Below are 288,358 nucleotides of genomic sequence, written 5' to 3' on the forward strand. Positions count from 1 at the left end.
TTTTAACACCTTCCTTGCGTGATGTGGGTTTGCAGATGGCTAACTCAGAGAGCGCATGGATTCATTTTTGCAGCAGAGCCCCGCTCACGGTTGGGGGTTTGCAAGTCCCTTCCCCCCTCCTCCCCATTCCACACACAGTGAGCCCCCATTCCTCCACATGCATATATTTTAACATTTCTTTGTTCGGTGGAGAAGCAGATGATTTTGTCGTTCTATGCTTGTCACTGGTCAGAGGTTTTGTGCAAAATAGATCTGAGCAGAGCTAGAGGGTTGCTCTTCCATGAGGTCACAAAGCTCAGAAATCACACAAGGTCTTCCCTTTTCTTCTTAACGCGATCCTGTCTTTTTGGGGGGGGGTGGGGGGGGGAGGGAAAGAGCCAGATTATGAAAGTTTAAAAAATGCAGTGCTTTCCATATTGTCGCAATCGACAGTGCACATTTCAAGCGCTGGGGCTGTAATCCGAAGCCCTTGGCGAGTGGCGTGCTGGCAATGGCTGAAATAAATAAACAAATAAATGTACAGGGACCATCTAATTGAGCTTAGTGGGCTCCCTTCTGAACAGACCTGTAGGAGATTGTGCTGCAAGGATCTCAGAGTGGTTTGGATTTTGGCATACCCATTTAATAGCATTGCTAAACAACAGCAGTGCCCTTTCATATACAATGACTGGATGTATTTATTTTATTTTATTTTTTTGCATTTTTAAAAGTCTCACATTGCGTATCAGATTAAGCAATTCCCTCATCACACACACACACACACACACACACACACACACGGTTCTTTTTGGTAGCCCGGCCTTTTCCCTCTGTTTCTCAGGATTCCCAGCCCCTCTGAGGATGAGCGAATCTAAGGGGTATCAGGGTTGCTGAGGGTGAGAGTGAAAAAAGCTCCCTTTGGTATCGTTGCTCAGGCTTCCAGCCACTGAGCTGGCCGGCTGCCAGCATGCAACCTTATGCCACCGCAAGGAGCTCTGTCTGCACATTAAATACCTACACAAATGTTGCTGTTTAGCAGAAATGAAATTATTTGCATCCAAGGACCACAAAGCGCATTGAATGCAGCCAAAATGCTTCGAAGGGTGGGCAAGGATTAGGTGCAAGACAGAAAAGTAACACTCTGTCCTTTTCCGACATTGTTTTCAGTATCTAGATTATGATCTACCCCTCCCCCTGCCTTTAGTTCTTGTTATGGGGTTTTACTGAGCTTAATAATTTGGGAAGGTTGGCTTCCAGCTTGCTTGCACCCTCTGGGAGCTAAATTTACAAGCACATTGCAAAGGAGAGATTTGTATGTGTATGTATATATGTATATATGTGTGTATGTGTATAAATATATTCCTTGTGGTTAAAGCTGATAAGAACATAACAAGCGAAACATAAAACTGACGGTGGTCAGGTTCTTAAAAAAAGAAAAACCTATTTAAAATGTTCTTAATGTGAACAATGCCTTTAAAAGAAAAGCAAACATGCTCTACATTTTTAAGATTCCCCCGAAAAAGAGAGGTCTGTTGAATAATCCCCACACACTACACCTTCCCATTTTCTTTGTTTTGGATTTTTAAAAAATATTAAATCTCTTCCCACTGCCACTTTTCCCAACTTCAAACTAGATCTGTGTTGGAAATAGTAAGAAAGTCATATGCATTTCATATCTGTCTTCCACTCTCTGGAAACTGACTGCTCTCAGAAACAGCCATGGATTACCCCTAGAACCTTTGAAAAACAATATTTTAATTTTCTCCTAGTTTTAACTGCTAAAAAAATAAAGCAAAACATCTGGGGGGGGATTTCAAAATCGAATACTAATATTATTGTGAATAACCTTATAGTACTGAAAACAGAAAGGGATGATCTTTTGTTTTTGTTTTTAAAAAAGGCAGAAAATGAGAAGCATTTATGTTGCAAGCAAAGTTACTGTACGTGACCCAGGTGTTAGAGCTTATTTGCATATTTCCCACCTTTTGTACACCCCGACGCATGGGGATCTCATGCTATTGCTGACTAATTGATAGTTGTAGTAACTGCTATAGGCTATCCTTCACTTAACAAATGCATGCAGATGTGTTATCTCGATTCAAACATTTAAGGAACACACACCCTCACTTACTTACATGGACAGAAAGTCTTCATACTAATAGAGGTGTGTGATGCAGATAGCAGGACATAAAACAGGAGACACACACACACACACACACACACACACACACTCATGCACACACACACACACACACACACGGCATCCAGTGAATATGCCCCTACAAACAGTTCTAAAATTGCATTTGCAAATGCTGAAGTCTTCAGAACTGCCCAAAGGTTCCGAACATCCTCTTAGGCTCCTCTTGGTGGGACGTCTCCATCCAGAATGTCCGAAAAAAAGTGGAGAAGGTGAGAACTCTGCCATCTTAGTGCTGTATTCATCTGATTTTTCTCTCCCTCTCTCCCTCTCTCCCTCTCTCTCTTTCCTCCACCCCCACTCCCCCCATATTCCTCATGCCATTGTCCATTCTTATGATGGCAGCCTCTCTTGCTCTTGAATGGAAGTGTCACAGCAGGAGCCCAAAAAGGGGTCCAGGCAGCATTGTCAATGCCACGGTTGCCTATTGTTTCTTCGTCTTTCACTTTGCTGCTTTTCTGAACCTCTTTCTCTATCAGTGGCCCCTGTCAAGGGGAGGTGGTAGCGAAGGAAGGAGAAGATATCTACCAGAGAGTTATTCATCACATAGCTATCTATCTATAGTGCACCGGGTGTCTGATAAACAGCTCCGCAATGCATCCTGCAAAATTAGGAATTATAACGCCGGTGCGGCATTCTTTTGCCTTTCTCATTTTTGTCGCTCGCTGCCCGTATGTCAAATGCTGTGGTATCTTGAGAGACTTTTTTGTGTTGGCGATTTGGGAGGGGAGGGTATATATGCATATATGACTTGCTTTTTTATTTTCCGACCAGCGGTAAGAAATCAGACGCAGCTGCAAAGTGAAAACAGTGATCTGTTCTATAGCAGGCTTAAGAAAACTCTACTGTTGCTCTCTGGTCTCAAAGTCTTGGGAAAGGCAAAACGGAAGGCATTTTCTGCCCGTCCTTCTGCTTATCTCTTTTTCAGCAGTGATTTCTGAAAGAGGCCAAAGATAGTTTTTCAACTTACGCTTTGCTCGAACGGGAGCTGCGTGTAAAGATGGGCTTTTGTGTCTCAGAGCGTTAGGTTTTGCACCGGCAAGTTCAGGGGAGAAGTCTTTCTTTCTTTCCTCTCACAAGAATCCTGGATGGTTGGGGTCATCTGCAAGTAAAATCCGTCTCATTACGCTTGTTTCTGTTTGCAAAGAATAATGTTAGATCTTCAGTTGTCTTCTTATGCATGAGTCTCGGGCATCTACGTCTCATTTAGAAACAGGCCGATATCCAGAACTTTGCAGGGCTTAAATTCCTAGCCTTAGAACTTTTGTTTTAACAGCACTTGGATATTCTTAATACTGTCTCTAAAATGCAGCTTTCTTAAATGCTTTGAAAATTCCAGAACGTTCTACATCCAGTGCTTCCGATTCTGTTTATTTAAATACAACAACCAGTAAATCTGAAGAATGAAAGCTTGGAGGAATCATCTCTGCACTGCTTTAAATTGGATTGTTAAAAAAAAATCAGCATTGTTCCAGCCTCCTCTCACTTAAAAGCATGCGCTTTGGATTAAAAACACACCCTTTGTGGGGTCCTGTTTTTAGAAGGATCCCTTCTTACGTTACCATTGACAAAAGTATTTTGAGCTCTGTAATTATCTAGAGAAACATTTAAAACCCGTCGAGTGTTTACGCCTTAAATCTTAAGGGTCTTAGTTGCTCTGAGTGCTTAGCATCGTTTTAAAACATGCCTAATTTTAGTGGCCTAATGCTTTCATTTTAATAAATGTCATTTAATTCTTAGAGGGTTGGCAGGGGGATCTGCCCACCTCAAGAAAAACCTTCATTCCGGAAATGAATAATTATATACGATGTAATTGATGCCCTCCATTTGATTGTCCAAGAAAGGGAGGGGGGGGAAAGATTTTTCAAATAAATGTTTGGGAATTTATGGAGGAAACCTGGTTTGTTCCCATTGCCTTTTTATCACCATCAGTCTGAAAATTGCAAATTTGTCCTTTTGTGCACCGAACAGATTACTTTAAATAATCTGGTAGTTAAATACCTTGTCTTGGTTGCTGTTTGCATATTAAGTCTTTTTAAAAAGTATGCACTGTTTTTCTCCCCTTGCGAATTGTTGGGTGGTTGTTGGATTGTGCTTTAAATGAAATTTTATGAAGCAACCATGAAAGATTCTGGCCTTCTCTCAAAACAAACTGGCTGCAGTCAAAGTCAGTCTGGGATTACAGTGAGCCATTCCTGTTTCACAGCTGCTTTATCAATAGAAGTTGAAATAAGTAAAAGGCAGATATGGACTAGAAAGTGCTAAAGTTTGCTGCTTCTTTGGGGGGAAGGGGGGGAAGGGGAGACACCCCCCCCCAAAAAAAAATAATTCTAAAGAAATACTTCTGCAGTTGGAATTGGTGAGACAACTCTTGATTCGTGCATCAATCTGGAGATTATATTGCAATGCAGGATTTTCATGTCTGAAAATTTGGCTTTCTCATAGGGACTGGTGATGGTGGAATTCGGTCACTCAGTTTCACACTTCTCAAATTGTTATATGAACCAAAGTACAGCTATACTTCAAATTTCAATGATCTCCAAATTTCTCTATGCATTCCTCTCAGGCATAAAATGTGAACAGCATTACATATGCATGGCTGGGGGTGTGGGGAGAGAATGTAAGGGAAAATACATTTATTTCAAAGAGAAATTTGCACAAAAATGTTACGAATTTTCATGAAGTCATAAAATTATCAAACTGATGTGGAATGGAGGCAAACTGAACTTAAGACTGGAGCAATTGGAAATGGTGAGAAACTGAAAATGGACAGATTTGTCCATTCCCCCCGCCCGCTTCCTGGAATTTGGGGGTAAAGTCAGATACCTATGTAAACATTGAGTCATCCCATTTATGACCGTGATGTTTTGCAGAGGTGAAACAAGAAAGAAATGATGCATCTGAATAAAGTTATTTTTTTATTTTTGTTGCTGTTCTTGCCATGAAAGCTATTATGCCACACATTGCTCTTATTTGTCAAATTTCAGTTTTACATTCATAAAAAGTGATAGTGTGGGGGCTGGTTCAGGCACTCTTATTGACAAGACTGCAAGGCCACAGTTTTTGTAGAGTTGTTCCACTTGCATAGCTGTTAAAACAGGAAGAGAAAGTCTCCAGCTTCCTGTTTCCATGGATAAGCATTTGAAAGTCTGGGCATGTTTTGTTGAGTCAATTATAGCTAGGGGAAAATATATATATCTTTTTAGACTTGGAAAACAAGGGTGAGGTTTTTACGAGTTCTCACCCCTGGCCTGACTTTGCTGTTACTAAGCCCCTTTGGGAATTCTCCCATTGACTTGAAACTTGGCCAATATCAAGCCATGTTTGATTTTTGCTCTAGGAGTGTATATACAGGAACGTTGCCAGAATGTTGTCTATGTACTTGGATCCAATGTCTGGAGTGTTCTTTGGTAAAGAAAAGTGTATGGGGACCTGATCCAAAGCCAGAGGCGTACTGGCACTGCAGATGGGGCTACTGGCTTAGGTAAAGAGATTTTCCTTATTCAAGTAACTTAAGATTCATTAAAAGCCAGAGCTGGCTCTACCATTAGGCTGGCTGAGACTGTCTACTTTCAGCAGCAAATATTTGTGTAACATTGAAGCAGGGCTGGGAAACCTCAGACCCAGGGGCCACATGCCTTCCTATCTGGCCCTAAGGTCACACCCTCATTGGCCCTGCATCATACTGTGCTTTTTTGCCTAACGTGAATTAACAACAACAACAACAATAAACAAAATGTATATGCTGCCCTTCCTTCCAAAGGAGCCCAGGGCAGCAAACAACAAGGGATTAAACAATAAAAACCATCTTAAAAATGATCCAATAAAGATGAAGACTCAGAAAGATCTCAGCTTAAAAGCCTTGCCAAATGTAACCTTCAACTCTGATAATGTCTTGCTTGTCTGGATAAAGGATGGAGAAGGATGTGTCCAAGTGGGTGTAGAAACTACCCTAATGTACAGAGGTAAAATTTGCATTCTTTGCTCCACCTGCTTTTACCTCTAGCCCAAATAGGGTTGCCGCCTTGGGTCGGAAAAAGTGATGGACAGGTCGGGCAAAATACAGGTCAGGTGGGGTATGGGCAGGGGGGCTAAAATTACTTTATCTGGTGCAGTAATGACTTCAAAGCAATCCACTGGATGAACAGACTAGGCCTGTGCAACACCACCCCTTGCTCTCTTACTCCGAAGTCTCCATCTCTGTCTCCAAACCACCAACTTCTGCTTGTCCAAAAAACTCTCCCTGCTCTCCACCAGGGCTGTGCAAACCTCCTCTCTCGTTTTCCGAGTCTGACCCACCTCACTCCCTCTGCCCACACAAAAACTCTCTTTTCCGCACTGAACCAGCCCCCTGCAAAACCCCTCTCTCGCTCTCTGACTCCCCACCTTGCCACTGTAGCAGGCCTGTGTACTGCAACCCCCCTCTTTTGCTCTCTGTGACCCTCTCCCTATGCAAAACTCTCTCTCAAACTCCTCCTCCCGGCCCACTCCACTCTCTGCCTGCTTCCCATAGGAGCCAGCATGGTGGAGTGGTTAAGAGCAGTAGACTTATAATCTGGTGAACCGGGTTCGCTTCCCCGCTCCTCCACATGCAGCTACTGGGTGACCTTGGGCTAGTCACATTTCTCTGAAGTCTCTCAGCCTCACTCACCTCACAGAGTGTTTGTTGTGGGGGAGGAAGGGAAAGGAGATTGTTAGCTACTTCGAAACTCCTTAAGGGAAGTGAAAGGCGGGATATCAAGTCCAAACCCTTCTTCTTCTTGCTCTCTAAAACTCCTGCACATGAACCCACCCTCTTATCCTCATGAACCCACCCTCTGCTCTCAAAAACCCCTGCTCTGGCTCTCATTATCCTACTCCAATAGTTCCAATACCAATGGTTCTGTGGTATTGCTGTCAATCAAGAAAGAGGCCTTTCTCTCCAGTAGCTGTTTGCCCGGCTTCAGAAAGTGGAGGTGCCTGGAGGTGAACATCTGAAGAACATTGTAACTGGTGGGCAGGTTTATAGAGAGACCATGGCCCTTCTCTTTAGGTGGTCTCTCTTTAAAAACACACACATTTGGATAAAGGTTTGGGGGAAATGAGGTAGCTCTTTTCAAGAGATTCCAATAACTCAAAGAAACATAGGCAATTCAGCTAAAAGAACTGCATAATCACCACCATCATCAATAACTGTATTATCATTAGTAGTAGTATGGAGCCAAAGGCAAGATCTTAAGATTGTAAGAATCTTAAGAAGAACCCTGCTGGATGAGGCTGAAGGCACATCTACTTCAGCATCTTATTATTACAGTAGCTTTCCAGATGCCTGTGGGAATCCTGCAAGCAAGGCCCAAGCACAAGAGCCCTCTCCCCTCTTGCGATTTCTGACAACTGGTGTTCAGAGGCATACAGCCTTTGAGAGTGAAAAACACACACACACACACATCCACCATCTATGGAGGCAAGTGGCATTATCAGAGTTCAAAAGCTTCTGGGTTTGTAAGTGCCACTGTTATTAATGCATTTACTTGTTTAGAAAATTCTCTTCATCGTTCTGCGTTGAAAAGTATCCCAAAGCCATGTATGAAACGGAAATCACTACAATGTATTGTCAGATTAAAATCTACTAAAATACACAGTTCCAAGATCAACAGTGGCACAGCCAGGATTACCTTCTAAAAAATGCCATCAACAGATGGCCAAAAAAAGTTCTCAATAGACTCCAAGCATTTTAAGCTAGGTCTTTCCCAATCTGCATTTGTATTAGAATTGTTTTTAACAGTGCTGTTATTGTTTCATCCTTTGTTGTTGGCCAACCTGGGCTCCTTCAGAGGGTGGAATATAAATTTAATAAATATGTAAAATTTAAATAAATTCCCTGAGGGGTTGACACCTGACTGATGTCTACTGTAAGGGAGTTTTATAACACTGGGGCAACTGTACTAAGAGCCCTACTCTGTGTCACCTCAGAGCAGACTACAGGGGCCTCCCTGCATAGGTATATTAAGGGGGGAAACAATGTCTCAGATACCCTGGTCCCAATTTGTTAAGGGGTTTGTAGACCAGTACTAAAACCTGGCCTGGTGTTGTATTGGCAGTCAGTGCAAATCCCTCAGCACTAATGTGATAAGCTGGTGTGAGGTTATTCCAGTTTGCAGTCTAGCTGCTGTGTTCTACAGCAGCAGCAGTTTGTGGACCAAATCTAAGAGTAGCCCCATGCAGAGCGTGTTGCAGCAGTTGAGCCTTGAAGAAACATTCCTGCCAGGCATAGGCACACAAGAAAGATGTCCAACAAGGTCAGTGAGGGATGTTTCCCAGAGAAAGAGAATGGGGCTGGGAAGAGTGTGCAGCCTAGGAAGTGTCCCAAGAGCCAGATGGAGAGGTCTAGAGGGCATTCATGTGAATGACTTTGGACCATGTTTCTAGCCCAAGGCTGGAGGTGTGAGCCCCATCAGTCTAACCTTAGATGGATGCTAATCTTTGAATGCTGCAGGACTTTTCATTCTCTTGGATGGATGAATCCTGGATGGAAAAGATAGAGGCTATAAAGGAAGTATTCTAGCACTCTCCAAGTTACAATTCTATAGGATGACAGCCCAAAAAAACACCATTGCAGGTAAAGATACCTGTGCAAAAAATTTGGAGTAGATTCTGATGAAGCTTATTTTGTCCTTTCTCCCCAAGAGAACGAAAAGTCCTGAAGCATTCAGAGATTAGCAACTTGATTGTAGCCAGTGTGGTGTTGTGGTTAGAATGTAAGACTAAGACCTGTGAGACATGGGTTTGAATCCTCACTGAAGCTCACTGAGTGTGACCTTGGGCCATCATCACCCTTTGTGGCAGCACATCATATATGGATGATACGTTGTGTGAAGAAGTTCTTCCTAATATCTGGCCCAGGTCTTCTGCTGCTTAGTTTCATTGGATGATCCAGAATTCTGCAGCTCCATATATCTAAAGGCAGCATTTGTTGAATAAAACTAGGTTCTTTATCCCATTCCCAATGTACTCTGCAGCTCATACTTTGGGGGCAGCTTTCCCAAGTATTGCTATTTGTGGGACGCTCTGGACAAATTGATTCCATTTTATTCCCAATGTATGACAAGCTGCAAAGGTCGGTACACCTTGCTGGTAGTGGGGAAGACCCCTATCTGTCTGAGTTTGCCCATTGTAACTTGGAAAATGTGATGGGTACTCAACTAGAATTATCTTCTGTAGGTCAGGAGTTGACTGCCTTCAGTCCTGCAGATCTCTCTGCCCCCTCCAGATCTTGTGGTCAGCATGAACACATAGGAGATCTGTCTTAAATTCTTCTTCTTTGTGCTTGTGATTTAAGAACCTTAAAACTACCTTTCTGGATAAAGCCAAGGTCTAGCAGTGTTTGCAAAAAATGCCACCTGCCACAGATGCTTTGGTGGTCTACCAGAAACTGACCCAGGTACACCGATGGACTGCAATCTACTTTCTAGCTGCTCTAGATTAATAGCCTAGAGGAACCGTACTGAACTCTCAGGGTTATAGACAAGACAAGACTTTGAGAATATGAGGTTTTTTTGTGTGTGTTTTTTAAGAAAACTGCTCTGAGTTCTTCAGATGAATTCCAATTTGTCCTAATGAGGAAAGGATAAATTATTCCTATGCAGTTCCTTGTAGTGTACCCTCAGTCAATGTGACATTCAGACAGGTAATGGAGGTGGAATGATAGAGCTTTGAACACTAGTTGGCTTGTATTCCCATTTTTCGCCAAAGCGTGCCTCCGCTTCCAAGGCTAGGCGGGTTGTCAATTGCTCCTCTGGTTGCCTTCCTTTCATAAGAGCCAATTTGAAAACCAAACATTTGCAAAATGGGCCATCTGGTTCTTGCTTGTCTGAAAAACGTCATTGAGCTGAGTGGATCTGCTGAGCCTGTCTGCCACAGGCCCTCCTTGTGCCAATGTTTAGAATAAACTGGTATGGCTGAACACCCCCAGCCCCCAGCAGTGTTGGTTTTCCATAATGTTGTTGTCAGCTGAGTGCACTGTACTCCTACAGGCTATGATTAGCTGTGGCAGCAACAGGGCAGTGGTGAGTTTGGATGAAATGAACTGGTAAGGCTTCTCTTACAGAGCCGCTCCTGGGCATGAAATCCATAGATGAAATAAATCTCTACCAGTCTCTTTCTATATTTCCTATCGACCACAGATCTAGCAAAATACATTAACCATGAGAAGTCAAACGAAGTCTCCATAGTTAGTGGCAGCCTCCTGTTGTGGTGTAGAGGGAGGTTCAAATGGCAAGACAAAGTTATTACAACATGCCATGCATGTGAGCTTCTCATGCTGCCTGGCTGGTTATTTTTTAAGAGCAGAGAAATGGACTAGAATCAATAGCTATGTTCTGCCACCGCTGCCAGAGGCAGAAATGTTTCTGAATACCTGGAAACCTCAGGAGAGGAGAGTGCCTGTGGATTTCCTAGAGGTACCAAGTTAGCCATTATGAGAACAGGATGTTGCATCCATAGATTACATAATGACTTCCTGAATTTACAGTTTGGGTAACAACTGTCTGAAGCATGAATTCTTACAATGAAACCTATTTTTGCCCAGAATGCAGGAGTCTGGCTGGCAACAGGTATTTTACCTGTGCAGAACCCATAATGCCAGTTTTACACAAGTGCCGCCAGCTTCCAGTTTGCTTCTAGGAGAAATTCAAGAGAATTGTTTTTATCTTGCAAGTCCCTATGCAGAAAGGGAAATTCCATTGAAGGAGCCTTTTTTAAAAAAGGAAGTGAAAATAGCACTGCCAATATCATAGAGTTGTTATACAAATTAATGTTGCACGTTTGGAATACTGTGTACAGTTTGGGTCACCTCATCTCCAAAAGGATATTGCAGGGTTGGAAAAGTTTCAGAAAAGGGCCACCAAGATGATCAAGGGGATGAGGTGACTCCCTTAAAAAAGGAAGGTTGCAGCATTTGGGACATTTTAGTTCAGGGGAGTCCCATGGACTGCAAGAAGATCAAACCTATCCATTCTGAAGGAAATCAGCCCTGAGTGCTCACTGGAAGGACAGATCCTGAAGCTGAGGCTCCAATACTTTGGCCACCTCATGAGAAGAGAAGACTCCCTGGAAAAGACCCTGATGCTGGGAAAGATTGAGGACACAAGGAGAAGGGAATGACAAAAGGCAAGATGGCTGGACAGTGTTCTCGAAGCTACCAGCATGAGTTTGACCAAACTGCGGGAGGCAGTGGAAGACAGGAGTGCCTGGTGTGCTCTGGTCCATGGGGTCACGAAGAGTCGGACACGACTAAACAACTAAACAACAACAAGTTCAGGGGAAATGTGAGTAAGAGGTGACATGATAGAGGTGTAACCAATTATGAGTGGCATGGAAAAAGTGGGTAGAGAAAGTTTATTCTTGTTCTCTCATAACAGTAGAACTCATGGACATCCAATTAAGCTGATTAAATTCCAGGCGCAATTCGAAGTGTTGGTTTTGACCTATAAAGCCTTACACGGCACAGGACTGCAACACCTCAAGGACCGCCTCTTTCCATATGCACCTACTTGGACCCTGAGATCATCTTCTGAGGCCCTCCTTCGTGTGCCCCCTCCTCGAGAGGTCCGGAGGGTGGCAACACGAGAACAGGCCTTCTCTGCAGTGGATCCCCGTCTGTGGAATGCTCTCCCCAGGGAAGTTCGCTTGATGCCTTCATTATATACCTTTAGGCACCAGGCAAAAACGTTCCTTTTTAATCAGGCCTTTCGTTGACCTTATCAACATCCAATACCCTTTTAAAATGTGGCTCTTTTGGGGGGGGGGGCTGTTACTGGGTTTTTATTTTCATTTTATATATTGTGATCTTTTCTGTGAGACCTCCGGGTATAGGGCAGAATATAAATTCAATAAGTAATAAAATAATAAATAATATTGGACAAATCAGGACCGATGAAAGAAAGCGCTTCATCGTGCATCACATAGTTAAACTACAGAACTCAGTGCCACAGGAAACAGTGATAGCCACCAACCTGGATGACTTTAAAAGAGGAGTGGACACGTTCATGGAAATAAAAGACTATCAATGGCTACTAGCCTTGATGGCTTTGTTTGGCCTCCACAGTCAGAGGCCATAATGCTTCTGAATACCAGTAGCTGGAAATCACAGCAGGGAGGGAGTGGGCTCTTGTGCTCGAATCCTGCATACAGATTTCCCACAGGCATCTGGGTGGCTACCCTGAAAGCACAATGCCAGACCACTGGCCTGATCTAGCAGGCTTTCCCTGTGTTCTTATGTTCCTAACTGCTGCAGCTGGTGCCAGCTGGTGCTGTGACTGTGGTATATCCCCTATCAGAAAGCCTGACCCTCGTTGGGGGATTGGACCAAGGCAGATGAAAGGGAAAGAGCCATCAATCCATCCATTTTGGTGTCTCTCTTGTATGAGATTATGGTGCATTACGCTGTGTTGGCGAAATGGGACTTCAATATTATGGAATGAAAGTGGGGATGAGGAGGCGCACCTTACAACAAGTATTATAGCATAATGGGATAAGTGCGTAGGAGCGAGAAAAACAGCTGACTGTAATAGATACTTAGTCTCTCCTCCGCCAATAAATATATAGATGCACACACATAAACCACTATAGCAGGTGGAGGGAGCTGGAGAACAAGAGCAAAGCAGAGATAATCATAATTTGAGAGCTTGTGAACAAAGATTCAGTTACAGAGGATTTCTCTATAGGGTGATAGACGGTAATGGACCTTGGATGTTTGGTGGACTTCAAAGAAGATCTGTGTGCTCCTCGTCCCTTTTTTACTTCCAATCCAACTACAGTAGACATTCCAGTCCTATTCTTATATCGGGGTTAAGGAACCTGCGGCCCAGCAGATGTTTTTGGAATCTGACTTTCATGAGCCTCAGGGTGCATGGGCAATGCTTAGGGATGATGAGATATGTTGGCCCATCAGCATCTGGTGGCTGGTCCACATCATCCTCAGTCCTGGCCTTACGTTCTTCTGTTGGTGTTGTTTTTAGCCATTTATTACATTTATACCCCACTCCTCCTCCCAAAAAAGCCCAGGGTAGCAAACGCCCACATGTTAAAAGAATACAATAAAAAATGAAATAAAAACTTATTTAAGGCATAAGAAAAAATATACAGCTTCACAGCCAATAGTTTCATGCTTGCCAGGAGCAGTATATTTCAGCCATCAAATATGTACACAGAGTACACAGGAAAATTGAAAGTTCCTTCTGAATGCTAGAGAGATACATGGACCTCATGAATGAAGCTGGTCCAGAAACAGGAACCATCATCGAAAACTTGCTGACACTGGTTAATGCCAACTAGGCAGGGGCCAATGATGACACCACCAGCATGGTCTCCCCCTGACAATTGTAGGAGCTTGAACCATGCGCTTTTTAAGCTCTTGCATGTGCTACATCTGGTCAGGATGTAAAGGTAAAGGGACCCCGACCATTTGGTCCAGTCGCGGATGACTCTGGGGTTGTGGCGCTCATCTCACTTTACTGGCCGAGGGAGCAGGCGTAGAGCTTCCGGGTCATGTGGCCAGCATGACTAAGCTACTTCTGGTGAACCAGAGCAGCGCACGGAAACGCCATTTACCTTCCCGCCGGAGTGGTACCTATTTATCTACTTGCATTTTTATGTGCTTTCGATCTGCTAGGTTGGCAGGAGCAGGGACTGAGCAACGGGAGCTCACCCCTTTGCGGGGATTTGAACCTTCTGATTGGCAAGCCCTAGGCTCTGTGGTTCAACCCACAGCACCACCCGCATCCTGGTCAGGATGTAGGGGCAGGCAAATTAGACAACTTCCTGGGATGCTGAACTTTAGGGACCACTGTCTACAGGGGGTACCTGTAACAGAATCTCTATCAAAGGCCAAAGTACATATGATGTTAATCATGTCTTTTGGCCTGGTGTGTATGGTTTTTCTTGCAAAAACGACCAGTGAAAGGACTGGATTGGGATCCTTGTAGTGGAGGGAAGACTTCTTCACCCTCTGCTGCATCCCAGACCAGAATGGGCCTCCCACAAGTGCAATTTGGATGAGGAAAGAAGACCCCATTCTTTCTATTTATCTTTCCTATGGTGACCTATCCAAACTAGAAATGGAATTGAGTTTGTCGCTACTCACAACTCCATTGATTTCACTGGGTCTACTCTGGCTGTGACTCTGTACATTTAAAGCAGTATTATGCCACTTACAATTGTCCAATTGAAAGCCTTTGGCTAACAAATAAAGACTTCCCCGACAGAATCCTGGGAACTATAATTTGCCAAGGGTGCTCAGAGTTGTTAGGAGACCCCTACTCCCTTCAGAGAGCTACAGTTCCCAGAGTGGTGTAGCAATCATTCCATCTTCCCAGGGAACTCTGGGAATTGTAGCTCTGTGCACCAAGAAAGGACTGCACCCAAGCTGGGGAGGGGGTTGTTTCCAGGCATATTAAGCACTACAATTTCTGCCTCTTGGTTGCTATTCATGCAAATAGGTTTGAGGTGAGAGTAAGGACTGGTGAAATGGTTGCTGATGATCTATAAATCCCCAATAGAAAGAACTCAGTTGGGGAATTTTCTCTTTCAAGGACTGAAGTTCCACAAACATAATTTCAGTGTCCCCTTCCTCTGAGCTTTCCAAAAGTCCCTTCCTTACTGCCCACACTAAGAAACTGGGAAAGGAGGTGAAGGCAGATGGACAGAGAAACTTGCAGACATGATGGAGAATATTGCAAAATATCACTGTGTTGGCGTGGGGAATTGATCACTAGTTCCTTGTTGGAAATGCTCTGACCATCATGCCTGGCAGAGAAAATGTAGTTCTCTTTTTACTGGTCAACCTATGTTTTTAAAGGGGATTGTGTTTTGTCCCCTGTGCTGACTTTGATCAAGAAAGTAACGGTTCATCCCATTTCCCTGAAGTTGATGAGTCATGCATTCCTCTGTCCCCATACAATGACTCACTTATCCTTCTCTTCAGGGGTACTTTGGGAAAAAGACTGCGTGAAACAACTCAAGTGAGTCAGCTGGGCAGGGCAGGCAGTTTCAATGGCAATATCTAATAAGCTGCTTCCTCATTTTTCAAAGCGGCGACAGGATGCTTATCTATGTCCAGCCCGTAGATGTTTCGCCTGCCTGGTTGGCAACTAGCGGCAGGCAGATTGGTCCATTTGGGTTTTGCTCAGTTTCTCATTTTCCAATCTTCAGTTCAGTTCTCCACATCAGTTTGTGTGTGTGTGTGTGTGTGTGTGTGTGTGTGAGAGAGAGAGAGAGAGAGAGAGAGAGAGAGAGAGAGAGAGAGAGAGAGAGATAGTCCCCATGAAAATGTATCAGGACTTTAGTGTGAATTTCTTCAAACATAGACATTTTTGTATGCAATTTCCCTAACTATATTCATTTTTGTATGTTATTTTTCACTAATAAATAAAGTTTTGCACACACTTCATCACATTATACAACTTGGCTGAAGAACTGCATTGCAAATTTCAGAGCGGGGAGAGAGTCCGAGAAGGGTGAATTTTTCAGAACTATTGTGTTTTGGTTCGCATCTTGTTCCAGAAAGTGCAGATTAGGTAGGTTTGCCTTTAAATGCAAACTGAATTGAATTGCTCCCCCATTCCTAGGACTGAGAAAGACCCTCTGTATGAAACCCCAGAGAACCACTGCTGGTCATTCTTGACAATACTGTGCTATATAGACAAATAATCTGATGATATAAGGTCTTAGATTCAGCCAGCAGTGAAGTCTTACGTATGCTTACTAAGAAGTCCCATGGTGTTCAGTGGGGCTTACTCACCAGAAAGTGACCTTAGGCTTACAGCCTGAAAGGTTTTTGTTGGGTTGGAGAGTTCTACTGAAGAACCCCTCCATGTCAAAATGTGGGGAAGCAGGTTCTTCTCACCCACCCACCTTAAAAAATGAGTGACTGTCTTTTTTCATTTTGAAGCCTGCTATGCTGACTCATAGCAAAGATAAAGAAAAAGCCCTCCAGCAGCCTGTTGGAAGTAGAAGAGAAATTTTAGGCAGGCAGACTGTAATTCTATTCAGCCAGGAAATCTGGCTTATGATAAACCTCAATTTGCATGGGGGAAGGAAAAATGGAGCATACTCTTTATAACCATTGTTGGTCCAGATTTTACACCTGCATGTGTGGTGCGCATGAACATACAAGCAGAGTGAAAAAAACACAGAGCCTGGGGAAATATACAGGGGGACCTGCATTTGTCAAAGTCAGTGCATCACCTGCCAGACTTCAATAAGGATTTATAGCCGCAGAGCACCCAGAAGGTTTTTAACTGCATTTGAACTGATTTGCTTCCCAGAGACGTGGGCTGTTTTGCATTATCGATTCCTCTTGACTTATCCGCTCCAGTCGGTGCTGTTGACCCTGGGCGTGCTGTTGGAGCAGCCGGGTTCTCCCCCAATGTCCTTGTGTTCGGTCGATTCTCATTTGTTTCCCCCCTTCCTCCATAGACGCCTTTTGTTCTGCCTGGCAATTGCTCTTCCAGGGCCTGGGAGAATTGACCGGGTGTGTCCCAGTCTGGCTTGTCTTCCAGGGTCCTATGGTCTTCATTAAGGGCAGATGATTTCCTGCTCCCCACCCAAGCCTAAAACCAGACAGATGCAGACCTTTGCCCCCTCTTCCTCATTTTTTTTGACAACCCCCCCCCCCGCCCAGGGTTTGCCCTAAGTGTTTCTGTAACAGACATAGCACTGGTCAGAAACTGAAGCTGGAAAATAGCAGGATTGTGTGTGGGGTGGGGTTCCCTTATGTGGAGTAGAAAGAGGCATTTTTCTAATGGTGCAAGAGATTGGGGGCTGTTTGGTAGACCCCAGTGCACTACTGTAAATGGTTGTGGCTAAAATGGTCAGGTAGGCAGTAGTCAGTCTTTTGGGATTGTTTTTCCTTTGCAGAAAATATGGAAAATTGTGTGCCCTTCACATGGAGGTTTACAAGAAAAGCCCATTTGCCACCTAACTCTGAACAGGAAGATATGCCTCGTGGCTTGTGTAGCTTTGAATTTAGCACATAGGAGGTGTCCTGCTAGATGAGGGTGGTGGCTCATTCAGTCCAGCAGTCTGTCCTCACAGAGACCAACTTGATGCCTGTGAGGAGCCTGCAAGTAGCACCTGGGTGCAAGAGCACTGTGCCCACTTGCAATTCCCACTAACTGGTACTCTCAGGGAGTAGGACAGTTTCCCACTTTCTGCAGTTTTGGCAAGGGGAAAGGACACTTGTAAATGGTCCAAAGTGTGACAACAATCAACTTGCCATGCCCTGGGTGAAAACAGCTGAAAGTTCGCAGAACTCTTCTTTCTGAGTGAATCAAGCAATTGCAAGAACTGTGCAAGCGAGAGTTGGAAGGGAGCAGAGATGATGCTTCTCTAGCAGCCAGCCTGTTAGGGTTTCCAGGTCTCAGACTTTGTCCTTGAGAATCAGGTTTTCATTTCCCATTATTATTTTTCTTCCGGTGGCTCCCTGTGTCCACTTCCCTACAAGTATGCATGGGCGAATCCACCATCTATTTATTTTTGCATTAACAGTTTCTCATTTTTATAATTTAAGTTAAATTCTCCATATTTCCACATTAGTTTGCATTTTATCTTGTATTTTTTAAAAAGCCGTCATGGAAATTCAACAGCATTTTAGTGATAATTTCTCCTAATGGACACATGTTTGTATGCAGTTGTGCATAGTTTTGCAGAGCAATTCCCCCAAATATAATGCATTTCTGTTTGTTAGTGTCATGCATGTGCACATTTTTATGCACACTTTAACCTTGTACGTGCTTTTTGGTGCGCATTATTCACCTAAAGTACTGCTTTGCAAAATTCAGAGAAGTGTGAATTTTGAGGGCTGGCCACTGCACTTCCACCACTTGAAATTTCCAGCAATGGCAAATGTCCCATTGATTTATTTTCTGCTATCCCCTATGGGTTAAAGACTTAATGATAATTTAAATGGATTAGGGTCCCAACCAAAGTTTATGGAGTTTTTGAAACTCATAGTCACAAGAATCCATGAAACCTACACTGGGGAAAATGCCTTTAACCCACCTTGAACTGTGCATTGCAAAATTCAGAGAAGCATGAATTTTGGAGGGTAGCTGTGTTCCAGGTCACATATTGGTTAAAAAGTTTGAATTAGTTTGATCCCCCTACTTGGAAATAAACCCTACTGAATTAAGTGGAACTTCCTTCTGGGAGTTGGGAGTGAAGGGGGAGTGGTGAGCTTGGCACAGGCACAGCAATAGGACTGTTGAATTGGTTCTGCTGCTGAGGTTGCACCGCACTGGGCTTCTCCCTCTTCTTGGTAACTGGCAGTGATGTGCAGAATTGGGAGTCCATATCAGCACCGCAGCAGCGCACTGCCAACTGCTGCCGTTCATGTACCAAGAGTCAAGGTTCTTCTTCCGCTAAAGGAGTTGAGAAATCCAAAATAAGAGATTGAAGCCCACCCAGGGCATGCTCCAGCAGCCTTGCTCCCCAATACACCTTGGGGAAGGGGGCAGTGTCTATCTGGCCAGAGGAGGTGGCACTGATGTCCTCAGCCCCAACAGAAACAATGCTTATGCATACAGAACAAAGGAAATTGCCTGACCTTGATCTCCATCAGAAGTTACCAACAGGGAGCCCAAGGGCACACATAAATCCACAGGACTGTCCCTGTTCCCCCCTGAAATTTGGCTTGAAAGAAGCATTCTCTTGTAGCCAATAGGATAGATTATGGTGTGTTCTTGGCTGCCGGTGTGTGTGTGTTGATGGTGGTGATTTTCCTCAGTTTGCATTTTAACATGAAACCACCCATTTTGGTCCAACCCTGATCATAGCACAAAATCCTTCACTGCACCTATTGATGGCTAGCTTGCTTAACAGGTTCAGCACAGGCCCTATGATTTGTACACGCATCCAGCTCCATCCTCTGATGACTCACCATCACTCCTGCCCTACCGCATCTGCTGCCTGAGGCATCCATCTCATTTTCCCTAACGGTAGGGCCGGCTCCGATTAATTGTGTGTGTGTGTATGCCGCTTAATTGTAATAAAACTACAAAGCGGTTTGTAGAAAGAAGAAAATAATAACATTACCAAGTATTTAATAAAGTCACAAATAATTCAATCCAACCACAAGCTAAAACCATATCAATGCACATGTCAACATTCTACATACCAGGATAGGCTTGCCTCAGCCAAAAATGTTTTAAGCAGGTGCCAACAAGAGTATAGCAAAGGCACCTGCACAATGTCAATAGGCAGGGAGTTCCAAAGTGCAGGTGCTTCTGCATGAATAGATTGATTTCTTGGAAATGCATAACATGCATTAAAAGCTCAAGAGGCCCTCTATTCCTGTTCCATTGCTTTTAATCTCTCATTTCACATTGTCTGCATTTTTAAATAATTAGGAGGGAAAGCAGGGAGTAGGAGGCAATAGTCTAGCACCAAAAACACCAGGGTCATTTTCAGCTTCCCTCTTTTTCCTGCCCTGTCATTGCTTTTATCCAGTAACATAGTTTCCTTTAATCTCATTTAAGCCAATAATGATGAATCTATCCTATGAAATGGGAAATGCTGGCAAGAGTTTGTTATTTCAAGTGGGGGGTTAGCGGGAGATAAAATTTATGGGAGAGAGAGAGAGAGAGAGATATGTTTAGAGGGGACATACTTGTCACAAATATATGCCTGCTCCCCCTGCTGGTGTCATATGGAAACAATTGCAATTATAAATCTTTTATTTTGGTGCTGCTATGAGCTGAGCGATGCAGCCGGAACACCTGCCCCGTTTGTAAGTATACTGCAATGATTACAATTGGAATATCTTCATTGGTACTCCTATGAGACAACAATGGCTTGTCAGGTGCAGCATTAGGTGAACTCTGCCTCTCTGGACTGTAGGGTGGTAACAGCAAGTGATGAAAGGCACACCACCCCATAAGGAAAAAAGCTAATGAAATCAGGAATGGGGAGCCTGTGCACACCCAGATGTTGCTGAACTACAACTCCCAGCATCCCCAGCTATCCGTCATGCTGGCTGACTGGGGCTGATGGGAGTTGGAGTCCTGCAACATCTGGAGGGCCAGAGGTTACACATTCCTACCTTCGATGAAAAGAGGAGGGGAGGGGACTCAAAAGTGACATGAGAAGGGTTTACAGAATTATTCATGGTCTACAAAAAAGTGGATAAAGAGAGCTTCTCTCTTCTTCTCTCTCCCTCTTCATCGTTCATAACCCAAGAACTTGGAGTCATTCAAGTTTCCTTCACTTGAGGAAAGTGGAGAGGGAATACCTCCGCACAAGCTTTGCAACGGATCTGTGGAACTCAGGGCCACAAGATGCGAGCTCAAGTGGCCTTGAAAGGGGATTAAGCAAATGAACGGAGGGTCCATTTGTACATTCTGACTTCTCTCAAGCACCTACTCCTGGCTTTTCTTTTAATAAGAAAGAAATGCAAAAGGTAGGTCGCTCAGACTGCTTCCTAAATTTGTAAATTGTGCGGGGGTGGGGTGGTGGAATTGGGAGGTATTCACTGGATTTTTAAAAATCCTGACAGCTGAGAAGCTGCTGCTTGCTGAGAGGAGGAGGAGGAGAAGCAAGGGGGCAGGGCAGTCGGTGTGGTTCAAATGCCCTGGTTGAGCCAATGTGGTACTGCAGTGAGTGTGTTCACACTGTGCAGGCCTCTTTGCCACCTCCCCTTCCTGGAAGGGAGCAGTGAGTCAACTGTCTGGAGGTCAGGTGAGCCCCAGCCTGCTGTGTGCAACTCATAATAATATTATTGTTGTTGTTTTGCTGTTGTTGTTTTAAAAAAACTCCACCAAACATCTAATTCATTGCATTCCCTCTCCCCTCATGGCTATGAGTGCCAAGCATCAGTATGCAGAAGTTTTGTTTTCTGTAAAAAACAGGGTGCTTTTCCACTGCATTTAGTGACTGTTTTATCTAAGGTGAGGATCAGAAAAGCTGCAGGGTTCTTGGGTGGGCAGGATTCCTTGAAAGGCAGAGGAGTGGCGGAGCAGCATCTCTCCCTATTGTTATGTCCCATCGAAAGGATTCTGTCTGAGCTCCTAGTCAAGGATTTCAAAGGCCTGGAACCGGCTCGGGTCCCTGAAGGATCAATCGACCTAAACACATCCTTTTTAATGCCCGCCTCTCCTCCCAAGGAGAGACAATCCTGGCCTCTTGCGTAATGCAAGGGAGAATAAAGCCTTCCGTCAGGAGAAATCGAGGAGGACCATGCCTGGTCACTGAAAGGAAAAGACCACCGTCTGGTACCATGGCAATGGAGCAGGGATTACATTGCGGCAGAAAATAGGTTCCTTTTGATTATTATTCCAGTGCGTCCTTCTCAAGCAGCAGCTAAGCGATGTTGTCACTGAGCCTGATGAGAGGCCCGTTGTAAGGGGGGAAAGGAGGCTCTGAGAGGAGCAGACTGTGTTGCGGTGGAAAAAGAAAATGTTTGGGAGGAGGAGGAGGAGGAGGAGGAGGAGGAGGAGGCTGTTCTGTTTCTAATAGATACTGATGTGCTAGGGTAGCAGCAGATGACTTTGGGGAAATTGGGAGCAGGGGTTTATCCTGTAGGGAGCTCAGATTCCACAATGAAAGGCGCAAATGAGTTTGTCTGCAGGAGAAAGCCTTGCAGTTGCTGGGTGGTGTTGGAAAGGTTCTCTGTGCATGCTCGGATGAACTCTTTATTTTAACAGTGCAATAGTAAGTCACTTTTGATGGGCTGCGTAGATTTAACTGTCGAAGGTAGGCACTCTTCCATCCTGCCCTTGTCCGCTTCCAGCCCTTTCCTTCTGCCTCGCTCATCTTCACACTGATGCCCCTCATCCTACCCCATTTTCAACCCCGATCAGAAGCCCTTAGGGTGCCTGAGGAATCATCCGTTGTCTTACAAATGGGCAGGATTGAATGGACGTTAAGGAGAAAGACTGCAGTGTTTGGAACATTTTTGTTCAGTGAAAAGACGACTCAGAGGTGGCACGATGGAGGCTTATAAAAATTATGCATGGCATGGAGAAAGTGGATGGAGGAAAGTTTCTCTCCCACTCTCGTGACACAAGAACTCTCGTGGACATCCAATTAAGATGAATGTTGGAACACATTCAGGGCAGATAAAAGGAACTATTTCTTCACACAATGCATAGTTAAACTGTGAAGCTCACTCCCACAGGAGGCAGCGATGGCCAATGACATGGGTGGCTTTAACAGAGGATTGGACAAATTCATGAAAGGGAGGGCAATTAATGGCTACAAGGCATTGTGGCTTCTGAAGACCAGTTGTTGGAAACCACAGAAGGGGGAAGTGCTCCCGTGCTCATGTCCTGCTTACTGGTTTCCCACAAGGCATCTGGTTGGTGATTGTGTGGGCAGGATGCTATCCTCATGCATGCCCCATAGATTCAGACAAAGCTCATTTTAGACTCTTGGAACAGCCCAAATTTCCCTTTGTTGACCCACTGTTGAACCAGCGGGCCACAGCAACAGCTATGAGGATTTAAACTTTGCACAGCATTCCTGCATACCTCGAGACAAATTCTGTATGCATGCAAAACTATCAACATTTTCAATGAAGTTATTGAGAACTAGGCCAGGCAGGCAATTGATCTTGTCACTGAAGAATTCTTCCTGTTTTCATAGGAATGGTGACAGCATTGTTTCAGGTCAAGGACGCACAACTTTGTGTTAGCAAGCAGTCTAGATTCTTGAATTTTGACTGCTCTGTCAGCTTCTGATGAGTGATGTCGGTGAACTGGTTTAATCTTCTTAACCCCTGTCTTTGAGGCAGGGGAAACTGTTCCGCATAATCTGTCATACTTTTGGAGTGCTGTTGGCTGATCCTGGCAAGATCTAAGTAACCCTATGATGGGTCACAAAGCAATGAAGACAACCAGGGTTTTAGAGGATGAAGCAGCTGCACAGGCTACTGGTGTCCCATCCCCATCCCCCATCCCCCATCCCCCAATTTTTGGGATATGACATGGGTTCCAGCAATTTGGAATTAGAATGCTGGATTAAATGGCGGGTCTGGATTAATGATGCAGTTCTCCAGAGGACTCCCATCCTCCCTGACCATTCAAAGTTGAAGTCCAACTCTGAGGGGTCACAACTTGCTAGATGGGCCTTTTGCTCTGCTCTAGTAAGACAATCCATACATTCTCATGGGTTGTGCCTTTGCCTTTCTCTATAGCAGGGGTGCAGAAACTCAGACTCAACCCACACCCCTCAATGGGTTGTGTTTCACACCCAAGTGTTTTTGCCTGACTGAAATGCATCCTTCAGCTTTGATCATGCCTCTTCCTTGTCTGGCTAGAGCAGGGCTTTCTAAATTTGGGTCTCCAGCTGTTTTGGGACTACAACTCCCATCATCCCTAGCTAGGAGGACCAGTGGTCAGGGATGGTGGGAACTGTAGTCTGAGAACAGCTGGAGGCCCAAGTTTAGGAAACACTGGGCTAGAGGATAGAGAGGGATGAGTGAGTGTGTACAGAAACTAGCCTCTGGTACCAAGGTCAAATATAATGGGCTTTTGTTTGTTGTTTTGACCAATATATACATTTTATGTACACTTTTTCTTAGTAAACACTGCATTTCATTAGAAAAGTGCATAGAAAAAAGTTCAGAGAAGTGTGAAGTTTGAAGAATGGGTTTTCTTTGTGGGTTTCCCACAGGCATCTGGATGCTGTCATTGGTCTGATCCAGCAAGCTCTTCTTAAGTTATTATGTTCATTTGGGCTTATGTCTTGTTTCCGGAAGTGCAGATGTTGTTTGTTTGTGCTGAAGTGTGAACTGTGTCAAATTTCTCCTTCATCCCTACCTGCTAATGGGCTTCTCACAGGTATTCATTTGGCCACAACAGGACACAGATGCTGCCATAGATAGCTTGTCTAATCCAACAGAGTTCCTCTTATGTTCTTAACAAATCCATCCCTAAAAGAGAGGGACTAGATTTTCAGGGGATTTGTGTTGCTTGTTTTATAACCCAAAAGGTGCTGCTACAGGAGTGGTGATGGTTGAAAGTTCCACCCCCCTTCTCCAGAAGCCACACCCTTTTAAGGGATAGGATATATTTCACTTCCTATTCACAATCCAACCCTCCCCATGGCAGAACATGTGCCGGGGGGGGGATGGTGCATGCTGGACATTGCCTTATGGATGGCCTGCTTAAAAGTTGACACATTGCAGCTGTGAGTTCCATAGATTAATTGCACAATGCGCAAAGAAGTATTCCAGTGTGGTGTAGTGGTTAAGAGCGGTGGACTCGTAATCTAGGGAACTGGGTTCGCTTCTCCGCTCCTCCACATGCAGCTGCTGGGTGACCTTGGGCTAGTCACACTTCTCTGAAGTCTCTCAGCCCCACTCACCTCACAGAGTGTTTGTTGTGGGAGAGGAAGGGAAAGGAGATTGTTAGCCACTTTGAGACCCCTTCAGGTAGTGATAAAGTGGGATATCAAATTGAAACTCCTCCTCCTCCTCCTCCTCCTCCTCCTCCTCCTCTCCTTCTTCTACTACTACTTCTTCCGTTTTGCACTCCGCAAAATCTGTAGGCATGTCAGAGAATTCCAACAGAAATGGGAACAGGAGCAGAAATCACCAGTCTTCGTTCAAATGAATCCTAGCAAAATAATATGTAATTGACTACATTCCCCACCCGCATTCGCACAGTGTTTCCTTTGCATTGAAATCAATGGGGTGGGATGATGTAACGACAATTTATGTAATTTACTTAATTAATTACGTACGTTCTGTATGGTATGTAGTTTTGCCAGAGCAGGTGGTGAGATGAGCAACATAGTTTTGGGTGCAAGATGAGGTGCAGTGGAACGGAAGCGGTGCTGCTTGTGATGAATACGGGGCTGAATGGAACAAAGATCCCAACAAATTGTGACTGGCCTTTCCATTAGGCCAAATGTGGCAGTCGCCCAAGATGGCAGATGCTGAGGGGCAGGGAATGGTGGTGAGATGTTGGGAGGGCAGAGCTGTGTGGTGGAGAGTTCTGAAACATTGAAGATCTTCAAGTAACCTTTGGCTGCCATTTCAGTATGCTTCTGTGTGGGGTATTAAGGAAGGCAGGAGCTTGTTCTTCACCTCCGGCAGCAACATGCCTTAGGTTTGACCTGCCGTGATCTATCGCCATGGGAGGTATGGGCATCCCCAGCAATTTGTACGTTTGATGCAAATGCCCCAAATAAATAAATACAGGCTTTTTTGTTTTTTGTTTTTTTTAAAGGAAATGAGAATTGTGGTTGCGCATATTGTCTCATATTTCATGTTCTCCAAATGGTACAAACACACTCCTTTTTTTTAAAAAAAAAAATGAAAGCTGAGAATCAGGCTATCTTGGCTTATCTGGGGAAGGGACCCCTTTACACACACACACACACACACACACACACACACACACACCATCTAGAGGAACATCCTTTGTTGCCATAGCAACCGTAAGGAGGCCACGTAATTTTGGATTTCCATTTTGACTGACTTTTAACACGTTTTTATGATCAATTTGCAAAAGGCAGGAAGTCAATGAATTCCGATTAGGGCAACAAATCAGTGCTGAATTCATTTGAAGTCACAGGCGAAAAAGAAGAGCAGTATGGCAGCTTTGCCACCCAACACCGTCCTGCAAATACAGAACTTGACAGGAAAGGAGCTGGGTTTAAGCCCAGGGCATAGAACCCATCTTCCAGCACAGAGGTGAAGATTAACTGGCAGAGGTTTTGATGAGGAGAAGCTTGGAGGAGTTTTTTGGGGGGAGGCATGTGTTCTGTTGTTGGATCCCCCCCATTGTGATTGACTCAATAGACTTTTTTTTTTAAGCTGCACAATATTATTATTTTTAAAAAAGAAACTCACAGTGAAGCATGTTCCACAATGACATCCATAAATGAGATAATGTGTTGCACACATACCTTATGCGTGGCATATGATGGGGGTTGTATGTGGAATTGCTCTGTGCATCTCTGTGCTTGAGATTTAATACCTGCATATTTCGATTTACTGATAAATAGTTTGCATTTTTAAAAATCCTGCTGTTCCTTCAAGGAGCTCAGGATGGTGTACTGTACACCAAGGATAGCCAGCATGGTCCACTCCAGATATTGTCAGACAACAGCTCCCATAGGACCCAGAATGGTTGGGGTGGTGATGGGAGTGGTGGCCCAGAAAATCTGGCCGTCTCCCCACCTGCTGCAGTAAAATAGCTTTCAGGCAAGTGCTATTGGAACTGCTGCCTCTCAGCCTAACCTGCCTCACAGGATTGTGGTGGTGTTGGGGAAAATACCTGATGGTTCTTGAAGAAAAAGGTGTGCTACAAATGCATCCAACCAACCAACCAACCAACCCTTCAGTCATAGAATCAGAGTTGGAAAGGAACACAAGGATCATCTAGTCCCAACCCCTTGCAATGCAGGAACTTTTAGCCCGACGTGAGGCTCAAACCCACAACCCTGAGATTAAGAGTCTCATGCTCTACCAACTGTGCTATCCCTCAGGGCAAGAAAACTATATAGCTTCAGCATGCTTCAGAGGCCATCTCAAGGCCAACCAGGCCAGTCTTGCTTTTGGAGGAGCTGCTCTGTGCCCTTGAAGGGCTGCTGCCTTGTTCTGCAGTCATTGGCTCCTAGCATGGTGGCAATTGGGTCTTCTGAATCCAGATAGTCTTCTGAGATAGTAAGGGGGAAATGGAGATTCCTCGTCGAGTTCATCACCTGAGCTTGAGGGAAGGCCAGACATATAACAGGGTGTCCCAAAGCTGTCTTGGTTTGTGCTTGTTTATTTGTTGTTAAGCCACACACTTTTCTGTCACATGCAACGCGGTGGCGCTGTGGTCTAAACCACTGAGCCTCTTGGGCTTGCCAGTCAGAAGGTCGGCGGTTTGAATCCCCGCGACGGGGTGAGCTCCCGTTGCTCGGTCCCAGCTCCTGCCAACCTAACAGTTTGAAAGCACGTCAAAAGTGCAAGTAGATAAATAGGTACCACTCCGGCGGGATGGTAAACGGCGTTTCCATGCGCTGCTCTGGTTTCAGTGTTCCGTTGCACCAGAAGTGGCTTAGTCATGCTGGCCACATGACCCAGAAAAACTCTGCGGACAAACGCCGGTTTCCTCGGCCTGTAAAGCGAGATGAGCTCCGCCACCCCAGAGTCGCCTGCGACTGGACTTAACTGTCAGGGGTCCTTTACCTTTTTTTTTTTTTTTTTAACCACACACCTTTCCATCACTGGGAAGAAGGGATTGTATCTTTAAGGCCAACCACTAAGGAAGAAGAAATTTGGACACACAACCAGTTCTGGCTGAATTTTACTCCTAATCACCATCATCCAAAGGAGAAGACAAAAAGGGAGAACCAGCCTCAAGATGCAAACATGGGGACCCTCTGGCTGACCCCTCCATTTCTCACCAAACAAACCCACCTGCCCACACACCTGTTGTCATATGTGACATCGGGTGCTGGGCAGATAAGGACACGACTGCAAAGGAACAACTAGGAACTTAAAGGGAGCTCCCAAATGCTCCTTTGAGAGCAGGGCGTGCTGCCAGTGCTGATCAACTCATTGGCACCGACAGAGAGCCTGTTGCGATCAGCTGTACTCAGGAGTTCCCTGTTGAGAACTCCCTTGTGCAGCCCTGGGAGTTTGTTATCAGTATCACCTGATTGGCGCTGAATGTGAGCCCTCTGAAGGCACACTTTCAATGCCAATCAGCCATGAGCCCCGCTTTCTCCATTTGCAGACACAGTTTGTATCCAAACTGCCCATGCAAATAGCCATTCCCCCCAACCCTGAAATAGGCTAGTCTGTATAGGACCAGAATAAAAATGTCCATTTGCAAGCACAGTTTGAATTCAAACCACATCTGCAAACAGACAAATTGGGGCACGCGGTCAGTGACAATCAGCTGACAAAGTACTAGCAGCAACACTCCTTGTAGCTGCTGCTGGACAGCATGATGGCAATAGATGATTGGCCCTCCCAACTTTCACAACGGCCTGCAGGGAGGGGGAAAGGCCAGGTCTGGCCCACAGGCCAGCAAAGCCCCTGGAAATGCCACTCCTTCTCTTGGTTATCATCATTGTTGGCATAATGGCAGGCAACCAAGTGGTGGTGAGAAAGAGAAGGAGGAACAGAAAGATCAAGAGAGTCGTAATGTTAAAGAGAGTTAAAGACTGCTTGGAAACTTCAAGCAATTGTGGCCATGCAGCTCCTGACTGAAATCGGGTGAGTGGAGCATATTGTACCCATTGCCCTGATTGCCGGTGTTTCCAGCCCAGTTTAAAGTGCTGGTGACACAGCCATGTCCGGGCTGGTTATGTATGTCATCATGTGAGATTGTTCTGCAGCTATTTCCCTTTGGGGGGCCCCTGCCTTACTAGAAGTCAGCCTACTGGGCTAAGCAACATTTGGATTTACTTCTAGGTTGTACTGTTGGAAATATCGTCTTAAAATCAATCAAGGGGCTTTTTAATGACGGATACCACAACTCTTCTAATCTTCAGAAGCTGTAGAATTCCAGCTTTAATTGTGGAAAAGAAAGCTCTTTTAGCCCAGAAAGAGGTCCTTACTTATTGACATTTTGTAGTCATGTCACTTAAGCCACTGTTTGCATTCGAAAGGGTGAACAGAAGGAACAAAGCCACCTCATCTAATACAGTGGTACCTCGGGTTACAGACGCTTCAGGTTACAGACTCCGCTAACCCAGAAATAGTACCTCGGGTTAAGAACTTTGCTTCAGGATGAGAACAGAAATCGTGCTCCGGCGGCACGGCAGCAGCAGGAGGCCCCATTAGCTAAAGTGGTGCTTCAGGTTAAGAACAGTTTCAGGTTAAGAACGGACCTCCAGAACGAATTAAGTTCTTAACCCGAGGTACCACTGTACTGACATTTGCCTTATAGCCGAAGAAGAACCCTGTCAGTGGTGCTCTCCAGCTGAAAAAAAGCCCTGCTGGCTGGGATCGGTCCTTGAACTCTGAACATGCCTCTTGCTTGCCTGGATGGAGAATAGATAGGGGTGCGGGAGAGTGTGTCTGGGAACAGGCCTACTGTACAAAGGTAAAATTGACATCCATTGCTCCTCCCACTTTTGCCTCTGGCCCCGCCCACCACATGCATGAGGACGTCAGAAGGTTGCTCAGAAGGGAATGTGGTCCTCGGGCTGAAGAAGGCCTCCCCCCTCTATATTTCTTCTGGTGCCTGATAGCTGCCTGAGAAATCCTCAGCTCCTCAGTCTGTTACAGTGATGGGAACACCCCACCAGCCTGCAATGAAGTTTTAGGTGCTTGCTCTGCATCTAGAGCCATAGCCACAACCTGGTTGTGGTTGTGTGAACAAGTCACACCTAGTTGGTGGAAGTACAGGATTAGACTGCCAGTGTGTATCCATCGCAAACGTGCACTAACAAAATGAAAGGATTCCGACACGCGTCAGCAGAGAGTGTCATGGAGGAGCAGGTGACAAATTAGTGGCAGGTGTGGTACTGCCCTCTGCTGGACACAAGTGATGTTGGCTGTGAAATTAAATGCAAAGCTCGCTTTTTCATTGATGAATGAGCAGTTGCTGTTAGACCACGATAGCTCACTCGGTAGAGCATGAGACTCTTAATCTCAGGGACGTGGGTTTGAGCCCCACATTGGGCAAAGCATAAATGGACTAGATGACTCTCGTGGTGCTGTCCAACTTTCAAGTTATAAGAAAGGAGATTCCGACTAAAAATTAGGAAGAAGTTTCTGACAGTTAAAGCTGTCCAACAGTAGAACTGTCTCAGGAAGTTGTGGGCTCTCCTTCTTTGGAGGTTCCTAATCGGAGGTGGCATGCCCACCTGTCATGGTTGTTTTAGCTGAGATTCCTGCACTGCAGGAGGTTGAATTAGATGAACCTTGGGGTTCTTTCCATCTCTACGATTCTACAATTCTATGATTCTAAGTTGCTCCTGGGACCAAAACTGACGAGATGATTCAATTTCAATTGCATATACAGTGGACGCTCAGGTTGCAAACGTGATCCGTGCAGGATGCACGTTCACAACCCGCAGCGACGCGTCTGCGCATGCACGGATTGTGATTCGGCAAGTCTGCGCATGCACAAAGCATGATTTAGCACTTCTGCGCATGCGCGACCACCGAAACCCAGAAGTAACCCATTCCAGTACTTCCAGGTTTTTGAGGTCCACAACCCGAAAAAATGCAACCTGGAGCATACCGAGGTATGACTCTGTGTGTGTGTGTGTGTGTGTGTGTGTGTGTTGGAAATGTAACTCACCTTTTTATTTCAATGCAGAGGTTAAAAACAATGCCAAAGGAATGTGTCCCTCATGGGGAACCAGGGCTCACCAGTTCTTTTGCCAGCGACCTTGCCCTTTAAGTAAGGAAGCTTTGAAGCAACAGACCTGAAACAAACTGATCCTTGCCGCAGAGCAAGCAGGACTCAGTGCTTCCTTTGACCCCTTAGTCTGGCAGGCGACTATGGAAGATACACAACACCCTTCTTTTGATGTGCCCCTTCCCTCAGGGTACAACACAGCATCATGCAAAAATAACTTCGCTGCAATCCAAACTCACAGACTGGGAGCTTAGTTCAGCAACATCTGGAGGGCCACAGATTCCCCATCCCTGCTCCTGAGAATCATAGTTTGGTGAAGTGTACAATCTAACTTGATGCCCTCTGGAAGTTGCGTGGCTGCAGGTCCTATGAGCTCTAGCCAGCATGTCCAATACTATGGGAAATGGGAAGTGTAGTCCAGCAGCTAATTGATCTGCCAAGTTGGCTGCCCCAGTCTAGAGCCTTTCTTTCCAAGGGGAGGGGAATTTTCCTAGAGGAGTCATACAGTGGTGCATTCTGTAGTTCATTGGGAACTGGGTCTGAGTTGTGAGCCTTTCTCCAAACAATTCTGGCCAGATTCCAAGCTCTTCCCACCGCGAGCGCCTGGGCCCTACAAGCTTGCCCCAAAGGGAAGCCAGCCCTTACACTGAAAAATGGTCTGGCATGCTGGAAAGGGCTTTAAAACACATGCACATGCAAAAGAAGAAAAACTGCAGGAGCCACACACTCTAATAGAAATTTACACTTTGTAGTTGTGATGTTGCCTCAACAGCTTGCACTGTAGTGATGGGGGGGGGGGAGAAGGATGGAATCAATTGGCTTAATTTTAAGACTGCACTCCTTAATCTTTTAATTGTATAATCTTTATCCTGCAGTCTGTAATATGCACAGTGTACACCCCAAGACTGAAAGCCTGATCTTAGAAACCTAGGTCCTGGTGCACACCAGTGACATCACTACTGTGCGCCAGGGAGTGTTTGCAGCAATGCTGAACATTAAAGTGGCGCCTGATTTAAATGGAATCTGGAACAAATTAAAGGCAAACTAAATATAGTTTTCTTCAAGGAGACTTTTTTTGTCACTTGTAGCTCACTGGGTTTTGCATTATCAACAGGATTGCCAACCAATTCTGTTAATCGCAGAATTTGGCTCAAAATGTATAGTTCAATTAAAACTGAATAGTGTTTCAGAACAAGGGCAACCTTATCCAAATCCACTTTTCCATAAAGCAGTGAGCATTGCACTATTGTCCTGATACTTTGAACCTTTTTGCCCAAGTCCTAATACTAGGCAGCTTGCAGCATGCCCTTAAGCCTACAAAAACTCACAATGCAGTGCAACTGTTATGAAACATACATATTGGAGGACGACAATTTGAAGAGAGATTATATACTTTGCAAATGGAACCACACAGAATGTGGCTGTGCAGACATATTTTTTTCATAGATCTTTACAGCCCAGGGGCAGACAACCAGAAAATAATAGCATATACATTGTCTACATTGTCTCCTTGGCTTCTACCTCTGTGGGGGTTTTTTTAGTCAAACAGCACTTGACCACCTAGGGTTACTGTCTTTTGGATGTCCGCCATCTTTCTTTCTGAGCGAGTGAGCAACCAATGTCATCCTTTACAGTTCATTAAATTCCATGAGGCTGGCCAGATGAGAAGCCTACATATTTGCAAGTAATATCCATATTTCCTATCATTAATGCTCTTTGGGGATTGACAAGAGGCCCACTGCCATACTATAACATTTTGGCAGCCTCGAGGACTGGCAAGTCCCAATCACACACCCTTTGATTTGGAGAGTTTCCTCTTCCCCTTTTGGCACACTCGCCGGTGTCACCAAGAGCAGAAGCAAGAGGCTGTGCCAAGGTTTTGTGCAGAGCAGTGGATAACATTACTGTTCGTTACCCACTTTATCCTGACATGGCATTAGCATGCCCCTGGGCGAGCCGGTTCAGGCATGGTGCCATCTGAAGGGCTGAGCATATTCAAGGCACAGTATGTGTGTTGGGAACATGAGTGTTGAAGTAGCAAGGCCTCTTAGCGAAGCAGATCCAGATAGAATTGTTTCCAGCATTTAAGTGCCGACACTATACAGCAGGGTTGCGTTTCGACTTGGACTAGTGTTTCAGGCCCTACATGAGAGTAATCGGGAACAAATGTCATCATACGTGCTAAATCAGCCATTGTAGTGGGCAACAGTGGTCTCTGCATGCAGGCACACAGACATTTAATGTATCCTGCTGCATAGGATGAAAAACGAGCCATTTTAGATGTTTGTTTGTTTGTTATTTGTTTATTAAATTTGTATACCGCCCAATACCCACAGGTCTCAGGGCGGTTACGACATAAAAATCGCAATATAAAAACACAAAATGCATAATAAAAACAACAACCCAATAACCCTAACACATTTTAAAAGGTTCAGGTAGGTAGCCGTGCTGGTCTGACGGAGTTGAAATATATAAAATATATTTAAAAAAATTAAAAAGTAGCACCTTAGAGACACACTTCTTCAGATATGCTGAAACAGAAGTCACTAGACCCTTATATATAGTGGGAGGGTGGGGTGGGGTTCCATATGGATGTTGGCCTTCCATATGCAGAGACTGGCCGAGCATGTTGCATGTCAGAAATGAGTCAGGAGATCCACCGTGCCCATGCACACATAAGATAAGATAAAACTTTATTCGCATTAGCCAGTGGCCATAGCAACAATAAAACATTACAGTATACACAGAAAAGGAAATTTGATATAAGAGCACAGTTTAAAGTCCTGAATCAGCAGTCAGTTACTGGCCCTTATTCTGATTGCCCTGCTATGAACCTAGCAACCTTTGCTGTTATCTGCTCATTTTGATCTGATAGAAGAAAGGACATTGTGGCAGTGGTTGAGCACCCTGGGATGGTTAGTACGAGAGGGGTGATGATCTCGTTCCTCAGGTCTTTGTAGAGAGTACAGGACAGGAGGACGTGTGCTGCTGTTTTGATGCTACCATGCCCACAGGGGCAAAGACGTTTCTCAGGCGGGATATTTTGGAATCGACCCTCAAGTACCCTCAGATGGCAAGACATCCAGTCTTGCAAGTGTAAAAGCACATCTGTATTTTGGGATAATAAGTTTGTGCAGATATGGGGCTAGAGAATCAAAATGGAGAGGTGGAAAATGAACATACCAAGGGCAGAATTTTCTTATAGTGGCCAGGTTGTTCTGATGCTCGATATCTTTTAGACATTGACCAATTAGACTGTTTGCTTTAGTAGGGCCCATAGTGAGTAGGTGTTGTGGGGAAAGGCCACAAGAGTGAAATTTTTGATAGACGGTTTTAAGTCAGGCACTTTTAACCCATGCACACAGAGTCATCCTGATCAGGGTGTGCATTTGTTTCTGAAGCAAATGAACAGCTGAGCCCAGATTAGGGATGCTGCAAGAAATTAGGCAAAGGAGTGTACAAATGAGAACCTCCACCCTTGACTGGTTATTCATGAGGAGGAATGGGCTGAACACAGTCCAAGTCATTCAGCAAGCAGCTGAATCAGGGCTGGATTCAGCTTGATCCTCCAGCCAACCTCTGCTGCCTCCTCTGTCCTAGATGTCCCACTAGAAGTTGGAGTCCCACAACAACTGGAGTGACAGTGCCCCCCAGTGCACTAAGATGAGACAGATTCACAGAGAAAAGGCTATAAAGGTCCAGTAGCCACAATGGCAATGTCCAACCTTCTCTGCCAGAGGCAATAATGCTTCTGAATTCCAGTTGCTGAGTGGGAACTTGAACCTTGGCCTCCCAGATCTTGGTCCAACACTCTTAACCATTACACAACACTGCCCTCTTAAAGGTGCCTCATGTACCTTTGTGGGGAGGGAATTCCACATCTTAGGGGTTGTCGCAATAATGTCGTCCCTCGGGCCATCACTTATCCTGAACTTCTGTGGGTGACATAACTACCAAGAGGACTTCCTTTGCAGAGCTTAACATCCAAGAAGGTCTGTGAGGAGATGGGAGGCCTTTCAGGCTGTTGCTGATGATGATTAATGCTTTTTTCTCTCTATATATAAAAGTGCCAGTACTCACATAATCCTTTTCTTTTTTTAAATGTATTTTTATTAAAGATTTTCTTAGTTTACAAAAGTATGTGCGCTCTCTCTCTCTCTCTCTCTCTCTCTCTCTCTCTCTCTCTTCTCCAGGTAATATTTTTTACAGATCAGTTTCATTTGTTGAGACATTAGGAAGAAGAAGGGGAAAGGGGGGGATGGGGGGTCGGGTGGCAGTGTTTCTATTAAACTTAGTATATGTGGGGTTTTGTGTCAGCGTCGCTTGTGCAGGTTCACCACAGCCAATCACAAACAAACAACCACACCCTAGGCGAACCCCAACCCTCACATAATCCTTTTCCTCCTTCTCTCTCTCTCTCTCTCTCTCTCTCTCTCTCTCTCTCAGCATCCTGCCCTCCCCTTTCTCCTTCTTCTCCTTCTCCTTCTCCCTCTAGAGAGCCAGTGTGGTGTAGTGGTTAAGAGCAATAGACTCGTAATCTGGTGAACTGGGTTCACTTCCCCGCTCCTCCACATGCAGCTGCTGAGTGACCTTGGGCTAGTCACACTTCTCTGAAGTCTCTCAGCCTCACTCACCTCACAGAGTGTTTGTTGTGGGGGAGGAAGGGAAAGGAGAATGTTAGCTGCTTTGAGACTCCTTCGGGTGGTGATAAAGCAGGATATCAAATCCAAATTCTTCTTCTTCTTCTTCTTCTTCTTCTTCTTCTTCTTCTTCTTCTTCTTCTTCTTCTTCCCTTCCTCTCCTCCTATTAACCAGCCGGACCATCTCTGCTCGCCTCTATGGCTTGCCCCAGCCCCAGAATGGAAGACAGTGGTCCAAGCAGCAGAGGTTGCTTCCTCCTCCCATTTCTCTCTCTCTCTCCCCCTCCTCCCCTCATCTTCCCCCTTCCCCTCCCCGCAGGCATGGAAAGAGCAAGCAGAGGTGAAGGAGAAGCAGTACTCAGTCACACCTGGCCACTCATGGCATAGTGAGGCTGTGGCACGGCAGCGTACCCAAGGGGGAAGAGCGCACATTGTGGGGCAGCTGAGGGGGAACAGTGCAACCTGTGGACTGAGAGCAGCAACTACAGCCTGGAACAAGCCTCCTTTCCCTCGCTGCCACCACCTTAGCTCTTCGCAACCCCCCTTTTTGCCACAGTTGCTTTCTTGCACTGTCCGCTCTCTACTGTATTTCCCTTACTGCAAGATTGGAAGAGGAATAAAGTGCTGGTACGGTGTACTGTTGAATACCACCAGAAAAAAGCACCATTGAATTAATTTCCTTTTTTTAAAAAAGTCAACCCAAATAATGACTGCTTCAGGGATGTGGGTGGCACTGTGAGTTAAACCACAGAGCCTAGGACTTGCCAATCAGAAGGCTGGCGGTTCGAATCCCCGTGACGGGGTGAGCTCCTGTTGCTCGGTCCCTGCTCCTGCCAACCTAGCAGTTTGAAAGCACGTCAAAGTGCAAGTAGATAAATAGGTACCACTCCAGCGTGAAGGTAAACGGTGTTTCCGTGCACTGCTCTGGTTCGCCAGAAACGGCTCAGTCATGCTGGTCACACGACCCGGAAGCTGTACACCAGCTCCCTCGGCCAATAAAGCGAGATGAGCACCGCAACCCCAGAGTCGGCCACGACTGGACCTAATGGTCAGGGGTCCCTTTACCCTTTACCTTTACCTTTAATGACTGCTTCTTGTTTTCTAAGTGCACTGTGGGCCCTATAGCCAGTGCGTAGTTAAACTATGGAACTCACCGCCACAGTAGGCAGTGAGGGCCACTAACTTGAGTGGCTTTAAAAGAGGATTAGACAAATTCATGGAGGAAGAGAGGGCTTTTGGTGGCTAATAGCCACAGTGGCTATGCTCTGCATCTAGAGTTGATGGAAACAATGCTCCTGGAAACCATGGAAGGGAAGAGAGCTCTGGTGCTCTAATCCTGCTTCCTGGCTTCCCACAGGCAACTGTCTGGCTACTGTGAGAACAGGATGCTGGACTAGTTGGGCCATTGGCCTAATCCAGCAGGCTCTTCTTATGTTTTTATGTCCAGTTTCTCCCCACCCAGAGAACGTCTGTGGAAAGGCCTGAAACGATCCCATCCAGCGCTCCCACAAAACGCCTTGGTGAGGCCTATATAGAGCCGCAATTGTTTAGCATGGCACTGCAGCTGGGTCAATGGCTTATTTTGGTTTGAGAGTTATAAAAAGCCTATGTTTTGTCAATCTGTCATCCCGAAGGAACAAGCCTAGAGACTTGTTAGCCAGGCTTATTTTTGTTTGGTTTCATTTAAGAGCCCACATTCATCAGGGGGCCTGGCATCGCTGCCTTAGTCATAAAGTCATTGTGCCCCAGTTTATTTAGACATGTCTGGCCTGTTAATTGCAAAAGGGAAGGGGGGGGGAGCCTTCAGGATTGTGGAAGAGACATCAATCAGTGTCTATGAGAGATTCTCTTTTTTTAAAAAAAAAAAGTAAGGCTAAACTTCAGGGAAAGAAACAGGCTGCAGGAGGAAAACATGTAGCGTTATGAGCAGGTACATGGCCTGCTATGGCATGGGGCTGTTTGGATGAAGGATGTGAGGAAAAGGTGGACATTTGTAGCCTAATAGTCCTTAACACCTTTATTTTTTTTAAGAAACAAAAGTGCCTGTACTCACCATGAAGTTGTTATAGTAAGTGCCACCCTTTTAACATTTGGGGGTAAAAAGTGTCATTACTACATACCTTTGAGTACCCCATAAAAAAAGAACTGGGTGTACTATCAGTTGACTAATCTGATCCTTCTTCACTTCAAAAGTAGCACATTCCATGCACCTGCAAAGTTGACAAAATATATTGTGGCTTGCACCACAATATCTGAGGGGTGAGAGACTCCAGGTGTCCCTGGGCTTATTCAGGGTTCCGTTTTCTTTCTTTCTTTTTTTAAAAAAATATTTATTAAGTTTTCCATTTTAACAATCCAATAAAAACAACATTAAAACATTCCAAATTATAATACAATCAAAAAAGCCAAATAATCACACCAAATTATATATCTTTGGGTGACTTCCCATGCTCTGAAGTTCAGGGAGTAATGATCTAATATTGTACTGCATTCTTTAATTAGTCCAAATAGTCCCGATAAAACATTTCCAGTGTTGTTCCTTCCTTTATTTCTAACAGCCTCTGAGTTCGTTTAGCAAGCTGGCTAGTCCTTTGCAGTTCTGTGCGAAATATTTTAATTTTCGTTTTCTTTATTTTCCTGTTGTAATCCAAAGTTCTCATCAATGTCACTTTCACTTTCTGTGAAAGTGTTCCGTTTTCTTGGAATGACAGTGAATGGAGATTGCAGTGTGTTTAGGATGTTTGGTGTTATTGACTCAAATATCCAACCTGAGCACAGGATGGAGGGGCTCACAGCATCAACACTCCAACAGAACTTGCTTCCCCATGGACTCCTACTGAGATCCCCAAACCATAGCTCTTGGCTCCAGCACAGAGTAAGACAGGCCTCTGTGTCTCCTGCATCCAGCATCAGCCCCAAACTCACCCACAGACAAAAAGTCCTTGGCCTGTTGTTCCCCATCTTCAAATCATGTGGCATCCAGCTAATTGAAGGGGGCAGAAAAAGCCCGCCCATTTTTCTTTATAGCAATCTGTTAGGACATGTAAAGGACGGCCAAGCCCATTACCTTAGCAAAGGAACTGGCTTGACTGGTTTCCTCTTACATCAGAGATACAGGATTGCAGGTTCAAAAGGAGCCACAGGCACCATTTAGACCGACCCTTCCAACCTATAACAATATATACTCTGATCACACCAAATGTTTGCATTGCTTCAATACTGTTCAGTGCCTGTTTTTATTTTATTAGATCCTTCCCTGCTTCCCCCTTCCTTACGAAGCTGCCTTATCCCAAGCCAGAGCATTGCTCCATGCAGCTCAGTATTGTTTGCACTGATTGGCAGCAGCTCTATGGGATTTCACAATGGGAGCTGGAGTTGCCGAAGGTTGAACCTGGTACTTACTGTGTGTAAAGCATTTATTCAGGAACTGCTCAAGGTATCTGATAAGATCCAACATACTTTAATCCCACTTTCCCCCTCTATTTGGAGTGATCAAAATGACTGGCTGTCTCACCACTAACATGATTCTGCAGGTACAGAATGAAAAAAATCTACCTTATTAAAATAAAATAAAAAACGCAACATATCATATACCTACAAACAACTTGTGGATTTCTTCCAGGCATCTGGCTGGTCACTGTGAGAAGCAGATACAAGCATTAGATGACCCAACAATCTATTTTTATTTTGGAGTATTTTGGAGTATTATAGCTTTACTTAGTGCTGCTGTGAAAAATCCCTTTTAGTACTTTGTTAGAAGGGACCCCGGTTCTCTCTCCTAGTGTCATGCAATGTACGCTGACATCTACTGGCTGAATAAATATACTGCATGGAGCCTGTAGCACTGCAGGTACCAGGCTAGTAGGAACCGGAGGAAGTAACCTGTGACTCTCGTTTCCTCTTAACATTTCCTTGGATGGGGCGGGGGGAGAGAAAATGTGCTCAGTCTTCTTTGCTTTGTCTGCTGAAACCCACGTTTTTGGAGTAAGTGATTCAAGCGTTGTTTCCTTTTGGGAAGTGGTGCAGTCCTCTGCTGCATGTCCAAAGGTGGGGTCAAAATGCTGATATTTGATTCTGTTCTTATCCACACAGGAAGAAGTGTGTTCACACAACCAGGAGGAAGCATGAACTGTTGAATGCATCTGGAGCATGGCTGCCGTGTGTTTCTCTTGGACGCCAGCGGCTACAGGTATGAAATACCCCCCCACACACACACTCTCTGCAGTTTCAGCAGTAACAGTGCTTGAATGATGCATGGCATGAAGAAAGTGGAGACAAGAAGCGTTCCTCCCTCTTTTTAGGACACCAGAACTCATGGACATTCAATGAAAATCAAGATTAAGGGCTGGCAAAAGGAAAGTACAGTGGTACCTCGGGTTACAGACGCTTCAGGTTACAGACTCTGCTAACCCAGAAATAGTACCTCGGGTTAAGAACTTTGCTTCAGGATGAGAACAGAAATCGAGCAGCAGTGGCAGCAGCGGGAGGCCCCATTAAGCTAAAGTGGTGCTTCAGGTTAAGAACAGTTTCAGGTTAAGAACGGACCTCCAGAACGAATTAAGTTCTTAACCCGAGGTACCACTGTACTTTATGCAGCGCACAGTTATAATAATAATAATAATAATAATAATAATAATAATAATAATAATAATTTATTATTTATACCCCGCCCATCTGGCTGGGCCTCCCCAGCCACTCTGGGCGGCTTCCATAGAAACCAAAAATACAGTAAAATATCACACGTTAAAAACTTCCCTGAACAGGGCTGCCTTAAGATGTCTTCTGAATGTCAGGTAGTTGTTTATCGCTTTGACATCTGCTGGAAGGGCGTTCCACAGGGCGGGCGCCACTACCGAGAAGTTAAAAGTGTGGAGTTCCCTCCCTGAAGATGCAGTGTGAACCACCAACTTGAGTGGCTTCTAAAAGGGTTAGACAACATCATGGAGGATAAGGCTATAAATGACTACCAACTCTGATGGCTATACTGTGCCTTTGCAGTTGGAGGCAGTGATGGTTCTGAATACCGGTTGCTGGAAAGAGGGGAGAGGGCTCTTGTCTTTAAATCCTGCTTCCAGGTTTCTCACAGTCATCCAGTTGGCCACTGTGAGAACAGGATGCTGGACTAGATGGGCCCCTGGCCTGATTCAGCTTCTTACGTTCTTATAAGGGAAATCTGCAAGCGCTCTAGTTGCAGCCAAATCACGCCCTGTGTCCCCTCCTGAAACAGTAGCTGTTCCCTCTTTAATCTAAGCACCAGGCAGTAGGAAAACATTCCTCATAAGATTGCAGATTTTAAAAGTCTGAGACCAGGACCTCTATATAATAACAACAAAAATAATTTATTATTTATACCCTGCCCATCTGGCTGGGTTTCCCCAGCTACTCAGGGCGGCTCCCAACAGAATGTTAAAAACACAGTAAAACATCAAACAGTAAAAACTTCCCTAAACAGGGCTGCCTTCAGATGTCTTCTAAAAGTCAGATTGTTATTTGTTTCCTTGACATCTGATGGGAGGGGTTCCACAGGGCGGGTGCCACTACCAAGAAGGCCCTGTGCCTGGTTTCCTGTAACCTCATTTCTAGCAGTGAGGGAACCGCCAGAAGGTCCTCAGTGCTGGACCTCAGTGTCTGGGCTGAATGATGGGAGTGGAGAAGCTCCTTCAGGAATACTGGGCCGAGGCTGTTTAGTGCTTTAAAGGTCAGCACCAACACTTTTAATTGTGAATTCCTCTAAAGGACCCTCTTTCCCCACATTGATTTTTCAGCCTGTTCATTTAAAATTGTTTAGATCCTGCCTGGCCAATCGCTTAAAGCTGTTAACCTCAAGTAGGGATGGGGGAGAAATTCATGTCAGTTCACACTTAAAGGGGAAGTTACCTAGTCTGTTCTTTCTGAAACAAAATGGGAACCAAAACAGAGCCATCCTTTAAAAGTTGTCCTTTTCTGAATTTTGCAACGTAGTCATGCAATCAAGCAGTGTGTGCAAAATGCATGTACTTGGCAAAGTGTGCATGAGAAAAATGCACATAGTAGTGAAAATAACATACAAAATACATTATAGGATGGGGAAATGCTTTGCAAGAATGTGCATTGTGGGCAAAATTTAATGCAAGCATGAAAGTTGGGAGAAAGTCGCGTTCAATGACATTTTATATTTTTTTAAAATGAAAACTGATGTGGAAATATGGAGAACTGAACTTCAGATCAGAAAAATGTGGAACCGAGAAACCAAAATTGACACCCATCCACGCCTAACTTCAAATAAAGTATTAAAAGATGATGATGTTGTTGATGATGATGATGAAAGATTGTGTTTGATGGTGGCTTTTTGCTAGCAGAAACAACCTATTCTCACATGAGTTAAGACATCCAGCTTTTACCAATCTCTCCTGCTTATTGCAGCCCCCTGGAAGCTTCAATGGGTGGTGATGGAGACTGCTGAAGACTGAATGCTTTGCCTTGCACCAGTGTATCACCCAATAGTGCAAAGCCCCCAATGGATGCAGCAGATTGGAGAGCCTGCGGCCCTCCATGTTTCATTGGACTTCAGCTCTCCATCTGTCATGGCTGCTTTTGTTGAGATCCCTGCATTGCAGGGGGTTGGGATAGTGGAAAGCAGTGTTAGCACGAGGTTTTTGAAGGCCCTTGAGCAAGTCACCCTCTAGAGTAGTGTTTCTGAAACTTGGGTCTCCAGCTGTTTTTGGACTACAACTCCCATCATCCCAAGGTAGCAAGACCAGTGGTCAGGGATGATGGGAGTTGTAGTCCAAAAACAATTAGATACCCAAGTTTGGGAAACACTGCTCTCCAAAAAACCATTGTCATCAGCTCCTCCTCTATGTGAGAGGATTCAGTGTGGCCCTTTTGAATGCTCCTTTGTTCCCCATTGGATGGCCCTGCCATTAGGCAGAGTGAGGTGGCTGCTTCTGACAGCAAATTGTGCATCGTTAAATATAGTGTTGATATATTTCAATTACAGGCAGGAGGGGACGAAGTGCTTCTGATGCCAAAATATTGGCCTTGGGTATTTATGCACCTCAACTTAAGGGAGGGGGTGTCGTTTGCTGCTCTGCCCCAGAAATCAAAATGTATTGGGCCTGAAATGGCATCACCAGAGTTTGCAATTGCTTCTTTCCCTCTGCGACCGAACAGCGTTATAGGATGGTGGCGCTTCATCTTGTCGTAGGCTAAGGTGATGCTTATCTTGAGTGCAGAAGCCCAGACAGCGAGAGTGTTGATGCAAATGGCTAGCCTCTCGCAGCCTTTGCCAACTATTGATTAGGTATCTGATTTGCTTCCCCTTGACAATAGGCCACAAGACTAAGCCAATAAAGCGAGGGGAATGAAAACCTGTCACGATCATTCGATGCAACCGGGAGGCCAATGGGAAGGAGGAACTGACGGTTGGATGAGGGGAAGGTGGGAGGGAGGCAGAAATCTGTCTTAGCAACAGAAGAAAACAACCTTCTCTCCTCCCTGCCCTCGTCACCTCCCAGTGTCCCAGCTCTGTACATGGGGAAGATTCCTGCTTATGTTTCTTAATAATATTTTGAACTGGCCTGCTTCTCAGATGGAATGTGGCTTAAAATAAATGAGGACTAGCTTACCTGGGCAACTCCCCATTAGCTTTATAAAGGTTATGTGTGTGAGAGATAATTTCCCCTCCTTCTCCAGTCATCTGATCTTCGGGCAGAAATAGATGGCTATTGTCTCGTTTGGTTCTTAATCTCTCCCTGTAGGTAACCCTGACTGCAAATTAAGATCAGCTTCATTTATTTCTGCCTTTAATAAGTTCCCAGTACAGATGAAAGCATCATTTGAAACCCACTCTAGTTTTATCGGACAGGATGGTATTTATTTACCACTAGGACGATGTTCATGAAAGGGTAGGAATGTGTATGGCAATGTGGTCCCTGCCAGACACATTCTTTCCCAGAAGGCCTTGGGCACATGCCTCTCTGTCTTCTGACTTATTGCAGAAACTGGGGGCCTTTGGCCTTCCAGGTGTTGCTGAACAATGACTCCCATCTGCTTACTGACAACCTTGCCAAACCAACTTCAATGGCTACTAGCCATGATAGCTGTATTCTACCTCCACCATCAGAGTCAATAGTCCTCTGAGTATACTAGGTACTCAGGGAATTATAAGTGGTTTAACAGTCAATCCCTCCCTGCAGCGAACTCTGGGAATTGTAGCTCTTGGAGTGGAATAAGGATCTCCTCAGCACCCTTAAACTACAGTTACCAGGATTCTTGGGGGGGGGGGGGGAGCCATGGCTGTTTAAAGTGGTATGATGGTACTTTGAATGTATGGTGCAGATGGAGCCCTAATGTGATATTTCCCTCCTCTGAAAGAAAGACGTGGAACTGAACATAAGCCAGTTGCTTTCAGTATGTTTTAACACATGGCAGTGGTTAGACACATGCTGCAAGAGACTGAAATACGCTACTTCTTGGTTCAGTCCAGCTTTCAAAGCCCAAGCTAGAGCCTTTGTAAGATCAATTAACAGTGCTGAGATCTACTGGATATAGCCAATCTGTGTCCAACTTTAGCCCATAAAAATGATTTGGGAATTTGGTGCTAAGGGAATTGATGATGGAGTGTGTGTGTGTGTAAAAGCTATATTGTATCATTTTTTCTGGGAAAGACCTTGGGTCTGGTCTTTGATCATAATAAATTATCTATCTATCTAAGACCTTGGGCCCCCATCAAAGTTCAAGTCACTCTCAGCTAGCCATGGGCCAGAAATAGGTGCCTTGAAGGGACTGCCCTTCTCCACCTTCACCTAAAGACTCATCCAGCAAACTCAGCAGAGCCTGTGCTCTGAGCTCTGCAATCTGGATGAGTTTTCAACCTTCTTACCACAACACTACACCCAGGGGAGCCAGCATGGCATTCTCCAAGCAATGTTGTGCTGCAGCACTCACCATTCTTGACATTTGTGCATGCTGGTTGGAGATACACTTTTGTATCCCACTTTTCCTCCAAAGGAGCTTAGGGTGACAGGCAACAAAACAGCCAAAGAGTACATTAAAACAGTTCAAAACATCTGAAAACATTCAAGTCCTTGCTTTTTCCCTTTCAATGGAGATTTGTTCTGCCTGTGCTCCAAGACAGTGAAGTTTGTGTCTACGGGAAGCAAAAGACTCATGTTGAAATCCACTCTCGGAAGCTATTAGCATGCTGTCAAGGGCCATAGACAGCTCTGAGAGGTTGACTCTCTCCTCCTTGTTGACATCCACACTCTTAAGGAATCTCCATGCAATTTTCAATCCTTTCCTGGGCTGAGCGGGAGACAACTTGCTCAGGACTTGCAAAGACCAACAACGTTGAGAGGGGCACCACATTAGCTAGAGCTTTTGTGCTGGCAGCTGGTGACATAGTGGGCTGTGTTGCTCACCTGACTTCCATCCAGCTGAGCCACAGATGCAAAGCAGGATGGAGAGGGAAAAGGGGGTGTGGACAGGGTGGGGTGGGGAATGCGTTTTAAATATCTGGTGTGTACACAACCCCAGTGTGTATCAAATCACAGCTTTCTGTGTGATGCAGACACACCTTTTAGGATTTTCTTTGCTTACTGTTCCAAGGGAAAGATGTTTTCTAGTTTGCATTTTCAGGGGTTTCTAGTAAACAAGGGAGCCTTGGGATATGTAAAGGCTCAGTTTTTTAGTTAGTGTGGGTGTACATGTTGCTAACCCTGTGTGTCAATCAGTTAGCGACTCCCAAGCGTTCTTATGTATACCTGCTTTCCTTTACCACCCCCACCCCACCTCCACTTTCTTCCTTCCTCCCCAGGGGTGATTGGGGTTGTTTATTGGTGAAGAGAGGACAGATGACAAATAGGCTTAGCCACAGCAATGGAATGCAAGTGAGTCCCCGCTATTTTTAATTAAGAAGTGATGACAGCTGACTTAATTCCCTGAGTCTGCAGTTAAGAGTTTCCTGACCTAGACGTTATTGGACATGGTCCTCAGACTGATATATATTGTTCCCAGTGGTCCTGCTGTTGTGCCCTTTGTCTAGACGTATGCAGGGTGGACAAAATCTATGCTTCTTATCAGCATACACATAATGAGGCAGTGAAATGAGAATGCTTATGAGTTTGGGACAAAGCAGCAGGTGAGATGGAATTTCCAGGGGGAAACCATAATGCCAACATTTTCTACCCTTTCGCAGTATTGATCTGGCTTTTATAGTCACTTGGATTTATTGCCTACATATTTTTAAATGTATAGTATATCCTGCCTTAGTATCTCAGATCAGGGAAGATTAGACTTCCAAATAATAACCATCAATGTCAGTGAAAAATCACATGACTATTTTTCATCCTGGTAGGATTTTGATCAAGGTCCAAATATAAGAACGCTGCATGACTATCCTCAAAAGGGGTGTGGTTGTCTGGAACACTGAACAGAAACAATTCACACTGCAAAATTTTATTGCAGGTCTCACTTGTACATAGCACTCACCTAAGAAAGGATCATTATTCTTGGTATAGGACCCAACTCCTAGGAGCCAGGGTCTCTACAGCCCCCCATAAAATATTCAAGGGGCCCAGGTACCCACCCGCCCCCATTAATGGGTGTTGCCATTCAAATGGTGTCTGTGTGCCGTGTCATGTAATCAATTATGTGGGGCAGGCCTTACCTGCCCTCCAATATTTTTTTCAAGTTGGCACCCCTGATTCTTGGTAGTGACCTAGCAGCTCCCAATCTCAATTGAGTCCAAGTCTGGATTTGCAGGTAGTGCTACTTTCATAAACTATATACTTTTTTGTGCATGCTTCACAATTGAGAAAACTGTACCGCAACATCCAGAGAAGTGCCAGTTTCGAAGGATAGCTCTGCTTCATTTCACTTGAGAACTATGAATCAGGTAAAGGTAAAGGGACCCCTGACCATTAGGTCCAGTTGTGACCGACTCTGGGGTTGCGGCGCTCATCTCGCTTTATTAGCCGAGGGAGCCAGCGTACAGCTTCCGGGTCATGTGGCCAGCATGACTAAGCCGCTTCTGGTGAACCAGAACAGTGCACGGAAACGCCATTTACCTTCCCTCCGGAGCGGTACCTATTTATCTACTTGCACTTTGACGTGCTTTCAAACTGCTAGGTTGGCAGGAGCAGGGACCGAGCAACAGGAGCTCACCTCATCGCGGGTATTCGAACTGTTGACCTTCTGATCAACAAGTCCTAGGCTCTGTGGTTTCACCCACAGCGCCACCTGCGTCCCTGCTTACGAATCAGGTAGCCCTACATTAAAATGAAAACTGAACAGGTTTCTCTCCCCTGTCCTTGCTTGTGTCCCCTGTGAGGTTGGCCACATGGTAAGGAGTAATGGCTGTATCCAACATTCTCCTTTTGCTAGTGCCATGGCTCTTGAGCTGCCAGATAGGCCAGTTTTAATGTTGTGCAGCTGGGGAATCAAGTGCAACTGTTGTTTTTGACCAAAGAATTTTCCAAGTTTTGGAATTTAGAGGAAAAGGACTTTAAAATTGTATCAGCTTTCAGGCTTGGAAGACTGGCAAAGAAAGAGAAGCCCAGAGATTGTTTGATAACATTGAGATCAAAGGAGGAAAGGGATAAGATTTTGGGCCTACACTACGAAAAGTCACTGAACATTTTGGACAAAAGAATTGAAATTTATAAAGACATTCCTAAACAACTGTTGGATCTTAGATCTGCCTACTTGGAATTGGTCAGACTGTTGAGGAGCAACTCAATTATCTTCAGGTGGCAATTTCCTCAAGGATTATCCTTTACCTTCAGAGGGAAGAAGGTCAAAATCAGAACATTGGAAGATAGAGACAAATTTCTGATTGCACACGGAGAGGACCTTCAAAAAGGAATTGAATTACCTCCTGGGCCTGGAGCACCGGCGGTACCTGCACCTTCGGAACCGGAAGATCCAGTTAATAAGATACCACCCCCAGGAAATTAACCAGATTTATTCAGGATGTCTCTGCAACTTTTGAGTTGGAATATAAATGGCTGTAACATCCCGGAAAAAAGGAGGAAAATATTTCATATATTAAAAAAAGAACAATTGGACATTATTTGTTTACAAGAAACACACGTGACTAGGCTCCATAGAAAAGTGTTAATAAATAAAAGACTTGGCCAGGAATTTATATCTTCAGACAGAGTAAAGAAGAGAGGTGTGGTGATATATGCAAAAGAGAGCCTGTCACCTAATTTTTTATTTAAAGATGAACATGGAAGAATTTTGGCAATTGAGATACGGCATCAAGGAGAGAAGCTTTTGATATTAGGAATTTATGCACCCAATGAGGGGAAATCGGAATTTTATAAGAAGTTGCATGAGACTATGTTGGATTATCTGGACTACAACAACATCATTATGATGGGAGATATGAATGGGGTCGTATCAACTAATATGGAGAAGTCACAAAGCCAAAACATCACAAAAGACGGCAGACTACCAAAGACTTTTTTTGAAATGACAGACAATATGGATCTGATTGACATCTGGAGAACAAAGAACCCCTTGGGAAGAGAGGGAACATTTTTCTCTGAAGCCCAGCTGACCTGGACAAGAATCAACCAAATATGGATATCTAGAGGTCTGGCACCCAAGGCCAGAAAGGTGGAAATCTGCCCAAAGACCTGCTCCGACCATAACGCAGTAAAGATGGATATGACACTATTACCAACCGGTTCCTTTAGATGGAAGATGAATGACAACTTGTTTAGAGATCAGGAGATTATTAAGAAGGCCCAAAAAGCCTTGAAGGATTACTTTGAGATAAACATGAACACTACGGTGGAAAAAAGAATTATCTGGGATGCAAGTAAGGCTGTGATGAGGGGGTTCTTGATACAACAGAATGCTGTAAAGAAAAAGATACAAAATGAGAGAAAAGATAAGATCTTGGAGAAAATCAAAGAATTAGAGAAGAAGTTAAGATCAAACCCGAAGTCACAGCCGATTCTGAGAGAAATTAAACTTTATCAAGCTCAATATTCTAAATTGATAAATCAGGAAATAGAGTGGAAGGTTAAACTAATGAAACAAAAAACTTTTGAATCGGCGAATAAATGTGGAAAACTGCTAGCTTGGCAGTTGAAGAGGAGACAAAAACTAAATACAGTTACAAATCTAGAGCTTGAAGGAAGAAACATTCAGAACCCGGCAGACATTAGAAAGTGCTTCCAGAGATACTTCAAAAAATTATACACTCAAGGGCCGCAAGATGAGGTTGAGATTAAACAATTTTTGGAAAAAAATGGACTACCAAAATTGTCACAAGAAAATAGATTAATCCTGAACTGTAAAATAACACGACAAGAGATTGAACAAGCCATTCAGAACATGCAACTGGGCAAATCTCCAGGGCCAGATGGGTTGACCTCCAAGTATTATAAGACATTAAAAGACTACTTGATACAACCATTGATGGAGGTTAGCAATGAAATTATGGAGGGGAAGAGGGCGCCGGAATCGTGGAAGGAAGCCTTTATCACATTGATACCAAAATCGGAAGCTGAAAAGACACAACTTAAGAACTATCGTCCCATCTCTCTTTTAAATGTGGATTACAAAATATTTGCAGACATTTTGGCAAGTAGACTCAAAAAAGTTCTAAATGAAGCAATCCACAAGGACCAGGCAGGCTTTCTCCCAGGTAGACATTTGTTCGCCAATACAAGGAACATTATTGACATGTTGGAACTTCTGCAAACAGATATAAATACAAAAGCAGTATTAATTTTTATAGATGCGGAGAAGGCCTTTGATAATATTTCCTGGAAATTTATGAAGCGAAATTTAAAAGAAATGGGAGTGGGACGGGGTTTTGAGAATGGGATTGATGCAATATATTCAGAACAAAAGGCCAAACTGATAGTTAACAATGTGGTTACAGAAGAGTTTAAAATTGAAAAAGGAACACGACAAGGCTGCCCCATTTCCCCTTTGCTTTTTATTCGGTCCTAGAGGTGCTCTTGAACATGATTAGAGAGGACCGGTTGGTGGAAGGAATTCAGGTCGGAGCGAAACAATATAAACTTAAAGCTTTTGCAGATGACCTAGTTTTGACCCTGCAGGAGCCAGAATCTAGTACGAAAAGAGTATTACAATTGATTCAAGACTTTGGTCGGGTGGCGGGTTTTAAATTAAACAAACAGAAAACTAAGGTGTTGGAAAAAAATTTGACAGATACAGAGTCAGAACGGTTTCAGAGAGAGACAGAATTAAAAGTGGTTAGAAAAGTAAAGTACCTAGGGTTAAACATAACAGCAAAAAATCTGAGTCTATTTAAGGATAACTATGAAAAATGTTGGTCAGAAATTAAGAGAGACTTAGATAGTTGGACAAAATTGAAACTTTCCTTGTTAGGCCGAATTGCTGCTATCAAGATGAATGTATTGCCAAAAATGTTGTTTTTGTTCCAAACACTGCAGATTGTGGACAAGACGGAGTGCTTCCGGAAGTGGCAGAGAGACATCTCTAAGTTTGTCTGGCAGGGCAAAAAGCCCAGAATTAAGTTTAAGATATTAACGGATGTGAAAGAAAGAGGGGGCTTTGCCCTGCCAGACCTAAAGTTGTATTATGAAGCCGCAGCTTTCTGCTGGCTAAAAGATTGGCTACTTCTCGAAGACACTGACGTATTGGACTTGGAAGGTTTCAATAATGCTTTTGCTTGGCATGCATACTTATGGTATGACAAGGTTAAGATCAATAAGGCCTTTAAGAACCATATTGTCAGAAAAGCAGTGTTTAATGTCTGGACAAAATATAAAGACTTATTGGAAAACAAAACTCCAAGGTGGCTTTCACCTCTGGAAGCTAAGGCCCGAAAAAGACCCAATATGGAGGCCAAATGGCCAAAATATTGGGAAATACTAGAAAAAGATGGAGACAATTGGAAATTGCAGAGTTTGGAGAAATTAAAGGATAAAGTGCGAGACTGGTTACACTACGCTCAGATTAAAGAAGTTTTTAAAAATGACAAAAAGTTAGGGTTCCAGGTGGAGAAATCGAAATTGGAAACAGAACTGTTAGAACCTAAGACTGAGGTACTTTCAAGAATGTATAACTTGCTGTTAAAATGGAACACACAAGACGAAACGGTTAAATCGGCTATGATAAAGTGGGCACAGGATATTGGGTATAATATCATGTCTGATGACTGGGAAAGGTTGTGGACCACTGGGTTGAACTTCACTGCTTGTAACGCTTTGAAGGAAAATGTAATGAAAATGATATATAGATGGTACATGACCCCAGTTAAACTTGCCAAAATATACCACCTGTCTGATAATAAATGTTGGAAATGTAAAGAAAATGAAGGAACATTCTTTCACCTCTGGTGGACGTGCCCTAAAGTGAAGGCTTTCTGGGAAATGATATATAATGAGTTGAAAAAGGTATTTAAGTATACCTTCCTTAAGAAACCAGAGGCCTTTCTTCTGGGTATTATCGGCCAGAGGGTGATAAAGAAGGACAGAACTTTTTTCTTGTATGCAACAACGGCAGCAAGGATACTCATCGCTAAATATTGGAAAACCCAAGATCTACCCACACTGAAAGAATGGCAGATGCAACTGATAGACTATATGGAACTGGCTGAGATGACCGGCAGAATCCGAGACCTGGGAGAGGAGAGGGTTGAAGAAGATTGGAAGAAATTCAAGATTTACCTACAAAAATATTGTAATTTGGTTGAATGTTAATAAGGATGCTAGATCGCAAACAATTGAGCACCACTAAAATAGTTGGAATTAGGATGATAAGTGAGATTGAGGAAAATATAAATTTTTTTGGAGAATTATTAATTATATTTAAACGAACGGGGCATAAGAACGCAAACAAGTTGATAAATTGCTGGCAAAAATTTATAATGATGTAAGTGGGAGTGGGAGACGTGAGGGAGTCCAAAGAAGTTATGAAACTATGTTATGAAATATGTTACATTGTTTACTAATTTTGCATTGGTATTTAAAAATCTCAATAAAATATTATTAAAAAATAATAATCAAGTGCAACTGTTGCAGTGGGGGAGACTTGCAGCACAACAAATTGCACCCTCCGTTGTGCAAGAAAGTTACTAACAACCCGCTTGTGCATTCTCTTGTGCAACAATGTTCCACTGCAGCAAAACATTTCTCCAGCGAAGCAACGGTATTGCTACATGGTTTTAACTTGGTGGCACATTGGATACAACCCTAGGAACAAAAGAAAAGCCTGCTGGATCAGGCCAATGGCCCATCTAGTCCAGCATCCTGTTCTCACAGTGGCCACCCAGATGCCTCTTCTGGAAGCCCTTAAAAGGACCCAAGCACTAAAGCCCTCTTCCCCCCCCCCACGGTTTTGAGCAACTGGTATTCAGAGGCACTACAGTGGTACCTTGGGTTAAGAACTTAATTCATTCCGGAGATCTGTTCTTAACCTGAAACTGTTCTTAACCTGAGGTACCACTTTAGCTTATGGGGCCTCCCGCTACCTCTGTGCTGCCACCACGCGATTTCTGTTCTCATCCTGAAGCAAAGTTCTTAACCCGAGGTACTATTTCTGGGTTAGTGGAGTCTGTAACCTGAAGCATCTGTAACCTGAAGCATCTGTAACCTGAAGCGTCTGTAACCCAAGGTACCACTGTACTGCTTTTCACCATGGAGGCATAGCCACCACGCCTAGTATCCACTGATGGGCTTCTCCTCCATGAATTTGTCTAACCCTCTTTCAAACTCATCCAAGCTGGCGACCATCACTGGCTCCTGTGGGAGTGAGTTCCATAGTTTAACTATTCACTGCATGAAGAACCACTTTCTTTTATCTGACATGAGTCTTCTTCCATTGTTCAGCTTTGTCGCATGTCCACGAGTTTTCGTATACGCTGGTTTCTCCTGGCATTAAATGCTTCCGCATGAGACTAGGTTTCTGGTTGGGCAGTGCTGAATCCCTCCTTGTACTGTGTTCCATAGCTTAGTGATGCGCTGTGGGAAGAGTAGATGCACAGGAACAAAGAAAGAGACTCCGCAAGGCGCTTCATATGCAAAGTGAGCCGTCATGCACTCTGCTTGGAGCAGGGAGGGGGCTTCTAAACCGACTGCAGCTGCTCTCCCATCCCAAAGTGGCATTAAAACCCACCTTTGAAATGAAAGGAAGCAGGAGAGAGGAGGGAGGTGACGGGTTCTTTCCCCCTTCAGCCATGCACAACCAGTTATTTTTATTATTTTTAAAAAGCATCTCCTCTTTCCCCTGCTTTGAACATTTTGCCACCACTCCAGAGTCAAAACAGGCTGCAGGCTCCTCACCTCACTGTCATTGGAGAGCCTTCCAGATTGGAGGAAACTTTGTTTTCCAGCCTAATTAAGCTCTGATGACTTCAGCTATCTTTCCCACCCCTGATTAAGGCCACAATACTAATTAAACTCTTGGATAATTAAAAATGCAAATTGTCAGGATCCACAGCAAGCCTCTGTTTTCATGCTTCAGGACAAGAGAGAGAAGAGTTGGTAGACCCACAAGTGGGGCGTAGCAGTAAATTGGGCTCAGTCCCTCTCTGATGTGTATCAAGGACACTGGCTGCTGGGAGTAGGTTTTTTTCTCATACCCTGCAGTGAGAACATTACATTTGATTAAACCAAGTATGTGCGTAGGTATGTTCAGTTGGGTGTGAGCTGCATTGCTTCAGGAATCAACATGAACATCCGTCTAGACAGGACTACAAATCACATATGTTGCATAAGTGGGGGGAGTTTTAAAGATAAATATGTAGAGTGCAGCTGAGAGGTAGAACGCATGCTTTGCATGAAGAATCTCCCAAGTTCAGTCTCTGGCATCTCCCCAAGCAATGGGAAAGACTCTGGTCCCAAAGCCTTGGAGGGTTTACTAAATCTGCTCTGTCCCATTAAAAATTCTTAGGCTCCACCAGAGAAAGGGGACAATGGCTTCTGGCCATTCTGCACAAACACACAGGGGGCGGGAGTGGGAGTGGGGAGAGAGATTTGGTTCAGATGTTAATGTGGTGCTGCCTAATTCACACTTTCTGTAGCACTCTGTGAGCTGACACATAGCCATCTTTCGAAACTGGCACTTCTCTGAATTTTGTAACGCAATTCTTCAACCCTATTCTCAGACTCCGTTCCCCACCTGCTCTGCTACACACCTGCAGCCCTGCTCATTATGATATCTGGAGGGATGTGTGGATGGCAGGACCAGGGGAGGGTCCAGTACATTGGAAGAGTGTGTGTTTTGTAAGCAGAAAGCTGCAGGTTTGTTCCCTGGTGTCTCCTGGTAGGAAGATGAGGTACAAGGCTTGCCAGGTGGGACAGAGTGGCTCTACTAGCTCCCCAGAAGCTGGGTTACCAGGAGGGTGAGACAATGGGGAGGTCAGCATGGTACAAACGCAGCAGCAGGCTCGTCAGATGGTCTCTACTGGTGCTGGCCTCCCCACTGCCTCTTCCCTCTCCCTCCTGGTAAGCAACAGTGACCCACCTTCCAGAAAGTTGGGTAGGAGCTTCACCCCAACTGGTCAACCACTCCTGAGTGAATCCCCCCACCATTGTTGATCGTTCCTCTTCCTCCCCTCTACCACCACTGTTAGAGAACTGCCATCAGTTCAGGAGGGAGAGAGGAAAAGCCGGATGGATTACAGAAAGCCTCCAAAGATCCTTGGCGGGGGAGAGTAACCACACCTCCAGTGGAGAGGAGCTGCAGGGTTCGGAGGAGGTGAGGCATTGCCAGGACACCTTGCCTGGGCATAGCAGGGAGGGGAGAGGTCCACCGTTACCCATGCCCTCCTTGCGCAGTAAGGTGTCACGCAGAGAGGGGAGGTGCAGACTGGGCATCAAGAAATTACTTTGCTGGGGAAAGTTTAAGCCCCGCCCACTCACGGATTCTGCCAGTGAATGAGTCAGCCACGGGAGAGTGGTGCTCCAGACAGATAAAGTTTATTTTGCACCCAAAAGCAAGGCTTCACAGCCGAGCAGGGAGGTATTTGCCTGCTTGTTCTTGAGCAAGCCCTTGGAAACCTAACAACCACCAAGAACCAATGAGGAAGCAGGCAGTGGTCCCTGCTGCTCCGCCTTCTCGCACCATTGGCTGGGCCAAATCAAGAGGCAAATGTACAAGTAGGTTACTGTAATGAAGAGCAGGAGCAGGTCCACAGAGAGAGGTGTTCGCAACCCACAGTGCCACGTCTGTGCATGCGCGGGTCGCGATTCGGTGCTTCTGCACATGCACAAAGCACAATTTAGCTAAATTAGACCTCTAGTCCAGGATTGCCCACTCTGACTGGTAGCAGCTCTGCAGGACCACAGGCAGAGGGTCGTACCCATTACCTGCTACCTGATGGTTTTAACTGAAGATCCCATGGATTTAACCTGGAACCTTTTGCATAAAATGCATACACACTGACACTGATCTTTTACTAAAGCTTGCTTCAATTCCATGCCATAAGGTTCCACAGAAATTCACTACAATTAACTTAAGGTAAAGGTAAAGGGACCCCTAACCGTTAGGTCCAGTCATGACCGACTCTGGGGTTGCGGCGCTCATCTCACTTTATTGGCCGAAGGAGCCGGCGTACAGCTTCCGGGTCATGTGGCCAGCATGACTAAGCCGCTTCTGGTGAACCAGAGCAGCGCACGGAAACGCCGTTTACCTTCCCGCCAGAGCGGTACCTATTTATCTACTTGCACTTTGACGTGCTTTCAAACTGCTAGGTTGGCAGGAGCAGGGACCGAGGAACGGGAGCTCACCCCGTCGCGGGGATTCAAACCGCCGACCTTCTGATCAGCAAGTCCTAGGCTCTGTGGTTTAACCCACAGCGCCACCCGCTTCCCTGGGCCACAATTAACTTACATAGCCCTAACTCCTGACTTTCACTTGGGTCTCCACTCTCAATCATCTCCCCATCAGTCACCTGGGGGAGTAAAGATTGCCAGTCCTTCTTCAAGCTCCATGTACCCTCACAGTTCAGCAACCACAGGTGATTTGTGTAGATTGGAGTCAGTCTCTTTCTTATACAGTGGGTGCTCGGGTGTGGGCCCTTGGCAAATGCCCAGCCTTACCAATCCTTGGTGCCACCCCTCTTTCTGGTAGGCTATCCAGTAACTCCATTGGGTGAAAAGGCTGTAAAAATTAAAAGGATTTAAAAGAAACCACACAAAGTATAGGGTTGTTTTAGCACTTTCCCAGTTGGAACCAGCTACTTGGAAACAGCCATATAATCATGGCAGCTCATCGTGGAGTTTTGCCAGATTTGACTCACTGTGTGTCTCTTGTCTGATAGCCCTGATTGGCCGACAGTTATGGCAAACTGTGCTCCATTGTCCTGTCTATGTGTTTAAAATGTAACAAAAGAATAAACAGGGAGTCATTGTCTCAACCCGTGGTGGATTTCCCCTCCCCTCCTCTCTCTTTCTCCTTCTCGCACACAAAGAGCTGCAGGTGTTTTCCTGGAGACACAAAAGTTAACAAGGATAGAGGTGTTGGCCAACAGCCAGAAGGATAAAATTGCCCAGAAGAGAAAGATGAGGAACTACAAGAGTCATCCCATGCTGAGTTTTTGTACCTTTGTGGCTCTCGAAGCAAACACATAGGTCAGTAATCAAAGGTTTAGAAAGTCATTTGGCTCCTGTGGCTTGGCCTCCGAATCAGAATGCAGAGACCATCTGCTGGGCTGAAGTTTGTCTTTTGAGGGCTATCCACCATGTCCCAATCTCAGTTACGCCACTGTAAGCCCAAAACTCTGCCCTGGAGAAAGTCAAAACGAGTCACTTTTGGCGATACATCAATGCAATTGACGATAATCTGATTCCCCTCCCAACCCCCACCCACCCTTAGTAATTCTCTCTCTCTTTTCTCTCCCCCCCCCCTCTCTCTCTCTCTCTGCCAGGGTAATATTTGTGCCCTGGCCCCCTTTTTAACTGTGTTGTCATGGCGATGGGCTTCTCTTCTCTGGAAAGGGTGAGGAATCTCTGAATTATTGTCCCCAAACGTTTATCTACCCACCTCAATCAAAGTATGAGTTCAATGAAAGTACAAAACACAAAGAAATAGCAGCCTTGGCTGTTGTTCCAACGTCTCCTGGTCTCCCCTCTTTCGGAGGCCAAAGGCTTCACTGCCAAGCTCATCCCCAGATGCCCCAATAAAGCCCATGCTTTGTCTAATGGTGGCAATGTTGATGGTAATCGGTGGGAAGAAGGGATTGCCAAGTGGGCACTGGAATGGTGTGCCTATCTTTTAGTGCTTTGCAAATGGGGCCTTTTGTGGGGGGCAGTCTGTGTCGTTGAACAATAAATGGAGTGTATGCACATAAGGGAAGTCTGGGGTTTTTTTTGATGGGGAGAGGGAGGAATTCTGGCTACAGAAACATCAGTAGTGCAGCAGCAAAGTCAGAAGTTCAGGCTGTCTTCATGCTCACAGACCTGGCACCTCACAGTCATGCTCCCTCTCGGATTATGCAGCCTTCTAAAATTATACAACTAATAATTCAATTTCTGAATGATATCCTACTCTGCGCAATACCCTTTTTGAGATGCGGCTACAACGCTGGTTGGAAATGAATCAGAGTAGGCAAAATATTCAGGACTGGGAATGCCTTGGAGTTAGAAATAGCTTGTTCCAGTGCTGCTTAAGGGATTCCATCTTTGCAAATGCCTCTATGACAGAGCATGAATCAGGTCTTTTAGACCAGGGATGGGAAACTAGTGTCCTGGAAGCCAGATGTGGCCCCCCAGACCTCTCTATCTGGCCATCATGGCTCTTCCCAGGCCACACCCCTGGTCACACCCCCCAGGTGCAATTGCCTGGCAGGGGTGAGTTCTGGAACCAAGATGATGTTCTCAATTGTGGATGTCTGCAAAACCTTTGGCATTTTGGTGACTGTAGAAAAGAATCACTTCCATGGCTCCAGCCACTTTTTGCCTCTGGTACTTTCTGTTCCTTGCCTCTCACCAAACCCAGTTTCTCATGTGGCCCCTACTGCCACTCTCATGTGCCCCCAGAAGTGACAGAAAGCAAAGCCTTGATAGGAAAAGAAGCTTCCCCTGTCTTAGTGCCAAAAGTGTCCATTGGATTTTTCACTCCTCTGAACATTGCAAGACAGCAGTTTAAATGTATCAAACTGCACATTTAAATGAGTATTTTGAAGAAGAAAAAATATACACATATATTTTAAGAGAGAGAAAGCATATATTTAAATACTTATTTGGGGATGATTGTTTTAAAAAAATAAAAAATAAACAAATCATAGAATAATGTGGGCAGAATTATGGGTAAAAACATGAGGAAGTGACACAGTCTCTCAAGAGTCAGATCCGCTACTTACTAGCTTGTATTCTTATTGAGGTGCTGCTATTGTCAAAGTCCTCCTGTAGATGCAAAGAGGAGAGAACCTATCAATAATGACTGATGATTTCTGATTACATTTCTTTACCGCAGATCTCCCCTTTTCCACCCTTTCACATCAAGGTACTGGGTTTGGGGTGGGGTAGTTTGAAGCATTTATAACACTAGTACTTTGACATTGGATTTGTAGAGTAGCTTAACATTCCATTTCCCTTCACAAGGAATTCTGTGGATTGCAGTTCTGGGAATATGTGCTCATAACAACTCTCAGAACCCTTAACAAACTCCAGCTCCCATAATTCTTTGGGAAAATCCATGACTGTTGAAAGTGGTGTCATAGTGTGGCCTTAGTATAAGGAACATGTAAGACCGCATATGAAAATGCACATAGATTTCTCAAAGAAATAATGCACCATGGCGGCATAAACAACCAAAGTTACATATAATTTCTTATGTTAACAATACTCCAGTGTTCATTTTTATAAGCTGCTGGATATTGGCATTGCTTGTATCACTTTTCAAGAACCCTCACCATGTTCTGCATTGTATCAGTATGAGAAAGCCAAAATAAATAAAGAATGTGGCACTGAGAAACACATGTATAACTTTAACGAAATGGCAAAATGCTTGGTGTGTTTTAATGGAAGCCTTCCTCAGGAGCACATTAATTTAGTTTACTGATATTTCCAGTAAGGCTACACCACCAGGAGTGGTGAAGGCTGCAGTTCATCACAGGCCACTCCATGGCTGAAATGGGATTTGAACTCAGGTCTGTCAGGACTGTCTGAAACACCTCCTCTCACCCCCAGTGTCCCAGCCCCATAGAGGGTGTACATGGATTTTCAAGTGCTCCTCCTGGTGAAAACCATCATTTCCTCAACACTGACACCACATGATGAAATATAAGCATCGTTTGAAACTTGAGTATCTGGTCATTTTATCATGCAATTTGTCAGCTCAGCTTTTGGAGGAAGGGCTCTTGGGACGGATAAATCTGCCAATTTCAGTTCCTTTCATTGTCTCATTTTCCCAGCCTTAGATTCAGTTTTCCACATTTCCACATGTGAGTTTTTCCTTTTTAAGTCCTCATAAAAATTCACCAGCTTTTGTAGTGTGAATTTATCCCAATATACACATTTTGGCAAAGCTATTACGAAATTTTGGCATGCTTCATTCAATAATATATGCATTTCTATGCACACTTTACCCTAGTATATGCCTTTTTCATGTCACACTGGGCTTAGAGAACAGCATTGCAAAATCCGTAGAAAGGTGAATGTCAAAAGATGGTCATGTTTCGGTTCACATATGGTTCTGGAAAATACAGATTCTTTGAGTTCACCTTTGAATGTGAACTGAATTGAGTTTCTTCTACAACTGTAGGAGGGGCGTTGGCCAATCCGCAAGATGTATTCCTCCTTAAAAACAAGAAAAGTCCTCTCTCTGTTCTATGTCTGTATGTGTGTGAGAGAGGCCTCCCACTTCTTTCCAGCAAGAGAATGCAAGCAAATCTTGGCCCAAAAGCACTTTGCTCAGCAGCTTTTGGCTTGTTTTAATTGGCCAGCCCTGCAAGCATTCTGGACACTGTACCTGTGCCAACAAAAATTCTCCACTTAGGTTCAGCAAGTCCTGATTCTGAGAACAGGAGAGGGACATGGACTTAACATAAGGAATGAGAAAAGCCAGGCTCATGTGTTGTTAAAACAATTCCTTGGAAAGGTGGTGGTGTGAGGAGAACATATATAGCGTATAGAAAATATCAACTACACCCATTTGCTGATTCTTCTCAGGAGCCTATTTGACTTTTCCTGGCGTAAAGATTACTGCGGCTGTTCTTGAGCTACCTTTATTTTTGAGGGGGGGGTGAGCGTGTAAGATGCATGTTTCATATCAAAACAGTAGCAGGTTGATTCCTCTGAGAAAAGCCAAAGGAAGCCAACTGACCATGCATTGTGGTTTGCCGAAGCCTTGACCATCTGAGTCTCTTGATGGTTTGGGGAACCCAAGAAGGCTTATTTAGCTCCCAGTGGGAAGACAAACAGGTCACGCTGGTGAGATGCATTCGGCTTCCTAGGTCCCAAGTTGGACAGACCTGCAATTCAGATTGTCGGACTCATTTACTGGAGATCTGTCTGATGGCAAGGGGCCTGTCTTCCCATGCCAGCCAGAAATGCTATCTAGTGTTTTCAGTTCACAACCCTGAAATCCACGCTCTACCTTCTAAAAATCCCCCAGATGCCTCAGCAGCAGAGATGTGTAAATCTGTCAGTTTTGGTTTCTCTCCGTTATTCATTTTTCCAATCATAAATTTGGTTCTCCGCATTTGTTTGATTTTTTTAAAAAAGTATTTATTGCATTTATATCCCACCCTTTTCTCCAAGGAGAACAAGGTGGCATATGTGGTTTTCACCCTCTTCATCTAATCCCCACAACAATCCTGTGGTGTAAATTAGGCTAAGTGGCAGTGACTGGCCCAAGGTGACCCAGTTTGCTTCATGGCTGAGTAGAGATTTGAACCCTGGTCTCCGAGGTCCTAGTTTGGAATCCAACCACTACACCATGCTGGTGTCTTCCTGAAAATTTACCAGCATTTTCGTGCAAATATTCCCCCAATAAAGCCCTGTTTCTGTGCAATTTTGCCTAACACATACACTTTTGCAAAGCAAAAAATTTGTACGCTTGTTTTGCCAACCTCAGTGGCTGAGCCACCTCCTTTGCAAAACCAAGGTTTAGAAGGCTTTGCAGTGGCTAAAAAGCTCTCCTTTTGTGTTGATTGCATGGCTCTAGGATGCTGGAGACAGGGAACCCGCTGGGACTCTGCTGCAGAAATTGCAATGGGTCTTCAGCCCTCTGCAACCCCCAAACCACTACTTCTCTTGCCTTTGCTGAAGAGGTGCTGCCGGGATAGAGAGCACTGGGAAAGCTGGCCATACAAGCTAGCCATCTAAAGAAGCATGGGGACTGTAGTTTATCCCTAACAAAGCGACAATTCCCAGCACCCTTAACAAACTACAGCTCCCAGGATCCTTTGAGGGAAGCCATGCTCTTTAAAGGTATGGTAGCAGTGTGAAGGGACGCGGGTGGCGCTGTGGGTTAAACCACTGAGCCTAGGACTTGCCGATCAAAAGGTTGGCGGTTCGAATCCCCGCGATGGGGTGAGCTCCCGTTGCTCGGTCCCTGCTCCTGCCAACCTAGCAGTTCGAAAGCACGTCAAAGTGCAAGTAGATAAATAGGTACCGCTCCGGCAGGAAGGTAAATGGTGTTTCCGTGCACTGCTCTGGTTCGCCAGAAGCGGCTTAGTCATGCTGGCCACATGACCCAGAAGCTGTACGCCGGCTCCCTCGGCCAATAAAGCAAGATGAGTGCCACAACCCCAGAGTCGGCCACGACTGGACCTAATGGTCAGGGGTCCCTTTACCTTTTATAGCAGTGTGACTATAGTCTGCCCTGGAATAAGGCAGTTCCCTGTGTTACTAGTTACTGATCGGAAAACGCTGCAGTCAACTTCTCTTCCACTACGTTGGGCAACCTTCGTGTTGTTTTTTTAAACGTGCGGCATCTGTTCAGAGGTTATCCTAATCCTGTGGTTTTCCCACCAGCCTGAAGATCAGCATCATTCCTATTTTCCAGCTGGATATGGAAACGAGGTGGAGATTGCAGCTTACCAAAGGCTATTCTATCACTGAGCTCAAATGTGGATGCAGGAATCACAGCTCTGAACAAGTACCATGCCCACTGGTGAGAAATGATGGATGTGTTCCAAGCATTCTGTTGAGTTCATGTGTGGTGGGCATGCACTATCTATCTCTCACTCTTACATTCTATACATTTTCCTTGGACATACATGCATTGCCATAATTATACCCATATATTTAGAACGTTGATGCAAGTTTTAATCTGTTTTTAGTTTATTTATTATTTTAACTTTTTGAAAGTTTAAAGTTATTGTTGTTGATTCTGCTTATTGATAATTTTATTTTATCTTTTTTTGCAAACTGCTTTGAGGGTTGGGTTTTTTGGTATTATTATTATTCAATATTCAAAAGAGTTATAAACAACTTACAATCACAGAAATAAGGTGGATTATAAAAATATACACCTCAAGTCTCAAAAGCCACAGGCAAGAGATGCACCTTCAGGATTCTCTAGAAGCTGTACAGTGGTACCTCGGGTTAAGAACTTAATTCGTTCTGGAGGTCCGTTCTTAACCTGAAACTGTTCTCAACCTGAGGTACCACTTTAGCTAATGGGGCTTCCCACTGCCGCCATGCCGCCACCACACAATTTCTGTTCTTATCCTGAAGCAAAGTTCTTAACCTTGAGGTACTATTTCTGGGTTAGTGGAGTCTTTAACCTGAAGCGTCTGTAACCCGAGGTACCACTGTAATAATGAAGGTTCCAGACACAACTCTGTTAGGAGTTCCACAGTCTAGGAGCCACCACAATTCCTCCTCCTGGGCCACCACCACCCTGAGCTTCTGAGGGTGGTGGAATGATTGAGAGGGCCTCCTCTGACAATCTTAGCACCCAAGAGGGTCTGTAGGGGAGGAGACGATCTTCCAGGTATTTGGAGCCTGAGTCATTTAGCACTTTAAACACTAATATGACCCCATTGAATTGAGCCCAGAAATAAACTAGCAACCAGTGTAAGTGTTTAAAAAGGGGATTATATGAGATCTAGATGGAACCTCAGCCAGTAATCTGGCTCCTGCATTTTGGACCAATTGAGTCATCTTCAAAGGCAGCCCCATGTATGCATGCGTGTATATATTTGTACCTTGCATTTTAGCCAACAAGGTTGGCTATATATATATAGTTGCCTATATAAATCAGAAAACATGACCAACTAAAATTAAAAACGGTATGCCAAAACACATAGCCTTGCAATAGTGCGAGATGAAACACTCCCTTTCATGCTGGCTCTACTTTTGCCTTGCTTTAACTCCTATGGCCCCTTTTTGTTAATGTATCCTATTACTGAAGTAAATCTCAGTAATGACTTTGGTAAAGAAAACAATAATAAAAAGTTCATTTATAATACATTCCTGATAAGCTTTTCTGTCTTTTGAACCATCCACACAGTAATGAACATAAATGCTGTGCATTTTCTAAATATATCTTCAGGATTTCCCAGGGCATTTAAAATTAGATTTGAGTACGATCTTTTGGAGAAACATAATGATTCCTGAGCCTCATCTGAGGCAATTAAAAGAGGAACTTTGACATTTAAGATATCATTCTCCCCCTTCATTAAACAATTATAAATAATAGCAATAATTAACAAATTTGCGCCATTCATTATCTGCCTAAGTAAACCTTTCAGGTTAATAATTGGAGCCGTTAACTCTCACCTTTTAATCAAAGGATCGCCTGCTTGAAAGAAAATGAAAGATACATTTTTGCCTAAGGATGGTTGATAATTGCTAAAGTCTGGTCCGACCCAAAGACAAATGGACAGTCAAGAGGACTCAGGGGTTAGGCTGAATGGGCGTTTTCCCATAGCCTGGTGTGTTAGTCTTCTGACAGCCTATCCAGATGCACAGATTCCACATGGAATTTGATTTGTGGCACAGAATATGAATTTTCAAACTCCAGACTTTGACTCCTATCCATAGAAAGTTCATAGAATTATAGAATTGTAGAGTTGGACGGGACCATGAGACTTATTTAGTTGAACCCTCTGCAATGCAGAAATCTTTCGCCCAACGTGGGACTCAAACCTGCAACCCTGACATTAAGAGCCTCATGCTCTACCAACTGAGCTGTTTAAATCAACCAGAAGTAAGCAAACTGTGATCAACTTGCCCTGCTTACCTCTTCCTCAGCTTTTTTCTAAGCTAACAAGTTCCAAATGCTGCAACCATTTCTCAAGGGGAGTTTCTCCGTCTCCTTTAAGTTGCCCTTTTCTGAATCTTTTCTGTTGAAATTGCACCACTTTGAGATTTGCAAAAGTGACCCCACTATTTTGGGGGCATGTGGAGACAGGAATTGGATCACCTGCCTCCCTCCACTTCCCCTCCTTTCCTTCTCTTTTTACTCCAGCTTTGTTTGCCCGCTGCTGCCAGACATGAAATTGTGCAACATTTTGCACTGAGCATAAAAGTTCTCAAGGTCAAACAGCCCAGGCTGCTTTCCGATGGCAGCACTACTGTGTTTCAGACCAACCTGGGATTCCCTTGGGAACAAATTTTCTCAGGAAATGTTGCTATTTCCGGCCTCGGTTGAAAGTCAGGAAAGGAGGGGGGCAGTAGCAAAAATGTAAGAGCTCACCAGATCATTCTTTCTTTTTTCTTTTTCTCCCCGCACTGCTTCCTTGTGACATTCACAGCCATTTGTTGCTTCCCCCAGAGCAGTTTTCTGAAGCCTATGACCTTTGGCCCAATGGTTGGGTGGGAATAAGTTTTACATTTAGGATTTCCCCACCCCCGGCTAGACGGCAAGTGTGTGTTTTGTCGGATCGGAAGGAATCTATCTGGGTGAGGTTAGGGCTACCTGCCCTTCTGGCTGACCTTATGGGGGCCGTGTGCTTCTGCTGGCAAATGTGGGCAGTGAAACAAATGCGAATTTTACCTTTGTACAGGAGGTTAGTTTCGGCAAACACTCGCTTGCCCCTCTTTATTGTCCAGCCAGACAATTCCCAGAGTGGTTTAACAATCCATCCCTCTTTGCAGGGAACTCTGGGAAAGGGATCTCTGTGAGGGGACTAGGCAACTCTCTGCACCCTTAAAAGACTACCGCTCCCAGAAACCCCCAAAGAAGAACTGGCAATGCTCTGGATACTTTCTGAACTGGAATATTTCATACAAAGACTACATTTCTAGCGACTTTTGAGAAGCCGCTCTCTTTTCTTCAGACGCTCTGGATTCTGAGCCCAAGGGCAAACCTGGTGAAATATCAATAAAGCTGTAATAAAGATAAGTTTTGTGTAGCTGTCGTTCTGGAGCAGAGGATATTCTTTGCATACAGAAGGTCCCTGGCATCTGAGAATGTCCCCTGCCTGAAACCTTCGAGAACTACATCGCAGAGACAGAGGTGATGAAGGAAAGTCTGGTAGGCTGGTAGGCTGCTAACAGTGAACCAAGGCCACATGGCCATAATACATGTAAAGCACTATGATGCCACTTTTTTTAAAAAAAAAAAAGTCATGGCTTCCCCAAATAATTTTGGGAGCTGTGGTTTGTTAAGGGTATTGAGAGTTGTTAGTAGACTCCTTTCCCCCTCACAGAGCTACAATTCTCAGAGTCACCTGTAGAGAGCAATTGACTGTTAAACCACCCTGAGAATTGTAGCTCTGTGAGGAGAATAAGGGTCTCCTAAGAGCTCTCAGCCCCCTTAAGCTACAGCTCCCAGAATTCATTGAGGAAAGTCATTACTGTTTATAGCAGCATGACACTGCTTTAAATATAAGGTGTTGCCTAAGGCTGCCACTGACACCAAGATATCCAGCATGTTAAGAGCAAAGAAGAAATGGTGCCTTGCTCTTGTGATTTTAACTGCAGCCTGTGCCAAAATCAGCAAGTGAAGCTTCCCCCAGTAAGGACATCGACCTCACCACTGTGGTGCAGTGGTTACATGGTTGGGCTAGGACCTGGGAAACCAGGATTCAAATCCCCACTGGGCCATGAAACTCACTGGGTGCGGCCCGTGAGGTAGGCCTAACCTACCTCACAGGATTGTTGTGGGGATTAAATGAGGAGGGTGAAAACCATGTTTGCCACCTTGAGCTCTTTGGAGAAAAAGGTGTGCTATAAATGCAATATATAATACTAATAATGTCTGGAGGTCAAGGCACTGGTATTGTCACAGGGGCTAGTTGTGTCCACCCCATCCTTGTTCAGTATTCTTATGCCATTACTTCTAGCCAGCTATATTTTTAAAGGATGTTATTGACAACAAATGCTCCTTTTTTCTGACATGTTATTTTCTCCCAGTCTTAATGCTGAAGGCAATTCTAGCTAGTCATCCATCTACATTTAGATACTTCCCCTCCCTTTTCTCACTCTCACCACTAGGTGGCAGTGTAATGGCACTGACTCACACCTACTGTGGCGATGGAAGGATACACAACCACACCTTTGTGTAGAAACTTGGGATATAAAATGTTACCCATTTTGGATTCAATTGACTTTCTCTGTTTTCACCCATTCTACCCCCTCCATCTAAAATGTCTCATTTGGTCACATGACATGTTATCACCATGACTGTTTCAAATGATAAGCCGAAGATAAATTTATGGAGCAGAAATTTTCAAAGTTCCAGATTTTGTATACTCAAGATATGGACAATGCTTCGAAATGCTATACACAAAAAAAAAAAAAAATGCTTTAGCATCACAAGTGCAAGTTCTGAATCCAGTAAATATGACAGGGGATGTCCGGCTTTAGAACCAAAAAGGGAAAGGGCCTCTATAAAGATTTTTATTTAATGTGAGGTGTTAGGCCAAAATCCAGAAGCATCCAGCCATTTAAGTACAGATTTCAGAAGGTTGGCAGGGTAAAGTTGTTGTTTTTACTTCCTAACAGTTTTTGAATTCTCAAGGAAGAACTGAAAATGCTCTGGATACTTTTTGAACTGGATATTTCATATTAGGCCAACTTTTCTAGCACATTTTGACAAGGGCATCTCTCTTTTTCTCTTCAGATGCTCTGGATTTTGAGCCCCAGTGCATATATCAAAACAGCTGCAGTAAAGATAAGTTTTGTGTAGTCATAGCTCAGGAGTAGAGGAACTGCTTTGCATGCACAAGGTCCAAGGGTCAATCCAGATACGGCTGGGAATGCCCCTTGCCTGAGATCTTGGAGAGCTGCATAGCAAAGATGACAAAGGACAAGTCTCCTTGGTAGCCTGCTAACAGTTGACCAAGGTCACATTCACTTGATACATTTAAAGCGTCATGGTACCACTTTAAACAATCATGGCTTCCCTAAATAATTTTGGGAGCTGTAGTTTGCTAAGGGTGTTGACCGTTGTCAGGAGACCCTCACAGAGCTACAGTGCCCAGGCTGTTTTAACAATTAATCCCTCTTCACCGGGAACTCTAGGAATTGTAACTTTGTGAGGGAAATAGGGGAGGCCTATACTCTGGTGAGAGACGCGGGTGGCGCTGTGGGTTAAACCTAGGACTTGCCGATCAGAAGGGCGGCGGTTCAAATCCCCGCAACGGGGTGAGCTCCCATTGCTCGGTCCGTGCTCCTGCCAACCTAGCAGTTTGAAAGCACGTCAAAGTGCAAGTAGACAAATAGGTACCACTCCAGCGGGAAGGTAAACAGCGTTTCCGTGCACTGCTCTGGTTCGCCAGAAGTGCTTTAGTCATGCTGGTCACACGACCCGGAAGCTGTACGCCGGCTCCCTCAGCCAATAAAGCGAGGTGAGTGCCACAACCCCAGAGTTGGTCATGACTGGACCTAATGGTCAGGGGTCCCTTTACCTTTACCTTTATACTCTGGTGAAAGACAACTCTCGCAACCCACACAATTTCAGTGGTCTTCCATAATGCAAAAACAGGGGCTGTGGTTGGCCAAGAACTATAGACTACTGCTAGTAAATATAGACATATATGCCTCGTGGCTGAAAAGGCACTTGAATATGAGACCACATACTCACCTTACACTCACAGCATCAGTCAAATATACATATGAGTAGGAGGCTCAATAACCTAACATATTTTATGCACATTCTGCTTTGTTTATTTGGTAACTCTTCTTCTTCTTCTTCTTCTTCTTCTTCTTCTTCTTCTTCTTCTTCTTCATCTCAGAGCTGTTTCTTTATAGCTCTCAAATGCCCCACTCACCCAGACATTGTCCAGACTGAGACCTCCTTCGCTTGAAGAGTAAAGTGCATCATGGGACCCTCAAGATTATTCCCCGGGCCTTGCAAGTTTCTAAATTGCATCTTAGGAAGTCCTTTATTCAGGGTGAGATTTGGGGTCTGTGTCAAGGGGCTGTGGTGGTGGCCTATGGAACACTTGAGTGGTAGTATTTTGCAATGTGAAGTGGGGGATTTAGGTTGTGCCAAGAGACCTTCCGCTGACCCCTTCTATAGGGCAAGGAATTACCAGAAATGCATGGAAATACATGTCTGGCCATGTGTGTATAGGGTGGATTAGCCGCCATTATTTGCAAAGAAGATTATAATGAGGAGAGGAAATGTCACAATGCAAATGAATGGATGTGTCAATATTTGGTAGAAAGAATGGAAAGAGTAGAAAAGCCAGTCCCCATGTCCTCAGATAAAATAGAGTCCCAAATGCAGCTGCTGGCGGACAGAGATCTGAGGAGAGAATGTGGTTACTAAGACATCCTCTGGTTGGGGGATTTTGCCTTTCATTTTTAAACCAATAAGGATATCCCCACTTATGGTCCCCTTTAAGCTCTCATAAGCAAAAGAAGGTCAGTCTGAGCGATGTGGCTTCAGTTGAAGACCCTCAAGAAACACTTAAGATGCATATAGCAAATGCCATGGGATCAATGGTAGTAGTGTTCTTCCATCTGAATTGACTAGTGGTGTTCCATTCAGTCACCTGATCCTAATTTAGCGCTGGCTTTTAGATAGGTTATTAAAGTTTCACTCATTTCCGTTTATTTAAAACGACTCAGAACCGTTTTGTGTGTCTCTACGGTGGGGAATGTTAAGCTACATTTCTCTGACCCCCCTTAGCACCACTTGATTCAACGTTAGGTTTGCAGATTTGCACCACGAGTAAAGCAATGCCAACTTGATCCCTCTGGGTTAGATTTTGAGATCCGGCAAAGTTTTTTTTGTGTCAGAAATTCTTGGCTTGGTCACCTGTTTAAAATAATTTTTTTCTTGTTGTATTTGTTTTCAAAGCGCATTTTTGTATACACTTATAGTTTCATTTCTCCTCGTAACAACTCTGTGAAGGAAGCTGTGCCAAAAACAGTGCTTGCCGGTTGGCTAACTAGGAAGCTGAGCCAGAATTTGAATCTGAGTTTTCCACAGACTCATATCTCCTCTGATATTGTGGTTTTTCAACAGGACACCGCACTTGCCTTCCTGCTGAATGTCCATAGCAAGCAGGGCAGCAGAACTGAATTTTCATGGGCAAACATTTTCACTATAAAAGAGGGAGTTTTAGCTCCCTAAATGTCCCTCTCAAAAATAAGTTTTCTACCATGCCTGTTTGGCATCATTTTGCTCCTGTTTGTTGCTCATTTCAGCAGCTGCTTTGGCAATAATAAATAAACAAATAGGGGAAAAAATCCTTCTTGGCTATGTTATCCAGCCAGTCAGGGATCCTGTAACTAGTGTGATGATGTCACCACACTATATAGCCTATTGGATTTGGCTATGCAATAATGACATAGCCAAGCTGAATTAGAATTTATCTACGCTTAGCTTTCCTCTGCACTTTCCAGACATAGTCCACACTTTAAAGCTTCATGTCTGAGTGCTCTTTGTGGTGGGGTTTTTTGCCCCAGAGCTTTCCCAATGAAAACCCACTCTTTACCACCGAATTGGAGAAAATTGTAATCCATGGAAAACAAGAATTGCCATTGAGTCTTATAGAGTGGCTTTTTGCATGGAAAACTGTGGGATGCTTGGACACAGAGCTTTAAAGTGCAGACCTGTGTCTGGAAAGCACAAGAATGAGGCCCTTAGAATGAGGATGATACTTCCTGCTCTCTTTATGAATGAGACAATTATTTTACTCTGTTTCACCCATGTGAGATATATATATATATATATATATATATTACTTTTCCAATATTTACCCAATATTACCACAGTTTTGCCAATTATACAGATTCCAATTAATATCAGAATAATTCCAATTATTTACAAATTTATACAATTTAATCAAAGTGTTTCACCCATGTGAATTGTTCCTGAAGTTTCTACTCCAATAATGTTGCTTGCAGCAGAGCATTTTCTTCAGGAGCTGCCAGGCTTCACGTAAGCTTCATGTTCTGATTCTACTGAAGTCTGTTGTAAATCTAGCGCATGGTCAGGATTTCTTTGCACCTCGTTGTTTCAGCAGAGCAAGCAGGAGAGAAGAGTGAGACATGGGCAAGAAGTTCTCCAGAAAGAAAACCACCTCTGCTTCTTACCCAGGCTGTCAGGAGAATCCCAGCTGACTTCTCTAACTTCCTGTCCTGCAAGTTTCTGCTGGGTCAGAGGAACACAGAAAGAAAGGTACATGCCTAGGCCCCAAGGGGCTACACAGCCAATGCATAAAATCCTCATTGCATGCCATGCACTAGGTGTAGGAGCCAAGTGTGTCTTCCATACATCTCTATCTGGCCCTTGGAAATCTCCTCAGGCCACATATCTCCTTCAGACATGCTACTTCCTTGGCCACACTCTCTCTCCCCAGCCCTCCAACATCCCTTCCTTGAATCTTTTTTTTTTTCCTGGTAGGAATGTGTCTTTGAACTCTGATATTATTTATTTATAGAAGTATTTCTGTACTGCCATATGGCAAGCTGTCAAGGCAGTGTATACTGCTAAAAAAAAAAAATCATTTTTATATGGTACAGTATATTTTATATTGTAATTTTATCCCATAAACTGCCCCGAGATCTGTGGGTATAGGGCGGTATATAAATTTAATAAGTAAATAATAATAATAATCCTTATTAGATAAATAAATACATAAATTGAATGTGAAAGTCAACTGACTGCAAAGAAGAGTTTGGATTTGATATCCTGCTTTATCACTACCCAAAGGAGTCTCAAAGCGGCTAACATTCTCCTTTCCCTTCCTCCCCCACAACAAACACTCTCTGAGGTGAGTGGGGCTGAGAGACTTCAAAGAAGTGTGACTAGCCCAAGGTCACCCAGCAGCTGCATGTGGAGGAATGGAGACGCAAACCTGGTTCACCAGATTACGAGTCTACTGCTCTTAACCACTACACCACACTGAAAAGGTCTGTTGGCACAAAGAAGCCTCCAAGAGACTCCTGCAAGTCAAAAGTGAGGGTGCCTCCAGAGTCTCTGTAGGAAGAGTGCAACATTTAACTCCTAATGTCTAGCTGAGTCCAGACAGGCCTCTGGAAGACAGGGGACAATGAAGAGCCCTCCTCCAGGTGACTGAGGGTGCAGTCCTCTAGACACTTACCCAGAGATAACTCCCACTGAAATCAGGAGCTGATTTCTGAGTAGACCTGTTCGGTATCCCAATGTGAACATCCTTCCATAGCAAAACATTCCATGCAGAAAACTTGATAAGGGCTACACAGGAAGCTCATTTTGGACAATCTAGCTTGCCACTCCCTACATTGGCTGGTGGTGACTGTCCATAGTTTTCAAATAGTGATCTTCCCTAGCTCTTTCTCTGGAGACGCTGGGGTTTGAACTTGGGACATTCTGCACTCAAAGCCACATGTTGTACCACTGAGCTACACCCCTTCCCAAATTTAGAGCATTAAACCACATGATTCATCTAGGCCAGTGTTTCCCAAACCTGTGTCTCTAGCTGTTTTTGGACTGCAATTTCCATCATCCCTGACCACTGGTCCTGCTACCTAGGGATAATGGGAGTTGTAGTCCAACAGCTGGTGACCCAAGTTTGGGAAACACTGATCTAGGTCATTCTTATATGCACTGACTGGCAGTGACTGTCCACAGTTTTAGGCAATCATCTTTCCCAGAAACACTTGGAGATCCCAAGGATCTCCTCCATCCAAAGCAGGTATTCTACCGTGGAGATAATGGTCCTTCTCCTGTGGTCCTTCTGGACCACTTTCCTCCATGCCATGCGTGGGGATTGCTGCTATTACTTTTGAATGGAGCAGCTTTCATTCACAGTGGTACCCCCCCCCCCAGACACAAGTCTGTCTCCTCAGTGAGATGTTGGCTACTGTGAAAGGAAGCCAACCAAAAGCCCTGCCACGAGACCCACTTTTGCCTTAATACCACCGTAAGAACTGATACAGCCCTCTGGATATCTTTCCCCCCAAGGAGTTATCTCAAAGCCAGGCATTCTCTCAAAGTCATTGAGCTGGCAAACTAAACAGAGGTCATTTTACCTGGGCTAAACAATAGCGTTGCTGTCATCCATGCCAGAGATGGAGCAGTTAGAAAATGCACTTGAAAGCTGGCTTTGAGGCTGGTTGCTAGGCTGAGACAGACCAGGTGCCCTGTCTCAGTTTGGGGGCAGACAGTGGAATGAGGCACATCAGCGGTCTGGCTGGATCAACCTTCCTGGGCAAATTCCAGTTCTACCGAGTAAGCAAAGAGACGGGGAGATGGAGACCAACTTTTGCATAATGCTGAAGCGCGACTGACTTCAGCACGGCACTTTCGGTAATTTTTAATGCAGGTCTTTGGTTTTGCACTCCTTCTGAATGCTGTTGCACACAGAGGAGAAATTCCATTCCATTCACACTGAAAGACAAACTATTTAAGTCACACTTTTCAAAGTTAAGCCAAACGTAGCTATCCATTGAAATCCACACCTCTCTGAATTCTGCAATGTGGTTCTCCAGTCAAGGACTGTGTGCAAAAATGAACAGGCTAGGGGGCAAAATGTGCATTAAAATGCATAGATTAGTGAAAATGACACACAAAAATGCACTATATATTTGGGGAAATTGCTTTGCACATACGTGCATATTAGGCAAAATTACATAAAACATGTGTATATTCAGATAAATTCACACTGAAATGCTCAGAAGGACTTTCCGTTTGAAAAAAATAAAAATCTTGAACTGATGTGGAAATGTGGAGAACTGAATTTAAAATTTAACCCTTTATAGATTTTGTTGAAATTGATCAGTGTTATTGTCAGGGGCTCAGGAGCAGAAGCACAGGGAAGAGGGGAGATGGAGAGCGAAGGGGAAGAATCTGAGGGCAGCGTAGGAGAAGATGACAGTGGCCCGAGAGATTCCATGAGCCTCTCCAGCGAATCGGAAGATTCACAGAAGGGGGCGCCGGTGGCCAGGGCAAGGGGGGTCCCAAGGGGGACACTCCAGAAGCAAGGGGCCAGCGGGGACTCCCAGAGCAGCAGTTGGAGATCAGGACCAGCTTCCCCACCTGAGCATAGTGGGGGGGAAGAGTCCCAGGTATCGGGGGTAGCGTCTCCCCCAGCAGGGAGAGAAGAGGAGTCAGGGCTGACCACGCCTCCATCGGAGAGTCAGGCAACGGAGGGGAGGTCAGGTCCAGCTAGCATCCCGGAAGAGGGAAGCAGTGACAGAAGCAGTGTAACGGTCAGGAGGAAGGTCACTGGGTTGGCGCGAGAGCCAAGTTCAAAAGTACAGGCGCGCAGGGCAGCAGAGAACGAGGATTGGGAACCGGGTCCTAAAGCCCGCCGGAGACAGGGGGAGGAGTCAGGGGACTCAGCGTCAGAAGAGTCCAGAAAGGGGAATGCCCCAGCGGACAGGAGGACCCAGAGGAGAAGAGAGCAGAGGAAGAGGTGGAGCAGGGCTGGAATCTTAAACTGGTGTCAGGGGGGAGGAGATTCAGACGGAACTTCGGCGGTCTAGGGTTTAAGACGTAGAGCTGCGCGCTACGGCTTTGGAATGGAAACTGAACTTCAATAAAGACTTTTGTATATAACGACGACCTGGCGTTGGTCCTCTGTGAGTTGGGACCTTGGGCAGCTCTGACAGTTATATTACTGCGAAATTAATAAAATATTCTAAGAACATTAAAACAAGAGAAACTAAAAAACACTGAAATGCATAGATTTGTGCATCCTTGCTTTTGCACTATTAGATCAACTCTCTCTCTTGAGAGCTCTCTTTCAGTCCTGGAGCCAAATCAAAACCACTTGGGCCGTTTTGTGAAAGTTTTGTGCCATGCTAGAAAATTCATCCTCCCTGCCCCGTGATTATTGTAGTGTTCCTTGTATACTCTACCACCCCAACACTACTCGACACAATACCATCTTCCATTCCACCCCATTCCCTTCCTTCCTGTTCATTTCATCTTCATTTGTCATTGCTTTTAAAATCGTTTCTCTCTCTTCCTATGTTGTTTCATAAAAATTTGAAGGCACTATGTGTGCCACACTGAAGTCAGAAAGATATTACTTTCACCTGCTTTCCTAAACAGTAGCTGCATTGGTCTGTTGCACTTTAATGTAAAGAGTAATTTCATGATTGCCACACAGCCATTCTCCCTCACAGCTACGCACTTTAAGATTATGCAATAATCTTATAATTATATGATTATACGCTAATAATAATAATTAAGAGTGTATTGCAACAATGAATGCAGATCTCCACGTGCTGCCTTTCAGCTAGATCTACTATTTTCCATGAGCAAAGGATCTGGAATGCTCCAGTATCTTCTTTTGGAATGACTTTTGTTTTCCTTGAAGTTCTATTGCACATAACAGAACTTGCACTCCATTCTCTTTCTTAACTTCTTAACTTTATTCATCATTTTCTCAAAATGCATAAACAATCCCTATATACCCTAATCCCCAATAAACTCTCCACTTTCTTGAACCTGAAGCACCTTGTGTTCTCTGTTGTTCCCAAAAGCTTAGCTTTGGAGCATACAGAACAACTCCTCATCAGTGTTCTTCCTGCATGCGTTCTCCAGAGTGACCCTAGGAGCCAATCCTCTGTAGCTGACTCACCTCCGTTCACTCTGATTGGCTTCAACCAGAACAAAGGGTGAGGACTTCTCAGTGGCCCAAAAGCTCTCCTCTCCTGCAGATTGGATGGCTTTAGGGACAGGGACTCTACAACGACTCTGCTGCAGAAATAGTACTAGTTCCTTGATCCTCCATGACCCTAGATTACACTCTGTGTCAATTCCTAGAGAGATTTCTTTCCTGGCTCTACTCTGTGAGATCCCTTTTTACTGGAGATGCCAGGTATTGAGTCTGGAACTGTATGCAGGTGTGCTGAAAGGGAGCTTTTGCTCTTATCTCCCAGAAAGCTACTGGACTTAATACTTTCCCTCCAACTTGCTTTTTGCTAGATTTTTATCTCTATCCAGGGGGAATTAGAGACCCCAAAATGCCCTGGGTTTCACAGAGTTCATTCTCTGTGCCAGCCTATACCATCCAAACACTTTGAAAACAGAATTTAAGAATATATGTTGCGTTCCTGATGCATTCCAGTGAATCCAAGGGGAGATTTATTTTCTCTCCTTCAGCAGTTGCTGGCTCAGGACCTTTTTAATAATTATCTTTGATTTGCTTCTTAATCTACTGCTGTCTTTAATCCTCCCTCCAGCTCATAAAGAGAGAGAGAGAGGGAGGGAGAGAGGGAGGGAGGGAGGGAGGGAGGGAGAAACTCTATTGGCTTCAAAAATAACCTCCACCTTTTTTGGCAACAGGTTATTTTTCTAAGTGGCTAATTGCGTGCCAGATTTCACTCATATCGTTCTTCCAGTATGTGTCAGGCATAGATTCGGCATTAATCACTCGTTTGCTCTGTATGGCATTTATTTCTTCAGGAAATGAATCAGACAAGAGGGACCTGCGCCTCCTCACCCTCCCATCACTCTGCCCATTTTGTCAGGGAAGAAGGCAAGGGGGTTTTGTGTGTGTGTGTGTGTCTTTCTCTCTCCCCCCCCCCCCCCCGTATAACACACCCCCTTGCCTGTCTCTCCACCAATGAGTCTGGCTTTGCAAATGCATCTTCTGCACCTTGAGTCATCGGCCACGATCACTTCACAGCAATGAAACCGCAGAATCCCCTTCCAAAAGCGAGCGGTGAGTGCCAGCCAGAAGCAAATAGAGAAATGAATGTTCATGCCCGTCAGGGTAACGAGAATGGAAACAGTGTGTATCACTTCTTAGTCTCAGCTCTGCCTGCCAACGCCTGAATTCCTGCAGTTAAAAAGGGGGAACTGAAGTGAGGAGTTCATTGCCTCCTCTCCTCTCCTAGCCAGAGTTCCTACTGGAACTCATCCTTACTGTACTACTGGTTGTGTTGCATGTGGTGGACTGTGATTAGGAGAGCCCTGAGATGTCTGCGGATGCAGAAGACTGTGTGTCTGTGTGTGCATTCAGAGCCTAACTCATAAAAATAAAGGTGCTCAGAATTAAGACAACAGGAACCATGTTTTGGGACCAGGGATGGGGGAGAAATTTGATTCAGTTCACATTTAAAGCTTTGGAAAGAATAAGCAATCTGAAAAACAGCCATCATTTAAAACTTTGCACTTCTCTGATTTTTGCAACGCAGTTCTCCAGTCATGAAATGTGTACAAAAATGCACAATAATGGGTCAACAATGCATATAAATGTATAGATCAGTGAAAAGAACATATGAAACTCTATTAAATTAGGGAAATTGCTTTGCAGATATGTCTATAATGCAAGACCACTATTTCTTTTGTTGTCTGTTGGGCAAAACTACATGCAAACATGTATATGAGACCTTAAGATGAGGGATAGGCAATAAGACCCCCTACTCCTCTCCCAGAGCTAAAATTCCCAGAATGGTTTAACAATCAAAGCCTCTTTACAGAGAATTTAGGGAACTGGGAGGGGGATGTGGTGTGTGGGTGTCTCCAAACAAGTCTCAGCATCCTTAACAAACTGCAGCTCCCATAATTCTTTTGGGGAAGCCATGACTGTTTAAAGTGATTTCATTGTGCTTTAAATGTATGGTGTGAATATGGTCTTAGTCATGATAACCAGGACTTTTTCTTTTCCTTTTTCCAGCTGGAACTCAACAAAACTCAGTTCTGGCACGTCTCATGTGGGTGCTATTGGCATTCTAAGAAAATGAGGGAAGTGTTTTCATGGTGAGTTCTGGCACCTCTTTTTCTGGAAAAATAGCACCAATAATAACTAAAAATGCAGGAAAATTGATGTCCAGGGATGGTGGGAGGTTTTTGGGGGACAGCAAGATCTGCAGGGCTATGCCTGCCTAAATGGGACCTTCTTGTTCAAAGCCAATGTAGTCCTGGATACCATTTTCAATAGGGGTGAGCTATTGCCTCCAAATCCTGCTTTTTGGCATTCCTGGGGGCATCGGGTTGGTCCCTGTGGGAATTAGGGATGTTGGACTCAATGATGGGACTCCTGGGCCAATCCCGCAAATCTCTCCTTACATTCTTACAGCTAGGGAAGGAGTGTGTTGTCATGCCAAGGTTGACATATGAGCCAGGGCTCAGCCCCTAAACTGTTATTTATTTTTATTTAATGTATGTACCAGCCTTCCATCAAGGATTCTAGGGAGGTTTGCAGCAAAGCTATAACAAATGAAACATCAAAAGATGAAAGCGACCAAAAACGAGACCGAGAAAGTGCTAAAACAGCAGCAGGCAAATCCACAAAAACTCTATAAACAACCAATTAAAAAACTTGGAGAGATACTTAAGGATGCCATAAAAACCAACTGAAAGGTTTTCTCTTGGCACCTAAAGAAAAATGGAGGTGCCAAGCAAGCTCACCTAGGGAGGATGTTGAACACTGGCAGAAGGAGGGGGCAAAAACACTTTTCTTTGATGGCCACCCACCTCTGCAATGACAACTGGGGTGCCCTGAAAAGGGCACTGGCAGATGACTGCTGGAGTTGGGCAGATCACTGTGGCACCCCATTGCCTGAATGCCAAGGCCCATAAAACAAAATGAGACAGGCTCGGAACTGGTTTTAAGTCAAGTTGGCTCCAGGCAGTCTGTGAGCAATCCAGCTTGCTGCGCAGAATGGCCAATTGCTTAGTCTGTGCAATCAGGAACAAACAAACAAGCAACAAACAAAACAACCAAGGAAGTCAGTAGCTGTCAAAACGGTAGATGGATCCCTATTGGCTGCTCAGGTCAGCTAGTCCCTGCCAGGCTGCAAGTTGCACTACCACCACTGGACTGCTGCAGCAGAGGCGCTATAGTCCTGCAGAGTTGTGGCCCATGGTTCCCAAAGCTTCTAAGTTGCTCTAGTGGAATGGGGAGTAGGGCAAGCCAGTTTTGCTGGCAGAGTCTCCTGGTTGACCCCCACCATTAGCTGTGCCAGCCTTTTTTAAAATCTCTAAAATCAATATTGTTTTGAACCATTGTCGTGGGGCCCCTGAAAGGCATGGGGCCCATAGGCTGGAGCCTACTCTGCGTATTTGGTAATCTGGCACTGACCATTAGCTGCTGGAAGGCCTACGTAGCCAGTTCATATGGGCCACAAAGGGATGAGGAAGCCCTTTGTGTATGAAATGTTGTGTATTCCTCAGTGCACCCCTCTGTATAAAGGATATCCTGGATAAGAGCTGCTGATAGAGAATGCAGTTCTGATTCCTTGGTAGAACAGTCTCTTCCTTATTAAGGCCAAAGGCAGGGAATCAAATCAAGGTAACATGGGAGTCAGTCCACAGAGTTAACTTGCATCACTAGTAGCCAAAACTGAACAGACCCCGGGGATTTTCCAAGTAATTCAGAACCACACCATTTTTGCAATCCATTGGTAGTTTTCTCTTCCATGAATTTGTCCAATTCTCTTTCAAGCCCTTCCTGCAGGAGTGAGTTCCATAGTTTATCTATGCACTGTCCAAAGTCGCACTTTCATTTGTTTGTCCTGAATCTTTCCACGTTCGGCTTCGTTGGGTGAAACGGCTCCATGGCCACTTCTTAAACCTCGTCAGCCCTTTCCTAACAAACCTTCTGGGCAGATTCCACCCCTGTCTTTCTGCAGAGCAACGCTTTTCAGCTACACCTCTGATCTCCGTGCTTCACGGCGAGTGCTGCGCTGCGGTAGCTTTGCTTTGACAGGTCTCTGGAGGATTTCAAGGAAGTTACACACCCACTTCATTCACTCTAATCGGCTGTTTAACGCAGGAGAGTTCAGTGTTATGAATGAACGCGAGCGTGTTTTGGCTTGCCGATCAGCTTGCAAATATAATGCTCGCTTGTCAAATGAGCAGAGATTCAAAAAAAAAGAAAGAAAGAAAGAAAGAAAGAAAAGGGGGAGGGGGAGAATCCCAGCAACCTTTATGGAAACGGAAATTGATTGAAACCATATTCTCTGAAAGTGAAAGTTCTTTGGGGTAGGAGGTAGGGGTGGGGGACTGCATCCACTCTTCCTTTTAAGTCCCAGCAAAAGTTGCTCCCTGCCCTTGCTGTGGATCTCTGAGTCACCACTCTTGGTGAATGTGGGAGGAAGTGAAACCACAGCCTGTTCTGGAACAAATTTTATGCAGCTGAAGTGAGGTCTTGCTGGGTTTTCAGCATGCTGAATGCTTGGATTTCATTCATATCTTTGGGAAAAGGTTATGATGCCTTATGTTGAGACTGGACAGGAGTTAGTGAGATGTACAGTGCACTGATCGTGCGCTGCCCTGAGTTTGTATTAGAGCTCATCTTTAAAAACCCTGAGGATAGATTTCATTTCACTTTTGAATTGCATACCACCTTTCTACATTACTGTACTCAAGGTGTTTTACAACTCAAATAAACAACCGAAGTTGCACTGCCACCCTTTAACAATTCAATAATTCTTCATTCAGTCTGACCCCCAACTCCCAAATCATTGTTTAGCTGTGCTTTTGAAAGGTCTTCAAGTTCCTAGCCCTCATGATGGTCAAGTTGCATGCATGCATAGGAAGTTTCCTTACAACAAATCAAAGCATTGGTCTATTGAGCTCAGTGTTGTCTACTCTGATTGGCAGTGACTCTCCTGGGTTTCAAACAGGGATTTTGCCAATCCCTACCTGGAGATGATGGGATTCCACCTGGGACCTTTGGCATGTGCAGTCAATCACAGAGCCACAGCAGCTTCAACATGTGGAAAATAAATATTAATTTTCATTTCAGCAAAGGCAACAGTTAGCAAGATCCTGGGGAAAATTATGCCCACCACATCTACATCTCCCATCAGCCCTAGCTAGGCATGATGGGAGTTGTAGTTCAGAAACATCAGGAGGGCTAGATGGTCTAGTGATATGGAGATGGTCTGGCTTGACCATCATAAACGAGAGTCAACAAAATCAAAAAGGAAAGGCACATCCCTATACGACTCACAATACCCTATGAGCGAGAAAAAGGACATTTTCTCTACAGAAGAAAACGCTCTAATAAGCCTATTTTGGTCATTGCTGCCCCCAGCCCAAGCTGAAATTTTGGAAAGACTAGAAACATTAAGAAACAGATTGGCTTGGAAGGATGCTCACAATGAGGAGGGCTAGATGCTTTCCATTCCTTGTGCAGAAAGTTTATGATGAATCAGTAAGCTATATCCTGACATAAGTCTATCACTCAATTAAACTGCAGTTCCTTTATCATACAGGTTTTGATGAATTCTACACAAATGTGCAGTGAATATGAAATAAGAACATATGACAAGCCTGCTGCATCAGGCCAATGGCCCAATGAGTCCAGTAGCCAACCAGATGCCTGTGGGAAACTCACAAGCAGGACCTGAGCACAAGAGTCCTCTCCTTCCTGTAGTCTGCAGCAGCTTGTATTCAGGATCATCACTGCGTCCAATGGGAGATGCAGAGCACAGCCACCATGGCTAGCACTGCAGTCACTGATAGCTTTCTCTCTCTCTCTCTCTCTTTTTAATAATAGATTTTATTAAAGTTTTGAAGGTTACAGAAAGAAAAGTAGAAAAAGTTAAACAGACAAAGCACAAAAACAAAACAAAAAACAAAAAAACAAAAAAACCCCACAAATCCAACCTTTACATAACTTCCTTTCCTTTGCTTATTTCCTTGACCTCCTCACACCTCCCTTTTTTGTATTCTAGTTCAATTAGATATTTCAGCAAATCCTTTCCATCTTTGTTTTTATCCTAAAAAATTATCTTGATATACTATAATTTTACATTCTCCTCTTTCACTAATTACCATTCCATTTTTACTTAATCCTTTATAACATTTCTGCTAAAACCACATAGCTTCATTCCAACATCCTTCTAACATTCCTTAATTTTACAATGTTTCTGTAGACAATTTTTTCCAATCTTCTTCCACCGACTCTTCTCCCTGGTCTCAGATTCTGCCAGTCATTTCCGCCAGTTCCATGTAGTCCATCACCTTCATCTGCCATTCTTCCCGGGTGGGTAAATCTTGTGTCTTCCAATACTTTGCAATAAGTATTCTTGCTGCTGTTGTGGCATACATAAAGAAAGTTCTATCCTTCTTTAACACCAATTGGCCGACCATGCCCAGGAGAAAGGCCTCTGGTTTCTTCAGAAAGGTATATTTAAATACCTTTTTCATTTCGTTATAGATCATCTCCCAGAAAGTCTTAATCCTTGGGCATGTCCACCAAAGGTGAAAGAATGTACCTTCAGTCTCTTTGCATTTCCAACATTTATTTTCGAGCAAATGATAAATTTTTGCAAGCTTGACTGGTGTCATGTACCACCTATAGATCATTTTCATTATATTCTCTCTTAAGGCATTACATGCCGTAAACTTCATACCTGTGGTCCATAACTGTTCCCAGTCAGCCATCATAATATTATGTCCAACATCTTGTGCCCATTTAATCATAACCGATTTTACCGTTTCATCCTGAGTGCCCCATTTCAACAGCAAGTTATACATTCTTGACAAGTTCTTAGTTTTGGGATCTATTTCCAATTTTGATTTTTCCACCTGGAAGCCAATTTTCTTCTCCAAATTGTAAACCTCCATTATTTGGTAATAATGAAGCCAATCTCGCACTTTGTTTTTTAGTTTTTCAAAACTCTGCAGTTTTAATCTATCTCCCTCTTGTTCCAAAATTTCCCAATATTTCGGCCATTTGGCCTCCATATTGAGCTTTTTCTGAGCCTTTGCTTCCATTGGTGACAACCACTTTGGAGTTTTGTTTTCAAACAAATCCTTATATCTTATACAGACATTAAACAGTGCTTTCCTGGCAATATGGTTTTTAAAAGCCTTATGAGCTTTGACCTTGTCATACCACAAATATGCATGCCACCCAAAAACATTATTAAAACCTTCTAAGTCCAGAATGTCCGTGTTTTCAAGAAGCAGCCATTCTCTCAGCCAACAAAATACGGCTGATTCATAGTAAAGCTTAAGGTCTGGCAGGGCAAATCCACCTCTTTCTTTAGCATCAGTTAATATCTTAAATTTTATTCGAGGCTTCTTGCCCTGCCAGACAAATCTAGAAATATCTCTCTGCCACTTCTTGAAACAATCCAGTTTGTCCAGAATTTGCAGTGTTTGAAACAAAAACAACATCCTTGGCAATACATTCATTTTTATCACAGCAATTCGGCCTAGCAATGATAACTTCAAATTTGACCATGTTTCTAAATCCTTTTTTCACTTCCGTCCAACATTTTTCATAATTATCTTTAAATAAATTCACATTCTTAGCAGTCACATTCTTAACCCCTAGGTATTTCACTTTCTTGACCAATGTTAATCCTGTCTCCTTCTGAAACCTCTCTCTCTCAATCACTGTTAGATTTTTCTCTAAAACCTTAGTTTTCATCTTATTCAACTTAAATCCCGCTACCTGACCAAATTCTTGAATCAATTCCAAAACTCTTTTAGTACTAGATTCTGGCTCCTGTAATGTCAATACCAGATCATCGGCAAATGCTTTCAATTTGTACTGTTTAACTCCGACTTGTATACCTTTAACCAATTGGTCCTTTCTAATCATATTTAGCAAAACCTCCAGGACCGATATAAAAAGCAATGGAGAGATTGGGCTTTCTCCTCCAAGAATTCAGCTAATCCTCCTTTACTTCTGTAGAAGAATTGCGATTTATTCTTAGATGCAAATGTGTATTGCCACCAGCATCGTTTTAGGAAAAGCATTCTATCCTGTATTTGAGAAAAGTAGGGGAGCTTGTTCAAAGATGCTCGTGGTTTTTATATTTTTCTAACCATTGTCTAATTCATAGGGGGTGACATTCTAAATCATTCATTAAAAAGAAAATCCAAGAGGCTGTGAATCAAATGTTGTTGGACGGCAACTCCCATTGTATGACCTTGGGCCATGCTGGCTGGGAATGTTGGAAGTTGTTGTCCAACAAGGAGAGTGTCTCACACTGAGTGAGTCAAATAACTGGACATTGGTCTTAGTCACCAAACTATCCAAGATGTGGGAACAATCTTCCATATCTCATCTCGTCGGGCCCTTATCCAAGTCCATGGAAATCTGTGCTTCTGACGCAGAGTACTGTAGATTCCGGCGTATAAGATGACTTTTTAACCCCAGAAAAGAGGTTAAAAAGTCGGGGGGTCATCTTATACGCCGGGTATCTGCCCCCCACTGCTGCTGCGGTGGCTCCGAAGCAGCAGTAGCAGCAGGGGGTCCGCTCTGCACTGGGAGAGAGCCGCCCAGCGCGGAGCCTGCCCAATGCTGCTTTCTGTGGCTTTCTCCCGGCGTGGGGCTGTCCAGCATATTAGGTGACTGGACTTATAAGATGAACCCCCAAATTGCAGCTGCCAATTTGGGGGTTGCCTAATACGCCCAGTCGCCTAATACGCCCGAATCTACGGTATATCATCAATGCAAAGAAAGACCTCAATCAATTCAACTAAATGCTACTCAAAGTAGATACATTGAATCTAATGAACATGATCCGGACTATACATTTAAAGCTGTATCATACCACAGCCAGGACTGCTCCCAAAGAATCTTGGGAAGTGTCATTTGTTCAGGGTGCTGAGAGTTGTTCAGAGGCTCCCATTCTTCTTACAGAACTACAGTTCCCAGAGTTCCCTGGAAAGAGGGCTTGATTGTGAAATCATGCTGGGAACTGTAGCTCTGGAAAGTGAATGGGGGTGGGTCTCCCAGCCATAGGAGCCAACTCCTAGGGGTTGTGGGTAATTCAGCCCCCGCAATAAAATATTTGAGGGAGATGGGCCCCCACAAAATTGATGGGCATTGCCATTCAAATGGTGTGTGTGCACTGTGTCATGTGATTGGTTGTGTGGAGTGGGGCTTACGTGGGCCCCCAAAATATTTTATTCAAGTTGGCACCCCTGCTCCCTACAACTCTCAGCACCCATAACAAACTGCATTTCTAGATCACTGAGTATGTAGTCATAAGGGCTAGATGCATGTGTGTGTATGTGTGTGTTTTTTAAAGTAAGAAATTTCTTACTAATTTCTTCAGATTTACTGCTCTTAGGTGGAATCAGAGAATGCACACAGAGCGCTGATTAAGCCCCGCCGCCCATTGGCCTTTGCTTCTGGCAACCAACAAAGAAATCAATACCCCTTCCTTCTGATTGCAAACTCAAAGTCTATTCTCCATGGAGCAATTCCCTGATTGCCAATAATGGATGATCTGCTCCTTTCTTCCTGCTCCATCTGCAGGGAGAAGCATGAGCTACCTTGCCAAAAGCGCACAACTACCTCCCTCCCCACAACAGACACACACACACACACACACACACACACACACACTTGGGCAGACTGTGTCAGCCCAGCCCCAGACTATGCTCTTGATCAAGGCTATTTCTGAGTCATTCCCCAACTCAGCGCTGGTGCATGAGACGCCGACGGGAGGTATCATTTAAGAAATGCAGGCAGGCAAACATTCAGGTGACCTAGATTTTGCAAGCTCAGCCGAGGCTCTGTCTGCTGCAGAGAGACATGAAGCCAAAAGCTACACTGCGGTGGGGCTGTCGCTGTCTCTCTCGAGCAGTGGCTGAAAGGAGGGGAGAGCTAGATGAGCCTTGTCTTGTGCCGGCTTCTTAACTTGATTTTTGCTGTCCCTGCTGGACTCACTGACGTTGCTCTTTCGTCTGGGGAAACGGAAGGGGGAGAGTCGCCCGTATTGCCCATCTGCATATTCTAAATCCCTTTAAAGCATGTGCACCTCTAGGCTGCTCCCAATTAACACAAGCCAAACAGCCATGCTGGTCTCCAGCTGAACTTGTCCTTACAGCTTCTCGATTATGTCCCAGATCTAAATACATTTGCTTGGAAGCGAGATTGATTTGTTTTGATGGCAAGTGTGCTTTGGATAGCAGCAGCAGAATAATGCCAGGACAACGGGTGGGATACAGAGCTCTGTAAGTAGAGCCCCATGCATGCAATGGGGTGCTCTTGGACCCAACATTTCTCTTCTGGCTGCAGCCCTTGGGGTTGCAAGAGGAATGGGGAACCTGTCTGAAATTGCCTTATCCCCACCACACCCCGCTTCCATTTAGGGCCTGGATAGCACAGTTAGTTTAAATGTGGTGCTAATAATGCCATGGTTGCAGGTTCGATCCCCGCAGTGGCATAGCGTGGGGGGTGCAGGGGGGCCGGCCGCACCGGGCGCAACATCTGGGGGTTAGGGTTAGGGGGCGCAAATCCACGGGTTAGGGGGCGCAAATTACTTGCCTTGCCCCGGGTGCTGACAACCCACGCTATGCCACTGGATCCCCGTATGGGAGAGCTGCATATTCCTGCACTGCAGGAGGTTAGACTAGGTGGTACTCATGGTCTCTTCCAAATCTATGATTCTATGGCTCTCCTTGGGACCCACACTGAAAGGCATTCATGCAAGGACACCTTTGTGCACCTTGTGACCTTCCAAGTCAAATATAACCCAATAGCCATGCATGCTTGCCCAGTAGGGAATCAATGAGCCTCCTGCTCCTGACCCTGGAAGTACAGAATGGGAGGGATCTTTTCCCCCCAAGAGCCCCATAAACGCATATAGAGTGATGGATTATGGCTCTGCATTCTCATGATTTCCTGCCTCGTGATCTGCCTCAAACTTGTATGTTGCCATTTTCCAGCCACTGTGGAGGTAAGACCCTTTATAAGATAAGTTGTGCTGCATCAGGCCAAATATCCCCCCAGTGCAACAGTGCAATATCTGGCCATTTCCTACAGTGACCAGCCAGGTGCCCTTATGAAGCTCATAGGCAGGGCATCAGAGCAAAGTCAGTAGCCCTTCAATAAAATTCACCATGATTGCTATGCTAAAGCTAGTTGTACAGGACAATCTATGCCAAAGTCCACCGGTCAGAATTGTATTTCCTTCTGTCATGTTTTTTTTTTTTTGGGGGGGGGGAAGCTGGTGCATTTTGAATGGGCTCTTTTCTTGCCTAAAATCCTATTGAAGACTAGCTGTTTCTCATGAATTCATGGTTGCTGTTTTAAATTCCCAGGTGCATGGATTCATAAACCAGATGTTGCCAGAATGGGTAAGTCAAACACCTTTTGATATCTGGTAAATCTACCTTAGGAGCAGGAACACCTCTGGGTCTTGAAATCTGGGTACTGGGTACTGAACATGCCAGATCTTAAACCTGGGTCAAGTGTTCTGCATGCTACCTCCATGATAAAGAAAGCAGTGTAAGGTGAACTGAGAACTCATATTTGAGTTGCAGGACCTCGCTGAAGCTCAGGATGTCTGGGCCTGGGCGATGAAAAGCAGGATATTCAAATGATGATGAATAACAACAACACTAAATAATGATTTCCATAAGGTCCTACTGAAATTGCACCTGAAATTATGTGGAACTCCCTGCTCCCAAGAGATCAAGTTAGCTTTCTCTATCTTTGTGTTCTGATGGCAATCGAAAAATTTCACCAGAAGACAGGAAAGAAGTCTTATACTGGGTCAGACCAATGGTCAATCTAGCTCTGCACTGACTGGCAGCAGCCATCCAGGGTTTCAGGTGGAGGATGTTCACAGTCCTACCTGAAGATGCCATTGGAGGTTGAACCTTTCTGCATGCAGAGCAGATGCTTAGACACTCAGCTTTCTTAAACAAGCTTAAACTTCTGCTACTGATGACTGTTAGTGTTACCCTTGATGCTTTTGCACTTTTTTAAAAAAATAGTTGCACTATTTTGTGTGTTGGTGATTGAATTATTGGTCATTTTATGTTTGCTTTTTGTTCTCAAGCTGCTCTGAGCAAGTCTTTTCGCAGGGGGAGAAGGGGAGGATGTACATTTTTTGAATAAATAAATTGAAATGCAAATCCAGAGATTCCTCCCTTGGTGATGTGTATTAAGGAGAGCTGACAGGGCTGGCCTAATATGCATTTATGCCTGAGGTGGAGCAGGAAATGATTCCTTCTTCCCACACCAAGTCAAGGTGCAGAACGCCCAAGGCCAGCCCAAGCTAAGTTGGCACCTAAGGAGGACAATCCCACAAGCACATCACTCCTTCCCTGAGGCAAATGCCTCACCCTGCCTAATGGCAGAGCTGGCCCTGGGACCCAGATGAGTTCTGGAAGACTCATTGCATTTCTAAAGAAGTGTGTGTGCCTTTTCCCCACACATGCCTTAACTGTTATCAGGTTTTGCCTAGCACGGAAGTTTGAAGTGAATTCAAGGAAAATCAGGAAAAACATCAACAAAATTTCAGAGAGTAAATAAGGCAGCCAGCGAAATTTCTTCTCACACCCTCTAACTGCAGGTCAGGCACATCAGTATCTGCATTTTGCCTCTCCTCCTATCCTTAGAAGCTGCAAGACTGTCCATCCAAGTTGCAGATACAGAAAGATCCCCAAATAGACAATCTTGTAGACTTCAGAGCACCTTCAATGTTGCCCTTTTCAATATTGTTTGTGGAATGGACAGCACAAGTCTGTGGTGTGTGTGTGTTTTAAGAGACAGAAGTCAGTTTTTGATCTTCATTACATGTGGACAATCTTCGTGTGTGGACCAAAACAGTCACTCCAGTTCACCATCCTATTTGCAGGAGATGAAATGGGACAGCCATCTGGCATTGGGGGGGGGGGATTCAAACCCACAACCCGCTTTTGGAGGGGAGGGAGCTTAGCATGTAAGAAAATCCCTGCTGGATCTGACCAAAGACCTCCTAGCATCCTATTCTCCTAGTGTCTAACCAGATGTCTATGGAAAGCCCAAAACCAGGACCTGGGTGCAACAGCACCCTCCCTGCTTGTGATCCCCAGCGACCTAATATAGGGAACAAAGTATAGTTATTCTTTAGATTTCTGAGTTCTCCAAATTGGTAATACAAGTCCTCAGCTTATGGAACATACCATAGTGCATAAAATAAGTCTAAACCTTGGCATAAAATACATTCAGAAGTGCCTATATTTAGATAAAATATTATGTGATAAAATGCATTTTAAGCAGTATTTAGATATTAATTTTAGGGTGGATTTTTTTAAAAAAAACAACAACACAGAGACAAATGTGAAAATGTGAAATTAACACAGTCTCAAAATAGACTCATTATCCCTTTCCTAATTATAATCCTACCCCCATAAATCTGTTCTGATAGAGTAGATTTGGGGAGGGCACAAGGTGTGTCTGGGTTGTTGTGCGAGTGGAAATCCTTGTGCTGATGTGTTAGTTGGTGTTAGTTAGTTAGCCCATGATGAATAAATATTTCCTTGGTGGTCTGGCAGTCAGAATTGCACCTGCAACATGATTTGCTGCTTGAAGGGGGCCCACTAGGATATTCACTGGTGGTAGGAATATATTGGCTTACGCTTCCTCCAAAGTGCTCAGAGCAGCTTCCATCTGGTTCCCAGGTGGTCCCCCAGCCAAGCAGGTTACATGGCCAGGCTTGCTTAGCTTCAACAATAGAACTATTTCATGAGCCTTTAGACCATCATCTGGTCATATCCTACATCCCACATTCAAACTTTACGAGCTCATATGTGTAGGTGCTTTGGAGGATGTATCAGACATGTTTTGGACCACTTCCTGATCCTGTTAGCACATGTGGTGTTAGAAGTAGGAGGAGCTCAATTGCAATTCTGAAACTCCAGGAGGTTCAATAGGGTGAAGGTTGCAGCTGTTTCCCTTCCACGTGCTGCTTCCAGCTGCTTCCAGCTAGCTTTCCTTCTCCCACCTGGACAGGGATGTCCTCTGCTTGGTAGAGAAGATAGTCTTACCTGTGGTGCTTCATTGACTCCTGTTCAATGCTCAGAATTGTGTGGGGCTGCCATTCAGTGGAAAGACTGGGCAGGGCTCATCTTGCAGTTGGGCACCACTGCATCCAATAAAGATGCAGTGGAATTTTCCGTACTTAGAGAAGATCTGGCAAACGCAAGGTCATCAGGACAGGTAGATAAGGCAGCGGGATGAAGGACAGATCACAAGGCTTCTGGGCTCCAAGTGAAGGCAACTCTGAATGTTGCTCCAAGGTCAATCAGTAGAATATGGAGGACGGAGACACTGTGGGAGAGAGGTGGGTGAACTTGACTTCAGATCCTTGGAGAAGTCAGCCCACACTTAAGGAGCAGGCCTGGTTCAGGATCCAGTGGATGCAGGACTAATTCAGCCCCCTGCCGCCCCCTCCCTGCCCAATGCCGTGGCTTTCTGTGGACCACCATTACAGCATTTCCACCTGCTTATTCAGTGAAAGGGTGATACCCACTTTAGAAAGATCTGGCTCAGTATAAAGCATCTTCAGAGATTCAGGAAGCCACTTGATGCCTATTCAATTCCAGCTGGGAGAGGATTGGAGACTATCTACCTGGACCACAGTGCTTTGGTGAGAGGAGGGCAGAATTCTGTGCCCCTCCTTCTCTTCAAGGAGCTTTTCTTATGCTACATAATTCCTACCTGGGAAAGTCTCTTCATGAACTAATAGACAGGCAACTAACACCCTTGTATAGACCACCTTGTGCAGGCACGTTGCGTGCTGCAAGGTCATGCACCAAGAACCTTCCATTAAGTGTTCTGCTTTAGGGTTATTCTTGTTGAACCTCGTTTATCTTAGAGTATTATGGATGCAGCTGGGTGAAAGTTTAGCAATGATAATAAAGAAAAGACTGCAATGGTGGTAGCAGGAAGATGCATGTATGGCAGGGGTGAGGAGCTGCTGGACCCCCCCCTCTCTCTCTTTCTCTCATTCTCTCATTCTCTCATTCTCTCATTCTCTCATTCTCTCATTCTTAGAACTGTTCCCAGGCCACCAAAACTTTCCCCAGCCCCACCCCCCAAGCAACATTGCTTCACACCCTTCTTGAGTGTTTTTGCTTGGCTAGAAATGTATCCTTGAACTCTGATAATGGCTCTCTCTCGCCTGGATGAAGGACACAGAGGAGGATGTGCAGAAACCAGCCTACTGCTCAGGGGTAAAATTTACGTTTGTTGCTCGGCCCACTTTCACTTCTGCTCCTCCCACCACTGTCATGTGGTCCCCAGAAGGCTTCTCAGAAGCGAACATGTCTCACAGGCATAAAAATGATTCCCACCCCTAATATATGGCCATTAGCCATGGACAACCAAGGGACAAACCCTGAAATGACACAAAATATGAAGAGCGATATTCTGTCCTGTATACACATGAATACTCCACCCCCCAAAAAAAATCCTTCAATTATAATCAGGGTTCTGGGTTTTTTGTTTTTGTTTTTGCCTTGGGGCAATCTGGGGAGTTCCGCTAAAATAAACATAACACAATTATGCTTGAAAGAGGCTATGGTGGAGTGAGCTGGAAGCCCTAATATTTTTGGAAAGAAAGCAGAATGGCCAGAGAGATGATGATGACGAGGGGCGAACAGGGTGTGCTTTCTTAAGAAAGCAAAACCTTAGCGATGTAGTTCCCCCAGGAGCATGTACAGTGCCATTCCTCAACTCGGCCACCACTGAAAAGGGAAAATTAAGAATTCCCGACACACAACGTGGTTAAGAAAAAAGGGAGGGGGAGAGAGAGAGAAAAGCTGAAAGAAAGAAAAGAGAAGCTGGCTGTGACTGTGTATTGAAAGAAAATGTTAATTTCAGCCCTGGACATACGTATTTAAAAAAAGGAAAGAAAGAAATCCAACTGTTCATCCTTTTCCTGGCATTGATATTCCTGTTTGCTGGAGGTGTTTGACATGGGAAGGAATGGTTTGTTGGACAAGGCATTCAACGCCCTCCCTCCAGAAACGACCCTAGTTAGGGGTGGTGGTGGTGGGCTTGTTAGACACTTTGATTTTTTTTTTTTTACAGTTAATGTTTCCCCTCCCCTATCTCCAAGGGCCAAAGTATGAATATATATATATATTCTCACAACATACACATCCAGCCTCACTATGCCGAGAGAAGGAGTTTCATTTTGTGACCGAGAAAATGCTAGCGGTATAGGCTGAGTTCTACATTGTTAGATTTGGCAGTGATTCAACTGCTTTCAACATCTGCCAGGGAATGTGGGATCTTGTTATAAGGAGAGAGAGAGAGAGAGAATGAGAATTAGGGATGCATTCAGCATATGCCTGAGCACCACTTCCTCTTTATTCCCTTATTTTGCTCGGCTCATTTTTATTTTTACTTGTACCTCTATATATTCAAAACTGAGGGATTCTCCTCCACCCTTTTCCCACCTCCTTTACCTCCTCCTCCCTGTCTCTGCTTCTTCCTTTTTCTGTACATCTCTCTCTCTCTCTCTCTCCCTTAACTTGTTAAGTTTGAAAGATGATATATACACACAGTTTGCGATGCCAGTCAGCACCGTTAAAGGCCAAGATTAATGCAATGGATTGGTGCGGCTGTGTCGCAGTGGAGCGTGATCAGAATACGAGATGGAAGATAGGGGGAAAGGGCAAGAAAGTGCTGGTGCTTAGAGTTTGTACAAGTCTCCTTAGCAACTTGTCTGACATCTTTTTTTTATAAAAAAAAATGTTGGTGGGGAGGTGTGCAGAGGCTCGTGTATGTACACGGATCTCCCCCAAACCACCCGTTTAATAAAACATTCCTTTCATTTTGAAGCAGTGCTGTTTTCCAGCTACTCTCATGTTCTTTGGTTCAATTACTGGATTAAATTAGTTGTCTGAGAGACGGTTATTGGGGGGGGGACGTGCTGTGCGCGCAGGGAAATGGGAGGGGGCGCTCAGTACTTTTTCATTCAAAGAAACCGCTACAGAGTTGGATTCTTCCCAGTTATTCCAATTTGGAACAGTGATTCCTTGCCTCCCCACCCCCTCCGGCCCCCTGGCATATTCAACAAGCTACAGAATCATCAGCACCCTGCCATTTGTTAAGTAATTTGGGACACATTTGAATTATTATTTTTAGAACCGAACTTGTAAAACAAAAGATAATATTTTGGGGCAAGATTTCTCTCTCTCTTTCTCTCTCTCTCTCTTCCTCCCAAACCCCTCCCATTTCTCCCCCTCCCACTTTTTTTTTCCCTTCCCTAAACTTGACAGCTGAAGAATAAACCCCTATAGGAGGGAGTGGCTTGATAGTGATGAAGGTATGTGACTCCTTTTTTTTTTTTGGAAAAAAAAGTTGCGTATTACTATGTTAATACTGTGGGGGCTAAATTTGAATTTGGTGTAAGAAAGCAGTCTTCTAGAGATATGCTATATCTCGGAATTGACACTTGGGAAACAGCGACTGCTTCACTGGAGAGGTTTTCCAAACTTGCATTGCATTTTCTTTTTTAAAAAGGGGGGGGGGATAAAAGGAAAAGAGAGAGAGAGAGAGAGAGAGAGAGAGAGAGAGAGAGAGAGCACGAGGTTGGAAATTATAAAGAAACCAAGCCTCTTTCCCCCCTCTATTTTTCTTTCTTTCTTTCTTTTTTTTTTTTGGACGACTCGATGTTGGCTTCCATACAAACAGATGTTACTTGTCATTCTGTAGTTAAGCAGGGGCTCCACATTGGAACAGTTTAAAGAGAACTGCAGCGGAGTTTAGAAAGGTGGGTGAGGAAGGCAATAGGCAGAAAGATCCATATATATATATATATATATATATATATATATATATATATATATATATATATGTTACATACATAGAGATTCTTAAGCTGGAGGAATCCATCTTCTGTGAAAAGCGTGCCTTATTCTTATATTACCTTTTAAAATTGATAATTATAACGGGGAAAATGTCTACTATGCCGCTGTTTTTAATTTGTTTCGTTTTGTTTGTGCTTCCTTTGTTAAAGAAAGAAAGAAAGTTGGTGAAAATATTTAGCTAAAAAGAACAAGAAAGGGGGGAGAAGGGTGCTCTGTTTGCCGCAAGACATTTTCTCGGTAAGTGGAGGTTTTGCAATGAACTAGATGAGGGAGATATGTCACCTTATTTCTTTCTTTCTTTTCCTTCTTCTTCTGTTGCTATTTCATTTTCTGCGGAAAAACTGTTTTTGATGGTCTTGCCAGAGAGCTCCCTTTCTTGTGGGCTGGATTTGCGGAGGCTGAAGGCCCTTTGGCCGCCCTTCCCGGTTCTTTGCGGCATTGTAAGAGAGAGAATCGTGTTCTTTTATACAGTAGAAGTTGAAATGAAAAGTGGACAGTCCCTATTTCCTTGCTCTTTTGTCTATCGCATGTGTTCGCTGGATTAATCCTCTCCATCCCTCCCAGGCTTTGTAAATTTTATTTTAAATCCTCTATAAAAAAAAACACCCAAAAAACATATCAATATAGTTTAGTCTGCTCTAGCGTTTATTCTGCAGACCTAACCACCCAATTTTTTTGGAGAGTACATCTCCAAAATAAAAGCAGAAGGGTTTTCCCCGCCTCCCCGGGCCCACAAGCGTTAAACTTTTTTTGGCACACAAACTGCAGTGTAGCAGCGGATCGATTCATTTCTATGAAGGGAATCGCAGATCCTGCCATCTGATTTTCCAATTTTACATTTCATGCTTCTATTCTGCCTTCCGCTTTCCTCCTCTCTCCTTAATTCACACACCGTACACACGCACGCACGCACACACATAAAACTCTTATTGGTTCAATTTGAAATACTTGTGCTGTTAGCCATTCTGGATTACTGTTTTTCCCAGCTTCTGTTTTCCTTTCGTTCTTTAAATTAAAAAAACACTTTCCACTGAAGCATAAGACCTGTGCTAGTCAATTTCCTGAAACTGAAGAGGGTTTGATGATTATTTTCATTAGAACAAAATAACTTTATTCTTTGTTATAATTATATTCCTGAATCCAGTGAATCATAGAGACTTAAATTTAGATAGTATAAGCATTCCTGACACTGATTTAGTATGTTATATTTAGGGACGCCTACCTCTAATTATCTACATATAAACAATATGATTTGCTCTAAATTTGCCTATCTATGTGGTTTGTGCTTTTAAAAAAAATAAATAAAAAGACCATCACATACATTTCTTTATTTCGCCATATCAATACATCTGGTGCAAAAAATTTGATTGGTCTGTATAGTGTACTACAAATTTGTGGTCCAAAAATGTAGAATTACCTTCATGCGTCACCATAAGTTTGCCATGACTGTCCGTTGTACTGTCATATGTGGAAAAAATAAAATTATTTCCTTGATCATTCCCCACAAAATTTACAAAATTTAACTTTTTACCCTTTTAAATCCCAAACCAGAAAAAAACCAACCTCAAAACACCGTAGTTTCACTTACAGTCACCAGTTCCATTGAACAATTGTCCTTTTCCAATTAGAATTGAATTCTGAGAATGACTCCTGTGCTATTGTTTATTTGGGTGCAGTACCATTGGCAAAGACATAGACAGTATGAGCTTAAGAATGCCGGACGTCCTAAAAACTACATTATAAAAGGAATAAGAGGGAAACCTTCCTCTCTCCCTTTGTTTTGGTTTTGAGCTTTGTCCTTCATGGGAGATGGAATGGAAGAGGAGAGTGTGGAAATGGGCAGACCCAAGCCGCCTCACCCAACAGCAGCCTTTACATAACTATGGTGGCTAACAAATTCAAACAATTTAGTTTCGCCTGTTCTTTGAGTGGCATCCCTGGTCATTTCATAAAAAGAAATTTAAAAATCCAAGTTCTGCCTTGAGTATGAGAAACCCTCTTCCAAAAAACAAAACAAAAAAACACATCTTTGTAAGTATCACTCCATTTCCATCCCAGGGGTGGTCTTCAAAGCAAAACTGAAATATCTCCTCCTCCTCCTCCTCCTCTTCTTCTTCTTCTTCTTCTTCTTCTTCTTCTTCTTCTTCTTCTTCTTCTTCTTCCCCCTCCTGTTAGCAGCTGTGTGGTTTTAAGTGGTTGCGAAAGGAACAATAAAATGAAAGGCAAAACCGGCATTTTGAAAACTTGGCACGAGAAAGAGGTTTGGACTAGCAGCCAAGAATCCTGCTGGGGCATAGAGAGAATAGCATTTGCAAAAGCACCAAGAATAAGCATTTCTGCCACTCTCCTTCCCCCCCGTGATTTTCCTATTTTTCTATTTTCTCTCTCTCTCTCTTTTTGGGTAACAATCTCAGCAGCCAGAGCGAGCAATTATTCCTCCATCCATGTTAAAAGTTACAGTGGAGAATTGATGAGCCTTTGTGGAAACAGGTAACGCTTCTCTAAATCTTATTACTTTTTCTCAAATGCATCTACATTGTGTTATCCACTGTCCCTAGTACAATGTTGGTAGCTACCCAATATGTGATATGTTTACTGCAGTTGTGCCCTTCCCCTTGCTTATTTGGGCAATATTCAAATTAGCACCATCCCCCTGCCCCACCCATTGTCTTCAAGTATGCAGGAAAGCAATGCTATTTTGTATTTTCTTAAAGTTAGCACTTTATCCTGGAGGTGAGTCCAGGTGAGATATGTGTATGTGTGTGATGATATAAACAACTGGCTTCTGTTTTAAGTTGTCACCTCTCTCTAGGGGGATTCCTCTTGCTTCACATCACAAACACTGCTCAACAACAACAACAACAACAATAATAATGATTTATGATTTATACCCCGCCCATCTGGCTGAGTTTCCCCAGCCACTCTGGACGGCTCCCAATCAAGTGTTAAAAACAACTCTTTCAAAAATCCAGCATATTGGTTAATATGAACCCAATATATAAGGATATATTTTTTAAAATCAACGGATCTTCACCCTGACCCCCTGAATTCATTTGTCAAAGATTTGGGCCCAATAAGATGGGGACATCTATTCACTAAGAATTTCCTCAATGTGTTGACAAATTGTTAACATACCTTTTGTTCCAGTTCTGGGCCTCCCCCAGCAACAGTTCTATATTTTTTTTTCTTGTTCCCATTCTGCCCTCTCCACAATAAGTTCTGTGAAATATAAGTAAGTTCTGGAAGAATAAATTTATGACCACTGACATAAGTGTTTCGAAAAGCCCCGAATGTCTTCAAGAAACACAAAATGCTCGCAAACTGCTTTTATTTTGCATGCAAACTATATCACCAGCACACCACCAGAAATGTCCACCCTATCTTAGATTCCACCATTCCAGAAAAGGAAGGGGAAACGACACTCCTCTGAAAAACACAAGATGTGCTCCTCCACCTACCAGTCACTCCCTGCATGGTGATGTCATGGAGCCTGTTGGATCAGGCCAATGGCCCTTCTAGTCCAGCATCCTGTTCTCACAGCGACCAACCAGATGCCTGTGGGAAACCCTCAAGCAGAATCTGAGCACGGTAGCACTAGCTCCTCCTGTGGCTTCCAGCAACTGGTACTCAGAAGCATCGCTGCTTCCAACCTCAGGGGCAGAGCATCGCCACCAGGACTAGTAGCCATTGATAGCCCTCTCCTCCATGACTTCGTTCAATCCTTTTTTAAAAAAGCCATTCGGTTTGGTGGCCACTGCCTCCTGTGGGAGCCAGTTCCATAGTTTAATCTATGGAATGATGAAGTTGTGAAGATGCCGAGGAGATTATGTGAATTTGATGTGGGGATGTGTGGAAATGCCCACACACACACAGCAGCTGGACACAGGAGGAATCAATTCACTAACTGGCACCACCAACCAGTATGATCCTCTGATACCCCCCACAATATGTCAGATTTTTTATTATTATTATTATTATTATTATTATTATTATTATTATTATTATTAATTTATTTGGAAATATAGTCCATTGTCTTTTTAAAAACAAACAAACAAGCAAAGCAGTTTATAACAAAAGTTCATAAAACTATACAGTAAAAACATATGTAAAAGATAGAATGATTCCACAGCTCTCTTTGCTGCAAGAGCCACTGTGGTCCACATAGTAAGAAACTAGCAATCGAGAATCAGAGGTGTTCCTGCAAACAAAGCTTCACTTCCCCTGATTTCCCCACACACACACACACACACTGCTCACAAGTACTGTTTTTTTGTGGGGAGAGGCCATGTAAGGCTGCATCCAGACAAGACCATTGGGAGAAGGCACAGCCCCCATTGTGAGAAAGGTTCAAGGGTCACCGAGCGAGGAAGAGGCTCTCTCTTTCTGTGGAGCAGGGCCAGGAGAGGCAATGAGGGAAGCCACAGCCACCACAGCAGCAAAAGTACCAATGCTTTCAGTGAAGTGCTTTGTCTTTGTCAGTAGAGAGCTAGGATACATGTGGGAGTAAGTCCTAGATGGGAGACGCTCCCGGCAATACAATTTGGGCAAGATGCGGGATATTCACATACAGCAAAGGAGTGGAAGAGACACAGGAGACAACTGCGGCAGATACCCTGTGTAACATGGCTACAGGATGCTCTGTCCAGTTGTTCAGGTGGGGCAGGGGTTGCTGTTTATAGCTGGACTTCCAAGGCAAAGCAAAAGAGGTCGAGTTCCTCTTTGTATTCTGGAGACAGGGTGTTTGGTGCAAAGCACTTCCTTTTTCTTTTTCCTTTAATACAATTTATTAATTTTCTGATAAGAAAAACATCACAAACAAAAATTCAAACCATAATTCTTAACTCAACTATACAGTGGTACCTCGGTTTAGGAACAGCCCTGTTTACTAACTATTCAGTTTACGAACTCCGCAAAACCGGAAGTAGTGTCCTGGTTTGCGAACTTTACACCGGTCTAAGCACGGAAGCCGAACGGTGGAAGGGCATTGGCAGCCAGAGGCCTCATAAGGGAAAGTGCACCTCAGTTTAAGAACAGTTTTAGTTTAAGAACAGACTTCCGGAATGGATTAAGTTCGTAAACCGAAGTACCACTGTATATACAAATCATAACATCACCATACCCTGGGATTTCAAAAATCCCTTGATTTCTCTCCACTCCCCCTCTTGGTTCCATTGTTTCGTGCTTATTCATGCGCGTCTATAACACCTTATATTCTTAACAATACATTTTTAAAAGCTTATTCATGTTATTCCAAGTGACTTTTAAAAGTTCTACTAATCTAAAGATCTATACACAAAGCTTGAAAAATATGCATTAAACATTTTCCCTTTTTTTGAAATCAATGTCCTCTTTCTTTCATGAATTTCAAATTATCTAAATTGTCCTGCATAGTTCATTAACTTATTTTGCCAATCTTCTTTATCTTCTTTGGCAGTGGCTTCTTCCTTCTGTAGGGGTAGGCTGGTCATGGCCTGGTAACCGCCCTCAAGTGCAGGGACAAAGTCTTTAGCTAAAGCACTTCCTTTTCCCATTCTCCCTCTTTCCTATCATCAGAGTTATCCCTCATAGTGTTCTAGGCATGCACAGGATGAGGTCAGACAGATATAACCCCATGCTATATACATTGTCTGAATCAGAGTCTCCCTTGTTTGGGTTTATTTACTGATGGTGGCATGCTGTGCTTGGGTGCTGATAAATGCTAAGTCCTGTACTCTGTCATATTAGAGTAAGAGGCAATGGGGAGCAGTGGTTTGATTTTCCTCCAAGTCTTGTTGAACTGGGTTGGCCAGTGTAGACTTCTCCCCATCATTTAGGGATGCATTAATCTTCTGATGGGTTAGAGGATTTGTGACATCAGTTTGCTCCCCCCTTGTTCCACACACATCTCTGCCATACTAGCAGAGTCATGTGAGCATAGCAGGTCCATTGGTGTAGCGCTGCAGTGGCATAACTGCATGGTTGCAGTGGCATATTCTGTGTGCTGGTGGCGTATCTCACATTTTGCCAGAGAAAGGGGCTTCTGCCATATCTCATTGCCGGACAGTCCTCGTCCTGGTGTAGGATAGTGGCAAATTCAGAAGTGCAGGGACCCTTCATGATAGTCACACAGCCCAGTCCTTTCGCAGTCAGGCCCCTTCTAAGATTATACAACAATAACGATGATAATAATAATAAGAGATGCATTGCAACCATCAGTGCAGATCTCCATGTGTTGCTTTTCTGCTAGATCTATTTTCTGTGGACGTACATGGGCCAACGATTTGGAGTGCACCAGCCACTTCTTTCAGAGTAATTTATGCTGTGTTTTCTGTGGAGTCCTATTTTATGTAACATAACATGTCCCCTTTTCTCTGGAAACTGGCATGCCTTGTGTATTCAGTGTGCCGAAATGCTTATCTTTGGAGCAGTCAGTGGCTAAAAAGCTCCCATTTCATGCTGATTGAGCAGTTCTAGGATACTCTAGATGGGAGACAATGCAGGGATCCTGCTGTAGAAACAGCAGCAGGTCTTTGAACACCCCCATGACCCATGACCCCTGCTTCTGGGTGTTTCAGACTCCAACTCCCATCAGTTCCACCCAGCATGGCCAGTGGTCAGGGATGATGGGAGTTGTAGTCTGACAACATGTGGAAGGTCCATGGGTCAGGAAGTTGCTGTAGCCCTTCTTCTACTGTAACTGTAGTATGTATAGAATTGCACTCGCAGTCTGCCATATCTTGATCGAAGGTTACTTCATTAATGAAGGCTACCTTCAAAAGTATTATGAACTCTGCTTGCTCCATTGCATTTCCAACCATCCTTCCTTTGTTCTCAAGATATTTCAAAGCTAACTGCAGTGTGTGTGTGTTTAATTTCATCAATGGGCATTACAGTCGCAGTGAGGAAGGGTTTCATACCACCATGACCCCCTGGTTATTGTTGTTGTTGTTTTTACACCCAGCACCTGACATGGATGCAAAGTATACATAGCCCATCTCAACCCATTTCTAACTAAATTGCTTGTGCATAAGCTGTTTCACTGAGCATTTTGGAGTGGCCTTCAGCAGCACCGTCTATCTTTGGTGAATAGGGTTTGCTGCTGTGTTTTGCCCCTCAATATACTTGTCTTTCCTACAAGTAGAGGATTTTACGAGCTGTAGACATCCCCCCCCTCTAAAAAAAAATGGTTTGTGGCTCTGTGATAAAAGACAAAGGGAAGATTAATTTGGTTTATGATTGGCTGGGCGAAAGGGTCACATGATCTTCTTAACTAATGTGGCTTCCCAGCCGTTTCTCTCCGGCATCTCGATGCCTCCCTCCTTCCGTATCGACCCATTACATCAGTTCTTCCAAAGCAATCCCCCTGCTGCCTATTTATAAAATGCTCAGGATCTATTGCTTAGGAGCATAGCTTGGCCTCCCCATCCCCTCCCTCACCCCCCCCCCTGCAAAAGCCATGAAATAACAGGTAGCGTTGATGCTATCTTTGCAATGCAAGCCTTCCTCCAGTATTTGCAGATGGCTCTGTGGTTTTGCTTTCAAGCAAAATAAATGCAAGGTGTTGCTGCAAAAAAAGCCTTCTCAAATAAAAATTCTGCTCTTTTTTTTTGGGGGGGGGGCAAGCTGTAAACAGAGAATGACCTTCCCAGGTGAGAAAAGGGCCAACTCAAAAATGAATTTTATGAAGGGACATCTGAGGAGTGGGGCTTGGGAGACCCTCATGCAAAATTTTTGTGAGGAAGAATCATGAACAAGATCTCTCCCCCCCCCTCCTTTGTGCTTTTAAAGTGCCATAGGTAGTATGAGGGCAGGAATTCATTCAGATCAGGACAACAATGCTGAGGGAACACCCCGCCCCTTGAAATCTCTTCCCTCCCTGCATTTGCCTCTGCCCATGGCTCTTGCACATAGGGCTGTTGTCCTGTGGCACGTCACATGGTGCGGGATTGCCACACTCATCATCTCTAAACACTGGTCATGCTGGCTGGGGCTGATGGGAGCTGGGAGCCCAACCCAGCCACCTGAACTCTCCTGTAGGCATGCACAAATCCTGGCTGAGCTAAGTGTGTTGGAACTACAGTTCCCAGGACCTTTTGAGGGGGAGCCATGTGTCAAAGGCACTTTAAATCTAGGCCGTGGGTGTGACCTCAGTGTATACAGCAAGGGTAGGAACCTCAGGCCTCCAGCGCTTCCCTTTCCCGCCTCAGGCCTTTCATGAGGCCATGCCCCCTTGAGAGACCTCAGGTGTCACCAGCCCTGCTCCCCCTCCACCCTCCTTGAGTGATTTTGCTGAGCTGGAATATATACCCTTGAGCTGTGATAAGGCTTCACGTTTGCCTGGATAGAAAGGTGGAGGGTGCACATAGAAATACCTGGATTTTTTAAAAAATATTTTTATTAAATGTACAAAAGTTCCACATAAAATTCCAATACATATTATAAAAAATCTTTTATATTATCGACTTCCCATCCCATTTTCTGTGATGTTTTTCTTATCTATCCCCCTTTTCTGCATCCTCTCTTCCATATATTTTAACACAATAATCTTTAATTCCTCTCTTGCTTCTAGTTCAAAACCTGTTCACGGATTCTTCATATTGTAGTATTTCTTCAAATAATCCAAAAAAAGGCTTCCATTCTTTCTTTCTTTTTTTAAAAAAGTCACCATTAGATTATCTTATTTTTGCTGTTAGCTTTGCTGTTTCAACACAGTCCATTTGACTATGAGATTTGTATGGCTGGAATGTAGCCTCCTGAGCACAGGGAGGAGTCACAGGCATTGCTCCACCCACTGCTTGCCTCCAGCCCCTCCCACCACTGGCATGCGGCCCCTGGAAGGTTGCCCATGAGAGAATGTGGCCCTCAGGCTGAAAACAATCCTCTACCCCAGGTGTCTAGGCTGGCAGCCTAAATCTTGCCGATTGCCTCTGTCTAATTCACTAGCTTACTTTCTCATGCATTTTTATGGGGTTGCCTTAATTGTGTTGATGCCTTAATTGTGCAAACTGTCTTGGAACCAATTGCATTGATGGGCAGTATAAAAAATGTTTCAAATGAGCAAATAAAGAAATGTGATGTATTGTTGATATTTAGAGTGGCAAGGGACGAGGGACAACAGAAAATAAATGGGAAGGAAGCGTGGAAGCTGTTGGAAAGCTGGAAGCCAAAACTGTTGATTGGCTTCACAACTGCATGTGCTCCTGGGGGGTTGTCGTATTGGTCCCTGGCTACAGATCACCTGAGAAGGAGAAGGGGTGGTGAAGCCTCCTTCCTAGGCAGATAAAAGTTAAGCTGCCCAGAAGGACATATGTAAAAACATGAGAAAAACAATGTTGGATCAGGCCGATAGTAATCCAAATATTCTGCACTGCGACCAACCAAAGGCCTCCAGGGAAGCCCACAATCAGGAGAAGGGGGTGCCCAAACCTTCTCCCACTGTTGCCTCTCACCAGGGCCAGCCAAAGACATCTTGGCACCTGAGGCAAAACACAAAATGGCGTCCCCCCAGCCAGGGAACAAGGGGTGAGTGAAGATCTACATCAGAAGCAAGGGGGGCATAAAGATCTGTGTTGGGAACAATGTGGGGGGGAGAACAGCAGTGCCTTCTATTCATCAAGGGGCTACTGTAGAGGCAACATAGATTGGGAGGAGCTGACAAAGAGGCAGCATAGCCAAGGAACAGGGCCGTCTTCAGCATATGTGCCACCAGGGTGCAAATATCCTCCCAGCACCCCCAAATTTAGTTTAAAGATAAAGGTAAAGGGACCCCTGATCATTAGGTCCAGTCGTGGCCGACTCTGGGGTTGCGGTGCTCATCTCGCTTTATTGGCCGAGGAAGCCAGCACACAGCTTCCAGGTCATGTGGCCAACATGACTAAGCCGCTTCTGGCGAACCAGAGCAGTACATGGAAACGCCGTTTACCTTCCAGCCGGAGCGGTACCTATTTATCTACTTTCACTTTGACATGCTTTTGAACTGCTAGGTTGGCAGGAGCAGGGACCGAGCAACGGGAGCTCACCCCGTCGTGGGGATTTGAACCGCTGACCTTCTGATCGGCAAGTCCTAGGCTCTGTGGTTTAACCCACAGCGCCACCCGCATACCTCCCTAAATTTTTTAGGGGGGCAAACTCAAAGTTGTTGACCTTTTTTGGTGGAGGAAAATCACTCACCTGTAACAATGACGCAGCGGAAAAAACTGCTTTTGTTTCCTGACTTGTCAGGAATATTTGATGCTACGGAGTAACAGAGCGACGGGGGGGGGGGGCGCGACACTTTCACTCCATTGCTTTTCACTGGCGCCAATCGAGAGGTATAAAGTAGGTATTCATTTGGCACCCCCCAGAATTCGGTACCCACATGCACCACACCTCTTGCATCCCCAGGTAAAGGTGGCCCTGCCAAGGAACATGCCACAGTCAGTGCTGCTACCACAGCAACAGCAGTGGGCAGTGAATTCCTTGGAGGCCAGATCTGCTGCCCCTGTGGATCTTGCCACCCGAGGCAGTCACCTCACCTTGCCTCATGGGTGGGCCAGTCCTGCCTCTCCATAGCTGGTATTCATTCAGTGGCACCTTTCCTCTAAACGTGGCCAACACTCCCTTATAACAGTGAACTCAGTGTGCCTGGAGAAGCCTGAGTATTACAGAAGTACAAGTGCTTTGGGCCTCAAACCCCACCGTACTACCCCCAAAACCCAATTAGGAGGATTGAACCTGCTGAGTGCTTTCAGGAGCCCTGGAATGTTGAGTGTCAGCTGGGAAAGAAAATAGCTAGAGGTGGTAGTGGTAGTGGTAGTGGATGGAATGGAGTAGTCCAAAGGAGGGCATGGCTGGCTGCAACCCTGATCAGGAGAACATTTGCTCTGCTGTACTGGAGGCCCCATTTTTCATGGCTAGCAGCCACTGATAGACTTAGCAGTGTGACCTCAACTTGGACACTGCAGGAAGTAACCAAGGAGGGCTGGGTTCATGTACGCATATTCATCCCTTGATGTGCATCATCAAGTGAATATGACAACAGGCCATTGCAAATGTAATTCCACAGACCCAGCTTTCCAAGACCTCAAATGTTTTCCATTTCTGCCCCCATGACATCATGTCTTCAGTTCATACATTCAGCCCCTAGCCATTGAACAGGGAGAAACTGAATATAATCTAGGCATGGATAAAGGTACTAGGAAAGGAGCAAACATTCTGCCTGTTTTTTTATTTTTATTTTTGGTGGGAATTGTTTTAGTTACTAGAATACATTTTGGATATTTGCCACATCTTTGAGACCTGTTTTGGGGTGGAGATCAACAATCTTTTCCTGGTGTAGATTCCAGTATTTGAAAATCAGCTGGGGTTTTTTTGTTTTGTTTTTATTTTCTTAAGTGCCTTTGTGAAAATGTTGAGAGTGAACTTTTCCCGTTTCTAACAGCCTTGTGTTTTCACTTCCAGAAATGGCTTATTTCTCTTTAATATTATAAGAAGACCTTCCTGCCAGTTGCCACAAACCCGTAGATCCGAACTTGTGCTCCTATCCTACACAAGCTTGTATCTATAGGTATGTGTCTGCTTGGCCAATGCACAAAACGTGGATTTTAAAAATAACAATAAATGTTTAATGCTTTCAATATGGCAATAACTAGATTGGCCTAACTGCCTCACTTGTTTTCCCCCTTCCCTTCTGCGCAGGAGCACTGAAATTAGCCATACAAATCTTGCTGCACAATTAAAATGACATCCTGGTTATGCTTTCATATAGTGCCCCAAATGTGGCTCAAACGACTTTATTCAAAGGAAGTAAATGACAAAGTGTGCAATGTAATGAATTCAGGAGGGCTGGCTTATTGGACCATCTAGCTCTGCATTGTCTGTTCTGATTGGCAGAGGCGCTTCTGATGCCCCAGTTGTCCCAGTGGACCATTTCCCACTGGGATGCACCAAAAAAAATGCATGCTGGTTTCATACCAGTTTTAAACCGTCCTGGCTCCCCTGCAAAAGATCTTGGGAGCTGTAATTTGAGGGCCCCACCCAGCTTACAAAAGAGCAACCAGAAGCTCACTTCAAACTCCCAATTGTTCCTTTGTAGCTACATTTCTACCTGTGCCATACCTAATATCATATACGGCATGGGACAGGTGGGAGTAGTTTGGGGGGAGAAACAGCTTTGTGGGCCAAATTGGGGACCTATCTTCACACAACAATGAAGGACAGAACCTTGCCATGTTTCTTTTAATTGGAAGCTAGTGAAGTTCTCAGGATGCTGCCACTATCTGCTTATTTGGCTTGCACGGAGTCGTGGAACGCATGTGGTTCTTGATCTCACTGTCTATGGCATGTGTATGTTTGTTCTTCTCTACATGTGGGAGTTGACTTGGATTATGATGGAAGACTTCAAAGAGCCTAAGTCTCCCCCTGCCCCACTTTGAGCTGTTATTTAGCTACCATCATGTGGTAGATTTATCTTGCAATATTATTTTTGCTTGTAGCGTTCAAATCCACAGGTGTTTCTCAGGACTGGAACAAAGCAGGTGACTGCTTTTGCCTTCCTTGATCCTTGCTTTCCAAGCAAATTTCACAGGTTGACCCCCCCCCCATTCCCAATTTTATTTATAATGCTGATGTACTGTAATGCTAATAGGCTTCACTATTTCATTGAAGTCTGCTTGCAATTGGACAGGAAGTTCTATTCTATTCCTTTCTTAGCAAAGGATTTGCTATGGATGATGAGCTTAGAAGGGTTTCTCAATTAATGTCTTCAGTCAGCTTCTGAACCAAACTTTTGCAGTGCTTTCATGCTTGATTTCTGTGTTGATGCTTGCTTGCCTTGAACGATGTCAGTGGTGTTTGACAACACCTGTACTAATTAGGGATAACACCCTGGAATGCAAAGCTGATGGAGAACTAGGCAGAAGGAAGAGGTATTCTTTGGATTTTTTTTTAAGTAGTAAGACTTGGTTCCTACAAGAATGATATATGGACATGAGCAAAAACTGCTTTTGAAAAATGAGAGCAATGAGCAGGAGAATGAATTAAGCTGCCTTATCCAGAATCACCCCAAAAGGGCAGAAGTCTCAAGGTGCTGAAAAGTATAAAATCAGTTGCAAAACAGTTCAACACACTTGAACCTTCTTCAGGGGCTAAACTGAAAAGTCACCTGCAGAGATCTCTGTTAGATATAGCCCCCAATATAATGGGACGCGGGTGGCGCTGTGGGTAAAACCTTAGCGCCTAGGACTTGCCGATCATCAGGTCGGCGGTTCGAATCCCCGCGGCGGGGTGCGCTCCCGTTGCTCAGTCCCAGCGCCTGCCAACCTAGCAGTTCGAAAGCACCCCCGGGTGCAAGTAGATAAATAGGGACCGCTTACTAGCGGGAAGGTAAACAGTGTTTCCGTGTGCTGCGTTGGCTCACCAGATGCAGCTTGTCACACTGGCCACGTGACCCGGAAGTGTCTTCAGACAGCGCTGGCCCCCGGCCTCTTAAGCGAGATGGGCGCACAACCCCAGAGTCGGACACGACAGGCCCGTACGGGCAGGGGTACCTTTACCTTTATCTTTATATTTATCTCTGCTGGCCATTTTCCAGTTTAACCCCTGAAGAAAGCCTTTTAGACAATGATTGTCCAAAGTGTGTTAAGCCGCTTTGGAAATAAATCCCAAATTGTTTTTACAGCATCTTGAGACACATGTTGTTTTGTTTTGGGATTTATTTTGGATGCTCTCTGGGATCCAGAATCACACTGTTAGTCTGCCTGGTCAATTTGGTCTACCTTGACCAAGCTAGGGATGGATGAATCTGCCAAGTTTGGTTTCTCTCTGTTTTTCATTTTTACAATATTAAGCTCAGTTCTCCAATGCATGACAATGTGCATGCCTTTCACCAAACATACACCTTTCTGTATGCAACCTTGCATAATATGCAATTTTTTTGATAGCATTTTCTCCTATCGTAATACATTTTAAGCACATTCACTAATATAAGCATTTTTGTGAGCATGCTTCCTTACCGCACACATTTTCATGCACATTTTTTGATGGAGAACTGCATTACAAAATTTGGAGAACTGCAAATTTGGAAGGATAGCTGTGTTTCAATTTACATACTGTTTGGGGCAGAATTGCAAACCAGGATGTGAACTGAATGAATTTTTCCCTGTCCTTACTCCCAGCCTTAATATTTTTAACTGGAAATAGTGAGAAGCAAATCTAAGACTAAAGGCATGCAAAACATGCGGTTTAGCACTAAGCTATGACCTTTCCCCAGAAAACTCATGACCCCCTGTTCCCAAGCCTCACACCACTTTTGCTCCCTCTTCTACCATCCAGGAGCACTGCTTCAGCCACACACATGTAAGCAGCAGGTGGGCCACACATCACCTGAATCCACTGTCAGCTGGATGAAGTCAAGCTTTTCATGTGTTGAGTGAATTTTGGTCATTGTTGACCATGATTCTATGAAACTCACAGAGGCTGCAGGAGGAGCCCTAGCCAGGTAGAGCTACTTCTGTGTTACACATGGGATTGATTTGAATCCAGCATGCAACCGCACTCTAGGAAAGGTGGGATCAGGGCCCCAGACACAGAGGCAAAGCTGAGCCAAACAGAAGGAACACTGCTTCAGATTCCTCCTGCATGGTTGTGACTGTGAGTGCTCTTGTTCCTTGGGCACTGCAGTGAAACACTGGGTATGAACAGTGTTTTCTTGGTCTGCTATATGTATCCAGGCTGCAATTTTGTAAGGCGAGAGTGTGCATTAATATTTGGCCATGGTTGGCGTGGAGTGCCTGGCTATTCTCAGCAGGTGAGCTTACCTGAGAATGAGCACTACACTTGTGTCTGCAGGTCACTGCTCCCTGCTGTTAGGAAGTGAAGAGTGCTAGAGCAGCCCAGCCCAGACGTATATCAAAGAGGGTGGGAAAGATGGTGGTGACAGCAGCCATCATACATTACAGCATGTGTTCTCCCCACCCCTTTGCTTAAGTTTGTGGGATGCCCTGGCTTTTCTAGTTGTTGAAGTGAATTTGAGGGTTTGCCTCTGAAGTCCAAAGGTAAGGGACCTGTTAATGTTCTGAGCAGTGAAGTGTTAGCAAAATGTCTAAGTTCCTCTATATGTTCTAGTCTTGGGGTGTTCTGCGCAAAATGTTCTCTCTGTGTGTGCGGAGAACCCTTTCTCCCTCTTTCCCATCACAAAAGTTTTCTCCTGGTGAGTTGTGCGTAGGGATACGAGAGAAATTCAATTCAGCCCAATATTTAGAGTTGAGCTTGCTAAATTTGCACTTCCTAAAACAACCCAGGTCTAACCCAGGACTTCCCAAACCTGGGTCTCTAACTGTGTTTGGATTATAATTCCCATTATCCCTGACCTGCTAGCTAGAGATGATGGGAATTATAGTCCAAAAAAACAGCTAGAGACCCAAGTTTGGGAAACCCTAGTTAACCAAACTGCAGCAGTCATTCAAAATTCACACTTCTCTGAATTTTGCAATACAGATCTCCAGATAAGTAATGTGTACAAAAATGCATTTATTAGAGTAAAAATGCACATGTTGGTAAAAAAAAAACAAAAGTATAGAAAAAAAGCAACCTTATTAGGTGAAATTGCTTACAAAAAATGTGTATATGTCAAAATTGCATTTAAAAGTTGCATGTTAAGAAAATAAGAATGTAAGAAGAGCCTACTGGATCAAGTCTGTGGCCCATCTAGTGCAGCATCATATTCTCAGTTTCCAATCAGATGCCTGTGGGAAATCCACAAGCAAGACCCAAGCACCCTGTCCTACTGTGGTTTCTAGCAACTGATATTCAGCAGCAGAGAATATTCATCCAATATAAATAAATAAATAAATAAATAAATAAATAAATAAATAAATAAATAAATAAATAATCTCCAGGAAAATGCTGGTAAATTTTATGAGAACCCAACAAAAGAAATTTGGAGAAGTGAACCTAAGACTTGGAAAATGGGGGGGGGGGGAATGAAAAACCTGAAATTTGGGATTTGCCCATGTATAATTCTGTGCTCAACACAAGGCTGGAGAGATACAGTCAAACCTTGGAACTCAAATGTATTCCATCCCATAAGACCGTTTGACTTCTGAAACGTTTGACTTCTGATGCGCGGCTTCCGATTGGTTGCAAGAGCTTCTTGCACTCAAGCAGAAGTCGCACCAGACGTTCGAGTTATGAGGAACATTAAAAAACGGGAACACTTACTTCCGGGTTTTCAGTGTTCGGGAACTGAAATATTCGGCAACGGAGCTGTTCGAGTTCCGAGGTTTGACTGTATAGGGTTAGAGTTAGGGTGCCCAATTGTCGTCTGAGCCCCCCATCCCCAATGTAATGTGGGTATATGGATTGCATGTTAGATTCTTTGGTCCCATATCTTTTTGAAACAATAATTTATGGGAATTTGGATTTGTATATTGAAAGAAAGAGAGAAAACAAAAGTAAAGCATGCCAAACAGATAAACTTAATTGCAGCTTTTGGTTGCTACTTTTATATGCCATACTTTCACCATTGTGGTATATTTACTCACTAATGCTTCATGACATTACTACATATTGCAATGTCACATTGTTATTACATGACTGCACATATTCACCCTAATTGCATAATTATCTATAATTGCACTAATTCGGTAAAGACATAATTGACTAAAATCAGTAAGGTGTGAGGAGGTCGCTGAAACAAGTAAATGAAAGTTAACAACATTGAAAGTATTGGATGTGTTTTCTTAATTGTTTTTGTTATGTATATGTAGTATTTTTGTTTTTGTATTGTATTGTATTGTATTGTATTGTATTGTATTGTATTGTATTGTATTGTTTAATTCTCTTTCTTTTCATTTTGTAACTTTTAAAATTTTAATAAATATTATTTTTTTAAAAAAATCAACAAGGAAATACTGCCAATAGGAAAAAGGACATTAGAGGAAGCAGGGCTTGTTTTCCCCCTCTCAAATTACCGTATTTTTTGCTCTATAAGACTCACTTTTTTCCTCCTAAAATGTAAGGGGAGATGTGTGTGTGTCTTATGGAGCAAATGCAGGCTGCGCAGCTATCCCAGAAGCCAGAACAGCAAGAGGGATTGTTGCTTTCACTGCGCAGCAATCCCTCTTGCTGTTCTGGCTTCTGAGCTTCAGAATATTTTTTTTCTTGTTTTCCTCCTCCAAAAACTAGGTGCGTCTTGTGGTCTGGTGCGTCTTATAGAGCGAAAAATACGGTAACTCTCTGAAAGCATCCAGATGTCCTTTAAATGTGCTCCCATCCACCTGGGGACTGCTTATCGGTGAGTAGATCCCATTTGGTGGGAGAAAGTCAGGATCAACCCAGTGTGCATGTGGGAGACTCAAATGGAATCAGCACCCAAATGAGTTGAGGATACAGGGCACAGACATGGGCGCTTATGTGTGGAAAGGCTATACTTTGGCCATGGGGGGAAATGAAGCTAAATGTTAAATAACAAAGAACTTGATTTGACTGGTTAGCTGGATCCTTCCTTTGCCCCACCTGCCGCGTGCCAACTTTGACAGGCTGGTGCGACTGCCCACCTGCCAATCATCTGATGCCAGGTGACAACTTGAAAGGGGCTTGCTGAGTCTGCTTGAAGACTGTCTGTCAGCACTGATCATCTGATGGGTGCCAACAGTCATCCCCTTTGAAGTCCACTGGTAGGCAGTTTGTATTCATCTGATGGCTGCTGAGAGCCATCCCCTTTGAAGTCTGTTTGCAAGCAGTTTGAAGACTAGCTGCTGCAGACTTCCCCATGGCCATCAGCTGATCAGCACTGAAAGCCCTATCTTCTATCCGGGAGTTCCAGATGAGCTGCAAGATCCATTCTGTGGGAGGATCAGATCCACCTGCATCATCATCATCACATCCCTGGGTGGTGTCTGAGCTAAAGGCCATTAGCTAATTCTGATTGGATGGTGATACTGTGATGTGGCTGGGCCACACGATGCTACAACATGCTTGCTTTTCTTCACCAAAACATTTGCAGTCTATCAATACCCTCCTTGAAATGTACTGTAGTTCTTTTAAATAAGGTATATGCTCCCCACCCACTCCATTCTAGGCTAAGAATGATGTTGACCTTTTTGTGCCACAGCATCCCACACAGGACTTTTGTTGTTGCTTCTGATGCTGCAACTTCTAATTCACCCCCCTTTTTTTGCCAAACTAATGCACAATCAGTTTGATCCTAGCTTGTGCCTGTGTGTGTGGTCACCTCTTCCTATGTGGGATTGCCAACTTCTTTTACTGGTCTTTTTCATCTTGGTTGTCTCTTCTGGCGCCATATTTCCTGCTTGCTCTCTGCTGATCTGGTAGGTGGTGGTGCTCCCGCTGTGAACTTGTTTATTTCATTTATCCAGCACGTTCCCAACTTCTGCTGCTGTGCTGGTCACTCACGTTATTGGCCTACCCTGGCAAGTACATGCTGGGACATTATTGGGGCAGGGATTTTGACCCTCCCACCACATTTGACTTCTTGCATGTATCCGGGTTGAGGTAGTAGGTTGTATGGTTTAGAATTACACCAAGGGAGATAACTGTACAACCTCCTAGCTTTCCCTGGGTCTTGCACAAAACAGCGAGCATGGTGAAAAGGCTATAAACCTTCGAGAATGTTTTGCTGTCCACGGTCAAATTGAGAAACAACAGGTAAGGTGTGTTTTGTGAATCTTTTTTTAAGTCAATGAAGTCTCCCTTCCCTGGCATGCACCACACCACAAAGACAAATCAGCATTGTGGTTGGGCTACAAAGTTGCAGGCTGTTTATGGAATGGGGTGGTGATGTCTGGACATCACCTTTGGGTCCCCTCCAGACCTATGGATGGGATTCTTTAGGATGGGATTCTGTAGTAGAAGGGACGGCCAAAGTGGTCAAACCTTTTGAAGTTAATGCCCCTAGCCCTGTCTGTAAAGCATCTCTCTGCATGACTAAAGAGTTGGCCAAGAACTAGTGTGTTGCCATAGAAACTACAAGTGAATGATGCTTCCAGAGGAAAAGGACAGGACTTTCCTCCCCACCTGACTGAAGGTGATGTTATCCTGTACATAGGAGAACAATAGACACAGGGCTAGTTTGGGGCTGATGTTTGGAGACAGATGGTGATAGCCAACTAAACTCTATTCAGTGTATGCCCATTTAAGTTAATTGATCTAACTTAGGTTTATTAATGGGTCTATGCCCCCAAGTGGCCTGATTGGCCCCCTAACAACCTGATGTGGCCAGGGTATCTCCCAGCGTAACGCAGGATGCCATCCTGCCCCCACACTAAGGTGGGCGGCTAGGCAGCCCAACTGCAACCCAGTCCCACCAGGAAATGGACCCAATTTCTTAGACTCCGGCCAGCTTAAAAGCTGCACATTCAAGAAAGCACCTTGGTCACATAACTGACTTCTTCGGTTGTGGCTGCAGCCTGGAATTTGCTTAGGAGCTTTGGTGTCTTGCATTACTGCATCAGGTTCTGTTTTGTGAGCATATATTTTGCTTGCTTCCCTGCCCACCCCTTTAATTTCTCACAACCAAAGGACTCTAAGGACAATTTGGTGAATATCTTATGCAGTTATGAGGCACTGAGAGGGGATAATGTGTTTACCCTTTTTGTATTGAATGCATCACAGTGTGTGTGTGTGTGTGTGTCCCAACTCCCATTTCCAGTAGAAAATAAGGTACCCAAGGGCAAGCTTGGTTAAAACTTCTCTCAGCTTTGTTAGCTTTCTACATGCAGGGCATTTTTGATGTGAATCAGCCATGGTGAATCTGAATTCACCAGAATCATAAATCTGAAAAACCTTGGGGGCTGTATTGCATGCTTAGCCCTAATATGTGATGATCTGACCTGATTAGCTCTATGCCAGGGCTGTACGAAACTGACAGTCCCAGACCATTCCTCAGCCATCTCTTTTGAACTACAGCTCCCATCAGCCCCCTCCAGCACAGCCAAAGGTTAGGAATTATGGTCACTGTGGTCCAAACCATCCAGAGGGAAGCAGGTTGGAAAAAGACTGGACTATGTCTACACAAGAGTGGGTGTACCCTGCAGGGTTCAGTGGTGCATGTACTGGTTTCAGCCATGTCATCTGAATTCTTGAGTTCAAGGGAGAATTCCAGTACTTCTCATTTACGCAGTTCAATTGTACCCAGTGACTCAATTTCATTGGCTCAGCCCACTCTCCTGTCAATGGGACTGACATGGAACTGCATCAGATGACCATGAGTTGTGCATTCTTCAGGGGTGTCTTCCTCCATGATATGGAAGCATCCAGGAAGGAAAAGGAACATTTTGCTCACCACCTATGAGACACTTCCTGCACTCCAGGTTTTGCACTGTAGCCTCTAGCAGGTAGCATATTGGTTTCCCTCTGGGTGCATCCTCTGATCACTGGCTGGAGAATCTGTGCCCCTCCAGATATTCTTATTGGACTCCCATTAGCCCCAGCAAGCATGACCAATAACCATGAGTGAGTAGACTCAGAGTCCAACAACATCTGGAGGACCAGTTTCCCCCTCCTATCTATAACTGTGTCAGGTTTTTTTAAGAATGTGGTGAGAGACGGTCCTTACGTTTCATTGAAATCTGTTGCCAACAGCAAAGTGCTTTGTCTCATTTATGCCTTCAAAAGGAATATAGATATAAGGACTGCAAAATCACTTAGCCTTGGGAATTCATATTCCTATTAAAGATGGCGCTGGGGAACCCATTTTGATTGGGTCTAAAATATTTGTGGCCAGTTCACAGTAACTGGCACTGGACTTAAAACATGGTAAGGGGCTCTTCCCCATTTCAAACTTTTAATCATGATTGAAGGCAGAAGGGAAATTTCCCAGGGGGCAGTATCCACTAAACTACACCCATCTGAAAGTTCTGTTATCTCTGTGTCCTTTTCTTCTATCCTTGAAACGGTCAAAATTTTATTATTATTATTATTATTATTGCAGATATATTGCTGTATTAAATACAGCTTAGTGGAAAACACCCCCCCCCCCTTTGTTCATCTCTGGGAAATGTTCCTTAACTTTGTAAACTTGGTCAAACCATAGGAAATGCAGAACAGGATGGTGAACCTGGTCCCCTCTGGGTGCTGTTGTCCTTCAGCTCCCATCTGCCCCAACCAGCATGGCCAATGGCCAGGGATGGCGAGAGCTTTGACTGAACAGCAGTGCTTTGAGTTCCCCATCCATTGTATAGAATGTTGCCTGCTACAGAGAGAACCTCCCGCTTACTAACTGGAACCCATGAGCATTCCAGGACTGAAATTAACATGAAAGGTAGCCGTTTGGCAATTCTGGAAAAGAGCATTCATAACAAGAATATTGGACTGTTGATTAATTATGGCATTCCTAATATGTCCTTGAGTGCCCTTCTGTCATATGTCCTCCATATATCCTTCTGTCATATGTTTTCCATATGTCTTGTCACTAATTAGTTTTCCATCATATGGCTTCCATCACATTAATTAGACTTCCTGGAGAATGTGGCAGTATTGCAAGCAAACATGGACCTTTTGCAGTGGGCACAGGAACAGCTATTTTGTACCTTTCAGCCCTTGAGCGATGGAGCAAAAGGAGAAAGGAACAGGTGGAAAGGTAATGTGTCAAGATATGGACAGATTTCTCACTTTGTCTCACACCTTGGATAGAGCTGACTATAAATAATGCCTGTTTTGAGATTTCTCCATTTTCCTTTTACTTGCCTATTACTACAGTGCATTACAAGATACCTTCGACTTTTCCTTGTTAATTTGCTGGATGTTTTAATGAAAACAAAGGGAAATTCCATTAGTCCTAGATTCTTAGTTGATTTTGCAAAGCCCAAATGAGCATTGCTCTGGAATGAGTGGCAGAAGAAAAGAAAAACCAGAAAGTTCAGAAATGCATCGCTCTAAAAAGCAGGGTTTCTGGTCTGCTGTAAAGGGTGGAAGGTAGATAGGATCAGAGAAACGAGGTATGTAGCTGTGATGCAGCAACTGCATGCCCTGGTGTTCCAGCAGCATGTTAATACACCAAGGATGATGTGCAGAGGTTCGTGATATTTCAATAAATCCCATTTGCAGCTGTGAAAATCTGAACAAGAGAACTCCAGTTCATTCCATAGTAGCTGAAATGCAATATTAGATTAAATGCATTGAATGAGTTGTGCCTGACATTTTCTTCTTCTTCAGGGGATATTTTTAAAAAGACAAGGTGTGCTAAGCCAAAAAGTGTTTTGCATCCAAGACCTCAGGGGCAGGAGGCTTCCCAGCATCACCCACTGACACTGGTAAGTTGCATGAAGTGTGTTATGGGATACCAGAAGGGGAGGGACTCCAGAGTATGCTATCAGGGAAACTAGAATCTTGCCCTCCATCCTTGCATTGATTGATGAGTGGGTAACTGAAGTACATCTATGAACAATATTCCTGGTCGATTGTGCTTGTTTATTTTGGGATCAATCTAAGGAGAGTAATGTAATAATAATAATAATAATAATAATAATAATAATAATAATAATAATAATTTATTCCCCGCCCATTTGGCTGGGTTTCCCCAGCCATTGTGGGCAGCTTCCATCAAAAGGTTTGGGGGTTTTTGTTGTTGTTGTTGTTTAGTCATTTAGTCGTGTCCGACTCTTTGTGACCTCATGGACCAGAGCATACCAGGCACTCCTGTCTTCCACTGCCTCCCACAGTTATGAGGCAATGCCTCCCCCGAGGTCCAAACAGTCCAAGATTGACTCCTTCTTTCTTAACTGTAGCAGAAATAACGAGGAAGATAGCTACATGGTTGAAACTCACAATCGTTTTGATCCTTTGATTGACCTCGCAGCCGACATGGAGGTGGAGGGGGTGAACTCGAAGGCAACGAATAATGCTAATGATAATGATAAAGAAGTGAGAGCCACCTTGAAGGGGGAGTCCGAGTTGGCCCTGGGTGACGGCATGGGATTCGACCATTTCCAATTAATAACTAGGACCCTGCGTTGCATCTTTAAGAGCATAAATGGGATCTCCATGCAGGTGAATAACCTCCACCAAAAGCTTGAGGCCCATTTGTTGGAGTTGCAGCACAACCTCACTCTGCCTCCGAGGGATTTAAAGGGACAGAGGTGCACCTCCCCTGTTAGACATGAAAGTGGTACTGGTGGTCATCTATTAAAAGCTCAATTGGACTCTCAATCTCTGATCCTACAAGCAAACAAAATTTGCCTAACTATACGCAGCAGTGACCCCAGGTCCCCAAGGTGGAATAATCCGAGAGACATCAAATATCATCTAAGGCAACTCCTTCAGATTTGGCCTCCGCTAATTGATCTTAGTTCAGTGAAACTTTTGAACTACCACCATCGGTTTCAAAAAGTACTGCTCTCCTTCCAGTCACCAAAAATTCCGTCTCTACTGGTTAGGCGTAAAGCGTTTTTGGCCACCTGGGGTATCTTCCCAACGAGAGTCTTTCATGACACCAGGATTAAACCTCTTTTCCGTAACATCGTACAAAAAGGTATCCGCTCACCAGACTGGCGCGATATAGCCTTGAAACTCAAGCTGCCCACTCGGGAACCTCACCCTCCCTCTCAGCCCAAGCTTCCTGGTTTATCTACCCCAGCAACAGAGAAGTATGACCAAAGCGGGCCCAGCCATCTGGCTGTTCCAGAGGAGAGGGGCCTTATTTCATCTTATGGCGAGTTGCCATTAGTAGAACAGCAAGAAGTTATAAACAGGCTTGATATACTCAAGCAGCAACTTACTTGCCTCCCACAGTTTGGTCAAACTCATGTTGTTAGCTTCAAGAACACTGTCCAACCATCTTATCCTCTGTTGTCCCCTTCTACTTGTGCCCTCAATCTTTCCCAACATCAGGGTCTTTTCCATGGAGTCTTCTCTTCTCATGAGGTGGCCAAAGTATTGGAGCCTCAGCTTCAGGATCTATCAAAAGATTAAGAATACATGAAAACACCAGTCATTAAAAACTTCCCTAAACAAGGCTGCCTTCAGATGTCTTCTAAACATCAGATAGTTGTTTATCTCTTTGACATATGATGGGAGGGCATTCCACATGGCGGCTGCCACTACCAAGAAAGCCCTCTGCCTGGTTCCGTGTAACTTCATTTCTTGCAGTGATGGAACTGCCAGAAGGCCTTTGGTGCTGGACCTCAGTGTCCGGGCAGAATGATGGGGGTGGAGACGCTCCTTCAGGTATACTGGGCTGAGGCCATTTAGGGCTCTAAAGGTCAGCACCAACACTTTGAACTCAGAAACGTACTGGGAGCCAATGTAGGTCTTTCAAGACTGGTGTTATGTGGTCTCTGCAGATGCTCCCAGTCTCCAGTCTGGCTGCTGCATTCTGGATTAGTTGTAGCTTCCGGGTCACCTTCAAAGGTAGACCCACATAGAGCGCGTTGTCGTAGTCCAAGCGGGAGATAACTAGAGCATGCACCACTCTGGCGAGACAGTCCGCAGGCAGGTAGGGTCTCAGCCTGTGTACCAGATGAAGCTGGTAGAGTGTGGAATCCATGAATTCGGGGCCTACTCCAGTTTGGGCGTTCACCACATTGTTATTGACCAAAGAAGTAGATTTGCTGGCATGGGCTATCATAGGTAATGTTGGTACATTATCACTCCTTGCTGCAGTAAGCAATTAAGGGAGTCCTGGGTTTAAGAATTAGGCCCAGAATTTTTCTTGGATTTGGGGGCGTGAGGTGAAAACACCCCCCAAAATTGATTTAATCTTCAGGATATGAGTGGTTTCCCCCCAAAAAAATTTTTTCATATCTTTGCAGAGAAAGGAAAGTGCTCAGTAACGCTGCTGCCCACTCTCCTAAGCTGCGGCACTCATGCCTGGCCACAGCTCCATTCCTGGGGCGGGTCTGACCCAAGGGTGAAGAGCAGGAAGAGAATCAGCGACAGCTTCCCCACCCTTCTCCTTGCTCATGAGTATGCCCCCATGCCACTTTGCGAGGTGAGCTGCAGTGGGCTCCCTCTGTGCCCTGCCCACCTTAGGGTGTTGGCCTACACTCTGCCACTGGGCTCCACCCTTTGGCCTTCTCCCTCAGATCTTTAGCCAAACTCTCTCTGTGTCTTCCTCTTCTTCATCCTTGTCTTCGCCTCTCTCCTCCAGTAGTAAAAAGGCCCATTTAATGTTCTAGCTAGCCTATCTTCCAACCAACCAGAATTGAGTAGAACAAAATTCTCCCTCTCATCAGACCACTTCCCCTGTCCAATGAATGACCAAGAATTTCTACCTAATAAGCCATTCAGAAGTGCAATTTTATCTTAGAACATGCAAGTTTCACTTTCTGAATGCAATGCATTCCCAGGAAATCATTTGTTAAGCAAGCGTTCACATAACAAGCTGGTGGTTTCCATCATTTCCTATGGAAACATTTCTAATCCATGCTTTCTCCCTCCATGCTTCCTACCTGAAACTGCTGCAGCTAATTAGCAAAAGCCAAACAAAGTGGGGCGGGGACTGTTTTGTCCCATCTTTCCTGCTCCCTGGTTTGTCTAATAGATTTTTCTCCTTCCATGGTTTCTGCCCCAAAAGGCTTCTGTCAATCAGTGAAACACAAACAATTAAGGAAGTGGGCAAACTCCAGCTGTTTGGATATCTGAATCAGTCATTTGTGTAGTGAGGTTTGGGTATAAGCTTTGTGTAGTGATGGGTTTTTTTGGGGGGGGGTTATTGGGTTGTTGTTTTTATTTTGATTATGTAGTTTGTGGTTTTATATTTTGATGTTATTCTGTGAACCACCCTAAGACCTCCACATATAGGGTGACAGATAAATTCAATAAATAATAATATAATTATTTGTGTTCAGAAAACTGAGATTTCAGATAATGAGCATTTCGATAGCTGGACCTGTGTGCATTTAAAAGAACTCATTTTTTCCCAGGTTAGCCTTATTAAAGGAAGTAATCAGTCACCAATGGATACTTCTTTTTCAAATTTAACCTTTTACATTACCCCCACATACGCATACATTGTATCTAAACCAAGTCCTGCTCTAGTAAACACATTTGAAAAGGTGATTTCTCCATATCCACTTACTAGTCAGTAAGCCCCATTTAGCTCCATGGGGCTTACTCCTGATTTAGACATGCATAGGATTGCATTCCAAGTCTCCCTAATAATCTGCCTATTAAACCCAGTAAGGTTTGCGTCTTTGCAGATTACAAATAAATGTTCCTCTGAGTCTGTTGCAAATGTCATATTATTTTCCCCAGGCACACATCCTGCAGAAAATGCTAACTTTGGTCCCACTCCTCCAGCATTGATTTGTGCTTTTGTTTCTCTCCTTGAATGTCAAGGATTCCAACTTCTAGAATTGGTTTCCTAGTATACAGTGAAGCCCATAAGCTGAATAATGGATTTACTTCTGTCAAAGGTATAAAAAGCATTTGGAGTGTTTCCACTGAAATTCTAGGCAATTTTCTCATACATGTGTTTTTAAAAAGCTACTTCAGAAACAAAGGGTGCCACTTAAACTTGCTCATGGTGGGTTAAGAGAAATGTATGTTTCTGTTATAGTTCTGTAGAAGGGAGGATGAACCTGTCTTCCTCCAGTTGTTGTTAAACTACAGTTCCCATAACACTTGGCCATTGGCCATGCTGGCTGAGACTCATGGGAGCTGGAGTCCAGCAATATTTAGAAGACCACAGGTTGCCCATTCCTGGTGCCCACCATCCTCTACAAGATATGGCAAGAGAACTTTGGTTTTGGCATCATAAGTTGAAAGCTAAACAAAAGACATGCAGAAAAGGCTATGGTTGACTGAGGAAAAAAAGGGAACACGTAATTTGGCAGCAGTTCTCACACTTTTCCACAGACTGATTGGAAATTGTTAGGAGTCTTGCTGGACCACATAAGCATCAACATTGTCAAAATCACACCAAAATCACAGGCCAGGCTGTGAAGAAGGTGCCGTTTCATTGGTAATTGTGGGGGGGGGGGGTTGGAATTAGTAGATTGCACCAGCTCCATATTATGAAAATCACAAAGCCTTAGCCAGGCCCTCTTTAGCTTGTTATGCCAATGTAGTTCTGTTCAAAATGGCCTCAAAAACAATAACTCCAGTGCCAAGCCAATTGCAGATGTTCTCATTAGTTCCACAACCTTTTTGCAACCACTGGAATGGAGCTCATAGGCCCACAGTTGGAGAAATAAACCAAAAGCTTTATTTACTGCATTTTCATGCTGTATTTCCCCCATCATGGAGCAAGGTAGCATTCATGGGGTTCCCAGACCATTTCCATTCCAGGCACTGAAGAGACCCAAATCAGCTTAGCTTCAACAAGGTGGCTGCATCACAAGCTATAGGCATTGGTGGCTTGGTAGAGGAACTCTCAAAGGTCATCCCATGAAAGACGGTGTGTAGTAGTGATTGGAATATTCAAGTAGATGACAGGGAACTGGTGGCCTTCCAGATGTTGTTGGACTCCAGCTCCCATCAACACCAACCAGCATGACCCAGAGTCAGGAATGATGGTAGCTGTAGTCCAACATAATCAGGATGGACACAGGTTTCCCCATCCATAGACTAGCAGCAGGGAGATCCAGCTTTGAAATCTCATGAAACTCACTGGGTTAGCCAGTGGACCATGGATATCTCTCAGCCTAAACCTGCCTCACAGGTTTGTTGTGGGGATAAACCGATGGAGGTATGCATCTGAGCCTATTTTTGTATCCTAGTCTGTAAGCAGTATTTCTAGCCAGTTTCCCAGTTTGAAATCCAGGTCAGGATATTAGCAGCAAAGCTGAGTATGCAAGGAAAGAAGCAAAAGGTAGCATGTAGGCTCAAGGCTCATTCTTGGTCTGATTAACCATGTATCTGTCTTATTCTTAGGCTGATGCACCATTGTTTCTGGACTGAACTTGTTATATCTGAACAGCCTCACTGTATGGGGAACTACTTGAACACTACTACTAAGTCATTTAGACTACTAGCCTGGTGCTCTCTGGACACTGTTGGATCATGGGCAGACCTTGGTAATATGCCACCCTGTGTGAGGCTATTTGACACACACACACACACACACACACACACACCCCGCCAGCCAGCATAGCCAATGGCCAGGAATGATGGGAGTTAATAACACGAAATATCTGGAGAGCCCAAGTTTGGAGGACGACTGGTCGAAGTCTGGGATTTGCAAAGGTTTTGTCATAACAGGTGCCCCATAAATAAAGGGTGGGAAATAAATTTTCAAATGACAGAAAAGATTTGATTAATTTTTAAAGAAGTTGTTTAAAATACATGTTTATATGTTTGACCTTCTAGCAAAGAGTGGACGAGTTGATGGCAAGGTGGTATCGGTGCGCCTCCATAGCCAGTCGTTTCCCAGAGAGGAAACAAGACCACTGTGCAGTATCTGAGCCTTTGTTCATCACATCTTGATGAACGCTTCAGAACTTGTTTTGCTCCAGTTAGAGAACACCTAAGGCTCATAGGGTTTCATTATGTCTTTTGAGCTGAGACTCACAATGGAGCAGTTTATAATTAACAGCAGTGCCTAGGTGTCAGGTCTAACAATGAGTATCATAGTCATTGGGGGACAATGGACCATTTCTTTTTAAAAAACCGTCATGGAACCTGAACATGGTTCCCATCAGCAAAATTGGCTGGCTAAAGAGATTCTTGACTGGTGCTATTTGGGTCCCACCAACTGGCAGAACAAAAGCTGCTAAAAATGACTGGGCGATATGATGAGGCTCCAAATCATTGCCATACAGCCTTTGGATGATGGACAACTGAGCATATTTTTTTAAAAGGGTCAAATGGTCTTGTTAAAATAGAGAGTTTCACTTGGAAAAGTTTAAGCTTTTCCCTTGGAGTATGATGAAGGAAATACCAAAATGTTAACCATTCTCTCTAGACAGACAGATGCCAACAACAAACCCATTATGGACCAGTGTATCTGTCTCTCTATATTTCTGCAAGGGATGGTTTCCATAGACCCGAGGTTCTAGAGCAGGGGTGGAGATCCTCAGTTTCCCCATTGTTCACTACATTCTGCAAGTCCTCAAGAAAATATGTCAGCATTTTAGTGCAAATGCACATTATACACATTTGTATATGCAGGTTTATCTAATACATGAGGTTTTTTTTTCACGCAGTTTCCCCAGTGTACTGCATTTTTTTGTGTTATTTTCCTTAATACATAACGTGTTAGCACAGCTTCCTCTGAACTATGCATTTTTGTAAACTTTAATTGGTTTGAGAACTCTATTGCAAAATTCTATGAATTTCAAAGGTCAGCTGTGCTTTAGTTCATGTATTGTTTCAGGAAGTCAAACTGCATTAAAATGTGAGCAACCAAAATAAATTTCAGCCCTATCTTAATTTCCGATCTTCATCCTTCTCTCCAGGATTGATTAAAAAAGAAAATAAACTGGTCCAAAAGTTCAGAACAGCATTCTGAAGTCTAAGAGTGATTGCATTAGCAGGAAACATTTGGGGTATGTCTCACTACCCTTTGGAGCTGTCCTTCCCCCTTTGCATAAAAAAGCACATGTGTGCATCAATTTCAGAACACCCACCCACCATAAAAAGCAATCTTGTATAAAAAGTTTTATTAGTTTTCAATTACAGTCCAATAATAGCCTCATTATAACAATACCAATTTATAATACAATTGTTAATACCAATAATTCAAATACTGAATTATATAATTTAGTTAAAGTGCCCCCCCCCCCGTGAACTAGATTTGATGATTTTCTTTATCCCTAAATTCCAAAAACCTTAGTTTCAATTACTTTCCAGTCATAATAATAATCCCTTATACAACAACTGCAATAATAATAACTTCTGTCCGTGTTGACATATTAAATGATTTATAAAAACTTCAAGTGAGGAGCTCAAACTATATCCTTGTTCTTCCTGTGTATGGCAATTATTCTGTCCATGGTGTTTCTTCCTGTCCTTGTAAAATATTATGTCTTTCTTTTCCCCAATTGTTGCTGTTATCTGTCATGCCTTGGGCGGAGCTGATATCCCATTGTTGTTTTAGAAATTTCTCCATCATAAAAGGCAATCTTGGCTTGAGCAAACAAATCTGGATGCAAGTGCATGTAAATCAAACCAAGATTGCTTTTTATGGCTCCCCTTTATCACATACACAGCCCAACAAGACAACAAACTGAACCCACTGACAGCATACAATTCAATATGGCTAACTTAACCAAACAATATGCCCCCCAAAACAAACAAACAAATCCCACTGCAGCCAACCAAAGACAATCAACCACACCCTAAACCACACCAACCTCTCTCACCACCAAGGATACATAACAAGTGACTAGAAAGGGAACCTACTCAAGGGATGCTGACACAAAAACCCCACACATACGCTGAGTAAAAGAACATAAGCTTTACCACTCACCCCCTCTCTCCCACCCACCCCTCTTTTCTTCCCAACCCTATAGTGCATATAACACCAATGTCTCACAACAAGTGTAGCTGATCTGTAGAAAACATAACCTGAAGAAGGAGACAATGGTTTTTTTTACATCTTTAGAGGGCAGCCAGAATTCAAAGAAAGCAGAATTCAGAGCAAATTCATGGAATAATGAAGGATTAGAGGGAGGGGGCAGGATTGCTGATAAGGGTTGCCCACCACTGCATCACCCCAAGAAAGGTCAGAAGAGGACACAGGTTTGCATAATATTTGCATGTGCTAATTTATGTGTATTGAGGTAGATTTAGAAATATTACTATAACTTACATAGAAACGTAATACATCTTGCCATAGTGGGGAAGACTGTGACCAGGTGAGCCGTGTTCAGTCTGGGTGCTTCTAATAGGGATGGAGGAAAATTCATTTGATCCACATCTCACACAGCAGACCACCTGGCCCAACATTCCTGAAGCTGCTTGCAGGATGCAACTCCCTATCAAATTGCACTCATCATCCTGGGTTTTGCAATGAGGAAACATGTATGTATGCAAAAATACATCTCTTACCTTTTAAAATGCCTACAAATGCACACATAGCAGAATAATGCAATGGGGGGGAAATGTGTATTTTACATAATGACTGTGTACAAAATGTGTACACAGACTTTTGCGTGTTCTTTCAAAAAGACCTAACAGACCTATGATTAGGTACCAGTGAAATGGGATGGAAGTCAACTACTCAGTTCATCCCTACAAACTGTGGATAGGAGTCAATAATGTCCCTGCTGCTCTCTCTTCTTATAATTCAATATCTTTAAACCCAGCTGGTACAAGACCACTCAAACAGAGGACTGTACTTGGCAGCTCTTCAAATAGAGGATCATCCTCTGTAAAATAGGACACATGGCTACCCATACCCACATCCCAAGTAGAACTGGAGTATTGGCTCCCTCAAAACATAGAACCCTTTCAAATCCTTTCTTTGCTTCTGTCTATTTCTCCTTTCCTATTCCTCATTCAACTTACTTCCCTTTCCCTTTCTTCCTTATCTCTATAAGCACCTTGACCTTGGCTGAGTGGCTTGTTTTGAACAGGACAATAGCGGGCTTTTTTTTCCACCCTGCAATGCTGCCAGACCATTCTTTCCTCCATTTAACTTAGGGGCTCAGTTTCCAGTTTGCATTGAAATGTTAAGATGGGGTCCTCTCCCCTTTCTGGTTTCAGTCTCTGTCCAAGACTTTCTCTGTAGTCTTCATCCATGAAATAACCAACCATACAGTCCACTCTAATCAACTGGAGTCTTTTTATAGACTTTGTGAATCTTTTGGGGGCCCTTGAGACAATTTGGGGAGTTGCACTCATTTCAGAAATGATAAACACAAAAGAATGGTGGGAGAAAAAGAAGGCTTTGATTCCACAAACATGCTCTTTTTGGTTCTTTTTTATGGCTTTAACCAAAATCTATCCACGTCAACAAAAGAATTTCCATTCAGTGGCTTTAAGACATTTTATATAATTTCATTGACTCTAGAGGAATTGCCCCAAAGCTGTTTCTTTATATGTTGTGTGTATACGCACACAAATATTTAAAGATTTTGGTTGGATTAAATTGTCCCGTCTCTTTCATGACTCTGACAGGAATAACAGCTGTGGCGTTGGAGGGCACACACATTTTTCAATAAATGGTCTTTGTGGGTTTTCAAGCACCACAGCTTCCCTTTTCAGATTTCACTTTCCCCCAGTGGAAAGAACTAGGTTTCTTAAGGCCAAAGTTTTCCAAGTCCTTGACAGATCTTCTACTGCTTGGGTGGATTGAGATCCTGATTCCATATTGGTGGGAAATGGGAGAGGTAGGGGATGTCTCCCAAAACCTTTGCCCTGAGATTTTCCACTTTTGATATAACTGGTGCTTGGATGACTAGAAATGCTTAGTAAATTATCTGTGCCTTGAAATCAGAGCTGAAGGGGATATCAAATGCCATCTACTTCATTCCACTTTAACCGCATTTCCCACTATCTTCCAGCAACTCTATACCCACCCACCCCTGGACTCCCTGCAAGTATCTTACCTCCCTTAAATGGTCCCACACATTCTCTATCACTGCCTCCCAAGTCAGGAAATCCCTCCTGGGACACCTGTGTAGGACCACAGTATCAAGTTCCTCTTCAAAAACCACTTTCTAAACCTCTCAGTCTGCATAGTTTTCCTGTTTGGTCCCAATGAAGAGTCCATAGGGCACAGTGGGGCAAGGCATATTGGTTGTCCCAGCACCAAGGAGAGCTCCAAGTAAGCAGCTTGCTCCAACAAGAGCTCGAGGTGAATTGAAGCCTTTTGAGCCTCTGCCTCCCTGTTCACCTCTCCTAGGCTCCACCTGCTTTGTTGGAGAACTACTTACCTTAAAGGGTAGCATGAAGAGCAGGCACTTCTTTGATCCATGGCCTCTCACTTGGTGTGCTCCCTGCCCTGAAGGATGGGTGAAGCTCTTGGTTCCTCAGGCACAAGGGAAAGCATCCATGAGGGTCCCAGCTCTACTTATACAGACTCTGGTGTTCTGAGATCCAGTTCAGTCACCTAGTACCTGCAAGACTCACATGTTGTGGGGTCCTGGTCCACAACATCAGCCTCAGTGCCAGGAATCTGCTCCAGCTCCAAACAGATGTATGTGTTTGCATTATTCTCCCTGTTACCTTGGGCTGTTTCCTTCCTTACATTGTAACCATCATAATCATTTAGGCTGAAAGGTCATGCGTGCCCAGCCTGGTCCATTAAGCATCTCTGTGTCTTGACTCCAAACATAGTTGAACATAGTTCTCATGGAAACCAATGGGATTTAGATTAGTCCCATTTATTAAGTGGCTATGTTCTACCTCCACTGTTGAAGGCAGTAAAGCTCTGAATACCAGTTGCTGCAACCTACAAGTGGGAAGAGTGCTGTTGCGCTCAGTTCATGCTTGCTGACTTCCCACTGGGGCATTTGGTTGGCCACTGTGAGAACAAGATGCTGAACTAGATGAGCCACCAACCTGATCCAGCAGGCTCTCCTTATGTTCTTATGAAGAAAGCTAGGGAAAAGCCAGGATGCTGGATTGTCATTAGGGAGCAATGCACAGTTAATTCCCTGTGCCTGGCTACAATACAAAAATTGCAAAATACAAAGTCTTTTAATTGTCTTGTTATAGAATAATTAATGTCTTACAACCTACATTTCATTCCAACACAAGAATACTTGGTCCTTTGTCACTTTTTAAACTGCCTATTTACCAGATATATATATTTTTGTTCTCTTCTCAATAGGAAATTTGAGGCTGGCTACTTCATTCACTCCAAGTGGAAGAGGCCTTGTTGCCTCTAAGATGTCTCTGTGGCACACAAAATATTTGCAATACTTGTCGCATTGCAGAAACACTTCAAGGGTAGGTTTCGTTACTTCCCCATTTCTTAATGGGGTGATGTGTATCTGAAAGCACCACAGGTAACTTGTGTGATCCTCCATGAGAGCTGGTTGAATGTTATGATCAGGGATGGTGGTGGGCATTTTTGGATGGTCCATAGCTCAGCAAGGGCCTCCTGACAAAAGGTTCCTGAACCTGCTGCATTATGGAGGTAGACTCACTGAGAACGTGGTGCGTGGAGGATATCTTCTCCAGGAGCCCTCAAAAACTGAGTGACACTGTCCACAGAACAAAACTCAGCTGAGCTATGAAACTCCTGTATAGCCATTGGAAAGCCATCATCTTTCTTCCACAACCCCCTCCTTGTTAGCTGGCTTGGGCTACTCCAGATGCTGTAGAACTCCAAGTTCCAACATCTCCAGGTAGGGCTTGGAAAGACTCTTGTCTGAAACTCTGGAAAACCACTGCCCATCAGTGCCCTGAGCTAGTTGGACTAAGGATAGGAGAGAAAGTGGACTCAGTTTGGATTTGAAGGCAACGTACCTAAATTTGCACTTCCCAAAATAATATGCGAACCAGAACACAGATGTCCTCTGAAATCTTCACTTCTCCAAATTTTGTGTTGCCGTTCCCTGACCGATTAATGTGCATATCCTGGGAGATAGTATGCATAAATGCATATATTAGTGAAAAATAACTTTTAAAAAATGAATTCTGTTGAGGGGAATTGCATGTGAAAATAGGTAAAATTGCATTAAATATGTGCATATGAGGAGAATTTGCACTGAACTCGGGCAGGAGCATGTTTATATAATTTATAAAAGGGCAGTTTAAGTCATTCTATCCCAGCACACTCCAGTGTTGTAGTATAATAGCTGCCTTAGCTGCCTGCAAGCCAATTAAGAAGTTCAAATAATCGGTGCCACAAATTCATACTCAGGCTGCAATTCTATATACACTAAGTCCAATTGAACTCATTGGGGCTTAATTCTGAATAGACATGCATAAGACTGTACTTTAAGTTGTCTTATACCATGATGCAAATATCATTACCCTCACCTTACAGACTGAAGGAGGTTTGGAGAGCAGTGACTTATCTATTGAGTTTAGATGATGGAGAAATTTTGTTTTCTGTTGTTCCAGAGAATAGAACCCAATCCAACAGGTTCAAATTATAAGAAAGGGATTTCTGTTGAACATGAGAAAGACCTTTCTGATGGCGTGAAGCCAGTCAACCTCCAATGTGAATGACTTTAAATGAAGATTAAACAAATTCATACAGGGCAAGTCTCTCAGTGGCAGCTGGCCATGTTGGCTGCGTAATGAAAACGGTGGAGGAGAAATGCAATTCAGTTCATATTTGTGGCCAAATATATCAAATTTGTACTTTCAAAGCTAATATGATAACTGAAGTACAGTCATCCTTCAAAATCTGCACTCACCTAAATTTTGTGGTACAACCCTCCAGCCAAACATTCCCCCAGAAAATGTGTATGTAGGGGATAAAAGATAAAGGTAAAGGGACCCCTGACCATTAGGTCCAACTCTGGGGTTGCGGCGCTCATCTCGCTTTATTGGCTGAGGGAGCCGGCGTACAGCTTCCGGGTCATGTGGCCAGCATGACTAAGCCGCTTCTGGCAAACCAGAGCAGTGCACAGAAACACTGTTTACCTTCCTGCTGGAGCGGTTTATCTACTTGCACTTTGACGTGCTTTCGAACTGCTAGGTTGGCAGGAGCAGGGACCAAGCAACAAGAGCTCACCCCGTCGCGGGGATTCGAACCACCGACCATCTGATCGGCAAGTCCTAGGCTCTGTGGTTTAACCCAAAGTGCCACCCGCGTACCTCTATGTAGGGGGATAGTGGGCATTAAAAAGAAGATAGCATAACATACAAAAAATGTGTGTGCTAGTCCAAAATGCATGTGAAAATCTGTTTATTAGGAGAGAATTGCACTATAATATTGACGAATTTTCATGAGGATTTTTTTTTTTTTAATGAAGTGAAATTTGCAAATGGCTGCAGTAATGTGGAGAACTGAATTTCAGATTGGAATGCCTGGGATCACAGGTGAGGGGAGTGCTGTGGTGCTCATGTTATGCTTGTGGGCTTTTCATAGGTGTCTGGTCGGCCAGGGTGAGAACAGGATGCTAGACTGATAAGACCTTTAATCTGATCCAGCAGGGCTCTCCTTATGTTCTTATGACAGTGGAGCAGACTGCAGCAGTAGGTGGTAGACTCTCCCTCCTTACACTTTTAAAATCAGGGGCTACCAAGGATTTGCTAGATCAAATCAAGGACCTATCAGGTCTTGTTTGCAGGCTTCCCACAGGCACTGTGAGAAAAGGATGGGCCATTTGCTTGATCCAGCAAACTCTTATTGTGTTCTTACATTGCAATAGTTGGTTTCCAGTACTGAACAGGAGGCCAATGACTTTTGAGGTCCCTTCAAACCCTATTATTCTAATAATATAACATACAGGAATACACAGAGAGAGCAAAAGTTACCAGGGAATAGAACAAAAGAAAACGAATCAACTCAGATACAAATAGTTACAGAAAACTTCTCATGCAATCTGTGGGCGTTTTAACAGTGAAGGAGAGACCTCCTCAAACGTACCATCAGTGCTATTTTTCTAGAAAAAATTGGATCCCGGAAATCATCATGAATGCCCCACTTGTTCTCTTATTGTGGCAATGGCGCCCACCTGAGAGGTGCCGGAACTGAATTCTGGCTGGGGAAAAAAGCCTTGCTTACCACAAACTGCTTTTGATAATTTCCTCTTATTTAAAAGGGAGTTTGCTGTTTGTTAGAAGGAAGAGGAGCTGATGATGATGATAATAATAATAAGTTTAAATGCACTTTGGCTGGTAGAGCCAGACACGTGGTTCCATGGATCCTGGCTAATGTAAAGGAGCAGTAATGAAGAAGCCCCTTTTGCATACAAGATAATGTGATCTTTTCTGGATCCACCATTCTGTCTTAAAATAGATGTGACCTAAGATCCCCCCCAAAAAAAACCTTAAAAAAGATAAAAAGTTTTATTTATAATCCTGTGCGCATTTAAAGGAAAAACTTCAAGAGCTTAGTTTTGAGGGGCTATTGTGACTGGAATCACTGGGAGGCCCCCTTGAAAGAGTCTCTGAATATTCCATATTTTCCTGGAACTGTCAAGGAAGGTCTGCCAAATGGTCTTGGCAGCTTTCCCAGGTGCCCAGCCAACTTTGAGGCAACTGTGGGGACTCGGTGGGTTTATGTAACCTCCGTTTCCAATCCTGTTCGTACATACAAAGCATATAGATTTACTTAAGTAATCTTGCCACACGGAGGAGCAAACTGCTCTGCTTATTTTGCCTCTGTATCGTCAAGTCAGAAAGAATTCATTCAGAAGTCTACAAAAAAAGGTGGGAGAGAGGCTTCCTTTTACGTTAAATGCTGGCTTAGAGGCCGTTTCTAGTGCATTGTGGGGTGGGGGAGATGATGTTTTTGGAACATGAGCAATAGTCAAAGTACCCAAGAAACTCCCATCCATCTAACTGCTGCTGTCCAGGCAATGTTTGGTTGTAAACTGGCTGGCTGGGGAGAGGTTGTGGGGTCACCAGTGACATCCTTATGATGCACCCTTGAACCTGGCTGCGGAGCAGGACTCATTTCATTAGGGGGGAGGGAATAAAACCTTCCTTTTGGGGCTCTAAGCAGGTTATATGTGAGGTTTCCAGAAATTCTGTTGCTAAATGTGGTTATAAGACGTGGTAGACGTTAAATTAGTATGCAGCCGATAAGCAGGTGGGAAGTATAAAAGGGCTGGAATCAAAAGGGTACTGTGCTACTTATCTGTAATGAAATCTCTCGCTGATATGCAGAGAGAGAGAGAGAGAGAGAGAGAGAGAGAGAGAGAGAGAGAGAGACCTGGTTACAAAGGATTATATTGCATCCACCCCAAATATGAGATATCCCAAATAAACAATTATGTGTTTTGCTTATTCGTAATGTATCCCAGTCCTTGGCTTATCAAGTTGCAGGAGCTGGATTCCTCCCCTGCTCTTCTAAAAGAGCGATGTTGTTACATTCTGCAATTTGAAATTGTTTAGCTTAATCTCTGCGCATGATCCGGCCTGGACTATAATATCATCATGATTCAGAAACATAGACAGGCACCAGGAGACTGGCTGCAGCATTCCGCCTGCCCTGCTGCTATTTGTGGCATTGCTGGGGAGGGAGAGGAGGGTGCTTTGAGGGAAGCATGTGGCGGGTCATATGCACACCCTGTCTGTTTGCGGCTTTGATCTTTATGCCCTGCACTTCATCCTGCCTTTTTGTCTGATTTTTGTACTTTTGGGGAATAGAACAAGCAGCCAAAGGACAGGTATGTATTGGGAGGTGCAGAGGAGGGAGGAAAAGAAATTCAGGTCGTCTTTGCTTATTTAATGCAGCCCTTAAACTGTCCTTCATCAGTTAATATCTCAGGAAGGTTTGCACTAGATAAAACAATCAGATTTGGTATAAGATGTCACAATCATTAGAAGACTATGTGTTATCAAAACCTGCAGCATACAACTCCTCAAATCAGTATAGCAGCAGACAAATGAAGTAGCTCTGGCAGTGTATAGTGGACACTCGGGTTGTGAACGTGATCCATGCAGGATGCACGTTCACAATCTGCAGCATCCGCGGCACGCCTGTGCACGTGCAGGTCATGATTCGGTGCTTCTGCGCATGCGCAAAGCACGATTTAGCGCTTCTGCGCATGTGCAACCGCTGAAACCCAGAAGTAATCTGTTCCGGTACTTCCGGATTTCGGCGGTCCATAACCTGAAAAAATACAACCTGAAGCGTCTGTAACCCGAGGTATGACTGTATAGTGGTTAGACTGTCCTACTAGGACCTGGGAAACCAGGGTTCAAATCCCCACTCAGCCATGAAACTCACTGGGCGAACTTAAGCCGAAATCACTGCCTCTCAGACTAAACTGTCTAACAGGGTTATTTAGAGAATTAAATGAGATGGGGACGGACGGACTATGTAACCCGCCTTGAACTCCTTGGAGAAAAAGGTGTAATATAAATGCAATAAGATAAATAACTAAACAAATAAATGACAACGAAATTATTAAAACCCTACATGTCTATTAAAATCCACAGCATTCAACTCCTTAGGTCAATACAGCAGCACACATAGGTACCTACAGTATATGGGGGGCAGTTGTTGTTGTTGTCCCCCATCCCACATGAGGAACCATAATCTCTAGGTTCCCAGCTTTCATTTGAAACAAGAGTAAGTTTCTAGCATTTGTAGAAGCCGAGATATGAGGCAAAATGTGCAGGCATTATTCTTCTCACTGGTTTGTGAGAAACCAGCCTGTCCCCACTTTTCACTATTTTACTTTACCTGCAGCCTGAAATAAAATCCTACAAGCACACATGTCTCTGGCCTTGAACACAACAATGCCTCCCCCAAGTTTGGGTGAAAAGGTACATCTTAAGTAGATAACAAAAAGTGAGGGGTGAGGAGCTGCACCTCCAAGGAAGGTCTGCAAATGGGGTGGAACTATGCAGAAGAGCTGGACCACAAGGGAGTACAGTGGTACCTCGGGTTAAGTACCTACTTAATTCGTTCCGGAGGTCCGTTCTTAACCTGAAATTGTTCTTAACCTGAAGCACCACTTTAGCTAATGGGGCCTCCCACTGCTGCTGCGCCGCCAGAGCACGATTTCTGTTCTCATCCTGAAGCAATGCTCTTAACCCAAGGTACTATTTCTGGGTTGGCAGAGTCTGTAACCTGAAGCGTCTGTAACCTGAAGCGTCTGTAACCTGAGGTACCACTGTACCTAGTTAAAACAGACAATGAGAAACTGAATGGCAGTTGGGATCAGCTGAGCCAATGGAGGGGCCTTTTTGTCTCATTTTTCTCCCTGATTCATCCAGGTGGGATAATCATGTAGTCAGGTTAAATAGATGACCTCCCCACACACCCCATTCAATCCCTGTGGGTCGATCTATGTAACCCAGACCACAAATTATGAGCTTGTTTAGGACTTTACTAATTTGCATACAACTTTTTAAAGTGTGCAACCTTCCTAAGTGGTTTATAGAAATTTGAGCAATGCCACCTCTGTAAGCATACACCAAAAGAACCTCATAACAGAAGAGCATTTAAAAAGAAAGATAGATGAATGGATGGATGGACAGGCTATATCAGTCACCTGATGCTGGAAAAAACAACAGATGGCGCTCTGAATTTTTCTGGAAAGCAAGTTCCAAATGCAGGATATCCCCACAGAAAAGTCCCTATTCCACCACCACCCCAGTCTCACTTCAGGCAGGAACCAATGGAAAGACCTATAATGTGGTTCTCGGGACTTAAGCATGCTCATATGAAAACTGAGCATGCAACATGGTTGCAAGCTGAAACTCACTAAACATCAAGAGATGCTTACTGAGTGATAGCTACAGAAGGATGTTGCTAGTGTAGGTTTTTGTGCCTCATTCACTTCTGTGGTCTAAACCCATCCTTTGCACTGGTCTCCCAAAGAATGGAAGAGCAGCATATAGGGCAGATTTGTGTTTGCATGCTGGATCTGAGTGTCAGCCCCGTGAGCCCTTAAATGTTGCATGGGTTGAACAACTGCCTGGTCTTCCTGGATGCTGGTACCAGCCATGGTGTTTCTGGGTCCCTGTGGACTTGCCACACTGGCCAAGGTAAAAAAGAAGAAGGAAAAACTGTTTTCCAAACCTACCAGTCCATTGAATAAGTAGGCTTAGAATCATAGAATTGTAGAGTTGGAAATGACCTTGAGGATCATTTAGTCCAACGCCCTGCAATGCAGGACTATGCAACTGACCCATACAGGGATCAAACCTGCAACTTTGGTATTATCAGCACTATGCTCTAACCAGCTGAGCTATCCAGGAACTAGTGCACAAAGCAAGGAAACGTAGAAGGTTCTTTCCATCATATTAGTGTACATTCAACAAAGGCGTAAACTGCTAAGGCTCAATATACTCAAACACACTGCATGGAGGTTGGAGTCTTTCAGCCCTATGATGGATGGACAGGTCATAGGGGAGCTGCAACTCTTAATCATGCTGGGAGTGCCACCATGAAAGCCTTCATATAATTATTCATGTGCTTTGTGTTAAAGATCGTTTGGATGGAACTCTAATCAATGGCTTACAACTAGTGATGTGATTTGCCATGATAAGATGTGTTGAGATTATGTTAAGGCATACCTATGAAACAAGAGACCAAATATAATATGTTTGCTTCTTTGTTTCCTTCATACCCTCTCTTCCACTTAGAAGCTTATGGTGAAAACAGAGGAGCTGGAAGAACAACAGCATTGCTGGGGAAATACTACAATGGTTAATGGTTTATACATGAGCCAATGATACGATGCTGTGGCAAAAAATGCCAGTGCCATTCTGAGTCATATTGACAGAAACATGGAATCCCAGACCATGGAAAAATAGAAAGTATAGTTGATGTTGAATTTTGCCAAGAGTGAAGTGTTGAGGTCAACTTGAGAGATAGGGGCACCTATTTTTGATACTAACTCAATTTCTCATGAGCGTTTGGTAATGGTCTGTCTATAAATTCCTAGTGGAAACAGTGGGCAGGTTCACAATTTCTGTATGCTTTTGAAGGGATCGGACTAGGAGTGAGTTGTGTGTGTTTGCATGAGAGAACAAGATCACATGCTTGTGCAAAGCTATTTTCCTGTACCATATTTATATTAAGTGATATTAAAAATAATTTTTAAAAATGGGAAAAAATGGTCCCCATCAAGAGCACAACTTATTACCCTCAGAGGTATCTGTGTTTGGATGAAGGCCTACAGAAATGATGCCTCCACCACTTGGTGTTATCCAAATGAGTTGTTGCAGCAAGGACCTTTGCATGGTTGTGCCCTCCATATGGAATTCCCAACATTAGGAAAGCCCCCTTAAGGAGCTTGCTAACAGTACCAGGCACCCTAGAGCAGTTGCTGGGGCTCCAAATACCCTAGGTAAAGGTAAAGGGACCCCTGACCATTAGGTCCAGTCATGGCCGACTCTGGGGTTGCGGTGCTCATCTCGCTTTACTAGCTGAGGGAGCCGGCGTACAGCTTCCGGGTCATGTGGCCAGCATGACTAAGCCGCTTCTGGCGAACCAGAGCAGCACACAGAAACGCCGTTTACCTTCCCGCAGGAGTGGTACCTATTTATCTACTTGCACTTTTACGTGCTTTCAAACTGCTAGGTTGGCAGGAGCAGGGACCGAGCAATGGGAGCTCACCCCATCACGGGGATTTGAACCGCCGACCTTCTGATTGGCAAGCCCTAGGCTCCGTGGTTTAACCCACAGCGCCAAGTACCCTAGCACGGCCCAATGGCACTCACACTTGCTTTGGTCCTACCACCTGCCTGTGTCTGTAGCCACAGGCTTATTGGTAACAGTGTCTAGGTCTGGGAAGCCACATGCTATTTTAAATTAAAATGATGGGTGGCTTCTCAGACATAGCTGCTGCCACAAATAAAGTCTGTGGCAACTGGGTCTTTCTGACCAGGAGGCACCAGATAGCACTTTTCTGGACACCACCTCAAACCTAGAGTTGGCCATGGTGATAATTTTCTGGAAGCTGGTGACACATTTCCTGTTGACCTTCATTTTTGTGGCTGTGTTTTTACTCCAATTCTGCCGGATGCTTGCTTTTTGTTTTGTTTGTTCCTTATTTTTAAATTGTCTCACTGATCATGATTTTGTTGCCTATTAGATCATGTCTTTGAATAATTTGTAAACTGCCATGATGACTAATTTGTAAATCGCTCATTCACAAACTGGGAGGCAGGGTAGAAATGTTAGAATAAATAAATATTATGTTTCCCTGCCCTATGAATCACCTCCTAGATCCAAATTGGTTCTTGGCAAGCAGACCTAAGAAATAACCGCTGATCTAGTGCAATGATAAAAGAGCCACAAACTCAGCCGTGATACCTCAAACATCCAACGTGGAGGGTCTGCAGCTAGCACGCCTTGGCATGCTTTGAGCTATCACATTGACACCATAGCCCCGTCGACCACAGTAAGGTCAACAACATCATGTGTGTGAGGATTAATATCACTCTGCCAACACCTTTTCTCCCTCTTCATACATTTGATAGTACTGCTGGTTTGCTAAGGAAGACACAGGCAGCATACTCCTTTATGTTCCTGGTAACCAAGCAGAAAAGAGAGATTTGGGTAACCTCAGTGGCTAAACAAGGGACATGGGTGGCGCTGTGGGTTAAACCACAGAGCCTAGGACTTGTCAATCAGAAGGTCGGTGGTTTGAATCCCCACGACGGGGTGAGCTCCCATTGCTTGGTCCCTGCTCCTGCCAACCTAGCAATTCGAAAGCACATCAAAGTGCAAGTAGATAAATAGGTACCGCTCCGATGGGAAGGTAAACGCCATTTCCGTGCGCTGCTCTGGTTCACCAGAAGCGGCTTAGTCATGCTGGCCACATGACCTGGAAGCTGTACACTGGCTCCCTCGGCCAATAAAGCGAGACGAGTGCCACAACCCCAGAGTCAGTCATGACTGGACCTAATGGTCAGGGGTCCCTTTACCTTTAGGTAAAGGTAAAGGTACCCCTGCCCGTTTAGGCCAGTCTTGCCAGACTCTAGGGTTGTGCGCTCATCTCACTATAGGCCAGGAGCCAGCGCTGTCCGCAGACACTTCCGGGTCACGTGGCCAGCGTGACAAGCTGCATCTGGCGAGCCAGTGCAGCACACGGAACGCCGTTTACCTTCCCGCTGGTAAGCGGTCCCTATTTATCTACTTGCACCCGGGGGTGCTTTCGAACTGCTAGGTTGGCAGGCGCTGGGACCGAAAGACGAGAGCACACCCCGCCGTGGGGATTCGAACCGCCGACCATGCGATCGGCAAGTCCTAGGTGCTGAGGTTTTACCCACAGCGCCACCCGTGTCCCATATCCCTTTACCTTTACCTAGTGGCTAAACAAGTTTGTTCAGCACCAGAAGTTCTAGACCAGGGGTGAGATACCTGTGCCCCCGCTCCAAATGTTGGTGTCCTACAGCTCCCTGAAATTGGCCATGCTGCCTGGGAGTGATGGAAGTCATAGCCCAGAAACATTGGGCAGGGCACAGGTATCTCACACCTGTTCCATATAGGCATCATCCAGTTCAGCTCTCCCTAACTGGGTGCCTTTCAGATGCCGTTGGACAGCTATTATCATCACAATCACCCCTGACCCTTCACTGTGCTGCCTGGGGCTGATGGGAGCCCAAAATACAGGGAGGGCACCAGATTTTCCAATTTACAACCCAGGAAAGAGTGTGCTCAATCAATAGGATGGTTAACTTGCACACTTCAATGTTTTGAGCACTCTGTCAGACCAGGGGAATCAGGGCTGAGTCAGTTTTCTCATACAGAGGACATGGTGTTTATAGAGTTTAAGGATCAGGTTGGTACCGTACTCTCTTATCTTCAAGGATGGTAAAAAAGAAAGATAGTTCAAGTGTTGCTCAGACTCTCTTTCTGATACACACACACACTTTTTCCAATTTACAAATAGAAATGTGGTGGTTTACTTCAAATGGATTCATAAAGAAATATCTTCCTTTTTTGGTGGAATGTCAAGGGTGTCCTCATTCACATCACGGTTTTTAGACATACACCAGATACTGCTTTTCAGTTTCCTCTTAAAAATGCAATGAGACAATTGTATCTGGATACAGGTGAATCCTGCAAATAGTTATGCTCATTAGCATTGCCCAGCCAAATGTATATTTAGCTACAAGAACAGGTTTACTACCACTTAAGAAATGGAGTAGCTCTGACTGCCAGGTTTTTGTTGTTGTTGTTGTTGAAATGTCCAGTGTTGCTTTTATGCAATGCAAACCAGCAATCAGCAGCTGAGTTACCTGGGCTCTCCTCCTAGAGATATTACCTCTGAAGATACGATCAAATGGTGGGTGTGGGATTTCTTAGGGCAGATAAATGATAACATTGTGGCTTCCTTCTTTCATCCCATTTATCTTGTCCTTGGGAAGTCCCTGCTATTCCAGCCCTCCTGCATCCTTAAAACAGCAAGTGCTTGGTTCTGAGAAAGATAAATCACACTAAAGTCTCACTGAAATCAATGGGAATTTAGCAAGGTCGATTCATCCACAGGGTATAGTGAGGTGGATATCTTGAGTGGCAGATATAGGGCATCATGAAAGGGCAGCAATTTCTCACTATATGTATGGATTCATGCATGTTGTTCTTGTTCTTGTTATTAATGCATTTATGTCTGCTATGAGGCTGAGGGATCACTGAGAGTCCCTATCTCTCACACTAAAATACCTTTGGGTGAACCAGGTTTCATCTGCTAAAGCTGCACTCTGATATTTTGTTGGGGTTTGAGTGCATTAGTGAAAGTGAGAGAAGTTCAGTTGCACTAACTGAAATAGTAAAACACAGGCATCCTTCAAAATTCACATTTTGCCGAATTTTGCAGTGCATTTTTGCAACCAAGTAATGTATACAAGTAAGCATATGCTGGGGTAAAGTGTGCGTTACAGTGCACATATAAGGAGGCTAATGTACAAAAGTGCATTATTAGGGGAAACTGCAGTGGGGATTGTATGCAGGAGAAATCCGCACTAAAATTCTGGTGAATTTTCGTGAGGAAATTAATAATAATAATAATAATAATAATAATAATAGCAAACCAATATGGAAATGTAGAGAACAGAACTTAGGATTTAAACAAAGAGAGAAATTGAGAGAAACTACATTTGCTCATCCCTAGCACCCCTCTCCTTTTGCTTGTCCCAAGAATTCCCCCTTTCCTGTTTGCACAATATGGAAGCAAAGCCACACCTGCCATCAACATCAAGGAACATTTCCGAAACCCGAGTGGCTCTGGAAGGTAAGTGCATTTCATTCCCTTTTGCCATCCGGCCTGCCGTTTGATTAGATCATGTGTACGTGCAACGGGAACCCAAGGAGTTTGCTGATTTATCACGAATCATTAGGGAAGAGCAACTGTATTTTTAAAACATGGCCAGCGCAAATATACAATAATTAGAGATGTGCTTTTGTTAACATTGCCAGCCACTACCCACTTGTACTGTACCCTTGGGTACTAAATAATTACCCACTTTGTGTGGTTATCTAGTTCACTAATTACCCACAGAAATTGGGGTCAGGTGTTAACTGCTTGAAATAAGTATCCTCCAAAGAGTTGGCTAAGCTGTATAAAGAAATGGTGTGTTTTTAGAAAAGGAAGGGGAAGGAGGAGAGAGATGTCAAATACATATCAATTTTCCATTTCTCTGGAGCATATGTGTGTAGTCACAAGGGGGTATGTTTGTGCACTCACAACATTGCCAGTTGTGTCTGTCCCTGCACTAAGCAGAGAGCACCCTCTGGAATCCTCTCTGCAACAGACACCAGCTTTCCTGCAAAAGGATTTTTGATGTATGAAGCTCGATCGAACCTTTAAGTTGTGCATGCCATGGATTTCCTTGCCATCTCTCCATCAGTTTGCCCAGCTTCCTAGTAGATCTCCCTACCCATTGGTTCCTTTTTATAATTAGCATCTGGTCCTATATGTGCGATACCATTCTTGATTGTTGCCAAACTGATGGCTTGTGAATCTGAGTCATGGGAATTCCTGCACTTGTTGGATTGTGCAGTGATTCGCAACATATCCAGCAAAGTCTCTAGGATTTGGGGAAAGGGGACTTGAGCAAGTTGGACTTGCGGGGGCCTTAATTATGGGTGGGTAGACAGAGGCAGCACTGGGATTGGTCAGAGAGGGAAAGCGTGCATTTTCCAATGGGCCTGACTAGATTGAAGGTAAGGTAAAGGTAAAGGGACCCCTGACCATTAGGTCCAGTCGTGGCCGACTGGGGTTGTGACATCCTCTCGATTTATTGGCCGAGGAAGCTGGCGTATAGCTTCCGGGTCATGTGGCCAGCATGACTAAGCCGCTTCTGGTGAACCAGAGCAGCGCATGGAAACATCGTTTACCTTCCTGCCGGAGCGGTACCTATTTATATACTTGCACTTTTACGTGCTTTCGAACTGCTAGGTTGGCAGGAGCAGGGACCAAACAACGGGAGCTCACCCCGTCGCGGGGATTCAGACTGCCGACCTTCTGATCGGCAAGCCCTAGGCTCTGTGGTTTAACCCACAGCACCACTTGTGTCCCTTAGATTGAAGGTAAAAGGTAAAGGTAAAGGTACCCCTGCCCGTACGGGCCAGTCTTGACAGACTGGGGTTGTGCGCCCATCTCACTTAAGAGGCCAGGGGCCAGCGCTGTCCGGAGACACTTCCGGGTCACGTGGCCAGCGTGACATCGCTGCTCTGGCGAGCCAGAGCCGCACACGGAAACGCCGTTTACCTTCCCGCTGGTAAGCGGTCCCTATTTATCTACTTGCACCTGGAGGTGCTTTCGAACTGCTAGGTTGGCAGGCGCTGGGACCGAGCAGCGGAAGCGCACCCTGCCGCAGGGATTCGAACCGCCGACCTTTCGATCGGCAAGTCCTAGGCGCTGAGGCTTTAACCCACAGCGCCACCGGCACAGGCTAAAAACAGAACAGGATTTAGGACATCATAGTTAGGAAGCCTTGTTCTGCTTCCACCTTAGCAAGCCAAATAAAAGTAGAAAGGATCCAGGTCGAATCCCCCAGCATCTCCAGGTAGGACTGGGAGAGATTCCTGCCTGAAATGATGCAGCCATAAAAGCAATATTAGGTTAAATGAAGTGATGGTCTGACTCTGTGTAAGGCGCCAGCCTCTTTAAACCAGAATGGGTCCTAGCATCTGACAAACTTGCCAACTTTAGTTGCCCGCCATGTGCCCAACTAGCAACTCAATAGTTCAGCATGTATTACATCTTTCTTCAGTTTCTTCATGTTCAACTTCAAAATGAGAACTATTCAACAATAATATTCAAGTCTGTCTAGTTGTCATTTGGCTTATGCCTTCATAATGCCATTGTTTTATTGCAGCAACTGCCTAAGGATGTATTGCAATGCGACTGTGATCAGCAGATCTAGCTATGATGCGTAAGAGCGAGGAAATGAACTTGTTGCTTTTAATCCAGAATCATCACGTATTTCACTTTTACAAGTTATACACAGTTGGTACTGAGAGGATGCAGCAGATAAGGCTATTAGGTTGGACTGTAGTACATCAGATTAAAAGAAGGGGGATTGAATGCTTGATTGCCCCCCCCCCTATCAAAGCACACTCACCCACACCTTCAAAACAAGCATGTCAGGTAGGATGCTCTGGCCTAGATTGACATCTGCATTTGGTTTTGGTTTTTAAATGATGCTGATGCTGATACAGCATTCCACCAGTTGATTGCGTATCTGCAGTCTGAAGCAGTATAGTCCCAGCAACAAGTTCATCCCATGAGCGCTGAGGGCCATTCAGCTCAGTTCCAAAATGTATTTCTGAATAGACTTTTGGAAGCTATTTATAGCCAAAGGATCAGGAGCGGCTGCCCTGGTCTAACCCTGGTTTCATAAAAACCACAGACATCCACCAGGAATGTTAATATTTCACACCAGATCCTTAGTTACATTTTCTATAGCAGCACTTAACTCTCCCTCTCCCTCTATTTTACCTTTTCATTGCCTTAATTGCCTTGACATTTTTGGAGACAGGCTTCAGGCCATATATTCCAAGCTGGAGCTTGTAATGCTCTTTGAGTAATCACCAATTCCTGTGTCCAAGGGAGGCACCCCAGTGACTCAAAGGCTCTTGAGGGCCCCACCCTCCCTAACCTTTCCTGCGCAGCCTTTGGCTTAACCCCTTCACCTCATCCCTAACTCAGCTGGAACCTCTGCACTTGCCTCCAACCCAATCCACCCCTCTCTGACACACTCTAGCTTCGCCTCTTGGTATCTCTTACGTTAAAACGTAGATTGCAAGCTGACTTCATCGCTTAGGCTGCCTTGCACACAGTGTACAGTGATGGAACTATATACATTGTTGCTTTATTAATCATGCCCTTTGGAATATCTGGTTCATTTATCACAGCAGAGGCTGGAGCCCCTTGAGACTGGTGGGCCAGAAGCCAGGGAGCCCAAACAGCAGGAGGGACAAGAGCCAATGATAGGTACAGACAACTCATTCTAGTTTTGTCTTCCTCCTTGCTGAGTTCTAGAAAGGCAACACTGAGACAGGAAAATGACAGCCAGGGCTACCTTCTAGATGGGTTGTAAGAAAGAAGGCTGGCAAGTGGGAAGCTGGCTGAGGGCAAGCTGAGCTTGGTGGGGGAGGACTCAGTTTGCCTAGCCAGGTGCCCTTCCACTTGTTCTTTCTATATCCATGTTAGTCCATCGCTGCAGAAACAGCAGAAGACAACATTTATTATGGCATAAGCTTTCATGGACCATAATAAATGGGTTTTGTCTTTAAGATGCCACCAGATTCTGTTGGCCATAATAATAATAATAATACCCCACCCATTTGGCTGGGTTTCCCCCAGCCACTCTGGGCAGCTTCCAGCAGAATATAGAAACATAATAAAACATCAAACATTAAAAACTTCCCGATACAGGAGGGTGAATCACATCGAAATCAAGAGACCTTTATAGGTTGGGGTCCAGATGGTCTAACTTGGGCTCACAAAAGTCTCTCTTGCAGGGAGAGTGCAAGACATGTCTCCCCCCCCCCCGTTAACTATATCAATGGCATTATATTTGCTTATATTAACTCACCTGGAGCACCACCATAGCATGCAGGTTTTAGAATAAGGTAGCCCCTGTGGGCTGCACCCATAATGTGTGAAAGTCGTAAGCCCTACTACCAGGGCTGCTTGCTTGGATTTTTTTGTCTAATGTGTATGCACAACACACAATGCAACTGTCATCTTCCTGGAAAATATACATGCACATGTTGGTGTTTTGTTTTGTTTTTGTTTTTGTTTTGTCTTTTTGGTGTTTGTTTGTTTTTTTAAAAAAAAATAATGTTTTTGGTTGCCTTTAGGTGCTTTTCACCAGTTTATTGAGATGTACAGTGGAAGCCTCATATTGTCTACTCGGAAGGGAGGCCCACTGAGCTCTATGAGGCTTACTCTCAGGAAAGTGAGTTTAGGATGGCAGCCTTTCCGATTACTAAAGGCTAAAATGCTTTGGACAGAGACATTGGGTGGTGGAAGAATGCTGTTTCTGTCTGTCTGCCTGCCTGCCTGCCTGCCTGCCTACTAGCGAAGGGAGAGCGCGCGCGTGAAAGCATCTCTTCCTAGAAGCGCTGCCTGACTGATGAGTTCATCAGTACAGCATATAGCTGGTGAACTACCAAATGTTGCAAATATAGTCTCTTCTCCCTGTGCGGGTGGGAGAGGGGAGATCGCGCAATCCTGGTGGCGTGAAAGTGGTGTGGACGGACAATTTTGGAAGGGGGTGGGGTGGGGGAAGACAGAGCGCGTGTCCGCCAGCTTTGAAGTCACCCCCGCCACGAGACAGCGGGTCTGCTAGCTCTTAATGCCTGCTTCATGTCGCCGTTGCTAACAATATACCGCAATATAAAGGAGAGGTGCCGTGGGTGGGGTTGGAGGGAGAAAAAGCGAGGGAGGGGGGGACCAGGAGAGCTGCGTGCCATTTCATTTATTGCAAGGAGAGGTGGGCTGTAGAGCACCCCCCACCATTCCTTAACGCAACCCCTCCCTCCATTTTGGGTTTTTTCCGGGGAAGGGTAGTGTGGGATACCTGATCCGTGATTTGGGAGGGGGGAATAGTGTCGACTGTGTTTTTCGGAAGGGTAATGTGGAATACATTTGGGGACACACACACGTAACGTCTGTAGCCTAACTCGTGCCCCGACCCCGCTGGTGTATTCTTGGCCTCATTAGTAGTCAGGGTGATGGTCTGGAAGTATCCGGTGCCGCGCCGCGAGTGAAAGAAGGGATGTCGTAGTGGCGAGGCTCGGGGAGAGAGAGAGGGAGAGCGAGGGAGACGGGGTCGGATGCAGAGTCAGAGGAAGGGCTCATTCCAGCCTCGCCGAGAGGAAGTCAGACGTGATGGGCAAAAATGATGGTGACACCCCGGGGTTTTCTTTTGGCGTGGGGGGGGGCGTTGTTGGAGCGGTGTCAAGGGTGTGAGGTGGAGGGAAGGAAGGAGGCCCTTTTTTAGGAAAGAGGCGGGGGGGGGTGCGCGCATATAGGTGTAGTCCCAATATTTTTTGCGGGCTGGGGCGAGCATGCGAGCAAGCTGTAAGATGGATGGCACCGAACTCGTGTGTGTGTGTGTGTGTGTGTGTGTGTGTGTTTGGATGTCTGTAACCAGACACTGAAGGATTTCGAGAGAGAAAGAGGGAGAGAGAGAGAGAGAGAGGAAGGAAAATGAAAGGAAGACAGACAGAAAGGGGGCACTGTGGTCTAGTACATTGCATCTGGTCGTTGATTTGAGCCTCTTGCAAGCTGCCCTTCAAGAACCTCCCTTGAGTTCTCTCTCTCTCTCTCCATATATATATATATTTATATATCTATCTCTCTCTCCCCCCCCCCATCACACACCTCGGCTTTCCTCCCCCTCTTTTTTTACTTCAACCACTTCATGTTGCTGTGTCTGCAACCATTCCCCCTCCCCTTCTTTTTTTTAAAAAAAAGAGAGAGAGAGAGAAAGTGGGGAGAGAGAGACTTGGCAAGAAGGCAGGCAGGAGAAGGAGACGAAGGAGGAGAGGACTTGTAGCTGAACGATGCCGGTAACTGGCTGATCCCGGAAGAAAGGTCGGGAGGGAAGGAGGGACGGAATGGGGAGTGGAGGAAAGAGAGAGAGAGAGGGATGGAAACGGAGGTGGGGAGAGAAGGGAAGGGTCCCTGGTGGCGACCTGTAGAGGTGAGCAAAAGGATGGTTCCTTCCCGCCCCGCCCCTCTCCCCCCTCCCCTTTCACCACCAGCCCCCCCTCCCCGCTTTGTAGTGTATTTGGAACGTCCGCGGCTCGCGTTTAGAACGTTGACAGTGAAAGTGAGAGTGCGGGGGAGGCGGGGGCTGCGCGCGGCAGGGCGCGGAGCGGGGGGGGGGGGGCGCGCTGGAGAGGAGGGAGAGAGGCGAAGCGGGCGGAGAGAGAGCTCCGAAGGCAAAGTTGGACGCTCTCCTTCTCCTCCTCCTTGGCAGCGGCCGCCTTTGCTTGCTTGTAAAACGAAAAAGCGGGTGGGAGGGTAGAAAAGAAGAGGTTGGCGGAGATTTGCGGCGGGCGCGGGCGGGCGGGGGGGGGGGACGATTGGAGGGAGAGAGAGACTGCCGCCGACGGGGCGGGAGAAAAAAAAACCCGCACAGTATCTCTCAGGCTTCGGGATTTATTTATTATTTTCCGCCCATTTTTTAAAAAACCCTTCTAATTCCACCCCCCCCCCAAGAAAAACACACAGCCCTGGATGCTTATTAATCTTTGCCCAATGCACACACTATTTTTGGGGGGAGGGGAGAGATTGTACAGGCAAAGGCCTCTCAATCATGGGTCGGTGGGTGGGTCCGGGGTGCTGTATAGTTAGAAAAGTCGCGGTGGAGAAATATGAGACCTGAGTGATTTCTTGAGCGGGGGGGGGGGCTTTGCAAGAAACCCTCCCTCCCTCTTTGGAAGAATTGTCCAAGGATCTATGATGGCGGGGGCGGAGAGGAGAGGGCCGTTTTAAGAGTTAATGCGGTCTGCATTCATATCAGTTAGGTGTGTGGTTTTGTCCGCGGGGGGGGGGGGGAGAGAGGAGAGGGAGAGTCTCCCCGCACCCCACCCCACCCTGTCCCTACCAGCCTGTTGCCAGCTCTCTCTCGCAGACTGTTGCAAGGTGATTATGTCTTCAGGTCTTTCCCCCCCCCCCTCCTTCCTCTTCCTCCTAACCCCCCCTTCCCGAAATGGAGGCTATCCGTGAGATGGGATGCGGGGTTTTCAGGAGGGGTGTGGGGGGGTGGGCGGCTGCACCAGCTCCCTCGCTCCCTCCCGCCCCTCCGGTCTTCCACCAGACAAACCGGAGCTGGCTGTTGTTGAAACCGGCCTCGATTCTGACCCGCCACGGGCCTGATTTGGCGACGCTGCCGGGCGGGAGGAGGCTGAAATCCGGAAGATTTGGGAAATAAAATATATTGATTTTTTAAAATATATATCTATATATTAAAAACAATTTTTTGAAGGAAAAAAATGATTCCCACTCTCACACAGTCACGGCTAGCCCTTCTGCCTTGTTTCAAAATATAGCGAAGAGCTCTTCAGAGGCGGGGTTGGTGCCTATTCTAGATTCCCTACCCAATCTAGGAAACCCCCAAATCCACTTATTTCTTCCCACCCTGGCACTTTCTCCTTTTCCCCTCCCCTTGCATCTTAAAATTTGCTCTGCTTTTGTTGAAGACTGGACCCTTCGCCACTTCCAAAGGGTGAGTTTCAAACGGCTTCCTCCCCCACTTCTGAGTATTTTATGGTGCTTTTTTAAAAAATAAATAAATTCCCCAATATAATTTTCCAAAGGGGATCTATGCCTCATCCTTGCATGCCTCTCTACCAGGTGAATAGTTTTGCTGTAGAATGTTAACTGTTCTCATGAACAAAATGCCCAGCCTGTATCTAATATAACTTATCTCTAGATAAACTTTTAAACAATAAATATACATTGAATGTTGTTTATTGCTGGAAAGGGGTTTGGCTTTCTTTCTTCTTCTTTTGTACCAATTGTTTGAATGCATTCCCCCCCCCCCCCATTGAAACCTTGTCTTTCGACGTAGATATTCTGGTTTAGGATTTTTCTGCCCTTCTTAATTCCAGATCCCTCCCCACCCCACTTTCTTTCTAGATACTATTTGGTGATATTTAAATTTTATTTTTACCCTTTCCCTCCTCCCCTCCCAACCTCCCATTTTTGAATTGACTTTTATTTATGGTTTACTGTCCCCCCCCCCAAAAAAAAAACCAACAATATTAATCTTTATGGTGTGCAGGAACCCTTGGATTGCGCCCCTCTCTGTCCCTGAGACCCTAACTTGTGACGTTTCGTTTTTAAGTCCACGGGTTAGGCTCTTGGGAGCTGTGAGTTGTGCCACTACATCTTTCTCGAGTCTTATGCATTAGTAAAACTTGAAAGAGGAAACTTCCTTTAAGTTCAAGTAGGTCTTTGCCATTGTATTAGGGTGATTCCCTTCCTGCTCCCTCCAAAAACCAGGAGGTTTAAAACATTGACTTTGATTACTGCCCCTCCCCAGATAATATACAGTGGTAAATAATGACATTTAAATTTTGTGTATCTGTTTCCATATAAAGAGTTGACCTGGCTCGGTCTTTCTGTATGTCTGTGCCACAGTGCGGACCCAGGCTGAAGGTTTCCATGTGCAAGTTTATGTGGGCAAGTTATAGGAACGGATGTGAATTTGCGAATCCAGGTGTGAGCATCTGTATGGATGTCAGTAACTGTAGAGATCGGGGACCTCTGTTCTTCATATATATAATGTACCCAGTGGAACTCTTGTTTATCTAGCCTTCTTGTCCTTGGAACCTTCAAATATGATATATTTTGACATTTTTGACAAGGCTCTGGAATGCATTATGCCCCCCAGCCTTTGCACTTCTGTACTTTCAGTTTTCAACATGATGTCCGGCTATCAGGATTTCTAATGCCTTTCTACGAATAAATACCTGTGATGAATCTAAATGTGTAGGGGTGATAACGGCTTGCTTATGGGCCTGTCAATAAAAGCATCTATTCCCTCCTCCCTACTTTATTGAGAGCAGCACACAGTACCCTCAGAGCGTAACAGAAACAGCTCAGTACCTTGGTGCCTGACCTCAGTCTATCTCTCAGCTGAAATCCCAGAATCCCACCCACTTCTAAGTTTAAAACTGAACAATATCTCTCAAACAAATGTCCTCCGGAGAGAGATGCATTGTAAAGAAAGGACTGTGCGTGGATATCTGTTAGTTGTTGTTTTTTAATCTACATGTCTGTCTTTTCCCCATTTCAACATTATATTCAAGATAAACAATATGACTTATGGTAGCAAACAGCTGTTCTTTCCTGGTTGTGATGTTCCCCATCCCCTGCCTTAACATCCAAATCCATCATGACTTATTTTCATTTTATTTTCTTGGTGAGAAGGTTGAATTAACAAAGTGCTTTAAAAAAGAAAGAAACTAATATGGTGTATGTGTGTGTGTGTGTGTGAGAGAGAGAGAGAGAGAGAGAGAGACCAGTATTTATTATGCCTGTGGTTGCATTTTTTAAATGATTCCTCCGGTAGGCAATTTATAATTAGGTTACTACTGTCTGGTGATGGTCCTTTTTGAAATAGCTTAATGAACAATGCAGCAAATAGAGTCACTGAAGGTGGGAGGATCTAACGCTAAAGATGTGATCCTATGAATAACTAGTCCCATTGAACTAAATTGGTGCTACTCTTGAGACAACATGTAAGATTCTGATCCGATGCTTGGTTACTTGAACACAATTCCTACTGCACGCAGTGGGACTTGCTTCTGCGCAAAGGTGCATAGCATTGACTACTTGTCTGATACTTCAAGTGGTTAAATTATTTATAAAAGAACAATAATGCTTATTAATTCCACTTCTTTGTTGCCTCCCAAAAATTAAAGGCAAAAACCTTTTGCCGGCTAAATTCTGAATGACATCCTTCCTTCGCTGTGTAATGCAGCTAAGTATCTTTTCAGTAAAATCAGGATTCCTATGTTAACCTCACCTGATGTTGTTTTGTCATTACCATCCTGCTGTTTTTGGATTCAGCACAAAAATACCCTAAAGTCTTCCAAACCTTTCACTTCACACCTACGATTTATGAGGGGAAATATGTTATGTTTTGCTGGTCTACGATAATATGTTAAAGCAGATTTTAAACCATTCATGTCTTTAAAAAAAAAAAAACAACAGCGAAGAGACTGGTTTTTTGTCATGTTTCAGCAATAAATTGTTTTAATGTCTGTGTGTCCAACATTTATCGGGAATCATCTCAGCACAGGTAGTTTAATACAGTACTTGAATGGGAGCTTTAAAATGGAAATAAATAAAATGAGATTAGATATTTCTCTTTTTGTTCAGCGATGCCAACCTTCTGTTAGTCCCCACCCCTTCCCCCTGCTCCCAAATCAAATTGTGGAGAATAATATGGTCTAGCAACCTGATTGTGTGTATAGGTGCTATGGAAATAATCGCCTTCCCTACCTCCCATCCCTTAGGGATAATGGTAGATTTGTCAATGCACTCAGATGATTGCTGGGTAATAGATTCCATAGGGAAACAAGGTGTTAGGCACCAATGCATGAGAATGCAGTCTTCCTCTCTCTCTCTCCTCCTTCTGTAGCACAGACAGGTTCTCCCTCCCCTCTCCCCCCTCCCCCCCCCAGAAGCACATCACTGAAGTTCAGTGAAATGAATAACATAATTGGGAGTTGGTTCAATCACTACCAGTCTAGACTAGCCCAGACACATCAATTAGAGGGGGCTGTCTTTTTTTTTTTTAAGGGAAAGCGCACTCAAAACAAGAAGGCCCTTATGGATACTGATCTCCCTCTTTTTCTCAAATCTTAACTCAGGGAGGGGAAAGCAAGAGAGATGTTTGGGGGTAATTTAGGAAAGCAGGAACTCTGAGAGAAAGGAGCTATAATAGCAGCAATCGAATGCACTTTTTCTCTCTCTTCTGCCCCCCCCTTACATATATCTCCCACATTCCACATTTCTCCCCCCATCATGTGAGGAAACCTATAAGCTCAATGGGGTTTCTCAGTTAGCTTGGCATTTGTGTCATCTAAGAGGTAAAGGTGGTGCTTGGAATGGAATTGCATTATAAATGTATCCAGTTGGAAGAATTTCTGAGTAATCAAACAGGAATCCATGTGAATAATCAGAAGCAGGTTTCCTTTTGCTCCTTCTAACAAATCATTCTTCCTTTCCTCTAAACAGCCCTTCCCCCTTCTTTTCCTTTCCTCTCTCAGCCATGCATTATATTACTAAGTTCTGATAGGTAAATGTTTTATTTTAAGAGAATCGAGAACGACACTTGAACTATTCTCGAATTTCTCAGTATGTCATTAACAGGTCTGTGTGTTGTGCTAGGGAGAATCACTTAATCTGCAGGGAAACCACGGGGGGGGGGAGTAAATGGTCAAGTTTGACTTCTATTATTATTATTATTATTATTATTATTATTATTATTCTGCAGTACATTCTTTTGTTAAATAGGATGACAAACCAACAGCAGAAGTCCTTAGCTAGAATGAATTGCAGTATGCCTGTTCTGAATGCAAGCTACTCTAACGTGTTCCTCTGTTAATCTGTTTGAAAATGAACACATCTTTAAGATCTAATGCTATTATGTTTCCACTTTTGCATATGCTATCTTTTTATATATATAAAAAAACCAGAACCTTTTGCATGAGTTGAAATCCGAAGGATTCTTATTACAATTCATTATTATAATAATATTTGTGAGCAGTGAGTCTCTTTATAGTTCAGGAGTCCTTCCTTCTCCATGTCAGAATGTCCTGGCCTATTCTTTCAAAGTTCTTTGTTCCTCTTGCATTTCAAGAGCTTTTGAATGCAGGTGGTAGCTCAGCCCTTGGAAGCTAAAATGGAGTCCAGCTTCTCTACCTTTTCCCCCTTCCTAATTCCTTCCAGGGCCTTTTAAGTGTTTTCTTGGGCCCGTTACCAATTAGATGGCTGACATGCAATTAAAGGGCTGGTGCTGATGAGATGATTGATTTGTTCCTAATTGATTTCTAATTTCAAGCTCCTTTCACTTTATAAATCCTTTGCCAGCAACAGAAGAGAACAAAACCCCAGCTCTGATAGGGGTCCATTCGGGCTTGCTTGTTTGTATCACGGGGCCACATTAAATACAAATAAAAACCAGCCATTGCTGAGATTTTGAATTCACCATTTGAATGCAGTTCTTTGTCTCGCCTTTTAAGATTGTCCGCGTTCCATTTTCCTAATAGCTCACATCTAGACACCCTTCTAGAACAATGCAGAGAGTCACATACATGTTGTTCCCCCCTCCCCAATAATTTTGTGTGTGCGGAGTAGCGGAGGTAGGAGTTTTCCTTAAATTGTTGCTATCCCTTTGTGGTCCAGGAATTGAGCTTCTGGCCCCGTCTTACAAAGGCTACAAAATGCTAAAATGAGGCAGAAAGAGAGAGAGAGAGAGAGCGCAACAAAGGACAGGACTTTCTGATACTATTCTCTTACACCTTTTCTAAATGGCAGTGTCCACAAGGCTCGCAAGAGGAGCCCCGTGATAACAGTTCAGCTTTTCTGAGTTGGTATTTCTCTTCCCTCCCACCCCATCCCCACCCAATAGCTAAAGGGGGGGGGGGCATCCTAGGTCCTTTACTCTAGAGAACACACACATTGTTTCAATAATCCAGGCAATAAATGCTAATTAGTAATGCTCAAGGACCCTATCAGTCAAAGTAATTATCATAATTTACCTCTTTCTTGTTAAATGCATTCTTTGCTAATTTACATTTTTAGAGAAACTAAAGGACTGTTGCATCTTCCTCACTAAGGGCTTGGTCAGTTAGGGGGGGTTCCCCACTTCCATTGTACTCATAACAGCCTTTACACCCAGATCTCTTAACTGTAGCAGTTTTCCTTTTCTCCATATGATATTTTATTTTATTATTTTTTAAAAATCTCCCTTTCCCCTCTCTGTGCTGCCCTCCTCCCCTCCAAAAGAAACTCATGCTAGGAAGAACAAAGGAGGACACTCACTCTAAAGGCATCATTAAGACTGAGCAGCAACATCAGATGAAGTGTGTGATATGACAACATATCTCACTCCACAAAAGTAGAGATAATTATATAATTCATTTGTATTCAGGGCTAATTAGCACAATGGTTTTTTATACATATATCTATAGGGCCCCCTCCTTCCTTCAGAAGCAATGAGAAAAATAATGGAGCCCATAAAACCGAAAGCTATAAGCTGTGGTTTCTCAAATGAACACACACACACACACACACACACACAAAATACATCTCCCCATGCGTTCATTTCCAGCTGAGATCAACCCATTTGTTATGAGGTTCTGTGTGGTTATCAATTAGGCCTCCTTCGCGATGGGCTCGCCTTCCTCCACAAAGTGATAACCTATTTGCAAACATATACATTTATGCATCTGATACGCACCCTTCAGACAGGAAGTTCCCAAATCAAATCAGCTGTGGCGATAGACAAAACATGGATTAAGAAAATCAGGTCTGCAACAATAGATCTTCTTTCTCCTTTCGCTTTTTTTTTTAAAAAAGGATTCATTATTAGGCATGGATTTGTTAATGTGCGTATGACTCAAAAACTGAATTGCTCTGATTTAGAGTTTGTGCACATACCCCGGAGTTTTGCTTCAGATCTTTGGACATGGTTCATCTCTCCCTCATTCCTTCCCTCCCCCTGCCCCTCCCCACACTCATTTTTTGGATTTTTATTTTTTTTTAAAATAAAATGTCTGCCAACTTCTTGGAACAGCCTGGGACACCCCCAAGCCCCTTCCTTCTTGCGTATTTTAATTTGGGGATCCAATTATAGTGCCAGATTATCTCCTCATTGTCATGGATGTAATTCAGGAGAAGCTGTCCTCTGCAACATCCCTTGAAGTTGCTGGTGATCTTCAAGGGGAGTAAACAGGGTCAGAGCAGGACTTGCTGTTATAAGGGGGAAGTTCTCTTTCTCCTCCAAGGACATGGGTCTTTAAGCAGGCGCCACGGTCTATGCATCACAGACGGGGAGACAATGGGGGCAGTCTGTCTTTCGTTTGGCAAGTGAGCAGACACCGTCACAAAGATGCACCTGCAAGGCGTGGATGCTGTTGTTTCAAAGCGCCTTTCCTTTTCAGCAGCGACTAACAATGTCGGCACACATGGTTTGAGATATATGCAATTATACAGCAAGGCCCATCAAGTACATTCACGTACAGATATATGTATTACCTATGCTGACTCATCCCTGATGATATGCCACTGGTGACTCACTCAGACGTTGAATTCAGCAATCTGGGGAATGGGGACACCTAGTAATTTTCCTGCACTTGTGGATATTCTGCCTTATTAGAAAGTCCTCTCGTGTTATCCAGAGGTTGATAACCCAAATTTGCAGTGTCTCCCCCAGGCAATGTGCAGCACTTCCGGATAGGCTTGGCTGCAGATTATCCAAACAATTTGACACATCCCTCTTGGCTATTGGGAGAAACGATACTGTATTTGTCTCTCAGTGGCCACTGACGAACCAGTTTTTGCTTCATGTGGGCTCATGAGGCACCTAAGGGTTGGGAACCTGGCTAAGCTAGGGGCTGTGGAAATAGCCTTTAATAATCTTTAAAGCAGAAAGTTTCGAGAACTGGTGTGCAGGAAAATGGTTGTGGAGAACTTTCCAGAAAAACAGAGGTGATGCCAGCTGATTTGTTACAGCTCATAGCTCACAGCCTATGGTAGGACAGAGAATCAAAATACAGGGTGCAGGGGCTCATCTGAAAAATAAAAAAGGATGCTTGCATGACCCAGGTGATCAATATGAATGGCTTGTATATACCTCTTTGTTTCTGTGAACTGGTGGCTGGCCAATCACTCTCAATCTGTCCTGTGATTGTGTGCATACAGAGATATGGCTGGTGTTTTTCAGAATGACCGGGGGGAAACAAGCAAAATATGTGAATGGATAGAATGTCTACATATTTACATAGAATTCCATTGACTTGAAGCTAGTTGTGCATGAGAAACAAAGATAGGAAGGAGCTCCAGGTAGCTAATGGGTGGACAGCAAACTTGTTTTCTCCTGTTCTGGAGGCTCGGACTTGAACTGATGGGTTCAAGCTACAAGAAAGGAGATTCCGACTAAACATCAAGAAGAACTTTCTGGCAGTAAGAGCTATTTGATTATGCTACAGCGTCACATGAGAGGTGGTAGACTCTCCTTCCATGGAGGTTTTTAAGCAGAGGTTGGATGGCCATCTGTCATGGGTGATCTTGTTGAGCTTCCAGCTTTGTAGGGGGTTATACTAGATGACCCCCAGGACCCCTTCCAACTGTACAATTCCATGATTCTATGAAACCATCAAGAGCACCGTCGTCCAGAAAGGCTGACGTCAAAACTCGTTGGTCAACATGATGTTCGGCTAATAAATTCCAGAGGATTATCATTAGCTGTTGAACAAAGGGTTTTGGCCGTTCATAAATGTGGGAAGGAATGTCCATTAAATGCAGATTACACAAAAGGAGAGGAAAAGAGAATGTGGCTCATACTTGACGGCCTTGCAAGGTGTTGCAGAGAAAATGCAGGTGCTTATATGAATATGCCGAAGGAGAGAAACCAATTCTCTCTCTTTCTGAATTAAATAGTGGTCAAGGATAGGAGAGTCTTTATATAGAAATCCAAGCAATGATGCATTGCTTTTTTACATCTTAAAAATAGTCTTTGTGATGCTCATGGTGAGACACCTGTTACTTGCTATAGTCTGGTGCATTTGATTATATGGCCCTTTGTTCTGCAGAAACATCCGCCCAGGGTGACTTGTATTCTATACAAAGAACTCCAGCATATGAAACCTACACCTCCCCCTTCCCCCACTTTGACAAAATGAACAATTGTTACACATGATTTCAATTGGCGAGTTATTTTTCCTTTCCTTTTTTTCTTTTCCTTTTAATGGTGGTTGGGGATTGTGGTAGACACTATTATGCATTTGGATGTTTCCAGTTATGTTCTGCAACCAAAGGTAGCTTCTAGATTATGACGATGATATCCCCCCCTCCCTTCCTGGATGAATAATTTCTTGTTGTTGTAGTAAAGGCCCATCAGAACAAGCAGTGCATTTGGACTCTCTAGAGTTCAGCATCTTAGACAGTGTTCTCTTGAAGTATTAGTCCCAAAGGTAAACCCCAACATAACAGCCAAATCAGTGGCTGCTGTCTGCGTTACCAACTTATCAAGCAAAACTGATCGGAAGCTAGATGGCCGTAAGGGGTGCGGCCATTTCCATACTTGCAAAGAGGTTTGTCTGTAATGAATACATAGTGAAATGAAAGGTTCTACCAGACCCCAGTTTATGGGAGGGCAGTCAGGGGATGCTTTAAGAAGGCTGGAATTTAGGAGCTGCCAGAGAATGCTCTGCCAAATTTCCCGGTTTTCCTTTTGCATTCTTTTGTTTTGCAGGGGGTGCCAAGCTCATTTCAAGAGACAAACCGCCCCTTGAGAAAAAAATAGAATTTTGCACCAGACAGTACTTGGTGCCATCGCTTCCCCAGCCTTGGTGTGCGTTTTTGCCAAAAGAAGGAATTGAAGAGGGGGAAGGAGAGCGGTAGATTACATTGTGCATTGGCTCCTTTAAAAGTGGCAACTCTCATTCTGAAGGAGGCAATCTGTGCTTTCCTTTCTTTTGGCAAGCCGCTTGCCAAGAGAGGAGAGACTGTGCCAGGCATTTCCTCTTTTTGAAGGGGCAGCTGCTACATTAAAATGAGGTGGACATTGATGCCACCATCCCTGTGTACTCCCAAAAGATTCACCAAAGGGGGCTCCCCATTTTGTAACCTCTGTTTCTTCTCTGCGCTCACTGAGATGTTGCCTGTGATTTAACTCTCACTAAAAACAGTCAAAACCTTTATTTCATCTTTACCTGTAGCCAAAGTCTGTTGAAAGAGAAAGATCTGCGAATTTCATTCACCACTGACAATTCAGTGATGTGCAAAAGCATCCCACTTGTGACGAATTCTCTAGTTTTATTGCTTCCCTTCAAAATTTTCAGTTGTTTGGCTTCAGGATCTTCAAAATCTACTTCCTAGATCACTTTCAGCCAAATTGCCATAGCTACTTTTGCTTGGTTATTCTGGCAAAGGATGGAAGCAGCTAATTGCCAAGAAACTGATTTCTTGGAGTCCTAAAAATATATTTTACATTTTGCTTTAGGTGGAACTGGGGTGGGGACCCTGAACTGCACCCCACCAAAGCATGTAAAAGCCATTAAAAGGGGGTTGGATTATTGGGGTGTGTGCTGTGTGGAGATGGCCCTCTGCCATTTTGGACAGCCTTCTTAGGGACTGCTTTGAGGAGGATACAGAGGAGAATGACTTAGGTAAAGTTGCAGGAGGTTAATGGTAGGACTTATGGGTTTCATTCATAGTCCCCCCTATATCTAGGAATGGACAAAACTGTTCTTGTTTCTCTCATTTTCTCCTTTTCCAGTAGTAAGTTCAGTTTGTCCCATTTCAGCATCAGCTTTAGAATGTGTTGTTGTTTTTTAACAAAACAAAACTCTGCAGGAATATTGGTCAGCCTTTTTATTTGCATTCCTCTTAATAGGCTCATTTTTGCAAGCACATATTGCAGAAATGTGCTTTTGTACATTATGTTTACCAACATACACAATTTTGTGCACACTTTCCTGAAATAAATTCTTCTTCTAGTACTGCCTTGGACATAGCTTTTGCCTGGAGTTCTGCAGAATTTGAAAGAGTCAAGATTTCAAAAGATAATTGCATTTTGGTTTGTGTATTGGTCTGGGAAATGCCAGTTAGGTAGGTTTGCATTAAAATGTGAACTGAACTAATTTCTTCCCCTCTCTACCTGTTCCACATCATTCAAGTACCAACACTGATATAACACTCCTAATAGTTGTTTTCTGAACCCCATTCAACCATGCTTGCTTTGTCACTGAAAGCCCTAAGTGGCCTGGGACCCAAATAGTAGCTGAATAGGGCCTCCTCCTGTATCAACCTACCTATGCTTTAAGATCAGCAGTGAAGGCAAAGTAGGTGGTCCTCATGCAGGAAGACATACATGGAGTGGAGGTACACAGAAAGGCCTTTTCAGTGGTGGCTCCTCACATGTGGAACTCCCTCTTATTGAAGTGAAATTGATCCCATCTCTTGACAGTTTTATGCAGCTGGGTCAGATGCACTTTTTAGGGGCAGACCTCTGGAGGAGGAAAGACTTGATTTTTAAAAAATGGATTAGCTGTTATTGCTGCTGCTTCTAAGTGACTGTTTAGTGAATAGCTATGAGTTGTTGTGTTCTGTGTTTTATGGATTTTAGAGTTTCCTTTTATCTTATTTGAGTCTACTGCAAACCATGCCATGGCTTGTGCAAAGAGGGAATATAAATAATCTTTAAAAACTATCACCACCATCATTTTCCTCCTGTTCTTAGAACACCCATTTTTCTTGATTTGTTCCCAAAGTCACATCCCTACAGGTAGTTCAGTTTTCTGATGCTTTTATCCATTCTTCCCTGAGGAACTCTGGCCCTAACCCAGGCAGACAGTCCCCCATCCAGGCCCATCCAGGGCCAAACCATCCTAGCTTTAGCAGTGGGATTGCATTGTATTCCATCTTTCTGGGCATCACCTGAACCAAGAGCCTTCTGGCAGACATTTGAGGCTAATATGATAATGTGAATTCTGGGCAGCATCAACTGACTGAAATGGATACAGCTATCTGGGCTTTTTATACAAGAAGCATCTGCAGGTTTAAGAGCAGAGCAGAAACCAACCCCTTCCCCAACAAATATTAAATAAATATTCCTAGTTTAAAACAGTTGCAAGAGAAATGCCATTCAACAGTATTTGAATACGAGAGCCATTGGTCAGGGATTCTTTAGCTGTGATTCCTGCATTGCAGGAGGTTGAACTGGGCAAGTCTTGGAGTCTCTTCCACAATCTGCAATTCACAATTCTATGAATTCTTTGGGGTGCTGGTGTTCTGGTGGATTCAAGGCTGTTTCAAGGATAATTCACAGGGAATCTCTTCTGTGGAAGAACCATTGAAATGAATGGAGCAGGATGACACCATGCTAGATTGCGCCCTTGGGTGTTAGTTCTCATTTTCACGTCAGAGGAAACTGAGTTATGTACCTGCATTGCAAGCTCTGTATGTCACATGGCCTAGCATGTCCTTAAACAATGATCAGTGAGTGAAACCACCTGGGACAAATCTAGGAACACAGGAACATATGCAGCTGCCTTCTACAGAATCAGATTATTAGTCCACCTACCCCAGTAATGTCTACTTTGACTGACAGTGGCTCTCTGGGATTTCAGACATCGGTGTCTCCCAGCCTAATCTGGAGGTGCCAGGGATTGAACCTGCAACCTTCTACTACAGAGCTAGCAGTCTTCCTTGAAAGTTAGCTCTTTTTTGATCTAGCTCTCTGAAAGTTGTTCCTTTGCCCCCACTCCCACCTCCCTGCCCCCCATTACCAGCCTGATCCTTATTCCTAAGAATCCCAGACCCTCCTTCAACTCCCAGCCAGTTGATTCAACACCATCAATAGAATCAAGTGGTAAAGCTTGTGTGTCTGAAGGCTCCCTCTTAGGACAAAATCTCCTTAGATGTGTAGAGTGGGTATTGGTGCATTCTTTGCAAAGCTTAAAGTGGTGTATTCCAGGGAAAGGTTTTGTGATTTCATTTTGTTTGTTACTATGTGCATACAAATAACTTTGAGAGGCAGTGGGGTGGTCTTTAAACTCTGACAGCTCTCTATCCTGGCCTTGGGCAGCCAAAGGAAAATGTGGGGTCAGCACGCAGCTTGCCCACTCTTCACTTTTCCTATCTCTTTAAGTCCAGGAAGGGGAAGAGGTGGTGAGCTGCTGCTTCTCCCCTATTTGCAATGGTGCGAAATAACCTCTGCCAATGGTGGCTGATGCTCCTAGAGACTGGTAGGGTGGAAGGCAGGGAGGTCAACAGAAGGTGGCGCCAGAGCCAATGACAAGAGGAACAAAAATTCTAGATTTATCCGCATCCTCCACCCCGTTGACACCTACAAGGGGGCAACACTGAGGCTAAAGAGGAGGCAGCTGACAGGTAGGAGCTAGCTGAGGGCAGGCTAAGGTTAGTGGCACAGTGCCCCATTTGTCCTAATGGACCAATTTCCACTGACTCCCTGCCCATTTGTGTTAACTGATGGCAATGATGGCAAATGCAACCAACAATGATGTTATTTACATGCCATGTTTCCACCAAAAATCTGGGACCACGATAAGCGTAAACATTAGCAAAGCATATAGCAATGTGAGGGAGATCAATTTGCTACAAAAACCAATCAGTACCTTCCAGTATGACAAAATCAACAATTCAATCAGCGCAGCGTAAGTTGCAATAAAATAAGTCTAGACTTCATGCATTAGCAAGCACAGAGGTAAATCTGAACCAAAAAACGTATAAAAAGAGAGGTAATCCAGTCTACTAGGTCTAGCCACTTCTATCCTGGGTGTTTATATAAAGTTCAGAAGGGGGCGGGGCCTTCAAATCAGGCTAGGTAATTCACCACAGGCTCCTTTGTTTCCTCTCTAGAGAAGCTCAGCAGCAACCAAAGGGGGAGTGGCAATATGTGGTGGTGATGGCATGTTTCATCCCACGGTCTTCCAGGGATTCCAGCTTCTGGTGCTGGTCCTACTACACTCTGAGCAGTCTGGCATAGATGCTATTCAGAGCAGTTGCTTCTCCCCAATATGCTTCATCACATGCCTGGAATACGGATGAGCCAATTTGCTTTTTTGAGTGTCCCACAGTGCTTCTTAGGGCAAATGGGGTAATGTCCCACCAACCTCAGTCTGCCTTCTTAACAACAAGTCCAGGGCATGGGACAGCCTGTCTGTTTCCTCTTCATTGAATTGTAGAGTTGGAAGGGACCCTGAAGGCCGTCTAGTCCAAGCCCCTGCAATGCAGGAATCTCAACTTAGATCATCCATGACAGATGGTCTTTCAACCTCTGCTCAAAAACCTCAAAGGAAGGCGAGTTCATCACCTCTTGTTGGAATCTCTTCCACTGTTGAACAGCTCTTACCATCAGAAAGTTCTTCCTTCTGTTTAGTTGGAATCTCCTTTCTTGTAACTTGAATCCACTTGTTTGAGTCCTACCCTCTGGATCAGGAGAAAACAAGCTTGCTCCATCCTTCTTGTGACAGCCCTTTAGATATTGAAGATGGCTATTATATCTCCCCTCAGTCTCCTCTATTCCAGGCTTCTCCTTAGTCTCAGTGTTGCTCCGGGTAGAACTCAGCAAGGGAGGTGGATGGGACATTAACTTTGGCTCCAGTGACTATTTGGATGCCCTACTTTCCACTCTACCAGTCCCAAAGGGCATCAGCCACCATTGCCACAGGGATTAAGGCCTTTACTGTTGGTTGGTAGTGAAAGCCATTGTCAACTTCCAACAAGCACCAACACCTTTCTGGACACACCTTTTTGCTAAGGCAGCTTGATATTTTCTGCTGAAAGAATAAGCATTTCATTTCCTCTTTTTTCTTTTGCACATATCTTCTTCTGGTGCTAGATTGCAGGCTTTGCTCCTGGTCTCAAGTGTGTCTCCCTCCAGTTTTCCATGTTTGCTGCCTGTCCCCAGACAGGCTTCTGCCTATCTTGCTGACCTGATCCTCTCTGCCTTTAATCCCCATTTCTTGGTCTTCCTGAATTCTTGGTTCTAGACCCACAGACCTGTTTCCCTGGTCATCACAAGAGACTTTACTGCCTTGCTGGAGTTACAGCTTTGTCCTCTTCCAGTTCTCTGCATGCTTGTATCTTCCAGCCTTATTCTTAGGTCCACTGTCTGTTTGGTGTTAACCCTGTCTGGTGACCATGAGTTAAGACTTCTGCAGATGTTCCCTGTCAGTTTCATGGTATTTCTAACACTGAGCGTGCAACTTAATTTTACCGAAAGTTGAGCCAGAGATGAAATTTGGTGCACCTCCAAGGTCATCAGAGCCAACTCCTAGGAGCCAATGTCCCTTTGCCCTCCCCCATAAAATATTTGAGGAGGCAAGGGCCCCCCAAATTGATGGGCATTGCTATTCAAATGGTGTGTGCGTACCACATCTTGTGATTGATTATGCAGGGTGGGGCTTACCTGGCCCCCAATATTTCATTCAAGTTGGCACCCCTGTCCAATGAAGAATCATTGCTCTTTCTCATAGACATCTAGCTGACCACTGTAGGAACAGAATGCTGGACTAGATAGGTCTTGGTCTGGTTAAGCATGACTCTTCTTATGTACTTTTCGTTGTTGTTGCTCATAAAAAAATTTGGATGATCTGATTAACATGGACTGATATGCTTCTTAACTTGAGTTGTGTTACCTTCTTTGTCCCAGCCAAAGGCTGAAATAAGGCTCTTATCATGTCTCAAGGTAACCTCACCCACCTGATGCCTTCCAGATGTTGTTGGATTACAACTCCCACCATCCCTGACCATTGGTCATGCTGAAGGGAATTGGAAGTCAACAACATCTGGAGGGCTTCCAGGCTGAGGAAGGCTATCTAAAGCTTTCTTCCAAGACATTTAATGTACTTTTCAAATGTGTGTATATATGTTGCTTGAGACACAATAAGAGCTTTGCAAGTCAGATTAAAACTCCACCTAGTCCAGCATCTGGTTTTCTACAGTGGTCAACTTGGTGCTCCTTGGAAATCCTTCCAGCAACTACTATGCAGTGGCATTCAGTCTCTGAAGATGGACTGAGTCCTTGGCCTAAGGAAGATCCCAGGTAGCCATCATGGTCAATGGGTAGACCAAGCTATCTTTCATGGGTGTGTTGGATCCTGAATTTGTTCACCTGTCAGACAAATGTCATTTCTTCATAGTTCTTCCCATGGCTGTCTAGTGTTACAGGCAGAAAGAACAGAGAGAGATTCAATGTTGACCTTTGTTCTGACACAGCACAATGATTGTGACATTCTATGTAACAGAACTGTGGCCAGCAAACCAAGTTGGAGCACCTGATGCAGTAGTGCCACGGAGGCTAAGCTGATGTGAGCTTATCCATGTTCACCTAGCAGAGGTTTCTGGTTGTCCCAGTTAAGCTGCTAAGGGGCTTCGTTTAGATGATCTAAAACCCTCCATCTGGAGTGGTCTCATAGATGCAGCCTGTGAGGAAAGGGGTTAGAGCAGAAATGGATGAAGCAATGGGGTGAGAAGGGGAAGTCACTCTGCAAGTAATCAGCTAAAACAGGGTCTCTCAAACTTCTGTCTCCATCGGTTGTTGGACTACAAATCCCATCATCCCCAGCTAGCAGGGCCAGTGGTCAAGGATGATGGAAACTGTAGTCCAAATTGTAGTTGGAAACCCAAGTTTGGGAAACCCAGAGTTAAAACCTATGACGAGTCATCTGACCCTTTCCTGGGAATCCCCTGGTTTGGATGGAAGAGAAAGAATGGTGTGGTAGGAAAAGAGGAAGACGAAAGCAGGTGGCTGTTGATGCTGACCCTTTGGTCCTGCCAAACACCAGCTTAAGGCTCCCCCACAGTCTTGCTGCTCCTGCAACAGTGACGACTGGTACCCATTGTGCTTGGTAGGGTGGAAGGCAGGGAGGTCAACAGTAGGTGGAGCCAGAGTCAATGATAGGCAGAATGGGAATGCTGTCCTTGATAGCAAACAAAAGCTTTTCTCACCTCTTTTAGAGCATCTGCTCTAGCTCTGAGTCTTCTTAAAGAAGCATGGGATATAAATAGATCACATTTGAGAGGAATCATCTAATCAGTGGAGGAATTGCCTTCTCCTTCCTACTCTACAGTTCAAACTTCCCACAAGCTAGCAGAACCTAGACTACATGCATTAGAAGCAGCCTGACTCGGAGTTGTCCCATTTAGCTTTGTACCATCTACTTTGACTGACAGAAACTCTCCTCATCCCAGGTGAAGGTTAATCCCAGACCTGAGATCCTATAGCAGGAGATGCCACAGATGAAGACTGTATGCTAAGCATGAGTTACAGCACTGAGCTCTGCTTTCACCTCCCGCTACTTGGTTGGCCCTGTGGGGCACAGGATGCTGTGTTTCAGTGAGCCATTGGTCCATCTCAGCAGAGCTGATATTAGGGATGGGTTAAAAATTGGTTTCAATTTGCATTTAATGGGGAACATACCTAATTCTCACTTTCTGAAACAACATACAAATGGAAACACAGCCATCCTTCATAATTCATGCTTCTCTGAATTTTGCATCTCTGCAACAAACGAATGTGTACACCAATGCATATACTACAGTAAAGTGTACATATCCATATACAGTGGTGCCCTGCAAGATGAATGCCTCGCAAGACGAAAAACTCGCTAGACAAAAGGGTTTTCCGTTTTTCGAGTTGCTTCGCAAGACGAATTTCCCTATAGGCTTGCTTTGCAAGACGAAAACGTCTTGCGAGTTTGCTTCCTTTTTCTTAAAGCCGTTAATACCCGGGGAATCCGCGCTCCGCAAGACGAAAAAATCGCTAAACAAAAAAACTCGCGGAACGAATTAATTTGGTCTTGCGAGGCACCACTGTACTGGTGAAATTACAAAAATGCATAGTATTGGGGGGAGAGGAAATGCTTTGCCAAAAAAAGTGTGCATTAGGGGAAATTGCACACTTGTCGGTGTATAGCAGAAGAAATGCTGATGAATATTCACAAGGACTTAATTTTGGGTGTTTCCCCCCAAAAAACTTATGTGGAAATGTGGACAACTAAACTTAAGACTGGAACAAACAGAAACTGAGAGGAAATGAAATTGACCAATTCGCTCACCCCCAGCTGATCTCTCCCCGAAAGCACATCACACTTGTGGCATGGGGAACCAATGTATGGACAATGTAGGCTTCCTGTTGTGTGCCTTTAGGAATCTGTGTAAGCTTCCCCACATGTCTCATGTCATAACCCTCCCCAAACTAGGAATGGTTCACAAGCTGCGCATGGAGGCGCATGCTACCCCAGCACCCTCGATGACTAGAGTTTGCTACCAAAACACATTTCATGTTATGATAATATTAATTGCCTGTGTGCGCAGCTTAACTCTCCTTATCTGTAAATCCTTCTCCATCCCTCTTTTCTCTTTTACTCCAAGCCCCCCACCCCACCCTTCACCTTCCCCACCATCGCCACCCCTCCCCTTGCCTGTATGAGTTAATCTGCTGGCTACACTCTCAGCTTTTTCTTTCTTTCTCTCTTTCTTTCTTCTCTTTTCTCCCTCTTCTCTCCCCCCCCCCCCCGCACCCCAGCCTCCCTTTAGCTTCTGGTTTCATTTTCAGATGACAAAATTCAAGGCACACAGCTCTGCTGTCTGGTTGCTATGGTAACTGCAGCCCTATTATCGTACCTTGTCATTCATCAAGAGAGAATTGTGTTTGACAGAGAGAGACTAAAATGCCTGCAGTCTGGAGTGTGTGTGTGTGTGTGTGTGTGTGTGTGTGTGCATTTTTCAAAATATGTAAAAAGAGAGAGAGATTTTGATGCATGTTTTACTGTATGTTTAATGTTGCTAAGTTTGATCACCAGGTCATCACCCTTTCACCTTGAACATGTAGGAATTGTTCATGCCTCTTTGCTTCACATGTTCTCAGTCTCTGCGCATGCACACACACACACACACACCCCTCATGAAATATATGATTCATAATCCAAAGGTAATGGTATAAACAATCAACTCCCACCCACCCACTCTTGGCTTAATTTGGCAAGCAGCACGGAGGAATGCTACCTTTGTTACTTATATCTAGCATTGCTACTTATATCCAGCAATGCCTTGGACAATAATTCCTGGGTAGATAGGTACTTAGTTAATTCACCGCTTTAAAGATTAATTTAATTCCTTCACACATCACATTGCACCTCTGGTCTGCCACCGCCAAAAGCCGCTGGAAACGGATTGATAGAGGGGCGCTGCACGAAATGAACTGACATTTTTCAGCCAATCGCCTTCGCCCCTTTCCGAATTTGGACCTGGCCCAAATTTATTGTTCCTGAAAGGCAGAAGAGAGGTAATTGCTTGTCATTGTGCAGAACCTTTTGTGCCTTGGTCCAAATTAATTCCTGAAGTGCACAGCCTTTTAGAAACACAACAACCCACATTTGCAACTCTGTGCAGTTATCTTTTGATCATAGCATTATCTCTAACCTCTGTCGGTTTCAGGGACATAAATGGGAGCATGGGAAGCTGCCTTAACACGGAGCCCATACCTTTGGGCCATCAAAGCTTATTCTTGTCTACACTGACTGGCAGTGGCTCTCCAGGGTTCTAGGCAGGAGACCTTTAGAGCCCTACTTGGTGATGCTGAGGAATGAACCTGGGACCCTCTGCATGCAAATCAGATGCTCTGTGGTCCTTCCTCAAGAACTTCCTTATATCAAGTCAGATCACTTGTCCTTCTAGCACAGCATCTTCTGCTTTGACCAGCAGCTGCTCTCCAAGATCTTGAGGAGGTCATAGTCACCACTTGCTACTTGGTCCTCTTTTAATTGATCCTGAAACCTTCTGCATGAGACATTAACAGTGATGCTTTCTTACATGTTGATAGACGTATGAATGAATTGGGTCCTCTTCAGGTGTGATGAAGAGAAGCAAGGAGGCAAAAGATGTTCCTCCTGTGTTAAGGCACAGCGTTGTATCCAACAATCATTGGACTCAGAGCTGACCCATTGAGATTAATGGGCATGCCTCACTTTGTCAAATTCAACAAGACTGCTCTGATAACAACTCAGTTGGATGCAGCCCATAATAATCTGAAGATGGGAGTTGCTATGCTGTGCAAGTCTGCCACATTATCAAGAACCTGGATCACTCAGGGCACACAGAGAACCTCCACAAGTGGGACGTAGTTCATGATCAAGAAATTATGCTCCAACATGGCAGGGGCTATGCAGATTTGGGGGGCACAGCTAAAAGCACCATCGTCCATCCCTTTTCACCATACAACATAATTCACCAACATAAATATCTACAGACCAATTAATGTAAACAAAGGAAGGGGAGAGAGGCCCCTAGTCAAGGAGTTTATGACATAATTCCCTGATGTCTAACAGAAAGCAAATATTGATAATCACTTCTTTGCTTTCCCTATATTCGAAAGGGTTCTGAGCTAGAGCATTTCCCTGGCAGACTGTCCTGGCAGGGGCTGATGGGAGTGGTAGTCCAACAACATCTGGAGTCATCTTCCTCTGTTGCCACGTTCCATCACCATCCCTACCCCTGTGTTAAAACGTCTCAGCAAAAAATGCTCTGTGAAACTGATTCCCTGCCTATCCCTTCCTTTGTTTTCTCCTGAACCACTGAAATGTGCACAGGAAACTCTTTGAGGCAAGGACTGGCCTGTGTGTGTGTGTGTGTTGCATGTATTTCCATGCTATTCTGTGGACTGCCATACATTGTGATGGCACTAAATGTATTAAAAGCAATTTGCCAACTTGTTTCCAGCCCGTTTTGCAATTTGGCAGCAAGCAAAATGGTAAGGGAGGGCAGGCAGTGTTTCAACCATCATTAACATTCCCGTTCCTAGAGTCACTCTCCGAGTTTAATAATCCTGCAATAGCAGGGTTAATTTCCTGTTTAACTCCAGACCTACCTTTTGATTCCTCCTCGCGCCCCCTCCTTAAAAATTCCTCCAGGCTAGTGGTTTCAGTGGATGGAGAAACGAACAGGCAGAAACAATTAAACTAGCAGATACAGTGGAAACCAATACCTCTGGCCCTTCCACAGAAATTGTAGCACAGGAATGGATTCTGTAATGTATTTTATCTTTCAGCAGTCTGCTTTTCCCCCTTGCAATTCTTTCAGCCCCTCCTGTGGGCTACAAGAATTCTGTCCTCCCCAAGGACCTCATAAATACACACATGCACTGAAAATATTTTCTCTGTGTATTAATATTACATGATGATCATCTCAAGAAGAGCGAGTGGGCTCCACCCCTCCCTTCTCCTCCTCAGCCCGCTTTCAGACCTTGACTGCAAAATGGCTCCTTAACAACCCCCCCTCTTCTCCCTCTCTCTTTTACTTCCAGCATTCGCATCTGTCTAGGGCAAAATAAGAATTTTGAAGGCATTCTGTGACCCAGCCTAGCTTGAATGTGTACTGGGGGTGGTGGGGTGGGAAGGCAGGGAGACGTATTGCAATCGCTGTGCGCATTGCAAGTTTTACACCGGGGGGGGGGAGCGGAAGTGATTCAGAAGCATTTATTGTCACCAGTTAGGAGAGCAATTGGATTTTTATTTTTTTGGTTCGGTGTCATCGCCTGTCTGAGGCTCCATGCCATTAGACAGAATTGGCAGCCAGTATCCTGGTTATAAAAGCACTTTCACGAGGGATGGGTTTATTGAACATTGCAGAAATATTTAACTCCCTCGCTGCCGGATCTATGATGCAGTGAAGTCTGTGAATTGCGGCCTGTTTTCTTTTGATTGGCTTTGAATGAAGACTACAATGCCTCTAAACTACAGTGTTCGGGCTTAAGCCAGCAATGGCTCCTTCTTAAAAATAGCCCGTGTTGGTCATGGCTTTATAAAAAGTAACTCATCTGAATATTGATGCTTCTCTTTGCCTAACAACTTCACTTGAAGTTTCATAACTCTGATTTTGGAAAAGATTGGACTCCTACTAGCATGCAAATAAGCCAGATTTCCAGAGTTTAGGCTTTACCAGTTGCCACAGGGTATTAGGGAAACCGAGAGCTAGTTCAGATACATTCATGTGTACCACTTGTGTTTTCTATGATTGATTACTGTATATAAGATAAATGGCCCATTTGTACAACCCAGTCATCACTTGATAATGCAGTCCTCAAATGATGCATGCACATGTGGCAACCAGCTTTAAGAATCGGAAGGAGGAATTACGGTCGAAAAACTGAGCTGTCAAGATCAAAGTACTGCACTCTGCAAAATTCACTATGAAGTATACTCTTCACAAAATCAGCTCAGGTCCTTCAGGAGCTAACTGGCAACGAGTTTTGCAAAGTGCAAAGGGCCTGAACCGTGCAGCAATGTGTTCTGCTTTGTTCTACCATTGTCTAGCCTTTAGCCTTAGCTGCTAATGTCCAATCCCTGGTAAGCAAATTACCAATAACATCATTCAGGGAACTATGAGTAAAGGTAGAAGTGACCTGAGTTAAGAGAAAGTCAGAGTCTAAGGTGGGAGATTTAAAACAAGGGAAGTTGGCAGATCAGAGTCATGCCACAAGCGATTTTTGTCTTTATTTGCAAAAACAATTACAGAGTGCTCCATTCAATTCTTCTTCTTATTATTTTTAAAAAGCCTTGCTTCAGTTTTAGGTCTGTGGAGATCCCCATCGGGGAAAAACAAACTTCCATCCATCTCCTAGGACCGAGAAATTTGACATGAAGACAGAGGGTGTATGAGAAGCAGTGCGGTGTGGGAGCCATGTGCCATGTTTATTGAATCCAGCCTGGAGTACTTTTGCACATTAAATCACCTCTTATAAAAACCCCAAATTTGTTTCAAGTGTGGCAGTGTGCTGGTTCCCCCTCCCAGTATTACACATATAATAATGCCGTGGCCACCTCTTTCCATCTTTTCCACCCTAACCCCCCACTGAAGTGAAAATTTGAAGACAGCTGCTAGTAAATGTAAAACACTGCTATCTAACAACTGAAAACTTCTGAATGCAGATCCTGTGTGGAAGCCTGATGGACATTTTAAGAACTGAGCTCCACTTTTCCCCTGGGTGTGTCCCTGAGCTGATGTGAAGGGCCCCTAGCTCTGGGAAGAATGCTTTTTGTTCTCATGGCACACCCATGAACTCTCCTCCTTCGGCTCTGCCACCTGAAGATCTCCTCCTCTCTTTAGACAACCCAACCCATTTCCCCCTTGCTGAAGAGCTGTAGCTCAGTGGCAGATCATATGCTTTGTATGCAGAAGGTCTCAGGTTCAACACCCAACAGCATCTCCAGGTAGGTCTGGGAAAGACTGAAACCTTGCCAGTCAGAGCAGAGAATAATGAGTGCAATGAATCTATGTTCTGACTCAGTCCAAGGCTGCTTCCTATGTTCCTCTTAAGCTTGGTCCTCCCTCCTAGAATAACCTGCAACCCTCCAGATGTTGGACTTCAGCCTTCATTAGCCCCAGCTGGTGTGGCCAATGGTTAAGGATAAAGGGAGTAGGGATGGGAGAATCTGTCAATTTCAGTTTCTCATTTTTCCATATTTAGGTTTCATGCTCCGTATTTTCACATCAGTTTTCCACCATGTACAGTGGTACCTCGGGTTAAGTATACTTAATTCGTTCCGGAGGTCCGTACTTAACCTGAAACTGTTCTTAACCTGAAGCACCACTTTAGCTAATGGGGCTTCCTGCTGCTGCCGCGCCACTGGAGCACAATTTCTGTTCTCATCCTGAAGCAAAGTTCTTAACCTGATTTCTGGGTTAGCGGAGTCTGTAACCTGATTTCTGGGTTAGCGGAGTCTGTAACCTGAAGCGTATGTAACCTGAGGTACCACTGTACTCCCACTGTAACTAACACAGCAGTGGGGCACAGCAGAAGCTGTGGTGGAACTAAGTTCCTCTACAGGTTCCTACAGCAGGAGATGCTTCCACATTTCCCCTGCCACTTGGCAATTTAGAACTTTAAACTCAAAGCCAACACTTGAATCACCACCATAGGTGCTTCTATCAAACCATTGTACCCTGCGGAGAAGGAGAAGAAGCAGTAACGGCATCTCCCAAACAAACAAATTGTCTTTTCCATTTTATTGTAGCTTTTGAAAAACAACAACAACAACAATGCTTATTGTTGTACTAATCTTATGCAAACCACTTCATGAAATCCACCTGAAAAGTGGTATGTAAATAGCTTTTGGCTCAATGGAAATTCTTGGGCTCCTTTCAAGGGCACCCCCTTGTTGTCTCTCCCTCTCCACCCTCTGTCCTTTCTTCCCATCTCTCACACGATTTATCTTCTGGAATTCGTTTCTCTGATGGTGCTATCCAGGGCTTTTTTTTCAAGTGGAACTCAGTTCCAGCACCTCTCAGGTGGATGCCATTATATGAAAACAAAGGAGGTGTTTGTGCTGAGCCCCTCTTTTTCTAGAAAAAAATAGCACTGGTGCTATCTAAATACAGAATGCTACTCACACTCCTGTTCAACAGCCCTGTATTTCTCCAGTAAAAGGTTAATGTTTATGGAAAGCTGACAGGCTTCCAAAGGAGTGAGCCCTTGTTCCAAATAGGTTCTCCTGGCTCTCTGTGACTCAGTGCTCTTAGTTCTCCAGTTTTCTTCGATAGTATGGCCAAAGTGGAAAGTGCGCCTGTCTCTCTGTCACACAATGCAAAAAGATGCATCAATTGCAGTTTCTGCCTGGGTGTTCATCCCTAATCTGCTTCACGGCAAATACAAGTGAATGATTGTCTAGAAATGTGCAAATGACACTCACACATCACTGAAATTTTGCTGGTCTTAGCAAAGATCTTTTCATATCCCTTGAAATTCTGCAGATGCTCTCCCCAAACTGACACCTTCAAATTTACCTTGGATTTTGCTTAGCAAGCCTTATCAGCAACTTCTAGAAATTCACAAATCTGAAGAAATTCACAAATCTGAGCAAAACTCCCCCAGGTTCCATTGAAATTCTTCATGTGTTTTTCCCAAACCTGAAATTTGGGATTTGGGTCATATTATGGCCTAGCTTGAAATTTGGGGATTAATCCACTGTGGGGAAAATGAGATAGAGAAGAAGTAAGGTACAAGAAGAAGCTACAGTTGCAGAACCATTTGCTGTTGCACAGCTGTTGATGAAATGTATACAATCACGCACACAATCTGACAATCCTTGCAGAACTTAAAGTAATTTCAGGGAACACAAACTTCTCCTACCTCAGTTTTTCCCCCTTGCTAAATGTATGAATAATACTGAAAATTTGAATTCAAAATTCTACTGATTCCTTAATCTGACCCAAGTTAATTGTTTCTGTGTTCCGATGAAACCGATGAACAAATGTAGTCATAAGAAACTTGAATCCTTCTGATTTTGTTGTGACACAGGCCTGGTTTTACTGATGTGGTCAGTATTTGCCTTCATGCCCTACAAAGCTCTCTTGACATCACAGATCCAAATTCTGCAGACCACAGAGGTATTTATTAAGTGTAGAGAGGTCTCTAAAACAAAACAGAAAGGCAGAAAAAAATTAAGTGGGCAGCAAGATTACTTTCTTAGAGGAGCCTTGTGTTGATTTTGAATATCAACCAACAAAACAAATTATGTATGCAGTCAGTAGACCAGTTACACAAAATCTTCAGAAGTAAACAGAGTTAACACTTCCAATTATTCTGATCATTGGTTATTGACTGAGAATTATTATATACTATCAACTTGTAAACTGTTTCTAATAGCAGCAGCCAAGAATTATGCATATCACCAGCCTAAGATATGGAGGAGGGGTGGAACCTAAAGCTTTGCTTAGGTGTACCCGAGACCTTTCAGTCCAGTCAAATGCCTTATCGCTTTGTTCAACGTGCTGTAAGGTATGGGTGTATTTTCCTAGAAAGATCCAATATGCTTCCAAAGAGAACATGTCTTCAGGAGGCATCTACTGTCAGGGTCCTAAAGGGAGAGAATGTGTATTGGAATGCTGTGGTTGATGACTCTTATTCAGGCATTCTCCTCCATACATGATTATGGGCAAGGTAGCAACCTCTACCTAGCTCCTCCCCCTTTGCTGGGTTCTTGCTGCCACCACTCACCATGAGCAAATGGGAATTGTAAAGCTCTGTGAAGGATAAACTACAGCTCCCATGATTCTTTGGGGGAAGTCATAACAAAGTGGTATAAAATTATTTAAACGCATGTGACTGAAATCAAATCGTGAGATTCTGTGAGTACAGCAGGCTTCTCACTGCAGATGCTTGCTCTCCAGTGCATCAACGGCAGTGGGGCAGATTATGGGGATGCAACAGAGCTCACCTCTGTTATCTTCTCACATGATTTTAATTGCACAAGAAGATGAATGCCTGACTAGGACTATGGACTTATTTCCAAAAGATACTGAGTTTTAAAGATCGTATGAAAGCCAGAAAGTGAAGGCTTCAGATCTTGATCTCAGAAACATGATGCTATGGCACTGGAGAACCAGTTCATGCAACAACCTCCTTTCAATGCCTTGTGTGCACAGAAGCATCTATGGGTCTGTATATCTCAGGCTAGACCTGCCCACACAGTAGACTGAGAGGTTGTGGAATGGAGAGTTTCATTGCAGACTTCAAGGAGGGAAGAATTCATATTTCAGACTCCTTCCCATTACGACAAAACTCCTTGCAAGTAGAAACCTAGCGGAGGCATGCAGGACTTGTTGCATACAAGTTGCTCAATACCAATTTTGGAGCCACCATCCTATGCACCCAATCTGGCCAAATTTAAGCATTAAAAAGGTCATTTGCTTTCTCGCACACAGAGGTATGGAAACAACTTTCCCATAAGAATGTGTTAGGAATCCAACCTTTGCAAATCTCTGACCTCTAACCAGCTGAGATATCCACCTCCACAAGTTAGCCATCCACTGGCTTTCTCACTTTTCCAGATGCTGCAACCCTATCCCTAGCAGTTTAAACCTATCTACCTATTCCGAGAGAAAATGCAAATGCATATGAAAATATGTGTTGTTGTTTTAAAAAATAAAATTAATAAAAATATTTTGGAATTGCAAATATAACAGAAGAAAGGGGAAACACCTTCAGCTACTATTAGCAATAAAAATATTCCATCAGTCTCAATTTAAGCATAAAAATTAAATTAGCATATAAATTAGGCAGTCCGTATACCCAAACATGCATCCAGATGAGATTAATGATTATATGCTATAAGTTCAAATGTGGAAAGAGCAGTGAGATCTTCATACCACTGAGTAGTATTTATTTATTTATATCCCACCTTTTTTCTCTAAGGAGTTGAAGGTGGCGTACATAGTTCCCCTCAACTGTTTAATCCGCGCAACAACCCAGTGTGGGAGGTTAGGCTGAGAGGCAGAGACTGGCCCTAGATCACCCAGCTATCTTCATAACTGAGTAGGGATTTGGGCTCTCAGGTCCTAGTCCAACACTCTAGCCACTACAACACTAGTTGTTTCTCCTTCTAGCCTGAATGGAAAAGAGAATCTGCATCTCTTGATTGCAAACCCCACACATACTTCTGCAACAGAACAGTGGTCTCTATGTCCATACCCTCCAGAATTTCTCTGCTGAAAATAAGGATGTATTATTATTATTATTATTATTATTATTATTATTATTATATTTTATTATACGCCACCCATCTGACTTGGTTGCCCCAGCCATTCTTGGTGGCTTCCAACATATATTAAAACATAATAAAACATGAAACATTAAAAAACTTCCCTATACAGGGCTGCCTTTAGATGTCTTCTAAAGGTTGTATAGTTACTTATCTCCTTGGTTCAAAGGTCTCATAACTCCAAACATCCAAACATTTATCCAGTGAAATTAGGGGCATCCTACTACACCCTCCAACATTTCTCTGATGAAAATAGGGATGTCCTAAGGGGAAATTGGACATTCCGGGATCAAATTAGAAACTGGGGCAGCTTCTGTAAATCTGGGACTGTCCCTGGAAAATAGGGACACTTGGAGGGTCTGTATGAACCTGGGATCATGTGTACATCTGTGTAAAGGGCCTCAAAGCCTCAAGTCTCAGAAAGTTAACCACATGGTAGTAAGCCCTACTTCAATCATGGGGACATGCTTCAAGTAAACATGTTAATAACTGGCCTTCAAGTATGCATAGGAGTGCCTTCATCACCAACCAATGCAATGTATTTCCAGTAATTTATTAAATTCAGAATTCCATCTCCGTTGTCCAAACATAATTGCAGAGCAGCACCAGCAGTTCTACAAGAGTTAAACCAATGCATCAATGGCAGAGGTTTCAACTATTCAAAGTTTTGTCCAACTGTTCACATCTGTGAATAGGCCTAAGATTGCACCTAATTATTGCAAGTTTCACAAGAAAAAAAAAATGTTTCAGTTCTTTTACTTCTTCCCCCATCCCAGGATACTTATGTATATGTAAGACATTCAGCAGGACAATGTCCTTTCCTAGTTGAAAAGCCTCCTGGAAAACCCAATCAGACAAATTATTTGTTTCCTCCTTGGGTATGCTGTTGTCTATTGACGTGTCTTGAGTTTCACATCCACACGCACACATATATTTTTATCTTGTAAAATTCTTTGCTTTTACAAAAATAAAAAATAAAAAATTGCTAATTTTAGAATGTAAAGCACTGGAGAAGAGACCCAGTTCAGGAAATGCTCTTAAACAGAAGCATCAGAGATAATGAAAAACCGGCTCGCGGGATAAGCATATATTTATCGGGTTTGTTATGTATCAAATGTAACAAAAGTAGAGCGTCTAAGGAACTCCATGTGTGGTTCTTTCACACTCTTTGATCACACAATTCCCCCTTTTAATTCAGATGCAGTAGAGCTTAAGTGGATTCATTGATGTGTTAAGTGTGGAATGATTTTTTGTATTAAATAAAAAAAAGAGAGAGGGGGGAGAGAGAGTGAGAGACCCCATTATGCGTCCAGAGAAAGACTTGCCATACACTTGTTTATTGAGACAGGAAGTGGGTTTCCCACACTGAACAAATGATGCTGAGATGCCAGGGAATTGTGTGGGGAATAAAAGTAAAGGAAACTTAATTTTCTACCTGGCATAAAATCAGTCTCTGAAGGAAGAAGTAGACAATAAGTTTGGGCTTAGGCTGAATAATAGCATCTGATTGATTTTAAGGAAAGAAGGGAGGGGGAAAGCCCCTCTCCCCACACCATTTATATCGGGGAGGAGGGCCACAAATTGCTTTTGTTATTTGTCATTTTCCGTGGTGGTTTAATGCTCCATCTACTGTTACACACCCTAAAAAGAAAAAATAAATAAAAACTGGAGCCATATGAAACTGTTTCAGAATGAAATGCAAGAGATTATTTATAAAATAAGGTCTTTACAATAGTGGTACCCAGGGATATTTTTTTAACAGCCGCAATAGGCTAAATCAGGCAATGGATTGATAATTACAATGACTACTATGACAAAACAACAACAACAACCACCAGACAATGGAACTCATGACCAAGAAATGTAAATTCATGAACCACCATCCACTTAAACCAATGTAGCTCAGCTGAGCTACAGCAGCAAAATTAATATATGGTTTGGGGAGTCATATCACAAAAAGAACACTGACATTTAGAATATCACAAGTGTGTGTTAGGTTCTATAGCTATCAACATTATGAATTAGGACTGTGTGAAACCACTTTGAGAAATTCCACTCATTTGGTTGACACTTTCAGAGTTCAAAGCAGCAAGCTCCAAAATTTGCCTTAAAATTTTGCTTTAGATAAAACAGTGGAAAATTAGAAAGATGTGGCCCACACTTGCAATAAATATCCATTAGACTTACCAAAATCATTGCAGTTCCTTAAGTGTTGTCCTTGAAGAGGAACTTTGGGGGCAAATTTTTCTAGCAATTTGTTTTGGCTATGACATGAACATTTAGAACGAGGTTGGAGAGCCTGTAGCCTTCCAGACATTGTTGGACTACAACTCCCATCATCAGTTGACCATTGGCCATGCAGGCGTTGTCTGACAGAAGCTGGAGTCTAATAATATCTGGAGAGTCACGGGTTCCCTATTCCTCTTCTAGAACACAACAGCGTGTGGAAAATAACAGTCATTCTGGGTTATCAAAGCATAGCCCAACAAATGAGCTGTCCAGATATGGTTCTCTTGCAGTGATGCTGCATTTTCCTATTGTTCAAATGGTGTTTTATTGGACTGCTATTTTTTCTCCCAACTTCACAGATCATTGTGCTTGATGGTGCTACTGGGAATATGGTTACGTGAGGAGGAGGGACACTATTTGATCGTGCCTGTGACATCATTTATACCCCATGAGTGTCTGGGGAGCTCCACAGAGGCCAATTTACACTTCCAAGTACAAGTGTGGAAAGTGGTCCCTCCCAAAAAGAAAAACCACAAAAAACATTGGGTTGCAGACAACAAAGCTGCCCTTTTAACACAAAGAAAGGGGCTTCCTCTCCCTCCTTTCCCATGCCACCTTTACACGCTCCCAGAGGTGGATTTAGGGGATTCCACAACTATTATGTAGAATGGAAGGCGAGAGGTGGGGTGCCAAATTTTGGTGTCACACAGGGCATTACTGAAATTTGAGACCCCAAGATCCACCACTGCTCCTACAATCTGTTCAGAGGTTTCCCCCCCCCCCAAGCCCCTGGAGCAGAATGGGGGGCATGTTGGAAGAAGGAGGGCAAGGTCTCACTGAGCAGGCAGAAGTCCCTGAACTAATGTGATGACTTCATTATATAAAACATTTTAACATTACCAAATTCACCCCCAAAAGAGACGAGTTTCACTTTTTGTGGATTTTCTAGGTCAATGGTGGAGAACATGTTTGCATCTGGAAGGTGTCAGGTATGATCTCCAGTCGTTGGGGCGAGGGAAGATCTCCACCTGAGATCCTAGCACTGGGTGTGAGGGAACCTCAGGTCAAAGGCCAGCCCTCCAAGCCTCTATATCTGGCCCTTGCAACTCTCCCTATGGTGTGCCCCCTCTACTCAGGCCATGTTCCTTCTCTGGCTCTACATTGCACTCTCCATGTACTCTGATAATAACTTTTGCTTGCCTGAATGGAGGACAGAAAGGGGTATGCATAGAAACTGCCCTACTGTACAAAGATAAATATGACCTCCCCTGCTCCACCCACTTTTGTCTGTGGTCCTGCCCAAGAACTGTAATGTGCCCCCCTCTCTGAAAGGTTGGCCAGATGGGACTGTGGCCTTTGGGGCGTAAAGAGTTCCCCACTCCTGTCTTTGAGAAGCACTGCCCCATCACTCAGCCTGATGACCCAATGGTCCAGCTTCATATGTTTACCTCTTTGGCCAAAATAAAGACAGGCAGTGTAAGTGAAAGTATTTGCTCCAGGGAGGAGGAGGGGAAATAATCTTTGCAAGCCAAGAAATGAGCTTCAGAGGAAACAGGCTCGCGGGGAGGACTTTGGAAGAAGTAGCCCATTGACGCTTGGCTCCAACTTGAAAAAGGAAAGTCAGGCGAATGGCTTCAGTGTCCCTTGGTTCTCATTCTAATGGATGTAGATCTGAAGTGTCAGTGAACATGACCAGATCTGGAGGCTGGGCATGAGTAATTCCATCTCACCTTGGCAAATCTTCAGAACGAGTTAGAGATTTGACGAACTTTGCCATGTGTTTTCAATTAGTTTTCAAGCAAGATGGGGGAGGGGGGAGAGGAGGATTCCAAACAGCTGAGCAAAAGCAAAGCAAGTCCCAGTGTTCCTCCAGGCACAATTGGGCTTTTAGTTTCATTCAAGACGACATCTGCAAATCTGACAAAAATCTGAAATAGAAGGTGAAAGATACTGATGTCAATGTATGCATGACTATTTGATGCTAGAGTGGAGTAGCCCTGCAACATACTGGCAGCTTCCCATCAGTCCCTCATTTTTGTGTTCACTTAAAAAATATCTCTGTTTTGGAAAATGGAATCTAGCAACAAGAAGAGAGCTTCCAATAAAGGCATATAGCATCAGATCCAGAATTAATCAGTCAATTGAGATCCAAAGGTAAGGGTGGCAGGGACACTGAAGGCGCATGAGCCCACTTTGCTTTGCCATCTTATAGTCAAACCAGCAGGGTAGAAGATGGGAGCACATTTTCTTTGTTTGTTTTGGGGGAAAACCACCTTCCAATTGATTTCCAATGGCTGGGAAGTAAATTATACTAGCTCCAATACTGGGGTAGTTGCTTCCCTGTTCTAGGGGCATATGGAGGTAATAGGGAGGCAGATTCTCCCAGGACATTCCCAATACACCCCTGGAATGAATCTTTTTCTCCAATGCTAGAGCTCTGATATCAGTGGGGAATCATATGTGCACCTTTCTGCAGTCTCATAGAGGTGATATACAAGATCGTGTCTCCTTCTCCAGAGGTAGACATCTCTCCACCCTAGGTCTATTAATTCCAATGGTTTGACTCTACATAGTTGGACACACCTCACAGAATCTATCACTATAGGGTCAAATGAGAAACAGCATCATACACAAAGAGCTCAATGCTGGCCAGTTAGGACTGAACAAAATTTATAACACAAGTCTCCTGGTCTCTGCACTGGTGTCCTCCATGATAAGCTACTTCTTTATCTAGTCCAGGCTGGACTATTGCAATTCTGCTCAGCTGAATCTAAATTTATTATGGCCATATTAGCTGAATCCAGCTTGTTTTCCAGATGTTGAGGATGATTAATTTTGCTACTTTCAATGACAATATTTTTTTAAAAAAACAATTCCTTAATTAATGCATAGTGACTGGCTAGATGAATATGTCTTGAACAGCTTTCCCTCCTCTGTGGGTAACCCTAGCTTGTCGATCTTTACAGCTGGAATAAACTCAGGTCCTTCTAGTTCAGAGTTCTGTTTATAAAAATTGCCAACTAAGTGACTCTGGAGAAGTATGTGCAGGCTATAAAAGTGATAGTGAATAAGCCTGTGCGACACCAACATCCTTTCCACAGAGGCACACTTTCTCAGAGAGTGGAAACTCCATTTCTGGCTTCCAAAGGGGTTTTTAAAACCAACAAATTAACTTCAAATATCTGTATCCCATCTTTTGGACCTATGCTCCCTCCACGTGGCAAACGAGATTAAACAATACATGAGATGAATAAATATCTTAAATTGTAACAATGAACTGGAAAGCACATGCAGACAGACAACATAGCACTGTTGTGAAATAGGAGATAGCCAGGAAGTGACTTAAATTTGAGAGCCTCTGGGATAAATGTTGTCTGAAATCAGCACTGAAAAACCTCAAAAAGATAGGGTAAAGGAGGAAGTTCCAAAGTCTTGGTGCCACAGTTGAAAAGTCCCTGTCTCAAGTTAATTCAATACAGGGGTATGCAGCAACCACGGGACTCACCTTGTAATTCTCTCTCTAGTACTTGGAAGCAACCTGGGTGGTTTTGTATGTGCTCTGTATTGTTCTGGTTCGATCAGTTATTAGGAGCTGAATCTCATATGTTAAAACAAAAGCCCTGTTTGCCTCCCACTGACTTAGAAGATTCTAAACCTTTCCACATAAGGGAATAAAATTTGTAGGCTAAGGAACCTCTCCAGAATCGATTAAGTCTGCCAGATTTCAGGTAGCACCAAAGAGGAGCTTTTGTAGGGAAGCTTTTTAGAAAGCAAACGTCTCTTTTATTTTTCTGCAAGAATCAGAAGCAAACTGCAGGCATCACTCTCCTTCTGACTGTACTCAGGCTACAGATTTATTAAATCTATACATTTCATAGATCTACATCTGCTACTCACCACTGGAGAGCATTCAGGGAGAGAGCAATATGTCCACCACCATTGCTGTAATTCTCAATCCTAACCAAAACAAAGGAGACTCTTGACTGGCAATATAATTCAAAGTAGTTAGTTTGATTGCTGGTCCAAGCACTTAATAGTTACAGTGAGTTGGATGTTGACAAGGAGTGGTTCTTTCTAAGCTGGTTGGGAAAGCACAAAACACAGCTGGTAAAGAAAATGACCTTTTAAAATTGGTTTGTTGACCTTTCAGTTATGAACTACTACAGTTGGTATTGTTATGGCAGTAATAATGGGTGTGCATCTTGCCATTTCAAGCCATCTGAAACACACACACAGGCCATGATCCAAAGCCAAGAGAAATCTCCTGCTCCTCTTTTGCAAGGAGATTTCTGGACTTACATCTGTGGTACAAGTTTGCTTCAGTTATATACAGTGGTACCTCGGTTTTTGAACGTAATCCGTTCCAGAAGACTGTTCAAGTTCCGAAACGCTTGAAAACGAAAGCTCATATGGAAGCCTCAATATGGAAAACTCAATATGGAAAACTCAATATGGAAGCTGCGTGGCATGTTCGACTTCTATGAAGCGTTCAAAAACAGAAGCATTTACTTCTGGGTTTATGGCGTTCAAAAACCGAAATGTTCGTCAACTGAAACGTTCAAAAACTGAGGTACCACTGTATTGTCATGTAAGAATGTAAGACAAGCCTACTGGATCAGACCAATGGCCCATTTAGTCTAGCCACTTGTTATCACAGCAGCCACCTAGAGGCTATGAGGACCTGAATGCGAGCACACTCCCCTCCTGTGGTTTCAAGAAACTGGTATTGAGAAGCATAGCTGTCTCTGACAGTGGAGGCAGAGCAGAGCCATCCTGTCTAGTAGCCCCTGTTCACATTATCCTCCCCCAATCTCCACATATTCCCTTGGAGTTTAATGTATTGAGGGTGCTGAGGAAGGCCCCTTTCACATCTCACAGAGATACAGTTGAGAACCACAGAGGGAAATAACAACAACAACATTTTCATGCCATTGATGTATTTACGCCCAAGAGTTGGTCATGCCCCAAAGCAGCTGAACAGCAACATCAAATAAATATCCCAATACAGCATCACATTTGGAAACTATTACAAAACATGTTGCCGACTCCAATAAATGTAATTCAGCAATTCAACGAACGCGTCACAGCTATAAATTCAACATTGCAGTGAAATGGTACCACGCCACAATCCAATTCAAAAAATGAAGAGCATAAGGAGAGGTTGGCTGCTGGATCAGGCCAGTGGTCCATTTAATCCAGCAACCTGTTTTCACAGTCAGAAGTGTACCTAGGGTCCTTGCGCCCTTGGCAAGGAGCTGTATTGGAGGAGGCAACACCCCCCCCCAAAAAAAACCCTACTTTACTGCATGCCTTTACTAGGGTTGCCATATTTCAAAAAGTGAAAATCTGGACACCAAAGTTGTTGAGGTTCTTTTGGCAAAGTTGTTGAGCTTTTCAAAAACGTTTTCTAGCTTGCTTTTTTTTTTTTTTTAGGAAATTCACCAAAAAACCAACACTTTTGATATGGGCTCTCATACAACCATACATTTTAACCAATTTCTGAAAATTCCACTGTGAGAGCAACGTCACTCTCCCTTCCTGCATTTTCCAGCAACTGGTATTCAAAAGCATACCACCTCTGACAGCAGAAGTTGAACATAGTCATCAAAGTTCTCCATAAAAAAACCCTAACTATTGTGCTTCTCCTGCGTAACCATCAAGCTTAAACCTCTCAGTGAGAGTAAATATATTAACTGTCTAGTTTTGCTGCCGAAACCTCCCTGTTCCTTTGCACCTGGGGTGGGGAATGAGTGGACACTGGAACCCAGTGTAGCATAAAAGAAACACTACCACAAACAGTTAGAACTGACCTTTCTAGTGCTGTCAACAGGGTGAATTGAATATTTTAAACACCCAGGAACTGGATCACATTGCCAGCTCCCACCTTTGGTGAGGGAGTCTGGCACAGGGGGCAAGATCTTCTCAGCAAGTTGGATGGAACCCTTCTGCCCCTTGCCATCATCTCTCTCAGGAGACACTGGCAGCAGCATAGGGGAAATGCTGGTGGAGCAGGAGATTCTTTTCCCCACCCTTCCAGGGCCTCTGCCTGGTCTCACTGTTCTCCAAAGAACAGATCAGCCTGGTCTAAAAATAGCTTGCAGTCTCTGCCATGGGAGCTTTCCACCAACCTAGATGGTCTGCAATGGTTTGAAGTGTGTTGAAGGTTTCACGAGAGATCATTTTCTTTCTCAATATGTGTATGTGCTTTTGCACCAATCTCATGGAGAGGCCTTGGCTCAATGGCACAGCACACGCTTTGTGTTCAGTCACTGACACCTCTGGGTAGGGCTGGGAAAGACTCCTGCCCAAAACTATATCACATTGGAGACATCAATAGTCTCACTTGATGTAAAGTGGCTTCCTATGTTCACCTCTAAGTTAAGCAGTTTTTGAAGTGTTTCAGAGACCTGTACATTGAGAAATTATAGTGAGCTGAGGATTGTACACCACAGGTTATGGTGTGTTGTGTTTTTGCTTTGTTTTAGGTTTCATTCGTGCTGATTTTGATTTTATGGCTTTAGGTCCTATTTTGTCCTCACATAGTTTCCAAACTTATTGCAAGCTGCCGAGAGCACTTATGTTATGGGGTGGCCTGTAAATGTTGCTAAATAAATGCAATGGTGCTTTTTTCATTTTACCTTCAACTCTCATAAGTCTCCAGCCTAAGATAAGGCCAGAGTTAGACCTCTTCAGTTAACCAAGATGGGTCCCTCACATCACCACTAAGGGAAGGCTGGTTCCTTCAATTAGCTCTCACCCAGGTTTCTTGAATATACTTCTTAATGACGAAAGATGGTGATGCAGAAAGATGGATATAAACATATAACATACAATGTTTGAAGCTTCAAATCTGAATAAACACTCACATCTCTGTTATGTTAGTCACACACACAACTAACATAACAGTGATATTAAAATTGTGTGTGAGAGAGAGATACACAGGGAAAAAAGCTTAACTGGTTCAGCATCCTATCAGTCTCTACCAAGGGCAAATCAATGTATGCTAAAACAATCCAGGCTTTCTCTTCTGTATCCTATCCCCAGTGGCATTGTTGATTGTATAGCATCAATGTCACCTATTTTAGATGGAAATGTTAGCAACTGTAATGCTGCTGTTGATGTTTCAAAATGATTCTAATCTCATTTCAATAATAGCTTCTGTCTCTTTTAGTGACACGCATGCCATAACATTCAGGGCTAAATTGACAGCACTAATAACACACTCTTTCCCTTTCTTCTTCTCTCTTTCTCTCTCTCTCTTTAAAAACATTATTCGGACCACTCTGCATTTTTTAAATGTTGCATTCCCATTTATTGCAAAAGTGAAGGGTTTTCATCTTTTTTAAAAGCATTAGATAATTGAATGCCACCAGCTCTCATTGACCTAAGCTGGAGCTCCTTACAACGCTTGAAAAGTGTGTGTGTGTGTGTGTGTGTGTGTGTGTACATGATTATTTAGTGGGCTGAAATTTTAGCCCTCAAGTATGAATGTTCCACTCACAGGCAGTTGCCTCAAGGACGTTTTCTTGAAGGAGATTTGGGCACTCTTTTCTCTCCCTGTTCTCCCACCTCACCTCACCCCATCACCACACAGTGGCAACTGCAGTCATCAAGCAATAAAAACTGTGCTACCTTGTCAAGTGATGGTGCCCAACATATGATGAGTTTGAAGCCTTCTGAGTTGCACCATGCTAGGACTTTCTCAGTCATGGTCCAAAATGGTAACCCTGAAGATTATGTTACAGGCTGAACATTGTGGCTTTTCCTTGAAGACTTCACCAAACCATTACTTGAGTCATGTGCAAAGGGGATTTGGGTCCCTCCAAGGAAGCATTTCTGTTTTGAGGATATTAGATAGTCCCAGCATATTCTTTCTGGTCTCCTTCCTCAACTAGCAGGGCCATTTGAAATACGGTTGTGCTTATATCATGAGTACCTTTTAGATCATGCCCATGTTTGTCATTGGATTTAACTGGTTGTTTTGGATTACCTGACTAACATTTTATCTGTGTCATTTTTATGTATTATTATTTGTTTTTTTTATATACAGCCAATTAACGCAGTCCTCTTACAACATTATTACAAATACAACATTTTGGCGTTCTGCTTGCAGAGAGAATATTCACTTGTCAAATGGCACTACCCTTTCCCTTCTCCCTGCAGCTCTCTGCATACACTGGAAATCTGTTCTGGAGGGTTGAGGAAGAGATCGGGGTGCAGGGAGTGTTGCAGGAGGGGAAGGCGAATCCATTATGTCTACTGGTGTGATTTTGGATCTTGTCCATCTTTTAAATGTGCCCCTCGCAAAAAAGGCTGGTTGCAAGTGATGCACGTTGGCACATAATGCCATCTAATAGCCAGCACAAACCCAGCAGGGGGAAAAAATCAATTTAAAACCCACAGAAAACTAATAAGGGGTGGGGAATAATTTGGTGCAAGAAATGAAAAACAGCCAAAACATACATAATATTGTAAATTAAAAGACCTGTAGTAGTAATGATGATGATGATGATGGTCTTCAATTGATGCCCGGAAGACTGTAGCATGAGACCATAATCTGGGCTTCAGGAGAGTCTCACTGGGGACCAAGCTTAAGAAGAACACAGGGATCTGATTTGCACTGAGTCCAAAAATGACTGATCCACATATTGACCATATGGACTGGGAGTAGCTCTCCAGGGGTTCAGGTAGAAAACTCCAAAGCTGGCACCCAGCTTTAGAAACACCTTTTCCAGCATGACCAGGAGATACTGGGGATTGAACCAGGGATCTTCTGCCTGCAAAGTGATGCTGAGAAACCGATTTAGTTACCTTTAAAAGAAAATTAGACAAATTCATGGATGTGAAGGCTATCAGCCATGATGGCTAACTTCTGCCTCCACAGTTGGAGACAGAAATGCTTCTGAATACCAGTTGCTTGAAACCACAGAAGGGGGAGGTACTTTGTGCTCAGATCCTAGTCTTGGGGTAAAGGTAAAGGTTTACCTTCCCGCCAGAGCGGTACCTATTTATCTACTTGCACTTTGATGTGCTTTTGAACTGCTAGGTTGGCAGGAGCAGGGACCGAGCAATGGGAGCTCACCCCGTTGAGGGGATTCAAACCACCGACCTTCTGATCGGCAAGTCCTAGGCTCTGTGATTTAACCCACAGCGCCACCCACGTCCCAGTCTTGGGGTGGCCCTATGTAAAAGCACTCCCTACAGTAACGTGACAAACTTGATTCAGCTGTGGTTGGAAGGAGGCATGACCATTTCATCTAAGCATGAGCAGTTCATCCCTAAAATATGCATTGTCTGGTGAAGAATAGAAAACTGGCAAGTGCAGAAGTGACCCAGTTGTCTGTAGCTAAACTCCAGGATCCCCACCTCTGTGTGACTCTCACTACTCCCAAGTGAGATTTTTCTCTTCCATCTCCCATGGTCTAAATTTAAGCAAACTTTGACATATATATTCCTAATGTGTTAAACATGCAGCTAATTAAATACCCAGTTTGAGGCTAACAATTACAGCTGTTTTATTAGGAAGACTCGGAGTTCTTCACATTTCGTAAGACAACCGGAATGGAGGCTGCAGCTTGTTTGCTGCTACTTGAGTTCACTTTCCCCAGTCACTTTCCCCCTAGAAACCAGTCACCACGAACCAAACTGAAGGTTTCACAGCTTCGGGAGTGAACGCATGACCTAAAATGAAATCCTCTGCATTGCGTACGGGCAAGGTGTAACCGAGAGTTAGGTTCCCCTACAAACTGGCAGAGTGTATGTGGCCTGCATGGGAATCCAGCTAACTTGAAAAGAAGCTTAAGAGCCCAGATGTACAGCTGGCTACTCATGTGGCAACTGCACCGGGCAGCTTGCCCCTTCTGACACACTGTAGAGCTAGCCATTAGCAGCAGCACATGTGGTGTCATGAAGCTGCCACCCTGCCACCTCTGGGACTGCCAGGAGTGGGGAAGAATGGGGCAATGTCATGCAACCCCAACTGCTCCAGTCTACCCTGGCACCAGGGGACGCGGGTGGCACTGTGGGTTAAATCACAGAGCCTAGGACTTGCCGATCAGAAGGTCAGTGGTTCGAATCCCCGTGATGGGGTGAGCTCCCATTGCTCGGTCCCTGCTCCTGCCAACCTAGCAGTTCAAAAGCATGTCAAAGTGCAAGTAGATAAATAGGTACTGCTCCAGCGGGAAGGTAAACGGTTTTTCGTGCGCTGCTCTGGTTCGCCAGAAGTGGCTTAGTCATGCTGGCCACATGACCCAGAAGCTGTCTGTGGACAAACGCTGGCTCCCTCCACCTATAGAGTGAGATGAGCGCGCAACCACAGAGTCGGCCACGACTGGACCTAATGGTCCAGGGCCCCTTTACCTTTACCCTAGCGCCATTCAGGTAAGCAGCAGGGATCCTTGTGTTGGGAGGGTGGCCCTGCTCCCCTGCCCCCTCACACTCACTGCCACTGTAGCAAATCCACAGAAGCATAGAACTGTAGAGTTGGAAGAAACCCCAACAGTCCTCTAATCCAATCCCCCGCAATGCCGGAATCACACTGGGCACCTATTTCTGCTCATGCCTTTCCAGGTTGGTTGGTGCTTGTTTCCTCCGAATTACCAGTTGGAGGGAACTAATAACTACCACAGAGGGAGTGTGTTAGTAGTTCAGCTGGAACAATGCTTACGTTGTCTTTGAATTGGCTGCACTTATGAAGGGACGAGGTCTTTCCGAGAGCTCAGAGGCAGAGTACATACCTGGCAGGCAAAAGGTCCAAAGTTCAATCTGGAACATCTCCAGATAGGACCGGGGAAAATCTCCTGTTGGGAACCCTGTCAGCCATTTTAGATAATGCTGAGGGACTAATGGCTTGTGTCAGAGCTGCCCCTAGGTCCCAGCTCACAGAGGACCAACGCGAGGCTGTCGTTATGTACAAAAGTCTTTATTGAGGTTCAGTTTCCATTTCAAAGCCGCAGCGCGCAGCTCTACGTGTTAAACCCTAGACCGGGGAAGTCCCGTCTGAATCTCCTCCCCTCTGACACCAGTTTAAGATCCTAGCCCTGCTCCACCTTTTCCGCTGCTTTCTCCTCCTCTGGGTCCTCCTGCCCGCTGGGGCATCCCCCTTTCTGGACTCTTCTGACACTGAGTCGCTTAACTCCTCCCCCTCCCTCCGGCGGGCTTTAGGACCCGGTTCCCAATCCTCATTCTCTGCTGTCCCGTGCTCCTGTACATTTGAACTTGCCTCTCGCGCCAACCCAGTGACCTTCCTCCTGACCGTTACACTACTTCTGTCACTGCTTCCCTCTTCCGGGATACTGGCCGGATCTGACCTCCCCTCCGTTGTCTGACTCTCCGATGGAGGTGTGGTCAGCCCTGCCTTATCTTCTCTCCCTGTTGGGGAATGCACTGGCCCCGATCCTTGGGACTCTTCCCCCCCACTCTGCTCTGGTGGGGAAGCTGGTCCTGATTTCCAACTACTGCTCTGGGAGTCCCTGCTGCCCCCTTGCTCCTGGGGCGTTCCCCTTGGGAACCCCCTACCCCTGGCCACTGGCGCCCCCTTCTGTGAATCTTCCGATTCGCTGGAGAGGCTCATGGAATTCCTCGATCCACTGTCCTCTTCTCCTACGCTCCCTTCGGATTCTTCCCCTTCGCTCTCCATCTCCTCTCTTCCCTGTGCCTCTGCTCCTGAGCCCCTGACATTCATCCCCCCCTCGAAGCCCCCCCTTCCCCCCTCCCCCTCTTCTGGCGTGGGTTCTGGGTGCTCCAGTGTTGTGGGGGTGAATGCAGGATACAGTTCTTCCCCCGTGGTGTGCCTCCAGCCGGTTAGATCTGGCCAGTCCTCAACGGGCTTGTCGACGTCGATCTCCTCAGCTTCCATCTCTCTGCTGGTGTGTTCGAACCCCGGATCCTCCCCCAACTCTCCTGTGTCTGTCTGCCTGCATCTTGTACACGTGTTTTGCTAGCTCCAACTGCCTTCGGAGCTGTTCATGGACCTCCTGTAACTCCTCTGCCAATGCCTCTGCTCCCTGCGGCTCCCCTTCCCCCTCTTTCTCTAAGCCCGGGAAGGTCCTGGGATGTCGCCCATTGTTGGCGAAAAACGGTGTCACCCCCGTGGACACGTGTTTCGTGTTGTTGTAGGCAAACTCGGCCAGCGGTAGGTAGTCCACCCAAGTCGAGGGCTGCTGGTTCGCGTAGCATCTCAGGTACTGCTGCATGATGGCGTTGACCCTCTCCGCTTGTCCGTTGGTCTGCGGGTGTCTTGCCGACGCTAGGTTGACCTTGACGTTCAGGATCCCCATCAGCTTCTGCCAGAAACTCGAGATGAACTGGCGCCCCCGGTCGGACAGGATAGACCGTGGCAGGCCGTGCACCTTGAACACGTGGTCTATGAACAGCTTGGCTGTCTGTTCCGCTGTGGCCACCTTCGCGCAAGGAATGAAGTGCGCCATCTTGGTGAACATGTCGACTACCACGAGTACTGCTGTTTTGCCCCTCGAGCTGGGCAGATCCGTGACAAAGTCCAAGGCCACCCTCTCCCACGGTTCGGACGGGGTTTGTAGCAGTTCCAACAGTCCCGCCGGCGGTCTGCGTACTGGCTTGGCCCTTTGGCATGTGTCACACCTCGTGACGTAATCCGCGACTTCTCCCCGCATCTTGGGCCACCAAAAGTCTCTGGCTACTAATTCCACCGTCTTGTCCTTGCCGAAATGTCCGGCGCTGGGTGCGTCGTGTAGCTGTTGTAGTACTCTCGCGCGGAGTTCATCTCCCGGCATGTAGATGGCCCCTTTGCGGAGGAGCAGTCCGTCGCGTATCTGGAACTCGTCGTCCTTCGCTGTGCCACTGCGCACCTCCTCCATCTTGGATCGTGCGAAGGAATCCGTTCGCAGCTCGCGCCATATTGCTTCCAGGTCCACGGTGGCCGAAGCGCATGCCCACGCCTTAGGTGCGAAAATGTTTTTGGCTGCTACCGGTGCTGCTTCCTCCAGATACTGCGGCTTCCTGGATAGCGCATCAGCCACAATGTTGTTGTCTCCGGGGATATATTCTATCCTGAAGTCGAAATCCGCAAACAACTCCGCCCACCGGATGTGTCTCTGGTTCAGGAACCACGCCGTGCGCCAGTATTCCAGGTTCTTATGGTCCGTGCGAACTTGCACTGTGTGTTTGGCTCCGATGAGGAAGTGCCGCCACGCCTTGAAGGCTGCATGAATGGCCAGCAACTCTCTGTCCCAGATGGTGTAGTTCTGCTCCGACTTGGTGAGTTTCCTGGAGTAGAAAGCGCACGGCCTCCAATCCCCTTGCGGGTCTTGCTGCAACAGGACTGCCCCCACGGCTCTGTCGGAGGCATCCGTCTCAACCCTCATGGGTCTGCTGGGGTTCACATGTAGCAGTTGTTCTTCGGAAGCGAAGAGACGCTTGAGTTTCTGAAAGGACTGCTCCGCCTGCTCCGTCCAGATGAACTTCTTCTTCTTGGAGCTGAGGGTGTCCGTGATGGCTGCCGTCTGCATAGCGAAACCCTTGATAAACTTGCGATAAAAGTTGGCAAAGCCGACAAACTTCTGGACCTCCTTCTGATTGCGCGGGCTTTTCCAGTCCAGTACCGAGCGTACCTTGGCGCTGTCCATGGCGATTCCCTTGTCGGACAGCTTGTAGCCCAGGAAATCCACCTCCGTCATGTCGAACTGGCACTTCTCCAGTTTGGCGTAAAGTCTGTGCTCCCGTAGTCTTTGCAGGACTTCCTTGACATCTCTCTCGTGAGCCTCCTGCGATTCCGAGAAGATCAGAATGTCGTCCAGGAAGCAGACGCACTTCTTGTAGAGGAGCCCCGCTAACACGTGATGCATGAAGGCTTGGAAGCAGTGGGAGCCATTTTGTAAACCAAACGGCATAACCCTATATTCATAGGTGCCCAAGGGCGTAAACATGGCCGTCTTCCACTCGTCGCCCTCCCGCATGCGTATAAGATTGTACGCCCCTCGTAGATCCAACTTGGTGAAGATGCGTCCCTTCCTCACCGTCGCGAGCAAGTTGTCGATCTTGGGCATCGGGAAAGCCGTGGGCTTGGTTTTCGAGTTCAAGATTCTGAAATCAACTACCAACCTCTTTTGGGGCGTGTCTTTTTTCTTCACGAAGAACACAGGACTGCCCCCCACTGCTTTGGATTCCCGGATGAATCCCCGCTTCAAGTTGTGATCTATGAACTCCCTGAGCTCTTGCAGTTCGTCTTCAGACATGGAATACAGTTTTCCCGTCGGCAGCGTCGCCCCCGGCAGGAGGTCAATCTTGCAGTCGTAGGGTCTGTGGGGAGGCAGCTTGTCCGCTTCCTTCTCGCAGAAGACCTCCAAAAACGCCTTGTACTTGTCGGGTACCGCTTGCAGCACGCCCAGTTGTAGCTGTGGGTCATCCTCTTGCCCCTTGTCCTCCTGGTTAGTCATGATGCAATGTTCTGCGCAGTAGGAGGAGCAGAAGGTCAATGTACGCTGGTACCATGCCAATGCCGGGCTGTGCCTGTCCAACCAGCTCATGCCCAATACTATGGGCGTGTCTGACAGGTGGGTGACATTGAAGCTGATGACTTCGCGGTGATTTCCAATTCGCATCACCATTGGCGGCGTTTGCTGTACCACCTGTCCCCCCAGCAATTCTCTTCCATCGACTGTCACTACTTTTAGGGGCATCGTGGCAGGCAGGAGCGCTATGCTATGTTGCTTGATGAAATCCACTCCTATAAAGTCTGCATTGCTACCAGAGTCAATGGTTATAGGGACTTCCATGGTGAGCCCATTGGGAAGCTGGAGTGCTGCGGTGAGCTGCACCACTGGTTTGGGCGGGAGGGGGTCTGTGGGCTGTAAGATTCCTGGGGACTGCTTCACTGACTTGTCTGGGTGGGCCCCAGTGGCTCTGCTTCCAGCCAGACTTCGTCGTTTCCCTGCTGTGGTTCTCTCTGCTGAACTGCTTCTGTTACTGTTGCTGAGGCTGCAGTGTGCTTGTGGAGCCTCTGGGGGCACTCTTTTGCCATGTGCTGAGCACTGTCGCAGATGTAACACTTCCTGTTCCCTCTAGGAGGCTTCACTTTGGCTGCTCCCGGTGTTAGGGCTCTGGTTGCTGACTGAGCCTTGGCACCACCTATCTCCATCGGCTCCTCTCCCCCTCCCAGTGGAGGCGTGGATTGAGCGCGCGCTGAGTCCCTGGGAAAGAAGGGAGGTGCTCTCGCTGGTGTGCGTCCCCAACGCCCTTCGTCTTTGCTCCAGGGACGTTCTTCCAGACGCACCCCAATCGTCAGCGCTCTCTGGACCACTTCTTGAGTGCTCTGGGGTCTCTCCCCCCTTGCGATTTCGTCTTTCACAGCCCCGTTCAGCCCCTCCCAGAACAGGTCCCTGACGGCCGCTGAATCTTTTTCCCATCCCAGCGCGTTGACCAATGCAAAAAAGTGGGAGTGATATTGCCTCACAGTGGCTCTGCCTTGTTTCAATCCATGTATCTCTTTTCTGGCGACATCTACATCTATCGCTGATAAAAAACAAGCATCCATTGCCTTAATGAAGGCATTCGCGTTTTGGAGGGCTGGATCATTATCTCTCCACAGATTGCACAACCACGCTTTAGCTTCTCCATGGAGATGCGTTAGTATGAAGCCTACTTTCTCCTGCTCATCTCTAAAGTCCTTCTCCAGTAACTTTAGCGCAAAAACCACGTCTGCTCTGAAGTTAGGATAGTGCTGCAGACTCCCATCGAAATGAGACACAAGGCTGCCTCCTCTCTTTCCCAGCCCAATCCCCTCTGGTCTGGCTCCCGGTAGCCCCTGTTTAGTCAACATTTCCAACCTGGCTTGCAGATCCTTGCAGACAGCAGCTGCTTCCTCTTCTCTCCTCCTGGACGCTAGTATTTCTGCGTTAAGTTGTGTCACTGCGTTTTGCAGGGCTGCCATTTGTTCTTCGGTAGTCATCTTGTGCTGCTTTCGTGAGCTCGCGAAGTACCAATCTTCGCCCCTCGCTGCGTCCACTCACGTTGCGAGGTTTTTAGGGAGACGGGACTTACTGTCAGAGCTACCCCTAGGTCCCAGCTCACAGAGGACCAACGCGAGGCTGTCGTTATGTACAAAAGTCTTTATTGAGGTTCAGTTTCCATTTCAAAGCCGCAGCGCGCAGCTCTACGTCTTAAACCCTAGACCGGCGAAGTCCCGTCTGAATCTCCTCCCCTATGACACCAGTTTAAGATCCTAGCCCTGCTCCACCTTTTCCGCTGCTTTCTCCTCCTCTGGGTCCTCCTGCCCGCTGGGGCATCCCCCTTTCTGGACTCTTCTGACGCTGAGTCGCTTAGCTCCTCCCCCTCCCTCCGGCGGGCTTTAGGACCCGGTTCCCAATCCTCATTCTCTGCTGTCCCGCGCTCCTGTACATTTGAACTTGCCTCTCGCGCCAACCCAGTGACCTTCCTCCTGACCGTTACACTACTTCTGTCACTGCTTCCCTCTTCCGGGATACTGGCCGGATCTGACCTCCCCTCCGTTGTCTGACTCTCCGATGGAGGTGTGGTCAGCCCTGCCTTATCTTCTCTCCCTGTTGGGGAATGCACTGGCCCCGATCCTTGGGACTCTTCCCCCCCACTCTGCTCTGGTGGGGAAGCTGGTCCTGATTTCCAACTACTGCTCTGGGAGTCCCTGCTGCCCCCTTGCTCCTGGGGCGTTCCCCTTGGGAACCCCCTACCCCTGGCCACTGGCGCCCCCTTCTGTGAATCTTCCGATTCGCTGGAGAGGCTCATGGAATCCCTCGGTCCACTGTCCTCTTCTCCTACGCTCCCCTCGGATTCTTCCCCTTCGCTCTCCATCTCCTCTCTTCCCTGTGCCTCTGCTCCTGAGCCCCTGACAGCTTGATTTGTTATAAAGCAGGGCAGGGTGCTTGGAAACCCAACATAGAGCCATTTTGCACATTACATATAGGATGAAAATTCTGTTCAGGCCTAATCTGCACTATATATTTAAAGCAGTATCATACCACTGTAAACAGTCCCATATCCCTCCCTCCCGCCCCAAAGAATCCTGAGAACTATACAGTGGTACCTCGGGTTACAGACGCTTCAGGTTACAGACGCTTCAGGTTACAGACTCCGCTAACCCAGAAATGGTACATCGGGTTAAGAATTTTGCTTCAGGACGAGAACAGAAATCGCATGGCGGCGGCACGGTGGCAGCAGGAGGCCCCATTAACTAAAGTGGTGCTTCAGGTTAAGAACAGACCTCCAGAACAAAGTAAGTTCTTAACCCAAGGTACCACTGCAGTTTGTTAAGGGTGCTACTAGTTGTTAAAGGTAAAGGTAAAGGTACCCCTGCCCGTACGGGCCAGTCTTGACAGACTCTGGGGTTGTGCGCCCATCTCACTTAAGAGGCCAGGGGCCAGCGCTGTCCGGAGACACTTCCGGGTCACGTGGCCAGCGTGACATCGCTGCTCTGGCGAGCCAGAGCCGCACACGGAAACGCCGTTTACCTTCCCGCTGGTAAGCGGTCCCTATTTATCTACTTGCACCCGGAGGTGCTTTCAAACTGCTAGGTTGGCAGGCGCTGGGACCGAGCAGCGGGAGCGCACCCCGCCGCAGGGATTCGAACCGCCGACCTTTCGATCGGCAAGCCCTAGGCGCTGAGGCTTTAACCCACAGCGCCACCTGCGTCCCCCTCTGGTAGTTGTTAGGAGACCCCTATTCCCCTCACAGAGCAACAATTCCCAGAGTGGCTTAACAGTCAAGACCAGGGAACTCTGAAAACTAGCTCTGTGAGGGAATAGGGGTTCTCAGTGCCCTTAACAAATAAGATGATGAAGAAGAAGAGTTTTGGATTTGATATCCCGCCTTTCACTCCCTTTAAGGAGTTTCAAAGCGGCTAACATTCTCCTTTCCCTTCCTCCCCCACAACAAACACTCTGTGAGGTGAGTGGGGCTGAGGGACTTCAAAGAAGTGTGACTAGCCCAAGGTCACCCAGCAGCTGCATGTGGTGGAGCGGAGACACGAACCCGTTTCCTCAGATTACGAGACTACCGCTCTTAACCACTACACCATACTGGCTCTCAACAAACTACAGTTCCCAAGATTCTTTGTGGGATGCGATGGTGACTTAAAGTCATATGACACTGCTTTAAATGTCTAGAGCAGGTGGGACATATGCTCAACAGAAGACTGCAGCAAATCACAGCTCCCTGATGAGTGTGCCTCTGTTGTACATATTCGCCTTATTCACACATTACATTTTTAGATCTATGCTTAAAATATCAATAGCAATTTTTTAAAAAATACCTTGAGTGTGACTCACCCAGTTACTATGTTTAGCAATGAACAGGGGCTAACTTGCTTCAGTCTCTTTGCCCCTGAAATGCCTTGCTCCTCTGAGCATCATCTCTATGTATGCATTTCTGTTATGCTTCTCCATTCACATAGTAAACTTGATCTGTGGCTAATCCTGTTATCAAATACAACCACTGCTCAGGGGGGAGACCATTAATAGCACCTGCCCCAGAGTCAATGCATCCCCATGCCTTCCATAAGTCTTCTAAGGAAGCCCCCACCCCCCACCCCACCCTTTGTCAGTTCCCAAGCTCCATCAGAAAGAGCCTGGCCATGACAGCCCTCAGCTCTGCAGCGAAATAATCTTAACCACCTTGTAGGCGAAAGAAGGGTCTTTCAGAAACAGCCTCCATCAAAGAGCGTAACTGCAAAGTCCAAAAGCTCTTAGCTGCAAACCGCAATGGTAATATGTTCCACGCCGCAGGACCGATGAATAAAATGCACACTTGCGAGGCATTGCTAGGGTGGAGGCAATCCGTGCATTGCAGTTTCTCTCCGTTTCTCATTGTTCAGGTCTTAAGTTAGTTCTCCACAATTCCACATTCATTTGAAAATTAAGAAAAACCAAGTTCTCATGAAAATTCACCAGCATCCGGGTGCAAATTTCTCCCAATGTACCCATTTTTGTATGCAATTCTGACACATTTTTGCAAAGCGATTTCCCATAATATGTATTTTCATACGTTGCTTTCACTGAGACATGCCTTTGTAGACACACTGTATACTAGCATGTGCATCATGCACATATCACTCGGCTAGAGAAGTGCATTGCAAAATTTGGAGATGTGTGAATTCTTGAAGGATGGCTGCATTTTCATTTGTGTGCTGCTGCAGAAAGCGTGAGTTGGGTAGATTCAACTTTTTAATAATAATAATAATAATAATAATAATAATAATAATAATAATAATAATATATTATTTATACCCCGCCCTTCTGGCTGAGTTTCCCCAGCCACTCTGGGCGGCTCCCAATCAAGTGTTAAAAACAGTACAGCATTAAATATTAAAAACTTCCCTGAACAGGGCTGCCTTCAGATGTCTTTTAAAGATAGGATAGCTGCTTATTTCCTTCACATCTGAAGGGAGGACGTTCCACAGGGCCGGCGCCACTACCGAGAAGGCCCTCTGTCTCGTTCCCTGTAACCTCATTTCTCGCAAGGAGGGAACCGCCAGAAGGCCCTCAGCGCGGGATCTCAGTGTCCGGACTGAACAATGGGGGTGGAGACGCTCCTTCAGGTATACAGGATTTTTTTAAAATTTGTAATTTTTAAAAAAATCCATCTCTTCTGATTAAATCAACCAAAATAATGGTGCATTTTATGCCCTTCTACCTCTCTCAGATCAAAATGTGTCTCTCGCTCCTGGTGTGGCCGAAATCTGCCAGGTGCTAACCATCTGCAAGTACACAATGCATCCACTCTACCTCTGAGCTACGTCCCTTCTCTAAAAATTGTTGAAATTATTAATGCATTGATCACCTCCATAAATAAATGAACAGTACTGGCAAGAGGCCTGTGGGAATGTACATGATTTGCATAAAGAAGGTCCCAGATTCACTCCCCAACGTCTCTCATGAAACATATCTCATGGCAGAGCTGTGAATCAATGCCCGTTTGAGTTCCTGAAAAGCTGCAGACGGTCTGACCAGACAGCAGCGGGTGAAAAGGACTGCGGCTCTGACTCAGTGGAAGGCAGCAAGATGCTGTCACAACAGGACACAGCAGCCAATCAGTTCTTGCTGTGTGCGATAAACTTGCAGAGGGCAAGCAAGGGCAGTTTAAATGGATGCAAAAAAAAATGTTATTTGTTTGTTTGCTTGCTTTCTTCAAGAAATGCCGCAATATTGTTGGGGGAAAGGACACATTTCTTAGCGCTCTCAAAAAAAATAATAATAAAAATTCACGGAAAAGCATGAGTCATTTTGGCTTTGCCTGACCTAGCCCTGAAATTATTATTCTTCCCCCCCCCCCACAAGGAGAATCTCAATTTGAAGTCATCTTCCAGGTATTTAACATCCTTCAGTGATGAAGAGATCTGATCCTTTTCTGTGGGAAGCCACCAGCTTGGGTCTTTGGGGAGGGGATCAGCGAAAGAGCAAGACTCACGTTCAGCACTGCAAGGGGTGAAAAGTCTGAAGGTGTGATTCTTATCTTCTAAAGAGCTTTTTGCCCATCAGTTCCTACAGCAGCTTTCTGAAATAGGTGACTTTAATAGATATAACTGTGTATGAGTTCATCGTACCATGAAATTAAAATTTTAATCTGAATTGATGAACAAAAATGCCAGAGTGATTTCCTCCACCTGCCCCTCCTCCTACTCAGGAGTTGAATGTTTCAGTTCCAGAAGAAATGGGCACCATGTGTCTCTATTTAGCACATGCAGTAGCCCTAAGTGTTAATGAAACAAAATGGGGGGGGGGTGACGATTTTCAAGAGTGTAACAAGGATGGGATGGTCAAAGTCTGTGCCTGGGTACAGCCAGGAGGGTAGCACAGAGCAGAATCAGCAGTGGGCTCTTCCAAGAGACCTCTTCATTGAGCATTCACCTTGATTTGCTTGTGCAAAGAGTTAAAGGTTGTCCTGTATTTAGTAAGCATTTGTTCCTGTTTGTGGGAGGTGGGAGGCAGTGAATGTTATACAGCAATGAGCATTCAGCTTGATTTGCTAGAAGGGCATTTAAACATCTTCCCATCCACTCATTCCACAATTTTCAGTTTCTTTTCTGCATCACTTTCCTATATGCAAAACTCCAATTCTCTCCTTTTTTTTTAAGGTGGATTTGTAGAACTAGGGCACAGAGCACCTTTAATCCACTTTAACTGTGCAAACCTAAAGTTCCAGTATGTAGCTGAATCTCTTCTGCAAAATAATGCCAGTCAGGAGGCACCCAATTGTGTCACTAGCAGTTATTGAAGGTTATTAAATAACATTTCCTTTCGGGTTTTGGTATGGGATCGTTGGACTATTTCTTTCTTTCATTGAAGCACATTGAATACACATTTCAAGCTCATAACACGCTCAAAGAATTCTGGGAACTGCAGTTTTATCCTTAAAGGTAAAGGTAAAGGGATCCCTGACCATAAGGTCCAGTCGTGACCGACTCTGGGATTGCGGCGCTCATCTCGCTTTATTGGCCGAGGGAGCTGGTGTACAGCTTCCGGGTCATGTGGCCAGCATGACCAAGCCACTTCTGGCGAACCAGAGCAGCACACGGAAACGCCGTTTACCTTCCCGCCGGAGCGCTACCTATTTATCTACATGCACTTTCACGTGCTTTCGAACTGCTAGGTTGGCAGGAGCAGGGACCAAGCAACGGGAGCTCACCCCGTCGCGGGGATGCGAACCGCTGACCTTCTGATCGGCAAGTCCCAGGCTCTGTGATTTAACCCACAGCACCACCCTTAGTTTTATCCTTACAGAGCTACAATTTCCCAATACCTCAATAAGTACAGTTCCCAGGACTTTTGGAGGGGATAAGTCATACTCTTGTAATGCTCATTGAATGTGCTGGAAATGGATTGTGTACATCTGCCTTTCAGTTTCCTATATGCAAGGCATTTTCTTTTCAGATGGTGGAACATTCAGGCTTGGAGTGGTACGAGCCTGCGAGAAGCACATCAAATGTGAGCTGTTAATTGTGTAATTTGCTTGTTTACCACTTAGCGCTCCCTCTTCTAGCGAGTGAATGGACGAGCTCTGAAGAGCAGCCTAGTCTCTAAAAATATAAACAGCTTTTTAAAAATGGACCCAGTTCTATTTATTCGTAGCCTCTGGTTTCTAGAAATACCAAGAGGGCTTAGTTTCTCTCTTAAATATCTATAGAAACCTGGTGCTTAGAGCCCCCTCTTTTCTCATTCCCTCTCCTTCAGGCCTCATCTTTGTAAATCTATGACTCATTGTTGCAATTAAGCAGGATGGATTCCTGCAAGCCAAAGGACTCATTGCACAGGAGGCAACCGAAATCCACTTGGGGTCATTTTAGAACCCAGGGCACAGGTACAATGCAGGTGCAAAGGGTTCGGTGCAAAGGCTCTTCTGCTAGCAATAGCTATTACATTCATTTCCATGAAAAGCAACTCTAGGTCTGCAAAGGGATGCACACTTGTGATGGGGGTTGAGTACCCATTCCAACTCCTGGAGGTAAACAAAATACAGTCTCTTAAAGAAGGTTGCTTTCGAACGGAGCTGGAATTTCTCAAATGACTCCCCCACCCTGGGTTCATTTCCCCCTGTGTCCTCGCTTCCCACTATCCTGCTGCCTGCACCCAAGGTCGAATCCAGCTCTCCTGTATGGAGGCCACTAGGGGGCGCATCGGAAGATGGCTGACAATGGGGGACTGCCTTGCCTGCTGTGCCCTATACCACCCCCGAATTTGTGGGGATGGGGGCACTAGGCACAAAGCCCTCCTGTGGGATTCCGGTGCTCCTGGACGCCGTCCCTGATCCGCGCCACTAACTGCAAGAACTTCAAAAGAAACAATTTGGATGAAGGAATGCACATATCTCAAGGAAGAAGGGGGAGTAAAGACTGCTAACAGAAGAGATCTCTGATAAAATAAGATGAGTCGGAGGAACAAGAGAAATCATGAGAAGATACGCCAAGACTCGGTATGGCAAATGACTGATGGGGGAGGGGAAAAAACTTTCCTTTCTTTCCTTATGTGATTAAACAAGAATCCCCTCCCCTCACGAGTCAGAAATGTCATTTTAAGGACTTAAGCTGTGGATTTAAGGCTGTGTGGAGATAAACTTTCCAACCAAAGCATGTTTTAAGAAGAGTGTGGAATGTATAAGAGCTTTGGAATGACGCAGTTAAAAATGCCGTCACCATATTGGGAAGTTCTGTCGGAGGACTTAAGTATGAGAGGAGAAATAGAGAAATAGAGCTGTTTTTATATTGTGGGTGAAACTCCTCAGTGGGACTTAAGAGCGACAGTTTTGCGAGATTAATGATGGAAAGAGCGATGTTATCTATGAAGGTGATGATACAGTGGTGCCTCGCAAGACGAAAAGAATCCGTTCCGCGATTCTCTTCGTCTAGCAGTTTTTTCGTCTTGCGAAGCAAGCCCATTGACGGCTTAGCGGATTAGCGCTATTAGCGGCTTAGCAGCTTTTAGCGGCTTTTAGCGGCTTAGCAGCTTAGCGGATAAGCAGATAAGCGGCTTAGCGGCTTAGAAAAAGGGGGGGAAGGGAAAAAAAGTTGGAAAAACTCGCAAGACATTTCATCTTGCGAAGCAAGCCCATAGGGAAATTCGTTTTGCGAAGCGCCTCCAAAACGGAAAACCCTTTCGTCTAGCGGGTTTTTCGTCTTGCGAGGCATTCGTCTTGCGGGGCACCACTGTATATGGAAACCATCTCGATTTGAGGATTGGAAGAATGGAAAAATTCACACAGGATTATTATTGGTGTTTATCGGCTTAAGGAGATTATCAGAAGACATCATAAAGAAAAAAGAGAAAATATATGAACAAGATGTGATGTGGAAACAGCAAGATAAGACTGGATAGAATTATGAACTCTGTTTGGATTGATTTGGACTGATTTGGACATTAACGCAGTAGCAAGAAGATGATCAGAATCCCCCTTCGGATCTTGAAATATGGGTGCAGAACTCCCCCCCCCCCCTTTAATTTTAAATGCATCTTATATGATGGAAGGAAATCATGAAAGCACTGGCCACAGAACCTGCCATTCCCACACCCCTTTATTCGGAGGATTACATTCACCAGGTCAGTATTTAATTCTGGATTCTTAGCAACTCTGAAAGTAAGGCCCGGGTGAATAAGCTGCACCTGCACCTCTTCAAAGCCTGAGTGCAGGGGCTTGCTGAGGTGGGAGGAGCACAACAGGTAGACATATGTCCAGTTTCCAGCAAACCTGAATTCCCAATGCTTCCTCTGTATTCTGCCCATGTGGTGTAGTGGTTAAAGTGTCAGATAAGGACCTAGGAGACCAGGGTTCAAATCCTCACCCAGCCATGTGAAACTCACTGGGCATGACCTTGGGCCAGTCACTGCCTTTCAGTCTAACCTACCTCACAAGGTTGTTGTGGGGATTCATTGAGGAAGGGGAGAACCATGTGCACCACCTTGAGCTCATTGGAGGAAAAAAAGGTGGGCTAGCAATGCAATAAAGAAATAAATCAAGCAACCCTGATGATGATGGTGGTGGTGATGATGTAGAAGTCAGACAAACTGGGTTTTTTTTTTAAGAGTAAAATCTGCAGTCATCACATTAATATGTTTAATTAAACAAATTAAGGCGTCGTACATAAGCACTCTGCAATTTAATAATTATATATAATTATATCATATGTAGATAGGAACACTTTGTTTCTTTTTAAAGTACAGACTGAGGTACTATCAAAGAAGCATAATATCATGTGATATGTGTGTGTGTGTGTGTGTGTGTGTGATATCATAAATTAGCATAACATTATATAATTTGGTAGCTCTTTGCTATCCAGAGAGCTATTTAAACACAGCAAAGGCTACATATGCTCCTGATTCACCAGGGACAGACCCCTTTTTCTCAGACCCTGGTTCCCTGGTAAATCACACCCCACCCATGGTGGCATCATGTAATTGACAGTTGGGTGCCCCCCGCCCACCTGTGCAATCACACCTGTGAGGCTAAGATCCAATGAAGAGCTGTCCTAAGGAACTGAAATGGCCCACCCCATCCTATTCCATCAATCCTCTTTTTTCTGTAGACAAAAAAGAAAAAAAGAGCAAGGAGCATGACCACAGAGGGACCAGGATGTTGTTTAGTCGTGTCTGACTCTTTGTGACCCCATGGACCAGAGCACACCAGGCACTCCCGTCTTCCACTGCCTCCCGCATTTTGGTCAAACTCATGCTGGTAGCTTCGAGAACACTATCCAACCATCTCATCCTCTGTCATCCCCTTCTCCTTGTGCCCGCAATCTTTCCCAGCATCAGCATCTTTTCCAGGGAGTCTTCTCTTCTCATGAGGTGGCCAAAGTATTGGAGCCTCAGCTTCAGGATCTGTCCTTCCAGGGCTGATTTCCTTCAGAATGGGGAGGTTTGATCTTCTTGCAGTCCATGGGACTCTCAAGAGTCTCCTCCAGCACCATAGTTCAAAAGCATCAATTCTTCGGCGATCAGCCTTCTTTATGGTCCAGCTCTCACTTCCATACATCACTACTGGGAAAACCATAGCTTTAACTATATGGACCTTTGTCAGCAAGGTGATGTCTCTGCTCTTTAAGATGCTGTCTAGCTTTGTCATTTCTTTTCTCCCAAGAAGCAGGCATCTTTTAATTTCGTGACTGCTGTCACCATCTGCAGTGATCATGGAGCCCAAGAAAGTAAAATCTCTCACTGCCTCCATTTCTTCCTCTTCTATTTGCCAGGAAGTGATGGGACCAGTGGCCATGATCTTCGTTTTTTTGATGTTGAGCTTCAGACCAGGATAGATACCCATTTTCTATCTGCAGTGAGAACAAGGTATAGGTTCACATCATCAAAGACATCCCAGTACTGATGCTTTCGATCCCCCCTGGCAGCGCCACCTTTCTTGAAGAGAGAAGGATGGGTTTTCAGTCAAGCATCCTTGTGCTTTATTAGCATCTATTGTGGGAGTTGCAGAGAGAGAACAGTCAGATATTCTCCTATGAGATCCATACCGGAAAAATGGGAAACACCGAAACCCACTGAACCCCATTAAATATGTATTGGTTGCTTTGGGGGTGGCTGGGGCTGAATCACTTGCAAAATCTTTCGCAGTGGTTTAGCAATGGAACATAAGCTGTAAACACAGCTGAAGCGATACTCTCAAGTGGTAGCTTACTACCACCTGCATGTAACCGATTAGTAAGCTCAGTGTCTCTGCATCCCCTCCAGCCTTCCAGAAATCGAAACACAGATGCTCTCATGTACTTGCAACCCCCGCTATCACATCCACCAAAGATTGTCCCTGCCCCACCTTATTTTCTACACAGCAGAAGATTCTTCTATGTTCACTTTGTCCTGTATTAAATTGACTGGGTAATGAACAAGTGATGGTGGTTTTGTTGTGACTATTCTAAGTTCATTATGTCCTGCTTTGGGGCTCTCTGGGAATTTTATTTATTTTTATTTTTTATTTTTTATTTTTTTATTTTTTATATATTTTTTATATTTTTAATTTTTTTATTTTATATATTTTTATTTTTTTAGGAAGTACCGGTACTTACTGTAGCCAGATCTGCTACAACTCAAAATAACAATACAGTGGTACCTCAGGTTACATATGCTTCAGGTTACATACGGTTCATGTTACAGACTCCATTAACCCAGAAATAGTACCTCAGGTTAAGAACTTTGCTTCAGGATGAGAACAGAAATCGTGCTCCAACGGCGCGGCAGCAGCAGGAGGCCCCATTAGCTAAAGTGGTGCTTCAGGTTAAGAACAGTTTCAGGTTAAGAACGGACCTCTGGAACGAATTAAGTACTTAACCTGAGGTACCACTGTAATCAGAATTCAAAGTGGGTGGAGGGGCCTTCACACTGAACTATGTGAGCATCCCTGCCTTAATTGCTGTCAACAGAACCATGGTAGACACCACTCTCTGTATCAGTTCTGATTACACCCCTAAGTCTGGGTATGTGCAGCCCCTAAGAAAACAGATAGCTATGATGTCGCATTGGTTTGCAGAGAGGCTGCTTTGAAGGGCTGCTTATGGAAAAATTGATGTTGGTGGATGGCAATTGGGGCAAGGCATTCACAGCAGGGCAGGGGCTGTTTGAGTTCCCCCTCCTTGCAATTATATGATCCAGGGATGCTGGATGACCTCTTGAGATACTGCCCAAATCAGTAATCCTTGACATCAATTTCCAGAATTGTCTGCAAAGAGAAATTGACTGTTAAACCCCTTGGGGAACTGTGGCTCTGTGAAGGAAATAGAGGCTTCCTAACAACTCTCAGAACATACTACATAACTCCCTTAACACACTACAGCTCCCAAAATTATTGGGAGGAAGCCATGACTTTCAAAGTGGTATCACAGTGCTTTTAATGTTTGCTGTGAATGTGGCCTAGGACCACAACTTCCCCTTTGCCATCAAGCTGGCTGGATGACCTTGGGCCAGTCACCATCTCTTAGCCTAACCTAATTGTTAGTTGGTGTGGCTGACGCAAGTTGGAGTCCCACAGCATCAGGAGGGCCACTGGTCTCCCATTTCCCATTTCCATTTCCCATTTCCACTGGTCTCCCATTTCCATTTCACATTTCCATGGGAGCCAATTCCTAGCGGCTAAGGTCCCTTCACCCCCCCATAAAATATTTGAGGGGGCCCCAAATTTGATGGGCATTGGCATTCAAATGGTGTGGGTGCATCCCGTCATATGATTGATTATGTGGAGTGGGGCTTACCTGCCCCCCTCATATTTTATTCAAGTTGGCTCCACTGCCCATTCCTATGTAAGTTCAGCTTAATAATAATAATAATAATAATAATAATAATAATAATACTCTACCCATCTGGCTAGGTTGCCCAGCACTTTCAGAAAACCGAGAAAGGATTTAAGCCCTTTCTAAATGTGATTCTTTGTATTATCAAACAATATGCAACAACAGTACAGTAAGGGTTATTATATGCATATTCAGAATGATGGCAAGATCAGAACCATTTATTCCATTTATTCAAGGGTGTATCAATAGGCTAAGGTTTTTTTTTTCTCATGCTCCAATGAAGCTCTATGAAACTTTGCCCTGAAGGCCATTCTGCAGAGCTCATCGCAGGAACCATTGGTTGATATCGACGTTACCGTGTGAAACCAATTAACCAGCCCCTGAAATGCTTGTATAATGCATTGAGAGTGACTTCTAATGAGGGATAATGATAACGAGCATGGAAGGTCTCTTGTTAACTTGGGCTAATGACGCAAATGTGGGAAAGGTCAATAAGTATTAGCAGATTTATTGATGGCCATTTCATGTCTGTCGTCCACTCTCCATTTTGGCTTTTTAAAATATTCTCTTCTGAGTTTGCTCTTCAGCGGGAAGCTCCTGTTTTCATGAGAAACTACAAGTTGACTCATGTCTGCTTCGCTCCTTATCTTTGAAAAACGAGGATCAAGCTCTAGAAATCTGGGTGTGTCCATTTCAGGTAAAATGAAAGGCCATTTGGAGGAGACTGAAAAGAGATAGATATGTGCCTCCCAATTCATTGTGTAGAACAGGACTTCTACACAATGGGAACCCGGGACTCTCCCCTACTACACTAATAGTTACAAGTTACAGGGAACCAGGCAGAGGGCCTTCTCAGTAGTGGCACCCACCCTGTGGAACACCCTCCCACCAGATGTCAAAGAGAAAAACAACTACCAGACTTTTAGAAGACATCTGAAGGCAGCTCTGTTTAGGGAAGCTTTTTAATGTTTGATGGATTATTGTATTTTAATATTTTGTTGGAAGCCGCCCAGAGTGGCTGGGGAAACCCAGCCAGATGGGCGGGGTATAAATAATAAATATTATTATTATTATTATTATTATTATTATTATTATTATATCAGCGATGGTGCATCCTGGATTGGCACTTGAGGCAAAACAGGAAGTGCCACCGTGTTCTGCCATGCTGCCTGCCTGCATCTGCCAGCATCAGCATTGATTTCTTTTTGTGAGGTCTCACAATATCTCACTGAAATCTCACAAGATCTCTTGCACTCCATGAGATCCAGTGAGATTTGGGTGACATCCCATCGAAAATCTGTGCCAATGCCATTGCTGCTTCTCCACTAACAATGGAGGCTGTGGGGACCGTGGGACACCTGCAGGGGCACCTGCGTCAATGGTTTCACTCTGCCCTGCCCATCACCCCGATTGATCATCATGATCATCATTTTATTTGTCTTCCACCTGTCCATAGTTTAAACTATGCTCAAGGCAGCTTACAACATGACAAGATTTACATAATTACAAACGTAACAGAAGTCATAAACAATAAATAAAACCATCAAAAAGTACACAACCTAATGGAAACAATTTCCACATAAATCATGAGATCTAAAACTAAGGATACAACAATAATATCAATAACGGCAACAGCTCTCTTAACAAGACTCCAGCCCAAGAATCTGTTCAACAGACTCAGTTTTTGTAGCTGGAGTCAGTCAGCACTCCACTCTCCCAGGCCAGGTGGGAAAGGGCCAGTAAGGCAGGGTGCAGATCTTCCAGGGCTCACAGCCAAGATGGTCTCATTTAAAGCAACACAGATAAAAATTAAAAATAATTTAAAAGAGGAGCCCTGGGTAGTAAGAAGCAGCCACAGTCCTTGTGAAGCCTGTCACGTCCCACCCCAAGCCAGGTGGAAAGAGGCAAGGGTGGAGCCCTTCAGGCCCTCAGCAGGCAGTCCTCCTGGGCAGCAGCAGCAGCAGCAGCAGTCCTTAAGAACCTGATCATTGGCCATGCAGACTGAGGCTGGTGGAAGTTTATTAAATTTATATCCTGTCCTTCCTTCCAAGGAGGAAGGAACAACAATTCCCAGAGTTTCCTGGGAAGAGGGATTGCCTGTTAAACCACCCTGAAAATTATAGCTCTGTGAGGGGGATAGGAGTATCTAAGCAACTCTCAGCATCCTTAACAAATAGTTTACAGGATTTGCCCAGGAAAGTCATGACTGTATCAGCTGATATACTGTATAGTTCAGGTGGGGCCCAAAGCCTACCAGCAGGTTATGTGATCCTCTTTGATAAGCCTCCAGCGACTTTATCTCTTTGTGGTAGGAGATTCCATTCAGTTTGGTTGCAATAATGTTCATATTTTATTTTATTTTATTTTATTTTAATTAAGCCTGAAGGCCAGGATATTCATTTTCTCTTACATAGGGATGGAAAAGGATTTCAGTTCAATTCACTTTTAAAGGTGAATCTGCCTAATTCACACTTTCTGAACCAAAATGAGAACCAAAACACAGTTCAAATTCACACTTTGAATTTTCCAAGGCTGTTCTCCAGTCAAGGAATATGGACAAAAATGCATACGCTAACATAAGGTACGTATAAATATGCATATGTTGGTGGCAATAACATACAGAAATGCATTATGTTAGGGAAAGTATGCGCTGCAAAATTGTGTACATTGTGCAAAATTGCACTAAAAATGTGAATATTAAGAAAAATTCACACTAAAATGCTGCTGAATTTTCATGAGGAGTAACAATAATAATTGCAAAGTGATATGGAAATGAGCAGAACAGAATCTGAGACTGGAAGAATGATAAACACCATAACTGCTTCATTTGCTTGTCTCTTCTCTTAAGCAGCATACAGTTATACCTCATGTTACATCCGCTTCATGTTACGTTCTTTCAGGTTATGTCCCTCGGCGACCCGGAAGTACCGGAAAGGGTTACTTCTAGGTTTCACCACTCGCGCATGCACAGACATGCAAAATAATGTCACACACATGCACAGAAGCGGTGAATCGCAACCCGCACGTGCGCAGACAGGCCGCTGCGGGTTGTGCTCTTTTCATGTTGTGAACGGGCCTCCAGAACAGACCCCGTTCGCAACCAGAGGTACCACTGTACAAACATTAGAAGAGACCAGCTGAAGATGCTGGATCCAGCTGTAGATGCATCCAGTGAGGCAACCTGTTTCTCACATAGGGTCAGCCCGATGCCAAAGGAAGCCCACAGGGAAGACCTGAGCACATGATCACCAGTAGGATGTTGAAAGCCATTAGCAAGGAAGTAATGATGTTCACAAGGGACGCGGGTGGCGCTGTGGGTTAAACCACAGAGCCTAGGACTTGCCAATCAGAAGGTCGGCGGTTTGAATCCCCACAATGGGGTGAGCTCCCGTTGTTCGGTCCCTGCTCCTGCCAACCTAGCGGTTCGAAAGCACGTCAAAGTGCAAGTAGATAAATAGGTACCATTCTGGCGGGAAGGTAAACGGCGTTTCTGTGCGCTGCTCTGGTTTGCCAGAAGCTGCTTAGTCATGCTGGCCACATGACCTGGAAGCTGTACGCCGGCTCCCTCGGCCAATAAAGTGAGATGAGCGCCGCAACCCCAGAGTCGGTCACGACTGGACCTAATGGTCAGGGGTCCCTTTACCCTTTACCTTAATGATGTTCACAGACACTCTCCGAGTTATGTCCTCTCCCAAAACAAAAACATCACATGGCACTCACATTTTCATACGGCCCATTTTTGTATGACACTTTTTGCACAGCAAGTTTCCCTAATATTGCCTGTTGTCTAATATAGTGCACTTTTATGCCTGCACTGCTCCAGTAGATGCATTTTTGCACACACTGCTTGGCACAAGAACTGCATTGCACAACTCAGAAAGATGCAGATTGGATGCCTGCACTTCGGTTCGCGTATTGTTTTGGAAAGTGTGAATTAGGTAGGTTCGCTTTTCAGTGCAAACTGAATCTAATGTCTCCTCCATCTCCACCTACCACTGAGCCACCCCAGGCTATTTGTGCACCACAAGTGATTACCACAGCTATGGGTGGGCAGGCATCTGTTTTGTTTGGACTAGGTGCTCTCATGGGCTTATTTGAGATTGGTGACATACTTTTCTTATTTGGCCCTTATACTAACCTGACTGGAGAAAAGGACCCAGGTGTGAATCAGTCTGGGGCTGGTTTACAGGTCTGAACCCTTTGCAATTGAAAGGAAGCAAAGAAAGAAAGAAAGAAAGAAAGAAAGAAAGAAAGAAAGAAAGAAAGAAAGAAAATGCTTCCCTTTTTCCTTTTTTTAAAAAACAAACACACAAACACACTTGGATATTCCTTTTTGTTGTTGTTCTTGTTTTTATCATATATTTTGTCCTTTTATATTGTATTTTTATCTTGTGTACCACCCTGAGATTTACGGATGAGGGGTGGTATACAAATTTAATAAATAAAATAAAATAATCTCGTATTAAGTGGGTGGTGTTTATTTTCCTCTCCCTATTCCTATTTCCCCTCATGAGATTCCAAAGCAAAAACCACTTCCAAGCAGGACAATATGCTCACATGGCAGCTTGCGACAGAATACAAATCACAGAAAATAATAAAACAGCACAGCTGGAACATTTTACAAAACTGAAACAAATTACAAAAGACTGGTAAGGCAGCACTACTGATTCCTAGATTTGTTAGGTAGACTAAACTAAGAACTAAGAAAGGTGACCGATCCTCTCTTCTAGGCAAACATTTTGCACTTTGAAAAATTTGCAAAGGGAATTATTTTTGCAATACTTGGCAAGCTGGGGTGGGGAGGGTTGAGTTTGGTTTAACTTTCTCAGTTAGCACCCTTCCCTCCTAATAAATCCAAGCTGATTCGGGATTTTAGATATTAATCATTGCAGACTCCTTTACAGCCCTTTAAAAAAAGAAACCAACTGGTATATGCTCTTCAGTAAACTACCTTCTCCCCCCCCCCGACCCGCAGCCCAAACCTCCCCCGTGCTCCCTTTCCCCACCTCCCCTTTCTTAAGAAGACTTTCCCAGGTCTTTTTTTGGCTGCGGTTGAACGGTGTTGGCTCCTAGCCATGTTGCAACAAAGACCTGGCATTCCAGCTGTCTGCTTCTAATCTCCAATGTCAGCTCTTGTTAATGTTTCAGCGTGAAATCAGAGGGGGCAGAGCTGCATGGAATATTTAAAAAAAACCAACCCACCGTGATCAGAATTCCACTGAAATGTTGATAGCCCCGTGAGGATGGGGCTCCCTCGCTCCCGCCCGCCCGCCTGCCCCCCGCAATCAAATAACACCATCTTGCATTGAATGAAAGGAGGAGAAAAGGGAATTCTACCACCAAAGGCCTATAGGAAGTGCAGCAGTGTGCATCGCTGAACAAAATTAGCATTTTATTTTTCAATTGGAGATCGAAGTCGATTTCTTTTTCGATGGGAATGGAGCGCTTCTGTTTAAGGCAATGCTAAATTTCTGGTGGAATAAATCCTTGCCTCCTGTGCAAAGAAAGTTAGCAATTATATTTCACTGTTGCAAAATGACCTCCTGCCCCAAGTGATATGCACTGTCAGAAATGCCTTGGAGCTCTCTCCTGTCCTCTGCCCCTTTTCTTGAGTCTAACCCCCCCCCCCCGACATGAAAATAATGGAATTCAGGTTGCAATCCTTGGCACACTTTCCTGTGAATAAGCCCCATGGATCACACTGGGACTAAATTCTGAGTAAACATGCATAGGATTGTGCTATCCGTCCTTTTCCTGGAAACACAGGGTCTGCTTTTAATCATACAGGTGAAAACCAGAACAATTCAGCAAAACACAATCTGGGTTTATGGCTGTATGACTCTACAAAATTTTCTAGGTTCTTCCTGGCCTCTTTTGGAAATCGCTCCAATGCACTGGACTATTTAATTAAACTATGAGAGTCAAAGTTACAATCCAGATAATCTGAGGTGAATATAGGAGTGCCTGGGGCATGGGCTCCCCTCCAATTCAGCTCCAGTTTAATTTCTTCTATGGCTCAGATTCATTTCTTCTGTCCATTGTAATGATAATCCTACAGCTATTTTGCTCTCTGCAGGACAGCAGGGATAGACAAACAATCAATTTTGGGTTGTGAACCATTGTCATATTTCGTATGCGATTTTGCCATTTGTGCAAGCATTCCTCCCTAATATAGTGCATTTTCTGTATGTTATTTTCACGAATACATACTTTTTTTGTTTGTGCACTTTCCCCTTGGTATAAACATTCTTGCACACATGTTTTTGGCTGGAGAACTACGTCGCCAAATCCAGAGAACTGCGAATTTTGAAAGGCAGTTTGCATTTTGGTTTTGCATGATGTTTTGGGAAGTCCAAAACCCGGGGGGGGTGATCCCCCCCCCCTGTGCCTACAGGACAGCATTGGAAGACAGGAAAAAAGTCATGCGGTTGCTAGGTGATAGTCAAAGAAGAAAGGTATGGATGGCTTCAGACAGTGCAGAGGTTGAACATTGTGCACAAACGCCCCACCTGAAGCTGGGTCCAAATAAGAGAATGGGACCACTCATGTTTTCTTTCGACTCGGAAGCAAATCCGAATCTGTCTCTGGTGTGAAGCTATGATGTCACTGATGCATGTCCAAATGAGGAAGCTCAAAATCATAGGAGACAACTCCTAAGGGGGGGCTAGGTCTCTATGCCCCCCATAAAATATTTGAGGGGTCCAGGGCCCCCAAAGTCAATGCGCATTGCCATTCAAACGGTGTGCCTACACTGTGCTTTGTGATCTATAATGCAGGGTGGGGCTTACCTGGGGCCCACAATATTTTATTCAAGTTGGCACCCCTGCTGGAAATTGTGTTACAGGCTTCACACCAAAACTTTTGCCCTCCTTGCCTCTCCTCTTATCCCTATACAAATGCCTCATACATAGACCAGGAGCCGTAATGTGGTGGAAAATTCACGAGTGCAAGGCTATGCCTTCACACCCCACCCACTTCTAACAGTATTCAGCCATCTGAGGTTATGACATAATCTTATAGTTATACAATGATAATAATTAGGGATGCATTGCAACCATCAGTGCAGGTCACCATGTGGTGCCTTTCAGCTAGATCTTGAAAGTAAAGTGCCTTGTGTTTTCAGTTTTCCTAAATGCTTAGCTTTGGGAACCTAGAGTGGCTAAAAAGTTCCCCTTTCATGGCAATCGAGGTGACAGGGACCCTGAAACAGAAACAGCAATGGGTCTTTGACTCACCATGATCCCAGACCACTGTGCTGCTGGCCAGGAGTTTGAGTTCTTTTCAGGTGATGAAGCAGAGGACTCTAAAGCCCAAATATGAGGGCACACCCTAGAAGCATTGCCACCCAAGGAGCCTGCAGGTCCAGTGTCCATCATCCCACCACCCACCAACCAGAGGATGTGCCACTGCAATCTTCAGACGCCATGCAAGCAGAGCCTCCCCTGCTCATTGCCGCAAGACACTAATGGAAAGGACTGGGGCAAAACACACAAACCTAAACACAGCCATCCGTTGAATTTAGCAATGCAAGTCTCCAGTCAGGTAATATGCACAAAAATACAGTCATACCTTGGGTTTCAAACAGCTTAGTTCTCAAACGTTTTGGCTCCCAAACACCAGAAACCCAGAAGTGACTGCTCCGTTTTGTGAACTATTTTTGGAAGCCAAACATCTGACAGGGCTTCTGCGGCTTCTGATTGGCTGCAAGAGCTTGCTGCAGCCAATCAGAAACCGAGCTTGGGTTTCTGGACTTTTTGAAAGTCGAACGGACTTCAGGAACAGATTTTGTTCGACTTCTGAGGTACAACTGTACATATATTGGTGAACATAACATACAAAAACTATATATTTATTTATATTTGATTGATTGATTGCAGTAACATCCCATCTTCTTCTCCAAGGAGCTCAAGGTGACATACATGGTTCTTCTCCCACTTTGCTTGAACCCCACAACAGCCCTATGAGGTAATTTAGCCTTTTCCAACTCTGCAATACCATTTTTAGGTGAGGCACCCAGAACTTTATACAGCATTCCAAGTGTGGCCGCATTTGTTCTGGAACAACTCAGGTAGCTTATCCACTTCCTGCCCACCTATGGGAGCAAGCAGACGTTAGAGAGAGAGAAGGCCCATCCTGTTATGTCCCCAGCAGGAAGTTCCCACCAGCCACCCCTTCTCTTTCCTTCCTGCAGGAGAGACACTTCTGATCTCAACAGACCTACCAGGAACTTTGAAATTATCGAGAATCGATCCTGCATGCTGCTTCTTGCTTGTTCACACCACATGAATGACAAATACGAGCAGTTGGATCATTGTGACAGACATCATAGAACCTCAGCCTTCTTTGCACCTTTCAACCAAGCTGTGGTAAAGTCCTTCATGCACAGGTGTAGAGGTTCACCCAACTTTTTTGGGGGGTGGGGCTGACATCACATATGTAATGTGCATTGCATGCGTGATGACTGTCACAGTGGAAGGGGCCAAACAGGCAACATCCCACCAGACTGTACCATGCCTCCCTATGCTGCACTGCCAGGCCTCCTCTGCCCCCTCAAGATTGAGACCCATCCCAGCAGACATGGGGCAGGGGCTGTAGAGGCCTCAGCCCCATAGAACTGATGCACCTGCCATGCTGAATCATATATCCTTCTGCTTGAGGGTTTGGGGGTTTTGTTTTGTTTTTGCATGACTTGCCCCCCAATTTGGGAGGCCATTCAAATGCATGATTTCCCCCACCTAAAGTCCAAAGAGGCCTAAAGGCCTAAAGAGCCAGTGTGGTGTAGTGGTTAAGAGTGGTAATCTCGTAATCTGGGGAACCGGGTTCGCGTCTCTGCTCCTCCACATGCAGCTGCTGGGTGACCTTGGGCCAGTCACACTTCTTTGAAGTCTCTCAGCCCCACTCACCTCCCATAATGTTTGTTGTGAGGGAGGAAGGGAAAGGAGAATGTTAGCTGCTTTGAGACTCCTTAAAAGTGGTGAAAGGTGGGATATCAAATCCAAACTCCTCCTCCTCCTCCTCCTCCTCTTCTTCTTCTTCTTCTTCTTCTTCTTCTTCTTCTTCTTCAAAGTGGTAGCATCTGAGAATCCTGTGACGCATGGATTTTAAACAAGGCTCCCTTTCCTTTTTAAAAGGCCCTGCCAACTGTTGCAGCTTTGTAGCTCAACATCGCAGCCTGGGAAAACCCTCAGACAATTTGACATTTTCCAACTGACAATGCCAGAACACCCAGAGCCTCCGAGTTGCCTACCAAGTAGAGATAATATACATTTCCAATTAGCCGCATTCATTCTAGTCATGTTCGCTTTTACCGCCTAACTATCTTTGTTTTGCTAAAAAGCTAGTCAGTCATTAATGAAATCCTGCCGTTTGGCTAATCCTGGGCACAATGAGGCTTTTCTCTCCCAAGCTATCCCCAACATAAAACTACAGTTACCCAAAGCTCACCACTGCCTTAAGATGCCTTGTCATTTCCTTTTCATTACATACCTGATCTAGCACAGTAGCGGTCAAAGGCAGCGCTTCATCACCAAAGGCAAGGCGTTGAATTACATCCATTTCCAGTTTGCTCATTCTTACCATTTCACCAGCTCTCCCGCCCCCATTAAAAAGAGCATCTCAAATATGACTGGCCTTCATCATAGTACTATTTCATTCGTTTTACTCACTCTGCAGCCCTCACGTAACTGTCTCACACAGATAAGGACTGGAATATATGTCAATTTTGGATCCTTTCTGTTTCCCATTCTTCCTTTCAATTTCCTCGTCTTTTTTTAAAGGGGGGGAATCAAGACTTTATTATGAAGTTGAAATAATAACCCAATAAGAAATGTGAAATAAAATGAAGAGGGAGGGGGAAATTGTGCCAAGGAGAAAAAACAGAGTTCACGGCCATTACCTCATAAAATAAAGTACATTTTCAAGAGACTACACATTATGGAAAGAATACGGAAAAAATATTATGAATACTAAATAAATCAATTTTTTGTCAGGGCTTGCCATCCCCATGATTGGCCTGTCACTTATGTGGCCTGTCACTCATCTGTCACAAATGGCCCCCAAACAGAGACAAAATCCATAGGTTTACCTGCACTCCAACATACCCTTAATTTATAAGTCAGTTCCTCAGAAATGGGAACAAACATTACTTTACATATTTGGTTCAGTAATGTAAAGTTAGAGGAGCTGATGTTAATAGAAAAATTATAAGTGGTTTACATATTAAGTCCAAAGTTTACCCATTGGAAATTGATCAAAGACACAGCTTGGAATGGACAAATCTGAACATTTTGGCTTCTCTCAGTTTCTCACCCCCCACTCCCAATCTTAAATTCAGTTCTCCAGAGTTCTACTTCAATTGGTGATCTCCCCATGAAAGTTATACAGCATTTTAGGTCCTCCTAATGTACACATCTTTTTGTACATGACAATGCCTCATATGCACATTTTCACAAAGCCATTTCTTCTGCTATAATACAGTTTTTTCCTATGTTGTCTTCACTGATATTTTGTCTTCACATGTTATTTTGTTATTTTGTTGTCTTCACGTGTTATTTTGGCTGGAGAACTGCACTGCAAATTTTGGAGATGTGCAAATTTCAAAAGATGGGTGTGTTTCATTTCGCGTGTTGTTTCTGAAAGTGCAAATGAGCTAAGTTTGCCCTTACATGAGAACTGAATCAAATTTCTCCCCCATCCCTAATCCTTTGCTGATTTAGCTGCCTCACAAGAAGCCAACAAATTAGATTTGTGAGTTGCTTTCTATTCCTTTTATAAGTAAGGCAGGATATACATTTTAAAAATAAGTAAGAACCTGTAGAAATATGGTATCTTAGAGTTGCAACGGCAACAAGACACATTTAGTTTTCCCACAATCACATTGAAGGTACATTCTTTCACCTTTGGTTAGACATTCTGGGAGATGATTTATAATGAAATGAAAAAGGTATTTAAATATACCTTCCTGAAGAAACCAGAGGCCTTTCTCCTGGGCATGGTCGGCCAATTGGTGCCAAAGAAGGATAGAACATTTTTTATGTATGCAACAACAGCAGCAAGAATACTCATCGCAAAATATTGGAAGACACAAGATTTACCCACCCGGGAAAAATGGCAGATGAAGTTGATGGACTACATGGAATTGGCGGAAATGACTGGCAGAATCTGAGACCAGGGAGAAGAGTCGGTGGAAGAAGACTGGAAAAAGTTTAAAGACTATTTACGGATATACTATAAAATTAATGAATGTTAGGAAAATGTTGGAATGAAGTTATATGGCTTTAGTAGAAATGTTATAAGGAATTAAGGATAAATAGATTAATAGAGTATTAAAGGGAAAATAAGGTTAGAATGTGTTAAGATAACTATAGGATTAAAAATAGAGGAAGATGGAAAGAAATTGCTGGAAAAATTAATAGAAGTGGAATACAAAAAGGGAGGTGCGAGGAGGTCGTGGAAATAAGTGAATGAAAGATAAGATATTGAAATTATTTGATGTGTTTTAAACTGTGTTTGTTTTGTTTTGTTAGTTTAATGTAGTGGTTTTTGTTTGCTTTTTTGTATTGTATTGTATTGTATTGTATTGTATTGTATTGTATTGTATTGTATTGTTTTTATTTTTTGTAGTGTTTAAATTGTTGAAAAAGGTAATAAATATTTTTTTTTAAAAAAAATAGTTTTCCCACAATCACAAAAGGGTAAGCAATCTCTGGCATGTGAACAACCAAGGTGCAAATCTGTGGGTCAAAGTGAGGGTTTGGTTTGAGTACTTTATTACAAGGATGTTCTCCTTCCATTATATCAAACTCAAGCAGGTTGCAGGACTGCAAGTCAGTGGTGGGTGACATTCTTTGCATGCATGAGGTCCCAAGTTCAATCCCTGGTGCTTCTAGGCAGGGCCTGGAGAAGACCTCCATCTGAAACCATGGACAGCCACCACGATTCAATGTCAATGATCCTGAGCTAAATGAACCAATGATATGACTTGGTATAAGGCAAATTCTTATGTTCCTGTGACCACACACTTTCGCAGCTGTTAGATATGTGTAGGCTGCCTCAAAATATTGACAGCCCCAAAATAAATCACTGTTTTCTTTCTTACTTATAAATATTTATTAAACATTCAACACATTTTTACACAGCAACATTTTACAATGTTTACCACATTACAATTTATGCACGTACACTACACGGAAAAAAGAAAAATACAATGAAAAATAGAGAAGAGGATAAAAAGAAAAAGGGAAATAAAGAATAAAGATAAGAAAGATAAAACAAATTTCCGATTGTTCTCAAAAAACTGAATCTCATTTGTTATTTTTTACACAGTGTCATGTTATTGTACTTTGTTTCCTTAATTTCCTTCAGAGAAAAATTCTTTAGTTTATTATCTATGTTGTTGTTGTTGTTGTTCAGTCGTTTAGTCGTGTCCGACTCTTCGTGACCCCATGGACCAGAGCACGCCAGGCACTCCTGTCTTCCACTGCCTCCCGCAGTTTGGTCAGACTCATGTTTGTAGCTTCAAGAACACTGTCCAACCATCTCTTCCTCTGTCATCCCCTTCTCCTTGTGCCCTCCATCTTTCCCAACATCAGGGTCTTTTCCAGGGAGTCTTCTCTTCTCATGAGGTGGGCAAAGTCTTGGAGCCTTAGCTTCAGGATCTGTCCTTCCAGTGAGCACTCAGGGCTGATTTCCTTCAGAATGGAGAGGTTTGATCTTCTTGCAGTCCATGGGACTCTCAAGAGTCTCCTCCAGTACCATAATTCAAAAGCATCAATTCTTCGGCGATCAGCCTTCTTTATGGTCCAGCTCTCACTCCCATACATCACTACTGGGAAAACCATAGCTTTTACTATATGGACCTTTGTTGGCAACATGATGTCTCTACTTTTTATTATCTATACATTGCAAGAATCATTTGAGGTCTGCCAAGAGATTTTTTTTCTATCATAGTAGTTTTTCATAAATTCTTTAAATACTATCCATTCTTTATTCGCCCTCTGCATTGAGTACCCTCTAACTCTCCCCGTCATTATTTCCAATTGGATGTATTCTGTCATTTTGACCTGCCATTCTGACATTGTAGGTGTGATTTCACTCTTCCAATTCATTGCGTCCAGAATCAGTCATAGTATCTATGGGGGTTTGTGGGAGGGGCTTTGCCATTCACCCACACCTTGACCTACCCGTTCCACCCAAGCACCAGCACTGCAGTTGCTGTTTCTCTCCCTCCCACATCTGGGCCTAAGCACCTCGCTGCAACTTCCAGCCCCACACCATCTCAACTCTCTCGCCCAAAATGCTTTCACACCAAAAATATGCACAACATAGCCCCAACCATAGGTTAGCTCAGACAGCAGAGCATGAGACTCTTAATCTCGGGGTTGTGGGTTTGAGCTTTGTTCGGCATGTTGGGCAGGGGGTTCAATGGATGAGCCTTGTGGTCCCAACTCTACAGTTCTGTGATTCTATGAATCCTGCCTGCCAAAATGCCCACATCTCCTCTTCTGCGGTTATCCAATTGCCTTCTCTGCTGGCCACAAGTTATTCCCCCACTATCTTTAGCATCGCCTGCTTACCTAATACTTTTAACTGGTAGGGACTGAACATGGGACCTACTCATGTGTGTCCTCTGCCACTAAGATACTATGCTGGTCCCTCCCCTGGGTATCAGAAGACATGTGTCCCAGCAAAGTTGACTAGGAAAAGGGTTCCATCAGCAGAGTTTGATTCAGTTACTCTTGCATTTAGCATGGCACAAAACCATCCATCACCCCTCCTTCAGGACAGTCTCATTGTTCGAGGAGAAGCTTACTCTTTTTTTATATATATAAAATTTTTATTGGGTTTTTACATTTTATAAAGACACACACACATACAAAGACAAAGACAACACATATACATTTTCATACCCTTGCTTTCTTTACCCTCTTTCCCGGACTTCCCCCCACCCCCTCTTCATACATCCCAATTCCAATAATTAGTTCAGCAAGTTCTTGTCTATCATCTTAAACATATTGTTATTATTTTTAAAACTTAGCTCTTTTTAGTTGTCCACATTTAACTTATCCAATTCTCTTATAAACATTAAATCCTTTTTCTAAGGTCGACCTAGCTTCCCTTCCATGAATTTCTCCCATTCTTATACTAATTGTATTTTTTTTATTATTATTATTAATTTTTAAGAAAATTTTTCTTTTACAAATTTAAATAACACATCATATCCAATATAATAGAAAGTTCTTTTTGACTTCCCCCAGCTCCCTCCACAATCCTCATAATTTTAAATTTAATTCACATTTCCTTTATAATTGTATTGCCAGTTAATAAGTCTTTACAGCTCTTTTCCCTCTTACAATACCCTTTCTCCTCACAAAGCCTCTTTAAATCCAACTAGCGTTGTCTATTCATCACAAATATTTTCCAGATAAATCGTAAACTTTCTCCAGTCCTGTATGAACTTGTGGTCTTTTTGGTATCTAATTTTCCCTGTCAGTTTATCTAATTCAGCAAAGTCCGTCAGTTTCCGTCTCCATTCTTCCAATGTTGGTAATTCTTCTTGTTTCCATTTTTGAGCCATTAAAATTCTTGCCGCAGTCACTGCATATTGAAAAAGTTTATAATCACTTCTATTAATTTCCCTTCCTGTAATTCCTAGCAAAAAGGCTTCTGGTTTCTTCACAAAAGTATATTTAAACATCTTTTTCAACTCATTATATATCATTTCCCAGAAGCCTTTTACTTTCTTACACTCCCACCACATATGATAGAACGACCCTTCCCTTTCCTTACATTTCCAACATTTATTACATGTCTTATACATTTTTGCTAGTTTAACGGGAGTGATGTACCATCTATATACCATTTTCATAATGTTTTCCTTTATCATCATACATGCAGTGAATTTCATATTTTCCTTCCATACCTTCTCCCAATCTGCTAGCTGTATATTGTAACCAAAATCCTTGGCCCAATGTATCATGACTGATTTGACTTCTTCGTCTTTTGTTTGCCATTCCAATAGCATTTTGTACATTTTTGACAAAACCTTGTAATCATTATTTATTATCTCTTTCTGAAATCTAGACTCTCCTTCAATGTATTTCCTCTCTTTGCAATCCTTTTTAAACATTTCGTTTGTTTGGAAGTAGTGCAACCAATCATATACATGTTTTTTGACTTGTTCATATGGCTTCAATTTCCATTTCCCCCCCTCTTTAATTACAATATCTCCATAAGTCATCCAATCCTCTCTCATGTTTATCTTTTTGACACTCATGACCTCCAGTGGGGATAACCAATGAGGTACATTTGGTTCCAAAATATTTTGGTACCTATCCCATATTTCTATTAGGGCACCTCTAAAAATATGATTGGCAAAACTTTTATGGGCTTTCTTCTTTCCCAACCATAAGTAGGCGTGCCAACCAAACCTGTTGTCAAACCCTTCCAAATCCAATAACTTATTGTTTTTTAGTGTTATCCAGTCCTTTATCCAACAGAGACAAGATGCTTCATAATAAAGTTTCAAGTCTGGCAGGGCAAAGCCACCTCTTTCTTTCGCATCAGTTAGTAACTTAAATTGTATTCGTGGCTTTTTGCCCTGCCAGATATATTTTGAAATCATTCTTTGCCACTCTCTGAAGATCTTTGTTCCCTTGATTATTGGGATCATTTGAAATAGAAACAACATCTTTGGAAGCACGCTCATCTTGATTGAAGAGATTCTGCCCCAAAAAGATAGTTTCATCCTACTCCACACTTCGAGGTCTCTCTTAATAGTGTTCCAAGTTGTCACATAATTGTTTTGAAATAAATCAATGTTTTTTTGGGTTAACCATATTCCCAAATATTTTACCTTCTTCGCCACTTCCATCTCTGTTTCTCTTTGCACTTCTTCTATCAAACTTTGGTCCAAGTTCTTCACCATAAGTTTAGTTTTCCTCTTATTTAATACAAATCCGGCCACTCTTCCAAATTGGTCAATTTCTTTTATAACTTCTTTTAAACTACTTGTCGGATCTTCCACCGTAATTACCAGATCATCGGCAAAGGCTTTAACTTTGTATTGGTTTTGACCTACTGTTACCCCCTTTATTAGTTCGTTTTGCCTAATGGAACTAAGCAAGACCTCCAGAACCATAATGAATAACAGTGGTGAGAGAGGGCATCCCTGTCTTGTACCTTTCTTTATATTCACAGCCTCTGTGATTACATTATTAACAATCAATTTTGCTCTCTGTTCTGAATATATTGCCTTTATACCATTGTAAAAATCTTCTCCCACTTCCATCATTTCCAAATTTTTCAACATAAAATCCCATGAAACATTATCAAACGCTTTCTCTGCATCCACAAACATTAAAACGGCCTGTCTCTCATTGCTGGCAGTCAAATATTCCAGAATATTTATTATATTTCTTACATTGTCCTTCATATGTCTGCCAGGAAGGAAACCTGCCTGATCTTTGTGGATATGTTGTTGGAGTATCTTCTTAAATCTTGTTGCCAAAATACCCGAGAAAATCTTGTAATCTGTGTTTAGCAGAGATATCGGTCTGTAGTTCTTCACTTGTGTGAGATCAGACATTCTTATACTAATTGTAAATCACAATAGTCAAATACAAAGATCATAAAATTTTGAAATTCAATTCTCCCCTCCCTCCCTACCCCGGTTTCCATCCCTTCCCAAGCAAATGTCCACACACAAAAAAAAAACAGTTCCTAGCCCGGATTCCTCACATCCGAGGCCTTCAGTTCTCTGTCAGTCTCTCTCTGCCGATCTTGTTGGTAATCCTTTTTGTTGCTACTCAGGTCTCGAAGGCGTTCTGACACAGTCCCAGCAGATTTTCTTCCATCCGAAATGTTTAAAAGCAGTTGCTGCAAAAGGTCAGCTGCTCTCCCATACTCAGAAAGGAAGTCCCAATCATGTTTCTTTATTTTTTTAAATTCCAGTATTCCAAGTGCTCCAGGGACTTTCTTCTTCATCTTTCTCATCTTTCGCAGATTTATAATCCGAAGATCTTCTTCTTTATTTTCTGACAGTATAAGTTTCTGGTTGGTATTTTCCACCTGTACTTTCTCCACTCCTTCTTGCCTCTCCATCAGTTCCAAAGATGTCTTTTCTGGTTCAGCCGCAGATTCTTTATCAGTCAAATCCTTTGTGCATTCAGCAGAGTTGTTTATTTTAAAATTCAAGGTCATAAGTTCTTTGTTCATAGCCGTACTCTGCTCTTGCAAGATTCCCACGAGAAGAAACATTTTTTCTATCTCTGCCAGTAATTTTCCCTCTGCAGCCATTGTAATGTCTCTAGTTCCCGCTAGGGGGTTCCAATTGCTTAATAGTCCTTTTCCAACAATCCGTCACTTTGTTAATTATTACTACTTTATTTCCAACCACCTCTATTTAAATGTAACACCTTTAGTTCAGAGAGTTATTAAATAACAAAGTTCTTTACTTTAACCGCCCGTTTGACAGCTCCTTTGACAGCTGTCAAACTCCTTGTTCTTTTTCCTCCGGCACCCGCACAGGACGCTCCCGGGTTCGGGGGGGGGGTTACACTAAACTTCCAAAGTTCCTCCCTTTCTCTCCAGCACAAAAACTTCTTCTGTCAAATTCATGGAAATATCTTTGTCTAACACCACTAAAACAGTAATCTCTCCACCTTAGTTATCCGGTTCTTGCTTTAAATCATTTGTAGGTAGGGGGGGTGCGGACTTCCCTTTAACACATCCCCCGGTCGTGCTGAATTCCAAGGTAAAAATTTTTTAAAGTCCAAATTCCATTTTACTCACGGGTTGTTTGTTTTCCAGTCCAAATTTTGGGAAAAAAGTCAGCGCTCTCCGGCCATGGCTCGCGGCTTCGCTCCACTGAAGTAGCGGTCTACTCCCAGCACCACGCCGCTCTCCGTACCCTCTCCGTAGCCTTTAAAAAGGCTCTTCGTGGGTCGGGGAGGGCGTTTAAAGGTGCCCACCGAGTCACCAAGTCCGCAGGCTTCCACGCCTGCGGTTTCTAAGGGTCCCCGCGTCGCCGGCGCGGTGAGACCCGTCTTCAGCAGAGCCGATTCCCTCCGGAGCTCGGAGGGAATCCGCCATTAACCGATCGCACTAACCCGGAAGTCCTCCGAAGCTTACTCTTTTTGAAAAGCATGAGGTTTGCGAATCCCAGAGCCTGAGCTTGTTGAGATCATATCCAGGAATTCCGGTGCTGTCAGGATGACAGAGAGTCTCTAAAGGTAAAATGTGCCGCTTTCAAAGAATGAGAGAGATAACATAAATCAGCCTCCCCACAGTTAGGTAATTTTAGACTCAACGGCTTTATGTCCCTGACTTCCTAAAATAGGAAGCTGTATTACTTGACATAAAAATGTGTTCTACCTGCCCTGCTGTATTTGGGGACCTCCTGGGGCCCTGGACATGTGCCCCAATGTTCTGCCCTGATCCCGCCACTGCCTTCACCATCCTGATGCCCTCAAGAAGTTTTGTACTACAGCCCCCACCATCCCCTAGCAGGACAACTATGCTGGATCTGCCTGATGGACGTTGTCATTCCCAATACAGTGGTACCTCTGGTTGAGAACGGGATCCATTCCAGAGGCCCATTCGCAACATGAAAAGAGCACAACCTGCAGCGGCGCGTCTGCGCGGGTTGAGATTTGCCACTTCTGCGCATGCACGTAGCATCATTTTGTGCTTCTGCGCATGTGCAAGTGGCGAAACCCGGAAGTAACCCTTTTCGGTACTTCCGGGTCACCATGGGACGTAACCTGAAAGAATGTAACATGAAGCGGATGTAACATGAGGTATGACTGTATCTGGAAGGCAGCAGGTTAGCAAAGGTTAAGGCAGATGATCCTCAATTCCCCTCTTCCTAGTTCAGACACAAATGAGTTTGGCTGTGTAAGCGCGCGCGCGCACACACACACACACACACACACACGAAAATACATGAAACCAGCTTGCTTTCCACTGCTCCAGAGGGCAGGACCCAAACCAACAGATTCAAATGACAAGTAAGGCGATTTCATTTAAATATTAGGAAGAACTTTCTGATGGAGCTGTTTGATGGTGGAACAGGCTCCCTCGGAAGATGGTGGACTCTCCTTCCTTGGAGGTTTTTAAGTAGAGGTTGGCCGGCCACCCACCAGGGATCCTTTAGCTGTGCTTCCTTCATAGCAGGAAGTTGGACTAGATAGCCTTTGGTGGTCCCTTCTATGAAAGTAAACTATCAAGCCCCACCCCCATGCATCAGTCATGCAACAGCCATCCATTCCTGCTACACCATTGCAGCATTGAATATGTACCCCTCCCTTATTTGTACCCAGAGTCATTTGTCCTTGGGTGGACGTGGGGGGGGGGTGGACAGAAAAAGAAAAATAACATCTCTCCATGCATTAACGTTTTAATTAATCCCTTTTAGTTATGAAATGTAACTTTACATTACCTAAAAAAAAGAGAAAAAATTACATGCAGGCTCTTAATCGTCTAATCCTTTCTCCAGACAAACTGGTTCTTTTTAAATCAACTGCCATTTTATCAGTCCAGTGGAGCAGAGATCCGGACTGATCTCCTCACAACAATGCATTCTTTTCACAAGAGGCTGGCTGGGCTAATATGACTCCACAAAAGGGCCGAGGAACTCCAAACACACCAGCTCTTTGGATTAAAAGCGTAATAATCCCATGCCGTTTTTTGTTCTGAACTGATAGAATGGTTGTCTAGGGAGTCACACTTGTTTGAACTTATCAAAGCAACAATATATCAAGGCAAAGCTTCGGACGACGGCGTTTCTTCTCTCAAGTCAATCTGGGTGTCTTTTAATTTTCTTTTCTCGTCTCAAAGTGTGCATTTCATATCACATTACCAAATAGCCAGGAAGTCAGCAAATTAACATGTCCAGCTAAATATCTGATTGCTTTAATGTGCACTGCGGATTCCCCAGCACCACATCGGAAATGCACCCCCCCTCCCCATTCCCAGGCTTAATGGAGGCAGCTTTGAAGCTACACATTCTGACTGATACTTCTCCCCCTTGCCTTAAATTTTCACAGCTTTGTTACCCACCTCACCCCCGCCGTTTAATGCATGACATAAGGATAAAGTTATAGATGCAAAATTCTGTGGTTGTACACATATCAATGATACCATTTTTGTGTCCATTTTCACTTCTCTCTCTCTCTCTCTCTCTCTCTCTCTCACACACACACACACACACACACACAAATTCCTCCATTCACATTTCCACATGCAATGCCCTTATATACATATAAAAGGTAAAAGTAAAGGTAAAGGGACCCCTGACCATTAGGTCCAGTCGCGGACGACTCTGGGGTTGCGGCGCACATCTCACTTTATTGGTCGAGGGAGCCGGCGTACAGCTTCTGGGTCATGTGGCCAGCATGACTAAGCCGCTTCTGGCAAACCAGAGCAGGGCACAGAAATGCCGTTTAGCTTTCCGCCGGAGCAGTATCTATTTATCTACTTGCACTTTGACGTGCTTTCGAACTGCTAGGTTGGCAGGAGCAGGGACCGAGCAATGGGAGCTCACCCCATTGAGGGGATTCAAACCGCCGACCTTCTGATCGGCAAGCCCTTGGCTCAGTGGTTTAACCCACAGTGCCGCCTGCATCCCTATATACTTTATAAGTATATACATATATATACTTATACAAATACTCTTACGTATGTTATCTGAATACCAGTTACTGAGAGTCACAGGACGGGAGAGTGCCCTTGCACTCAGTCCCCCTTGCAGGTTATCCCCTGGTATATACCACACTTTTCTGTCTGTTGCACTCAAAACAACCCTGTGAGGTAGGCTATTCTGAGAGGGAATCCAGTGAGCTTCATGGCATGGAGGGTAGCCAATGTGGTGCCCTCTAAATGTGGCTGGACTACAACTCCCAGCAACCCCAGTTGCCATGACCAATAGTTATGGATAATGAAAGTTGTAGTCCAACAACATGCAGAGGGCACCTTATTGGCTGCCCCAGCTCTAACAGCTATAAGATAAACTTTTGCTAATCTTCTCCTCTTCCTCCTTTAGGTTTCTTATGCTTTCCCCACATCTGGTATTTTTAAGGTACCCATTTTTTTTGTTTCATTCTGTACTGTGATACTGCTTTTCCATTTTTTTTGTGGCCAACAACAACAACAAAGAGCTCATCCTTCACCCTAAGGTCCCAGGGCTGAGCACACAGGAAGTGGAGACAGATATTTCTAAATTGGGGTTTGGTGTTTCAACTATCTTTGAAAACATACTTGGATTGAAGTATACACAACACTGGTGGTTAGTGGAGTCGGGCAGGGGGTGGAGAGGAAGAGGAGCAATGGAAGAGCTTTGGAAAAAAGAAAAGCAATGTTAGCTTGAGGACAACAATGCGCACACAAAGATGGCTCACCCTTTGTCATCTTCCTAAGCTATCTCAGACACTTTTCCCTCTCCACCGGCAGCAACTCTCGACATCATAGGGGAAAGTGCCATTACTTGAAAGGATTATTAGACCTTAAAGAATATGTGCTGAGACACACAGTGGGTGATATCAGCGGCCGCGGCTGTGTGATCTAAGGAATACTCAGAAATGCAAAGAGGGAGGGAGGGAGAAGAGGCTGTTCTCTGCGGCTCGGAATGTAAGTGGGGGAGGTGGGTGCTGCTGGGCACCAGCAGAGAATGCAGACATGTCTGGGTGGGCGCAAAGGTGCAGAGGCTCAGCATCAGACAGCCACATGCATCCATGCTGGCTCGTTTGAGGAGAGCCCCATAGCGAGACAGGCGACGGAATGAAAATATAGATTAAGCTAGCAGCATGTTTAGTTCTGCCTTCTGGTATCTGTCTCATGCTGTTCCCGTCTTGCTGTCAGTAAGCATTAATACTCCCGTTCTTTTAATGAGGAATCCAGAGTGTTTCCAAACACAACATGCTGATGGGACTGAGAGCAGTTGTTCTGATGCGCCGCTCCACACTTCCCACTTGCTCTCAGTCCAAAGGGGAGCAGATTCCCCATCTGCCTCACCCCCTCCTCTTCTCTCCCACACCTTCCCCCAGATGAGGATGCGAAAAGGCACGCCAGGCGGTGTGTGACTCCAGGTGTAATAATCAACAGCTAGCAAGCGCCCGGGTGGGTGTTGCCTCCTACGGCAATCGCCGGCCTAACGAGCCTCGTCTCAGTTTGCCTGTTCTGGGAAGCGCAACAGTCAGGGTTACCAAAAAGGGAAACAAGGAGGAGCCCCAAGTTGGAAAAATAATTATTTGGTAAAAGTGCAGGCACAAAGACTAGGGTGGGCAAATGGTTCATCCTTGTAGTGTAAGGACTGGAGACTGAGGTTCAGTCAGTAAATATGCCCATTTCAGTTTCTATTGGTTTCTCTTTTTTTCCAGTCTTAAATTCGGCTTTCCATATTTCCACACCAGTTTGCAATTTATTTATTTTTAAGGAATCCTCATGGAAATGCATCAGTATTTTTGTGCAAATTTCTCCAAAGGTATACTTTTTTTGCTCTCCCTAATATAATGCATTTTGCATGTCATCTTCACTATTTTTCCCTCGTATAGGCATACCTTAACATATGCATTTTGTACATATGACTTGGCTGGAGAACTGCACTGCAAAATTCACAGACGTGTGAATTTCACAGAATGCTAGAGTTGTATCGATCATGATATATTCTTGGGCCTTTCCATTCCGTAATGGCCTGGTTGCAGGTTGGAATGATTCTTTCCTTCTTTTGGGTGATATATTTTACTATGGCACTACATTCCCTTAACTCAGTTGAAACAGTTATCCCACTGTACTTCAGTCACCAGAGCCTCGTTCCTATAAACTGGGTGGTCCCAAGCCCATTCTGGACAGTAGGAGAGGTTGGTATTTGAATAAGAGAGGCTACATATTTTACTTCACTACCCCATTCAGGCCGATGGCAGAAAGCAGTGTTAATATGGAGACCCTGCCATTCCAAAAGACTAAGGGGACAACTACCTATGTGATGGGTAGATGAACTAAAACTAACAGCAGGGCTTATTTGGATGCAAGAAGCAAACGGAAAACAATGGGGAAAACTTAAGCAGTGCCTATCCAAAGATGCATGTGTGATGCTGCAAAAGAAGAAGAATTATTTATTCAAGTGCATTAGAGAACTTCCCATGTCCTTGTGACTAACATTTTTGTGCCTTTTTTCCTCTATTTTTTTTTGGGGGGGTGGGTTTTTTAACAGCTGTGTGCACTTCTTGGTTTACCCTGTGGCTGGCCAGCAGCATCGATCCTCTAGATTGGTCAGGCTTGGTACAAATATTAGGAGCTGGGGCTTCTGCCCTCACCTGATCAATAGATGCTGCGCTACGCTTCAGATCCATCTCAAGCCCCTTCCTTTGCCTCCAGCAACTGACCTCAGAGGCTGTGGATTGGAGTGTATGTACTCCAGGTCCGGATTAACGCTCTTTGCCTCAAGGCTTGCCTGTTTCTAAGATGGCAAAATTGATTGTGGCATCAAACCAGCTTTGTGCTTTCTGAAGTTTTATTTAAGTCCAAGTTTTATCTCAGAGGCCTCTGCCTGTGGCCTCTTTCTTCTCAGGCCAGAGGAGGTGGGTGTCACACTTAGCTAGTTCCCAGCTCCTCCCAGGAAGCTGAAAGCAACCGGACTGCATCAAATGGCTCTTTTTCATAATGCTACATGGCTAGATTGCCCATGTGCCCTACTTTATAAAGGGCGGTCCTTTATTTGAAGAGCCATCAGAGGATAGTCCTCTGATTGAAGGCATACCTTTATTTCAGTTGGTACTCCAGATAGTTACTGAACAACAACTCCCTCTCAGATCTAGCAAGCATGGCCAATAGTCAGGTGTGATGGGAGTTGTACTTCAGCAACATCTGGAGGGTCAAATGTTCCTCACACCTGCTTTATTTGAAGGGCTATCTCGTCTGAGTTCAGTTTTTAAAGATAAAGAATCCTAAGAAAGGAGAGCAGGAGAGGGGCTTGAAGTTGCCCACCTACTGTTAGCCCCCAGACAGTGGACTGAGCCACACACACAGCTCACCTGATCACATTTTCCCCAAATATAGTGAGATCTATTGTTTGGATATCTATTCAGTTGCAGTAATCATTTATAAATGTGTATCTCTATTCATATGAATTACCGTATATACTGCTGAGATATGGAGATGTTATAGATATAGATATAGATATAGATATAGATATAGATATAGATATAGATATAGATATAGATATAGATATAGATATAGATATAGATATAGATAGATATAAAATTGTGATGTTCTTAAGCGAATAAATTGGCACATGCAATTGTCTTCCTCCACCTTTTTTGGGAGATGCATCAATGGTCACCTTACCTAGCTCTGTCATGTACATATCACTGTCCCATTATAGCAGGAATCTTTGGTCCTGATGTTGCTGGACTTCCACTATCATCACCCCCAGGAATCATGGCCAAGGGCAACATCCAGAAAGCCAGAAGTTGTTCACAACTTAATACAAAACTTTGAGGGTCCCGGTTTAGAACGGTTGTCATTCTGCATGTTTTAATACCCACCTTAGGTTAAAAGGTAAAGGGACCCCTGACCATTAGGTCCAGTCACAGATGACTCTGGGGTTGTGGTGCTCATCTCGCTTTATTGGCCAAGGGAGCCGGCGTACAGCTTCTGGGTCATGTGACCAGCATGACTAAGTCACTTCTGGCAAACCAGAGCAGCGCACGGAAATGCCATTTACCTTCCCACCAGAGCGGTACCTATTTATCTACTTGCATTTTGACGTGCTTTCAAACTGCTAGGTTGGCAGGAGCAGGGTCCGAGCAATTGGAGCTCACCCCATCGTGGGGATTTGAACCGCCAACCTTCTTATCGGCAAGTCCTAGGCTCTGTGGTTTAGACCACAACGCCACCCGCGTCCCCACCTTAGCTTATCAGAATTTAAATCTAATGGCCAAACGACATACTTTTTTTTTTCCAATTTGACTTGCATGTTTGGAAAAAAGCACATAGCAGCTGAAAGGGGTGGAGCTAATAATTAGCAGGATTGTAGCAACTGCATGTTGGGGGTGGAGTAGTTAACCTTTTACTCCCTGGTTCTGCTTTAGGCAAAAAAATAGTTCCTCCACAGCTTTTATTTGCATTGGAGAGGAATCATACAGGCAGTGATGTTCACCAACTTCAGAAGAGAATTAGACAAATTCATGGAGGGTAAGGCTATCAAGGGCCTGTAGTCACAACAGCTATATACTGGCTCCAGTGTGACACCAGGGAGGCCATTTTTGAGAGCTTACAGGCACGAGGTACTTAAGAACAGGAAGCTATTGGCTGCGGTCTCTGGGTTTCAAGCTCTTGTTTGAGCCACATCCCAGCAGGATGGCAGTGTGAAATATTCACTTTTGTGCCAAGGCATTTTCTGTTTCGCTTGGTAGTTGATGAGAGAAGACTGAAGCTAAGCAGGTTTTAAAACACTGAGGGACAAGGGCCTTCCTTTCGTAAGCCTGAGAGGGCTCACCTGATACCAATTCAAGCAGCTTGTTCAAATGTGCGCAAGCTCTTGTTTCTCCAAATCAAGCTACGTGCTTATCTTAACAAGCCTGTTCTCACCATCTTTCCCCCAAGTGCTGTGTGATATATTCACAACAAAACCCAAGGCAAGGTAAAGCTGGCTGGCCTTCCTGGTTTTTGAGGGTGTGTGTGTGTGTGTGTGTGTGTGTGTGTGTGCCCCCGCACACACACATGAACTAGAGGGTAGGTTCATTACAACCTCAAAATTCAGAACAGCTTCCCTGAAAAGATCAAGGCACTCTCCGAGCCCACAGGGGCTGGTTTCCATTTTCTTGCCGAGAAGTTTTACATTCTTTCGACATGAAATCAGGTGAAACTTGGGTGGTTTATGTGGCTTTTCATTCCAAGGTCCCCCCTCAAATCTGCCCCGCTGTAGCTGAACACCTCTGCCCCACTGGTTGTGTTCAAGATTAAAGTACCAACTCTGTGCACAGATGCAGCTGGTCTGGATCAGCGGAGCAATGTAGAGTTACTAAATAGTGTCGGATGGTAAAATGAAAGGTATGAAGTAGAACCCAGTGGCCAGTATCCACAGGCAGGAAAAGGAAGGCACAGCAAGAGAATAATTTCAGAGTTTGGGAGGCGAGGGAGGCACAGGTCCTACACTAGATTAAAGGACCTCCTCTTGGATACAGTCAACATCACAAAAAGTGGTATATTCAGAGCGTTTCTTCTGGTTACTTTTATATTTCATAACAACTATATGATTTGGACAGAGATGGATGTCACAATTAGAGCAAGAGTGCTAGAGGCATCAAGTGCACACTCATCTCAAGCACTAAATAGTCTGTTAGAGTGTAGGGGGCACATTTATTTTTTTAATGAAATCCTCTGGCTATATAGAAAGAAGCATGGAAGTCTACATATCTATATGTCCCAGATCTCCTTAGTGAGTGAAGATGCTGTAAATGTATTAGAATCTATTCAACCTGAACTTCAATTTACAATAGGAACAGATGCAAAACTTAGCAAGTGTCTAGACCTCAGGCTTGTGGAGAAAAGCATATGGCTAGTTCCTGCAAAATGCTTAGGAGTGGTTCCCACATTGGGGAAATGCTCTTTTACACATAATTGAAAATGGACCTGAGAATCCACCAAACACTCTCCACCAAGCACTTTCCATTGGTTCCAGAATCATAGAGGAAGGCAGTTATTTTTCCCCAAGCTATTTCCTCTAATATAATTCATTTTAAACAAATTATTTCAAAAATCTATGCATTTTTGTACTCACTTTTCCTGAATATGCACATTTTGGTGATAGACAACTGCATCACAACAACTGGAGAAGTGTGACCTTTGAAGGACAGTGACATTTTGATTCATTGGCTTGAGAACAGTGAGTTAGGTAAGTTCAAGTTGAAACATTAACTCAACAAATTTCTCCCCCACCCACCCTGTGCAGGAGTAGACTACGGGGGATCTTCTGTTGCTGATTTTTCATTTTTAGCTGAAGCAAACCCTAGGGTTTGGGCTCTCTGCCAACGAATCCTAATTGCTTCCTGCAAATGGGAAAACAATACCCTTGCACTGTGTTGATTTCATAACACAGGATTCACAAATCAAACTTGAGCTGCAGACAGACATCTGTGTGTCTTTGCAGGGAAGGCTGAGATATAGAATGAAGTTCTGAAAGCCTATGATATATGTACAGATAAAACATTTCAAAAATTCAGCAGAATTCACAACCAGGGAGATTTTGTGAGCAGAAGCTTGCAAAGTTCTCCCGAGCTCATCACAGCTCACATCAAAGGAAAAGCAAAAGTGGGGCAGCAAGGGCTCAGTTTTGGGGCCCAGGGGCCCCACAGCCTAGTGGGATGAGCACTTGATAGTAGCATATAATGTGGACAGTGGCAAACATGACAGTTTCTCCCTACTGAATGGCACCCCAATGCTCCATTACAAAACTGGTAGCAGGGAAGATGTCCCTATGGAAGACCCACAGAGGAAGGGCTCACTTCCCCCACTCTGTGCTTTCTCCCCAGCACCTCTGTTTTCTTGTCCCATTCAATGTACACTGGGTTCTCCACAAAGGATTCCATTCCCCCACCATATGCACTCTCATTTTTTTACACATGCACCATTCCTACCTCTAACAATCTAATGGAGTTAGCATCCACCTGTCTCAGGAGACAATGGAGGAGTACGCCCTTGGGGGAGTTACAGCACCTGCTGTGGCTGTAAAGAATGATACTGGAGAGACATGATTTGTTGCAGCTGGATGAAGGCATCCAGCTGGGCTGCTGCAAATGCACCATGACGTTTCTTCTCTCTGCGATCCTCCCAGTGGTCATTCCTCTTCTGTTCACAGCTGTGGATACACAATCAAACAGTCTGCCTCCATTGGATTGAATGGGTGGGAACGCAACAGGGAAATTAAAGCCCAGCTCAGTTTGGCTGGGGGGGGGGGGTCCTCATTGTTTCCGAAAGAATCTCAGTGTTTTTCAAGTCAGTCCAAAATGAGTTATGTAAAGCTCATCCAACTCTAATTTTGAATTGCCATTTTAATTAATTCATAAATTAATTACCGTTGCCTTTAATCACAATGTGACATACAGAAATTAAGCCACTGAAGGTTTTCTTGGCAGGGAGATGAAGTGATGGAGACAGTTTTGCCACCTTAGCATATATGTGCCAAGTGGCTATTACGTGCCCAAGAACAAAATGGAAGGCAGTGATTCTACTTGGATGTGCCAACTTTAAAATGATTGATTTTGAAGTCCCCCTCTATTTTTGCATCCACACAATAGCACTTCATGTGGAAAGGTGCTTTCACCCTAGATCATCTCAGGAGGTGGTCTACACTAGAATGAAAACAGTTTACAAGGCTTTAAAGGCAGGCTTTAAATCAACAGCAGGTGTCAATGCTCATTGGTTTTATAACCCATTAAACGGCTTATAGTGTTGTATAGGCTGGTGACCTGCACGGTAGTAACCTGTGGGAAATGTTCCCAGCCTGGTTGAGCAAACCCTGCAATGTGCTCTTGAGAAATAAGAAGCCAGTATGTATAAAGAGAAGGGAGAAATCCTGCTAACTATAGTTGCAGTAACAAAACAAAACAAAAGCACTTGTAATAATTTAACAGCCCAGCTGAATCAGATCACAGGTCCATCTTACCTGGCACTCTGCCTGGCCAGATACCTCTAGGAAGTCTCACCTGCCCTTTGAGGTTGTTTCTGAGGCAGAAGAGCCACTCCACATTTGATGCTACCACTTTGCTCCTGGGTCTTTTGTTAAGTCAAAAAAAAAAAAAAAAAAAGTCGATTACAGTCCAACTAAAATCAGCCCACACCATTATTAGGCCCAGACCTAAACTCCTCTTCTTTCACTTCTGATTTCTTGTGTTGTCAGACAACCACTTATTACAGATCTCTCAGAAGAGCTAAACAGATCCCACAGAACGGGGCCAAAGTGACATTTCTTTAGCAACCTGACTTGCTGCCTAGCTGGAGGCTTAGACAGCATGATTCACTGGGTGCTTACCAAATTTGATTCAGTGAAAAAAGAAACTTACACAAGTTGCTAAGTGCCTCAGTATTTTCTGATAAATTGGATGTGGAGCGCCATCTAATTATACATTATGTATGGCAAGGAGGATAAAGGAAGAAGGATGTGAGAGCGCCGGGGCCATATATGCTATGAATAGATTAGAGTCGTCTGTTATAACTCCATTAAAAATTGAGTGCATGGTAATGCTGAGCTATTCTGAGTGCAGATAAATTTTAGAAAAGGTTAAGTGCAATACATTTGATTGCTGACAACAGAGATCCTAGTTCGAACGTGGAATGGAGGCTGTGACTTCAATGAGATGTTGCAAATATTGGAAATGGGAAGACTGCAATTCTTGAAACTTTTAGAATTATTGATTGGTTAAGTAAATCATCTGTTAAATGGCAATCTAATTTGAAAAGTATACATCAAATCAAATTAACAAGTGAACCTAATTAGGCTCAGGAGTTCACATAACTGAACTTTCCACGATTAGTTTACACATCCACAAGACCTGGAAGCAGAAGTTGTGCTAACGCTTTTGTATTTGGACTGAGAAGGCCAATATTTTCTGTTGAATTGAAAGGTCCACAATGGAAGAGGACCAGCAAAGTTCAAATGAAACCAGATGACTTAAGGGCAGGGCAGCTGCACTGTAGCAAAACAATGAGGAACCCAACATACTGTGAAGAAATGAGACACTGAAGAACATTAAAAACAGTGGTGGCTGGACAAGACCTTCACTATTGGTCAGGGATGCTTGTTTTTATGACATCCATGAGAGCAAGAATGGGCAGTGGTTGTAATGTTGGGCCAGGGTTAAGAAGAAAGGGGTTCACAACCCCACTCATCAGTGACACTCAATGGGTAACCTTGGGGTGGTCACTATCTCCCAGCCAAACCTACCTCTCAGAGATGTTATGAGAATAAAATAGGAGGAGGAGACCCATGTCTGCTACCCAGAGCTCTTGGAGAAAGGAGAGATTTTTTTAAAAGTCATAAACAAATAATGACAACTATAAATTTAGCCACTGCTGTTTCATGTTCTCCCGTATCATATATATATATGATATTTAATTTTGGCTTTCACCATTCCAATATTTTATAACACAGGAGACCGACCCAGTAGATCACTGTGGTCTTTAGGAGTTTCTCTTGCAACTTCCAAAGATCTCAGAAGTCCACTCTGCAGTAATTCAGAGCAGGGCTTTTAGTGTGGCTGTCCCATTCTATGGAATACAATTCCTGCCAAGATAATGGCAAGTGCCCAATGTCCACAATTTCTGGAAACATTGCAAGACATTTTTGTACCAACAGGCTTTCCCAGCTGCATAAATGGATCTTTACCATGAGTGCCCATCTGTTAGGGTTTTAGTCTTGTTTTAAATGTATTTGTTGTTTTCAGTTTTTAATTGTTGTTAATTCTCTTATGTGCAGACTGCCTTGAGATGGTGGTTTAGAAGGTGATTCATAAAATAATAATACAGTGGTACCTTGGTTTAAGAACAGCTGAGTTTATGAACAACTTGGATTAAGAACGCTGCAAACCTGGAAGTAGGTGTTTTGGTTGGTGAACTTTGCCTTTGAATAAGAACATGTTTCGCTTCCTGTTGAGTGTGTTCCATTTGTAAATTGAGTCCCCCGCTGCTATGGGAAAGCACGCCTTGGTTTAAGAACGCTTTGGTTTAAGAAAGGACTTCTGGAATGGATTAAGTTCATAAACCAAGGTACCACTGTAATAATAATAATTTGCAAGTTTTTAAATTATTAATAATAATAATTAAAAGGTTCTTACACCTGTGTTTTGGTTTCACTCCCCTTTCTTGGACCAAGGTGTGGAAAAAAGAGGTTGGATAAGTGTCTACAATGGCATAGATCCTGACACACACTGGGAAACAACTGAGAGGCAGCACAAGTGAGTGAGAAATGAGAAAACTCGCTGACATTATTTTGGCACTGCGGGAGAAGGCAGGATGAAAGACCCACAAGTGAATTCATTGTGACAACCTTTGTGAAGGGTCTTAACATTTGATCTTAAAAGATTTCATAATTCTTTTGATAGATTGAAGATTAACTGAGCAGGGAGGCCACAGAAGTTAACTTCTCCTCCTCCCCAGTTCCAGAAAATAGGGTAAATAAAATTAAAGCAAGCAGGAATCTGATCACAAAGTACAGCCCCCCCCCAAAAAAAAACACCCCTACAAATACATCCAACAGGGCTTCCTTTGCTCCGTGATGAGTATTGAGCATGAAACAAGTGTTAGCTAATATAGGGAACACTTTCTGGAAAGTAAGTTGTGGGGAAATGATCTAATGAGCTCCTTCCTACGGCCACCTTCCCCACATCAAATCAATATCCAAAACAAATTCATTTAAGTGTGTTTTCAACCTAGGTATTAACCTAGTAGAGCCATGCACTTGTTGGAGGTAGGTAGATTGCCCTACAAATATGGTAGCACCAGTGGAAGGAATTTTGAGGCAGAGATATATCTCTTAAAGGTCTGTGCCAAAAAAAGGTCAGTTGAGATGGTCACATTGGCAAAGACACACAGCAAGGTAGGATCAGTGTTTCATAGCCCCCAATTTCCTAAGCTGTAAGCAGTTCCACAGGCTGTCTTCTTGGGAGACTATTCCTTTATGAGGAGACCGTCCTGGTAGGGTCAGGCCAATACTCTTTGCTGCTTGAGGCAGAGCAGCAAGTGACACACACACATCCTCTCACTAGCCAAGGTGCAGAGAACTTAAAGCAGGATGACTCATTTTGGCACCTGAAGATCCCAGAAGGGCCTCTCTTGTTCCCTTGCAGTAACAATTCCACAATAAATCAACCACCACCATCATCATCATTTTTAATTGGTATACCGTCTTTCTATCTTACAATACTCAAGGCGGTTTACAAGCTGAAAAACAAAAAATGTACATCTTATAACAATCTAATGCAACACAAAAATGTGATAAAACATAACTTTTAAATAGGCAACCTACCTCTAAAAGTAACATTCAACAATCATTAGAATAGTATTAAATAATAATAACATATAAAAGTTAAACAGAAATCCACTCAACAGTTACAGCAAATAATTTCTAAACTATAATCAATAAAACAACGGCAAGCCGCAGTACATAAAATAATACAATACAAACCAATAGTTCGCTGTCCTTTTATAATTGCCAGAATCAGCTGCCTGAAATGGCTGTCTCACTCTGCCTAATGGTAGGGCTAGTTGCTGAATCACAGAATCATGGAACTGTAGAGTTGGAAGGGACCACAAGAGTCATCTAGTCCAACCCCCTGCAATGCAGAAATCTCAGCTAAAGCATCCATGACAGATGGCCATACAACCTCCGTTTAAAAACCTCCAAGGAAGGTGAGCCCACAACCTCCCAAGGGAGACCATTCCACTGTCAAACAACTGTCAGAAATTTATTTCTGATGTTTAGTCGGAATCTCCTTTCTTATAACTTGAAGCCATTGGTTCAAGTCCTACCGTCCAGAGCAGGAAAAAAGCAAGCTTGCTTCAACCTCCACATGACAGCCCTTAAGATACTTGAAGGTGGATATTGTATCTCCTCTCAGTCTCCTCTTTTCCAGGAGAAACATAACCAGCTCCACCTTTACTCATAAGGCGTTGTTTCCAGACCCTGGACCGTATTGGTTGCCCTCCTCTGCACACGTTCCAGCTTAAAATGAGCCCTGCTGGATCTGACCCAAAACTCAGTTAGCCCATCCTGTTCTGCAGGAGATGAATGCAATAACACTCTCCCACCGATACTGGAGGTAGCACAGAGCCACCACAGCTAGTCACAATCAATAGTTTCATCTTACATGAGGGTTTCTAAAACCCGTTAATTTACAAATCTTAGACTTGCCATCTGTCAGGAAACATATCCTGGTTTTCAGGTAAAAAAATGGCATCGGGGGGAATCGGCAAAATGTCAGGGAAAACCTGGATGTATGAAAACGCAATGGAAAAACAGCAGAAACGGATCAAAAAGTTCAAAAAAATATTAATATCACTATTTTTGGAGATAGGTCCCCCCCCAAAAAAAGCAAATTGGGTTTGTTCCCCCCCCCAAAAAAAAAAAAGCTTAGCAAATTTATGGGTGTCATGAATTTTATGGCAACCCTACAAATCTACAAGATGAAAAGCAAGGAACAAGAAGAAGAAGTCTTTAAAGCAACATCGTTTCCCACAGAGCAACAGGAGACCCTTAATACCATGACATTCATACACATCAGTGAGTGTCTCCATATGTCAAATGTAAATGCACCAAAAATTGCACTCAGTGCTTATTCTCATCATACTATTTGGAGTTCCTTTGGCACAGAATTTGCGTAGCCTTCTATATGCTGCTCTAACCTTGGAAAGTCCAGTTCTCTAAATTACAAATCTCTCTATTGTAGCTAATGGTTACTATTGAAATTGCATGGAGGGACCCTCATCACAGCCAACCAACAGCCATCTTAAATATTTAGACTGGTAACAGCTGCTGAGTGAGTTAAGTAAAAGACAAGGAACAAAAATTAAAATAATTTCCCCATCAACTGCTGAACAGCTCTCCATATGACAAGACCCCAGGGTCTTGTAGAATGAGCTAAGAGAACCCATCTGAACCTGACAGAGACAGGAAATACACTGTCTATAGTCACTTTCCCCCCTCCCACACATAATGAAGATTAATTAGCGTTACTCCACCTATTGAAAGTAAAACATACATCTAAGAGCATAGGGTTCTTGGGTTGCCACTGGGGTTGGTCACTGAAAGCTGTGACAATTATCAAAGGGGAGGGCCAAGTAAATTTGAGGGAAAGTGTTATGAAGTAGCTGGCAATGCTAGCACATGGTTTGTGTGCGATTTATTTATGAAAAGGCAGTTTCCAGCATTGTGTTGCACTTGAGTTACACTTCCATTTGCTTCCTTGGAGGCCCAACCACAATACACAGCAGACAGAGCACCTTTCCAAAGGATGCTCTTGCTGCTGCACTCCATGAGCCTTGTGTGCGCATCTGCCTCTTTTTCTCCCTCTCTTCATTGGAAGGGCTTGATCCCCACAGTCTCTTAGGTTCTAAGGAAGTGGGCACCAAGGGCTCCCTAGTGAAGAAAGAAGGAGAGTTGCTGGGTGGTTCTGAGGGCCATGGGTGCCTTTCCCCCCAGTTCTGACATATTGCCCAAAAAACAGAATTCAGAATGAGACTTGGAAGACAGGATGAGATTTAGTTCTTAACTTCTACAGCTGAGGGTGATATGACACATTGCATAGATTAGGTGTTCCAGTGCATTGCTTTTTTATGAAATGTAACCACAAGATATGAGTGGATGGGCTATTGAGATCTTGTCTCCAGCTTTTGTTTGCCCCACTGAAGATAGAATCATAGAATTGTAGAGGTGGAAGGAATCCCATGGGTCATCTACTCCATCCCACTGCAATGTAGAAATCACAGCTAAGAAATCCCTGATGGATGGCCATCCAACCTCTGTTTAAATGCCACCAATGAAGAAGAGTCTCCTCTCAATCTTCTCTTATCCGAGCTAAACATACCCAACTCCCTTGCTCATTCCTCATGAGGCTTAGGTTCCAGTGCCTTTATCATCTTGGCCACCCTCCTCTGCACACAAGTGCAGGTCTCTTTCATCGCTTCACATTTTCCAGGGACAAAACCTACCACTGAAAATACATTTGAGCACGAGCACCTGTCACTTTAAATAGAGCTGGAACACATGTTTGCAAATATTTGAAACAATTGACAACACGCATGCAGCCATTTTCACACTCCAATTCTGAATGTGAAATTCTGTAATGCATGGTTTCTGCCTTTCTTTTGTTTAGTTGTTTACATCTGCTGGAGCTCTATTCTACAGCATGGAATCTATACCCTTCCCTTGTATGCTCTGTTTCTGTATGTTTCTGTTCTCAGCGGCTACCTGTAAAAGAAATGTGAGAATTTAATATGCCAAATATCATAGGATGTCAAATACCAGCCTCCATCTGAGTATCCAGGTGGCATCTGGAGAACGCTCAACGTCAAAATTCACAGAGGAGAATCTGCAGGAGAATTTTGAGGAGGAAAATTCATTTCAGCTCCAGAAATAAAGTCATGGAAACAGTTACATGCAAATGATGCTACATGGTTCACAGTGGGGGAAATGTCAAGCATTGAAAGAATGGAGATAAGAAGCCAAATAAGAAATGAAGTGATGGGATATTGTTGTTCTTGAAAGCACTTCAAAGATTTAAATGAACGCAACACCCTGTAACCCTGCAGGTGTAAAGGGGAACTGTGTAGTACAGCATCCGAACAATGGGATTTTTATTTTCCTGATGTTAGTGCAAAGGCTAAAGTGGCTGAGAAGATGTTCATGGAAAGTTCTTCTGAGCAGGTTTATTGTGTTGCGTTCCCCTCCCTCCTCCCAGTGATTCAGTATGAAAGTAAGACTGTAAGAAAGGAGAGGGGGTGAGTGACTGGGTATTAAGATCCCAGAGAGGCAATGTATTGTGGATTTGTTTGATAAATACTAGTTTTGAAATAAACATAAACATGTGACCCTCTTGGTCAAGTGTGAGAATTCAGAGAGAGAAATATGAAGTGAGCACCTCAGATGCATTTGTTAATATTTACTCTCTGGAATTGAGCTGCTAGGAGAAAACAACAACAGCAAAAACACTGCCTTTTTTTCATTTAAATTTATTTCATCGTATTTCATAGCCTTCCTCAAAGAGCTGAGGACAGTGTATGTGGGTATTTGTGGCGATCACACAGGGCCCCTGGACGTTTGATGGTCTATTGACCCTGTGCCACCACTGTGATTGCTTTCTTCGCTGCCACCACCCCATATCTCACGGGGACACACGGAGTCCAGACAGTTGTTAACATAAACAAATAATCAAGTTTATTTTTAAATGCAGGAACAAGCTTATGGTTTCAGTTAGTTTTTCTTGACAGTTTCTAATCTTAGTTCCTAACAAGGTCAAACTGATTATCCCCAACTATCTGACTCCACCTAACAATTCCTCTCCCTCTCTCACAATACAACTCGACCAACCCACTGCCTATTCCTCCCTCTTCCTTCTCCAATTCCCAAACCTCAACTGACTTTCAAAACCTCCCACTCTAACTTTTACTCCTCCCTTGCATTCTCACTGGCCAATCACATCACACTCATTTAACCCTTTCCTTATGACCCACTTAGGAGGCAAACGCCACAGTATTTCTCTTTAAAAACATATCAAAATTGAAGAAAGGTCAACTCATTCAACGTGTGTTTCACAAGACACCACCAAGCCCACAAACTAAGCCCCCATTGGTGGATGTTTTGGACATATATTAAGAAACAAACTCATGACTGGCAGGTTCCCACTAAATTTGATTGTATTTGGTATTGATTACATACCAATATCCACTACTGCTTGTTGGTGTAATGGGAATAATGGGTTAAATTACACAGTGCTTGGCCTCATGTCTTACTTAGCACATCCCCCACATCTGGTAGTTCCAATTTTCTAACTTTAGATCGAACCTCCTCTTCATGTTCCAGTGTCATAGCCAACCAAATAATATGGATCTATAACAAGACACCACCTGATTCTTTGTTTTGCTTCAAGGGAAAATAATTTGATTAATCAGTAAAGTTGTTTTTTAAATCCTCATAACAAAACTGTGAGATAGGTTGGGCTATGATAGTTATTGGACCGATACCACCCAAACAGCCTCCTATCTTAGAGGGATTTGGAATTTCTTTGGTTGGTTGGTTATTTACTTCATAATATATATATTTACACTGCTTGGTCATAAAGAAAAACCCTCAAAGCTGTTTACAAGGAGAAGAAAACAATACCATCAACAGTAAAAAAAACCAAACCAACCCTATTTAAAACATTCAAAAAATTAAAATCCATAATAAACTCAAAACAGAAATCAACTTTCCACATATCTGGGAAGGCTTGCCTAAAGGAGAATGTTTTAGGAGGCACCACAAAGGGTATGGTGAAGGCCATTTGTCAATAGGAAGGCAGTTCTGAAGTGTAGGTGCTGCCACACTATAATAGATCAACAAACAATACACAGGGTAGTGATATACCGGCAAACTGCAAAGTCATACAGAAATAGACTACTCCAAAGCAACTACTCCATAGTAAAGAGTGTGGACAAGCAAACAAATCACACACAAACACAAAAATCACAGAAGAAGTCTTTTTCTTTCAGTCAGTCATATATTAGTAGAAGCAACATCAACTTGTACATGAGCATCCAGATGCTGTTCCGGTACAACCAGCGTTTCTTGCCACAAGGGACTTAATCATCAAGCTCTTTGTTAGTCTCTTTCTGTTCTTCCTATAGGAGAAATGCACAGAGGGACAGATTTGTCCATACAATGGTACCTCTTGTTACAAACTTAATTCATTCCAGAGGTCCGTTCTTAAACTAAAACTGTTCTTAACCTGAGGTACCACTTTAGATAATGGGGCCTGCTGCGCCGCCACCACGTGATTTCTGTTCTCATCCTGAGGTAAAGTTCTTAACCCGAGGTACTACTTCCAGGTTAGCGGAGTCTGTAACCTGAAGTGTTTGTAACCTGAGGTGTTTGTAACCCGAGGTACCACTGTACTATCAATTGAATGTTGTCTAGACTCCATTGTACAGCTCGATGATTAAGCCCCTTGTGGGAAGAAACGCAATGAAACAAAAGTGTAGGGCTGGTTTGCTTATAAGGAGAGAGTCTTGAACACTTACTCTTTTGTATTTTTGATAATATATGTTTATTTTTAAATACACATGTTAAGTGGGGGAAGCGAGTATGAATTCAGATAAGCAGCACTAAACCTGAACTTAACACCGGCCTCCCTGAAGTAATGACTTCTCCCATGGCCCAGCTGCTTCTTGCCACATAGCAGAGCAGACCTAAGGTATTTTGTTGCCTAAGGCAAAGATGATGCCCCGCTCCTATCCTGTGATAGGATGAAACAGTATCTCCACCAATGGCGGACTTTGGGGTCTCAGATTTCAGTGGCACCCTGTGCAACACCAACATTCAGCACCCCTTGCCTCTCACCTTCCATAATAGTTGTGGCGACCCCTGAAGCACCCCAATGCTCTGCACCCAGTGCACCCAAACCAGTCATGCTCCCCTCAATGCTCCTCTGCCCCCACCACACCTGAAGGCAGCATGTCAGCTTAGAAGCTCCAGGCAGGCTGCACTGCTCCCATCTACTTTCCAGCATTTTCTACCTGAGGCAGCTACCCCACTCTGCCTTCCACCTAACCCTACCCTCTGAAACAGAACTGCCGTTGGACAAACACCAACTCCATAAGTGTTTCCCTCACTATATAAAAGGTAAAGGACCCCTGGACGGTTAAGTCCAGTCAAAGGCGACTATGGGGTTGCGGCGCTCATCTCGCTTTCAGGCTGAGGGAGTCAGTGCTTGTCCACAGACAGCTTTCCAGGTCATGTGACCAGCAGGACTAAACCACTTCTGGTGCAACAGAACACTGTGATGGAAGCCAGAGCACACGGAAATGCTGTTTACCTTCCCGCCACAGCAGTGCTTATTTATCTACTTGCACTAGTGTGCTTTCGAACTGCTAGGTTGGCAGGAGGTGGGACAGAGCAAGGGGAGCTCACATCGTCACAGGGATTCGAACCACCAACCTTCTGATTGGCAAGCCCAAGATGATATTCACATGCTAGTGATCTCAAACAGCCACCAGGTATCAAAGGGTATCAAGCCTGGTGGGACTTCTGGGGTGGTACAGTGGCCAAAAAGACACTCGGAGACCAGGATTCAATCTCCTCCTAGTCCCATGGGGTGATCTTGGGCCATTAGTTCCCCCAGATTGGCATATATTACAGGATTCTGATGATAAAATGTGGGACACCAGGTGTGCCAGTCTGAACTTCATGGGAGACAGCATTAAACATTTCAATAATAATTAGCTAACCAAGTCCCGTTAGCTGTAAGGCTAGAGAGAAACTCAGAGAAGAGGACATATGGCAAATCCAAGGAACATGCCTGAAATGGCATTTTAGGGTCCACATTATTCTTATGCATTGCAAAAGAATTTTGCAAATCAGGTATCCAAAATTGAGTTGGAACTTGTGTGTGTGTGTGCTTTCTGCAGTATGAAATGTTTCCGTTTTCTAGGAAGCTATAAATCAGACATAAACAGTATCAAGTAATGTTAATAGATGTTGGCTGCGACCCAGTGCCACATAACACCATTAGCAATGATAGGTTATTATCTTCTATACGGCTCATTTACCGGATGGGGAAGCAAAGTGTGTGATGCAGAGATGCAAAATTGTTTTCCCTTTCTTGTAAACACTGGATGACAGATATTTATGGGTGCTGGGAAAGTTGTGCTGGTACATGATGTCAGCTCCCTCTTCGTCATTTCTAAGGCACAAAAGTGAGAAACAAAAATTGCTAGTGATGCATTATGACAAGTATTACCACAAATTTCTTTTGGGTGGAGACAGATATCTAGCCTGTGTTTCTGAATCCCAACACCAGATCAAACCATAGCAGTGGTAGTAGTACTAGAGACAGGGGTGGTGGTGGCTTAAAGTCCATTTTCAGGTTTTTGTTTTTTTTACAGTAGAGCCTATGTAGACAGGGTCATTATATGGTTAAGTCCTGAATTTGAAAATAACCCTGATTTTAAAAGACCTGGTTTGTTCCATTTTTACGCTGAAAATTAAAAGTCTTAGCTAAAACAATTCCAAATGAAGCTGGGCAAATCCTTCGATTGCTACTGAGCATCATTTTTAAAATTACAGTGCACTTCAAAGTAGTGGTGAAACCATTCACTGGAAGAATGAGAGAGGATTGGAGAAGGCATTAGAGAGGTAGGAAGACTTGGAAAGTGGAGGCATATACAAGCCCCTGAACTTCAAAGCTGAAAGACTGAAGTTCTTGCATATTAGGTTGAAAGAACCAGCCAAATCTCTGGCTACTATTCTTAACTTGTTTCTAGTTTTCTTAAATTTGCAATCCAGGTTGAGGCCTGGGTCCTCTGTTTTCATCTGTGGCATTTCTTAGAGATCAATCTGAAGGAGAATATATCAGGTGCAAGTATAGTAAATCCCTCTTAAGCACAAAACCACTCAGGCACACATGTAGTCCCATAAAAGTTAATGCACAGCAACACAGGTGCTCCAAGGGACACACTTTCTTAAGTGCTTTTCTGGATCTTGGCCACAGCTAATGGGGGAAATCTAAGACATTACACCCAAGCTCAGCCACTCACCTGTGCAATGGCTTTTGGTAAAGGAAGGCCAGACATTTGAGTAGGAAAGGTTCTGTGCTGCCTTGCTAGAATTATGTTATGCATTGCTTAAAATCCACCTTCTCATCCTTCTTCTTAAGGTGATCAGGGATAAGAATATGAAAAAGAATAATTTATTATTTATACCCCGCCCATCTGGCTGGGTTTCCCCACCCACTCTGGTCAGCTCCCAACAGAAGAATAATTATAAAAGCAATAAAAATTCAAACATTAAAAACTTCCCTAAACAGGGCTGCCTTCAGATGTCTTCTAAAAGTTAGGTAGTTGGTTTTTTCCTTGACATCCGATGGGGGGGCGTTCCACAGGGTGGGTGCCACTACCAAGAAGGCCCTCTGCCTGGTTCCCTGTAACCTTGTTTCTCACAGTGAGGGAACCACCAGAAGGCCTTCGGAGCTGGACCTCAGTGTCCAGACTGAAGTATGGGGGTGGAGATGCTCCTTCAGGTATACTGGGCTGAAGCCATTTAGGGCTTTAAAGGTCAGCACTAACACTTTGAACTGTGCTCGGAAACGTACAGTTACACATCACCAAAAAAAGAGGGAGAAATGTACACCCACTCACCCAAAAAAGGACAAAGAGGGATTCAGATTTGCATGAAATATGCATGTTTATTTATTATTTTATTATTATATTATATTATATTATATTATATTATATTATATTATATTATTAATATCCTGCCCTGTCTCCCAACAATAAATCAATTTTTAAAAAATCTTGAGAACTGTAAGGCCCCTACTGTCCATCATTGGGTTCTTTGTCCTCTAAGCACACCACACAGGCCTTCAAACAGAGGACACGTGATCAAGTGACCATGCGCCTTATTTTCTTTGAAGGCCCATCAGAGGAGAGTCCTCTGTTTGAAGCAGCCCTCTCTTTAAAAATTGCTGTGTCCCATTTAAAATTAAAGAACCCTATAAAGAGAGTATTGCAACAGTGAATTATGGCAGTGAATTATGTGCCACTGTGGTGTATTAGTTAGAGTGTTGGGACTACGACCTAGGTGACCAGGGTTTGAATTCTCACTCAGCTATAAAACTTATTCAGTCACCCTGAGTCAGTCACTGCCCCTTGGCCTAACCTACGTCACAAGGTTATTGTAGGGATTAAATGAGGTGTGGGGAACCCTCTACATCACCTTGAGCTCCTTGAAGAGAACCATGGGATATAAATGTGATAAGTGGATGCAATAAGTCTTTCCATCTGCCTCTTCTCAACCTAAGGTAAAGGGACCCCTGACCATTGGGTCCAGTCATGACCGACTCTGGGGTTGCAGCGCTCATCTCACTCTATTGGCTGAGGGAGCCGGCGTATAGCTTCCAGGTCATGTGGCCAGCATGACTAAGCTGCTTCTGGCAAACCAGAGCAGCACACGGAAATGTTGTTTACCTTCCTGCCGGAGCGGTAGCTATTTATCTACTTGCACTTTGATGTGCTTTTGAACTGCTAGGTTGGCAGGAGCAGGGACCGAGCAACGGGAGCTCACCCCGTCGCGGGGATTCGAACCGCTGACCTTCTGATGGGCAAGTCCTAGGCTCTGTGGTTTAACCCACAGCACCACCCACATCCCTTCTCAACCTACTGCCAATCAATTTCACTGAGTGACCCAAGTTCTAACATTATAAGAAAGGGAAAGGGAGGAGAGGGAAGGAGAAAGGGAAGGGAAAAGCTCTCTCTTGCTTTCTCCACTTTTTCCACGTGGTTCATTGATTGGAATGCTTCTGGATTTCACCCCCAGGCCTTTATATGGAGGGTGGAGTCATATTTAACTTTGCTCTATTGATCTTTGTTTTCAAAAAACCAGGCTACCAATAAAAAGTACATTTTTAAACAAGCCTCTTTCAGAGAGAGGCTGGAATTAAAGTGACACAATGCTTTTATGGACTGCTTTAAAGAATCCCCTTGAGGTTCCACTTAAAACAATGTGTTAACAGAGCCCAAATTACTTTGTTTTACTGGCCAACAAAATGTTAAACATGCCCTAAGCCAGGTTTCCAGCATGTTCTGCAGGAAGATGAAAGCACTGGGCGTCTGAGCACACAGGACAAATAAATTAATTTCCAGACTTAAAGCCTTTCAGTGCAGCCTCTAATAATGACTAGGCTAGCCTAGGCTCCTTCCCTTATGTTTTTTTCATTTGTTTGTTTGCGTTTGGGATTGTTTCCTCCATCAACTCCTTCCTGATTGGCTCCTCCCTTGCCCAATACCCTTTAGAGTCCCAGCTGTGCCAGCTATAGCCAGTTATGCAGTGGCCAGGTACACATTGCCACAAAAGATGATATATATGCATCACACAAAAGATGCACAAATTTGCATGAAATTTGTGTGTTGTAATTTACATATATACACACAAGCTTAGAAACAATTTATATAATTTAAATAGAAATGCAGTGCATTGTGGCATGAAGGGCATCTATTATTATTATTATTATTATTATTATTATTATTATACTGCCCTATACCTGCAGGTCTCTCAGTCACTGTACAGATTGCCCTGGTCTTCCACCCCCTCTTAAAAGAAAAAATGGCTGGTGAAGTTCTAAGAAAATTTGGGGGGGGGCTCCCATAAAATGTGAAGGAATAACATGGCAATTCCATACTGAACACTTACTGTGGAAAAAGCATTGATTAATATTTTGGTTTTTGTCTACCAGCTGTACATACTGTAAAAAGTAAGTTATGGAGTCATCTTGAGGGTTCTGGGGGGGTGGAATATGTAGATAATCTTTTTTTTAAAAAAATTAAGTTACTAGTCACTGCTGTTTCATCAAAGTTGGGAAGTGACCCAAAGCAACTTATAAAATGAGAAAAATTTAAAACCAATTGTAATTAGTTGATTAACAGTCCATATTCATTCTTTAAGAAAACAATGCTATTATAAATTTTACTCTGATTCTTTGCAATTTTATATGTAAGTTGCTATTTTTTAAAAAAAAAAAGAGCAAGGGGAGATTTCAATTTTATGATGATAGAGTGTGTAAGCACTTTCCCTCGGCACCTCTCTGGAGATGTAGTTGCAGGGTGTCTAATAAATCAAGAGAATAGTTGGAATATTCTGGAAACCTGCCAGAGCTAAGAGCCCATCAAGAGAAATTCTTTCCTTGTCCCCCCCCCAAAAAAAAGAGAGTTAAAAGGAGAGAATGAAACAACCATGGTTCTCCGCTTAATTCAAATTGAAGCTTTCTTTTGTTACATTGCGTTTTTGAAGAAGGTGGCTCTATTCCGGCTCATACAGAAGCGAAACTGTACTTTTTTTTCTTGACAGAACAACCCTTCTTGGGCCTCCTCCCATCTGCCTGCCAGATTCTGTTTCACTACCAGCCCCACAGCTGTCCACAGCTGTATGCCTTCCAGCTCTGCACAACTGGCTTTTTCACACAGAAATGGAGTGGGGGTGGTGTGTCTGTGTGTGTGTGTGTGTGTGTGTGTGTGTGTGTGTGTGTTTAAAAAGTATTCACTCCATCATATTGCTTCAGTCCAACAGTGTGTAAAACCTGGCATTTCAGGGCAAGAGTAGCACTTTGTTGTGTGGTCACGGGGCAGCTTTTCTCCTCCTTCCTCTCCCAAGCAGAAAACAGTCTGAGGAGACTATTGCCTCCGTTTTCCCCCCAAGAAGGATTCCCTCTCCACCCTCACTTCACTTTCTTTTGAATGTCTGAAAAGACTTTTACCTCAGTATTCCACAAGAATAATTTCCCCTCCGCACTCACAATGCCACCTGCCCTTGCCTCCTTCAACCATAGTAACCCTTCCCCCCCCCCCCGGTATCCTTTATACTGTTTTCTTTGCAGTCCTTTATACTATCTACAACTATTCCATTTGTAAACAGTTGATGACAGCATCTCCCGAAGAGGGTGCTTTCCCTCCCTCGCCCCACCTGAAATATTTCTAACTAATTCCAAATATACTGGCACCAAAAAATGTTCATCTAAAAGACTGGACAGTCCATATCCCATCCTGACAGACATTTCCTATGCCCTGAAGTGATGTGGTGGTGGATGCTGTTTGAGGCTGAATGGAGGAAGAACAGCCTATATTTTTGTAATGCATGTGATCATGAGGGGACTAAGGACAGGTATATCACTCGACTGTAGAGATGGAGGAGAATTTCATTTGATTTGCCGTTTTAAGCAAATGGGTCTAATTCACAAATATTACCGGACTAATCTCTGAATTTTTGCAATAAAGTTCTCATCATAACACAATGACACAAAGACCAAAACCCAAATGCAGTTCAAAATTCAGAATTATTATTATTATTTTATAAATTTATTTGTTTGGTTTTCAGATTAAATTTTTACAGTCACATATCCAACATACAACACAGAAACAAGATTCCAGAGAATCTCCTGGACTTCCCTCCTCCCCTTTCTTCCAGCATCTTTTATAATAATCCAAATCTTTAACCCATAATTTGTATCCAAAATTCACCATTGAACTACGTTATTCCAATACTGCTAACGATTTTAACTGTTTACAATGGTTTTTAAGATAAGTTATGAAATTTCCCCATTCCTTATTAAAATTTTGGTCTTCCGAATTTCTGATTCTTCCGGTCATTTTAGCCATTTGGGCATAATCCATCAACTTGATCTGCCATTCTTCTCTGGAAGGGACTTTATCTTCTTTCCACTTCTGGACACTGACACAGGTACAAAAAACCCCCAAAAAGATCAGTTCAAAATTCAGAATTAAATTCAAGCACACATATCCTACTTATGTACATTCCACTCAGGTAGGTATAGTCCTATAAATACAAGCACTACGGATACTTATTTCACCATTTGTACAGCCTCATTAAATTAGCTGTGTTGCTGAAAACTTGGACATATGAAAAAGGCTGGTGGTCTGCTGGAATAATAGAATCGTAGAGTTAGAAGGGACCCTGAGAATCATCTAGTCCAACCCCCCACAATGCAGGATTATGCAGCTGTCCCTTACGGGGATTGAACCTGCAGTGGAGCAGGACAACTGGCCTGGTGTGCAAGTAATGATAAACTGTGTCTTGCCCTGATTGAAAAGTGCATTTGTGGATGCTCCTCGATTCATGATTAGGGATGGGGGATAAAAATGGATTCTGTTCACCTTTAACCTCCCTAATTTTCAGTTTCCGAACAGTCAGCCCTCAAAATTTGCAATTCGCTGAATTTTGTAGTGCATTTCTTCAGCGAACACATACCAGAAAAGCACATACTTTGGCCCAGCATGCAAGAATGTATATACAGTGGTACCTCAGGTTAAGAACTTAATTCGTTCTGGAGGTCCGTTCTTAACCTGAAACTGTTCTTAACCTGAAGCACGACTTTAGCTAATGGGGCCTCCCACTGCCGCCGCGTGATTTCTGTTCTCATCCTGAAGCAAAGTTCTTAACCCGAGGTACTATTTCTAGGTTAGCGGAGTCTGTAACCTGAAGCATCTGTAACCGAGGTACCACTGTATTAATGATTGTTGTTGTTGTTGTTTAGTCATTTAGTCATGTCCGACTCTTCATGACCCCATGGACCAGAGCACGCCAGGCACTCCTGTCTTTCACTGCCTCCCGCAGTTTGGTCAAACTCATGTTTGTAGCTTCGAGTAACATACAAAAGTGCATTACCTTAGGGGAAATTGCTGTGCAAAAAGAAATTATGTGTAGATTAGGCAAAAATGTCTGTAAAAATGCTGGTGAATTTTCATGAAGACTTAAAAAAAAAACAGCAACTGCACACTGATGTGAAATTGTGGAGAACTGAACTGAGATTGGAAAAATAAGAAAGCAACACTGACAGGTTCACCTAATCGTTCCCACACCTCTCCTCCCTATACCATGCCAGGAGGAAATGAAGCAGAAGATTGGCTTAGCGTTACATGCAAACCAGCACTTGTGGTTTGTTTCACTCTAGACAAACCACAAATGGAAACACGTGCCATTGAGCAGCATGCATGAGCACTCTGCATATTTGAAGTAAGTTATGCTATGTTGCAGGCCATAACTTACCATTGCATGCAAGGAGGGCCACTGAATGTTGCTGTGAGATTTATAAAGAGGAAGAAAGCATATTCGCCATAGCTTTCCAAAAGGCATGGTTTCCCATGCTTCCTGCCCATGGAGAGTGTCCATATGAATGTGAAGCAAATGAAAGGCCCATCAAAGCCTGATGTCTTAACACTTAAAAACAACTGATTATATCAAATATTCTGTTTGATCTTTCGTAAGAGACGCAGTTCACATATTTCTTCATGCATCATAAAAAAAGAGAACCATTGTTAAGGGTTACAGGGCAGAATGACTGAAGATTAAAGATCATTTCCAGATGGGCCAGCGGTGGTGGAACCGAACACCCATTTTTGTTATTAGTGTGATATCCCCAAACCAGCACCAAGGCTCATGACCTGGTTATGGGTCATGCGGGGGGGGGGGGAGATGAAATCTGCCACCAAAACATAGGAAGCTGTCTTGTACTGAGCAAGAAGACTGACCCATCTAGCTCATTCTTGTCTACACTGACCAACAGTAGCTCTCCAGGGTTTCAGTACACTTCCAAGCACAATTCAAAGTGTTGGTGTTGACCTTTAAAGCCCTACATGGCCTTGGTTCTGTATACCTGAAGGAGCGTTTCCACCCCTATCCTCCAGCAGAGGGCCTTCTGGGGGTTCCCTCACTGCGAGAAGTGAGGTTACAGGGAACCAGGCAGAGGGCCTTCTCAGTAGTGGCGCCCGTCCTGTGGAACACCCTCCTATCAGATGTCAAGGAAATAAACGACTATCTGACTTTTAGAAGACATCTGAAGGCAACCCTGTTTAGGGAAGTTTTTAATGTTTGATGTTTTAAATATTCTGTTGGGAGCCACCCAGAGTGGTTGGTGGGGTATGAATAATATATTACAGTGGTACCTCTGGTTACGTACTTAATTCGTTCCAGAGGTCCGTTCTTAACCTGAAACTGTTCTTAACCTGAAGCACCACTTTAGCTAATGGGGCCTCCCACTGCTGCTGCGCTGTGGCGGCGCGATTTCTGTTCTCATCCTGAAGCAAAGTTCTTAACACAAGGTTAAACAGAGTCTGTAACCTGAAGCGTATGTAACCTGAAGCGTATGTAATCCGAGGTACCACTGTATTATTATTATTATTATTATTATTATTATTTGGAAATGCCAAGGATTGAATCTGGAAACTTGTGGTACCTCAGTATTGTCTACACTGACTAGCAGTACAAATTTAGAAATAATGACTATAAATTTTAAATAGGGCAGGGGAAGCAATGCCACCACTGGGTGCTGACATTAGGGGGGGGGAATCTCACTAAAATGATGCTGAATTTTCATAAGTTTTGTCAGTGCTATTTGTCTAGAAAAAGAGGTGCTGGAACTCACCACGAATGCCTCCCCTGTTCTCTTATAATGGTAATGGTGCCCATCTGACAGGTGCCAGAGCTGAGTTTTGGTGAGTTCTGGCTGTTTTGTTTTGTTTGGTTTGTTTTGCAAACTGATGCAGAAAAAATGTGGAGAACTGGATTTAAGAATGGAAAAAAATGAGAAAGTGAAAGAGCCAAAATCGACAGACCCATCCATCCCTGCTAGCAAGCTGCCATGAGAGCTGCAGGACAGGCATCAAATGAACTTTGCTGCCACTAAGGCACTGGCTTGAGAGACTTCGGATGAACAGTTGGTCTACCCTGAGTTGGACTTAGTTGGCTACAGCCCACATCACTAGGTAGGCCTGGGAATGTCTGTCTGAAACCCTGAAGAGCTTCTGTGCTACTGCACAGGCAATACTGAGCCCAACAGACCAACGGTCCGGCTTGATATTTCAGATTTTGTGCTTGTATTTAAATCATGGTTTTATTCAAACCATGAGAATCTCTTGCGCTCGTGCTTCTTGCTGCAGCCAGATTGACAGTGGCTGCCCATTGGAAGTACAAATCACCTCCTTCCCAGGAGGAACGGGTAGCAAAAACATGGGATATTGCATTGTCAGAACACCTGACATATAAACAGAAAGTCCTTAATGGTTCACCAAAAATAGATCTTTTTTTTACTCAACATGGTATAAGTTTCTCTCCTATGATAACTCAGTTGAACAGCCCATTAAACCCCCTGCTCTACAGACAAATATGTGGAGAGATTTTATTGAGATCCTAAATAACCCACCTTTTTCTTCTCATGTGTGACAGCATTGTCTTTTCAGTAGTTTCCTGGTGTTTTACCCCTTCTCTATATCTGTGTTTTATTTTTCTACTTTCATTTTCATTTTCCATATCCATCGTTTTTATTGCATTCTGTATGTGTTTATGCCAAGAAACTTTTTGGGTTTTTGGGTTTTTGGTTTTAAAAGAACCATGAGGACTGGAGTCTTACTTTGCCTTTAAGGAAAGGGCTGTAGCTTATTTTGGAGAGCACAAGCTTGCTTGATTCAATCACTCATCATCGCCAGAAACCGGGAGTGCCACGGCCAGTCAGCATAGACTTGTTGTTGTTGTTTAGTCGTTTAGTCATGTCCGACTCTTCGTGACCCCATGGACCAGAACACGCCAGGCACTCCTGTCTTCCACTGCCTCCCGCAGTTTGGTCAGACTCATGTTTGTAGCTTCGAGAACACTGTCCAACCAGCATAGACTATCTTGAGCTAAATGGACCAATGCCCTGGCTTGATATAAGGCAGCTTCCTAGCTTCCTAGTAGCTGCAAAATCCTGCTACCATCCCCACCATCTGCCTCCTGAGGCTGCTACCTCATCACTCTGCCCAATGATAGGGCCAGTCCTGGACACCAGCAGGCCCCTCCACTTATGAGAACAATGATAATTCAAGCAGTCTCTTTATAAACTTTTGTTTTGTTTTTGTTAAGGAATTATCCTCCGAAAACCTCGCTGGGAGCACACATATTAACATGACAAATCAAATCCTCTCAAAGGCATGTTTAAACAATGCACTACAGCCTTCACACTTCCTGTCAGGGAAAATATTTTATATCTCCCCTTTTATTTATACAAGGTACTAGAAGGAGCAGATATAAATCTCCTTCCCTTCTAGCCCTTTCGTCACTGTGTGAGAGATGCAGAAAGAAGATGAAACACTGTGCAAATAAACTGTAAATTTAACACGCACGCCCCGTCTGGCGGAATGCGATGGGGGCACGAGGTGAGGGATAAACACACAGGGAAAAGCATCTGCTGAAGGAGGAGGGATTTAGCAGATCTGAGATCAAAGCTAAAAATAGTTCAAGCAACACTCTGGGCTGGGACAAAGTTTTCCAGCTCCCCAAAGCATCAGACCATGCGATTTAGGGGCTGAATCCTAGGCGATGGTCCATTAGGGCAAATAGGGTGCTGCCTCAGCAATCTCAACCTGTCTTCAGCCACACCCCCACCTGCCTGCTTTCTTACAATCAGCCTTGGAGGTGGTACTGGCTGTTAGTTTCCTTCTCCTAGGTCTCAGTGTTGCCCATCATAGAACTTGGCAGGGAGGAGGAGGACAGGCTCCACCTGTCCTTGACTCTGGCGCCACCTACAGTTTGTCTCCCTGCCTTCTGCCCTACGAGTCCCATTGGGCACTGGAAGTGGAAGGGCAGTGCCTGGTAGATTAGCAGGTGGCACCTAAGAGATTAGAGTGGAGAATAGAGCCACTGGGCCCAAGCACCCAGCCACCGCAACCCACATTTGTGAGGGTGGTGGAACAGTCAGCAGAGCACCCCCTGCAGATCTTTATGCCAGAGAAGGTGAAGTAGGGATGGAGACAATATTTCAGATATTTACAGCTTTATTCAGATATTTACTACTTTAAGCACTAACGTGAGCATCTTGAGTTGGGCCCCAAAATGGAAAGGCAGCTGCTGTGTTTTGGACCTGATTAAATTTCCAAATTGATGTCAAAGGCAGCCCCATGTAGAGTGCATTGCAATGATCCAATCTGGGGTCACTGGAGTATAGCCAAGTTGTCTCTGCCCAAAAGGGGTAGTAGCTGGTGAAGCAGCCAAGGCTGGAAAAATGCACTCCTAGCCTCCAAGTCTACTTGAACACCCAGTGACAATATTGGGTCCAGGAGCACCTACAAGCTGCATACCTGCTCCTTTTACAGGCATGCAAACCCATCTAGGACGGGCCATTTCTGGTTTCCAGTAACTATGAAATCTCTGGATTAATATCCAAATGCAAAATATTCCCTTTGTTCAGTTCTCCTACTATAAAGGAAACTTTGCTTAATTGCATTAGCTATTCTGCTCATTTATTAGGTGCAAAATTTAGACATCTATGGTATTTATTTTGATTTCATTTTTCAAGGGAAGCTGGCTTGTCTCTACAGCTCTTCATTTGACAGGGTAATACACTTTTGTCCCAGCTGCCAGAAAAGCCAGCAGGTCTGTTAGCAGACAGGAGATAATGATCTTGTTGGAAAGTTATCTGTGGAATGCAACAGGAAATCCTGGTGAAAATGCTGACCACCATGCTCCCAGTTGTTCCAGCTGAGATCCCGACCGCCATCTTAGGGTGTGACCCAGGAGAAGGAGGGGATGCTGGCATCATAGGACTCCATGCTCACACCTTCCTTCCTCACAGAGTCCAGGCACTCAGATTTCCATCAGCAATGTCTTTATTGCACATGATAACCCAACTGCAAGTAGTGGATCTGCTATCTTCTCACGTTGCTCTCTCCTCACACTGCTATCACTGGTGTCACCAGGCAGGCCCTGGAGCTACAAGCTACCTGAGCCTGAATGGAGTGACTGAGGGCCACCTGTAGGGTTTCCAGCATAAGAGAAGTCTGCTGGATCAGGCCAAGGGCCCATTTAGCCCAGCATCTTGTTCTCAAAGTGGACAACCATATACTTGTGGGAAATCTTCAAGCAGGACGTGAGCTCAAGAGCCCTCTCCCTTCCTGTGTCTTCCTTTGGTATTCAGAAGCATCACTGCCTCTAGCTGTGGAACCATCATCCCTAGTAGCCACTGATAGATTTATCCTCCAAGATTTTGTCCAATCCTCTTTTAAAACCATTGGCCTGATCTAGCAGTCTCTTCCTGTGTTCGTATGTTCTTCCCACTGCTGGCTATCCAGTTTACATTCACATTTTTGCACCACACACACAAACACATCTGTAGCGAGCAGGGCTCCCAACTTGCAAATTAGTAGCAGAGGTTGAGGGTGACATCTCTGCCAATACTGCTCTGTTGACTATGAGACTAGGCTGGAAACTGAACCCAAGACCTGCAAGATGCAAGTTCAAAGCCCAGTCCGCAGGGGTGTGCTGCCTTTTGCTTTTGTTCTGATCTGACAGCCATCATTGGTTTGATGTGTGCCTGATATCTCTTGCCACTTTAAGAAATGCTGAGCCCCTAATCCATTTCAATCCCTCTCTCCTTGCTTCTGAAATAATTCTCTGAAAGAGCTTGGGAGTGGAGGGGGAGGAGGGTGGAGGTCAGGGCTGTGGCTTAAACATTTTTTGTCAAAACACTGTCCCACCAAGTTCAAAACCGACTCCCACCCACAGAAGTTAAGAGACAATTACGATGTGGCAATTTCAGACAACCTAATCCCTGGCCAAGATACCTTTGTTCCCCATCTCCACCTGGAGAGGATAAGGTGAGCAGTTCATTAGTTTGCTGGAGCATGTGCTGAGTATTAAATCTTACTTCAAATAAAGAAGGGAGGGGACAAAAAAAAAGACAACACACTTCCATCTGTGTACTTTACCATAAGGAAGAAAACAAAAACTTAGCTGGGAGATGAGAGGCAGAGGAGATGGGAGGTGGTGGCTGTCATTCAGTGGCACAGCACATACTCCCAGGTCACTAGCTGGCATCTCTAACCACAAGCATCTCAGGCAAGGCTATAAAGAGATGCTAGAAAACTGCCTGCCAAGTAACATAAAAAGCTTAGGAGAGCCTGCTGGATCAGGCCAATGGCTCATCTAGGCCAGCATCCTGTCCTCACAGCTGCAATACATTTTTCTTAATGCAAGAAAGGGACATCACAGCTAGATCAGGGCCTGTTTTAGCAAGGCAGCAAGTTTAACCTTGTTGGCATCCATCTGCCTCAGGAGACAATGGAGGAGTGTGCCATTGCAGGTGAAGTCAAACTGTTGAAGGTTTGCAGCACCTGCTATGGCTGTAGAGACTGTTATGAGACAGCCATGTTTTGTTGCTGTTGCGGCAGACCATGGCATCTGGTTGTGCTCTGCAGATTCATTATGGTGTTTCTTCTCTCTGCACTTCCAAGAAGCCCTAATTAGGAGAGCTCATGAGGTAAAATGTGAACGGCCTCTTAACATTATTTTCATATACAACTCTCACAACAATTGGCTGGTCTAGGCATACTCCTAGTATGTACTTTCTGTTTGGGGAAAAATGTGTCCTTTTTAGGTTCTCTAATTCCTTTTTTTATTATTATTTTTAAGAGTTGGTACCTAAGAAGAAAACCCTTGAGCAATGATACATTTGTCTTTGGAAGAAGGATAATTTATCTCCATGCCAGCTGTTTAGCCTGGTTTCCCATGCTTGAAAATTTAGATTTATTGGATGCCACAAATAGAAATGGCATAGCCATTTAATCGTCTTGTGTTCCATGAAGGAGAGAGAGTGGTTAAGCAGAGAGAAAAGTCAAGACAGCGCAGAAGCAAGATGACTGGAGAAGATGGTGAGAAGAGGGCCTTTTCTGCACAGCCAAGCTCAAGATGGGTCAAGATCGTTGCTAAAAGTGTGTCATTATTGTATCATATTTTATGATGGATTGTATATCACTCTTTTCTATTGTTTTGATGTATTACTTTGCTATTCCGTGCACCGCTTTGAATATATATTTCTCAATGCAAAGCTGTATATAAATGTTTTAAAATAAAGAAAATTCCAAGGATTGAACCTGGGACATTTTTTCATTCAAAGGTTGTGCTATCTTTTAATCAAGATGGCACGATTATGTGTCAAAACAAATGTCAGCCAGTCCAGGGTTCAGATTTATTTATTTTTTTAATAAAGGTGTTGATTTCTTAAGCAATGTATTCTGGATGCAGCCCAGTATACTAGCACGCTTACCAAATAAATAACATTTAACAATGAACTTGTTTGGTTGAAGTAGAACACATAGCATTTTGCTTGTCTTTAGGCATCCTAAAACTTTAATTATGAAAGGCATTTATAATGGTTGCTCAGTGTTTGGTACAATGTACGTACATACCATGCACAGCGGCTGGGGGAATGGATGTCATTTGCTGCAAATGTCTTGGACCAGTCCTTTGGGAAGGGGGAATGGCTTTAAGCATGTGAACCCCTCCTCTGCCGTCTGAAATGGAATAACCCAGCCACCATGCAATTTCCTCTGATTGCTTCTTTCAGTACTACATGGAGAAAAATAGCTGACAGGTTTTCAGGCCAATGATGAAAAAAAAATCAATGAAGGGATGTGAATTAAACACTAAGTTTCCCAGTTCCTAATGGATGCTTCTGCTGGAGAGCACAGAGTCCTGGAAAGCCCCAGTTGTGCACAGATATGTAGACAGAAATGTTTTGTGGTTCTGGATGACTTTGGGAAGGGTACATAGCTGACTGACACCTACTTGACTATAGAGTGACCACAGCATGGGGGGGGGGGAACCTTCACAGGAAAAAAAGAGGAAAAAGAAGAGTGCAGATCAGCATGAAGATCACAGGTGCTAATTTGTATGCATATATGCAAATGTAGAAATTACTACTATAATTTTAATAGAAACTACAAGGACCCTGTTCTCTCTTTTGATAGGGCTTTATTCAGCCAGACTTGGACCTGACAGCCCATCCAATAGAGGACTGTCCTCTGCAAAATAGGTCACAGGGCCACCCTACTTGACTGCCTTTCAGTAGTGTCAATAAAAAGGCGAGAACTTAGAGCCTGTCAAAAGATCTTACAGAATACAAAAACATGGCTCCAGAAAGCGGTAGACAAGAATGATTTGCAGTTCAGCTCCTCTAGTTTGTGATAGAAGCTGTAAAATAAACAATCTGGCGCAGCTTTGAGGTTTTGTGGCTAGATCATGTGAGGGCTTCAAGAAATAATAAACAAGCTATTTGAAAGAAAGGAGTAGGCTGACTTTAGGGGGGGGGGACACCTCATTCCATGAATTTTATTTGATTTAACAACACCCCATTCCAGCTTATTATTATTATTATTATTATTATTATTATTATTATTATTATTAATTAGCAATAACTTGAATAAAATATGGGAGGCAGGTAAGCCCTGCCTTCCATAATTGATCACAAGATCCAGCGCATGCGCACCATCTGAATGGCAATGCTCATCAACTTTGGGAGGGGCTGCCACCCCCACACCACCCAAAATATTTTATTGGGGGCGGAGGGACCCTGGCCCCTAGGAGATGGCTCCTATGAATATTATTATTAATTGGAGAGAGCAGAGCATAAAACTCATGAGATAGTTGGAAAGCAGGGAGGTTTGTTAGAGAACTGAAAGCTAGAAAAGCAGGAATCACTACCATTTTTGCTGGACCGCCTTCATACCTAAGAGCAGTCTGGCACGTTCAGCAAAAATTAAGTAGTTGCAATTTCCCTCCATCTTTTAATCTCCCAGCCACGAAAGACTACTGGGTGGAACTGTAGCTCATTGCTGGAACCTATGCTTTGGATAGGGGACGCAGGTGGCGCTGTAGGTTAAAACACAGAGCCTAGGACTTGCCGATCAGAAGGTCGGCAGTTCAAATCCCCGTGACGGAGTGAGCGCCCGTTGCTTGGTCCCTGCTCCTGTCCTGGAAAGCACGTCAAAGTGCAAGTAGATAAATAGGTACCGCTCTGGCGGGAAGGTAAATGGCGTTTCCATGCGCTGCTCTCATTCCCCAGAAGCGACTTAGTCATGCTGGCCACATGACCCGGAAGCTGTACACCGACTCCCTCAGCCAATAAAGTGAGATGAGCACTGCAACCCCAGAGTCAGCCACGACTGGACCTAATAATCAGGGGTCCCTTTACCTTTACCTATGCTTTGGATGCAAAGGCCTCAGGTGCGATCCTTTGCATCTCCAGGTAGGACTAGGAGAAAACTTTGGCCTGAAACCCTGGAGAGCTGTTTCCAGTCATCATGGACTAGGGATAGCCAACATGGTACATTCTGGATGTTGTCAGGTTCCAGCTCCCAGCATCCTGGTCAGTATGGACAATGGTCAAGGATGATGGGAGTTGTAGTTCAGCAGCATCAGGAGGCAGTGGTATAGTGAGGGGGGGCCACAGGGGTGGTTGCCCTGGGCACAAAGTTTGTTAGGGGAACAAAATTTCAACACCCAGTGCTGCCTCAATACAGCCACATGCTTCCATTGCTGAGCTCCAATGAAAACGACTTCTCTATGCGAACTAGGAAGTGACCTCTCCAAACAACAGAACAACTCTTATTTTCTTATCTCTGTGACTGAGATCTCTTGGGTGATGTGGATGCCTTAGGCAATTGAATTTGCATGTGTACTCCATCCGTTTCCCTCCCACTCATGCACCCCCTCTGCGCAGCCCCGGGCTCAGGCAACCCACGCTATGCCACTGTCTGGAGGGTACCATATTGGCTACTCTTGGTGCATATAATACTGAGCTACAGGGGCCAAGAGTTTGTCTCAGTGTGAGGAGGTTTTCTATCTGAGAAGGACCATAGCTCAGTGGTAGAGCATCTGCTTTGTGTGCAAACTGTTCTAGGTTCAATCCCTGGCTCAGAATGCCACCCTATGGAACCCCGGTGAGGTGTTTCCTCCTTTTTGGTAATGTGACCTGTCTCCTGGGTAGTCTTCAAAGGTGGTCCCATATGAACTCAGTTGAAATAATCAAAAAGAGCTTGGAAAATCCATAAGCCCTAAGCAGCTCGGACCCTACCAATAAGATCAACAGAGAGGGTGCTCCTGAACGTACCACCTGCAAGCAAAATTTGAAATCTGAATATCACTATAAAAATCCCCATAGGAATAAATACAGGATATAACCCAGCTGGGAAGCAAAATAACTTGGGGGGATATCTTCTTAGAATTAAGCACCAGCAAAGACCTGGGAACAGAAATGTATCTTTAATATAGTCAGAATATCATAATGTCAGTGCTCACCTACCCAAGACGGAGATGGTTCCACAATAAGGGTGCCATCACAGGGAAGGCCCTTCCTCTGGTTGCCGCCAACCAAGCTTCTAAAGGTTGCAGCACGAGCAAGAGGGTCTCATTGGCAGCTCATAATAAGTGCACAGGGCAGTGGTGGAAAGGACATCCTTTTAGATCTCCTGGTCTGAAGTTGCTAGGACTCTGTAAGTAAAAAATCAGAACCTTAACACACACACACCCGGCACATTACAGTAGTCCAGTCTCAGGCTTACCAATGCATGAGTCACAGTGGCAAGTCAGTCCCTTGCTGTGATATATGTGAAATGCTTTGTTATTTAAATTTATTGGATGAATTCTGAGCAACTTATTATTATTATTATTATTATTATTATTATTATTATTATTATTGCAAAAAAACCCAACAATACTTAGTATTTACCTGTTGCTTTTCTGTCACCGTTATTTTCAACAACACTTTTTACAACTTGCAGAATACTGGTTGTTGTTTTTTAAAGAAAGGTGGAAGTGCTTTACGTTGCACATGCTGACGCCATCCCATAATAAGCCACAGACGGTGGGTAAGCCACATTCCTCACAGGCTGAACCTTTTCCACCCTTCTTCTGTTATCTCTGGGCCCATTGTTTTCATTCCTGGGATTTTGTCAATCAGCACTTTCTCTTCTTCCTACTGGCAGTTTTTTTATCAGGCTCTTCGCAAATAAATTTGTCACACTCCATCCCTTTACTCCAATCTCTCCCTGCACCCCACCCCATGGAGCAAGTGAGAGAGAGAGTGTGTGTGTTTAGATTATCCCACCACCCCTGTATGGAGAATCTTTTCAGTGATTCCCTGACAGTTTTATCTGTTCTCTCTTACACATTCAGGAAACATTGGGAAGTGAAGTATAGAGGGGGGAAATGACTTTTTAAAAAAACACCACACCTTTGTGGCTGGAGTGAATTAAGCAGAAGTGTTAATTTTTGTGTGCTGTTGTCTTTTTAATGCTTTATTCAGAGCAAAGCAAAAGCAAAAAATATTGTTGAATCTAACATCTATGCCATGACTTTCTGTCATTGATCCCTTCCACTTCTGATGTCATTGCTTCTGTAGCCAAAACAGCACCACCTATGTAGAAGAGGGAGTTATCAGCAAGCTGATAGAAGAAGAAGAAGAAGAAGAAGAAGAAGAAGAAGAAGAAGAAGAAGAAGAAGAAGAAGAAGAAATTAATAGGGAGGGGGAAAGCCACAACACAAGCCAAAGAGGTTGAGCTCAGTGGCCATGGAATTCTGCCTGCTTGTTGCAGGATGGGAACAGGAAGCTGGGTTGGAGAGGGAATGTATTGATTGAAACACTGCAAAGGAGCACACTATGCTGCAACCTTTTGTTGCAATGCCCCCTGGTAAAACTACATAGAAGACGTCTAACAAAATTAGATAATCAGGGACTGCCAGTGAGATTCAAAGCACGTTCAGATCCAGGGAGTTTCTCCTCAGGCGATAAGATTTGCAGTGTAGTGGCTAAGAGCGGTGGACTCGTAATCTGGTGAACCGGGTTTGCTTCCCCTCTCCTCCACATGCAGCTGCTGGGTGACCTTGGGCCAGTCACACTTCTCTGAAGTCTCTCAGCCTCGCTCACCTCACAGAGTGTTTATTGTGGGGGAGGAAGGGAAAGGAGATTGTTAGCCACTTTGAGGCTCCTTAAGGGGAGTGAAAGGTGGGATATCAAGTCCAAACTCCTCCTCATCCTCCTCTTCTTCTTTCACACATTCGAACAGATTCAAACCCCCATCCCTGTTGAAAAGGCTTTAGGGTAGCAGCATTGGGGTAGGCCACTGCCCTTGAGACTTTGGACAGCAACTGCCTGTTAGAAGCCGTCAAACAGACACTGGAGTACATCTGCTATATATTTTAGAACATGTTTTTTTTCCTGTTTATCTGCCTGTCTTCTGTATAGGTTCAACTGCCTCTTAAGATATCATTGTCAAACTCAGTACTATGGTTCCCAAGGTGTGAGTGGGGTCTCTACCTTGGTGTTTGGATGCCATTTTGCCTCAAGATAGCAGACTGAAACATGACCTTAGAATGACTTCAGCCATGGTTGTTTTTTTTTTTTTTAGCATAGGCTTGTTTGCCTCTTGAAATATCATTGCAAACTTGGCATGGGGGTTCCTGAAGTGGTCTTCACTTACATTTTGACACCAGGTACCATTTTGTTTCAAGATGATGGAACAAAATGTGACTTTGGCATAACGTCACCCATTTTTTGGCATAGGTTTGGCCACCTCTCAGTACATCATTCCCAAATGTGTTCGCAGGAGGAGACTGGCAGTAGTTGTCAACATTTTGATGCTAGGTGCCATTTTGATTCAAGATGGTGGACCAAACCGTCCCTTTGGCCTGATTTCACTCAATTTTTTGGGTGTAACTCACAAATTACACTATCCATTTCAAAATCACACTTTTTTTGTTTCAAAATATTCCCGGGCAGCGCCAGACACTCTGCGCTAGTGGATGAATAAGTCTGCCACAATGCAATACAGCTTCCTTCACAGGTTCACAAGCAACTGGAAGGTACACCTCAGCCAGGTGCAGACAGCTCCATGAGTGAGCCAGGCCAGAGGTTTACAGGTTGGTGCACCAAAGAGCCCCTGACCCTAGCCTCTGGATCCTGGGACACCTTCCAAGCTAACAAATTGCATGGGTAAGCTTCACCTACTAGATACACCTTTATAATATTGCCTCTTCTCTAATGAGCAGTGGAGACAGCTAATCTGGGTTCATTTACTGCCTGGGTCTGTTCTAAGGCAATAATCCCCTGGTGTTCTCTGTGGAGCATCCTGAGCTTTGGGGGTGGGAAGCCGGCGACTTCTTTCATTGATCTCCAATCTGACAAATGTCAGCAGCTGCAGATAATATCTGCTCTCCTCCTTCCAGTGTTGCGAGGGGCAACTGTCTTGAAGTCCTCTATTCTCATGCTCTTGGGAGATGGGGGGATGGGGATATAAGAAAATCTAGTGGGCCCAGTGGCTTTTCTGGCTATCTCTGCTATTCTACTGTTTTGGTTTATAGACCAAAAGAGGAGACATAGTTTTCTCTTCCAGCCAGCCTAGGATGCTTACAAAGGTCCAGTGACAAAAGAGCAAAAGGCTCCCCAAAAAACCTTTCTGTTCTGCCCCTTGCTTGGGATCCACCCGAAAGCATTCTTTTCTGCTTTCCGTTCTTAATAGAAAATAGAGTGGGTCTCTCAGCCCCACTCACCTCACAGAGTGTTTGTTGTGGGGGAGGAAGGGAAAGGAGAATGTTAGCCGCTTTGAGACTCCTTAAAGGGAGTGAAAGGCAGGATATCAAATCCAAACTCCTCTTCTTCTTCTTCTTCTTCTTCTTCTTCTTCTTCTTCTTCTTCTTCTTCTTCTTCTTCTTAATATACTTTGTTCCTGGAGCATGTTGTTCTGATGCTAGGCAAGTGGTTGTGGGGGAGGAAATGAGGAACTGGGGAAATGGTTTCATAACAGCAATCTCTGCAGAGCCCTTGAGAGGATGAAGATGCTTCTTAAGAACCATGTCCTGTCCCATAGGGACATTCACTTCATTCAGATACCCTACACCAGGCATTCTCAAACCCCTAACATCCAGCTGTTTTGGGACTACAACTCCCTTCATCCCTGACCACTGGTCCTGTTATCTAGAGATGGTGGGAGCTGTAGTTCCAAAACAGCTGGAGGGCTAAGTTTGGGGATGCCTGCCCTGCACACATTATGTTTATCCTGCAGGATGGCAAAATGTCCAGGAAAACTATGTGATCTTCCCTTCAAGCACCTGAGGCCTGATTCATGGAAGATATGCTGGTTTCTAATAATCCACTGTTAAGATTTCTCCCTCAGACTATGAAATGTTTATAAAGATTCTGTGATGTCACAGCAAGAATGGCAGGATTCAAAGCAAAATTTTCAGCTAGTTGTGAAATTTGCTTTATTTGCTCAGAGGTGTGTGTGTGTGTGTGTGTGTGTGAGAGAGAGAGAGAGAGAGAGAGAGGGAGGGAGGGAGGGAGAGAGAGAGAGAAATTATACATTCTCGTAAGGAGCCAAAAATGCTGGAGTTCCTCTGATAAAATCCTACTCTGATCCACATGATCGAGAACATGTGTGGAGTCTGGGTTGTAAAGGAAATCGCCTACTGTATGAAGAAAGAGAAATTTTTTTAATAGCTCCTCACCAGGGATTTATTCTCCAAATTCCTAAATAGGGAGGGGGTGTCCAGTCCCCAACCCTTCCCAGCTGCACTCCATCCCAAGGTCAACAGCACATGGCTTTGGATTTCTGAAAATGATAATAATGAAGGCTGCACCAGCAGAAAAACTCATTGACCAAGGCTGCTGAATGTTTCACACTATAAACAGGGATTTAAAGGGTTTTAGGTCATGCATACCTAAGAGATTGCCTACTTCCTTCTGTCACATTGACATTCCTATCATTGTCCAAAATGGCACTAGCCAAACCTTCTACAAGGATTCATACCAAGCTGGTCCAAGACATTTTGCTGCCTGAGGTGAAGGGCAAGACACCACCTTCCACTTACAGAATCCAATTAAATTTGAAATTGAATTTTGCTTCAACGCTTGAGACAGGACAACATTCCCCACCACTCTTGAGGGCAGCAGGCTAATATAGAAGGTGCAGAGCAGGACTTGTGGTTTATATCCAATGCTAGCCCTACCCTGAGTACACCCATTGAAGTTAAGGGACATGACTACCTTCTGTCTGTTCATTTCAGCGAGTCTACCATGAGCAGAATTTAGTTGGATGCAACCCAGAGCCCTGTCTTCTCCAACAGATCAGGAGGAGTGATTGGAGAGGCAGCTGCTGCCTTCCACACAGCCCAGCTTCTGCACCCTGAGGAAACCGTCTCACTCTGCCTAATGCCAGGGCCGGCCCTGATTGCAATCTTTATGAGGGCTCTCTCCTCCTCTTTGCTCAGTTTCATACATTCCAGATGTTCAAGGTAGGTTTGATGTGAATGGCAACGAACAAGCAGGCATTGTCACTCCTGTGGACAGGTCAGCTCATGAGGACTTGTGCAGCTGAGCTGGGTGGAAATGGTGGTAAAGCCCAGGATATGTGGAGCTTGTGGTGCTCATGTATCCTTAATGTGGGGCGTATGAACCATTGATTTTGCACATAACTCTGCACCCAGTTAGATGAGAGTGGCAGTTTGTTCCAGCAGCTTCTACTGGTCCTGTTTACAGTCTCTTCATCATCTGTGGACCATTTTTATTATAGTCTTCAACCTGCTCTTGAAGCATCTTTTCCACAAGATTGTCCTCCTTCTATCAGAAGAAGGGCCCATCTACTCCAGCATCTAGCTTCTCTGTGTCTCAGGGTAACACTTCATGTATCTGATGAAGTCGTCTCTAGACCACAAAAGCTTCTGCCATAACAAATCTATTAGTCTTTAAAGTACCACAAGACTCTATGCTGTTCATGCTAAAGACTGCTATTAGCAATTGGATTGTTCAGGTCGATGGCAGCCCTTCCTTCCTTCCTTCCTTCCTTCCTTCCTTCCTTCCTTCCTTCCTCTCTCAAAAAAATGGATTCCTTCAGAATCCGCCAGAGCCGACCTAGTAATTGCCTTGACATGTCATAGTCAGGCTCATCCATCACACACTGCAACATGACATATCAGCCAGGGAAATTCAAAAAGAAGCAGTTTTCTGTCTGCTCTGATTTGCCAATAGGAGGAAAGCGATGCCTTTGGAAGAAGAAGAAAAATACCCACAATTTTAAGTGTTTAGATAGCACAGTTCTGCCAATATATTTTCCCTCCCCAGAGATCAAGCAGGGTAGATGCATTCTACCTAAAACACAGCTCAGGATGAAATTCAGGATTTTGCTCCTGTGGAGAATGGATTGGATGGAGACTACATTCGTTTGAACTTAGGTCCCATTGAAATAGGCAAAACAAGTCAATCATGATGACTTACATAACTTGAGTCCCATTGAGTTCAGTGGGAACTGACTTCAATTAACTTACAGAGCAATCCTAACATCAGAAAGCCAGGGCAAGTTATGCTGGTGTCAGTTACCCCTATTCCAAACTCCATGCAGAAGGAATTTGATTTACATATCCCTTTTTGCCAGCCTTTCTTTTGTCTTGGGTTGCTAGGTCATGTGACTGAGATGAAAGGAGTTTGGAAAAGGTATAAGTCTCTCCTTGCCCTGTCCCACCCCCCATTGATGCCCCTGCTGCCCCCTGCCATAATTCCCTTTAAGGACCATAAAGAAGGCTGATCGCTGAAGAATTGATGCTTTTGAATTATGGTGCTGGAGGAGACTCTTGAGAGTCCCATGGACTGCAAGAAGATCAAACCTCTCCATTCTGAAGGAAATTAGCCCTGAGTGCTCACTGGAAGGACAGATCCTGAAGCTGAGACTCCAATACTTTGGTCACCTCATGAGAAGAGAAGACTCCCTGGAAAAGACCCTGATGTTGGGAAAGATGGAGGGCACAAGGAGAAGGGGACGACAGAGGACGAGATGGTTGGATAGTGTTCTCGAGTTTGACCAAACCGCGGGAGGCAGTGAAAGACAGGAGTGCCTGGCGTGCTCTGGTCCATGGGGTCATGAAGAGTCGGAGACGACTAAACAACTAAACAACAACAACAATTTCCACCTGCCTAAATTCCTCTGGCTGAACCCCAGGTGAGCTAAGGTGAGGAACATACATCAGCACATCTCTGGCTCAGCCAGGGTGAGAGATTTGTGCTGACTGAGCCCTGGTTGAGGCAAGAAAGCCCAAGACCTGCAGAATCCAAATTCTCTCATCCCAGCCCATCTTGGGTTCAGATTGCACTGTTAACCTGCATCCAACCCAACTTGCTTCATGGGTGCAAGCACCCAAAACTGCATTTCTGAACTGTGGTATACCAGTGTGCATGTGTATATTTTCCTCACTGCACACTGCATTGTGGGCTCTTTAGTTTTAAGGCGTCTATAGCCTTAGGACTACAGAATCCTTGATACAGTGCAACTGCAAGCAAAACATGTGTGCACAAGCGCTACCTTGTTTATGCAGCAGCTTCAGTCACAAAACTGAGGACTACTGTGTTGGGGTTGTTTCTGTGGTCCTCAAGGAGGCAGTGGGATGGCTGCTCCCCAAAAATTTCCACCCTGGACCTGCTGATAAAGAGGAACTGCTGACCAGTCAGTCATGCATTCCGTCTTTCAAGGCAAGGTACTGGAAAAAGCCAAGGTACTGTGGAAGCTGCAGGCATTCTTGGTGAATACCAATAATCTAGATCCTTCCCAGACTTTCAGGCCAGGTTATGGATACATCAGCCTTGGTGGCCCTTTACTGAGAGCAGGAAATGTGACCATTCTCCTCCTTATTAGTTTCTCTGTAGTTTTTGATATTGTTGACTACGGCATCCTCGTAGACTTGGGAGATCCCTCACTGTATCAAATTGAGCTGCCAAACCTTGGGTGGTATCTGATGTAACGCTGATTTAAAAGTCACTTATTGGTATATTTATTGTCCCAGCTCCTGCCAACCTAGCAGTTTGATAACATGCTAGTGCAAGTAGATAAATAGGTACCGCTGTGGTGGGAAGGTCAATGGTGTTTCCGTGCGGTCTGGTTTCCGTCACAGTGTCCAGTTGCACCACAAGCGGTTTAGTCCTGCTGGCCACATGACCTGGAAAGCTGTCTGTGGACAAATACTGGCTCCCTCGACCTAAAGCAAGATGAGTGCCGCACCCCATAGTCACCTTTGATGGGACTTAACCGTCCAAGGGTCCTTTACCTTTACCTTTACCTATTGGTATACAGTGGTAAGAAGTCCATTCTTAAACCAAAGCATTCTTAAACCAAGGCGTGCTTCACTCAACAGGAAGTGAAACATGTTCTTATTGCAAGGCAATGTTCACAAACCAAAACACCTACTTCCAGGTTTGCAGCTTTCTTAATCCAAGTTGTGCATAAACTAAGCTATTCTTACAGTAAACCAAGGTACCACTGTACAGTACTTGTTATATTGGTGAAATGTTTTGCACTAGTGGAACATTGTTAAACAAGAGAATGCAAATGCATAACCAGGTATGCAGTAACTTTATTGCACAATAGATTGAGCAATTAGTTTCCAATAGCGCATTGGCTGTATTTGATTCCTCTCTTGTGCAACATGAAAACTCACTTGTCTGATAGCCCAATAGCCCTTGCACTAGTGGATAGAGAACATGGGATACAGACCTTGATTTCTCAGCTATTATTATTATTATTATTATTATTATTATTATTATTATTATTAACACGCCACTGTCTGACTGCTCTTAGTGATTGCTTGCATTTCCAAAGTGATGATGATGATGATTACAACTGATTTCTTAATCATCTCCTCAATGTGATTTGTGCATAAAATAATTAAACACACAAAACCAACAGAGGCATTTAAAGCAAAACTATGAGGCAAATCGCGTGGTTGCATCAACAAGGTATCTTTACTAGGACACTTTGGATTAAGGAAATAGTTCCGAGGATAACACATGACCCGATTCCGGGATTTCATTTGATTGTGTACCCCTTTGCTTTGAATTTTCCTTCAACTGCACAGCAGAAAAGAAAGGAAGAAAAGTTGCCCCCCTCACCGTCCAAGTCAGACCAAGTGCTCTGAATTTTTATTGGGAAAGTATAAAAGGGCTCTGCATTCTTACCTTTATTTCGAGACCTCCTACATGAAACAGGAAGGGAAAACATAAAAGCTTTGCTTCTTTTAAATTAGTTGGAGGGCGGGCTATTTTTACCCCACCCCCACCCCCTTACTGTAAAGAGAGAGAGAGAGAGAGAGAGAGAGAGAGAGAGAGAGGGAGAGGGAGGGAGGGAGGGAGGGAGGGAGGGAGGGAAGGCTATTTTTGAGAAGCTACAAAGACTTTTGAATTTCAATACCCACCAATAGCAGAAACATGGTTTTAATTTACAGTTGTGGGTCCCCCTCCACCACGGCCACCCTCCCCTCCTCTCCACATCCCTTCCCTTTCACATGAATCCTATAAGTGAGATGTGTTGCTACAACGAATCCCACAGGGACAGTCTGGACAAAAGTCGAGGAACAGCTGGAGAACTACAGACTGCGAAAGTCTGCCCCTGACGCTGATATGAATTATTAGTTTAGTCAGAGAAATACCTCTCTCCCTTCTCCTGCCATAGGCAATCATAAGCAGCACTTGGAAAGAATTAAAGCACTGCTTCTCCCCTCCCTCCTCCCTCCCTCCCCCTCCCCCCTCCCAGCCAGGAGCAGCTAAATGAAGATTTATATCTTTTTAAAATAAACGACACTCTTCCATTCATACCCTTTCCAACTTCCCGCTCTCCATTTCCTCCCATGCGCCCCTCCTTTAATTTCATTTTAAAACAGGATTCTGTAATAGCTACCTGCTCAACATGATTCCCTACTGCCACCCTACATTGCCTTTAGGCCACCAGACAGGCCGTGGGACCATGGGGTGCGGGAAGAGAGGCATGAGCATGGGAACCCCAAAGTCCAGGATGCAAGCCTTGCTTCTCTCCATGCACATGGCCAAAGTCATAATGAGGACTAGGAGATTGTGTGCCACCTAAGGGTGGACAAATCTGACAATTTCAGTTTCTCACAGTTTCTCCTTTTAAGCCACTTTCAAGTTCCGTTCTTCACATATTCATATCAGGACAGAGAAAAGAGAATACTTCTTTGTGCAACGGGCCGTTGTCCTGATCCAACCTGCACTTCTTATTTTTCTTGTTCTAATCAGTGTGTGTGCAATGTGTGTGTGTTTCTTAATGAAAAATCACCAGTATTTTAGCCTGTATTTTTCCTAATACAGTGGACACTCAGGCTGCAAATGTGATCCATGTGGGATTCACATTCGCAACCCGCAGCGTTCGCAACCTGCAGCAGAGTGTCTGCGCACACGCGGGTTGCGATTTGGCACTTCTGCGCATGCGCGACTGCCGAAACCCAGAAGTAACCTGTTCCGGTACTTCCGGGTTTCGGTGGTCCGTAACCTGAAAAAACACAACCTGAAGCGTCTGTAACCAGAGGTATGACTGTATTCATGTTTTTGCATGTTTGCAAATGATTTCCTGCTGATTTGATGTACTTCTTGTATATTATTTTAGCAAAGCCATTTCCTGTTTCCCCGGGAAATGACGTTGCGGGCTGGGAGCAAGCCCTCCCCATGCGCATGGGGCAGGATAGCTCCAGTGCCATTGGAGGGTCCTCAGCCATGTCATCCCTAGGCCATCCAATTCAGACGATCCGGGGGTGTGGCACGGGCTATTTAAGCTGCCCGTGGCTGAGGACTCGCCCTTTTTCATCTCTGCTTGGTCAGTTCTCCCTCCCTCCCTTGGGTTAGGCTCTTTATCTCTTTACCTTGCTATGGACCTTGGTTGGTCGCCTGTTGAAGGGGCCTGGTAGGAATTTTTCCCACTTGGCAAATTGGCACCGGCCATTTGGTTTTTCGCCTACCTTATAGCAAATCATCACAACTTTGTAAGGTTTGGCGGTTAGGCACTGGAGTATTCGGTTGAAGGGGAGGGGAGGTAGTGGCCATCACCTACTCCTCCTAATTCAAGAGTATTCCATTAAAGGAATCCAAGGGGCGTTGTCTCTGTCAGAAGCCCCAGATGGGGGGCTAGGGCCATGGCACAACCCCTAGCGGTGACCCTGGGGGAGTTCCTAGTTGATGTGCATCAACAGGGATCCCCCTACTGGTGGTTAACCCTTCCAAGACTTCCTACGCATGGGCAGGAGTCAGATATAGTCGTGTGGTTTCCAGTGCCTAAGCCAATACCACTCACATTCTGTAGCCAATAAAGCTGTGTCCTTTTTCGCCCATTGACCTAAAATACGGTTTCATGTGTCTTTATTCCACTTTCCAGGAGGGTTTGGGACCTTGCCATGTAAATATATGTGTTTTGACTCATACTTTCCCCAAATATACATATATTTGCATGCATTATTTGGAGGGGAGCTGCGTTACAAAATTCAGAGGAGCATGAGTTTCAATGGGAAGTTGTGTTTCGGTTGGCCTGCTGTTTCAGCAAGTGCTAATTAGGTTCATGTTAAAATATAGGCCAAACCAAATTTATCCCCCTAGTGTTACTCCAGGGTCATTCAAACCATATATGAAAAACAATGGATTTCATGGGATCATCCTGGATAGCTCAGTTGGTTAGAGTGCAGTGCTGATAATGCCAAAGTTGCGGGTTCGGTCCAGCTGCATATTTTTGCACTGCAGAGGGTTGGACCAGATGATCCTCAGGGTCCCACCCAATTCTATGATTTTATGACCTTGGAATCCATTTCCCTTAGTAGACAATCTTGGTGTAATTCAAAGTTCATTGTGTTACTCTACAGAATTCTGTAACTCCTTCTAGAAATAACCCTTCTAGGTGATCATCATCTTATCATTATTATTTGTACCCTGCCCATCTGACGGGGTTACCCCAGCCACTCTGGGTGGCTGCCAGCATATACATACAAAAACATAATAAAACATTAAACATTTAAAACTTCCCTAAACAGGGCTGCCTTCAGATGTCTTCTAAAAGTCAGGTAGTTGTTTATTTCCTTGACATCTGATGGGAGGGCGTTCCACAGGGCAGGTGCCATTACCAAGAAGGCCCTCTGCCTGGTTCCCTGTAACTTCGCTTCTCGCAGTGAGGGAACTGTCAGAAGGCTCTTGGCGCTGGATCTCAGTGTCCAGGCAGAACAATGGGGGTGGAGATGCTCCTTCAGGTATACTGAGCCGAGGCTGTTTAGGGCTTTAAAAGTCAGCACCAACAGTTTTTCTTTCAGGACACAAGTAAGCCAAGAGCTTCTGCTTCAGCGGATCAGATGCAAACGAGAAAAGGGCCCCATCAACACCCAGAAGTAGAAATTTCAGTAGATGTTCGTCCCTTTGTAACAAGCTGAACCTGCCAGAATTCCATCTCCTGCAAAAAATAAAATTAAATTAAAGGGGCATCTGGTCCCCTTACCTCTGATCTTTTTCCGGGGGGGGCAGTCAATGCTCTTTCAGCTCACTTCAACCTTGAATTCCTCACCCCTGAAACTGTAAACAAATGAAAAGTTGGAAACAGCACATCAGAAGAGTCCCAGGACATCGGGGTGAGTTGTTACTTATCTTCCTTTTTTCCAAAAATAGCAAACTGGCTTAACGGACCTAAGAGCTTCATGAGGTCCATTTAGACTTCCCATTTCCAGCTACTTCAAGGCTTTTTTAAAAAAATCAAAAAATCCAGGGCCTGCAACTTGCTGCTTTATCTCATTATCTCCTGTTTTGCATTTTAATGTGCTTTGCTCTAAAAAAGACCTCATTGATATTCTGTTCCAGCATGTGTTTGTTTGTATCTCTTGGGGAAATTTGCTACAGTTATTACTAAGTCAAAAGCACACACGGTTTCCTTAGCTCCTTTGTAATTTTACTCTCTTATGGAAAACAATCCAATATTTCACACTTTGTGGGGCTGGGGGTGGGAGAGAAGAAGAGTCCTCTGGGTATAAGAAGTGCAACTGCCCCAGGATATGTGCATCTATTGATCTTTCATGAGCACAGATTCCAGCACACAGGAACCCTCAAGTCGGAGATGGGCAGAGAGTGGGTGGGCCGCCCTGGGCAGAAAGGGAGCACAGTTGAGGGGTCCCCTTTCTCTCGGTGTCCCACATTGCCTGGGATTTTCTCGCAATGGGCTTTTAATAGGACTGCAGGCTTTAATTGGTTGCAGAATACATTAAAGCAGGTTGTTGTTAGTCATGCTGCACTGTGGGTGTTTATTTGCCACTCGCAATTCCTGGGCGTCCTACTGAGAGACTTGGAACGGTGGATAAACTCCCCGTGCAGTCGGTGGGTGAAGCTGGTACAACCTGGAAGGATCGGTGTTGTCGCCAAATTCCAGTAGAAAAAGAATTCCAGACAAATTTAAACATCCCTACACACATTTAAAAAAAAAAAAAAAACTCAAATATTTGTGGGATTTTAAAAGTAACAAAAAATATTTTTTTATTAGGGCTGTCAACTCCCAATTGAATAAATATTAGTAAATTAAACATTTGAGTTTTATAGCCCCTCCTGTGGTCCTTTTGTATTATGCATTCATCATGATTTGTGCTCAGGATGATATCGGGGTTGTTACACATTATGCTGTTTTCATGCTGTTTCAACCTGTAAAAGTTTCAAGGCAAACAGACTGCTCCAGGTGGTGCATGGCCCATGTGCATCTTCTAGAGGGTTTCTTTGTTCTGTTTTTGTTGTGCTATTGCGCAAGTATGTCCCTACTCAATGAGTAACGAGCTATTCCCTCCCTGCGAGAAGTGAAGTTACAGGGAACCAGGCAGAGGGTCTTCTCGGTAGCGGCTCCCGCCCTGTGGAACGCCCTCCCATCATATGTCATGGAGATAAACAACTACACAACTTTTAGAAGACATCTGAAGGCAGCCCTGTATCGGGAAGTGTTTAATGTTTGATGTTTTGCTGTGTTTTTGTTATGTTGGAAGCCTCCCATAGTGGCTGTGGCAAGCCAGTCAGATGAGTGTGGTATAAGTAATAAATAATAATTATCAAATTATTATTATCATCCCTGACCATTAGTCATGCTGGTTGCTGAGGTTGATGGGACTTGAGTCCAACAACATCTGCAGCTGGCAACCTGGCAATGATCCACCATCATGTGGAGAAACCTTTACCCAAATGAAGTGATTTTTTTTAATGGATGGTATTAACTTTGTTTCCACACCACAAGAGCAGCAGGGTCTTCTCACCATCCAGTCATGGAGTTGGCCAGCCTGGTGCTTCTTTCACATGAAATATTTTCCCCTCACCCAACTGAAAAGGGCCTCGATAGTATTATTTCTTATGCGACTGAGGTTTGAGGGCCTTCTGTCAGGTTCTTTAGCTATGATTCCTGAATTGCAATGGATTGGACAAGCTGACCCTTGTGTTCTCTTCCACTTCTATGCTTCTATAATTTCTGAACAGCAGGTTGGATTTCTTTGTGTTTCTTTTTCCTTGGTACTCTCTACCATTTTAGCTGAGATTATTATTTATGTTGGCTTGGGCATGATACGGAATCAGAGGGGAGAAGAAACATAGGAGGAGGCAGGCAACCTTAGAAGCTTTTTCTCATCAGTGATTACCTTAATTGTCTTAAGCAAACTTCAAATCTCTCTGATTACCTGGCTTAAGAAAAATGTAAATATATGCCATGCGTGTTTAGTCATGTTTAAAAACGTAAATTGGTAGCACATGGAAGTTGTGTGTGTTTGTTGTTTATCATCGGGAGATGTTTGCTTCCAGCCCAGAATGCCACATGCATTTCAGTGCTCACACAGAGTTCCTACACATGGCTCTGTTTCTTCCCATTAAAATGATGGGAGTAACCTTTGCCTGGATCAGAATAATGTTTGAACAAGTATTGCATACCCTCCAACATTTCTCTGATGAAAATAGGGACGTCCACAATAACAATACCCCAGCCATCTGACTGAGAGGCTCTAGCTACTCTGGACGGATTCCAAAATATATAAAAACATAATAAACATTATACAGTGGTACCTGGAGTTAAGAACTTAATTCGTTCTGGAGGTCCATTCTTAACCTGAAACTGTTCTTAACTTGAGGTACCACTTTAGCTAATGGGGCCTCCCACTGCCGCCGCCCACAATTTCTGTTCTTATCCTGAAGCAAAGTTCTTAACCCAAGGTACTATTTCTGGGTTAGCGGCGTCTATAACCTGAAGTGTCTGTAACCCAAGGTACCACTGTAAAACATAAAAAACATAATAAAACATTAAACATTTTTAAAACCTCTCTATGCAGGGTTGCCTTCAAATGTCTTCTAAAGGTTGTATAGTTACTTATCTCCTTGGCTTAGGGGTCGCATAACTCCATACCCTCCAACATTTCTCCAATGAAAATACGGATGTCCTAAGGAAAAGTGGGACATTCCGGGATCAAATCAGAAACTGAGATGGCTTCTGTAAATCCAGGACTGTCCCTCAAAAATAGGGACACGTGAAGGGTCTGGTATTGTCATCCACCCAGAAGAACATAAGAAAAGCCCTGCTCGGTCATATTAAAGGCCCACCTAGTCCAACATCCTACTTCCCACAGTGGCTTCCCGGTGGTTTTTGTAATTATGGGGCTGTCCCTGGAAAATCAGGACACTTGCAGGGTTTGGGATGCTGGGCTGGATGGGCCCTGCAGGTGGACATGGGGCAGAGATTGTGCTTGTGTTTCCCACAGACATCTGGCTGCCCATTGTGAAAACACGATGCTGAATGAGATGGACCATTGGTCTGATCCAGTGGGCTCTTCTTATGTTCTCAGGGCTAAAGGGAGTTGCAGTCCAACAGCATCTAGAGGGCATCACTTTGGCTCCCCACCAGCATACTACCTCTCAAGGGATGCATTGCTAAAATTAGATTTAGGAATAAAATAATAAGGTGCAAGAACTGGGCGACAAAGAAAGGGCTTTCCTTAGATTCTTCAAGTAGCATTTAAACTTTTAGTAAACCTTCAAAGGAACTACTACCTCTTGTCATTACAAAATCTAATTTGTCACATACATTGATTCCTTGCTGATGTTTCTGCACTTACAGGCCATGCGCTATCCAATGAGTTCTGCAAGAACAGCACCAAATTCACAAATCCCCTCCCACGATCTGTACATTGTTACAGCTGCAGATTGTGTCTTGATTCAGACTACGGTTGTGTTTTCCCCCTTTAACCTCCACTGAGGAGCATGATAAAAAAAAGGTTAAGATATCTGCACTGATCCGGTTGAGTCCTCAAGGTCACAGGGAGGAGCAGCCCAGAAGTTCCCTCTTCTGGATTCTGTAAAGCTGGCAGATACTTTATTTCAAGCCAGGCCGGCCAAGTCCCGCAAGGCAGAAACCTACTGCAATTTGGGCTGCCGCAGATCAAAAATACAATTAAAAAGTCCAGCCAGCCTGTTACCCTCCATAACTGTATTCCTCTTGAGTGACTTTCGAAAAGGAGCAAAGTGAAGGAAACCTCCTTTCTTCCTTCCTTCCTTCTTTTCTCTTTTAACATACCCTGTGGTGCCAGAGTGAAACTGCAGCCAGGGTCTATTTTCAGAGGCCTCGGTGAAGGAATGTGTGTGTGTTTTAATCTGCAGATACAATGACTGTCGCCCTGTAGCCTGAAGTTCCCATGCTGGTGCTGCCAGGACTCGATGAATGCTTGCTTTATGAGTTGATCTCGCAGGTGTCTGCAGGAGGGGGCCGATGAATAGCAGGAGAGAGCGGCAAGAACCCTAGGCAGGCTCTGGCAAACCAAACTAGGCCAAGCTTTTATATCCTTCTGTGAAAAAGAAAGCTGTGCTTATTTCCCCCCCCCCCCTTCCCTTCCCTGCATATGGTTCTGCCTGGAGAGCTCTCTCAGCCCTTGCGCCGGCTCTGCTGGAATGATAAGCTCCAGCAGAAGAACATTCCTGCTCAAAAGGAATGCCTTTCTTTAAGGGAGGCCGGCGGACATGGTGAGCTCCAGATGTTGTTGGTCTCCAACTCCCATCAGCCCCATCTGGCAGGGCCAGAGGTCAGGGATGATGGGAGTTGTAGTCCAACAATTTATGGACTGCTGCAGGTTCCTTTAAAGTGCCTGCTTGAACGGTTAACATTTGATTGCTGTTTGTTGATATCCCTCTGTCCTGAGAGACAATGGAAGAGTGCAGCACCAGGGGCAAAGTCAAACTATTGGAGAGTCACAGCGCCTGCTGTGGCTGCAGAGGCTAATAAAACCAACATGTTGTTGGTGCAGGTGGGCTGTTAAAGTTTGTCTATATACACTCACACTGGGCAGCTGGGATAGCTCAGTCAGTAGAACATGGGAATTCCAGGGTCATGGGTTCAAGCCCCAACTTAGACAAAAGATCCCTGCATTCAAAGGGCTAGATAACTCTTGAGATCCCTTCCAACTCTACAAAGCCACTTCCGCCCTTCGAAGGAGGTGGAGTTGCGGGCTTCACAGCCCCACCATGCACGCGACGGCTGGAGCCCAGCCCCAGACGATTGGGGGGATTCCTGGCCACGTCATCCCCTGGCCAGCCAGTCAACTGGCTCTGGGGGTATGGCCTGCCCTATTTAAGGCAGGATGTGGCCGGGGATCTCCCTCTTTCCCCACCTGCCAGCTGTTCCTGCTTTTCCCACCCTCCCGCCCTATAAGGTTTTCGTTCCTTGACTTTGCTATGGACCTTGATTGGTCACCGTTGAGGGACCTGGTAGGAATTTTTCCACTTGGCAAATTGGCACCAGCCACTTGGTTTTCGCATACCTCGTAGCAAATCGTCACAACTTTCTTGGTATTGGTGGTTAGGCATTGGTATCATTCTGTAGATGGAAGAGGGGAGGAAGTGCCATCACCCTATCGAAGGGTAGACTGATAAAGGATTCTGGGGGGCGTGGCCCTGTCCGAAGCCTAGGGAGGTGTGGGCCTAAGGTGTGCCCCCGAGTGGTGACCCTAGGGGAGTTCCTAGTTGATGTGCATCAGCAGGACTCCCCCTACTGGTGGTTAACCCTTCCCGGACTTCAAGCGGACGGGCTGAAGTCAGATATAGCCGGTTAGGACCAATGCCTAAGCCAATACCGCTCATCACCTGTAACCAATAAAGTTGTGGCCTTATTTAGCCCAGTAACCTTAAAATTGTGTTATGTGTCATTATTTCCACTGGAAATAATTCTATGATTCTATAAGGCACCCGGTTTTGCTGTTACAGATGCACTGTAGTGTTTCTTCTCTCCCTGCTCCTACATTCAATAGATGCATAAGAACATAAGGAGAGCCCTGCTGGATCAGGGCAATGGTCCTTTTGGTCCAGCATCCTGTTCTTACAGTGGCCAACCAGATGCCTGTGGGAAGCCCACAAGCAGGACCCAAGCACAACAGCACAGTCTGCCACACTCCCTGTGCTTTCCAGCAACTGGTATTTACTGCCTTTGTCCATGGAGGCAGGACATGAATGTATTCACAGCCTCCTGCACATTTTGCTTCCCAAAGAGGCTGCACAGCACAAGAGGAACATCCCAAAACCTCTTGCTTTTCGCGATGGGTGAGCTCCCTTCCTCTGCATCCAGAAGAGTGTCAGCAATTCTAAGTCTGCAGACATTTGGATGCAACTTACCTGTTTCCTGAGAGTTCTCTTCCTGCCTTGAAATGCCAGTTCACGCACAATGAGAGTGTTGCACATGTGCATGTTGAGAGCTGGACCATAAAGAAGGCTGATCGCCGAAGAATTGATGCTTTTGAATTATGGTGCTGGAGGAGACTCTTGAGAGTCCCATGGACTGCAAGAAGATCAAACCTACTCATTCTTAAGGAAATCAGCCCTGAGTGCTCACTGGAAGGACAGATCGTGAAGCTGAGGCTCCAATACTTTGGCCACCTCATGAGAAGAGAAGACTCCCTGGAAAAGACCCTGATGTTGGGAAAGATGGAAGGCACAAGGAGAAGGGGACGACAGAGGACGAGATGATTAGATAGTGTTCTCGAAGCTACCAGCATGAGTTTGACCAAACTACAGGAGGCAGTGGAAGACAGGAGTGCCTGGCGTGCTCTGGTCCATGGGGTCACAAAGAGTCGGACACAACTAAACGACTAAACAACAACAACATGTGCAATAAACTACCATAGTCTAGATCAGGCTTCCTCAACTCAGCCCACCAGATGTTTTTGGCCCACAACTCCCATGATCCCTATCTAGCAGGACCAGTGGTCAGGGATGATGGGAATTGTAGTCTCAAAACATCTGGAGGGCCGAGGTTGAGGAAGCCTGGTCTAGATGTAGTTTGTGCGCCACAAAGAAAAAACAAGTGCTCAGTCTCCATTTATTCTAGAAATATATGTATGCAGATACAGACATTCCACATGCCAAAAAGAAAACACTGGATGGCTCTGAACAACAACAACATGAAATATGTATTTATTAATTATCACAATTACTTTATTAATTGCATTCTAAACAACTGTCACAAGGCAATTTACACATAAAATAATCAAAAAACAGTTCAAAAAATTAATACTACAGATACATTTAAAAGCAAGACTGAAACCTTAAGAAGGGGATACTCATGGTAAAGACAGCTGGGAAAGTCTTTCAGAACAAACAAATCAGCTGTTTCCAGATAGTGCAGCTTTTGGGTGCCTATCTCAGCAGGGATACCTTTCCACAGAACAGGGGCAGCCACACTAAAAGCCCTGCTCTGAATTGCATTGGAGCAGGATTCTGAGATCTTTGGAACTGACACAAATTCTCATCAAATAAAGGCCGCTTGGTTTGTTGGACTGTCCACATAGGGGTTTAACTTTTTAAAAAATACATGTGTTCCTGTGTCTAAAGAAGCAGATGGCTTCACAAGACCTCATTTTATATCCTGAGCCAGAGAAGAACTTGGGGGGGAATTCATAAAACCCCTGGTGGACCAATTCACATTGCCAACCAGGCAATTTCAAACTTCTGCCCAGATCTCTGCTTACAATGCAGAGGGTTCTGAAGTGCAATTCACAAGTCATACATAGCCTCATGCAACCTTGGAATTTGCACCCCATTACCCTCTGTGGCTTTGCAACCAATCCTTTGGCACTCCTTTCAGATTGGAAACTTATCGTTCTTGCCCCAAAACATAGTGCCATCCCCACAGCAACTATTGAGTGGTCGGGCAAACCCAGGGTATAGGCAATAATTTCCTGTTTGCAATTTAGCTGGCAATCTCACCTTTTTCAGTGTCGCTCTCCTGTCAAACAAATAAACAGAGCATCACATCCTTTTATTTAATAAGGAACTTTATTGAAACCAGATGTTAGGAGGACAACACTCCCGGTATATTACTGGGTAAACTTTCACAGAATTGGTCGATGTTAATGTAACTTCCCTGGCCTCTTGATCGAAAGATCTCCTCTCCATCTCAACTTCCAGGTCATTTGGCTCTGCGGTTTCCTTTCCACTTCTGTAGCAAGCCTCGATTTGGAGAACACAACCGTAGCATTTAACATCGCCAAGTGTTTAGTCTGAATCAAGACACAATCCGCAGCTGTAACAATGTACAGATTGTGGGAGGGGATTTGTGGATACTATGCTGTTCATTTTCTTGCAGAACTCATTGGATAGGTAGCACATGGCCTATCAGTGCAGAAGTATGAGCAAGAAATCAACGTATGTGACAAATTAGATTCAGTAGGGGCAAAAGGTAGTTGTGCCTTTTAAGGTCTATTAAAAGCTTTAAGTACATTCGTGCCTTGGTTTTCGAACAGCCTAGTTCTTGAACGTTTTGGCTCTCGAATGCCGCAAACCCGGAAGTGATTGTTCTGGTTTTCGAACGTTCTTTTGTAAACTTCCAAGATTTCAGATTGGCTGCATGACCTTCCTGCAGCCAATCAGAAGCAGTGCTTTGGTTTTCAAATGTTTTGGAAGTCAGACAGACTTCTGGAACATATTCCGTTCAACTTCCAAGGCACGACTGTACTACTTGAAGAATCTAAGGAAGGTCTTTACCCAGTTCTTGAACTTTATTATTTCCCCCCTAAATCTATTTTTAGCAATGCATCCCTTGAGAGGTAGTATGCTGGTGGGGAGCCAAAGTGATGCCCTCTAGATGTTGTTGGACCGCAACAACATCATCCCTGAGAACATAGGAAGAGCCCACTGGATCAGGCCAATGGCCCATCTCATCCAGCTTCCTGTTCTCACAATGTGCCTGTGTTAAACAATCTTTGCTGCACCTCTTTCCAGCAACTGTCATTAAGAAGCATGACTGCTTCTGATTGTAGGATTACCATCTGGAATTTCCTGGACATGTCCAGAATACTGCAGTCGGCAGCAGTGTCCAGGCAGAAATTGGAAGAAAAATGTCGAGGGCAATCCAGACATATGGCAACCCACGTTGTTGGCAGTATCATTTTTACCAATTTGTCCAAAAAGGCTCAACAACTTTTCCGTCCGAATTTTCACTGTTTGAAATATGGCAACTCTAATGGAGTCAGAGTAGAGCCATCATAGCTTGTAGCCATTGAGAGCCTTCTCCTCCATGAATTTGTCCAGTCCTTTTTAAAATCCAAGTTGGTAGCCATCACTGCCTCCTGGGGAAACAAGTTCCATAGTTTAATTATGTGCTATGTGAAGGAGGACTTTGTTTTCTCTGTCCCAAAGCTTCCAACATTCAGCTACATTGGATGTCCACACATTCTAGTGTTACAGGAGAGGGAGAAAAACTCTCTATCCACTTTCCCTTGCTCATCTCCCCACCCCAATTTTGTAACTGCTTGGGGAGTGGTTCTATTTAATAATAATATTTTCCATTTTACAGCTTTCAACAATGAATATAAATCAACACAAATCATACAATATTTTCCACAACTTCCCTCCCTCCCCTTCTGCGGTTTTGTATTTTTCTATCGTAGTCTTGCTGCATATCCAAGTTCATCCTTTTTTTTACAAATGTATCCTTTATAATTCCTTTAAAATTCTTGCAGCTTGTGTTTATGTCAGTCCTACTAACGCTTTTAATTGTTTACAATTTGTTTTCATATATTCAATAAGTTTCCCCCTTTTCTGTTAAAAAAAAAAGTCTGTCATCTTGATCTCTTACTCTTCCGGTGACTTTCTCCATCTCTGCATATTCCATCAGTTTTAATTGCCAATCGTCTCTTTTTCGGGGGCAAGTTCCTCTTTCCAATTTTGGGCATATTTCATTTAAGCAGCCGCGGTTGCATACATTAATAGTTTTTGAGGGAGTGGTTCTAGCCCCTTGATCATGTTGACTTTCCTTTCCTGAACCTTTTCTACTTCTACAATATCATTTTTAAGGTGATGTGAGCAGAACTGTACACAATATCCCAAGTGTTGGTGCACCTTAGGTTTGTATAATGGCATGACAATCTTATCAGTTTAATTTCAGCCCCTATGATGATGATGATGATGATGATGATGATGATGATTAAAACTTGTATACCGAATGATCCCTAACATGAAACTTGCCTTTTCCCCAGCTGCCATACACAGGTGAATACCTTCCTCCAGCTGTCCACTAAGGCCCAAGATCTTGTTCCTGCCTTTTTATTGCCTTTTCACCCATTCTGGAGTCATCCATTTGGAGCTCTTTGCCCTTCCTTTCTGTTTTAACCAATCCTGAAGAGTTTGGTACCATGCATATTGTTATAAAAAAGGTAAAAGGTAAAGGACCCCTGGACGGTTCAGTCAAAGGCAGCTATGGGGTTGCGGCATTCATCTCGCTTTCAGGCCAAGGGAGCCAGCATTTGGCCACAGACAGCTTTCTGGGTAATGTGGCAGCATGACTAAACCACTTCTGGTGCAACCAAACACCATCAAAGAACCCAGAGTGCATGGAAACACCATTTACCTTCCCGCCACAGTGGTACCTATTTATCCACTTGCACTGGTGTGCTTTCAAACTGCTAGGGTGGCAGGAGCTGGGACAGAGCAATGGGAGCTCACCCTATTGCGGGAATCCAAACCACCAGCCTTCTGATCGGCAAGCCCAAGGGACATACGAGCTCAGTAGTGGAGCATTTACTTCGCAGTTTATGTAGACTGAGCTAGATGGACCAACAGTTTGACTCGGCATAAGACAGCGTCCTAAGTGTGTACAGCTTTTGCCCATCTCTTTCCTCTTTCTTTCTCCCTGAGCAAAGTGGGAAATCCAATCTTGATTATCAGACTACAGGAAATATATAAAAGGGGCACACTTTGGGGCTGCTTTTGTGCCCTACATATAAAGCATATTCATAGCCCATTCCCACGCCTCCCAAGAACCTGGGAATGGTAGTTTGTTAAGGGTGCTGGGAATTGCAGTTCCGTGAGCTGCAAACTACAATTCCCAGGATTATTGGGGGGGGGGTTGCTTTAAATGCATGTTGTGCGCGCAGCACAGTAACAGGAGAATAAGATGCATCTATGAGGATGCACACACAGCTGCAACAGTGGAAGTGTCACACAACATTTTTCATCTTCCTGTTGCAATTGCCTGCAATTAAGGGTGGAATCAGGCAGGAAGATTCAGCCGAACATCCCTCTTTGCAGAGTGTTCATTTCTCTCCCTGGCCTCAAACTTCGCGTCTCTACTCTCCTTCCTCCACTAGCCTTATATAGTAACGGATTAGCATCGTTATTATGATTTCCAAGTGGCAAGGCAGCTCGCCAGAACCTCTGACCTCATGCCAGCGCCGACGGAGCCCCAGAGCTGCAAATGAAGTCGGAACTCAGACACTGAAACATCTATTTTGCTGCATCATGAGATGTTGCAAATGCAAACGCTCGGAGGAATAAATAAATAGATGTACGGGGTAGACACCCAGGGCATAATAAGGATCTGTAGGAGCTCAGGGCTGCAACCCAGTGGACCCGCATTGCACAGCCTCCGGTGGAGATCCTTAAATGCAACTTTGTTGCTTGAGGTGTGTGTGTTTGCACACACACACATACACACTTTCTGCTCCACATATACGTTCCAAAACCATCATGATGTTAGAGACCCCCCAGAGGCCAAAGTGGGCAATGGCAGCATTTCCGATCTATACTAAGCATCCTTTGTACCTTATAGTCTGCAGAGACTCCCCCCTCCCTTCTCTGCCTTTCTCCCCGACTTGGTTCAGAAAACAGAAGACAGCAAATGCCATTCAAATGACTGAGGGATTATTTGAGACTCCCAATCACGCTGCAGTCCCTAACATCAAATCCAAATAGATTTTCCTCCTCTCATTTACATGACACTTCTTCATAATGAACCGTGCTTAAGCCCTGTACATTGGACTGCCTTTCCTTTGTCTCGCCTTAAATATCTCTGCAATTGGATTGTTCTCTGCTGGCTTTCCAGCTCGCTAACATGCCATTAATTCCCCGTGAATCAAATCCGACTCCTAAAACCGTCTTCCTTTTTACCCACCTAAAAAAAGAGCAAAAGGAAAAAGGAAAGAGGAAGGCAATCATTTTTGCGGGCAATGTTACCGTAAAATCTTTGCTGATCGCAGTATTTCTCGTCCCCGCGTCCCCCCCCCCCCACCCATACTTGAAAATACAATGGAGAGGGGGAAAATTGGGATAAAATCCTCAACCATCCTCTCGACTGCTGGCAGTTCTTCCTTTATTAATAAAAAATGATACACAGAACAGAAAGGGAAAGAGTTTGATCTTGTAATTGAGAGGAACAGTGTGCAGTCTGTGTCAAAAAAACAACAACAAAAAACCACCTCCCACCGACTGATTTAAGACTGTTGCACACACCGCACAACCTTTATGAATCAATTCATTCTTAAATGATGCCTTACTCAGATGTTCTGGGGGAAATTAGAAGGGACGACATAGTAGCAAGAGCCGCATATTTAAAAGGAGTCTTTATATCACTGCAAGATATATATATCTCCTGGCCTTAACCTCTCCCTCACAAATGCTTTGGCACACTGAAATCTGTCACCCAAATGCTCCGCAATCTAGGAATATAACTGCAGAGCAATCTAAACACGTGCTGTTTGAATCTGAATTCTGCACCACAGGTAAAGATCAGAGGACTGCAGAGATCAGCAAACCGTTTTAGGACTGTGTCGCTTTAAGAATCTAGACTGAAACACCTTAAATGAACTCTGCAGCAGACAGATTTTTTTTTTTTAATGTCTTGGCCCTTGTTGCTTTGCTATTATTCATGATGTAATTTTTCAGGTGTCAGTTTTCTGGATAAGGATTGGAACAACGCTTGTTGCTAGGACATGGTTGGCAAAGTCAGTCCTCATTGGTTCCAGGGGATTTCCTGCAAGCCAATCACCAGACAGAAGTCAGAATAGAAATGAGAAGCAGAAAAGCTAGCCCAGCTCTTACAATTAATGCGTTTTCAGCGTCAAAGCAAATTGTAGAGCAAAGTGATGTATATTAATGATTTTCTTCTTCTTTTTTTAAAACAGAAACTTACCCAATGTCAACACATGATGAAGCTCTACTGGAAAAAAAAGTAATTAAAAGACTTAAGAGTCAGATGTTGAAGTGCACATTCTGAGCTTAAGACAAGCAAAATTATCTACACTGCAGAGAATTATATAACATTTTTATTACTTATTTTTCCCCGGCAATGCAAATCACACTGATGCTGGTTGTCCTATAATGTTCATGTTTTTCTTCCTTTCCTCCTTTTAAAAATCTGTTAGAGTCATCCTCACTGAGCAAGCCATTTAAGAAAAGATATACCAATAAGCTCTCACGTTAACTAAGCATCTACCCCTTCCATTTTTTTAAACTACCCCAAAAAGCAAGCATTTATTCAATGCAGTTTGGTTTACCATCCCTTTGTGACAGCAAGATTAGGGAAGAAAGAGTGGAGTTTCAAATAGAAGCAATGCGCTACAGGAGAGAAATAGGATGGGGGTGTGAAGGGGCAACAGAATAGAATCTTCCTTGTAAATATAAAATACTGAATGCACAAAGTGCCACATTTTTGCAAAGTGACAGCGGACACGTTTGTGTTACTTCTGATCCCAGCCGAGCTATAAAAAGGTTTCTGCTAAAGCTGGTGTCTGCGCCGGTGTCTACATGGGCTTGGCAGAGAAATATTCAAGTGAGCAGAATTATCTGCCCATCATTCTTAACTGCTTGAGATCCAGGAGTTTTCTGTGCTGCCTTTCAATAATGATTTCCAAACCCCCCGCCAAGATAGAATACGACGGAGAACATCTTAAAAACATATTGAGAAAAATGAGCCCACATTATTAAAACCCACAATCCAACGCGACAATAAAACCTGATTCAGCTGGGGACCAGGATCCCTGAAAGATCATTTCACCCACTTTATATACCCACTTGATCACTGTGATCTGTAGGTGAGAGCATCTGACAGGAAGCATCTTCTGTTCCACACACTATATGGATCAGTTTTCTTTTAGTGCTGTAGCATCTCCCTCCCTCTCCCTATTAAATATTAGACAGGTGTTACCTCTATCGCCTTTTTGGCTCTTTCTGAGTTCCTCTTCCCAAAAACCTTTTGAGTAGAGATCTTTCCCAGTCAGCCTCTCTACTGGGAGTGTTTTTAGATGTTTAAATTGTCTTATCCTTTGCGTGTTTGCTACCCTGAGTTCTTTTTAGAGGAAGGGGGTGGGGTGTAAATTTAATGCATAAATAGTCTTTTAGATTGTATATATAAGTAAACAGTCTTTTAGACTGCTTTTTAAAATGCAGGTTTTAGTGTATATGTCTTTGTTTTTTGCTGAAAATACTGTAAGTCACTATGACTTGCCATGGCAAAAAAGCAACTAATAAAATTAACAACAATAGCAACAACAACAACAACAACAACAACAACAACACAGTCATCAAGGCAAGTCAGTTCAAATGATCAGCCACGATTAGACTCTATGTAAGACAATGTAAAAAAAAATAAAGTCCCACAAAACAAGATGTTTTAAGGGTCAGAGGCCAGGCTAAAGTGAAAGCTGTAGAGTTAAAATGGTAGGCAAACCTCTGTGGTGAGGGAATGCCAACCTTAGGGGCTGCCAAAAAAAAAAAGTCCCCTCCTAGGATGCCCTGCCCTGCCCTCCTGATGGTGTTGGAAGCTACCAAGAGAACCGCCCTGCTGATCTAAACACCAAAGAGGCGTTATAGGGCATGAAACGGTCTTTCAGATATTTGAGGCCTAAGTCATTTAGGTTAAAGCTCCCCTCACCACTTGGAAAAGTGGCGCTGAGGGTTCATCTATACTGCTGTTTAATGTAGTCAGCTTCCTCTGCTTCTGTTAATTCTACATTGACCATATGACGTTCTCCTCTAAACCACTGCTTTCACACACGTTCCCCTTCCTCAGCCCAGACTTTCTCGCCCCTTCTCCTTTTCAGAGTATCCCTGGTATGGGGAAATATGGAATGAGGGAGGGGAAAGCATGGGGAGGCAGAGATTTGGAGAAGGCTGTCAAATGGTCAACAGAGAATTAGTAGAGGTGCAGGAAGCTTACTATTCATATGAAACACAAGTGTAGATGAGCCCTGATAGCAAAGCTCAGCTGGTCATCTATATGGATCCATTGTAGCAAGTAACCAGTTCGTGAGAGGACTTTTCAGTGGAGGCCTGCAGTGGACTAAGTCTAACTACGTTATATTTCCAGTTCACAAAAATTAACTTTGATTTCTTCTACTTTACCAACAACAACAACAAAAAAGACTCAGTGGCATCATTTAGCCTACTTATAAAAACCAGCCTGTACAGTTTTGCAAAGCAGGCAGTGTGGGGCCCTCTTCTTATACAAATCCAAGATTCAGATTACTTGGTTGGGTGGCTTTTAGCCAAAGGAATTCATTCCTTCATGTAACTGGAGCACATCTTCAAACCACAGGCAGTCAAATCATTTTACGATTCCCCTTCTCCTGACAGAAGATACATTGTGCTGTCAGGGCATTTATGTAAGTGTGGATCCCAAATGGACCTGGAGCTTCTGAAAAGCAGCCTCTTTATTTGCTCGGGGACTTATAGGAGGCTGGACCAATCATTGAAGCTATCTAGGCAACTGCCCCAGGACGCCAGACTTAAGGCTGTTGCTCCTTTAGACGGAGTCCTCAAAGCAAGTTTTCCACCTGCTACTGGTAGCTAGAGAAACAACCACACAATGCACTTCAGTATTGTGCAACTAACTCCAAAGTATCCAGGTGGAATTTTAAAGGAAGATGGGAGACTTCTGGGGCAAAGGAAATACCATATTTTTTGCTGTATAAGACTCACTTTTTCCCTCCTAAAAAGTAAGGGGAAATGTGTGTGCATCTTATGGAGGAAATGCAGGCTGCACAGCTATCCCAGAAGCCAGAACAGCGAGAGGGATTGCTGCTTTCACTGTGCAGCAATCCCTCTTGCTGTTCTGGCTTCTTAGATTCAGAATATTTTTTTCTTGTTTTCCTCCTCCAAAAACTAGGTGAGTCTTGTGGTCTGGTGCATCTTATAGAGCGAAAAATACGGTAATTACCCAGGAAAAAGGCATTAATACTATTACACTCCACCCCAGTCTCCGAGAAGTGTGAGATTCCAGGGGTTCCAGACCCAAACTCCGTGTTTCCTTTTGGAAATGAGGCACAGTGGAGACGGTGGTATCTTTATGATATGTGGTGTATTTTCACATATATACAAGCTGAACCTATGATGGAAAGATTCACCAGAGGGTCTTGCTTCTCCCACAGTGGCAGCCAAGGATTCAGACAGACATCAGCCATGCCTCTGAACCCTCTCTCCAGCTTGCTGCCTTTACCAGACGGCAACCTTTTCCCTCCAAGTCACATTGCAGCCACCCCTAAAGACTCTACCTCAAACTCTGACTCTTGACTAACTAACTCTGAGTTGAGGGATTTGCTGTCTGGCACAGAGCCCCCTCTCTTTGACTTTCCTAATAGCCCATCACCCCAGGCGATTTCCTCAACAGGAAGGGGACCTGGCTTATATTTTAACATTTGCTGAATCCAGGGGTTCAGTGCTTGGCACCCGGAAACTCAGAACACGGGGGAGTCTGTCATCCACAAACCCATAAAACTACATGTGGAAAGGACAGACATCACCAGATGGTGAAACTTCCATGGAACAAGTAGCTTTTTAATGCACCCGGTTGGGATGCCATCTCAGGTTGCCACCCAGTGTAAAAGCCTTACCTTTTAGCTTGACGCCCAAGCCAGAAGTGGAATTCTTCCTTGTCCCAAGACAGCTTGGATAGGACAGCTATCCCTTATGTACAACCCACGCACCCAAAGACTACCCATACATTGCTTATTTAGGTCACCTGGCCATGGGAGACTTCTGCAGGTCCCTGGACCACCCGATTGAGTCACCTGACACTCCTGCAGTTCTACCAGCAACTTGACAGCATCACATGTGTGAATGCTGGCTGGAAGGTGAATGCCAGCTGCTGGGAAACCTGAGTGCAATTGTGCTTGTGGACTTCCCAACTGCATCTGGTTGCCCACTATGGGAGCAGAATGCTGGACTAGATGGGCCTTTGGCCTGATCCAGCTCGCATCATGTTATTCTGCGGGTGTATGTTGCAAACCGGGTGGCTTCATTGCTGCAGAGCATAACAGGAGCTGCATGATACTAAAGAAAACTAAACTGGGTGTGTGTTGTTTTTTAAGTAACTAATTAAGATCTAAACAGAACAGCTCCTATATTAGGGAACAAAATAACGGTACAGTCATCTCCCGTAAACTGTATTATATAGGAAGATCATTCACACTTCATTGCCTAAAATGGCATTTACAGGTGCTTTAGTGCATTTCACACTTCAGAGCAACAATTGTAGAAGGTGCTAAAAAAAGAAGAAGGTGTGAGTGGGGTCCCCCCCCCCTTCAGGCATCTGAGGACTTTAAAAGGCAGAAGCTAGCCTGATGCAGAGAAATATCGGCTTGCCAGCTTGGAAAGGGGGATGTTTGGTACCACAGTTTGGGAAACGACTGAGGGCATTTATAGCAAGCTTTTATTACAGGCCTATCATTATAGCTTAGGAAACGGAAGCTGGTGTGGTTTGGACACGGAGGGAGCAGTGCTTGGGAGCCATCCAATTTCTACCCTTAACCTGGGGTCAGGCTCTCGTTCTGCCTTTGGTTTCCTCCTGGGAAGTTATGGCGAGGTTTCGCATTTTTAATTTTTTTTTCCTAAATTAAGAAGCAAACCAACACAACCACATTAAACAAGGGTCCAACAAGTGGCATTCCAGAGTGCATGTTTCACACTTAGCTGCCTAACAATTGTGCAATGTACGCATGGAAAGCAGTTCCACGTACAGCAAAAAGTCTTATGGAAAGTAATCCACAAAACACATCTAGACCTATAGCAAAACCAGCATATCCCTCCAAACTGGTTGCTGATTTAGAGACCATCAATGGGCTGTAGCCAATGCATCCTATCCACTAGGATGAGGACTCTTGTTCCTGTGGGCAGGTGAGTTTTAAGGTTGCACAACGATGCAACATTTGCAATAGCTCCAACTCGTTGGGGAACAGATTGATCAATCCACTGTGCGACACAGTAACCAGAAGCTTATGCATTCTCTTGCACAACAACATTCACCAACATTCTCCTGCACAACAACATTCAACTGCTGCAAAACACTAAGCCCGCGGAAGGAAGTCTACCGATAAGTGACTTCGACTTAGTGCTATGTTGGCTACAACCCTAGGTTCCTCCGGGGTGCAATTAATAAATGAAAGAAGCTGGATCTTCATTTCTTCAAATGTGTCATGCTCAATGTCTCCTCTAGCTAGCAGCCACTGCCAGCTGCCAGCCTCTGTCATCCCATCTCTTTCAGACAAACTCCTTCTCACCTATCCAACAGTGCGCTGGCAGCTAAGAGGAGGTAAGCGATGAAATCCTTGTGAAGTAAGGGGTTATTTTTACCCCAGAAGGAAGGCAGCAGAGCAAGACCTGAATCCATATTTACTTCTTGTTGACCCACTGTCACTGTAACCATATAGACTGCCAAAATTCCCTCGAACTTTGCTCCCAC

At 44.2% G+C, this 288,358-nt stretch overlaps 3 long non-coding RNA genes across 4 annotated transcripts; all 3 read left to right on the plus strand.

Annotated features, from left to right (window-relative positions):
• The first annotated feature begins 398 nt into the window (after positions 1 to 398).
• On the plus strand, positions 399 to 55,795 carry LOC307203805. The gene is made up of 3 exons (XR_013833369.1): positions 399 to 2,388; positions 39,198 to 39,294; positions 55,510 to 55,795. It is a non-coding gene; the product is annotated as an uncharacterized lncRNA (long non-coding RNA).
• Positions 55,796 to 58,624: 2,829 nt separating this feature from the next.
• Positions 58,625 to 90,898, plus strand: LOC307203797. Its single transcript, XR_013833360.1, has 6 exons — positions 58,625 to 61,157; positions 67,174 to 67,332; positions 69,418 to 69,572; positions 76,009 to 76,091; positions 85,356 to 85,391; positions 90,572 to 90,898. It is a non-coding gene; the product is annotated as an uncharacterized lncRNA (long non-coding RNA).
• A 19,548-nt stretch (positions 90,899 to 110,446) lies between these two features.
• On the plus strand, positions 110,447 to 130,310 carry LOC307203793. Of its 2 annotated transcripts, XR_013833355.1 has the most exons (5): positions 110,447 to 110,528; positions 113,335 to 113,460; positions 114,036 to 114,133; positions 125,539 to 125,716; positions 127,756 to 130,310. It is a non-coding gene; the product is annotated as an uncharacterized lncRNA (long non-coding RNA). The 2 variants fall into 2 exon arrangements; XR_013833356.1 differs by lacking the exons at positions 125,539 to 125,716; positions 127,756 to 130,310 and adding an exon at positions 119,694 to 121,429.
• The last annotated feature ends 158,048 nt before the right edge of the window (positions 130,311 to 288,358 follow it).

This window comes from Podarcis cretensis (genome assembly GCF_951804945.1).
Source record: "Podarcis cretensis genome assembly, chromosome: 15".
Lineage (NCBI taxonomy): Eukaryota > Metazoa > Chordata > Lepidosauria > Squamata > Lacertidae > Podarcis > Podarcis cretensis.